The sequence below is a fragment of the Bactrocera neohumeralis genome, chromosome 2, assembly GCF_024586455.1.
Source record: "Bactrocera neohumeralis isolate Rockhampton chromosome 2, APGP_CSIRO_Bneo_wtdbg2-racon-allhic-juicebox.fasta_v2, whole genome shotgun sequence".
In the NCBI taxonomy this organism is placed as follows: domain Eukaryota; kingdom Metazoa; phylum Arthropoda; class Insecta; order Diptera; family Tephritidae; genus Bactrocera; species Bactrocera neohumeralis.
This window is the reverse complement of record NC_065919.1, coordinates 27,782,853-28,071,210: the sequence shown is the minus strand read 5'-3', so window position 1 is coordinate 28,071,210 and position 288,358 is coordinate 27,782,853. Positions and strand designations below refer to the sequence as shown.

At 35.0% G+C, this 288,358-nt stretch overlaps 14 protein-coding genes and 1 long non-coding RNA gene across 41 annotated transcripts; 3 read left to right on the top strand and 12 right to left on the bottom strand.

Moving 5' to 3' along the window:
* Positions 1-5,055: 5,055 nt before the first annotated feature.
* LOC126767991 (vasotab-TY1) lies at positions 5,056-15,896 on the bottom strand. 6 transcript variants are annotated; one of them, XM_050485834.1, is made up of 4 exons: positions 15,775-15,896; positions 13,358-13,763; positions 7,349-7,516; positions 5,056-5,685 (listed from the first exon to the last, which is right to left on the bottom strand). In XM_050485834.1, exons 2-4 carry the CDS (start codon positions 13,383-13,385, stop codon positions 5,651-5,653), a joined length of 231 nt encoding a protein of 76 aa, XP_050341791.1. In that variant the 5' UTR covers positions 13,386-13,763; positions 15,775-15,896; the 3' UTR covers positions 5,056-5,650. The 6 variants fall into 6 exon arrangements, with proteins under 6 accessions (XP_050341791.1, XP_050341787.1, XP_050341788.1 ...); XM_050485830.1 differs by lacking the exon at positions 15,775-15,896 and adding an exon at positions 14,438-14,587; XM_050485831.1 differs by lacking the exon at positions 15,775-15,896 and adding an exon at positions 14,460-14,587.
* Positions 15,897-20,497: 4,601 nt separating this feature from the next.
* LOC126767904 (dynein beta chain, ciliary) lies at positions 20,498-57,356 on the bottom strand. Its single transcript, XM_050485621.1, has 29 exons — positions 56,609-57,356; positions 51,214-51,366; positions 50,937-51,148; positions 49,942-50,183; positions 49,601-49,883; positions 49,263-49,528; positions 48,728-49,179; positions 45,783-47,353; positions 42,681-42,953; positions 39,468-41,456; positions 38,685-39,397; positions 38,272-38,624; positions 37,374-38,197; positions 36,585-36,946; positions 36,360-36,516; positions 34,949-36,298; positions 34,713-34,882; positions 34,343-34,646; positions 34,075-34,268; positions 33,766-33,970; positions 33,541-33,705; positions 33,132-33,272; positions 32,239-32,409; positions 31,837-32,153; positions 31,353-31,767; positions 30,286-31,287; positions 30,073-30,221; positions 26,317-26,449; positions 20,498-20,829 (listed from the first exon to the last, which is right to left on the bottom strand). The coding sequence occupies exons 1-29, from the start codon at positions 57,327-57,329 to the stop codon at positions 20,668-20,670; spliced, it is 13,449 nt and encodes a 4,482-aa protein (XP_050341578.1). The 5' UTR covers positions 57,330-57,356; the 3' UTR covers positions 20,498-20,667.
* A 14,178-nt stretch (positions 57,357-71,534) lies between these two features.
* LOC126767960 (uncharacterized) lies at positions 71,535-72,579 on the top strand. Its single transcript, XM_050485793.1, has one exon. It carries the CDS (start codon positions 71,535-71,537, stop codon positions 72,546-72,548), a length of 1,014 nt encoding a protein of 337 aa, XP_050341750.1. The 3' UTR covers positions 72,549-72,579.
* A 2,115-nt stretch (positions 72,580-74,694) lies between these two features.
* On the bottom strand, positions 74,695-77,267 carry LOC126767994 (protein takeout-like). The gene is made up of 3 exons (XM_050485838.1): positions 77,086-77,267; positions 75,047-75,530; positions 74,695-74,989 (listed from the first exon to the last, which is right to left on the bottom strand). The coding sequence occupies exons 1-3, from the start codon at positions 77,159-77,161 to the stop codon at positions 74,788-74,790; spliced, it is 762 nt and encodes a 253-aa protein (XP_050341795.1). The 5' UTR covers positions 77,162-77,267; the 3' UTR covers positions 74,695-74,787.
* Positions 77,268-81,370: 4,103 nt separating this feature from the next.
* On the bottom strand, positions 81,371-113,027 carry LOC126767935 (protein Malvolio). Of its 8 annotated transcripts, none has more exons than XR_007669182.1 (13): positions 112,157-112,415; positions 101,677-101,887; positions 99,954-100,138; positions 99,570-99,734; positions 99,250-99,388; positions 94,889-95,044; positions 94,614-94,772; positions 94,082-94,527; positions 93,781-93,896; positions 93,622-93,713; positions 91,946-92,016; positions 82,947-89,035; positions 81,371-81,888 (listed from the first exon to the last, which is right to left on the bottom strand). XR_007669182.1 is itself a non-coding variant. In XM_050485741.1 (13 exons), the coding sequence occupies exons 3-13, from the start codon at positions 101,884-101,886 to the stop codon at positions 91,508-91,510; spliced, it is 1,821 nt and encodes a 606-aa protein (XP_050341698.1). In that variant the 5' UTR covers position 101,887; positions 112,157-112,403; positions 112,921-113,027; the 3' UTR covers positions 91,258-91,507. The 8 variants fall into 8 exon arrangements, 6 of the variants coding, with proteins under 6 accessions (XP_050341701.1, XP_050341698.1, XP_050341699.1 ...); XR_007669181.1 differs by having other exon boundaries at positions 82,947-88,052; XM_050485741.1 differs by lacking the exons at positions 81,371-81,888; positions 82,947-89,035 and adding exons at positions 91,258-91,589; positions 112,921-113,027 and having other exon boundaries at positions 112,157-112,403.
* A 1,767-nt stretch (positions 113,028-114,794) lies between these two features.
* Positions 114,795-117,840, bottom strand: LOC126767941 (src substrate cortactin). 5 transcript variants are annotated; one of them, XM_050485769.1, is made up of 6 exons: positions 117,777-117,840; positions 117,336-117,511; positions 116,841-117,244; positions 116,657-116,778; positions 115,624-116,592; positions 114,795-115,570 (listed from the first exon to the last, which is right to left on the bottom strand). In XM_050485769.1, the coding sequence occupies exons 2-6, from the start codon at positions 117,494-117,496 to the stop codon at positions 115,481-115,483; spliced, it is 1,746 nt and encodes a 581-aa protein (XP_050341726.1). In that variant the 5' UTR covers positions 117,497-117,511; positions 117,777-117,840; the 3' UTR covers positions 114,795-115,480. The 5 variants fall into 5 exon arrangements, with proteins under 5 accessions (XP_050341726.1, XP_050341724.1, XP_050341727.1 ...); XM_050485767.1 differs by having other exon boundaries at positions 117,720-117,786; XM_050485770.1 differs by lacking the exon at positions 117,777-117,840 and adding an exon at positions 117,613-117,711.
* A 409-nt stretch (positions 117,841-118,249) lies between these two features.
* On the top strand, positions 118,250-119,761 carry LOC126767982 (60S ribosomal protein L13a). Its single transcript, XM_050485820.1, has 3 exons — positions 118,250-118,334; positions 118,737-118,977; positions 119,335-119,761. The coding sequence occupies exons 1-3, from the start codon at positions 118,314-118,316 to the stop codon at positions 119,688-119,690; spliced, it is 618 nt and encodes a 205-aa protein (XP_050341777.1). The 5' UTR covers positions 118,250-118,313; the 3' UTR covers positions 119,691-119,761.
* Positions 119,762-120,113: 352 nt separating this feature from the next.
* Positions 120,114-121,089, bottom strand: LOC126767972 (3-oxoacyl-[acyl-carrier-protein] reductase FabG-like). The gene has a single exon (XM_050485807.1). The coding sequence runs from the start codon at positions 120,986-120,988 to the stop codon at positions 120,212-120,214; it is 777 nt and encodes a 258-aa protein (XP_050341764.1). The 5' UTR covers positions 120,989-121,089; the 3' UTR covers positions 120,114-120,211.
* Positions 121,090-121,200: 111 nt separating this feature from the next.
* LOC126767970 (uncharacterized oxidoreductase TM_0325-like) lies at positions 121,201-122,113 on the bottom strand. The gene has a single exon (XM_050485805.1). It carries the CDS (start codon positions 122,056-122,058, stop codon positions 121,279-121,281), a length of 780 nt encoding a protein of 259 aa, XP_050341762.1. The 5' UTR covers positions 122,059-122,113; the 3' UTR covers positions 121,201-121,278.
* A 3,041-nt stretch (positions 122,114-125,154) lies between these two features.
* LOC126767966 (3-oxoacyl-[acyl-carrier-protein] reductase FabG-like) lies at positions 125,155-126,308 on the bottom strand. Its single transcript, XM_050485801.1, has one exon. The coding sequence runs from the start codon at positions 126,131-126,133 to the stop codon at positions 125,291-125,293; it is 843 nt and encodes a 280-aa protein (XP_050341758.1). The 5' UTR covers positions 126,134-126,308; the 3' UTR covers positions 125,155-125,290.
* A 922-nt stretch (positions 126,309-127,230) lies between these two features.
* LOC126767975 (3-oxoacyl-[acyl-carrier-protein] reductase FabG-like) lies at positions 127,231-128,143 on the bottom strand. Its single transcript, XM_050485811.1, has one exon. It carries the CDS (start codon positions 128,066-128,068, stop codon positions 127,301-127,303), a length of 768 nt encoding a protein of 255 aa, XP_050341768.1. The 5' UTR covers positions 128,069-128,143; the 3' UTR covers positions 127,231-127,300.
* Positions 128,144-132,549: 4,406 nt separating this feature from the next.
* On the bottom strand, positions 132,550-133,512 carry LOC126767974 (3-oxoacyl-[acyl-carrier-protein] reductase FabG-like). Its single transcript, XM_050485810.1, has one exon. It carries the CDS (start codon positions 133,452-133,454, stop codon positions 132,687-132,689), a length of 768 nt encoding a protein of 255 aa, XP_050341767.1. The 5' UTR covers positions 133,455-133,512; the 3' UTR covers positions 132,550-132,686.
* Positions 133,513-136,523: 3,011 nt separating this feature from the next.
* Positions 136,524-168,096, bottom strand: LOC126767907 (transforming acidic coiled-coil-containing protein 1). 8 transcript variants are annotated; one of them, XM_050485628.1, is made up of 12 exons: positions 167,882-168,096; positions 148,479-148,710; positions 148,352-148,420; positions 147,591-147,674; positions 145,283-147,517; positions 139,154-139,557; positions 139,007-139,086; positions 138,181-138,249; positions 137,842-137,946; positions 137,529-137,690; positions 137,305-137,454; positions 136,524-137,224 (listed from the first exon to the last, which is right to left on the bottom strand). In XM_050485628.1, the coding sequence occupies exons 1-12, from the start codon at positions 168,017-168,019 to the stop codon at positions 137,041-137,043; spliced, it is 3,912 nt and encodes a 1,303-aa protein (XP_050341585.1). In that variant the 5' UTR covers positions 168,020-168,096; the 3' UTR covers positions 136,524-137,040. The 8 variants fall into 8 exon arrangements, with proteins under 8 accessions (XP_050341585.1, XP_050341586.1, XP_050341588.1 ...); XM_050485629.1 differs by lacking the exon at positions 167,882-168,096 and adding an exon at positions 162,646-162,693; XM_050485631.1 differs by lacking the exon at positions 167,882-168,096 and adding an exon at positions 158,219-158,534.
* LOC126768003 (uncharacterized) lies at positions 151,442-152,547 on the top strand. The gene is made up of 2 exons (XR_007669192.1): positions 151,442-152,335; positions 152,395-152,547. It is a non-coding gene; the product is annotated as an uncharacterized LOC126768003 (long non-coding RNA).
* Positions 168,097-169,922: 1,826 nt separating the features above from the next.
* On the bottom strand, positions 169,923-277,812 carry LOC126767918 (organic cation transporter-like protein). Of its 4 annotated transcripts, none has more exons than XM_050485703.1 (7): positions 229,834-230,155; positions 228,825-229,306; positions 178,147-179,351; positions 175,806-175,960; positions 175,567-175,735; positions 175,040-175,500; positions 169,923-174,967 (listed from the first exon to the last, which is right to left on the bottom strand). In XM_050485703.1, the coding sequence occupies exons 2-7, from the start codon at positions 229,002-229,004 to the stop codon at positions 174,471-174,473; spliced, it is 2,667 nt and encodes an 888-aa protein (XP_050341660.1). In that variant the 5' UTR covers positions 229,005-229,306; positions 229,834-230,155; the 3' UTR covers positions 169,923-174,470. The 4 variants fall into 4 exon arrangements, with proteins under 4 accessions (XP_050341660.1, XP_050341661.1, XP_050341662.1 ...); XM_050485704.1 differs by having other exon boundaries at positions 230,017-230,155; XM_050485705.1 differs by lacking the exons at positions 228,825-229,306; positions 229,834-230,155 and adding an exon at positions 277,514-277,812.
* Between the last annotated feature and the right edge of the window lie 10,546 nt (positions 277,813-288,358).

The window sequence follows — 288,358 nt, the reverse complement described above, 5'->3', positions numbered from 1 at the left end:
AAGTCAGGGTGATGGTACTAGGTCAGTATAGTAAAACCCTCAAAGGGTTTGGCGTTCGTATGTGTCAGTTTTTTTTATGACCTTTTAAATTTTTTGCTTATCTTGATGTTTTTTCGCTTAGTTATAACATTTTTGCACAAACGTAGTTTAACAATATGTCTCAACACATAAAAAAAGGGGAAATTTCAGTACTGATTTTGTTCAAACATACGAGATGTACTTCAACCAAAATGTTATAGTGAACGAAAATTGGGTACCAAATATAGTGTGTAAAAGCTGCTACAACCGTCTAATGGATTGGAAAAATAGAAGACGTGAAAGTATGCCATTCGGTATCCCAATGACTTGGACTAATCCTGACGAAGATCATAATCCATTGAATTGCTATGCATGTGCGAATAAAGGAGCCGCAAAAAGGATAAGAAAAAAAATTTAAAAGGTCATAAAAAAAACTGACACATACGAACGCCAAACCCTTTGAGGGTTTTACTATACTGACCTAGTACCATCACCCTGACTTGGAATTTCTCCCCCCCAGACAATAATCCCAAAAATGTTCCACAGTGTTATGTGAGTACAAGTGAATATTCACAATGCAATAAAATTCAAAGGTAATTTGATTAAGAGTCAAACGAATCATTAAAATTGAACATTTAAGTAAATGTAAGCTATCAGAAGCAATCAGTCTGCATGTATTATTTCAGCTTAGTTTATTCGTAGAACAGACGTCATTAGATTGTAGTCATTACTAAATCCTTATAAATATGTAGCACTTTTAAAAATATTTTGTTGACGTCTGTAATTTTTAATAGATTTCTATTGTTTTCTTTTAAATAGTCTTTTTGTATGAATTAACTTATTTTTATCAATATTAATAGTACTGCATTGGTGACATTTATTGGTTGCTTAAGTCGATGAATTTAGCCAAATATAAACATTTATGTATCAAAACAATCAAATTCTAGTTTTGTGTAACTAGTTATCAATTATATGTATTATGGCTTGGCGTCATTTAAACCAAATTTGATTAATTCAAACCGGGTTTGTTGTCTCAACAAGTTTGCTACGTCATAGAAATGATGTTGACGGTTGCAAATTTACGTTAGTTAACCCTTACATAGGACCACATGCTTGAATGAAAAAATTGGAATGAGTACTTTTTTGACATCATAATACACATAATGTATAATATTAAACATTTTGAGTTCCGAATTTCGATCGTTTTTGGGCAAATAGTCCTTGAAATTGGAAAGGACGCGTTTTCATCGCGATTTCTACCCTTGCGATCAAGAAAACATTACGAATGTTTTATTTGTACAAATGATAAATTGAAAAAGTAATTCTCTATTTCACCTTTTTTATCACTGAAATTGGAGCTCATGATCTCGACGACACTTGGTTTCAACAAAACGGCGCCACTTCCGACACATCGCGTCAATCAACGGATTTATTGAAGGAACACTTCGGTGAGCGGATAATTTCATGTTTTAGGCCGGTCGATTGGCCACCAAGATCGTGTGATATCAAACCGTTATACCTTTTCCTGTGGGGATATGTAAAGTCTAAAGTCAAGCGAACAATTCCGCCTCGATTCAGGTCTTGTAGCAAAACATGACTCGTTTCATTCGCCAGTTACAAGTCGAAATGTTCGAACGAGTCAACGAAAATTGCACTCAACGGATGGACCATCTGAGACGTAGCCGCTGCCAAAACTTGAAAAAGATAATTTTCAAAAAATAAATGGCAAATAATGTTTTTTCGAATAATAATAAACATTCCCGATTAAATTTGAAATTTCTGAGTTTTTTCTTTTAAAAAATATTGAACCTCGGAAAGGATCCCTCTTTATATATTATATTTACACTTCACGCTTTGCAAAAAATAAATAGGTTGCCACTTCAGAATATCAGTATATTTATCTAACTGGAACAGCGCGTAGAAAATAAACTCAGAAAAAATACTAGTTACATGGACTGAAAGCCTTTGTTCTGAAACAAAATATTTATATATTTGTCATAGCGTATTACCTTTAACTAGAATACCATTCGCAATACGGCGAAGTCTCCGGGCCTTTCCAACCTCGCCAATAAAAACGATAATGGCTGAATCTGGTTTACCAACTATTCAAAATAAAATTATAGATTCTTCGCTTCAAATTCTTGCGAAAACGGCTGAGAACACCAACCCATTACTAAATACAACTATCACGCATGCCACGAAAAAAAGAAAAATTTCAAGAATACAATCGGCTATTTCGAGATGCTTAAGTTTCGCTGCAGAAAATAATATTTTACGTAACGCAACACGCAAATTCACCACTCGATATCCTCCCTGTCTGATCAATGATAAAATACTACAGAATAAGCTTATGTTTTTGTCCAAGCAAAACACACCAAACGAAGTCTTTCAACAAACCTTTGCTGAACTGGAATCTAATTACACAAATAATGGCTGGAAGTTATTGTTTACGGATGGCTCCAAGTCCATCGATTCCACTTCGTTAGCGGTTGTCACTGCCACAGGAGAAATTATTTGCAATTGGCTACTTCCCTCAACGAGCTCTGTATTTACCGCTGAAGGATCTGCTATCCTTCATGCAGTTAATTACGCAAAAAAGACTAAAGGAAAGTTCCTCATCTGTAAAGATAGCAAATCGTGTATGTCTGCAATAACGTCTCCTTCCAATCGCAATCCCATAATAGAAGTTATCAGGGACGCGGTCATTGGTGCCCCTCAGAAAATCCAAGTAATGTGGATCCCTGGCCATGCTGGTATTACAGGCAACCACTTTGCAGACCTCGCTGCAAAAAATGTAGCCAAGACTCCTGCCTTAAGCCAAGCAAGACATTCTTAACCTTATTTAGCACAAAAGGCATCAAAAAAACGCAAGCGAATGGAAAACATTTAAACATCACTACGCGGTCATAAACCCAGCCAGAAATCGAATAATCTACTCGTCAACAGTTCCAACTAGCGCAATGAAGACATATACTCGATTAAGGATTGGACACACTATCATAACACACGCCCACTTACTATCGGGTAAAAGCCCATCCATTTGCCCCCTTTGCGATGACACCGCTTCTATCAAACACTTACTCACACTCTGTCCGATGCTTCACCCAACAGCCCACAACTCTTGCAACATTGATCTCATAAAACTACTAAGTGAACCTACAGAAAAAAACGTTATGATTGTAAGTAGATATATACATTCTTAAAAACCAAAGATTTGTTAAAATATATTTAAGCAACTTACATCTTTACTAACCCTTAGCAAATAGAATTTTTCACCTAGTTATAATTACAAGACGGCTGAAGGCCTCGTAGCCAGTGCTGCGTTTATGTATTTATATAATAAAACTCTTTTTGTTATATGAATTATTATAAATAAATAAATAAATACTGACATGACATCTCTTCACTTCGTTCTAAAGTTATTGGTCTCAATGTTATGCTACCCATTGCTGCTATTTTTCTAATAACTTGACCAAAGGTTAGAATTCATTGAAATTTGGCAAAAACGTTTTACTTAACATAATGCACCTCGATGTTAAAATGATGCTTGCGTAAACTAAAAGGTTTTAGAATTATAATAGGATTATCAAGTTACTCATAACTATGTATATAAGCAAATACAAAATATAGTTATTTTAATTATTTTGAATTAGTGGAAATTACAAACGCGTATGTTTACTCACCTTACGAAATTACATCAACAGAAATGCTTGGCATTTTATCAGGCACTCAACCTATTGGCCATATGAACGCCTATAAATATGCCTCATTTTTACTGTCTACATTTAACAATCTTACCAACGTAGTGAACGTAATAAAGCTCGTAAAAATACCGCATATAAACATGCTTTCACGATTACACGTACACACTGACAGCTTCGCACATAATGTCCACTATTTCCCTACATTTTGAACGAACGAACGAACGAAGAAAAATAGCAATTTCGGTTATTGACTTGATTTTTGTATTTGGAATGGAAACCGCGCAGGGAAAACGGAGGTTCGATGATTGATTTAAGCTGGTCGCACTTTGAATTTTGATTGCCCACGTTGTTTAAGCGTAATCTGAAGGAGCTACTACTTCATTTCTGACCTCGGCGAAATGTGGATACACTGGTACACTTCAGAAATGAAGAAACAGTCGAAACAGTGGATACCATTCGGGATGCTGTTTTTTAGAATGCGGAAGGTATGATCTATATCAACTACTTGAAGAAAGGCAAAACGAGTATAAGGCTCTACCGTACCAAATTATTGGCTGATTTGACGCCGAACTGCAGAAAAAACGGCATATTTTGGCGAAGAAAAAAGTGCTCTTTCATCGGTTCATAACACTGCCTACACTATAGTCCAATTGTTTGTAAAAGAAATTTGAGCCGAATGAAGAAGTTATCGCAGCTATGGAGGCCTATTCTGAAGACCAATACAAAACAAATATAACTTTCAAAAAGGTTAATGAAGTTAGAGAACCGCTGTGTCAAGGAGACTACATTGATAAATAAACCGTCTTTCGAGAAAATTTTCATTTCTTCTAGAATAGGTAATTAATGGACTCGTATTGTATGAGGAAAATTTGAATTGTGTGGTGTTTGGTTCAAAGAAATTATTTTTGTAAAATTCTTTTTTGAACTTTTTTGCTACAGTATTTTTTCTTGTTTGAAGATTGATATTTCATCAGCTGCTCCACAGGAGATTAATCATTTGAAGAGTATAAATAATTCAAGCTTATTCCCTAACTAGCTACTTTGTCGTTCTTCTCATTCTATTTGTCGTCTGCGATCGATAGGTGTGGCTTGAAATTTCGACTGAAAGTATTATATGTTTTAAGACTGCCAGTAATGAAGCTTTTGAAATAACTTATATACCTTTCTTCAAGTAGATATGGGATATTGTTTACCTTTTCGTGAATAGGTTATGATTCGCTGGGGTTGAAAATTAATTACATATCTAATAGCGCGAAGAACCTATCCGGCAGACTGGTAGTATTAACAGTAACCCTTTGTTTTTCCGTTAAACTTCAATGGAGAAATATTTGCATTACGCATTTTATTTAATTTTATTTTATTTTTATTTTTTTACATTTGTATACATGCAAATTTACAGTAAATGTACGACTTTTCCAAATCAAATCTTAAGAATATCACACAAAACCCACTTAGGACTACATTGTAACCAACAGCTGCTGCTTGAATCTCATACACGAAATTCCAGAATTTACATATTGAAATGTAGAATTTAGTCTGATTGCTTTCATACACATGCTGCCATGGACCAAGAGCGGCGCTTCGTGTTAGACTCGCCTTCCTGATGCGGATATATTATATATAACATGCTTTTTTATTGTAAAATACCCGGTAATACATAAGTTTTATATCTGTTTGGTAATATATAGTATATTTAAAATGATGTCATAGATGATTTGCTTGGTTAAAACCTTTTCTTTCAAATTTGTGTTAAAATGCTTAGATGAAAATGTGCGTATGAAAAGTAGCAGTTAATGAATAAAACGATAAAATTGCTTGACACACATAATTTGCACTTAGTTTATTAACTAATTTAATTGTTAATTTTTAGAACTGGATCACTGATGTTTGCAAGTTAGTACTGTTTCTTTGTTTTATATAATTAGCATCTATGGACATACGCCATCGGAAGTTTTCTGGAATGCTGCAACGAAAAGACATTATATAAATATTATTCATATTAAGTAAATATGTACGTAAAATTGTAAAGGTCACTACGATCGAAATATTACATATAGTCCTGTATACCATATCTTAAGTGTTGATTTTTATACACTTGCAACATCTTGCTAAATAGTATAACAGTCTTGTTCACCGAACGGTTGTAAGTATCACCTAAAGCTCAGCGAGATAGATACGTTATGTATATGTATATAAATGATCAGAATGACGAGAAAAGTTGAAATCCATGTAACTGTTATCTGTCTATAAAATTCCATCTTATTCTTTCCTTTCGAGTGCACAAATCAAGAAGAAATTAATATAACGTGATAAAACTTCGCGCGAATAAAGTCATTTAAGTATGCAATCTTATGACCAAAATTTTCCCAAATCCAACCAAAACTGTTCAATCCCTCAAATACCGGAAATTTGGACTGCAGTTGAAATTTAGATCGTTTTATCGTTCATTATATTGGGTAATCAAAAAAGTCTTTTCGTATTTCTAATCAAACTTCAATTTATTTTTTTATATTTATAATGAACTTTCATGAACCAAATATATATCATGTTGGTCGACCACTTTTTGCCATTTTTTCGCTAAAGACATTATTCCATCAGTAGAAGCCAACTTTCCTCCATTAAGAGAGTTCTGAATTGATCGAAACAAATAATAGTCTGATGGTACAAGGTCAGAGCTATATAGTGGATGCATCAAAACTTCCCAGCCAAGCTCTCCCAGTTTTTGCCGAGTCATCAAAGATGTGCGTGATCTAGCATTGTCCTGATGGAAGACGAAGCTCTTTCTGTTGATCAGTTCTGGTCGTTCTTTTTTTGATTGCTTGTTTCAGTCTCATCAGTTGTTGAAAGTAAAATATAGACTCCATCGTTTAAAAACCCTGGAGCAGCTCATAGTGGACGATTCCTTTTTGATCCCACCAAACTCTCAGCATAACATTTCGAGGCGTCAATCTTTGCTTTCCGACCATTTGTTGAGCTTCACCACGCTTGGACCATGATGTTTTTTGCATATCATTGTCATATTTGATCCACTTTTCGTCTCCTGTTACCATTCGATTCAGAAATGTTTCGATTTCATTTCGTTTCAGCAGAGAATCGCAAATGTTAATTCGATCGTTTAAATTTTTCACAGACAATTCATGTAGTACCCAAAAATCTAGTTTCTTTTTAAAGCCAGCCTTTTTAAATGTTTCAAAACCGTTTGATGATGACTGTTAAGTTCCTTAGCAATGCCATGTCTGTTTACGAGATGGTCCTATAGTAGATAAACTATATATATATATAGATAGGTCGACCAGAGCAAGGTGCATCTTTCACATCGAAATTTCCAGAACAGAAGCGAGCAAACCATTGTTGTTGGTGGCTTGGGTGGCATTCTTTCCTTTTTTATACAAAAATTTCAAAATATATTATATTTTCACTCATTTTATGAACTGCTGTAACATTTTTTCAACATCCCATGATGTTTTCCGCAGTAAAAATTTCGCTGTTATTAAAAAAGTTACAAAGTTGTTGACTTTGTTGTCAATTAGCTTTAAAACTGTTTTCGCATTTGTTCTTTTATGAAAGTACATATCTACATATATGTATGCATAATTTATAAATACATATTTTAATTTTTTACTTACAAAGATGTCGCAGGCAATTCTCTGTCTTCAGAATGCACAGATTGTTGAAGGTTTTCGTCTTACCAGCGTCATCTATACCACAGACCGGTCTAAAGTCCTGCAGATCACAATTCATTTGACACTTAACATTCGCCAGCGACTGTGCCAATGCGAAGGCGTACAAGGCAACTATTGTAAGAAAAATAATAATAAACTTAATTGTGCGTAAATGTGTTTAAAAACTAATATTAGTTCATATCCAAATAGTAAAAATATTTAAAGCATAACGCTGTCCTCTAACAATTAATTTTTTTATCAGAATAGCATAGTCATCTCCCTTTTTAAGATGTTGTGGGCATAAAAAAATAATATTAAAATATATCATATAACTCAATATAATTAACAGTCGAAAACGAATAATAGTGTAGATCTCTTTGTTATCATTCCTACAAAACCAATGCCTTCGGTGATTAGGTGGACATATAGTATCGGTAGCAAAATTTGAAAGACAATCCAGACAGCCGTTTAATTTAATCATTTAGTCAATTAGCTAATAGTACAAAAAAATTTCATAAAAAACGTTTTGCTGAAAGGCTTATAATTATTACTCTCATTATACTCTGGCCACATGTTGCGCGGAATATGCTACTATTTTTGTTCACCTTAGACGAACAGACAGATCGTGCAGCGATAACTTGAATAAAAATTTGGATATATTGCTGAAACTTGATGCTCAAAAGAGTTTATTATTGCAGATGTCCAAAATCGGACCAAACTTGCTGCAAAGCCGGTAAAATCGGAAAATAATCTCGCCCGTCTCCCTTATAACGATTATGTTCAAAACTACTGAAAGTGTCATAATTCGTCTTAGAACACGAAAAGCATTAAATTTGACAGTGAAGAGGATTTCGCAGCGTTACATGTGAACCAGTATAAAACTTGGACCATAGCCGTAGTACCGCCAACTTGTTGATGAAATCCCATATATGTACTTATGTATCTACTCAACCAATTTCAACCAAATTTGGTGCATAACATCATTTTGACATTGTTGATTTGATAATGAACTCAATATTAAATTCCTTTAGATTTTATAACTTTACTATATATGAATGAAGGACAAATAAAGTTATTTCAGTTGTGGCGCTAAATACTGTACATGTGGACCTCAGTAAAAATGTTTGACTTTTTGCCGAAAATATGCGCAACCTGTAAGGTATCTAAGTGAAGTTCAGCGGATTTATTTTGCTGGCAACAAAGGCTAATAAAATCCTGGCAATATTTTCTATATCCTTCATATGCTTAAAATAAAGGTTTTCATATCTCTAGTTAGCTTCATACCGCATATATAGGTTAATATGTATGAACGATAAGTGAACGTATAATCTTGAATCTAATTTAGTTTATTGACGAAACTAGTAGAAAAGGAGCATTGAATTACTCCTTATATATAAATCGATCCAATATAAATGGAATCAGTCCAGATTTTCCACTGTCCTCAATATAGTTGACCTTCTCGGTTTACATTAGTCAATAAAAGTGATATTCTAGTGAAATTAAATGAACTCTTTTTTAACCATAATGTGATTTAGCTGAATGAAATTAGTCAAGAACTTTTTCGAGCTTCCTGTTTTGTACATCTGAAAATATAGCCCAGTCTTTGAGCCTTGCAAACGGCGAGAGTATAAAATGTTCTGCTGCTATCAAACTTAGCGCTGGCTTACTTGTACTCAATTATTATATACAGATTCAGCGGGAAAGCTCAAACTACTAAGTGAAACCTTTTCCTATTTCAATTTGGCTATGATTAAGACGAGTATTTTGTTTTCGGTATTTCCAACATATGCAATAATCCAACTGCTAGTACACATAAATCGAATTTTAGAGTCGGATTTAGCAGAAGCGAAAGATATAATCTTTGTCGCATGAGTCGACTTCATCGTCTAAAATAGTTTTACAAAAAAGTGAAGGCATTTGCTAAAAATCCTATAAGCTTTTACTATTTGAAATTTTTTATATGTAATTTCCAAATGAGATAAGAAATAATATATTTCATAAAAATATATGCGAAACACGTTTTTAGTGAATTCATTTACTACTACACATTGTATGTCAGTATATATGTACATACATATGTAGTTATGTTTGTAAATCTCATTTTTAGTCAGAAGCTTCTCACTTGCAATCAACACTTTGACGCTTATCTCACCCATATTAATGCATTTAAATACGAATTCCCAACACCACATTAAAATAATAAACAGACAGCGCATAAAAACGCGCGAGTCGATAGACGCCAATTGGTCTGGCCGCGCTACATACCAGATCGTCGCAATTACGAACGCACACGCCGCCCCTTTCAGCCCATCGCTCTACACATTCCATTGCCTTGGAGAAGGGAAAACTGTATGTGTGCGTGTAAGTGTGTATAATTGAAGTGGCGTAATAACATTTATTTAAATAAAAAATATTTTATACATTATTAAATACACACAGTTTTAGACATGACGAAATTGATATTCCCCAGATGGTCGGATAGAGCTTCTATAACATTGATGAGTAGTTCACATAGTTTTTACTTTACATGTCAATATCTAGGCATATGGTATGTATGTACATACATATGTATACATTGATAATTCATCATGCGACTCAAATTACATTTAATACTTTTGAAATCAAAAGGAGGTCAAACGGTCAAAAATCTGAACACAAATCGGCAGAATTGCGGAACGATGTGTTTTCTTAATGGAAGGTAATAGAGAGTTTTTTCTGCATTTCGACGTCGAGTCAGATATAGATCATGTCCCACCGATAAGACAATTTTTGCTTTGTTCAGAGCAGGTTCGCCAGTGCGACGCAGAATCTCGTATTGCGTTTAAACAGCGCCAAACACTGCTAAGCAGTGGTCTTTCGGTTGCGCTTGTTATCAGGGATGAGCAAATCTAAATCTGACACCCGTCTGACTATTAGTCTTCTCAAGTGTAATATTTCAGGCTGTGATCGGTTCAGAAATATTTGGTTTGCGAAAACTTTGTGAAGTTGGGCGCCTATTTTCAGTGAGCATTATATTAATTCTGTCATTGGATTTGGTATGGAGTGAAGTTTTCTTTTTCTCAATTAGGAGATGATCAGTGAGTCTGAGGTTTATTTAAAAAAAAAAACAAATTGTGATCCAAAACGGTTTCGAAAAGTTGGAATGTCGTTGTAACCGGTATACATACATTTGTCGATAACAATTATTCAACTTATATAAAATATTTATCTTATGCTCTTCTATCTACTTAGATGCAAATGCAGTATGAGTCATAGATGTTTATTTATTTACAGAGATTTGCCAGTAGGAATGTACTTACATACGTGCTTTTAATAATTCATTTGTAATCTAATTAAAATCGTTGAAATAAGTTAGATCAACGCATACTGCGTTTCATTTTAAATGCCCAATTCGTATGTGTAGTGGCCATTGATACGAATAATACGAGTATTTCATAGAAATTATCTAGTTATAAAATTTTATACGGGAAAAATGATTTTGAAACTGCAAAACAATGAGTCACTTTCGATAGTATCGATATTTGGTCGTAATTTGAGAAATATTGATATTCCGTGCTAAAAATGTTATTAATCGGATGCGATCTTCGAGCGAATTATTTGTTAAACCACCCTCAGATCTAATATTTTGAGATAAAATTAGTCTTGAAAGATGCTATGATACTTTTAATAAGAGAGTCAAAATACCCCCTCCCAACTCTAAACTCAACAACTAAAGCGACGAGATCCATTATCACGAAAAGTTGCACCTTTAATTATCATAAGATGCTTCGACCGATACCTTTGGTAAAGCTCTTAAGATGAACATCTTTAGGAGATACACTTTTGCCAATTGCACGGCTTTTGTAAAAATTAAAATAATTAATATCTGCATTTCGAATTCTTTTTTGGATCTAATACATAACTAAAGCATACAAACATTTTATTCCTTTGCTTCGGTTTAACGACCTGTCAAAGTCTCATTTTTTTTATTCTGCCCAATCGTCTACTTTGCCAAACCTCTACCTTTCTGCTTCTACTCATTTTAAATACTTCTTTTTAACTCGTTCTTAATATATGTACATACATACATATGTATATGGATTTTGTATTTTTATACTGCCAATAGCGTTCCGGAGATTTAAAGGGGGGTAAGGGTTGACAACTTTTCTTTACCATTTTTTTTTATTTTATTTTTCTCTGAACCATTAACATCTCAAGAATATTGTGTTAAAGTTTCAGGTCATTCGGAGAAAACCTAACGAAGTTACAGCAGGTTGAATAACGGTACCTCTAACTTGGGTTTGCGCGCCTTCCAGCTACCTGCGCTGAGTGTACAAAACATTGAATCGATTTTCCCAAATATGTCATTTTTAAAGTCGGTGACCAACCTACAGAAAAAACTACTGCATCGATCGTTTCGAAATTTTGTACAAATTTTCTACATATATATAGCTCTCGAATGACGTCGAGTTTTTCCAAAAATTTTAATTTCTAAGAATTTTACAATAACAAATAAGTCGATTTTTTCGTCTAAAATCGTCATTTTGGCTTGAAAGTGGTACCAAAAATTGAAAAATTGAAAAATTAAAAAAAGACTCGACGTCAATTGAAAGATAAACTAATAAACTAAAGAAAGCATTTTGATTTTTTGGTTTCAGATGATCCAGTGATGCTGTAGGCTGGTCACCGCACAAAAACTTTTTTTCGAGGTGCCTGCAGAGATCGCCTATAAATCCGTTATTCCTCGCTATTTTTCGATAAAACTTTTTTTAAGTATCCTTCAAATATTGTATTTTCATAAAATAATAAGTAAAATAAACCTACAGCAATAATTTTTTTTTTAATTCACGAAAAAAGGTCTTTTTTCGACGAAACAAACCTTACCCTTAAGAAATACAAAATACCTTGCCACATGAAGCGTTTTTTTAGGATCTAAAGAAATTTGGGTAATGCTCAATTTTGGTGGTTAATATTATAAAAATGCTGAATTGAGTATAATTTCCGAGGTTTCATGCAAAAGACAACATAGTCTTGGCCGAGAAAGTTCCGTCAGCTTTGCGCTCTTTAAGAGGTTACATGAGTTTGCGGGTTTCATAAAATCTATTTTTTATTATATTTTTAAATTCTACAACTCCTCTAAAATATTGTCCTAAAATTTCAAGTTGATCCGAGTAATAGTTTCGGTTAGACAGCCTTGAGTACTTGTGCGCTGCAAACTAAGCTAGGCTAAGTGCGCCGTATTTAAGATTTCTCAAGAACTGCTCAACAGGTTTTCATGAAATTTTACACAGGCCTTTGAGAAACAATTCTTAAATACTTGGAATGTCGCAACATTTTCACTGAAATTTTCTTTTTTTTTTGGAAAAATTACTGCCAAAACTCCAATTTTAATTTTTTTCCTTCGTCCAAGTTCTAAGTTCAGGTTTAAACTAAAAGAAGTACTTATTTAAAGATTTATCTAGCCGAGTTTTAAATATTTTTTTCCAAAAATTTCAGAATTTCTTTGTTAATAGCGTTTGTAACAATAAAAAATTTGAATAAAATATTTAATTTTTTATATGATATTTTTATCCGAGGAAACCCATGTAACTCCTTTATGTTCAGCGTTAAAAAGTATGTTAATATCGATAAAAGAATTCTGAATATAAATTTGTATGTTGCATAAATTTTGGCATTGAATTGTTTTCAAACAAATTTCTCCAAAATAATATTGTCCCTAAATTCGCTCCTGTGCTTTACTGGAATGTAAAAGTTATAATATATACTTAGGTAGTAAGTCGAATATTTTGCAGTTGATTCCTCACAAGGAATCACTCTAATTAAAAGCAGCATTAAGAAAATACGTCTCAACTTATTTCGGGTATAGAATCTATTCAAAAACCATATCAAGAAAATAAATGTTTTGTAAAAAATATGTTTTTTCTCGAATCACTTAGTTTACTCTAACTTAGTGTTGTTATACATAAACGTAAATTCAAAAATATGTTTACTTACGGGTTAAAATGATGGCGAAGAGCTTCATATTCTTCAATTTAATGTTACTGCAACAACGATGACTCCGTTAATCCAACAAAAAGTAATGCAAGACGATCTGGCTTCACCGCAAATTGCTGTATTTTATATATATATATAGGTATTTGCCTTATATGGATACGTATTTACGTAATAACGTAAGGGTAAGGCTGCAAATTAAGCACTGGTCAAGATAGTTCACTTGTTCAATTAGGAGTTGCCACGAAGTAGGGCTTGCAACAGGGTAACAGCCTTTATTTGCGTTCACGTAGAAGCACAGAATAGCATACACTCACTTTTTGGCACTGACTGATTAAATATAAGTTTATATAAGTTATTTACTGACGCCTCTTTTTTGCTTTGAAATTTTAATTGTATATCATCTCTTCTGTAAAATATAAACAACACACATTTAATTGATGTTTTTTTTTGTTTACAACTTTTAACAAACAAAAAATATAACAAAATTATTTAAAGAACATTAACGAATTTTCGCTACAAACACCGTAACGAATGGTTGGTGAAACTCAGGCGCCTCTTTGCGGTTCTAATAAACGCACAATGCCGTGGATGAAAGCGAACTAAACCGATCGATGGACCGTAAAGTGCGCGATTGGCAAACAAAGTTCGCGATCGAAGTCGATCAATTGAACCGCGAAAAGATTTCAATACACACGTACGCACACAAAAATGTGCGCTGCGTTGTATGTTTATATGAAGGCGTGCGCGCACGCAGACAGCACCCTACAAGACGGCTGGACGAAGGAGAAACGCGCGTGGTAACAGTATCCTCAGTGGACAAGCCGAAATATTAGAAATTGACTTTAAGCCTGTTTGGCGCTGTGCTTTGCCTTTGCTGTAAGCGTCTGCAACGTACGTATATATGTATGTATGTATGCGCCATACAATGTTGCAGCGTATTAATTTTTTGAAACCTGCCGCGGATAATTGCCTCGAAAGCTATGGCGGCAAACTAGAAAGGTTGGATGATGGGATCAATACGGACGCGTTCGATCCTTCTCCAAGAGCACAAATAATAATAAAAAAAAACAAGAAACAGACTGTTGCTTTATGAAGCGTTTACTGTTGAAGCTCTAACGTGAACCCGTCGACTGGATACGAAACAGGAAACGCGTTCGTTCCAACACTTGAATGAGCAATCGTTCAATCAACCGCAGCCAACACTGTCGCAGACGTAAGAAAGAATCATAGTGGAACGCTAAGCGTACGTTAGTTTTATAGAACTTTTGCGGCACGGCACAGCAGCTGAGTAGCAGCGACGACGCGACGGAACTGCGGATCAGCGGCTCAGCGACTCAGTGGCTGAATGGTTCAACGCAATCGGATTACTGCTAGCTAAAAGGCGTGCATGCCGCTGTATATATGTACATATCTATATATAGGTAGGTGTATACAAATCAACAATTGCCGGCTAATGGCTAATCGATTTTGATCGCGCCGATTATGCGCCGCGTTGTTGCTAGCAATTGCGGTTTGGCCGCGACGCTGATGTCAGCAGCGTCATTGCCTAAGCGTCGGGATGATTCTAATGTGTTTGTGAGCTGGATATATTGTATTGGAATTTATAGACTGTTAGTTGCAAAAACAATATATACACAAACTTTTAAAAACAAGCGAAAAACTTAATAGAAAATGATAAAATTAATAAGAATTATGCTGCACGCGAGCGAAGTCTCAAAAGCGTCGGTGAATCGTATACGCAATTAATGTGCCTTCGAGGGTAATCCGATATATGATGTACATATACTTAACCTCACCAACCGACGACGCCACTATCCCAAGCGAACTCTATTATTTTGTTGTACATTCGCGCATAAATCGCGCAGTGAAATCAACGAGCGTTTTGTGTGCAGTAGACGGTGAATCTTCACTATCGAATTGTCACAAGTGAAATTTTGTTGAATCAAGCGCAACCTTGGAACCCCTTCACTGTTAACGTAGGTTCAGCGCAATATGAAGGAAGTTAAGCGTCGTTTTTGACGTTCGACGAAACATGGATCTGATAGACAATCAAAACCGAAGATTAGTCCAAATAATGGAAGAAGAAGGCCAACGTTCAATTATTGGATCGATTCGATGACGACCACCATTGACTGCACACCGGCTAACATATCTTGACGCGGCCAAATTGGTCGAAATATTCTTTTGCCGCTTCAATTATATGCTCCAGATTTGGTCGCGTAGTTAAAGAAGTTGAAGAAACGTTGCGTGTAACGCACTAAGAGAAGTCTAGGTTTTTTTTTTGTTTCTCTTTTAGAGGCTACGTATTTATCGGACTGCCCTCGTATGCAAAAAAGCGCATAATTAATGCGGCAAAATGTAAATATCGCTACTTGGCGCGCACTGAATTTGAATTATGCTAAACTATGCGATCATACTTCCAAGATAAATCTTCACATCACGGACAGTTTTGCGCACAAAATATCGTTTAACTAGGATTTGGTATTTATTGTTAGCACTTTGGATCACCACTAAAGCACTTTGGTTTACCACTAAAAATTTACATAAAATATTTGTCGCACGCGTTGTCAGTTCGTTCACGTTCTTTGCTTTACTGAATGACCAATATTTGCAAATACACTTTCAGCTGCGTTTCCTCTTGGCAAGAAAGCAATAAATCATCTAGCCGCCAGATAATAGTGTGTATGCGTACGCACATAAATATACGCAAAGGCATACATACATACATATGTATGTATGTACGCACTTATACCATACATTTGTGCGCATTAAATACAACGTCAATTTCTTCGCGCCTCTCGTCACTGCCTTTGACTTTGAGACTACCTTCCATATATGTATACAGATACATACATATGTATGTACTATGTATTTTCCTTTGACAACGTTGGCAGCCAAACTGCTGTCGCCGTTGGTTATCATCAGAAGAGTTTCGTCTTAAATCATTCGTCATAGCCGCCCAGCTGCTAGTAGCCTAGCTGTTCATATTGCTTTGCAGCTATAAGGAATTATTTCATCAATAAAAGTTTTTTTCTTAAGCCTCATCTCACACACTCTCCATGTCTCTGATGTGGTTGGTCTTACCGGCAATACCCACCACTGACATGAAGTTCAACTGAATTTATAAAAGTAGTGAAATTTTTGAAATTCTTTTGCGGATTACTGTGTGAAGTTGATGATTCGCTTAATCCACATAAGAATTTAAAAAATAAATTATAAAGTTATAACCTACCTTCAAACAAATGAGAGAAATGCACTAGGTCGGGTGTACTATTTCATCTGTCTTGTAGACACATACACTTATTTGAGTAAATTGGAAATAATTTTCACAAATTCTTTCAAATTTTTATACTCTCGCATCATCTTGCTACTGAGTATAATAGCTTTGTTCACATAAAATTAATCGAGATCTATATATAGGTTATTTATCTTATTTATAAAAATAAGTTGTGTTTTTGTCTGTTCGCTATAGGTGACTTAACTGTTGCAGGAAATAAAAAGTGGACTGAACCACTTTGAAGGTTTGGATTACCTGGTCTGTAAAAAAAAATTCAGAAAATATTAGTTAAAAAAAAATTCATTACTTACTTATAACAGAGAATGTTAAATTTAGACAGAGAATGTTATTTAACATTTAGCTAAGCTGCAACGCACTGATTAGGGCAGGAGTTAAAGCGTGAATAATAACAAAAACAACATTTTTTTTGGATGCGCAAGGGCACTGGCAAGACGTTTAATAATTGCTGCAACTCTTCTAAAGGATGGAAATATTGCTTATCTTTTAAACTTTCGTTATCCCTAATCTTGAACATCCCTGACATCGAGAATTTGCACGAAATGGAATTTCATTGGTTGTGTTCTAGGGCAATAGTGTCACCCAGGAATGACAGTGTCAACGAAATAAACGATCTAGTTATTCAAAAGGTACCCGAAGAAATAAAAAATACTAATCGATAGACCCCGTGACTAATATCGAAGACGCAGTCTGTTATCCCTAGGAGTTTTTAAATTCATTAAATGGCTTTAAAAATTGGAATTCCAATTATACACCCAAGAAAATATAGTTCGTTATTTCATCTTACACGGTTTTCAGATGACATGGAACGTATCCCCCATTTTACAATAGGAAACGCCTCTTTTTTTACACGGATTTCTTATGTACGTATCTACCGTGTAAAAAAAAGAGTTGGGTGTACTTTTGAGGAATTTAAGTCTTCCAAGCATGTGGACATGGCTGCTTATTAAGGAATTGAAGGACAATTTAATTGTAGCAACCATTATCACCGGCCCAGCAGCTGGTCAACTAGCTCATATACCGAGGATTCCGATGATCCCAAGTGATCTACCAATCCCATTTAAACGGCTTCAATTTCCAGTGGAAACATCTTTCGATCGAATTATAAACGAGTCCCATGGCTAGACTTTCGAATTAGTAGGGATTGACCTACGAAAAGAATGTTTTACTCATGGCCAACTGTATGTTGGCCTATCGCAGGCCGGAGGCTCTGAAAATCAATTTATATTGCTGCCATAAAATAAATTAACATCAAATATCGTTTACAGGGAAGCTCTGATTCAATAAATTACTTTGCAGGAGCAGGGAAAGTAAAATGTTTGTATAGTAAAGGCCTTTTTACAAAAAATTAAAAACAATAATAATAATACAAAAAATATACTTTCATGGTCGAATTTCTTTCATTTAACTAATTTTTAATGACCCCACGCAAAAACGAGAAAGTGGGAGAGTGTGTACAAAATTATAACTTTTGAAATGATTGTTTAATATCCGTGTGAAGCCGGGCGGGCTGCTAGTTGTTATATAAAAATGATAAGGATGATGAGAAAACTTAAAATCCGGATGACCGTCCGTTCGTTCATGCAAGCTGTACCCTGAGTAACTAAGGTAAACTAATACGGCTGTGTAAACTGACGTTGAGTAATACCAAAAGCTCCGTCAGGATCGGGAAGAACATGCTCGAGTCGTTCGAGGAGGTTTCAGACAAAGCGACTCCCTTTCGTGCGACTTCTTCAATCTACTCTTGGAGAAAATAATTCGAGCAGCAGAACTGAATAGGGAAGGTACAATTTTCTATAATCCGATGATATTGATATCATTGGCCGCAGTTTATTCTGCTTTCTCGAGACTTGATAAGGAAGCGATGCAAATGGCTCTGGTAGTGAACGAGGGTAAGACGAAATGTCTCCTGTCATCAAAGAAACAGTCGTCCCACTTGCGACTAGGCTTCCATGTCAATGTTGACAGTCATAACTTCGAAGTCGTATTCTTTCGTCAATATTGGAACTAGCTGTTAATGGAACAAAAATGTCAACCTCGAAATCCAATGCAGAATAACTCTTACCAAGAGGTGCTACTTCGATCTAGGTAGGCAATTGAGAAGTAAAGTCCTCTCTCGACAAACAAAACCCATATCTATAAGGCATGGACGATGACAACATCCGATTAGTCAATGTGAAGAGTTTTCAAGAGAAAAGTTCTCCGATAGATTTATGGTCCTTTGCGCGTTGGCCACGGCGAATATCGCATTCGATGGAACGATGAGCTGTATGAGATATACGACGAAATTGAAATAGTTCAGCGAATTAAAAGACAGCGGCTACCCTGGCTAGGTCATGTCGTCCGAATGGACGAAAACACTCCACTTCGTTGGAAAGACAAGGCGGAGAAAGACCTGACTTCGGTTGGAATCTCCAATTGGCGCCACATTGCAATTAGAAGAAACGACTGGCACGCTGCTGTTAACTCGGCTATAATCGCGTAAGCGGTGTCTACGCCAGTAAAGAAGAAGAAAAATCAAAGTTTTTTTTTTTAATTTGCCACGACGAGTATCAAAATGCCGTTATGACGTATAAGTGATTGAAAAATTTTAGTTGATAAGAAGTCTCCATGTGTATTGCTTTTGATATTTCTTTGGTGTATATAAAAATATGAGTATATTTTTATTGATTATCTCATTAGTCACTCGGTACTAAAGTGAAATTAACAAAATAATAACAATAACAAATACATGTACGTAGCAAAATTTTGAAACCATTCAACGCATTTGTCTACATACATGTATACGTACGTAAATGTATTTATTAATACGTCATTGTCGTAAATTTATTTTGTAGAACAAATTTTGATTTTATTTTTTATGTTTCACAGACAATCAATGTGATTTTTTAATTTTTTTACTTCTTTCAACGGAAAAGGGGAGTTTTCGCTTTGTTTTCAATAATTTATCTTATGTAAGCAACATTTACTGATTTATTGAATTGTTTTTGAGTGTATTTGTAATAAGCTAGCCAATCTGCGTAACTATGATATAACTTTGGATTTCTCAAAAACGACTAGTAAGATCAGATCGCCCAACCAAAATGTGGTAATATTGTGAATTGGTATTTCATTCATTCCTTTGGGTGGACAAATAATATTATTCAGTTTAGGGAGTAAGGAAGAGAATGGACCGATTGTAATCATTTTGGGAAGGGAATCGTCACCTAACAGAGATGCTATTTTATTGCTGCGAAATTCGATATGTTTATTCATTTTAGTTGTTATTCAGGGCGATACTCCAATTACAATGATCTTCCAACAATTTTATATAATTTTAGTAGAACACTTGATCTTTTGTTTCAAAACAAACCGGAGATCAGAAATTACATTTCCATTGTCTGTTAATTTTTGTCCAGCGAGCCTTCTTGTGGTGTTAGGACAGGCAAATGCTGCTGACCACATCTGGCGAATAAGATGGTCTTAGAGGCAATTCGAAGACCATTTTATGTAATCTTCAGATCGTTTGTGAGAGGATGACACAGTGAACAGGTCGATTAACATACATATATAAGGAAACCATATTACATTACGTTATTGTATCGATTGAACGTAAAGATTAAAGTTAGATCGAACTTCTAGTTCAAAGCCTTTAAATTTACATTTTGAAACGCTACACGCCCACTTTTAAAGTAAGTTTAGATATGGTCGCCCCACCTTTGTGCTAAATTAGAGTTTATTTAATTTTGAAACAACAATTTTGGACCTTGAATCACGCAAGTTTAAGAATTAAAATATTATTTAATGTATGTGTAATATACATACTTACATATATGTACATGTTCCGTTATAATAAAACAATGTAATAGTTTAACCAATTTAGTGCGAGCCTAAGGCTGTGTATTTCTATGCATTAGTAAAATAGCACAAGTAAATTAGATTTACAAATTGCAACACTAAATTTAATCGATTTTAAAATTATTTCATTAAGTACTGAAGTTTAAAAAAATTCAATTAATAGCATCAAATGTATTATTCAAGGTTGCAGTAGCAGAGCAACTCCAGCTAGCGTCCATTTACCGGGCTTATCCTTGGTTTTCAGATTGAAAGTCCAGACATAAGTGGGGCCGCGAGTTCTCGTTTTATACAAAGGACACTCATACATGTTGCGTAGATCTTGCTTATCCTGCGTAATAGCCTGTAAAACAGTAAAAAAGGGTTGAGAAAGAAATATGTGCTTTGTTTGGGTGAATAAATATAAAAGTGATTTATACGAATTAAAAGAACTTTCTCTCTGATAAACATTTATTCATTATTCAATCTAGTTCGTTCTGCCCAGTTGTGGTGATTCTACGATTTCTGGTTCTGCGCGAATGTCGTAAATATAGAGACATAAACATGATTCTACTAATTTATAAAACAACTTGTTTGAGATAATCTATTGAAAACAACACTTATATTTGGAGTCGACGTTATTTACAGCAAGAATATTCTTTTTTGACGTCTTCTCCCGTCGATGAATTCTGTTCGAAGGGTGGTGAACACTTTTACTATATCATAAATGATCCAGCAATCACAACTAAGTGTCAAATAATGCTTTAATGTAGCTAAATGAGAGGGGAAAACAGATGGCTAAAGCAAATGATATTGTACCACTTTAACATACCGGTGAGGTAGCAATTGAGCATTTTTCTAATGTTTGGTACTCGATATGGAGTGTGGTAAATATTTCAACAAAGCTTGAATAGGACTTTTCGTAACATTCTTCAATATGGCAGCAATATGGATAAATTTTTTCACCCCTTTGTAATTACGATTATATCAAAAATAAATCCTCATCATTCTCTAGTTTCAAGATCTCAGAAGGTTGTTGCTTGTATGTGTTCTTACTTTAATTCTTAATGCCGAAATGTGGTTTTGTGTTTATGATGTGTAGGGTACATTTTGACTGGAAATTTACCAATTCAAGCTCTAAACTGCCCATAGAAGGGTACGCGAGAATAATACTGATGACTAACAAGTAAGGAAGGGCTAAGTTCGGGTGTCACCGAACATTTTATACTCTCGCATGATAAAGTGATAATCGAGTTTTCATTATCCGTCATTTACATATTTTTTTATTTTGCTGTAAAATTAATTAGATTACATCAATTTGTATACTTTGAGTGTTGAATTGTATTTTCATTTCCTAATGTATACATATATATTATACAGAGAAGGCATCAGATGGAATTCAAAATAGCGTTATATTGGAAGAAGGCGTGGTTATGAACCGATTTCACCCATATCTCGTACATGTCATCAGGGTGTTAAGAAAATATTATATACCAAATTTCATTGAAATCGGTTGAGTAGTTCCTGAGATATGGTTTTTGGTCCATAAGTGGGCGATGCCACGCCCATTTTCAATTTTTAAAAAAGCCTGGGTGCAGCTTCCTTCTGTCATTTCTTCCGTAAAATTTAGTGTTTCTGACGTTTTTTGTTAGTCCGTTAACGCACTTTTAGTGATTTTCAACCTAACCTTTGTATGGGAGGTGGGCGTGGTTATTATCCGATTTCTTCCATTTTTGAACTGTATATAGAAATGCCTGAATAAAACGACTCTGTAGAGTTTGGTTGACATAGCTATAGTAGTTTCTGAGATATGTACAAAAAACTTAGTAGGGGGCGGGGCCATGCCCACTTTTCCAAAAAAACTGCGTCCAAATATGCCCCTCCCTAATGCGATCCTTTGTGCCAAATTTCACTTTAATATCTTTATTTATGGCTTAGTTATGACACTTTATAGGTTTTCGGTTTTCGCCATTCTGTGGGCGTGGCAGTGGGCCGATTTTGCCTATCTTCGAACTTAACCTTCTTATGGAGCCAAGAAATACGTGTACTAAGTTTCATCATGATATCTCAATTTTTTACTCAAGTTACAGCTTGCACGGACGGACGGACAGACAGACATCCGGATTTCAACTCTACTCGTCACTCTGATCACTTTGGTATATATAACCCTATATCTGACTTCTTTTAGTTTTAGGACTTACAAACAACCGTTATGTGAACAAAACTATAATACTCTCCTTAGCAACTTTGTTGCGAGAGTATAAAAATCTTTACAAAACTTCTTTAGCAAGCTTGTAAGTTTAGGAGATTACTATACATATACATATATATGTATATTGTGACATGCGTGTAAAAGAAGAAGTCACAGAAACGTCTACCTTTCTGGTTATACGTTTATGCAATAATAGTTCTGCTGTAGATTTCAGTGGGTTTGTTAAAACATTGTATTAGTTTATAAATATGTATGTATGTATAGTGCGCTTCAATTTGCGGGCAATGCTGGAACTTACACACATATGTATGTGTGCATAACGATTTTCAATTTAAAATGCAAACATGTGCTGCAAATAATTTGAATTTGTGGCGCCAGCATCCAATGTGCGATTGCCCCATTTTGGAGCCATTCACATTGCTTGTTACCTCAACGTCAATGCCATCGTGATTTTAAAGACGCCAGACAAATATTCCATTTTTTATCTAATTTCTATTTGTTATTTGCAATTTTCTAAGGTTTGCTAATTTGCACATCAGTGATTTCCACATTTATATGTATGTACATGCATAGAAATTGATCTTTAGACGCCTCGATAATTGCCACCTAGTGATGTTGTCGCTCACGTTGACGCTGGCGCTGGTGATTTTGCGATTGCCTTTACTTAGCTTATGAATATATGAATAAACCTGCGCTGGAGCTTTATTTCCTCTGCTATTTTTTATAACCTGAACAGGGTATATTAAGTTTGTCACGAAGTTTGTAACACTCAGAAGGAAGCGTCGGAGACCCTATAAAGTATATATACTTATGTATATATGATCAATATGTTGAGCTGAGTCGATTTAGCAATGTCCGTCTGTCCGACTGTCTGTCCGTCTGTATATATACGAACTAGTCCGTCAGTTTTTAAGATATCGTTTTGAAATTTTGCAAACGTCATTTTCTTTTCAAGAAGCTGCTCATTTGTCGGAACTGCCGATATCGGGCTACTATAACATATAGCTGCCATACAAACTGAACGATGGGAACCAAGTTCTTGTATGGAAAACTTTTACATTTGACGTGGTATCTTCACGAAATTTGGTACAGATTATTTTCTAAGGCAACAATGTAATCTCCGAAGAAATTGTTCAGATCGGCTCACTATAGCATATAGCTGCCATACAAACTGAATGATCGGAATCAAATGCTTGCATGGGAAACTTCCTTATTTGACTATATATTTTCACGAAACTTGGTATGAGTTATTGTTCATAGAAATAATGTAATATCGGAAGAAATTGTTCAGATCGGCTCACTATAGCATATAGCTGCCATACAAACCGAACGATCGTAATCAAGGGCTTGTATGGAAAACTTTTGCATTTGACGTGGTATCTTCACGAAATTTTACATGGATTACTGCTTAAGGAAAAAATTGTTCAGATTGGATTACTATAGCTTATAGCTTCCATACAAACTCAACTCATAGTTACTAAAAGAAATGCATATGTGAAGGGTATATTAGCTTCGGTGCAGCCGTTTTTTTTCTTGTTTTATTTATAAGTATGTACTAAATTTTCGATCGATAAAATCAGGCTTATGAAATACAGTAGTGCCAAATAAGCCAAATAAGTTTTACGGTGTATTTTTATTTATTTCCTTTTATATTTTTGAATTGAGTTAGCATTTTATGAAATAATTTTTATACCAAGCCAGTGCGGAAGCCTTCGAAAATAGTAAAAAGTTCAAAAAGCATATTATGATGAAACTCATTGCATAACGAAGATAAAAAACCAAAAGTGAAAGGGCAAGAGAGTAGTTAAATTTTTAAGGGTTAAAAATCTTTCAAATTTCCACACACTATGCATTCTTTAGAAATGGGCCGCACATACATGGTTATATCCGAGTTTACAACAGCGCGCCAATCGTTCTTCTTTTTCGCTGTTTGGCGCCAATTGGAGATTCCAAGTGTAGCCTGGTCATTCTAGACCTGGTCCTTCCAACAGAGTGGAGTTCTTCTACTGTGTACGGTGTCGAATACTCTCAGAGCTGGAGTGTTTTCATCCATTCATACGACATGACCTAGCCAGCACAGCCGCTGTCTTTTAATTCGCTGAACTATGTCGATGTCGTCGTATATCTCGTACAGCTCATAGTCCATCGTTGTCAATGCGCAAAGGACTATAAAACTATGAAGTTTCCGCAGAACTTTCCTCTCGAAAACTCGTAACGTCAACCCATCAGACATTGTCATCGTCCATGCCTCTTCATGAATTTGGTCTTTGTTCGTCGACAGAGGACTTTACTTCTCAAGATAGACGAAATTATATACGACTTAGAAATTATGACTATCAACAGTGCCATTGGAGAGGTCACGATAGGGAGTAGCCTTGTTTCAAACTTCGTTTGATATCGAACGGCTCAAAGAGGTCTTTCTTGATAGGACTATTAAAATAGAATGTAAGGACTCTAGTAGAAGGAAGTAAAAGATGGGGAGACTAAGAAACATCTTCGATGTGAATGCAAAGCTTTATAAAGGAAACAAGTAAGGAAGGGCTAAGTTCGGGTGTCACCGAACATTTTATACTCTCGCATGATAAAGTGATAATCGAGATTTTATTATCCGTCATTTACATATTTTTCAAATACCGTATTTGTGTAAAGTTTTATTCCGCTATCATCATTGGTTCCTAATGTATATAGAGAAGGCATCAGATGGAATTCAAAATAGCGTTATATTGGAAGAAGGCGTGGTTGTGAACCGATTTCACCCATATTTCGTACATGTCATCAGGGTGTTAAGAAAATATTATATGCCGAATTTAATTGAAATCGGTCTAGTAGTTCCTGAGATATGGTTTTTGATCCATAAGTGGGCGACGCCACGCCCATTTTCAATTTTTAAAAAAAGCCTGGGTGCAGCTTCCTTCTGCCATTTCTTCCGTAAAATTTAGTGTTTCTGACGTTTTTTGTTAGTCGGTTAACGCACTTTTAGTGATTTTCAACATAATCTTTGTATGGGAGGTGGGCGTGGTTATTATCCGATTTCTTCCATTTTTGAACTGTATATGGAAATGCCTGAAGGAAACGACTCTATAGAGTTGGGTTGACATAGCTATAGTAGTTTAGAGATATGTACAAAAAACTTAGTAGGGGGCGGGGCCACACCCACTTTTCCAAAGAAATTACGTCCAAATATGCCCCTTCCTAATGCGATCCTTTGTTCCAAATTTCACTTTAATATCTTTATTTATGGCTTAGTTATGACACTTTATAGGTTTTCGGTTTTCGCCATTTTGTGGGCGTGGCAGTAGACCGATTTTGCCCATCTTCGAACTTAACCTTCTTATGGAGCCAAGAAATACGTGTACCAATTTTCATCATGATATCTCAATTTTACTCAAGTTACAGCTTGCAGGACGGACGGACGGACAGACAGACATCCGGATTTCAACTCTACTCGTCACCCTGATCACTTTGGTATATATAACCCTATATCTGACTTCTTTTAGTTTTAGGACTTACAAACAACCGTTATGTGAACAAAACTATAATACTCTCCTTAGCAACTTTGTTGCGAGAGTATAAAAATGTATGTTAGGTGTATGTTTTTTTATTTGCAAGTTTTATTTTAAACAGTGACATTTCACCTACCCGAATATTTATCACTGGCATCGGTGGATAGAGCTCTTTGAGACGCGATTCCATTATGATACCCTGTTGTACATCCCATCTGGCGCCTTCCATAAATATCCCATGAACATAGGCGCCTTCACGCGGTGCCGTGCTATAAATAAATGCATACAAACTTACATACATATATACACATGAAAAGAAAGATATGAATACGCGCATCGTGACATTTAAGATCATCGATTTTGCAAAGAAAAACACTTTAGCATAAAATATTTTCAATATCTAAAAATAACACAGCTAATGAGTTTACCACTTTAAATATGTACATATACGCATGTACATAGGTATGTACACATGTACCTCATGCCCTGTTGCAAATAATACCTGTATAGGCGTTTATGGCCCTGTCACGCTGCTTCGCGAAACGATGTGCTAGCGCCGCCTCAGTGGCCGCTGACGTTTGATGATTACGATGATTATGATGATTTCTAAGCAATTGACGCCTAGTCTCGTTGTCTCGCCATTGATTGGCATCATTTTCGGCGTCGTTGCATTCGTGCATGTGAACGTGTGTACGTTTTGCTGAATGGCGTCAACATCGTCACGGTTCTACTGGCGCGTCTTGCCGTCGTTAACGAATGCGCCAATTGTCTAATTGATTTGTTTGTTTAATTACATGACTTGGGACAGACTAAATGCCCTCATCATTGTGTGAATAAGTGATCGCATTGTAAGCACTTGTGTTGTGGTTAGCGACATCAATTCATCACCTTTGTGGTACCTAAGGGAATCCCTTCTACAGTGTTGCGGAAATGTTATGGGAGCTTACAGAAACCGCAGTACAGATGGTCATATAAAAAATTAACGAGTTTTGGACAAAATAAATATTATGTATTTTATATTTATGCTCTGCAACATTTCAGGTTGAGAAGACTCGATAACGTTAGGCACTAGTATTCTTTGGCACTCTGAAGAGGTGTGATATTACAGATGGGTAAAATCGGACCCACAAATGTCGTCAATATATGTATGTAAGTATGTAAAAGTGATAAAGCGTTACAACCAAGGTAAAAAAATAACCAATAAAATTTAATGTAGCAAATCACTGTGAAGTGGATCCTTTGAGCGTTAACATTTTTTAAGAAGAGTAGGGCCCTATATATACATAATATAAGAGTTTTAGTTATTATGGTTGGCCCGTATATACTATGTACACATCTACATATTGCAGTTCAGTACAGAAATCGGTCGACGAATTTTGCCCCAACCCCACATATACCTCGTATAGTTATTTTCGACCACTGGAAAAAATACTTTTGATGCATCTGCCAATTCGGTACTGAAATTTATTTTTTAAATTTTTGCGGATTTGACATATGTAGTATTTACCGATTTAGCATCGGTCTACCGTTAATACAAGGCTACCATACAAGTATATTGCAAGTATCACAGAGGTAGCAATAAAAGGTTCGACAATTTCATCTTTCATGAGTTTGACAATGAAGTGTTCGCGCGTCACAAATAAAAGAAGAATAATGGATTTTTGTATTTTTATTTTTTTGTTGTTAATTGCATAAGGAATCTCCGTAGGTTATTCATCCCTTTTTCTCTTTGTTTCATCACTATGCAGATACGGTTGCTACTTATTTTTCGATAACACAGTACAACAGCTAATCTGGGGGGTGAGAAATCCCAAGTCAGGGTGATGGTACTAGGTCAGTATAGTAAAACCCCCAAAGGGTTTGGCGTTCGTATGTGTCAGTTTTTTTTGTGACCTTTTAAACATTTCTTTATCTTTATTTTTTTCGCTTAGTTGTAACATTTTGGCAAAAAAAAAAAAAATTAATTTTTATAAATATAAAAAAAAAAACATTATTATTTATAAAAATTAATTTTTTTTTTTTTTGCCAAAATGTTACAACTAAGCGAAAAAACATCAAGATAAGGAAAAAAATTAAAAGGTCATAAAAAGAACTGACACATACGAACGCCAAACCCTTTGAGTGTTTTATTATTCCACAGTGTAATGATAACTTTTAATAAGATTAAAAATTAATTTTCTTTCATATTTGAAATCTTTATATTCATTTACTTTATTTGGTTTATTTTTGAATGATACATCAATGAACTGTTGGACACAACAAATTGAGTTCTAATTAACACAGATTCCCACTACTTTCTCGAATATCTCGTCCCATATTTTCAATGCATCCCATAAAAGTCGATTTTTTACGACTGTTTCGTTACCATTACAGAAAGACTATTTTTAGTCTTAACCGATAATATTGGGGTTTTTGGTGGTTTTAGTTTAGAACTATTATTAGAACTTATTTAACTGACGTTTCCAAAAACATATCTGAAGAAATCAGTGATAAAATACCAAAATTAATCAACGTAATATAGCACATCTTTTAGATGTTCAATAATTGGCCCTATTCCCATTGTTCTTGTCCTATTAAAACGAAATGAAAATGGCTGTGTCGCTTCTGTTGGCCTCATTTGTCGAAAATATTCTTCGTATTCCCCATTTTGAAACGACATAGTAACCTTATTTCGAAAAAACTTAATGCTACTTGCTTGATGGGGATAAAGTAAATAAAATTCGTAAAATTTTATTTTTATATCTATGAAGGTGTCTAACATTTATATATGTATGGTATATATGTAGGTATATGTATATCAAAGTATGGCTTGAAATTGCAAACAAAGAAAAAATAGGGCGCAACGCGACCAAAGCTAGAGCAAAAGGAGGATGAGTTATTGAGTAATATACCTACAAGATATATTCATAATATACATACATATGTATGTAGTAGATATACAAATATATGTTTGTGTGTATGTATGCTTACCACGTCGCATTAAATCATTGCTGAACTGCTGAAACACCACTTTTTATATTCATTTAATGACAAACTGACTCCAAGTAATCAAGCTGAAGTGCTTTTTTGGTCTCTGATTTGCCGCTTGGCGTAAGTACTTACATATGTAGTCAGAGGCAACGTCGAAAAGCAATTGAACTTGCAAGTAAAAATGCATTTGTGTTAATAAAATGGCGTTCAATGGAGTCTAGTAAGTTAAGTGCATGACTAACACACGATGTGTTGTGAGTTCGAAACCAACTGCAGCAATTTTTTATTGTTAGCGATGTATGGTTTTAAAATCACATTAAAGTTTTGACACAAAACTCATACGGTATTATGTAATGAACTCAACAAAAGTAGTACTCGCTAGTTTTTAGCTTAACATTTAAATTCATGAAACGAAGCTCGGCCCAACTACTGTCACCTCTTGTTCGGCATGCTATTAATGTTAGTTAAATTAACAAAAATGAAAACTATGCCTAAGAAAACAGTTATTCGCCCACGTTTGTGTGTGCGTGGGTATGGGCAACGCAATCAGAGCCAGAATTGGCGAATATTCACAGCAACCCACTAGCGAGGGGAGTAACAGACATGTTTGTACATGCCGAGGTCAGTGAAGAAGTCAATTCAATTTGCGACTTGATTTATTTACGGTTAAACGTTAATATTATTGATGTTATGTGACGGTGGAGACGAACTTCTCGATGAGATTGATGGATGAATGTGGCTCTGCTGATGATTGATTAGTTGTTGGGAAGAACTTTCTTCTCGGTTGAAAGTTCATTTAGGGGATAATAAGTATGACTATATAAGTATGTATGTAAGTACATATATACATAAGTATATTATGTACAAATAAAATAAAAATTCTAGAGACATTCCAAAACAAGAAACCGCTTAGTATACTCACGTGAAGTCCTCCTTCTGCTTTTTAGTCACATCACATTGTAGGCACATTTTATCCAAGGGTAATTCATTGCGTCGCGCTGTGCTCTGCATAATTGCGGTTAATAATGATTGCGGATTGAAAAAGCCGGCCAACCAGACACAGGAAGGAAGCTAAAACGCAAAACCAACACTTTCAACCAAAACCAAAGGGTATAAATATTTGCATCGTACTCACCACAAAATCTGTAGACCATGTTTCCAATTCACGTAACCGCAAACACAGATCGATGAACCATGAATTCAGGCCCAGTAGTGATGGGTAGGCGCGTTGCGTCCATACTGGTGGCACTTGATCCAGAAACAATGAATTTTCTAGTACTTCCATGTCTGAGGTGATCGTCAGTTCGCCTTTTAAACCCAGATCCAACTCTTTTAGACTGCGCTTCATCTCGCTCGTTAGATAGTTCATACGTTCACATTCTTGAAAAGCCACAATCACGTATGGCGTACGCTCCTCCACCTTGTTCATTATTTCCACCATATTGAACTCTTCGGGTAATTTCTCCATGATCTCATCTACAATCTGTTTCACCTTATCCTCCCTGGTCACCGTAGCACCACCACTGGCGCCAGCATCACGCGGTTGCATCTCAAAAACAGTACGAAATATATTCTCCGCACGTGTGGTTAAGAAACCAATCTCTGCATTCGGATGCAGTCCGTAAAGGTATGGTGACTCGGCTGGCATCGTTTCGTCAACATAAGCGTGATAGCCGGCGTAGTCGGTGTTGGGCGGCGCAGGAAAACCTGGTGCTAGAAACAGTTCACCATCCACTAGATCTGGTTGCATGTACTCTTCGAGATATGTAATGCATAAGCGACGATCCCAATCATCCGTTATGTGACCGCCATACATGATCTCCCCGAAGAGATAACGCAAATCCTCCCATGGTACCTTGGCATTTGCCTCGAGGTAATTATACAATACCGATACGCTGATATTTAAATCGCCCACATTGAATGGATAGATCTTATTCCAACCTTGCGGTCCAAATTTACGACGCTCAGCGACCACAGCGTGAAAGTAGCAAAGCGAGAAAAGTATAGCTTTGAATTCAGCTTCCTTGCCAGACATTTCCAATGTCTCTTGGGTGAAGTTGTCGAGCGCTTTATGTAGATTGGCCAACATGCCGGTAGGGGGTTCATTTGTGATTTTAATAGAGGACTCCAGTATGCCCTGAAAGTAACAATTGTTATTATTATGCTCGTATACATATGCATGTATGTATCAGGTGTAAAGACCTGTGGTATAATGTGAGCCGATGGTGACGAAGCCGGTTCGGCACTCAAAAACATGCGGTATTCGGGATGTGATCCCTCTGCGTAGAATTCCAATTTCTTTTCCAACATCGGCAACCATTTACGCACTAAATGTATATTTTGCAATACAACCCAATGTCCGTTTTTAGCTGCTGTATCCATAGCCGCTTCGGCAATAACCTCTTGTCCCTGACCCAAAGAGACATTGTGAAAATTACCCAGATCCATTGTGTAACCCAAAAGTTTTCCCAACGCCTCAACGTCCTTGAGTGGATTTACGCCGGGTGAGAGTATAAAGAAAATAGGTGTGGAGGGACTAGTTTCCTCGAAAGATTTAGCAAATTCCACAGCGCGATTCTCTACATATTTATTACCAAGTTTCTCAGCGATGAAGTCTCTGTGGTGTAAATAGAATTGCTTTGATTATTTAAATGTATAGTGTTATCTAATTTAGGTAGATATTTACGCTAGCGCATAGGTCATGCGATCAGGTCGAAGTGCACGTATCATGCAAAGACGTTGCAATGCCGTCTTGTTCTTCCACTCCTGTGGGAATTTCTCCTTCTCTGGCGCTTCAGACTCCACCAGTTTTTTCCATCGTTTCGATGAAGTTTCTATGTCTCGATCGAGGTTCCGGAATTCATCTTTAGACGCCAGACTGCATATTCCGCCCCACGATTGGTTGGAGAGAAAATCAACCGGACTAGTAACGTGCGGTTTAATCGGGAAGCGGAGTAAAAAGTCCAGTTCCGTAGATGTAATCTCCTCGTTCATCAAAAGGATCTAGCAATATGTACATTTATCAAATTATACATATAAGTAGTATGTATGATGCAATGTTGTAAGCAGTTTTATGTATAATATGTACCTGAAAAGCCATTTGCGAGGCAAATATTAACTTATCACATTCGAATAGACCCCTCGAAGTATATTGGAATACGGAGTAGGTTATGCAATCAATTAAGTTAAAAACGCGTGCATTTAAAGTTTCGCCAGGTTCGGCGCGTGCGATGGCCTTTTGAAAAACTACACTAAAGGCCTGAAAGAATTGAGATAAGTTGCAAATGCGTATGTATATCATCTGTTATTTAAATATATAAATAAAATAATGATACTAAAAATATTGGCGACATAACAACAAAAAAGTTTGAAAATTAATGATTATAGATTTTTGAACAGGCACTTATTACTAAAATTTTGAAAAAATTTTATTTGATTTAAAAATAAGTTCGCTTAGGACCGGGTACAAAAAATAGTGAAAATATGAAGTTTGGACTTTTTACTAGATTCGATACAGCATATGGATCCATATTTCTATTCGAACGTTTTATAATTCATTATAGAAAAAAATAATTCTGATAACTACTGAATTCACTTGATAGGAACCCTTTCCCCAAATGAAATTAGTAAATCAACGTAGTTTCATCTAATGAATTCGTTTCAGAGATGTCAAATAAATGGTAGGGTTAATCACACATTTCTAAGGTAATACTCGTACTTCTTTTTTAAAACGCGCTCAATTTTTGGCAAACCCCTATATCAGATTTTAAAATCTTGTAAATAAACACAAGTCTCTAATTTTCCGCCAGTTAAATAACTTTTATAGTTCTAGAAGCAAATGTCCATTACCTTAGAATGCGTTTCAAATACTGGAGCTTGACTCAAAAACAATATTGAATTCAAGTGGAATCTTAGATTTATAGTACATCTATTATTAACCGAAAGACAATATTAAGAACAAAGCTCATTTTATAACATTACCTTAAGCGAAAATTGATAAATTGGGTTGATAGTGTTGAGCTCGTTGAGTATAAAGTAAAGCAAACTGGCTCTTGCAGCTGCCGGCCGATAATATTCGCGAGCCTTGTCAATCTCTTTGGAAGTAATTTTAGCTTCAGCGACCTAAAACGGCGTAACAAATAGATACACTAGAAGTTTGAATATTGCATTCATCAATCTCGTGTTTTGTTATCATTTCAATTAAATAATATAAAAGTGTAACCAGTATATTTCTAAAACCATCCTAGATACTGCCTTATAGTATTTGAGAAAAGTATAAGGCGAACCATATCTATGGCAGTCTTACTCTTTCTAAAACATTATATTTATATCAACACTCATTCCAACTCTTACGTCCATATACATATAAAAAATTCTTATAACAGCTCACCTTTATTTCGATCTCAGAAGCCGTACTCTTAGTAGTTTCTAAGTTTTCTACTAAAGCGGTATCGCCTAAAATATTTTCACCTGCGGATGATAACCTAGATAATAGGTCGTCTTCAAGCTTTTTCAGCATAATTTTAAAATCATTCTGTTGCTTTGTTAACTCGGCCTAAAATTATTTGGCTTCAATTAAAATTTACATGGTTTCAAATACTATATTCCGACATACTTTCAAATCTTCTAGATCAGGACGTTCGGCCTTTACAACTTCCGCCAAGAGTTGATCCTCCAAACCGTCACGTGTTACAGTAAAGTTAATCAAAGTACTTTGTGCTTGCATTTCTGGCTTATAGTGTGGATTTGCTAATTTCGTGTGTAATATTAAACGAAAGTTGGAGTTGTACTCAATTTCCTTGTCACCTATTTTGATGGCTCTGAAAGATAAATATTTTATATGGTGCGTTTAAAGGAAGTTTAGCCAGACACTTAGTGTTCGTACCATCACTGTTGAAAATATTCAGTTCTACTCAACACTTACTTGCCCTTCTTTATGAGATTTCTGCCTAGTAACGAATCCAATACGGGATCGAGGTTTTCATCGATATTCTCGATCAGCACAATGCAGCCTTTCGTGATAGCTAATTCTATTACATCTAAGTAGCTGCGTTGGCCTAAACGTATCACCTTCAGTTCTTCGCCATATTTTTGTTTTATCCATTTGACACCTTGAAGCTAGAATTCATTCAAATATGGAAGAGGATAAAAAGTTTAAATTTCTAAAAATTTAGTAGAAAGAATGCAGCCACCTGTGGATCGATCATCAACGGCCAGCGGTCTGAATTCGAAAGTATAGTGGCATTCTCAGTTGACATGCGATCGCTGGGCAAACCCTCATTGGTCCATATCGCAATGGTGGTATCGTCCGTTAACAACGATAATGGATCTAAATTTTCAGTGGTTGGTATAGGCGGATCGATGCTCTTCAAGAACGGCGTCCACATTTTTTGCATCAGATCGATGCGAAACTGTTTAGTGAAACAGCCCACATATGAGATGAAGGCGGTAATGAGCAAAATATCGCCTGGCAAAGTAATGCCTTGTTTCACGAAACTTTTGAATTTAAGAAAAGTGTGTTAAATAAATAACTTTTAATGTTTCAAACCTACGCGCGCTCACCTATTTACCGCTTCAGCCCAACGTACGTTCTCACTAGCCAGACCATTAACTAGACGGTTTGCTAGTGCAATTGTGGCTTGTGTAGCATCGGCCTCCTGTTGGCAACGTAACTTATCAGCGGTTGCTTGCTCGAAATCCGCAGTTAGTTTTGCCAATTGCTCTTCAAGATTCTACCATTGCATATCATACAGCGTGGTTAAACTAAAATCACAGAATGATGAGAAATAACTACTCACCGCGACTTTTCTTTTAATGCCTGATAGTTTTTCTTGAGCAGCAGCAAGCTCTGCATTCGCCGCGGCCAAAGCCTTACGTTTCGGCTCCACATCACAATATACTTCATAGAATTTGATTATATTGATTACCCAGGCACAGAGTCCCGCAGCCGCACCTGACTTGGAGCGCACAAACTCGGGCTCAAACTCCGGGTCCTTTAGATAGGGTTGTATAGCTTTAATGATTTCCGGATGTATGTTCTCTTTGTCGTAATTTATGAGTGAGTCTAAAAATGTATCCACCTTTGCCATTGAAATTTTGGCTGCTTTCCATGAACGATCTTTGGGTAGTTTGCCTCCTGGTGCCAGCAGTACCATGACAGCGGCGGTGACATTTGTTACCGCCCCTGGTGGTGAGCCAAACGATTTGAGCTCTGTTAAGTTGGCTTTGTTCAAAGTGTTGAGCGCCTCTTGCGCAGCAGTTAATGCGGGTTCCGCTTTTAGTAAATCTTCTTCACAGTCTTTCTGCTTCTTACTTACTTCATCGGCGATGAGCGCAACTTTCATCTCCTCCTCATCAGCCACTGCTTTCTCTGTTTGCACCTTTTCCGTTTCGATACCGACGATTTCGATTAGCGCATCGGCGGCCTCATTCTTTTCTTTCAATTCTATCTCTTGTACAGCCAATTTCACCTTCAAATCGGCTACTTGCACAGCGGTGGAACGTAATTTCTCTAAACCATTCTCCAAGCGCACGATCTTACCCTGTAAATCGTCATGTTTATGGTTCAACAATTTCAAATATAAACTGATCTGTTCAAGATAACTTTTTGGTGTGGTATAGTTGTAACGTCGCTCGGTTTGTAGATACACTTTGGACATAGCATTCACCGAGGTGTGAACATAGGCCATAAATTTAGCTACCGAATCGCGATGTGTTGCAGGTAAAACTTTATTTAACGACAAAAAGTTCATTGCAACCGAGATGAGGGCTTCCTGTGGCCATTCATGGAACCAATTTATAGATGTGGCATTTATGATAGCCGGAAATTTACGTGAACGTACACGCAACGTAGACCCAACTGGCGAAAAGCACAGCACAATCTTGAGTTGTTTACGTACGCGATCTATGAAGAATTTCCAACAGTTCTCGCGTGAGTCTACCATTCCAGCTCCCTTTACTTCGTTACGTACTCCAGCTATTATGTTTTCAATTTCGTCATCCGGAAAGAGATCAGGTATCTCACCCGTAGAAAGCATATCATTGATAAGTACGAGAAAATCTTCACTAGGTATTTGTGCATCCGTCATAAGAAACATAGTGCCAACATTCTTCAAACCAGCTTTCAAATACAAGCCGGAGAACTCGTTCTAAAGCGGAAGAGAACAAATATTATGAGAAAATGGAGTTCGTAGTTAGGTACGTGTATACCTTCAGGTCATTTATGCCGTAACCTTTTTTCAATTGTATTTGCACCACTTCCAAGCTAGAAATAAAAGCGGCGAGACGTGATAAAGACTGTTTTCCACTGCCACCAACGCCGACCAACAGGGCGCTACCGCGTGGTGACTCTAAGATACGATTTATTCTAGGAAGTTCAGAATATTTAATGTCAATTACTTAACTTACAGATTATCGCTAAAGCTTCGTCCTTACCTGCACACATGCATCATGGCATCCTCGAAGAGCACCAAATTCATAGCCGCCACAAGATCATTGTACGATGCCATTGCTTCCTGAAGGAGTTTGTGAAGCTCAGTCCAGCCCATGACGGGCATGTACTTGGGTTCACCAATTCCTCCAGCGAAATGACAATATATATTGGGTTTGTCAAAAATCACCGATTCGTCGATTTCCTCAAAAGATTTCTTCACTATGTCGTGTTGCATCTTCGTAAAACTGTCGATGTCCTTATCATCGATTAATTTATCACCATAGACTCGTTGGGTCTCGTGCTGCCAGAGACGTATAAGATCGGAAGAGCTGGTCAAGCAATCGGCTGTGCTAAAAAGTAAACCCTGAAAGGGAAGGAAATAAATTTAATGCAGGTGTGTATTATGTATTTTGAAATCTCCAAATAATAACCACACCCATTTCTATATCAAAGGTACGTTTTCATATATTCATCATAAAACGCTAAACTCAACATAGTTCATAGCTTTTTTCCCTTCAAGTCAACTATTTTGGTTATTAGTCAAATTTGAGCGAGGGTTCAATATCCGATTTGAAAATCAATCGCATTTGAGATAAAATTGTACAGACATTCCACAGAATCTGATCAGACCAATGACCTCTCGACCACACTTAACTGACACCACTTTTCCTCAATTTATAAAATTCGTTTGTTGACTATACCGTTAGACTAAGCCAATGACGACATCTAACGATCGGAAAGCAATTAATTTAACATAATCCATAAAAAAACTGATTAATTCCACTACTGACCTGAAAGACGTTGCTGATGTCTCTCAAATTGAATATGTAATGTGATTTTATTGCAGTCGGCAAGAAAATCTGCATAGACTTGTTATGTAGAGCCAGTGTTGCGGCAACAATGTTAGATGTCATGCGCGTCACTATCGGATTAAATTTCTGCTCAGCATTTGCAAAATGCTGTGACAAGATCGTGGAAAAGATCAAAGAGATGGAATCACCACTAGGAAAGCTCACGGCCAACACACAGAAATGTCGCTGGAGCCGTGGATTTATAGTGAAACTCCCAGCTGTCGGATTCATACAAGCCACATACTGACAATTGTGTATATCCTTTAAGGACAGCTTATTGCGGTCGTACCAATGTCCGTAGTCCAGATGTTGCCGGATAATGGTGTGCGGTTGTACGGTGCCATAACAGTCCACTGCCGGCATATTCATATCGTCAATGTAGTAGATAAGCGTCTTATTGCCTGGGGGGCCATAGTTACGACCCGCTTTTTTCTCCAACGGCTTCTCCAAAATTTTTTGCAACATTTCTGAAGTGGTGTAGTAGTTGAAGGGAATCGTAGTGACCGCATAATTCTCATTGAGTGCCTGTAGCTTTTCGTTGACTAGTACAGTTTTGCCACAACCTGCGCTGCCTACCAACATAACAGGATGTCGCATATTCATGAGTAGCTCGAGGAAAAAACGCACGCGTATTGATTCAGAGGTATGCACCAGAACTGCTTGTAACGGTAAATCGGATTCTAATTCAAATTTCGGAATCTTTTCAGTCCACGGTAGGAAGACTTTAGTTTCTGTATCAAGAAAATAGTCGAACACTGTGCCGCCTATGGAAAATAAATGCAAAAATTGTATATATTTTGCTCATCCAGTAATTCAGCTGGTAATACGTTATACTTACCCTGCGGGAACTTAACGGTTTTGAACTCATTTACCCACCATTTGCTGAATTCGACTCGATAGTCGATCGCTTGATCCTGGAACATAGCCGATCCGAATGCCCAAACACAAGCAAAAACGAAATACAGTTCATGCCATTCTTTTGGACAATCGGCTGGTGTGTTCGTAGGCGTCAAGAAACACTCCAACAGATGACATAACATCTGTATGTGCGCCATCTCGGCAATGGGTGTAATTTTCTTAAAACGTGTGCGTATGGTCTCTAACGAGGCCGGTATATATTTATCGAAAAGCATTACCAAATTGGACTTTTCGGATGGTATTTTTCGAGTTTCCACCCAACTGCTAACGTAACTTTAATCATATAAAAGCAATAGATTAATTTTTGTGGAAATCAAATGCGCTCTTACTTACGGATTCCAACCCAAATCTTGTGGATTTATATAGAGTATTCCTGCCCTAGAAACAGTTGCTGGAGTGGCTGTTCTCAAATTGGAAATCTCAAAAAGCAAGCGCATCGAAGGTGTCAGCGCAATGCGCTCGTTACTGGCCAAAGTCAAGACTTTGTTATCGTCCATAACGGTATTTAAGCTCTCAATCCACATTGGATCGATATCGCCATCGAGCACAATCCATTTGGGCTGATCACCCGTTATGTTTGCTTGATCTCGCATTATAACCGAAAACAAACCATCCTTCCACTCACGTGTCGCCGGATTGATGATACCGAAAAGTTCATCATTGGTAACGGCTTTTGGATTCAAATCGTTAAAAATCGGTTTTCTTTTGATATTTTGATAAGTGCGTAGTAGAGTTTTCCACACTTGTGTCTTGCCGGTGCCAGCATTGCCAACTATGAAAACGGAATGTCGTACTTCTAGTAATTCCTCCAGCTGTACAACTTTCAAAATAAAGTTATCTTCGGGTTGCAGTAGTAGATCAGATGCGGCCTGCTTCACTGTGCGTTCGAAGTCTTGATCACGTTTTCTGGGCACATCCAATGCGGGAAACAAATCACTAATGAGGCCCATAAAAACTGGCATATCATCCGTGACGATCTTCGGTATATTAAAATCACGTAAGGCACGCATGAGTACCTCTTCCTCGGGTCGGCCGGGATCACCGCGCTGAAATTGGCGAAAAGTAGTAATAGTGCATTCAAAACTTTAAATACATACACAGCTCCCCAGTTCTTACCTTAAGCGAACCAGCAACTACCAGCACGGATTTAATTGCTCTTAGCCCCCAATCGTAGTGATCCTGTTTGGAGAGCAACTCTTTGCATAGTGTGTAGAGCGTAATAAATTTTCTAGCCAATACTCGCGCGTCTTGGAAACCTTCAGCAACCAGCATGATTTCACAAATCAGCTCGAAATCTGGTACAACCATAGCACAGGGGCGAAAGAGCGCTTTTAAGTTCTCGGGCAACTCTGTACGTCCAGCATAACCGGGATTCATGGTAATGAATATGCCTACTGTAGGCACACAACTGATTATTTCACCCATGAAATTGAACTTTTGCTTCTTGTCACGTATGGCATCTTGTACAGATTTTACCTGCACAGCTACAACGGAAAGCACCTCCACTGTGATGCGGTTAAATTCGTCGAAACAGCCCCAAGCACCAGTTTGGGCCAGTCCTTTATAAATATTTCCACACGACTGATAGTCCATCTGTTCTGAGCAATTGAAAACATATACCATAATACCCAACGCGCGGCCCAAATCTTTAGTAGTTTCGGTTTTACCGGTACCCGCCGGACCAGCGGGGCCACCGCCCATAATCAAGTGTAGCGATTGAGTCAATGTGATGTAACAGCGATCGGTAAGCGGTGTGATAACAAGACGTGGCGTATTACCCAAATATTCATGCGAATACTGAAACTCAGCATCGCAGATATTGGCAAAACAGTCTCTTTCACCCTCATCATAACGATGGCGTAACTGTGATTGCCACATGAATGCCGAACCCGAATCCAGTTTGGCTTGGATCATTTTAGCGACAACATCGCGCGAATGTACATCAATTGTGCATATGGTCATTATCTTTTGGCGATCTCCTTTAGTCAGCTCGCCCAACAATAGCGTGATGAGCAAGCTCAACTGAGAGATCTGTTTTTTGTAATAGTCCTTGATGGCATTATCGTAACCTTCCTCCAAACGACCGAAGGCAATGTTCACCTCAGTGGACCACCAAATTTGTGATCCACAAAGTGATACCTGTGCAGGATAGTCGAATAACCATTGTTCACGTTGCTTTTCCTCATAGGCGACTACAGCTTCGGAAACGTAATGACGTAGCGAGGCACGCATGGCCGCTTGGATGCGATTCAGCCACACCTCCACCGGGCCGCGTATACTCGCCAATTCATTGAATTCCACATATTCACCATCCTTGGCATACATACCCGAAGCTGTGTCGATTTCATTCGATTCGTCGCGATTAAATTTCAAACGTGCTATCGAATCAAAAAGTTTAGTCAAATGTTTGGTGACCATCTCTGGCTGAATACCATTGCTCAGTACATCAAGCAGATCAGCAGATGATACAAAGTAGAAACGAGGAAAAGCTAAACGTTTCGTTTCCAAATACTCTGCCAGTGCCTTCTCACACAATGTAAGCTCCTTCTGCAGATGCTCCAAACGTTCAATCAAACCGGGTCGATTTGTCGACGCCACCACATTCGATGATACGGACATTTCGTCCATTAATATGCGAAATTCAGCGTCGATGCGATCGAAACGATCCGAGTCGACTGGCAATTGTTTACGTATGTCTTCGGAACTCATGAAGATACTTTCTAGATGGGTCCAAGTGCGTTGCACCTCAAACCAGACGGTAATCACCTGATCGGCTACCATCAGTTTGTTCTGCCATGTTGACACCTCCTCAAGGAAGTGCGCAATGTACTTCGATGTTATCAGATTTTGTAAGCAGACCTGATTATCTTCGAGAGTCTCTATGAGTTCCTCCGATGCCTTGAGGAGATTACAGCCAGTGCGTGGATGGAGTTCATGATCGAATTCCATCGCAGACCAAGTGGTATGTAAGTCGCGTAGTATTTTCTCCATTGACATTTCTTTCACTGCTTTATCGACGATATTCTTCACCTCCTCCTCGCATTCATGCAAATTAAGACCCAACAGCTCGGCCAGCGTCGTTTCATGATCCATTATGAATTTAACCTGAAAGTGCCGACGTAGCGATAAAAAATGTAATATTAGTTTAACATATGTATGTATTAAATATTAGTGACACTACTACATATATATCGTTTTATACTGTGCGACTACGTCGAAATATACAAAAATTTTATGCAAATACTACTATTTAGATCTCACTAATGGGACATATTTGATTATTTGCATACCATGCAGGTGAAAATATCTGGGACAACACAAACATATAAGAGGGCGAGGTTTATTTACACAGAACTTACCGTTATGTCCTTTGGTAAAGCGGCTAAACTCTGTAAAGAGATATTATTTACAAAAAGGAATGCACAGAGTATAAAACTAAGCTTAGTATTGAATATGCATAAGTTTGTAGACGGTAGAGCACTTTTAAGTCGTCAAATGTATGTATGATAAGAATAACTGGCAGGACGAGTTATTTATTAATCAATTATACTTATGTGAAAAGGCGGTCTCTTTTGTATTGTCCTACTTCAGAGGCGAAATTGCTACTAAGTGGGTTGTAACACTCTATAATTACATCCTTCTTGAATGTTATAGAGTTATAGAGATCGCGGCCATGTAGCGAGATTCCTCAATACTCTACATATGTTGATAAAATTTTCTTCGTTGCAGAACTTTATTATAATATGGAGAATCTTTAAACCCAATCTCAAAAAAAATATGTACATACATATATACCGGGTAAATATGCATGTAGTTTACAAGAGCAAAAAAGTATTAATGTCAGGATTTGGTAACAGATTTAAGAAACGTATACGTATTAACTTATCAAGTACATGATCGGAATAAGATTACGAATCGTTACCTAAAGTTCGAACGATGGAAATTTGCTGAGTATATTAAGCTCTGTAAAAAATTATATTAGGAATATAGGAACAATCTTAAAAATATCGGGTCTTCGAAAAAATTCGCTCGACAATTGGATAAATTTAAAAATGCTCTCCCGCTAAAATAGGTGTATTATTTAAAATATTTACAAAGAATTTAAAATAACAGATGTAGTGACTGTACAAATCGTGCGCCTCTCTCGAAGTTGTATAACATTATGTACAGATTTTTTAATCTTCAATTGAGGGTAGCACATGTGCTTGAAAAATATTGCGTTTTAGAAAATTTTGGAGAAAATCGTTCGGCACATATTTACAGTGTTAGTTTGATATAAATAAGAGCAGGCATGTTCAAAGTAATGTTCACTTTGTAAAACAAAATAACCTTGGTGGAGTTCATAAGTTGATTCCAGTGACGCTCACGTATAGCTGGATTCTGCAATTCACCAACAGCACGCAAGGAAGTGAGCATATTTTTGACGGTGGATTCCAAATTTATGAATGTATCCCAGGATCGCATTTCCTTGTCTAATAAACGTATATCCTTGGCGAATTTTTTGCACTCAATGTCCATATTCTCAACATCTACTTTTCGCCAAGGCGTCGTTTTCCAATCTTCGATGCAGGTCTGTACGATGTATACATAGTCCCACAGTTGCTGTTTGGAGATCATGTACAAATTTATTTAGTATAATATTGCAGATGTAAATTCAAATAAATTTTCTAATGTGAGAATTACAAAAAATGGTTTTATCTTATTGTTTGGAAAATTATTAACAAAATTCAAAAAATTCCACACTGAAATTTACCTTGTATTCGATATAAGTATACATTGTATGTATATACATATGTATGTACATAACTAGTTCAGTTTCTTACAAACGAATTGCTTTAAAGTACAAAAGATACTTATCTACGCAAAATATTTTATTAAAATTGTTTATATAAACGTTGTTCATGATATAACTAAGAAAATTTTTTCATTTTTAATTTTGATATATACATTATAAAATTCCGAATTCTAATACTTCATAAATCACACATCCTCTTTGATCGCGCGATCAAAGATAGAATAAAGAAACATCTTAATAGTCTTCAAGTGTCGTTTTAAGGTGTTATACACTGTTAGAATTTTCAAAAAATCGAAAAACCACGATTTTGTCAAAAAATTTTATTTTATTCGATTACATCATTTAACATTACTTTAACGAAATCTGTTTGGTTTTTTAATTTCAGAAGATCCAGTCCAGAGATATAGAGGTCACCGCAAAACATCTCTTTTGAGAGGAGCCCTCGGAGATCAGCTGTAGTTCCTTTCCAATAATAAATATTTTTACTAATCTTCTTCTTCTTACTTCGTAGACACCGCTTACGCGTTTATAGCCGAGTTAACAACAGCGCCCCAGTCGTTTCTTCTTTTCGCTACGGGGCGCCAATTGGATATTCCAAGCGAAGCCAGGTCCATCTCCACCTGGTCATTCCAACGGAGTGGAGGTCTTCCTCTTCCTTTGCTTCCCCCGTCGGGTACTGCGTCGAATGCTTTCAGAGCTCGAGTGTTTTCGTCCATTCGGGCAACATGACCTAGCAGCGTAGCCGCTGTCTTTTAATTCGCTGAACTATGTCAATGTCGTCGTATATCTCATACAGCTCATCATCGAAAGCGATATTCTCCGTGGTCAACGCGTAAAGGACCATAAATCTTTCGCAGAATTTTTCTCTCGAAAACTCGTAACGTCGACTCATCGGTTGTTGTCATCGCCCAGCCTCTGCACCATATAGCAGGACGGGAATTATGAGTGAGTTATAGAGTTTGGTTTTTGTTCGTCGAGAGAGGACTTTACTTCTCAATTGCCTACTCAATCCGAAGTAGCACCTGTTGGCAAGAGTTATCCTGCGTTGGATTTCCAGGCTGACATTGTTGGTGGTGGTTACACTGGTTCCAAGATAGACGAAATTATCTACGATTTTAAAGTTATGACTGTCAACAGTGACGTGAGAGCCAAGTCGCAAGTGCGACGACTGTTTGTTTGATAACAAGAGATATTTCGTCTTGTCCTCGTTCACTGCCAGACCCATTTGCTTTGCTTCCTTGTCCAGTCTGGAGAAAGCAGAACTAACGGCGCGTGTGTTGAGGCCGATGATATCAATATCGTCGGCATACGCCAGCAGCTGTGAACTCTTGCAGAGGATTGTACCTGCTCGATTAAGTTCTGCAACTCTAATTATTTTATCCTGCAGCAAGTTGAAGAAGTCGGTAGGGAGTCGCCTTATCTGAAATTTTGTTTGGTATCGAACGGCTCGGAGAGGTCCTTCCCGATCCTGACGGCGCTTTTGGTGTTGAACAACGTCAGTTTACATAGCCGTATTAGTTTTGCGGGGATACCAAATTCAGACATCGCGGCATAGAGGCAGCTCCTTTTCGTGCTGTCGAAAGCAGCTTTGAAATCGACGAAGAGGTGGTGTGTGTCGATTCTCCTTTCACGGGTCTTTTCCAAAATTTAGCGCATGGTAAATATCTGGAATATCTAAAGCCACACTGATAAGGTCCAGCCAGTTTGTTGACGGCGGGCTTTAATCTTTCACACAATACGCTCAATAGAACCTTATACGCGATGTTGAGGAGACTTATCCCACGGTAGTTGGCGCAGATTATGAGGCCTCTCTTTTTTGTGGATTGGGCAGAGCACACTTAAATTCCAATCGTTGGGCATTCTTTCGTCCGACCATATTTTACAAAGAAGCTGATATATGCTTCTTATCAGTTCTTCGCCGCCGTGTTTGAATATCTCGGCCGGCAGTCCATCGGCCCCCGCCGCTTTGTTGTTTCTTAGGCTACCCAGAGGATACTTGGTCAAAGATCGGAAGTCGTGAGCTGCTTGAGCCATATGTAAAAGAATCGTTTCTGGCCACTCCCAATTGAATGGCGATCAGAGAACTTTCCTCACTTAAAACTAAGTCTAAAAACGCAGTTAAAAAATAGCTTAATATGTGTACACGTTTTTGGATCAATAAATATAAAAGTTTTCTCAGAAAAAATTCGCATTTTTCGGCATTCTAACTGTATATAAACCCTTAAAAGCATGAAATATCTGAAATATGGTGTATTCTAAACATTTTTAGATATTTCACGAAAAATAAAAATTATGTAGATACCAACTGCATCTGGTACCCAGGATAATTATTATAAAATTGCTTCTGAAGATCGCCGCTAAATTTGTAAAAATTTGCATACCAGAATCTGTAAAATACGGAAACTTGCGAACCAAAACTAATAATAGATAGACAGATAGATTCGATATTTTGTAAATATTTGATAATCTAAAGATGTGAGTATTGCTTTTTGATTAAAAGTGTTTAGAACGTACATATGTACATAAATGTCATAATTATTCAAAATGCAAAATAATGATTCTAAAAAGGTTGAGAAAATGTAATTAAAATATATAACAAATATTTTGAAACATTTTTGTGAAATGCAAATGGTTACCTTTAACATTCGCAATTCCTTGCGACATTGCTTCAATGCCTTGAACTCAGGTATATTAACCTCAAACAAACTACCCGACTCTTGTGTTTCACGCATTTCGCATTCCAGCCGATGTATGTCTTCATTTATACGATCAATCAACAGATAGGGATCATTACAATCGAATCGAAAGAATTTGTAATGTTTGAAAATCTCCCGAAATAGTTGTGTATGTGTCTCAAACTCGGTCACCTTATTGCGTATACGCACCACCTCGGTGGCCTGTAAAGGTGACACTTGCTGTTTCACAGTGGTTGCAATCTTCTTTGTGTTCACCCACTGTTCGGGTAGTTCTTGCAGCAACACATTCACCTCTTCCGGTATGTCCATATCGAAGTACTTCAGCAAATGTATGGTCTCTTGCATGGGTTCGAACATATTATCAGTTTTGACAGCGCGCTCCTTCACCTGCATCAGATAGGCCATAATGCTGACGAGTCCATCATAGTCACCTTCCTTGACGGTCTGCAGTAGGCCTTCATCGGCCTTCCGTATGAAACTACTCAAATCCATGAGATTATTTGTAACGGTATTCACCAAATGTTCCTTAAACATATTTCCCCATTTGCAAACTGTATTCAGCAATGCCTGCCTGAAGGGTCGCACGTCAACTTGAAACCAAGAATTAAAAATTTGGAAAGGTGCAATGTCTTCGATTTCATTGAATAATGATTCATAGTTATCGATTTGTTCACGGAATGCTTCGATGGTGGGTGCACATGGTTGCGGCGCACTCGGTTCTTTCATCAATACCAAATCGATTTCGTCCACATCCAAAATGCGTCCATATTCAAGGAAATACTCCATACATTCATGCCGATCGTCTAGCCAGAGATAGGAGTAACGTTCAAATTGTCGACAAAACAGCGATGCTTCTTCCATAACACGATCGACACCGTTCAAAATCTCACGACGCATATCAATTATATCTTGGTTTTCCTTAACCATATCACCATAATTGCGCTTCTCATTCTTCTTAAGACGTTTTATTAATGTGGCCATTTTCATTATGTCGCGCATTAATTCGATAAGCATGTTATTAAATCCCATCAGATCTTCGGGATTAAGAGATGGCACAAACACCAAGTTCGGTTCTACCAACTCTAAACGGGATTCGAAAAGTGGCGCGCAATTATTATCCGGGTCCATGTTCTCCGCCAAATAGCCAACACTCACACCCACGGTCTTTAATATATTCTCGTATACAATATTATCCACGAAGTCTACATAATTCAACCAAATTTCATCTTCTTGTCTACTTTCCATATTAAACTGAATCACGTTGTCTTGCAGTAAGTTGTGTATCTCTACAGAAGCGGCTTGTATTTCAGCATAACGTTTCATGGTACGATCTGGACGTTCTTCAATGCAAAGCACCGTGTCTTTTTTGGAATCCTTCCGCTCGAAAAGCGGTTGCTTTGCCCAAACGGACATAAGTTGACTTATTTGGTGTAGATTGCTTTGTGTGTGATGCATACGATTTTGTAAAGCTGCGACCGGTGTACGTAACTTGTCTAAATATGTTGTAATATCTGCGGAATAATCAAGAAATGCAATTTAGTTAAACATAAGAGTCGAAAATTCCTTCCATTGTCACGAGAACTTGTAGAAAAATGAGATACTAGAATGAATCTTATTAACGTGATCACGACAACTAGCTATACTCATTTTACCGAGAGTCTTAAAACTTACGTCCCCATATTTTTATTAAAGATCACTACAAAATCGTTAACTTCGGTGGCATTGAAGCTATAACACCTTTCACAAATACAAAAGGTTCCTTACAAGAACTTGATTCCGATCAATCAGTTTGCATGTAAGCTTTATGCTTTAGTGATCCGATCTGAATAGTTTCTGTGGAGATTGTATTATTGCCTTATGAAATGATTCATGCCAATTTTCGATACAAGCACTTTTTCCGACCGTTCAGTTTGTATAGCAGCTATATGCTATTTATAGTGATGCAATATCGGCCTTTCCGAAAAATGAGTAGCTTTTTTGTGGGAAAAGGACAGGTGCAAATTTCAGATTAATATCTCAAAAACTGAGAGACTAGTTTGTATATATGCAGACAGACAGACGGACATGGGTAGATCGATTCAGCTCATCATGCTGATCATTTACATAAATATTTTATAGGGTCTCCGACGTTTCCTTTTGGGTGTTATAAACTTTGTGACAAACTGTTCAATTAAGATGGGTTAAATGATGACTGTGATAAGTATGTTTGTCTCAAAAGAAGTTCCTACTTTCTATCGAAACTTTAAGAACGAATTCTATGCTGCATTAGTTTAATATACAAGTATGTACTAAAAATAACAGTTTGGATAAATTTCTCCTTCATTTAGTGATAAAATATTCCTTTGTTGTTATCTTACTCTTATAATTATTAAGGAGTGTACCCTACACATAACACAAGGATCACCCTTGCACAATTCCGATAAACGTAGTTGTTTCAGTTGATTAATCTCTAACCCCTCTCAGAGAGACTTTGTAAAACCCAACGTCCAGAAGGGTGATGAACCTAATCTACATATATAAATTGTTCTTTTCTTGGGTTAAAAGGTAAAAAGCTGTTCCGACAGAAGACTTTATAAGTGTCCACTTACCACCGTCACATGGGCTTCTATGGAAAAGTTTAACTGGATTTTTTTACAGCCGATGTATGTAAGTACAAGCAAATATCCAAAGAAATGTTAATATCACCAAAGTAGTTCGTCAAAAGTTTCTATACGCTGTCAAATATATACTTCGGATATTTAAAGATTTGATACAGTTTTATGAATTTACGTAAAGTTGCAAGAGAACCGATTTTTATATGTAATTGCAAAATCCACTCTATGAAATTGAAGCGCACCTAACCAACTGATCAATTGTATTATCTATAATAATTTTTCAACATTTACCTTCAGAATTCCACACTAACTCATTTACACCAATCTCCACCAAATCATCGATTTGTTTAATCTCCGATTCGATCAGTTTCAGTTCAACTGGGGAACTATTCTCTTGTATAGAGTTATACCAGTCGATGGTTTTTTCAAGATTCAGAGTGTAAGTGCGAAAAGTTTCGTTCTTTTCAGCGAAATTTAAAGCGATCTCCGGTATACCCTCGACAGCCATTTGCTTCAAATAGTGCACCTCACGCAGAATACTGAAGAGTTCCGGACTGAAATTCAATATTAACGAATTGCTATTGGGATCACGGGCGATTAACGAAACTTTCAGATTTGTTTCGATTTGTTCCGCCAACTTTTCACTCCATTCGTCGAAGGCACAGGTTTTATGTATGCCCAGTCGACGCATCAATCGCTCGTAACGTGTAAATATATCCTCTGCGATTTCGGATTTGGTTATGCTAAGTGGTGTGACGCATTGAGAAAATAAATAACGATACTTTTGAAATATCAAAGGTTATTTGGGTTTGAAAACTAAGCTCACTCGTGTTGAAGTTTTTGAAAATTTTTAACTGGGGTGCTGATACGCGCCTCCAGTTGGTTGCACCAACGTATGAAGGCGGCTACCGGTGGACAGTTGTAATCCGGATACAAGTTCTTGTTCTCTTGTTGCAAATCAATTTGTTTGTAAAATATATCCTCACACGTGGTCATTTCCACTTCGAGCATTTGTACGATCTCTGTGTAACGCTGTGTAAATTGTTCTTTGATTTTAGGGCGATCAATTACACTTCCCACAATATTTATAAGCTAAAAATTTAGAATATCAAGATACATAGTACATATATAAAAAATTTACCATTTTCCATAAATAGTTCTCACCTTGAACATGCTCTCCAAATTATGGCAATCATCGAATGCTTGACACAATATCGCAGCCAGTTTCATGTCCAACTCCAGTATATGCGTTTGAAAGTTCTCGAAATCCTCATCGAATTCGTGATCGTCGGGATCGAGCACATCATAAGACTTGGAGGCGAAAGCCGTGAAATACTGATTGAACTCCACATATACCGCAGTGATGCGTGTACTCAATTGACGTCCGCGTAGACCACCGATTTCAACTTTCTCTAACTTCAAGAATTCAATCACAGTAAAGAAAAACCTAAATCCAGAAAATTTGGCTTATAAGTGTGTGTGAAAGAGCCAATGCAATAACTTACCATTGTATTGTGGTTAAACGCTCCAAAAAGGCATTAAAGCGATTGAAGACGGAATTTGGATGAAAGGTCCAGGGTATCGGTGGTCTCTCTTCTGGCGTGGGAAAGAAATCTGCTAAATTTTCTTTGTAGTGATCATAAAGCTCACGAAAGAATTTCAATATTTGTATAGATTGTGTGAGACGTTGCATTGCCTCATCAATATCGCTATGGAATATCGACGAAGGATCAAGATAACGCTTGGCCTTAACAATGAGAAGGTATGTACAAAATTTAGGTTCATTCAAAATAAAAATTTTAAAAGACTAGAATTTATTCATAATTTTTATTTGGGGATCTAATATATGTACATAGAGGACCATCTTTCCTATTTTTGGCGGGCATCGGATATATGTTCCGATAAATGAAAGAAATACAAGACCACTTTCACACGGGCCGATATATATTAAAACTGGTAAATTTACAGAAAGCCAAAAAAAGGAAAAATTCTGAACAACTTAGCCTAAAAAACTATGGTAGACCCATGCCGGTTTCGAGCCAGTGATTTTTAAGGCGAAGGTTTTTTTGGGATTCCAAAAATTTGTTCGCCAGTTTATGCGATATCCTAATGAAATTTAAATTATCAGGTATCGGAATCAACAATATCGGACTACTATATCTCATATCTCCCATACGACCGATTATTCAGATTTTTTAAACTTCGCCTTAAAATCACTGGCTCGAATACCGATCCGCACTAATATACATACATATATTTTAAAAACTTTTTCGTCTCAGGAATACAGTCGGTAGTTTACTGGGTGTGACGAATACACCACAACGGTAATTAGGTATACATTTGCCATATGTGTTAGAGCGGATCAAAGTTGCCGCGTTAAGAGAAAGGAAAGACAAGTAGTCTTTGGATCGTCTAAATATCGATACAATAATTTTACAAGCGCAAAACTCTAGTTCTATTGTAAATAATGCACTAGCATATCAGCTCCTTTATTACTTACCTGCTGTATAATAAGATTACATAATTGTTTCAGCAGAACGGTTATTTTTGAAGAATTGCTGTAATATCGTGAGTTACCCCACATTGTACAAATCACAAACATTAGTGGGATTAGTAGCGGTTTACACTCGGCAAAATCGATCTCTTCCAACTGCTGTATAGGACGTTTCAGTGGATTTAGATAGAGTGTGATGTCTTTCGCTTCGGCTAAAGCTGCAACAAAATTATGAGTCCCAAACATTTGTTATACAAAAATATAACTTTCATCCTATTTTTACCTGTTACAACGTTTTTGAATATTCCTTGAAAACATGGGTGATATGCACTATTAGTATATTCCAATACCAAAGCCATGGCACGTATACGTTCACCACGCAATTGATCGAATATGAAGGATAAGTTCTTCAGCCGATTATTCCAGAAGGCGATTTCTTGAGTTTAAAGTGAAAATTGATAAATATACATATAAATCGAGGATTCAATTCAAGAGGTGGGAATGTTTAAATATGAAGGAGATCAAAACAAACAACCATTCGATCAACCTACAACTCCAAAATACGTAGTAGTTGTACGCCGTGTGAATTTTCGTAAGGAACTTAAACTATTCTCGAGATTCTCATTATCTAAGATTTAAGTCTACACAAATTTCACGAACTAAAATCTCAAAGTCTCCAGTTTGCCTATAAAAGGTGGGGCTTCAAAACATATTTTCTTCTTTTAAGAAAAGTGATTGGGTAGAGATGTGTAAGAGTTAACAAAATTATTGTCAAAAAATATCAGATACTAGTAGATCCGCTGTGGTATACATTTATACTTATATTCATATAATAAACTACTATTTAATACAGTGAAAATTTTATTTACGAATAAAGGCGAAACTGTTTTTGACGGTATAAGAATCCAGGAGATTGTACTTGAGGTTTAATTTAAAATAAGGAATTTAAGGCTGTTTTCACAGTTAAGATAACAGCTTCTGTCAATTCTATTTAAAAAAAGTTCTTTACCGAAAAAAGGAGACCCCACAATCTGCACCAACTACCGTGGGATTAGCCTCCTCAACATCGCATATAAGGTTCTATCGAGCGTATTGTGTGAAAGATTAAAGCCCACCGTCAACAAACTGATTGGACCTTATCAGTGTGGCTTTAGACCTGGCAAAGCAACAACCGACCAGATATTCACCATGCGCCAAATCTTGTAAAAGACCCGTGAAAGGAGAATCGACACACATCACCTCTTCGTCGATTTCAAAGCTGCTTTCGACAGCACGAAAAGGAGCTGCCTTTATGCCGCGATGTCTGAATTTGGTATCCCCGCAAAACTAATACGGCTGCGTGAGCTGACGTTGAGCAACTCCAAAAGCTCCGTCAGAATCGGGAAGGACCTCTCCGAGCCGTTCGAAACCAAGCGAGGTTTCAGACAAGGCGATTCCCTATCGTGCGACTTTTTCAACCTGCTGCTGGATAAAATAGTTCGAGCCGCAGAACTAAATAAAGAAGGTACCATCTTCTATAAGAGTGTACAGCTGCTGGCGTATGCCGATGATATTGACATCATCGGCCTCAACACCCGTGTCGTTAGTTCTGCTTTCTCCAAGCTGGACAACGAAGCAAAACAACTGGGTCTGGCAGTGATCGAGGGCAAAACGAAATATCTCCTGTCATCAAACAAACAGTCGTCGCACTCGCGACTTGGCACTCATGTCACTGTTGACAGTCATAACTTTGAAATCGTAGATAATTTCGTCTATCTTGGAACCAGTGTGAACACCACCAACAATGTCAGCTTAGAAATCCAACGCAGGATAACTCTTGCCAACAGGTGTTACTTCGGACTGAGTAGGCAATTGAGAAGCAAAGTCCTCTCTCGACAAACAAAAACCAATAAGTCACTCATAATTCCCGTCCTGCTATATGGTGCAGAGTCTTGGACGATGTCAACAACGGATGAGTCGACTTTACGAGTTTTCGAGAGAAAAGTTCTGCGAAAGATTTATGATCCTTTGCGCGTTGGCCACGGCGAATATCTCATTCAATGGAACGATGAGCTGTACGAGATATACGACGACATTGACATAGTTCAGCGAATTAAAAGACAGCGGCTACGCTGGCTAGGTCATGTTGTCCGGATGGACGAAAACACTCCAGCTCTGAAAGTATTCGACGCAGTACCCGCCGGGGGAAGCAAAGGAAGAGGAAGACCTCCACTCCGTTGGAAGGACCAAGTGGAGAAGGACCTGGCTTCGCTTGGAATATCCAATTGGCGGCACGTAGCGAAAAGAAGAAACGACTGGCGCGCTGTTGTTAACTCGGCTATAATCGCGTAAGCGGTGTCTACTCCAATTAAGAAGAAGAAGTTCTTTACCGAAAGAAGGAATCTTAGTTTAGTTTACCATACTTAAGAGCCTAACAATAAGTTTGCGAATCTTAAACCACTCACTTAATTTACACCCTACATAGTTGATTATGTTTTAAACTGAGCCTAAAATATATTACGTCTGGGCTGGTAAGTCGTTTCTTCGTAATCTTGAGCTCCTATTCCCACGCAATAACGATCTTGCTAGTTCCATTGGATGTTCTCATTTCGGATAAACCGCGGTGCTCCGGTGATTATACGAAGAATTTTTGATTGCACACGACGATGAATTTCGATGTTGCTGCTACTCGCGTTGCCCCACAGCTCACACCCATAGATCCAGATTGGTTTTAAAACTGTGTTGTATATAATGACTTTATACTCCAGACTCAGAGCTGAGCGAGTTAATAAGCCAGTGCAAAGAACCTGCCTTTAACTTAAGGTAAGACCTTTTAGCCTCTATGTGGTTTCGCCAAGTGAGTCGCCTATCCAAATGGACCCCTAGGTAAGTAACATGATTGCTTTGTGGTATTTTTACGTTGTTCAGTGTCAACGACGAACAGCTGCTCTTGTTTAGGGTAAATGTAACGTGCTTACATTTTTGCTTGTTAACCTTTATCCTCAAGTTTGCGAGCCAGTTGACCACAGATTCAATATGATTTCCTAGGAGTGCATTTGCATGAATTGGGCACTTGGAGCAGCTGATTATTGCAGTGTCATCGGCAAAAGTAGACATAGTCAAGCGGTCGTTTACTGGGATATATGAAGTGTATAAAACATATAACATTGGGCCAAGAAAACTGTCTTGTGGTACACCAGCTTCAACCGTTTGAGCTTTAGATGTAGTGGTGTTACATCGAACTACAAAATTTCGATCATAGAGGTAGGACTTAAACAGTTCGTGGGTGTTTTGCGGGAGTAGCATTTTTATTTTGTACATAAGACCATCTAACCATACTCGATCAAAAGCCTGCGCGACATCAAGAAATATTGCAGAGCAATATTCTCGTTTTTCAAAAGCTGTTCGAATTTCAGATGTGATCCTATGTACTTGCTCGATCGTTCCATGTTTTTCCCTGAAGCCAAATTGGTGAGATGGTATTATGTTGTGGGTTTGAAGATTATAATAATTTCGACATGCGCGATAACAAGCTGATGGGCCTATATGAGGATGGCTGCGTTTTGTCCTTTCCAGGCTTAGGTATCATTACTATAGTTGAATTTTTCCATTGTTGAGGAAAATGAGCTTGTTTTGTGATTGCATTGAAAAACATATAGATGCAGATTATAGCACAATTTGGTAGCTCAATAATCATTTTTGTAGTAATTAAGTCGTGCCCAGGAACTTTTTTTGGTTCCGATTTCTCCATAATTATTTTTGATATCTCTTCAGGTACGAATTTCACTGGCTCAAATTCCATCAAATAGGGTACGGTTGGAAGTGTAAAGTCATTAGTTTCTGGGTTTGGCTGGAAGACATTTTTTAGATGAGCAGCGAAGGTTGCTGACTTTTCTGCATCACTCCGAGCCCATTTGCCATTATTGTCACGTATAGGCATTTCACACTCTATTAGCGCACTTAGAGTTTAATGTGCTTTCCACAACGGGTGATTTGTAGTAGTCGGTGACAGCTTTTGAATGTACTGGTACTGCGCACGCTGTTCCTCGTTTCTGAGGGCTCGTCAGCGCATGTGTGGCCGTTTTCAACAGTTGTTTTGAGGCTGGTGATCTATGAACCTGCCACTCTCTTCGTAGGCGCCGTTTTTGTAATACTAGTATTTCAATTTCCCTATTAGTTAAGCTATGCTTTTTGTTTTCCATGTAACCTTTTTGAGGAGTTGAAATTTTGGCGGCTGTTTTAATGGTTGATTCGAATGCTGCGATGGTGTTTTCAATATCGACCGGTGTATCTAAATTTGGTTCGAGTTCTATGTGTGTGCTGATGTATTTTTTGTACTTTAACCAATTTGTAGATATACGACGACATTGACATAGTTCAGCTTACGCTGGCTAGATGGATGAAAACGTGAAGCATGTCTACGCCAATTAAGAAGAAGGGTGACTGATGCCGCAAAGTAAAGAGAACTGGTGAGTGGTACTGATGAGAGGTCTGCTCTTGTTTCTGCAGTAATATGGCTGTGAGGAATTTTCTTAGTTACTGCGAAGTTAATTAAATCTGGCAGCTTTTTCGGGTCTGCCGGCCAATATGTAGGCTTTCCAGGAGACACGTAGTCCAGTTTGTTTCTTTTACATATAAGGGCGGTATATAATTGCTTGCCTTTAGGGTTACATAACCAGGAACCTCTGAGAGGATGTTTCGTATTATAATCACCTGCAGCAAGAAAGCACTCTCCCAGCAAGCTGAAGAAATCTATAAATTGCTTTTCTGTAATCGTGAAACGTGGGGGACAATAAACGGCGGACAAAGTAATGTCACCTTGCTTTGTCTGAACGCATATTGATGTTGCTTGCAGATAATTCTCAGCAGTTCCAGTTAAAGAATGGTGTTTTATGCGACTCTTGATTAAGATATCAGTTCCACCATGCGCCTTTCCATCTGGATGATTCGTACAATAGAAGGTATATCCCGATACATTAAAGTTGTATTTACTAGTTAGGTGAGTTTCTGCAAGAAGCATTATATCAATTTCCTTGTCGATGAGAAATTTTGACAGCTCTAGTTTATGGCGAGGTATACCATTTGCATTCCGTTTTGGCGCGGAATTTATATGCAATTGGACTTCTATTGCTGGACTGTGAATACATGCGCATGTTTAAAAATATATACTGTGAAGTCTCACATAAACAGACACTAACGAGCCAGCCTTTCTGTCCAGTTATTAGAGTTGTCGGCTTAATATATTGTACTTAATGAAAATCAATAAATTGTGGGACTGGTCAATACTTGTATGTTAATAGAAATGTCCGCTTAATAGCGCGTCCATCTAATAGAGCGTCCATTTATTGCACTTTTCACTGTATTTATTTGTTATTTATGAATTGTTTTGACTATCCTATATTCTAAGTTGCTTCAAACTGGGCACAGTGTGCTAAATTTTACTAAAGTCGGTTCAGTAGTTTAGGAGTCCATCGCAAACAAACAACGTAACACTTAATTTTTATAGCAAACAAAAAATACCGTGAATTAAAATAAGGCTCCTTCTTCCCAAAACCTTTAAACCTTTAAGACCATAATATTTTGTTTGTCTAAACAACGATCCATCAATTCCCTCAAGTCAACGTAAATTGAGAATGATGCTACCGATCGAGCATAGTAATTACGCATAAAATTTGGGAAAACAATGTTTTCATACTCACCAACTTGCGGTGTAGGGTTCTGACCATTTTGAAATGCGTTCGATGGATTCTCTTTGATGACTTCGTGTATTTGTTCTGCCCACTTGATGACAACACCCTCAATAGCACTTTTCAAGTATAAATCGATAGCTATGCGACGTGAATTATTTAATTTCGCAGCCAACTTAACAATCAATTCCACACCCACTGGCATAGCGAGTATTGTCTCGCCACTCACTTGCCCCTTCACCTGATGTACAGTGCTCTTCAAGCTGTGCACATGCTTTTGCACATCCTGTGCAACCATTGTGGGCCATGACTTGTAGTTCACATCATTGGAGAGCAATGGTACAAGCACCTCCTCGACCAACGCGGACAGCTGATCGATGGTGCGTGTAGCCAAGTCACCATAAATAATAAAATTACTACAGTCCTCGCGTGGCACAGGCTGTGGATGTTTCTTAATGAAATAAACCCCTTTACTTTTTAACTGTGAGAGGGGAAAGGTAGTGGATGGTAACAGTTGTGCGGCTTGTGTGAGTATAATAATTAGCACCATGGGTACCGGTCGATCGAGAAATTCTTTTATTATAGCTTTGTGCTCTTCCACCGTTATTACTCGTGTCCATTTTTCTGGTTTCAATTTCAGTGATTTAATAACAAAAGAACCCATCAGCTCTAGCCGTGGATCTGGTCCTACCGCTGCAGCGGCTGCGGCTTCTGCGCTAGTGGAGGGTTCCATTGTCGATAATTTCTTTAGAAATTACGATGCAGGAATTGCTGGAAAAGATTAGTAACTATGTTTTAAGGGAATTTAGATAAATGTGGTCAATAGATGAATATCAACTCTTTAATAACAATGTAGATAACATTGGACTTATGTTTAGATCTTTCGTTAATTAATCCCAATCATCATCTTGTGGAATTTGAAAATTTTGAGAGATTATTACGTCGTACAGTATACAGTTAATTCCAAATATTCGTTTAAGATTCTTTATTTAATATTTTTATAAAGCAGTCTGAGTTCGTCGAGAGAGCAAGTCGTACACAGAAAGATATTTTGTTAGTAAAAATATATGAATTTTAATTATATCATGCAATCCGTAAAACTTAAAAATTTTGACCAAGCCTTTCTACTTCTAAGAATCTCTATACTTTGTAGATATGTATGTTTCTAAAACTAACCAATTTTTACTGGTCGGCAAATAAATTTTATTGGACTACGGCGTCATTTTGCGTTAAAACTCTTATCGAAGCTCTGTTATCCTAGCTCTTTTTTGCTTTTTTTAATATTAAGAATACAAATATGGCATACTCTCCTAAATATACAATCCGGTTCTCTTGATTAGTGTCAATAATTTTTATGAAAGAACAAGTAAGGAAGGGCTAAGTTCGAGTGAATTTTATACTCTTGCAACTTGAAGGAGTCAATGCCAGGAAAATACCTTAAGGTGTAAAACGTCAATCAGAGGATCAGAATCCAAGCATTTAAAAAAAAATAAAAATGACAGATGACGAGAAAAGTTGAAATCCGGTTGACTGTCCGTCTGTCCGTCCGTACAAGCTGTAACTTAAGTGAAAATTGAGATATCTCGATGAAATTTGGTAAGTGGGTTCCTTAGTACAAATTTCGAGTTAAATGGACGTAATGGTCATCGCCATTAACCGAAAACACATAAAATGTCATAACTAAGCACTAAATTAAGCTGTAATTTGCCACAGAGGATCGCAATAGCAATGGGCACATATGGTCAAAACTTTGGAAAAAGTGGGCGTGGCCCCGCCCTCTAATAAGTTTAATGTACATATCTCCTAAGCCACTTAAGCTACAGCAACCAAATTTTCCGAGTACAAATCTTATAAGAACTTCTACCGACAGTGTGAAAATGGATGAAATCGGAGGATAATAACCCTTTATAACGGTACTGTTAAGAACTACTAATAGCGCAATAAATTAATAACTATATATGCCAGAGACATTAAATGTCATGCCAGAGATGGCATGAGAGAGTTTTATTAGCGCTGGTGCGAAAATTGGACGATGGGCGTGGCACCGCCCACTTTTTGGTGAAATCCCATATCTCGGGACCCGAACAATTGATTTCAACAAAACTTAGTACGTGACATTGTTTTTATATTCGTATATCACATTGTGAAAATGGACAAAATCGGATAACAACCACGCCTATGTCCTATATAGCACAATTTTAAATTCCACTTGATTCGTTCAGTCTAAAAACGGTTCAAGAGCTGAGGTACCGAAAATTTAGACCCTGGTCTAATGGTCAAAGTGTGATATATATTACTGAAATTAAGGAATAACCCTTCTCTCTTAATGGTATGTCTATATGTCAAAAATGGATTGAATCGGACCAATACTTCCCTTAGCCCCCATATACCAAATATAAAGATTTTCGAACTTCGGGGTGACTTTGTACTGCATATAAAGGCCAATATGTGAGTTATCCCAATGAAAATAAGAGAGCGGTTTTACTCAAGAAATTGTATCTTTGTGCTTAAAATAGATAAATTTGAGCGAAAACTTGGCCTAGTCCCCAAAATAACTAATACCGGGAGTTTCGAACATCCAGCTGTCCTTATTTCCCTGGCTTTGATTCTTGCAAGTTGCAAGAGTATAAAATAAACTTAGCACTTCCTTACTTGTGTTATATTGTGTTAGATAAATGGTCTCCATTTAGAACCAATCGCTTCCAAGTAATTGACCTCAAAATGGCGACACCAAGATATAGTAACAGTTCGTGAAATATTTTTGGGTCATCAGAGGCAAAAAGGAGGAGTTTGTGGGCCGATGGATATATGCATCAAAGGTCGATAATAAAGATGGGCCAAAGACTTTCATCTCATGTTGTATAAGTTGATGTAAGTAGATATTAAAAATGTTAGTTATAACTCTAAGAGTCAGCAAATGTTGTACTACTTATTTTAAAATATTTTTGAAACAATTTATAATTATTTTAAACATTTAATAATCTTTATGAATGGATATATGTATCTATACTTATTACTATACAAGCTTATTTTCACGCAAAATCAATTATTTGTAATTGAAAAATATGAAAAAGTTATAATAATAATAATAATAACAAATTTCAATATTTTTTACTAAATTCATTTATTGTATATTTAAGAATTTCCTAAAACACATCACTACTAAATTTATATTTTTGATTATGTAAGCGTTTGCGTAAACGAAAAGTTCTTCTTATAGGTCAAATTCCTCCACATTTATTTATATAAACACATTACGTTATTAAGACTATTTTTTTTTTACTCTCCACCTTTTTATTAATAATATATAATTTTAAATACTTTATTTATAAAATTTTCACCTTTTTCCACAAAAAATTCTCACAAAATTAAAGTGTAGCCACTACTCATCTTCAATATCCAACTTAAGAATGATGCAACGATTATCTATTTTCTTGGTACCAGTCAGTGAGAAAGTTCCCTTCAATTGACAACCATCGAAAAAATAACTGAGCCTTAACAACCGCGCTACACACACCCTCCGACAAATGCATTTTGATAAACATCAACATAACTGTTATTATTTGACAATATTTTATTGCACGCTACCAAATTACATTCAGTTTGATACCATCGCTGCCAAAATGGCTAAATGTAGTTATTTGGCATATGAAAAAAGTTAACAAAACAATTGCCGTATTCAATATAATTTTGTAAAGCGTAAATAATATTAGTGAATATTTCAAAATCCATTTGAAGAAATTTTTCTGAAATGATTTCAATAATTTTTTTTACGAATAATATGTTAACTATTTAGTAGGGTATTTTATTTCCGATACGTAGTGTATATTATATGCTGTACTTAATATCTACAAATAATCATATTAAGGGTGATTCATGCGGGCATATTTTCGATAGAATAAGCACTCTTATAATAGAGCTTGCCATTCGCTTTAATGTTATTATAATTAATAAAAGGATAATATTTTTTTCAAACATTCGCAAATGCTTCAAAATTTTAATTTTTTAGTGAACCGTTATGATCATCAATGGCTTCAGATGCAGCTGGTGAAATTTCTTTCACATACTAAACTGCTCGCTATTGACGGTTATAGTGTATTAAAGCTATAATAGCTCTGCATGGATTACCCATTAAGTATATGCATGTTATTTGTAGCTATCGCACTAAATATCAATAAGCAAATTAATTTTACAAATTCAACTTTTTTTAAGAAATAAAAAGAAACAAGTAAGGAAAGGCTAAGTTCGGGTGCAACCGAACATTTTATACTCTTGCAACTTGCAGAAATCAAAGTCAGGGAAATGCTTTAAAGAATAAAACGTCAAACAGACATATTCGGTGTAAGATTTGTTGGAAAAACGAAAATCATTATAAGTGGTGTGAGAGTTTTAGTATTTTTTCGACCGCATACCAGTTTTATCAATCTTATTTTTCCCAATTTCAAAAATCCACATACTATTATATAACTTTCCATGCCACAGAACTTAAAAAAACAGAAAAAATGTTTTTTTAATAAAATCAATAATATTATTCAAAATATTAGTTATATACAACTGGTTCTAGCTTTCCAATCGAAATCTCTTTTTACAGATTATAATAATATCAGAACAAATATATTTTTTTCATCAAAATCAATTTATATTATTCAAAATAGTCTCCTTTTGCTTCAATACAGCTTTTTGCACGGTCCAAAAGCATGTCGAACGAGTGTTTTAGCTCGTTGGCCGGTATGGCCGCCAGTATGCCGGTGCAAGCCTTTTGAATGACCTCTACGTCTGCATAACGCTTTCCTTTCATGGGCAAATGAATTTTTCCGAAAATGAAGAAGTCGCACGGTGCCATATCAGATGAATACGGTTAAAATGTGATTATTGGTCAAATAATCGTCCTTCAAATTTTGGATTCTGAACAATTTTTGGTGGTCAGCAAAATGGGCGGAACAAACCGTGCACACACCTTTCGTAAGCCCAAATGTTCGGTCAAAATGCGATAAATCGTTGCTTTGGAGATGTTTAAATCTATTTCCATGTATTTCAATGATGATTTCGGCTGATTTTTGATGAATTCACGCACAGTTTCGATGGAATTTCCGGTGATCACGGATTTGATTGGCCCACATGTTGATCGTCATTTATGTCCTCACGACCACTTTGAAAACGTTGAAACCACTCGTGCACTCGTCGGGATAGGCAATCATCGCCATAAACTTGTTTCATCAATTGAAACGTTTCGGTAAAAGTTTTACCAATTTTAAAACAAATTTTAATGTTGGCTCTTTGCTCGAAGCTCATTTTCGCACCGATAACACAAACATACTGACACTTAAAACGCAATAACTTCATTTCAATCAATGAAATGTCATGAAATTCTCACTGGACAATCGATAAAGATAGCAGGTTCTAACGCACCAGTCGACATATAGATGGCACCACCAGGGGCGCTAGATTCAAAAAGCCCTGTTTACTTTGGAAAGTACCTTGTAGAGGCTGGGTCAAGTTTTCGCTCAAATTTATCTATTTTAGGCAAAACAATACATTGTTATGAAAACACTCTCTCTTATTTTCATTAAGATAACTCACATATTCGCCGATATAAGCGGTACAAAGTCACCCGAAAGTTCGAAAATTTTTACATTAAGTATATGGGGACTAAGTGAAGTATTGCTCATATTCAACCCATTGTTAACATACGGACGACCCATTGCTAGATAAAGATTATACCTGAATTTCATTAATAATTCGAAAGTCTATAGGTAATAGGGTCCAAATATTCGGTACCTAAGGGCTTGAACAGGTTTTGTTGGATTCGAACAATTTTTGTTCATAAAGTGGCGTACACTAAAGGCATTATTTGTGCAAAGTTTTGTCCCGTTATATTAATTGCTTTTTGATTTGTGTACTGAAAACTGAACGAATTAAGTGGAATTTAAAATTGTACTGCATGGGAAGTAGGCGTGGTTGTTGTCCGGTTTTGCAGATTTTCACAATGTGATATAAGAATATAAGAGGAATGCTAAGTACTAAATTTAGCCGAAATCGGTAGCTTGGATCCCGAGATATGTGATTTCACCAAAAAGAGAGCGGCGCTACGCCCATCGTCCAATTTTCACACCGGCTCCCATAAAGGGACGGACAGACAGACACTCACTCGAATTTCAAATTTTCTCGTCATCCTGATCCTTTATATATGTATACATATGTAAATAACCGTATATTTATCTTGCTTGGTTTTAGGTGATACATACAAGCGTTAGGTGAACAAAACTATTATACTCTGTAGCAACAGTTTGCAAGAGTATAAAAAGAAAAAAGTGATTGTCCTTGACATTGCGAATTAGAACCTAATGGATGGTGTTATTAAAATATATTGAGTATTTGAGTAACACCAAACATGGTTACTTTTATAAACCACTGTTACAGTTAGCTTTCAAATAGTAGTGGTTTAAATGTAGGAGTTATCGCAACCAGCCCCTCAAGCAAAGGAAAGAAAATTGTTAGAACTCAAAGGAATTCGTAGAGTCAAGCATTATGCCCCTTGTATTCGATAGGTGCGTCACAATCAGTCGGGTTCCATTACACAGTTTCGTGGCATGATGATTGTGAAATATAATAACGACCGATCCTACTTTGAGACGCAAATGATGCGGTGGCATACCAAGCATGTCCAAAGAATTTAGAAATACCACTGGATAATTCACTGTGCCGTCTTCATTGTCAAGACGATCGATCGATTTGTATGAGCGCAAGTCTTCCGGAATTTGACTTTGAATCTTCCAGTTTAAGTCAACAACATCTGTATTTTTGATTTGCGCGTGCACTTAACGAATCGTAGTTACGATAATTTGGCCAATGTCCGAACATTTGTGATGAGTTCATCTTTCGTGAATTGACAAAGGGAAGATGGAATTGATATCGAACTGGCGGAAGTATCAACCGAAATTCTACCATTTCCAATTTTTAGCGAAGGCCATGTAAAATGTCTTCGGCAATGTCTTTTTTGTTGGTGTCCCACAATTGTAATTGCTGGCTTACTTCTCCAAAACTTGCACACACCGTACCATACACAGTACGCAATGACTCAAATAAAGTTGAACCGCGTACATTAATCAATAGCAACCGAAGGTAGAAGCAGTCATCGTTTTACGGGTGGATTGTGTAAATTCGTCCTAATGCTTTAGTTGAGAACACACCTGGATTTCAATCTACTTGTTGACCTTGCTTTCTGCGCAACTACTTCTTCGACGATGCATTCCATGTATAATATCAGGGTATTTCCGAATAGAGCAACGTTCTCGTAAACGGATCATTGACGAAAGTTGAGAAAAAACTCGTCAATGTTAATTTTGTTGCTGGCGGTGTTTCCACTGGCTGTACTGTATTCTTTGAGTTGAAATACACATTAATATAAACACATAAATAGCATGGTTTGAATTTGGTTAGCATTTACATTAATGTTTAAAATGAAAAAAAGTTGTTGTAGTGACATAACTACAATAGTTGGACATATGCTAGCGGGGAGTTTTTTGTAGACATTATGATTTTCTTCAATTTTGTTGTACATTATTTTGTTCTATCGCTAATAGTTTCGGCAGCGCATTCAACGAAAGACATTTTAAGACTCATTTTTCTACACCTTCGGTTACATTGTTCAAATTTTACCAAGGATCCCTAATTTTTTTCAAAATGAGATGTAGCCTATGTCAAATTGGAAGAATGTAGCATTCTATTGGTGAAAGAATTTTTTAAATCGGCCCAGTACTTTTTGAGCCTATTCATTACAAACATACAAAAATAGGTACAAATCTTTCCTCTTTATAATATAAGTGTAGATTAAATATTTTAAAAAATAAACATCAATAAAGAAAAAATTACATTTTTTGACATACATATTTTTCAAAACTATTTTCAGTGAAGTGACGAAAAAATATCCACCATTAATTGGTGCGATGAAGGAAGATGCGGTTTTCTGAACTTTATCATTGGGTTGATAACAATAAACCCGTTTTCAATACAACGGTTACACTTACAGCTGACCCAACATAACTCCACCAAAAATAGATGCTCTTCCTGAATTAAGATCTTCTTAGCACCTATAAAACTCATGAGGATGAAATGTCAGTACACTAATTAGGATGAGGCTAAAGGGAAGAGCTATTTTTATACCTTGAACAGGATATATTAAGTTTGCCACGAAGTTTGTAACACTCAGAAGGAAGCGTCGGACACCCTATAAAGTATATAAAGGTAGGGCCATATAAAATTTTAAATTTAAAATGGCAATAAAAAAAACGGCTTGATATTTTTCAAAGGTCTAACATTTATTTAAAAGGTTGTTTTATGAAATTTATGTATTTGTGGAAAACAATTTTGGACAAATGAACACCACGGCTGGGTTTACAGTAGCTTCTCCGATCCACCCAATTTTGGAGTACTTTCTCGATGGTTTCAGGCCTTATGGCAGCTACAGCAGCTTGAATCTCGTACTTTAGATCTTGAATTGTTTCTGGATGGTTGACGTAACATTTATCTTTAACAGCTCCTCACAGAAAATAGTCCAACGGATTTAACTCGCAGCTTCTGGGAGGCCAATTCACATCACCTCTTTTACTGATTATGCGATCGAAGATAGGGCGTAAAAGATTGAGTGTAGCGTTTGCTGTATGGCACGTAGCGCCCCAAATGTGACAATTCTGCTTGTTAACGTAACCATCGAGGTGGAAATGAGCCTCGTCCGAAAAGATGATTTTTCGGTAAATTTACCATCCTCGGTCAAACTTTCAAATTTTCAATATTTCCCAGTTTTCTTCTAGTGAATAGCGACCCATTTCGTAAATTTTAGACTTTTTACTGAATTCTGTCACTTTCCGAATGGTATTTGACGTTTCCAATGTCGAAATATAGATTATTCAAATTTAAAACGTTAGATGGCCCACCTGTATAAATGATGAGTATGTTGAGCTGAGTCGATTTAGCCATGTCCGTCTGTCTATATATATACGAACTAAGTTTTTAAGATATCATTTTAAAATCTTGCAACCGTCATTTTCTCTTCAAGAAGCTGCTCATTTGTCGAAACTGCAGATATCGGACCACTGTAACATAAAGCTGCCATACAAACTGAACGATCAGAATCAAGTTCTTGTATGGAAAACTTTCACATTTGACAATGTATCTTCATGAAATTTGGTACAGATTATTTTCTAAGATAATAATGTAATCTCCGAAGAAATTGTTCAGATCGATTAACTATAGCATATAGCTACCATACAAACTGAATGATCGGAATCAAATGCTTGCATGGGAAACTTCCTCATTTGACGTGGTATCTTCACGAAATTTGACATGGATTACTGCTTAAGGTAATAATATAAACTCCGAAAAAATTTTTCAGGTCGGATTACTATAGCATATAGCTTCCATACAAACTGAACACATAGTTACTAAAATAAATTCACCTGTGAAGGATATATTAGCTTCGGTGCAGCCGAAGTTAACGTTTTTTCTTGTTTTTCTCATCAATTTAGAAATGTGTACTGTATACACACCCTCCACCCTTTATCCTCATCCAAATTAGTGTACTGACATTTCATCCTCAAGTTTTAAGGCAAACCAGTCGTAATCGTACCAGCACAAATGCGTCTTCCCGTTCAGGAATGTTACAAGAAGCAGTAATGTCAGAAAACAACGCTGATCGCAATTATAATCTAATATAGTATATCAAATGCACCAATCTGAAAATATCGGCCAGATATGGAATAATCTTATAAAATTTATATCTTGAGGTTATTAATTTTTTTTTAATTAAAGGGCAAGTTTTAGAATTTTAAATGCCAAATAATGCATTAAATCGGTGCATGACTTTTCTTATACTTCACAAATTTAATATATATATACATATATGTCTATGTATTTCAATTACAAAGCAAGATATTTTAACATGATTTTTAAGTTAAAATTTTAAGAGTTTCTTTAGTTTGACTTTTTTTGATTATTTTAAATATGTAAAAAAGGAGCTATACATCAATAAAAAACAACAAAACAAAACTTGAACCAGTATATAAATCTTGTAACAGGAAATCCAAATTCATTAAATTAAAAGCTAGCATTAGAATTATCCGATTTAGGAGAATTATGCAATGTTGAAGGTTATTTCATAATGCCACTCTCATAGAAACCGACGCCCCTATTGTCAAAAAATTGAGACAATCGATTTTCATCTCTTCGGACAAATTGTTCTTCATCAAGAGCAGGTAGTAATCACTTGATTCCATATTGAAACTATAAAGTGGTTGCATAAGAACGTACCAACCAAATTTCCGGTGCTTCTGGCGAGTCATTATGGTTCAGACGAGTGTTAATCCAATCCAATCCGTGCCATACTTCGAGCTTTTTTGTAGCAAGTTCAATTTAAATGGCTCTAAGCAGTTTTTATATATACATATGTATTTGCTGGTGGTCATCGAAGCGTGCTCAAGTAATACTGACGTTTATAATCAAGCATTTACAAACCTATATAAAAGGTTTTAGTACGAAATCTTATCTTTATAACGTCATACGGCAACCCAATCTCATTAACAAAACGCGAGATACAGATTGCCAAAATCATACCATGGAAAAATAATAGATTTCGATCAAAAATTTTATGTTATTTAAAATTCAAAGTTGGTTGGTTCATTGAAAATCAGCGGCGGCACTTAGGCCGTCATTAAGCCCATTGTGCTCTCAGCTGGTAACCAAATTAAACCTTATCCAGCAACTCAGTGGTTAAAAAACCAAATTATTTTCCACCCCAGTTACCCAATGTATTTTAAGTTGGTGCATTGGGAGCCGTGGAATAGAAATTGTTCCAACGTCTCATCATCCTTGACGTATGCTCTGCATTTTCTGAAGGTGAGATCTTAAGGGTAGAAGTAGGAGCTTTTTGGTCTCTCCACTTTCAACACTCCCCCGAATTCACCATTTGAACTATCGATCATAGAATCATTGTTCCAACCTCAAAGTAAGTTTCTGACTTGATTATGGTATAACATTCGAGATTTTAAGCTCAGCATAGCAGCTGTCACTTCACTCACTTCACCAGTTTGTGTATGGACTCTTACATCAATTTATTTACAATTAAATAAATACTAATTGGGCAATTAGATACAGTAAATTACAGAAATTTTCTTAATCGCTTAATTATGAGTGTGTTTTAAAAATAATACTTGTATAAGAGTTAGTCATAGTTAACTACAAATGTAACTTTAGTGTGTAAATTTTTCGAAATGCTTGTTAAATTTTTAAAAATCTTGAACCGAGCTCATCCGAAATACCATTTCACTACACCATATTGATTTATTAATTCATATACTTTAACCACTAATTAATTATACATTTTTTAATTACAGCCAGCGCTCCACTCACAACAATGTCTTTCGAGAACTGGCTACGTTTCGACTTTACACCTCTTCATTACATAGAACCATTTATTGCTCTATATACCATAAATAGTCTTATGTTGCCAAGGTGATTTATTTACCAAAAACTGTATTAAGCACAATAAACAATAATTCGCATCCTGTTTATTTATATAAACAAATCAAAAAGCATATTACATTATAATATAGGGTTAACCAGGTAACGGCAACTTCAGCGTCAAACAACTGTTGCACACTGTTGTCGCGGTTTTGCCATAGCAACATTTACATTTGTATATGGTATACATATCTATGTACATATGTATGTGCACTTGAGATCCAGTCAATCGAGTCGTATCGATATAAAGTTGGTGAACAACTTGTGGAAATATCTATATTTACCTGCTTTCATATTTGCAAAGCTAAAAATAGCACTTGGAATCTATTTTTAGTCGCGCCAGCTGCTAGTTCCTTCGACACGCGATGTGAACAAACTTGTGGTAGGTCGAAATAAAACGTTTGCAGCAGAAAAGAGCAACGTTCACGTCTAAACTTGTTATCCTTAAAAGTTTTCGCGTGACTGAAGTCAATTAGGGCACATTTTCCGGTTTGTGTCGAAATACCTGTTGAACTTTCTTGAGATAATCAGTTGAGTGTCTAATGGGACAAGTGCAAAGTGCTTGGATTTCACTTCTAATATGCTTAGTAATTGAATTAAAGAATGTAGATTTGCCACTTAGCGGTCCTTTACCGTTTTGGAACACGAACATACCAAAAGGAATTTAAACTTGAAAGCACGGTAATGATTTTGATCTTCTTGCCCTTATCCTAATAAGAAAATAATTAGTAAAGCTAATCAGGAATATGTGATTATTTATGTAGTGATCTTTTGAACAAAATACTTTTATAATATTTTCTTGCGAGAAGCGTCTTTTATACTCAACAATTCATTATACAAAATAAACTTGGTCAAAGTTCCGTTAAATTTTCACCTTGAGACAATCAGATCTACACACGTCTAACCTTCTTAGTCCAAACTCACCAGTACATATTGACTATTCTCTCGATTATTTTGTCTTCCGTCTGTTTGCCTACCAAATCATTCGAATGGACTCGCGAACAAAGTTCGATACAAACTTATCCATTGTAAAAATCGTAACGCACTACTGAGATGTACCGACTTAAGCAGCTGCTGTAAACAAACTGGTGACAGCACAAGCATAGTAATTTGAGACAGTCCTACTAACTTAGCAGAGTACATTTATTTAAATATTATTTACCAAGGGAACTTAATTACAATTTCCAGGTGCTTTTTTGACACAATGTACTTGTTCTATTGAATTTCAAAAAAAAAAATTGCCGGCTCCTTGAAAGTTGCGAGAGTATGAAATGTTCGGTTACACCCGAACGTTGAAGGAACGTCTTGTTCTATCTCAAACCTCTGCAATATTTCTGAATGCGTGTCACAATTTCACAAGTTCCTCCAAAACTATCCTGTATTAGCCTATAAAAGAAGTAAAGTATTCACAAAAGTAAATATATACATATGTAAATAACCAAGTTAGTTTAAAATCCTCTTAACTGTCAAAGCTTGCTATGTTCAATAAGTTGAATAACCGCTTAATAGATTTGCTCACGAAAACTTTAACCCCATTGTTTACTAACAAAGAGTACTATGTAAATATTACCTATCGCTTTTTGTTTACTAACAATTCATAGAATAAAATCAAGGTTAAAGTCAAAATAATAGATGAAGCGCTTGCGCGTTAAAGGTTCCTCCTTAAAAGTAAAAGACATATGTATAGTAGGTATAAGGAATGCCACCTGTAGCATCTATTTATTTAGTTAATACTGTGGTAGCATTACGAACAGTTGTCATGGCATCTTAACTGATAAATCCACAGGTTTCTGTATACCAATAAACCATATAGGCCTTGATGAATTATATAATAAACAAGTAAGGAAGGGCTAAGTTCGGGTGTCACCGAACATTTTATACTCTCGCATGATAAAGTGATAATCGAGATTTCATTATCAGTCATTTACATATTTTTCAAATACCGTATTTGTGTAAAGTTTTATTCCGCCATCATCATTGGTTCCTAATGTATACATTATACAGAGAAGGCATCAGATGGAATTCAAAATAGCGTTACATTGGAAGAAGGCGTGGTTGTGAATCGATTTCACCCATATCTCGTACATGTCATCAAGGTGTTAAGAAAATATTATATACCGAATTTCATTGGACTCGGTGGAGTAGTTCCTGAGATATGGTTTTTGGTCCATAAGTGAGCGATGCCACGCCCATTTTCAATTTTTAAAAAAGCCTGGGTGCAGCTTCCTTCTGTCATTTCTTCCGTAAAATTTAGTGTTTCTGATGTTTTTTGTTAGTCGGTTAACGCACTTTTAGTGATTTTCAACATAACCTTTGTATGGGAGGTGGGCGTGGTTATTATCCGATTTCTTCCATTTTTTAACTGTATATGGAAATGCCAGAAGGAAACGATTCCATACAGTTTGGTTGACATAGCTATAGTAGTTTTGGAGATATGTACAAAAAACTTAGTAGGGGGCGGGGCCAAGTGCCAAGTGCTTTGTGCCAAATTTCACTTTAATATCTTTATTTATAGCTTAGTTATGACACTTTATAGGTTTTCGGTTTTCGCCATATTGTGGGCGTGGCAGTGGGCCGATTTTGCCCATCTGCGAACTTAACCTTGTTGTGGAGCCAAGAAATACGTGTACCAAGTTTCATCATGATATCTCAATTTTTACTCAAGTTGCAGCTTGCACGGACAAACAGACATCCGGATTTCAACTCTACTCGTCACCCTGATCACTTTGGTATACATAACTCAATATCTGACTCTTTTAGTTTTAGGACTTACAAACAACCGTTATGTGAACAAAACTATAATACTCTCCTTAGCAACTTTGTTGCGAGAGTATAAAAACTTAAGGAACAATTCCATAATCGGTAGTTTTAAAAATTTCAGAATACCTTTTCCACTTATTATACGTATATCGATTTTGTCTTTGTTTAAAACAAAATTTAGCAAAGTATTCCAATTTTGAAACAAAACGAAGTAATTAAACAAACAATAACAAATGCTCTTCAAGCAAGCCAATCAAACTTTGAACTCACTTTCGACTAAAATTAACCATTTTCTGAAGCGATCATTCACCGGCCGACAAGATAATGTCCACAATCTTATTGTAAGTAAAATTGCAAAAATGTTAAACAATGGATAAAATGAGACCGCTATGCAATAGGAGCAGAAGCTCGACCAACTAGAGAAAGGTGTTGCATCATAACCAACAGTGTAAGCCTCAAACTATTATTGACATTGAGCGAAAGTGTCGCAGCACAAACCGCAAAATTCAATTATTACATAATTTTTAGAAATTATAGTTATTTTCTTTTCTGTGCTCAAATAAAGGCGTTCCCAATTACTATCACACAAATTCAATGATTTTTATAAAAGCCAGTAAATGGATGGGGTAAATTCAGTCCACTCTTTAACATCACGGGTCTTACCATGCCTGCTATTTTAAATTACGTTATCATCACCGCAAATATAGTCCTCACCATCTTACGGGAGCTGGTCATGGTGCGGGCAATAATTGTAGAGCGAAATCTGCACGCTTACTACAAGCTGCCCGTAAGACCAATGGAATACTCACAAGATTATCATATATTGCAGTGTCCTTTCCAAAATACCACAGCTATACCCACACCAGAGAATATGGAGATTTGCGTGATTGTTAATGCTTACAAAGAGGAAGTCAAAAATGCGACAATGGCGCGAACATTAAAAACTCCATTACATACAAAAGTGAAATACCATGTGACACGTAGATATCGAAAGAATCCCAAGCGACTAAAGAAAATACGCAAGATAAGCCCGTATATGATAGTAATAAGACCGGTACGAATGAGAGCGGAAACAAGTTGCGCCTTGGTAGCCAAAGCTTTGGCTCAACAACAAGCTCCCTCGTATAGTGAACATTTGGGAATTGTAAAAAAGGACAATAGTCGTTCGTTTGAGCGTGAAAAAACCTTGGAGGGGCAAAAGCTGACCGATCAACGAATGCTCGATACAAAGCTGGCTCATGTTTTCGCAAAGGTCACGCCAATTACAGAGAATACGACCGAGGAAGGAAATTTGGATGCAAACGAAGACAGAAAAGGGAATAAGGATGCCATGGAAAATGATGAGGTCAGCTCGAAAGAATTGTCGGACGAAGAATACCCTGATTATGACACTCGTATGCCAGAAAATAAAAACGTGCCGGAAAACTCGGTGTTGAGATATCTTGGTGCTCAGGCGGCTATCAAAAAACTAAGTCAAAAACACAAAGCAGATCAACCTCCTAGTGAGCACGCTGAAAAGTCTTTTGAGGAATCTAATAATTATCAAGCTGGTGAAAAATTGCAAGGCTTTCAAAACTATTATCATAGGGATGAGATTTTCAATGATCACATTTTTTACGATGATCTTCAGCAACATGGACATTACAATGAACGTGGACGAAGACATGAAAGGAACTAAGTAGTGTTTTAGGATATTTTCGAAAACATAATGTATTATCATTTTTATCTTAAAAAAGAAGCAAAAAGAAAATAAATTTAAACAGCATCTTTTTCAGCTTATTAACACTATTTCTACCAGGACCGGTCAAATGAACGTTTTTAAAATTTCAATTACAAATTCCTACATTCAACGTAAATGAATCGCATTTAAACTTTACTACTTTAACTCATATATGTACATATAATATGTACATATATGTATGATACATTTTTTCCTTCTGAAAAAAAATTTTGGTTTTTCTTACCTACCACGACCGGTCATTTGACCGCTAGTACGATTTATACATTTTTGTAATAGTTTCTCTCTAAGACTCAAAGCCAAAACTATAAAGTCGTTACAAACGAAAGATAATGAAGTTGTAGCACGATTTTATGTAAAAAGTGTCTTCCGGGAAATGGTTTACGGCACTTCCAAGGATTTACAGTTATTAGAGAGAATAAATGATATCGATGCAGAATATTCTGAAGATGATCAGGAAATTCTGTTATGGAAAATGACAATACGAATTAAGATCCATTTGAAACCGATGAGAACGAAGAGAATATTTCGAACGTACCTAGATGACGAAAGAGAAGGAGATTTTTAGTTAGTTCCGATAGTGAGAATGAGGAAGAGATAAGCGAAATTGCGTTGGAAGGAACTGTTTGACAGGAAGTAAAAATAGGGCCCAATCATGAAAGAGCACCTGGTCATAATATTTTTAGGGAAACATCAGGCCCGACTGGGTACTGAAGTTAGGACGGCATTTTCTATGATAATTGATAAGAATATAAGCAAACTTATAAGAAAGTGCACAGAGGCAGAGGCATTTAGAGTGTTGGGATATAAATGGGAACTGTCTATTGCAAAGTTATATGCATTTTTTGCAATTCTGTATGCACACGGCTCATATGAGGCTAAGAATATAGATATAGCACTTCTATTGAATAAAAAGTGGGGCCCTCTTTTTTTTCTCAAATGCTATGAGTAGACATAAATCCAGAAAGCCAACGATTACAAACCGATAATTTCGCTATGATTTCCGAAGTTTGGTACAAGTTTGTTGACAACTGTCAAAATTGTTATAAACCAGGACCATATATTACTATTGTCCAACAATTGTTTCCAACGAAAGCAAGGTGTAAATTCACTCAATACATGCCCAATAAAGCGGAACAATTTGTTATACAATTTTGGTTAGCATCCGATGCACAAACGTAGCAAATATACGTATATAATAAACGTCTTTTCATATTTGGGAAAAGATGAAAGTAGAGAACCCTCAGTTCTCTAAGAGGAACTTTATTGCTATGAAATTAGTAGAACCGTATGTAGGATGCGCAAGTGTGCACCTAGCCACACCGGTTATTGCGGAGCTCCAACGAATATTATAAAACAAATTAATAACAAGAAACTCCACTTTCCGCTGCCCTCAAGGTCCTGGCCAGCTATGAATAATTTTCTAATTAGATGCAGCATATGCATGGAGGTCATGGAGGAGGAAGAGCAGGTTATTTACGATCCATACTTTTTAAAAATAATTAATTATAAAAAATAAATGTAATGCATTCATTAAAAAAAATTATTACAGTTTTTTTTGTATCATCGCCCTGTACCCCTTGGTCTATGGAATCTTCAAATCAGTAGCAAAGCGGTTGAGCCCGCTGTGCCCTGATGTCGGTCCAAAGGTGGCAAGTGTTTAAGTCCCTTAGGAGGCGTGTACAGAGCCGGTAGACATCAAGCGAGAACGGATACTTAAACAAGCGAACGATTTAAAAGAAAAATATATTTATGTCAAACCTCTTTAAACCAAGATATACATAGTTAATCCAATTCCTGATGGCCGATGATTTTTACTGGTATATACCTTTTCGTACGGAAATTCACTTGAAGAGTTGTCATTGGCAACTGGAGGTGATAGCTTTCTGCCGGCATGACCTGCACAGCTCTAGCTACTAAGCCATGCGAGTCATAGTTATGAAATATATCTCACGAAAGATAAGCACATTTATCGCTTTCCAAATCTGCAGCGATGATCCGATGGTCATGGGACTTGGTGGAATAAGGTTCGACTAAATAAATTTACAAAAACAAGAATATTTCAAATTATTTCTACTCACGAATAAATAACAATTAATGTTTTATATTAATTTAGAATTGCTAAGTAGCAATATATAATGTTCATGTAAGTTCTTCAATATCTTTATACGCCGAACAGTCAGTCTTCGCGATAAAAATCGTCATAGGGCAATACACTTATTATATTCGCCAGCAGCCGTTTTACTATTCCTGCAACCGCTTCATTTACTTGAGATTCCATGTCGGCCCAAAGTATTTTCCAGTTATCATTAATCATCTGATTCAACGACTCACCCAGCTGTTTATTACCATTAAAAAGATTATCGAATTGCATGACTATTCTGAAAGATTAGATAATTCAAATAATACTCTTAATTTCATAATGGATTTGAACTTACAATTCCGGTGTCAATTTGCATTTTAACGCTTTTATCTTCGCATACTGCTTGCCATCCTTACATTCTTCATCAAACTTAAATTTCAAGCTAAGCCTGGTATTCTTCATTTCTATTTTTGCAAAACCTGTTGCATCCATTGGCAACAAAAGCACCTTTCCACTGGAGACATACTCTCCATCCACTACTAAATTGGGTATTGTAACGTATGTTTCGAATTTTGAACTGAGCAGATCCTTTCCAAAGCCCACCACACGTTGTACCGTTACATTTCGTATACCGTGCAAATACATCTTTTTGAATGCCAAATTTAACGTAACTGGCGATTGCTCTTTTGCTTTTGTAATAATAATATTATTTAGTGACAATTTCTCTATATCAGTTAGACCAATTTCAGGAATTCCATTGGTATAATTTTGCAAAAGATACGGTAAAATTTTTGCAATACAGTCCACATCGCCTGCACGGCATTTTTCGATTTCTGGCGCTAGTTTTTGGATATAGAAAGACATCTACATATTATTTAATGACGCGAAATATTGGTTATAAGTTTATAATGAAAAAAAAATTGTTTTTTAGAATTTATGCCAGCAGTTTTGTACGCAAAGCTTCTCTTTTATTAAGGTACAATTACGATTTAGTCGTAATCAAAAGCCCAGGTCCATATACTACATTTGCCTAATCATTTGTATCTTCTAAGTCATCTATGCCTCCGTTGTAACATTTTCAAAACAACTTATTATTTTACAACACTCTAAGAAAAAGTAAGGTTATTTAAGAACAGATATCTACAGAGCAAAATAGGGTAAATTTTGCCACAATCGCATTTTTAAGTAAAAAGTTTGCATACATTTTACTACCAAGCAACACCTTTTTCAACCATAGATGCCACTCCCCAATGAAAATCACTGCACTACCAACAAAGTCAGCCTGGAAATCCAACGCAGGATTGCTCTTGCCAACAGGTGCTACTTCGGACTGAGTAGGCAATTGAAAAGTAAAGTCCTCTCTCGACGAACAAAAGCCAAACTCTATAAGTCGCTTATAATTCCCGTCCTGCTATATGGTGCAGAGGCTTGCACGATGACAGCAACCGATGAGTCGACGGTGCGAGTTTTCGAGAGAAGAGTTTTGCGAAAGATTTATGGTCCTTTGCGCATTGGCCACGGCGAATATCGCATTCGATGGAACGATGAGCTGTACGAGATATACGACGACATTGACATAGTTCAGCGAATTAAAAGACAGCGGCTACGCTGGCTAGGTCATGTTGTCCGAATGGACGAAAACACTCCAGCTCTGAAAGTATTCGACGCAGTACCCGCCGGGGGAAGCAAAGGAAGAGAAAGACCTCCACTCCGTTGGAAGAACCAAGTGGAGAAGGACGTTTGGAATATCCAATTGGCGCCACGTAGCGAAAAGAAGAAACGACTGGCGCGCTGTTGTTAACAAACCTCGGATAAATAATCGCGTAAGCGTTAGTGAACAAAACTCTACGTTAGCCAATTAAGAAGAAGAAGACTTTAATGACAGTCTTGTATCTTTTATGGACTTTACTTTGGCACTTTATATTTTTTAGATTAATGCGTTTTGTGGGTGTGGCAGCTTTCCTTAAATACGTCCAGCTGTCCTTTTGGATGCCAAAAAAAACAATTCATTTTATCAATATATATTTATCACATTTTCATAACGATATGTAAACGTTTAAACTTGAGGTATCGCTTGCATTTTTTCCACACAAATTTTGGATGCCGATTTTGTCACTTTTGCGCGCAAGAAATGTTTAGGTGATTGACAAAAACCGTTAGCGTCGAAACTTTGCTGTACTCTGTTGAGAACACAGAGCAACTGTGTGTTGCAAGAGCATGTGTGTTATGTTAGACTGTAATGATTCCACCAGACGATTTAGTCTTTAAGGAAAACATTAAATTCTATCAGCTTTAAGGATCACTGAAATACAGTATTTCTATAACCATAATTAGTTCCGGTCCTTTCTAACATAAATTAATTCTACACTCACTTTAACACCAGCAAATACTTACGCATATCGGCATTCGTATTTATATGGCAAATTCCGATAAGATATAGTAGAGTTAGGAATTTATAGCTGCTCATCATTTAATTAATTATTGTTAATTAGCAATTGTATTATTGTACGAAAATTTTACCTCCTAACTAGACAACTTGCGCGAATAAATATCTTTAACGAAATGATCTAGGTGCACTTAAGTTCTATGCTTTTAATGGTTTTTTGCTCAATTCAAAATTTTCATTGTTAAATTGAGAGGTCATACGAAGATCTTTAAACTGTATAAATAAAAGTAACTGTGTTTTTTAGACAATTAAAAGTGCCTACTCTGATTAAGTAAATTAGCAGCAAAAGCTTGGAGTTTTTAGAGATTTTAAACGCTTTTGAACTTTGACTATTTACGGGTACAATAATTGTTCATCCCAAAAAATTGCTTTCTGTCGTCAGTGAAGTTGTCGTGTGATGAATTGAATTGTGTGAAGTGTCTCGAATATTAAGGATTAAGTACCGCAATAAAGTTTAGTCAAGTTTTATGTAGTATCATGTATCAGTAAGACTAACGCATCTACAGATTGAGGGCTAAACCATTTTGCAAAACTATTTCGGATTCTCGGAAGACTAAAAACCAGTGGCTACCACCTGTTTAAAGGTTATAAGTATCAATTCAAAGAGCTTTTGGAAGACTTATAGTTGAACATATTTTTTCTTTTAGGTTTTCTACGAAGTTTGTAACTTCTAGAAGAAACGCCAAAGACTCTATAAAATATATACATACATAAATGATCAGATTGACGAGCTGAGTCGCTTAAGCTACGTCCCTCTGTGTGCTGAATATACGCGAACTAATCCCGCTCATTTGTCGAAATCGCCGTTATCAGACCACTATAGCATATTGCTGCCGTACAAGCTAAACAATCAAATAAATATCCTGGCACGGATTATTGTACAAAGCAACGCATAGCGAGAGAAATGGCGGCACTTTGGTAATAACTTCAAAAAAAAATTTAGGTATTTATACAATATTTTATCAACTATTTTCGAAAAATTTCCAGTTTTACATTATATTTTTTTACATACAAAATATATTAAAAATATAAGAAAGTAACAAATGTTACGAGTAATTCTTCGTTTTTTCATAAATAAGTATTTTATAAAATATTTCTCTTCAAATTTTTTGTGCTATTGAAAAAATTGTTTAGAAAACTAACCCGTGCCGTTTCCTTTTGGAAATACACCTGTCCGGTAACTCAATCGCAAGTAAAATAAGCTGCTTGACTTCATAATCTATTACAGCATGATGTGTTCTTTAGAGTACCCGGCGTGCAATCCCGGGGTTTTCCAAGTATTGTTCCGCCTACAGTTGCGTAAAACTTTGGTTCTTGCTTCAAGCGAGATATTGTAAACCAAACATTTTCAATAATATCTGTATTAAAATTTATGAAACGATGGAGCACCAATAACGTTATAAAACTTATATTTATTAAATTATTATTAAATTCGAAGGATTCGCCTCTTTAGGAACAACAGCCACTCTAAAGCCATTTTCCCGTTGTGACATGTCGCGAGATCAGGCTAGAAGAGCGCTATGTACTAATGTTGCTTAATTAAAAGTAAAACACACTTCTATAAATATTCAGAACTGTACTGTGTACTGTCTGTACATGTAAAGGTGACATTTGCACTTTTTGACGACATCTCATACCGATATGATAACGATTACGTTTCGAATAGATTAACACTTTTTTATACTCTCGCAACAATGTTCCTAAGGAGAGTATTATAGTTTTATTCACATAACGGTTGTTTGTAAGTCCTAAAACTAAAAGAGTCAGATATAGGGTTATATATACCAAAGTGATCAGGGTGACGAGTAGAGTCGAAATCCGGATGTCTGTCTGTCCGTCCGTCCGTCTGTCCGTCCGTGCAAGCTGTAACTTGAGTAAGAATTGAGATATCATGATGAAACTTGGTACACGTATTTCTTGGCTCCATAAGAAGGTTAAGTTCGAAGATGGGCAAAATCGGCCCACTGCCGCGCCCACAAAATGGCGGAAACCGAAAACCTATAAAGTGTCATAACTAAGCCATAAATAAAGATATTAAAGTGAAATTTGGCACGAAGAATCGCATTAGGGAGTGGCATATTTGAACGCAATTTTTTTGGAAAAGTGGGCGTGGCCCCGCCCCCTACTAAGTTTTTTGTACATATCTCGGAAACTACTATAGCTATGTCAACCAAACTCTATAGAGTCGTTTCCTTCAGGCATCTCCATATACAGTTCAAAAATGGAAGAAATCGGATAATAACCACGCCCACCTCCCATACATAGGTTATGTTGAAAATCACTAAAAGTGCGTTAACCGACTAACAAAAAACGTCAGAAACACTAAATTTTACGGAAGAAATTGCAGAAGGAAGCTGCGCCCAGGCTTTTTTTAAAAATTCAAAATGGGCGTGGCCTCGCCCACTTATGGACCAAAAACCATAACTTAGGAACTACTAGACCGATTTCAATGAAATTCGGTATATAATATTTTCTTAACACCCTGATGACATGTACGAAATATGGGTGAAATCGGTTCACAACCACGCCTTCTTCCAATATAACGCTATTTTGAATTCCATCTGATGCCTTTTCTGTGTAATACGAGTATATATGTACATTAGGAACCAATGATGATAGCGGAATAAAACTTTACAAAAATACGGTATTTGAAAAATATGTAAATGACGTATAATGAAATCTCGATTATCACTTTATCATGCGAGATTATAAAATGTTCGGTGACACCCGAACTTAGCCTTTCCTTACTTGTTTACATATAAATGTCACTGACGATAGAAAAAACAAAGAAATTTGACGGGAGTCAAAAATGTATGATTTCGCTAAAACTCCGCTAAATTGTTATTTTTTACCACTATGCAACTGTACAATATCCGAAGAAATTGTTGATGTCGGTCTACTATGGCATATAACTGCCCTACAAAGCCAGAATATGAATAATATTTTCATGAAAGCTTTAATGAAAATTAGAGAAAATATTGTATACTCTTCATTTTAATTGTTTTACACAATTACACAAACAATTGTGTAATACAATTAAAATGGTAATAAATGCAATACAGAATATAATCGTCACAGTAGAGAATGTTCAAAATTCCTGCAAAAAAAAGTCGCTGATTGATTTTCACCTGCTTGCAATTCTGAATTAAAATAATTTATTACATTATGAACGATGGTAAATAAAATATAGTTGTATTTAGTATTTTTATATATAGTATGTATTAGAAATTACGTCTTTTAGTGAAACTTAAAAATTTGTATTGGTTAACTAACTATAATACATTTATTAACTACATATCCATAACTATATTTATAGGTAAGTATGTATAAAGCACTCACGTATTTGCATACAAAGTAATAACACTAGCAAACGGAAATAATTTGAAAATAATTCGACAAGTGTGAACGTACATACATATATATCGTCAGCTAAAATACAAAATAACGTAACAACATTTTCAGAATTTTACAGGGGAATGAATGAAACACGATATAAAATGGATCATGAGTTGAAACAAAATTTAAATATTGGTCAAAACTGGGTTAATTTATAAAAGCAGAACCTTAAAATGCTGGATATATATGTATACATACTTATATGGATGTATGTAATTTGAAATAGCGACGCGTAATCAATAAAATACTCAATTTCGAATTTTCTTACTTCCTAACTGTTTAGATTTAGAATTTTCATTGCAGTATAGTTTCTGCTTTACATAATTTAAATTTTATTAAATAAATTTGGAAGTTGTAAAATAAATTGATTTTGAAAAATAAGTAAACTTTTTAAGTAGATATAGCTTTGTACATTATAAACAATTGTGTAAACACATAAATACATATAAAATATTGCAAATATTTTTGATTAAAAATCAACAATTAAAATGTCTTATAAACAATTTGTAAGTAACTTGTCTGCTTAAAATTTCATAATTAAGGTTTTACGCTTTTGCCGATTCACGTTTCAACATCACAGCCTTAACACGTACATTTTCAAGTTTATTCGGTTTTTTACACATTTTCATTTGTTTCGCAAGAAATAGTTAAGTTGCACATATTTACAATCTGATAAAACCAAATATTAAGAGAATGTATTACCTTTGAACACAATATACATATATTGTATTTATGTTTATAATCAATTGAATTTTATAAATCAATATATTTTGTTGCAGATATTTATAATCGTCAGACTTTTTGCAAGAAATACTTTCAATAAAATAAAATAATAAATTAAACAATTTCTTCCCTTCAATTTATTTCTATTTTGAACATATTCCCGGAAATCGCTCACAAATTAAGAGACTGCTGTCATGTTGCACTTATTACTGTACTGTACAAGCATTCACACATATGGCACATACATAAATGTGGTGATTAACATTTTGAATTAATCCGTATGCTGGGTTTGTTGTTGTAGAAAAATATGCACCAATTTTACATGATTTGGTTGTCATTCTTTGTTTGTGGGATTGCTACTTGGCATAAGTATTGTTAGCATTAGTACTTGTATGTGGGTGCTGTTCTTAGCTTTTCCAAAAATAATATTAAGAACATCATCATAACAACAAAGTCGCCTATGCTAGCTGATGATGCTGGAACAGCCGTGATTGTACATTCCATTTTTGCTTATGAATAAAGTGTTATCGCTATCATCACTGCAATCGGAGTCAACGCCACACAGTAGTGGCTATGCGTCCTCCTCTGCGCCGAATGGTACATCCACTTCCTGATCGCCATTTGGTGAAATTCTGCAAAATAAAATTGAAAATTTGCTTATAAGTCTAATTAAAGGCTTAATTAAATTTTAAATAAATTACAGAAATAAGCTTCTAAAAATGGATATATTTTTCGTGTACGAAATTGAGAATATTTTATGAGCAAGGCAAATGAAAGCGCCCTACAAATTCCTTGAGATTAATATGTTTTATAATTTCATATTTCCTCTCGAGTGTTTTTTGAACCCGTGACTAACTTAGGCTTTGTATGAACTTCTTTATTAACCAGTAAAAATACAGGGTAGATAATCTTTTACATTTTAGATATTATTATTTCACTTGTGTTATTACATTTTATTTGGACATTTCTGAATGCAGCATTAGTCAAGTGAGAATGAGTGTTGCGCGGTGTGTTCCTTAAATGTCTCATCATATCGGGTTATATAAAAAATTTGACTTGTCTTTATCTCGTCTACGTTTCAATAATAGTACTTTCAAAAAGAAGTTAGGGAGAGTTAAAGATTTTTCAATTTTTTTTTATTGACGTCGGTTTGAAAATATATCATGCAATGATGGTTTTGGCGTTAACACCGGCACAAAAAGAAAAAAAAACATTCGAACTTGAAAATCAGTTACAAACGTGTCATTTGAGAGCTTAAATGCAACACTGCCAAATTTTGTATAAGTGATATTAAGAATAACGAAGAATTTTGCAATACGCTACGACATTAGCGAAACGATTTGTCAAATATTCACAACTGTCTGCATTTTATATTGCATCATTCTTGAGTATATCTCTTAGGTCGAGTTTGACAGGCATTGAAATCAGAACACTTCATAAATTTTAAAGAAAATTGATAAACAGCTTATCAAAACGGAAACTGAAATAGACAATATGGGCAATATACCATAAACTTGTATAATTATGAAGTGATTATATTAATATTAGTGATAGCAACTTTATAATGATACTTAACAAGCGAATATTGAAGGTGCCTAAAGCTCATAAGTGTAAGAATCGTAGCCTTTAACAAGAGCGGTGATAAGTAAGATTAGTTGTTCTTTCACCAGCTTCAGCAGAATTTGTATACCTGTTCAACCGCTTTGGGAGTTGTAGATTTCAAACTAACAGTTCTCAGTTTAATTTATACTGCCCAGTGCCAAAAATAATTCTGATTCGGGTCCAGAAAATATTATTTTAACTCCAAGACACACACTTCTAATGTTGGTACATTCGTTTTAGGTACATATGTACATATGTCTGAACATATTGAAAAACTTAGACTAACTAGTTAGTTGAACACTTGCATGTAAAACTCGTAAAAATAATTTAACTTACAGCTGTATATAAAACTTTGCAAATGAAGACAGGTATGTTAAATTTGTAATTGTGAACTACATTTGTTATAAATAACGAATTTTTCATATATGTACATACTATATTAAGTAAAAAAATTTGTACATTTATTTGAGAAACTTAATCACCCCAGAAATTTGAAATAAAATATTAAGCCATAAAAAATCTGAAAACAGTGTAAACTCGTTGGATAATATCAAGATCTTGAAAGGAAAGAATCATCACATGCCATCAGTTAGACGAATGTGCTAGAAAACTTATATTGCGTTGATCTTGAAGTAACATCAGGATTTGTATCACATAAGCCCGTTCTAGCATCTAGCGAACGTATGAATCCCGTTCTCTTGCAATCGTGCAAAATCGATAAAAGATTCCTTGCTTAAATATATAAAGCACGTAAATCAACAATATATAGTTTCCCACTTCTTCAAATTTAATTTAAAACAACGCTCGGAAGTCGGAAGGCCTTAATATATTATTAAATACATTCACAATATTTTCTTATAAATCGGCCATTACTTTGCTCTCTCTTTCTCTCTCTCTCTTTTAGAAAAACACAGGCCTATTTTATTTAAACAATATTACTATTGCGCCTAATGAATATACCAATGCAAGCTTATTTAAATTATTTTTACTCATTTTTGTTTTGCAAGTGCAGCTTTCCCCTCGCTTTAAAAGCAATAACACAGCAAAAACAGAAAATATAAAATATTAAGAGTGCACCTAGGTAAACAACATATGCCAGTGACGTAAAAAGCTTCGCTCAAAAAACCGCGCCTAACTGATATTAACTCGACCTGCAGACAAGACCTGACTTCAATGCAATCACAAGCGACATCTCTCATTGAATATTAATGCTTGTTCGTTGCAATATCTTGCATTTTTTAATTGCAAAGCTTTTCATAGCCACACAGAAAAGCTCCATATGGATAACTTTAGAAATATTTAGGTATTTATACTTAAACTCTTATACCCGGTGCTATACGTTGCAATGGTGGGAAACTTGCAAATTGTTCAGTGGCCTGGAGATTATTTCTTTTTGAATATCAAATATATTTAATAACTTAAAAACCTCATAACTTGAAGCACCACTATGGATTCATTCTTTAGGCTAAGCTTTGGTTTAGGAACTGTTGCCGAAAGAGAATAAAGAAGCCAACAAGGAGAATGAGTGCTAACACTCGTGGCCAATTTAAAAATTTACAAACAATTTTACTCGGACTTTGTATATCGAAACAATCAAGTTGATACAAAAAAGGTTTGTAGTTGTTGTATCTGCATAAAACTAATGAGACTAATGGCGGAGACTACATAAAGTACATCTGCTGCCATGAGGTTGACTAGTCTACCTAAGTACATAGTGTAGTAAAGCCACAAAGAGATACATATATACTTGAAAACATCCTAAAGTGACACTTCATCTTATAGAGTATCTCACGGTTTTTACAGTTAAAAACTGAGTTTTGTTAACCGACCCTTATCTCTCATTTATAGTGTGGGGTTTTCTATTATTCCCTAAATATGGTTAAGAATTCATCCGAACAGATGTTGGGTTTTATGAGCAATTTTATCATGGCAACAATTGACGCGGAAGTTTGACATTGTCTGTCAAAAGACAACAGTTGTTTGAATGATTTTCGAAAATTGGAATCGAAGCACTAAACCAATGTAGGCGATTAAAAGGAATAAGAGCAAAGTTGAAGATAGTAGTTCCTTAGAATGAATAATTTAAACGAAAGTGATAACTTTTGAAATTATTTACATTATTTACATATGTATGTATGTATGTACAAAATAAAAAAGTTATAATAAGCATTGACTTTTCTAGATCACAGTTAATACTGAAACTCTTCGTGGTGAACACAAAACAAAAAGTCCTCGAAGAGTACTGCTATCCGTACTAAAAAAGAACAGTGCAAAAGCCCTTATACAATTGGCAAAAAAGCATTGCCAAATGGCGAAGTATATTGGTGTCAGATCAATGTAAAATTTGTAATTTGGGAGTAAAAGGTCTGGAAACTTTATTCGACTTCCCCTTAATATAATATAATACCTAATTTAAAACAAAAAACATGGCGGCGCTAAATTCGTAGCAGAGGGTAACTTTTCACATAGTGGAGTTGATCAAATCCTCTTGATTGACAGCGCCATGGATCAAGTGTATATTAGATGAGGTAATGTTAACATATGCCTGTTGGAATATAACATTTATATGAGTATATCAACAAGATAACAAATCAAGTGCCAACGGAGTTGACATTATGGAGTTATATACAGTTAAAATTATCAAAAAACGATTTTTTCTATTTTATTTTCTTAATGTACATACATATGTATATTTGAGAATACACACAGAAAATTTCATATCGTTCGGGTTAATATTTCCGAAGCTTCACGCAAATTTGAAGAAGCGATTCAGAGTGCTTGGAATTGCAATCCAAACTTTAAACGCATTTTTCTCTAAACGATGTTTTCAAAGCCGGTGACGAACATTACTCGAAAAGGGTAAGCCACTTATTCTCAAATTTTAACACGAGCTTCTTAAATATATTTTTTAGTATTTAATTGAAGATTTTTTCTCACCGATAAATATCTTTTTATAAAAAATATAAAGCCGAAATTTTTAAAATTGACCTTTTTTAGTAACCGCTATTTCGTAAAAAAAATATTCGCTTATTCCTTCGATTAATTACTAGATTTAGCATTACTTTAACGAAATCTGTTTGGTTTTTTAAATTCATAGGATCCAGTCACCACAAAACGTCTTTTTTGAGGAGCTTTTCCTTTCAAAATAAACATTTTTACTAATACTAAGTCTTGAAATACAGTTAAAAGATAATATGTGTACAAATTTTTTGGATTAATAAATTTAAAATTTTTCTCAGAAATATTTTGGAAAATTCGCTTTTTTTCGGCCTTCTAACTGTATATAACCCCTTATGTCTCAGTGTGATCAGTCTGCCGGCCTCAACCACATAAAAAACTTCAGGACCTATAAACTTAATTTCCAGAAGTTGCAATATAACACCCGTTCCCATGAAAGTCGGTTCTATAAAACCCAAACAGACGCTCATTTTTACCCAGCCAATGACTATCATCTGGACAATATTCGTCAAAGTAATAGGAGGAATGTTTCCCGCAGCTACAACTTCTACAAAAATATAATTCACATGACAACCGGGTCTTCATGCGCTACTGAAACAGGCCTGTACTTAAACCATGCATTATGTACTTTTATCCGACAGAAAACTTTCAATTAAGCAGCGTTCCCTAAAACTACTTATAGAATTTGCGAAATATTTTATACTGTTAAATCAACAACAACCAAACGATGGTGAAATTTGAGTGAATCACAACTATTATGCCTCTAAATGAATGATAACAAATATACACAATAAAATAAAGATATCTCATGTACCAGCAGCTTAATGCTGCATTGCTAAAAGATACTTACGTTTCAAAAAAAAATTCAGAACTTTTCAAAACAATATGTATAAATATATTTAATATTTTGATGTAGTGTTTTTGGGTAATGCACTGCAAAGTAGTTTAAGTAGACAAACAAATGAAGAAATGCAAACAACATTTACATACAAGCAGGCAAATTTGTATATATGTAGTATATGTGTGAGGGTTTGTATATATAGTATATATGAATGGACTTGTAAATGAACATGCAAGGCGGAAATGCTGTGTGATTTCAAATATTCTTAAAGAACTGTAAATTATCTATGTAGTTTATTGTTGTTTAGTAATTTAACCGCTAAGCTGTAAAAGTAAAGAAAATAAATGCGCATATACATACATATATGCATGTATATGTAAATACTATAGGTATATATGTATAAATAAATATGTAATTACAGGTGTGCGCACGTTGGCATAAAGTAGAATTCAGCAAATATTAGGTGAATAAAACACAGGCTACAACAACGGCGAAAGTAAGCAGAAACTGCTTCGATTATTTATTAATAATTGTATTTAAAATAGTCGGAAAAATACTTGTGTATGCGTTAATGTAAATATACAGTGGGTCAAGGCTAGCAATTAGGTGCTAACGAAATTGATTAAGAGTGCAAAATGATTATATTTTTATATTTATTATTTCTTTTTTGTTTTGCTAAATGTAACTACAATTATAAATAAAAGGTGCTTATTAACTACAGAGAGGCATTTTACTTACACAAATAATAATTTATTTAATTAAATAAATACTTTATAATTACAGCGCACAAAGTTTTTGCTTTTTACAATGCTAAGTAGTAAACATACAGCTAAGCAACAAAAAAAGCTTTGCAACAACAACAATGCTGGCGAATATTTTTGAAGTCGGAAAATTCGTATAATTGAAAAACTCATAAATATGTACTTATGTCCGCTGGCAAGAGCGCAAAAATAGTTGAAATTTTTTGTAAAAATTTACATATTTTAAAAATATTTAATTTTAAGCAATAAGTTTCAATAAATAAATAAGTGCAAGCGTTTGTGATATGAATTATAGCAAATAATATAAAATAAATATTTTCAAATAAAATTTTATTATTTACAATTACATACATACGTACATAAGCTATTGGTTCTTACATAACATTACATAATGCCATAAATAAGTAACTTGCGCACGCTTCTGCTGTTTCTTCTCAGTTTTACTTATAAAAAAATAAATCCTAAACCTTTTAAATATTTATACATATTTGGGATTTATAGCAAAATCATTTGAGCGATTCAAAAATTATGCGCTGCAACGTTCCATCGGCGGCAGTTTTCCTTATGATTAGTTCAATGAGTTTTCGACGAGATGGAACATATCGAGACACTATTATCGTATAACGTCAGCTCACTACGCCGCATAAAATGCCACACATAAGTAAATTGGAAATATGGTGCAAAAATGAGTTGTTCAAGCGCGTCCATAAATATCGCCAACAACAATACGATGACACCAACATGGTCAACATTATTGGACACACGTATGCGCACATTTTGGCATAACGAGCAAAGATCAAAGGCGTTTGGTGAAGGCAGCAACATGTGTCGTTGACAGGCGAAGGCGCCGCCGTGTTATCATTAACGTACAAACACATGTACATATGTTGGCGCGATTTATGTGAGTCGTTGAAAGGCAGACAAATGTGGGACGCCAAATGGACGACGCGCATTGGACGCCAGTATCCATATAATTATTATTTTAGCACAAGAATACATGCAGACACAGGCGCGCAGTTGAGCGCCCAATAGTTTTGCATTAAATATATGGATAATTATTATGATTTGTGGATTTGTTGATGTTAGAGACGATTATGTTGTAGTTGTTGAGGTGGTAGTGGATGTTGTTGTTGATTTTTGTTGTTAGCAGCGAAATTGCACATAGTCGTTGTTAGCGATGACAGCAGCAGCGACATCCAGCACGCAGACAGGCAGCAGAGGCGAAATTTATTTAATTAGCCAAAACAAAAATATGTACATATGTTTATTTAACTAAATGGAGTCTTGGGTTTTTTACGTATCTGAGCACATTTAAATTTTCAGCGTTCTAAATTTTTTGTTAATTTCCCCACAATTTTCGCAAAATAGCCAATTTTTGTTACAGTTTACTTTCTTTAGTGTCAGCAAAAATGTATGCGTATGTATGCAGGTGTGTGTGTATTTTATTAGAGAGGGTGCAGACTTAGGCCACCGGCGGGTTCGCTGTCCAACGCATTTTAAGTGTCATCGCAAATATCGAAGTCGTTGTTTTTTGGTTTTGTTTTGGTTTTTTATTTTCAAAATTTACATACATATGCGTGTGGTGAATATTCAGTGAGTACGTGCGTGTCATCAGTACTAATTTTAGTAAACACATTTTGCAAAAATGTAGATAAGAGTATTTATAGCACAAACGGGCGATAATTATTGCAGTGTGTATGTAATGTTAATGCACATGTACATTTGTAGTATATGTATGTTAAACATAAAGCATGCCAAGTTCAGATATAATAAAATATTTAATAAACACCACATTTATGCACAGTTCAATGACATTTATACGTGTTTTCATACATGTAGATACGTATTATGTGCGAAACAGAGTAAACATTCAGATGTATTGAAATACAGTATATTTAGCACAATAAACATCCAAGATACGTTTTCAATTCCATTAAAAATATTGTTCCACGATTTTTTAAATATTTTTGGTGTTTGGTGCGTGCCGTTGTGTTTTTTTTTTAGTTTGCATTGTGTGTATGTGTATGCCCACACATTTGTACATAAAACAAAATACAAAAACAAATAATATAAGCAGAATAAAACGTAGACGACGAAACGTTTAGACGAGACACATTAAACAAAATAAAGGCTTAATTAAAATAATAATTTTAAATAAAATAAAATAGTATATGCACCCGTCAAAATCTTACGACAAAAAAGATAAATAAAAAGCAACTGCGTTACAAAAACAATAGCTAATAAAAATGCAACAAATTCTGTATATACATACATACATACACATAAAGCTAATACACTTAATCCTTAGTAATCTAAATAAGGCGGTTCACAGCCTTGAATATCCAATAACCAAAAGTAGTTATAGTGCAAAAACAAAAGCAATATAAAAAACATAATCAAAAACAAAAAAGAGAAGAAGGAAATACATTTCTTTTGAAATTTAAATACAAAGCCAGAGACTAAACACTTTTAATTTAATATGAATACATAAAACTCAAAGCAGACATATTGGGTCGTTCACTAAGTAATTTCGTTTTTACATCCTATTTTTATGAAATTAGACAAATTTAATCTTTCTGCTATTCGACGGTTTTCGTCGATCAACGACTTTATTTTATTTACATTGGCATCAAGAGGCCTTCCAGGATGTAGTGCATTCTCAATAAATTAAAAGTTTTTTGTTTTAAATTTAGGATTGCTGAAGAAGTTATTCAACTTATCGGATCCAATAAATTTGATCGAATACTGAACATTAAATGTAAATATGGATTTCTTTAAATTTCAGCTATACAATATATATACATGCATATAATATACCAGACAGCAAAGGATCAATTTATTTTTTAATTTTTGAAAATGAAAAGAATTTTTACATGCATATATATTTGACATACAATTATGCCAAATGCAACAGTCGAATAGAAGTTTTAGATTAATTTGTATACATATTATGTTGTAACCCTACAGTGAAACATCAAGCATGTCAGGAAAAATGGGTCAGAGCGTGTATAGTAAAGTCAGTGATCTGTAACATTGTGTTAATTCGCATTGAAATCTTTTAAAACTATGAAATGAACTAGAGGGTTGTTTCTGCTTTGCATTAGTAATAAAGTGGTACATTTGTGAATAAAATCTGACAACTGGCATCAACTAAAGCTTCAATATTTCAAAAAGAAATTACTGGTATTTGGTAAACAAAAGTCGCTTAGTTGAGCTTGTGGAATTTTTTGATACTTAGCATCAAACAAGTAAATTATTAAAGGAAAGTTTTTTATCAAAAATCCTTAAGATTTTTGTATTCGAATATCATTTTTTAAAGTTTTGGGTTAATTTGCACTGGAGATCAAAATTCATTGCAAAAGATTTAAAACTACAATGTTAAAAATATAGGAAAAATTAGTTAATTTAGACATGGTTTAAATGGAAAATAAAGTTTTTACTTACTTTGGATATATTTTTTAAGGCAAAAACTGAAACTTAAGTGGGCATTTGCAAAAATAACATCGCCTTGGAAAATAAATAACACCTTAATATACATGCATATTTTACATCATTTAAACATCAAACAAGCAATACAAATAAATGTATCATTCACCCCACAATTCCAATGGACAATAAATGAGCGATTTTTATTAACTCAGTGGGTAATTACTGCGGATTTCATTAGTGAGCCAAAAGGCTTACACATATTTAAACAAAACGATAACTTAACAACAAAAAAGCACACTAGACGGAACAGCAAGTATTGACGCACGACTAAAGGTAGATAACTAAAGTATTATAGGAAATTAAAAAAATAAATGTAAACAACTTTAATAATTAATAGATAATTAACTGTATTTGTAACATAAAAAACGTGTGAATATTTATTATTTAATAGCAGTGTGCGCTCAAGGAAATACTCAATATAGATAGAAATATTTACATTTTAAATAGAAATACTGGTTATTTTTTTAACAACTTTTACCTATGCATGCAAGCAGGTAAATATTGTGTATATCACAATATACATATTTTTTTATTATAAATGCACCAAACTGTGTGTGTGTTTGCAAGCTACATATATTAAATACAAGCTTCTAACTGTTATTATTGTGACACCTTTTCCGATATTGTCTTAGGCAGTGGCTCATTAGCTGCATTGCTTGCGGCAATTGCTATAGACACAACACTGTTAGAATTAGAGAATAATTTGTTGTTGCTTTGTTAGAAACAAATAGGAAAATAGTTATTTATATAGGTACCAGCTAATTTATTAAATTGTTATGGAAATTGGTTTAGCTATGTTATATTGAAAGCGACAGGAGTGTAGAAAGAAGCGTGTTAATATTTTATAAGTTTCGTAAAAGCTGAAGCAGTGCATTTCATGCTTGTTAATAGGGTGCCATTTAGTTAGTTGCATTATGGAAAATATAATCAAAGTGCTCTTAATAATTATTAATAATTTCATATGCCAGTATATCGTAAAATATATGTTTAGTTTATGTGTTTGTCGTTTTAAACCCAATGACTATAGTCCAGACTTACCTTGCGTACGTTGAATTGGCGTTCTTTATCGTAAAACTATTCTGACTGGGGAGTACGAACTTCTGGACCCACTATGTTAGCAAGCGCATACAGTAGAATAGAATAAGAAGTTGAAATATTATTATTGATTTTTAGCAATGTGTCATTAACTAACGTACAAAATATATATGTATACTGTTTTTTACATACAACCTTGATCAGTTGGAATGAGAAGTCGAAATATTTCGATGTTCGCATACATTGGAACATTTCAGGTGATTTCATTTTATTTTTTTTAATGCCAAAAAATCATTTTATATTTTTATTTGTCGATTAAAGCACGGAAATCGTTAGCGAAAAAGGAGTGGACATGAAAATTATCAACATTTAATATTAAAAACTAGTATTTGAAATTATATCACTTATAAGGAGCGAGGCCAGCGGTCATATTTAATTTGTTCAGCCATTCATCGAATAATTTTTTAAACTTTTAACCTTTTAGCTCTATCTATTATACTGGAATATTTTAGTATTTATCAAATTTGTAAACGTTTTTAATCCCTGTTGGTACTTTTAGTTCAACATCTTCATTCAATCGTACTTTGTTGCTGCTGTAGCACACTTTGAGACTGAAAAGCTGACTGACTTACTAACAGCTCTGGTCTGAATATAAATCTGGTTGCCGTTCAGACTACACCTGACTCTGTAAGAACGACATGCCAATATTGCTTGGAAAGCTAATGCAATTTTTTATTATATATCAGTTAGCCGTCTTCATTATAAATGTTTTTGAACAAAAAAATTTCTACCACCTTGCCATGAATTCATTATATTATTTTTAGTAGGTCGAAAATCGTTTAAATATTAAATATATGATATGATGGATTTCAGGCAGAAGATGATAACAATATAGCTTAAGGAATTATTTTAATTTACTATACTTAGTAAGTTTATTAGAAAAATAAATTTATAAAAAGCTTTTAATTACGGCTTAAAATCAACACTTGAGCGTTGCACCGATCAGCCTTTGTTTTATGACACACCAAAATCACAATCAATCTTAACAAATCATTTTGAATGACTACTTAAATCAAGGTATACTGAACTCATCGTATGACCAATAGGCACGTAATTGATAAAATAAAAGATCCACATGTTGATACGCTACTGATAAAATATTCACAGTTGTCAGGCGGCAAATTAAAATTGCGATTGACAACTGTATACCATATTTGTAATATGAGCTTAGCAAAATAAGAAGTTAAGTCTTAGCAGCGATAAAAAGTTACCAAAAATTGGGCTGAAGAGTTTTAAAACATTTAGTTCTTAACTTTAGTATATGTATTTGTCCTTACTGCAAAGAAAACTTTAGTCGTTGCGGTGAAAATATTATAAGTCAATTTTGAGTACCTTATAATTGTCAGTGGGAGATTAGTGCTTAATTGTAGAATTAATTTGGCGCCTATACACCAGTGCAACTATGTTTAATGTATAAGTGTGGTTATAAATTGATGTCAAGTAAAAATTCCATAAACACTAAATACTCTATGTAAGCTAGTATGAAATCTGTCAAGGTTGTAAGTATGTTCAATAACAATTTCGAAAGAAGACTCATTTATTAAATATACAACAAATATATGTAGATATATTGTATGTATATATAACTTTTTGTAAAAGGTTTAATTTATGGAACTTACCCTATTATTGACAAATCTTTGATTGCCCATGCACGCAATCATGTGTATCACAAGGTACAAGTTGAATAGCAAATATAAAATGGCTCCTATACCTGTAAAAATTACCGTTAGAATTTATGCTAAAACATTAACACTCAGAAAAGTGCCAAAAATACTTACAAACTAATGCTAATAAACCATTTTCCAAAGACGCCGTCTGCACTTGCACAACAACGAAGTAGATGTTTACCGTTATTACCACTATGGTTAACATTATGGATATGACCTTGTTCGCCCTTTTCATATAAAAATAAAAGACATTAACATTGAATAGGATTTTAAAAATATTTTCAAACTAAGAGCATTCATTTTTTTAAATTTTAAGCGAAAAATGTTAACAAAAATGTATTTGAGGCAGAGATAGATACCAAAACTAAAGCAATATTGTAAAAATTTAAGAATAAGCGTTACATATACTCACAGGCCATTTACGAATTCACCCATTATAGCCACACACGATGTGAATGCTATCGTAGGTATGGCGGCAAAAGGCAACTGCAACGACATCACTGCGTTCAAAATATCATTCAAATGAGTTAAATCTTCCATGCGTGTGAAGAAGGCCAAGCAGAATGTGGGTATGATGGCGATTAAACGCGTGAAGAGCACACGGCGCCAGCGTGGCCATTGCAAATTCAGAAAGCCTTCCATTGAAAATTGTCCCGCATATGTGCCAGTCATGGTGGAGCTCTGACCAGCGGCCAAAATGCCAACACCCCAAATGTACATAGCCGCTGCACCGAATGTGCAACCCAAATATAGACCTCCCTTATAAAGATCGGCATCGATGAGATCGGTGTTGTTGTGCGAATCCGTAAATGACGCTTTTGCGTCTTCGTACATTGTTTGATTGACGCAGACATCCAACTAAACAAGAAAAAAATAATTGTTAGCACGGAAATTCACTTAAGTTGACCAGATTTGACGCCTTTTCATTGGATATCTTTACTTACCACATCTTGATTTGTTTTACCAAACATGCCATGTGCGAAGACAGCTACGACGAATAGATTTATAATGAATGACACAAATAGCGCCACCGACGCTTCAATGAAGAAATAGAAATTTGCCTCGCTAACTCTTTTCGGTTGACGACGATCGATATCACGTGACTGTTTTAAGTATAATTTATTTATTAGAAATAAATATATTATTGCTTATTAAAATAACGTTATTTTAATACAATTATTATTATATTATTATATTTCTTTTTTTTTGAAACACTTACTTTGACTAAAGCGGAATGAAGATACAAATTGTGGGGCATTATCACAGCACCAACTATGCCTACAGCCTGCAGTAGAACATTTGCATCACAATCCTTACACCACGGCAGGAACATTCCTTCCATCACTTCACCCTGGTTAGGCGCTGAGACAACGTACTGGAAAAAAATCCAATATGATATTAGTGAAAGAAACATTTTTTATTATGAATACATACTTATAAATTTTTTAAAGTAAGAACTAAATATTATCTTTCTCAGACAACAAACTTAATATTATATCCTGCTTATATATAAGAACTCACTGTAAATCTGAATGTAAATTTACAAACACAGCACGTGAGATAGATTGGCAATATATCTCAGATAATTACACTTCTTTCTTCCCATCAGAAAAGAATGAGACAAATATTGTCTGAATTCAATCCACGTATTCTCCAATGTGGCGAATTATGAAACAGACAGACAAGCTGAATTCTTCTGCGACAATCGCGGCATAGAGTTTTATTGCAAACAACTCTGTATTTCATAGAAAATTGTGGGTACAACAGGAGGCACTTAGTGTGATTCTCGGCAAGCTTTTATGTAGTGTGGATTCTGGGTACACCCAAAAAATTCTACTCTTAGGCAAAAATTAATTCAGTATGACAACAGGGCTAACTAGATTCTAGGTAAAGTATAATATACAAAATCTATGACATGTACCGGGAGTTACGAAATATAAACACAAATTAGCTTATTGATGACATAAGAACGACTTTAAGGGGTTAGGGCTAGTCAGAATTTTCAAAATTTTTTTTTTTTGCATTTTCGTTAAGTGTAATAATATCTTAAAAATATTCTCTGAAAATTTCACGTTTAGCCGATAATTAGTTTTTGAGCTATTCGACAAATAACATAGAGAGCTCGGGCACTTCAAAGCGCTGGTGTGAAACTTTAAACGCGTTTTTCTCTAAACTATGTTTTTTGAACTGGTGACAACTGTAACTCGAAAACCGCTAAGTAGATTTTAATGAAATTTATACAACTTTTAGAATACATAATAAACTCGGGCCTGAACGAAAGGGAAAAATACTGAAAATTCTCATTTTTTCGTGCCTCTGACTACCCCTTAAATCAATTACTGTATAGTATTTCCAATTTATGAACTTAAATAGCGGGTATGAAGGAAACAGATCTGGCCTTAGTTTGTTAGACAATTTTTGATTTTTTTTTTGTTATTATATAAAAGGCATTTTTATTTGTTTGTAGTGTAGTAACTATATTAACCAATAAAAACGTACTATGAGTAGGGACTCAAGGGTATTTCCCTGCAAAGTTAAATTTATCTACTTTTGTACACACAACCTTACTGAAAGACATTGATTTATTTTACATAAATTTATTTATTTTATTATCATGTGCATTTCTTAATCATATAAGAGATTTTAAAATTTACTGCCAAATAAAAATGTTTATTTAGTTAAATTATTCAGTGAACTGAATGTAATCAAATGGTCGTGTGCATGTACGACGTTGGAGTAATTCAACCGATTGATTTATTTCTGCCGGTCATTATCTTTCTTCTGATAATTAAGTGATGTAAGAGACATTTTTATCATTTCTTTGGAAAACTTCATTTCACAAATGTTTACATTTTTATCTGTGGCATTGTAAATTACCAACTACATACCATACATACATACATATATATGTGAACATACTTGCATACTGTGGGTGCCATTTGTAAGGCGGACTTGACAGACAGGCAAAAATTAAATGAAATAAAAAATAGCGAATTTCCAAGTTAAAGGCATTTAAGCTGAAAGACTCGCCGCGAATAGTTGACATTGTAAATTTAAGCGGCGATGTGCACACATACAATCAGGAAATGTATGTTTTTACAATGATAAATGTCCATACATACATACATAGATAGGCACAATATAATAGTATATTTCTTTATACGTGTTTGCATACAAAACGGGGCGGCAACTGATAAGAAGGTGAATAGAAAAAGTCCCGAACATGTGGAAATCTTAAAAATTATTCTCTTATACTTATATATTACATACACATGAACGTAAAACTATATGTGTGAGAAATTCTAGATGCAAGAATCTACAACTCAAAGTAAATTATTAAGAGTGTTCGACAACAGGATTTTTATATAATTAATTTTTAATACACACCGCCAAAAATAATACATCATTTTTTGATTTTGAGCTGGAGTAGAGACAAAATTGCGCTACTCTACTTCAAGAAAGGGGACAAAACTTAGCTAAAAGAGGTTTCATAACATTAAGATCTAAAGTAATTGGTAATGTAATTTCTGTGAAACGCATTCAAACCAAAATAAGAGGACCACATGTCTTCATGCTTATATTTTTGTATCGGGAAAATTAAATTGCGCCCAAATTTATAAACAAGATCGAGAGATTTGTTCTCCCAAAACCCCAAAAGGACTACCAAAGAGTTCGTATTCTGAAAAATACAAATTTTAACCACAATCCCGAATCTCAAAGACGATGAAACCTTTCCTACAACTTTGAAATAGAACATTTAGTCCTTCTACCTTTTCGGAGCTTTAACTTTCTGAGTATTTCGCAAACTATTAGCAACTAAAGACACTTAAATCTCGGTTTTCATAACATGTTCACCCTCAATCTACAACGGCGCAATATGAGTATACATGTATGTATGTACATAGTTTTAAAGTAAAGTTAAGGTAAATAAATATGTGTCACACTAAATTAATACATTATACTAATTAAATGCGCCAATATTATTATTTTGAAATTAGTTAGAATAATGTACGAAATTAAAATAATTCGCTATTTACTTTGGTGTTTAATATCAATTAATTGATAATGTTCAAAAAATATAAGCATGTTAAATTATGTTATATAAATGTTTGAATTTAATTTTTCGTATATATTTCATTACATTGATAGGAAACATTTCGATTATAATACGAGAAAATAATTAATATATTGCAATATTAATAAAATAACAAAAATAATAATTATAAAGCATTTTTCTTTAAATTTCAAATAGTCAAATACTCTATGGAGTAATTGATACTGCTTTGATTGCTTTAAAAAACATTACAACCGATACATATTATTATATAAGATGTACATACATATGTATGTATGTATGTATATGTATGGTTATAGTCTAAACGCATACATAACTCGCAGCGGAACAAAAGCAAAGCTCTGAAAACCGCAAAAACTGCAAATTAATGCAAATAAAAATAAAACTGTTAGTTCGCACCTACATATATGTATATGTATATACAGAACTACAGTAACGATAAGTAAAAAAAAAAAACAAACGAACGCAAAAACATTTTAAAGCGGAAGCTACAGTTTAGAGAAGCAATTTTTATATTGAAATCATTGAGCTAAGCAAAATGTATGTATTTGCAGTGTATTTGTGTGTGCCATTCCTTACAAAATTTCCATATATGTACATACATACATACATATGTAACAAAAATTCATATTGTCTAACACTTAACATGGGTACATATGCATAAACACTTAATTTCCGTAAATTTTTTAATTTAAAATAAAATGTTTTAAAAACTTAAGCTAGAAAACTTTTTATAGTACTATATTAGAAAACAAACGCCTATAGAAACAATTGAGTATCTCTTGCACACTTGTCTCGCATTGTCAACGCAACAATTAAGCGTTTGATGGCCCGCGGTATAAGCCATCATAAGGAAGAAGTACTGTTAGTGGTATCGTCAGAGAGTCTATTAAAATTCGTCAAGCAAAGACATATAAAAAAAATTACTGCTTCTACTGAACAACGTAACGGCACTCCATCTGGCAACGCAAGTGACCAAAATTGGTCTATGTGTGGCTTATTAGCCTACCAGACTCATCTAAAGTAACCTAGCTCGCGAAGATGAGAAGTGAAGTGTAAATGTCATATAATAAACCCTAATATGATACTAAGTGTACTTTATAATTCACCTTGTATCGCAGTTTTCAAGACCTGAGACGTTTCTCAAGCGTTGTCTGATATAAGCAGCTTTTTGAATGAGCTTGGGTTTGGGGACCAATTTGTAACTTATTTCAGTCCTTGCATGGAAAATTAGTTTAACCGACAAGACATCTTTACAAAATTTAATATGGATTATTGTTTAACGCAACTATAGCATATAACTGAACGTTCAAAATCAAGATAAAGATCGTATATCTTTATTAAGTAACAAAAATTCGACTTGAAGGTTAATGTCAAACATACAAACATTGGAAAGCGTTAGATTTTTTCAGATTTAGATTTAGAAATGCACATGTGATAGTTTCGGCGCAGTCGAACTTTAGGTTAATAGTTATAGAATTTACTTAAAATTATTAACAACTTACCTCATAGCCGAAAGTAACCGCCATTACAGTGATTAAGAAGCCAAAGAAGAACTCCAGTTTCCTCAAACCATATTTATCTAGAAATAAAAATGTGAACGTGTCGATAATTGTTATCAGCACTCCACCCCACAGCGGCACGCTAAAAGAAAAAATCAAATACCATGAAAAATGAAGTATTAGTATAATTAATAATTGTTTATGCTTTTACACGAGCAAATTTGTAAATATTTAACAATAAAAAGCTATTTAAATCATTTACAACATTTAATAATAAAAAGCTAACAACAAGCAATTAAATTAGTGTTTATGTGTGTATTTACATTTTATTTGACAATAAATATATCGCAATCGCTGTGCCAATCACTTCCTGCATGTCCGAGCCGATAATTGCAATCTCAATCATTATCCAAAGAATGATGCGCGGCAGCTTTCTGTATTGGCGATAGCACATCTCGGCCAAATGTAGACCCGTCACAACACCCAACCTGACGGCATATTAAGTGCAAATAAATTAATATATGTAATATACATGTGTATGTTTGTAGGTATATGTAGGTAGTACATACATAATGTGGAAATGCAAGGTAACGCTCATTCAACTTTTGTTAGTAAATTAAATGCGGTCGTAAAGTTAAAAATCTTACAACATACTTGTTACAAATGTATGTATGTTTGTATGAATATGCACCTATATGTGTACGTACCTCGCCGCCAGACGTTGCATCAGTAAACCCAAAACCGTGGCCCATAAAAGTACCCATAAGATTTTATACTTTGCTGCCGCTCCACTTTGTAAATCTGATTCTATGTTGCCCGGATCCAAGTATGCTATGGACATGAGAAACCCAGGACCGGTGAATGCCCATAATTTGCGAAAGCTAAAGCCAGTCTGTATGTGCGCACAAAGAATGCAATGAGATTAGATACAATCAGAATGAGTTTCAATGCTTTTGTAATATGTATATTGCATGACAGAAATGTACTTATATCATACATACATATGTATATATACTATATGTATGTATATGAAAATAATTATGTGGGAGTATACAGAGTATGTGTGCGTTTCTGCCAGTGACGGCGGCATGTTTGCTCTTCAGTAAGATCAATTGAATGCATTTATGAACAATCACACGCACATAAGTCATATTCCACCTGAAATGATTATTGTAAGTCGCGCTGTATGTTTACATGTATTACAAACGCATGTTGCATGTCGCCAATTTTCGCAAAACCGTTAATGCACCCCACTGCGTTGTGAAAACTGTGTCAAGTAATTGAAAGTAATGCTTGGGTGCGTGTGTATGTATGTTTGTTTATTGTTTTCGTATAAAAATGCACGTGCAGTATTTGCTGTATTAAGTGTATGCAAATATCAAATTCCTATACGCCGCGGTTTTTTACATCAAGTTCAAGTTTTTGAACTTCTCAGTCAGGCTTATTTAATAAAATTATTGATTTGTACAATAAAGCTGCGGTTTTATTGAAGCATATTGATTCTAAAAACCACAAGAAGTGCACTGAACATTTTTTTTATCTGTCATTCCTCGCTCAAAAACAAAATGTGAAATTAAAGTTAAAGCGAGTAACGGCAATAAGTAACAGCAAATGTGAAAACGAGAAAAAACGTTAACTTTGGCTGCACCAAAACATCGAATACCCTCCACAGGTGTATATTTTATAGTATAGAAGGGTATAAAAAAATATCTTTAGCTTTATATTGATCGATCAGTTTTAATGGTAGCCTTATGCTCGATTTTTTTATTTAAAGTTCACTTTAAGGTCGTAGAACCATCATGAAATTGGTCTAATCGGTGCCATTTTTTTGGCAAAATGTCAATACAACATAATTTTTATACATTCAAATACGTAATAAAGCCTGAAAGAGAGAGATTTAATTGTTTTTTCCTTACTCGCGGAATAAATTGTCAAAATAGAGTATTTTCAATGGGCTCTCGACTAGCCTAACGCCTTAACGTGATTTATTAGTGTTTAACTCCAAATTTATCAAAAAACTCGACTAATGGATCAATGTGAACATACTAATAATAAAGGCTGTCATCTATACTCTTTTGATAAAATTTGAGATAATTTATTTGATATAAAAATTTCCAGTGCATCCTCTTATATGAATGTTAACGAATCAACGCTGATAACAGATGATTCGACTGATCAACGGATAACTAGTGCTGATCACAGGCTCATTTAGTGATTCGTATTAACACGAATTATTCGTAATAAATAATAACGCAGGTACAAAATTTCAAAATACGGTATATGAATTGTTTTATCAACACAAATAAATGCATTTACTGGTTTATAAGGTGAACTTTTTATTAATATTAAGTAAATGTAAATAGTAATTCAAATTTAATGTTTGTAGTTTTGAATTCTCTGGTTGATTTAAGGAAATTTTAAGACACTCACCTCATCATTTTGTGGTATGAGCACCTTTTCATCGCTGAAGTATGCTTGTTTCGCATTCGGTTTCAGATATGTGCCCTCATCGGGTAAAACACTCGGTAGATGCTGATGTGGCGCTCGAGATGTGCTGGTACGCGGCGATGTTGTTGATGAACTGCCTGCAGGTTCAACAATTTGATCGGTATTTTTTGAAAATGATCCATTTGAAGCCATACTATTGAAATGTAAGAAAAATAATAACAGTTAATTATTATTATATACATATAGTATGTATGTATATAGACATTCCTAAAGTTATGTAAAAAGCGTTATACTCCATAAAAACAGTTAGGTTGAATTAATATTTAAGTGATAAATGAAATAAAGAAAGCTTACACGAGAATTGACCTTAAGACACTATAAAATTTCCAAATGAAACGTAAAAGCAAATTTCAGGCACGAAATCATCCCAACGAACAGCGAAGTAATCATCCCACTTATAGCTGATAAAATATATGTACATTGGCTGTGCAGACCGACATTTCATTTTATTTATATTTTTGCAAACATTTTGCCGCCATTAATTCCAAACCATTGCCGAACCGGAAGAAAGTCAGTTTGGCTGTCCAAGTTGTAAAAAAAATAAAACAACTGAAAGATGTTTAGCCGAACGATAAATGGACGGAAATATAAGTTTTAAATCGAATATAAGTGACAAATGGAATTTATGAGAAGTATTTTCATTGCAGACCGGTGTTAAGAAAAATATTCGGCGAGAACCAGACTGTGTATTGATTTAAACTTAGGCGAAGGTAAGGAAGGAAGGGGGAAAGAGCGAAACCCCAAAAAATATAGTTTATTGTCGAACTGTCGAATCTTACTAATTCTCCTTGCAACTTTTAACCAACGAAAAGTAACAGCAATAGTTTATTTTGCCGTCCGATCAAGTACTTCCACCACAGAAGAATCCTCCTCCCAGACTACTTGGAGAGCCTTTTTGTACAGATACAACGACAACGTCGTTCTACGTAATTTGAATGGATTTGAATTTATATTTAGACAATAATATTGTCACCCCTAAGTATTCTAAAGCTTCCGAAAAAAAGAATTATGCTACTTTGACAACAAAAAATGCATCTCTAATCTCTAATTATAAATGAACATCCGGATACCGGTGACGCCAAACAATTAAAAAAATACACCAACTTCATACAATTCATACTTTTCCAATCTATTTTAAAAATACAATAAAATTTTCTCATTCATCCACATCTCTAACTCTGCGCAATAAAGTGTTATAACTACCTCGAATGTTGTTTATTGACACTATATGAGTTTTTTAATATAGTTTTGGCTTTGCCTTATCGAACGTTTCTGGTGTTAGAACAGCGGTAACAATTTCCGTTTTGACTCTCTGGAAATGCACTGTTGACATTTTCTAAACAAAATTTAGAGACGTGTTCGCCTATTAGAAAATCTTCGAGGGCATTTAAGTGCATATGTATGTATGTGGTTCAACGGACTAATAACCACTAAGTATGTAGACTAGCTAAAACATGTGCTACGAATATATCCAGTATTGAAGATGTTCAAAGTTTTAGATTTAATTAAGAATAATCTCAAATCACTGAAAATCAGTGAAGTGCTAGTAATAACAATTAACTATAATAATGGGAAATTTGCGCTATTACCGTTTAAATACATATGAATTTAAACGCTACATACACTTGTATCTGTACTCCCATAGATCTATATATTTTCTTTGTAGGGCTTTTTGTAAAAATATCAAATTTCTCCGTTAATAAATCTTTTTCATGATTATATGCAGCTTCAATTATATTTCTTTAGTGTTATGCGATCGTCCATTTAATTGATGTAATTAGCACAACTTCGCCTTTCATTTCAAGTTTAATTGAGAAGCGGCAAAGCATACAAATGATTGCTTCCTTTATGCATGAATGCGTAGATCCACAAGCACATTGAAAGGGGGCGCCGATAAACGTTCGCCTGGCTAATTGTTATGGTAGAAGAAGAAAACAATTTAATTATTGGAAATATTCTCGAATATTTGACATTCCCTGACAGCACTAACTTCGTTTACATGAAATCTATAATACCCTTCACAGGTGCAATTATACTATCTATATGTATAACAATTTGTATATCTGAAAATGTAACCGGCCAAGGGTTTGCATCCAATTGAAGACACCTCTTTCTAGCCACATTGTTTGATACAAAAAATCTTCAAGTCGAATTAAGGTTAATTAAAAAGGAAAAAAGATACTTGATTATGATGTTTATATTGATTTTTAATGGTCAGAAGAATATGTTCAGAGATTATAGCGTTTACATACAAGGTGCGTTCCAAAGTAAACAGGACTTTTTGAATCTAGCGCCCCCTTGTGGCGCCATCTATATGTCGACTGGTGCGTTAGAATCTGCTATCTTTATCGATTGTCCAGTGAGAATTTCATGACATTTCATTGATTGGAATTGAAGTTAATGCGTTTTACGTGTCAGTATGTCTGTGTTATCGGTGCGAAAATGGGATTCGAACAAAGAACCAACTTTAAATCTTGTTTTAAAATTGGTAAAACTTTTACCGAAACGTTTCAATTGAAGAAACAAGTTTATGGCGATGATTGCCTATCCCGACGAGTGCGCGAGTGGTTTCAATGTTTTCAAAGTGGTCGTGAGGACATAAATGGCGATCAACATGTGGGCCAAACAAATCCGTGATCACCGGAAATTCCATTGAAACTGTGCGTGAATTCATCAAAAATCAGCCGAAATCATCATTGAAATACATGGAAATAGAATTAAACATTTCCAAAGCAACGATTTATCGCATTTTGACCGAACATTTGGGCTTACGAAAGGTACGTGCGCGGTTTGTTCTGCACAAATTGACTGACAACCAAAAACGCCGTCTCATCGATCGACGCTTGTGACCGATTATTTACCCAAAAATCACATTTTAACCATTAACCACTCCCCGTATTCACCGGATATGGCACCGTGCGACTTCTTCCTTTTCGGGAAAATGAATTTGCCCATGAAAGGAAAGCGTTATGCAGATGTAGAGACCATTCAAAAGCCTTGCATCCTCATACTGGCGGTCAGGTCATGCCGGCCAACGAGCTAAAACACTCGTTCGACATGTTTTTGGAACGTTCAAAAAGCTGTATTGAAGCAAAAGGAGACTATTTTGTATAAAATAAATTGATTTAGCCGAAAAAACCATTTGTTCTGTTTTTTTTAATTCCCGTTTTCCTTTGGAACGTCTCGGACGTTTTCTTCTGGGTGTTACAAACTTAATGCAAACTTAATATGCCCTATTCAGGTCATAAATACTTGTGGGTGTAGTTTTTGCAAAAACCATTAATATAATATATGTATATATGTATGTATATAAAAATCAAATATCGGCATTTTTTTATTATTATCAATTTAAGTTAGAAACTACACTGATAATGACTTAATTTGCTTTTGGCTTTTTATAAGTATTATGCAAATGAAACACAGGGCGCACTTCAACCCTGGGTAGTCAGGGTAAGTAGGTAAATATTATGCAACTGAACACTTTCAATATTTTTTTTTCACTATCAAGCGCATTTTCGCTTGAATTTCCTCCGCTTTGCGTTCTTTATGAGAGAAATAATACCAGAGAGAAAACGGGAATATTAATTGCGTACAAGTATACGCAAGGGAACTGACTTTATTTATGTATATTAAGTAATATGCATGAAACTATAATTTTATATGTAATGCGAACCCAGCATTATTCAATACTCGTTGTTTCTCAGACGATTTTTTATTAATCCTTTTGTTTTATATACTTTAACAGATGTGAAACTAATTATTATTCGAATATTCTCAGATATCCGTTAATTAATTTTAATAAGTCATTTTGAATCACTTTCGTGAGTTTTTCCGAACGCAATTGACGGCACTTAACTACTTTATTTCGATTGGAACGAAAAGTTTAGAACAGACCAAAAATTTCCATAATGTTTGAAATTTGGTCCAAATGCCAGTTGAGTACGACATCAGTTTTTATAATATCTACACACACACCATTTCATAGCAAACTTATCTGCAGTTTGTGGACTTGTGATTATAACGGTGCTCATATGCGTTCAATTGTTTGTACTAAGTTCAGGTAATCACAAGGAGCTCTGGCAGATTTATGATAGAGTACCTATAAAGTCTGTTAAGTGTATAATGATTAGTAAACAATTAAACAATTCCTAGAGAAAGTACAAAAGTAACGAAAATGGAATTCTTGTTTTAATACAACCAATATAAAACTAAAAAAGATAGTCAATGAAGAGCTTGTTTTGGGTTACTCTTCTGTTTATAAAGAACAGAACAGTGCTAACAAAAATAAAAATAATATACATAAATTATTAACTAAGAACACTTATTTCTTATATCAAAATATTAAAAAGAATTAATGGGATCAAACAACATGTGAATTTTTGCGTTACCCTCTTTGGAAACAAAATCAGTAAGAATATTGACTTCGTTTTTTTTAATATAATGTCCTTGAAAAATAATAACAATAATAATATTGAAAAATTATGTACTTTCGAATGTATGGTAAACATAACATTAGACTTCTCTATGTGCATAACCTGAAGACTCTAACTTAGCGTCCGATCAAGTACTTCCACCACAGAAGAATCCTTCTACAAGGGAAAGCCTTTTTGTGCCGATACAACAACAACGCATATCATATGCATTTACACTTCGATTTTTGATTTGCAATAATGCAATGGGTAGAAAAGTCAATTATAGTGGTTTTTTGTTGGACCGAATTTGATATTGTTGAAGAGGACAAGCTTTCAGCAATCTTCGTTTTAGAACAAACCTATTGTTTAGCATAAAGAAGAGCTGATATCAACATACGTAAATAAAATGTAGTATACTACTGTGACAAAAAATTTTAAGACTTTTTAATGTAAATTTCTCGCGAAACCCCATTGGGTATGACTGTCAGCGACATCTGTGCCAAATGTCACATCAAAATAATCAATGTTTAGTGTACGCTTGCTTGTCTTTTTGAAGTACATAAGGGCATTCGGCGTTTCGTTTGCAAAATCACTCAAATTTTTCGTAATAAGAGGACGGAATTATGAGCCGACAACTCTCTGTTTTTGCACCGTCGCATACTGCATGAATGCTTCAGAGTTTTTCGCCAAATTTTCAACCAATATTGGCCGCAACCACCATATTCACTTGATTTAGTTTCGTGTGACTTCTGGCTATTCGGCAAACTTAAACGACCGCTCCGGAAAAACCGTTTCGAGTCAATTGAAGACATTAAACGTGAATCGCTACACGCATTGAAGGCTATTCCGGAAACTGGCAGTTTAACAACTGTTTCGAGGATTGGAAAAAATTTATGCAGAAGTTAATTAGGGCCAAGAGGGATTACTTTGAGGGGACGACATAGATTTTTTAAGAATTTTAAAATTAAGAACAAAATCTTACTATTTTTTGTTTCTCTATAATAAAAGTGTACTTGCATAATGAACCTCAGTAATTGTTTTAACTTTTTTTTACTTTAACATTGCGTTATACTCGTTGCAATTATTTATAACATTGCAATGTCTGATTGTCACAGCTCTGTTTCTCAGTGCGTACAGTACCGGACGAAACAAAATTGTGAAAATTTAAAGTGGATTAAATTCAAAGGCTAATGAAGATTTAGTCATTTAAAGTTAATAAGTTAAATTTTTAATCATCAGAATATTTTTGCTTTAAGTAAGCCTTAAATTATATTTTAATTAATTATCACCTACCAATAAATATGATAACTGGAATGATTGATAAAATAATTAATATAATTTACTTTATTGAAAAGGAATTAAATACATATGCTGACCGAATTTAGTCGAAATAAAAAAAATAAAGAAGACGATTAAGTGAATAAATATAGCATTTACAACGGAATTTACTCGATTAAAAGCAAGTCAACAGTTGTTGTGATTAACCATGTACAGGCATAAAAAATATCTTGAAAGTAACGAATGAGCCGCTGATTATGGTTGCTGCAAAGACAAAAATTTTGGTATTATCGTGGAAGGTAAAACCGTACAATTTTTGTTGTTTAAGAACCCGCTAAACCAGCGTTAATGACAAACAGCACTCCACCACTGAAACAGAATCCCCGACAAAGGCTTGACAAACGTTAGGCATATTTTGATTATTTCTACTACTACTGACTGCGTTAACGGATTATAATTATAAGCAAAATGAAAACAATACTTGAAAATTTGTTTTCACTTGCTTTTGTTTTGGCCGCTACTGTGAACATACATTTTGTTTTTATTTGTGCATCACAGGTGTTTCAGCAATTGCATATGCACTACAACAATGTACTCATATACTACAAACATACTTACATAGATACATGCGTATAATGTAATATAAAAAAATGCTGTATGTGAAAATAATTAATAAAATATTTAATTATTTATGCCATTGCTAAAGTGTCTCTGCAACAGTTGAATGCAGCAAAAACAAAAATGAAGTGCGGCATTTTTTAAATATACCGAATACCCCGAATTTCGAAATGAGCAATGGAAAGTTTAATGAACTTGAGGTAGGCAAAATGAATACACTCAATCCAGACGGATTGAAGTAAGAATAAACATTATTTATATTTTTATTTTAAAATTTCTGCACTTGAAAATATTAAAATCATTACTCCGCCAACTGACAAGTTCGTTTAGAGAGAAACCATTGTAGATTGTTTTAAAACAAACCAAAGGCAATAATATTTAACCATGATAAATATGAACTAGTTGTAAATTAAGACCAGACACACATAATAGCAATAAAAGCTATTTTTAGAGGAAAAAAAATGTATGTATGTAAAAGATTGAAGTTAAGAACTTTTTTCAGGACCAACCCATAAAAGCGATCTTTAATAAATTTAATACGATTTTTTATTCGAATGAATGAATTTCTGAAATATTTCGGTTTGGTTAAACGGAAACAATTTTGTTCGACTGAAAATAAAGTCATTGACTTAGATAATTTTGACAAATTGATGGTTTATTTATAAAAAAAAATGAAATTTAATAAGAATCGCAAGAATCTGTATTTTTGTTATATTTGTATATTTCGAAAACCTAATGAGTACAAAATGTGGACAGAGAAGGTTTTTTTAAATTAATTTATACATAAGCGTTTAGTTACATATACATATATGTACCTTACACACAAAGACACGCTTTAAATTTAAAAATTTGTTTCTTCATTTGACAGTTTCTCGCTTTCTTATTTCAATTTATTTCCACTTGATGGGTTCACAGCTTCTTAGTGTGTCTTTGTTTATAGCGGTGCTGCGCATGCGCTTACCTCAAAAAGCTCTTGCACGCTCACGACCAATAATTTAACAAATTACAAGTGTATTTTAAATACATACATCCATATATCCATACACATGTATGTGTTTGTATCAAATCTTGATACAAATAATTTCTGCCAAGAAGAAGAAGTCGATTGAAATCAACATAAGACAACGTTGTAACTCTACTCGTCCTCACTATTGCCCTATAAACATGTGTACATACATACATATGTGTTTTTGCTGAAAATACATTGCCCTCAACACATTTTGCCTTGAATGACTCGTGCACCTTGCGTAAATTTGTTATCGAAACGTGTACGAAATTTTGTTTTGGTGCCTAGAACCTTTTATAGCTGTTAACCGAAATGACTAGTATTGCCGCTTTAAACATTTCAGTTTACATATGTTTTGTTTATATTTACTCTTAAGTGCGTACTTATGGAACAACTAATCAAATAGCATAACTTCACAAAAAAGGCTTGTATCAAGAATCAACTTTTACAAAGCGTCTAAATGATTTTACAACAATCTGAAATCATGTTTGAAAAATAAGTATTTTTAGAGACTTTTTTGGCAGTTGATAATAGCTGTCTTCGATTACCCCAAGTTTTGAGATTGGCAAATCGAACAAACAACTGACATAATCAAAGAGATGCAATTTTGAATGAGCTATTTATATACCCTCTTGCGTGGAATGTAACCAGAAAACATTGTTGTTACTCTCAGGTAAATAATAAATTACATGAGAGCCGATATCGATGTTAGTGATCCAGCGGGACCAGCTAAATTGAAAACGTCCTAGAGCAGCCCAACAATCAGGTGACTGATGCAAAGACTGAAGTTCCGTACAAAAACTAATATTTGTAAATTAAGAAAACATTTAAAACGGCATCCGATCTGACTGTGTCAAATAAAATTAATGGCTTTGAAGAGAGCTAGCCTTGACCTCCCAAGTTCGAAAGTGTTTTTACTGGATATGCCTTCTGACTTTGTAAATAAAAGTAAATATTTTAGAAATAGTAAATAAGTGGAGAATAAAACAAAAAAGAAATTCTAATTAGTAGGATTTTAATAAATTTTGAAAAAATGTACACTTTGTCAGAGGCAAGTAAAATAAAATTTCTTAAATATAAAAATATCTCAACAACTCTAGAAAACTGAATATGTATATAGATATTTAAATAAGTATGTATATAAGTATGTAATTATGTATGTAATAGTATATATACACACATAGTCTAGTGGTGAATCCCTTTGGGGGAATCCAATTATGTGTATTTACTCTAATAAAGAACAAAGCGAAGATAAAACCACGAAGGAATGTCGAGAAAACAAAGAAATTTGCACACGCTATTTTTTTTTATCTGTGACTATGGTACTCGTACATTTGTATGTATGTTTCAGCATACTCAATGTCTACATATTCATTAAACCAAAATATTGAGTGGTTTGGAGTGACATTTACTCACATTACATAGGACTGACGAAAATTTTATTTTTCTTTTTAAATTTGTCAAAATTTAAAATTGTCATAAAACAGAACAGTTTGCAAGGATCAAATTGTCACTGACAATGCGTAAAATATCTTTCTTAGGAAAGATATTCAGTGTGATTTTATAAAATAGACGGCTGTCAATGAAGCTTATAAAGTGATTAATCAAATTTCAATCAATAGACACTATAGAATGCAAAAATATATATAATATTAATACATAGAATAGGGCTGGCGACAATAATGTATTTAATTTTAAAATCCACAAAATTCAAAGAGATAACACATATTTTTATCGAACAAAATAGTTATCAACCTAGCGACAATTTTATTTTTGATTTTAAATTCGTCAAAATTGGAATGGAGCAAAACAGTTATCACCTATCGAATTGTGACTGAGAACATGTAAATTATCTGTTTTGACAATATTGTCAGTCATTTTATAAAATAGGCGGCTTATAATATAAGTAATTAAATTTGTAGACGCGATAAAAAGACTTTAACCCAAATTGATAAAGTCTAAATTAAAATAGTGAATATAAAAATTTTAAAAATAGAAATAGTTGAATTTGACATACGTTTTTGTTTCGGCCGAATATAAAAATTTTAAAAATAGAAATAGTTGAATTTGACATACGTTTTTGTTTCGGCCGAGAAATAAAAAAAAAATATTTCATATTACAATAATTGAAAAATAGTTTCCATATTTTTATGTCACATTTGGAAAAATAATTCTTGAAATTACATAATTATCGAACTTTTTTTTATTCGTATCTAAAGTTGCAGAAGTGTATTATCAAAAGTTTTCAAAAAATAATATATGTCTAATATTTTTTTGTAATAAATATTTTACATAATTAGAGACAAAGGAATTGCATTCATCTCCATAATATTGTACTCAAACACTTTCGAAATAATAAAATATTGTTCAAAACCGCAAAATTATTATGCCAAAAAAAGGCATTAAAACTCCAGTTTTTGTGCTAATTATTTAGTGTTCCTTTTTAATTTTTAAAAAGAGATATATTTCATTATATTTCTAATTTAGGTATGATATGTATATTAATATGGGGTTTAGTAAAAAAAAAAGAATTCAACGTTTTATTACAATTACATAAAAATGCATTTTATTTATCGCGTTAACTCAATATTTTATAGCAACTTATAATTGAAACTAATTAATTATCTGGCAACACTAAGAAAGTTGTATATTATAGCACAAATTCCAAAGCATAAAAACAGCTGGCTTGACTACGTTGGCAAGAAGGCTTTTTACAAAAGTGTGCAAAATTTGTTTCCTATGTGATAACACGTTGAAACATATGAAGAAACATATATTGATAATATATTAGTATTCTAATATAGCGTTCAACATTTACCAACAATTAATTTACTTTCTTGAGGGCTCGTCAATAAGCTATTTCACCAATTTAGAGGAACTTATTTTTTTAATATAATCAACATCCGACTGCCAGCAATTAGCACTGATAAGAAATTCAACTAAATAACAAACATATATAGAAGTTTGCCACGGTTTTTTTGCCACTTAAAAATTGAAGTACATACATATATACTTTGATACAATAATGTTATATGCATAGCAACATATAGAATATATATGTATAAGAAATTCTCTTTTATTTACATACTTGAAAGTACAGATATTTGTGCTTGTCGATGCCAATTGTTCCAACAAAAGCTTTACTGATGTGTGTCAAGTTGAGTTTTTGTATTTATACAATTCATTCGCTACAAATTAACGCGCGAAATATAAATGAGATTGATGATTAATCAGCAACTATTTTCAAATTTTTTAATGCAAGCGAACGCAGAACACTTTATATTGGAGTAGTTTAACTATCACATCCACATTAACTACTTGTTTCATAAAGTTATCTGAATAAAAAACTTATATTTGTATAGAAAATAATTAAGAGCTAAGGCACTATCGTTTATATATTGTACAACGTAAATATTAGCACTTTATTCAATATTTTTACTATTTTGAACCTTCGTATGGTTATTTTATAATTTCTTCAACAAGAAAAGTAAAAGAGAAACATTAAACAGCTGAATTTTCGGCATATGTCTTATACTCTCATTTTCTCTTGTGTGCGATTTTTCAGCAAATCTGTTCTACTTCACGCTCATAGAATCATGTAATTATATTTGCACGGTATTCTTTCTTTGACAAAAGTTAAAAATCACACAAAACAACTGTATGTCATATATACCACGATCGTATTGTTTTCCACATCACTTCATTGAAATTAATTAAGAAAATTTTATTTTGCCCTGCTCTTCCGAGTTCTGTGTTACCACAGTTTAAGCACAGTACATAGAGGAAAATTTTCTTCGACACAAGTAGATGAAAAGAAATTGTCTGGTAACGCTAATTAAGCAAAACTCGTACACTTTTCTTCCCCAACAAGCCAACAGCAACGAACGAGAAACGTCAACAATTGGTAAACAGCGAACACCAACAATCCAAACGAAGCAAGCAACCAACAAGCAACAACTGAAGAGAACACAGGCGCTGCTTCGATTCATATACGAGAGAATGAACGAGCTGCCAGATTACAAAACAGTGGATATCATTTTTTGTTCTAAACTTGGAGATAGCAATTCACGAAACTTAATGTACAATGTTTACGCCCTGAACACATAGAGCGCGATAGACTGCCTCAATAACTGTGTCCATAAGAACGTGTTGATTTTAACATTTGACAGATGTCACTTGCAGTCTGTCGTGCTCTATGTCTTCCGGGCGTTACTCTTTTTATTCTAAATTAAAAACTTATATGTTATACTAAAGTATCATCTCTAGGCAGATTATAAGTCAAAACTCAAAATTAAAATTTACGTGCTGATCTTTTTCAGTATTTTAAGATTATGGATTTAAAGATAAGTAGCTGAAGTAACTATATTTTTGATTCTCTAAGCCTTTAAGTTTATTAGGACGTTTTATTTTGAAGTGGATTTTTGGGTTAAATAAAGAGTTTATTAAGTCCGGTAAGAATCTGTTATCTTTCTCTTATTTAACAGTGTTGATTTCAATGAAGAGGGTTTCAAATTGATTTATATTTGTAATAACAAATTTTGGCAGTAGTTTTAAAGTTGAAATTTCCCCTATACCAAGATCCATTGAGCGTGCTTCCTCTTACGAAGAAGTGTTTGTATCCATAACGTCGACACAGCTTTGAAATTCTATCAATTTTATAGCATGCCAAAATATAGTTTCAAAAATTAAAAATAAACAATTTGGAGAGAATATGGATATGCAATTCGAAAACTTAGAATGAAATCCTTATCAAAAAGCTTTGAAGGAAATGGTAATATTAAGCACATCTGCCAACCCAATGTATTCAAAATTCTTTTATTTATATCATGGTAGGTTGTTTTTACATAAATAATCCATCGGTTTCGTTATGCACATGATTTTTTTAACATGATATTATGAATCACTACTTTGCACGTACGTCTTATCTAAAGTCGGCGCCTACGGTTCTGGATATCGTCAAAAATATGAATTTGATGGGCATATTGTAAAATTATTGAAAGGTAACATGCTTGCATAGAGGGAAAACGTTTAATGTTTTCAGAGATATGAATTCGTTGACGCAAAGATGTGTCAACATATTGACTTTGCTTTAGTTGTGGACATGAAAGAAATACATATTTAAGAAATATTTTTGCAGTATCAGAAAATTCTAAACATCAATTTTAAGTAGTAATTGAAGAGAGAATAGGTCGTATAAAACAATGCCCATTTTTATGTTCTTTTTGGAAACAGTTAAAATCTCCTTTTAAAAACTAATGGTATATTATCGTATGACATTTTAAAGTATTAAAAATTAAATTAAAAATTGTTTCTTTAGATAAATCGCATTGCTCAGATAGCGCTGGAGGGTTTTTCGAAATTTCAATTTCTCACCTTTTGGGAAGACTTTTAAGGAAAAAACGCGAATTTTATGCGAAAAACGAGTAAATTTGTTATTGTATAATGAAAAATATTAACAAATAAAAATACTTTCCAGCATTATCTCGTAAATTAGGTATAGAAAGTGTTCACAATTCCCAAACAATCGGTGTTGTAGTTCTTGAGTTTTAAGGGGAACCGGCATTGAAAACGTGTGGGGGAAAGCTTTAAAACTTTGAAATTAAAAGTCCAATCGACTTAAATTTTGACACAATAGTCTTGAAATATTATGCATTCATTTATGCATTAATTATCCACCACAATAAATATATAATAAAGAATTTTTTGGTTATTGAAACACTGAGTACTGAATGTTTTATAATTTTGTTATATATTTTTCATACAAATACACTACTTGTAACATTTAAGTCTTTAACCAGAAACATACACATACATATGAAGAATGTCAAATGCAATGTCCATAAAAATGCATTTTATTAATGTATAACAATCTTTAAATAATCAATTGAGCTATTTAATGTCCAGAAATTGTGCTCTGCTTAGTTAATGCTACTGGCAATATTTGCTTTCAGCAAGCTCCTTAAATTGAAATAAATTTCAGGAAACATTCCTTGATTCAAAATACTTTTAAGTATTACCGGTAATTAATTAAAATTTTACAAAATTATTTGTCTCTTTGTTGAAAATTGCATAAAATTGGATGTTGAGTAAAAGTTAAACAAATTAAATTTATTAAAAATGAGCTAGGAATAAATATGTATGTATTCCTTTTAAACAATTCGTTGCTTTAATGTGTTTGAGGTAAATACTGGTTAGGGATGATTTACAAAAAATTATTATTATTACTTTTAACCATATCTACTATTAACATGTCTGCAGTGTCTCTTCACTAGTTTAGCCTTTAAGGAAGCATTTAATTTAGTTTTATAACAAAACTTAACCTATTGCAAAACTAACTTTTGCAAAAATTTATCTCGTCAACCATTTCGGATCGCTTTATGGTATAAAAATGTAGAAGAAAACATAAACTTGTTTATGCTTTTTGATTTATCAATTGCACATAATTTGCTGGAAACAGTCCATATCGATTTTTGCACAAACCACGCCACCAGCCTTCATCGATCTGCAATAGCAAGACTTAATTACCTATTCAAAAACTTTAGTCATTATATTTACCATTTCGATATGGGTAATTGTATCATCGGGGTCGAAGGATATTTCATCGTCATCGGCAGCTTGATAGTCATACAGTGCAATCGCATGAATGCCTGTATCTTCGATGTAATCAGCTAAATTATCGGAATTAGAATAAATTGCTTCATCGGTGGTGGCAACAGTAGTAGGAGCAGCTGAAGTGGCCACTGCATTATCGAGTGCAGCGCCTTCGTTTTCTTTTTTCTCTTCTACTTGCGATTGTTGTTGCGAACTTTCTTGTTGTTGAACCGATTTTTGTTGTACTTGTTGCTGCTGTTGTTTTTGTTCGATGCTTTCTCTGTTCTCGTAAACCGGTTCTTGCGTTGGGCATTCTGGTGACGATAACTGTGGCGGTGTTATTGCAGTCTCTATTTCAATAGATGGTATGACATCAGGTGGTGGTGGTGCAATTATTGTGATATTTTGCTTAACATCCGCCATAATTGGTTGACTTTGTTGTTTCTCTTCTATTTGGTTTACTATTTCAACCGGTTGAGCTTTAGGTATGATTATGGGTTCTTTACGTACTGCTGGAGGATTTTCTGTTGTCGGCGATTGCATTTGATTGAATGCACTTATAGCATTACTGATACCACCTTCGCGACCAGTCGAAATCGACGAACGACTGCCTTTTGGTGGTGGAGCTCGTGCTTCTTCAGCTGCTGGTAATGGCGTATTTTCAATAACAGTCTTTTTGGCTGCCTCTTCACGATCACGACGATCTTTCGCTTCACGCAAACGTTTTTGCTCCTCAGCTCTTTTACGCGTTTCTTCTTCGGAGTTTTTGGCCAGATTTTCAAATTTCGCACGCAAGTTGGACGGCTTCGCACCTTCAATGTTAGGTTTTACCTTAGTGTATGTAGTTCCCACCTGTTGCTTTTCATTATCATCAAAACCAGCAGCTGATTTATCCATGCGATCTCTTTGGACACCAAATTTTCCACCAAAACCCTATAATATAGCAAATATTATTACTATTTTCCTATAAAAAATAATATTTAGTTATATAACAAACCACTTTGTGATCAATTTGACTCTCATGCTTCTGTGGTGCCTCTTTATGATCCCAACCCATGGCGGATTTGTCTTTGCGATCTTCCTGTATACCAAATTTGCCACCGAATCCTTTTGAATAATCTAAAATACAAATAAAAGTTCTATTAATGAAATTATTTTTTCTATTGCAATTGTTGTTTTACCTTTCTGTGATTCATGTTTTTCAACCTTCTCAACGTGATCCCATCCCACAGCCGATTTGTCTACCCTGTCGGATTGAACGCCAAATTTGCCACCGAATCCAGTCGCATAGTCTTTCTGAGAGGCATGTTTTTCAACTTTTTCAATATGATCCCAACCTGCAGCCGACTTGTCTACTCGGTCTTTCTGAACGCCAAATTTGCCACCAAAACCCTCGCTGTAGTCCTTTTGCGAAGCATGTTTCTCAACTGTTGCTCTGTAATCATGTCCGACTGCTGATTTATCCATGCGATCGCTTTGCACACCAAACTTTCCTCCATATCCGTAACCTGGATTTTGCTCTTCTAATTCTTTCTTCTTCTTATCTTGATCAGCTTTTTCAGTTTCAAAACGCAATTTTTCCATGCTTCATACATATATATTGGCAGCAATTGTACGGGTGAATCATTGAATTATGTTACATTACGACTAATAAATGAGTAATCAAATATACTTACTCGATAGCACCGGCTGTACGTCCGCTTCCCTCGACGGTCTTTGATCCCCATCGCTGCTCTTGTTCACTGACATCGTTTACGAAATCTGGATCCGTCTCCCAATCATCATCAGCGTCTGGTTGAGTGTTTTGGAGTTGCAGACCAGCTGTTGCTTTCCACATTTTCCTTATAATTTGCTGCGAAAAATAAAAAGGGTCTTTATCACTTTAAGTGTATATGTTCACAAATAAAAAAAAGATAAGGTTACAATCAAACTTGTTTCGTATTCTTTATCTACAGGGAGTGGTCAGCCGGTTTTTTTAATAGTTGACTACGGCTGATTTATGATATTTCATTGCTTAGAATTTCTATGATTTTCTAAATATGTATTATTAACTTGCTCACTTTATTTCCCGTTTTTAACTACTTGGTCTACTAATAATCAGAAAATTGTATTCTTACTTCAACGAATCCCTTTTGTAAATGTAGCAAATGCTTCTTCTTTGTTAAGCCAACAACTCACAATTAGTACAGCACAAAAAGTACTATTGTAATTAATAATTACCCAGACACCATATTAACCACAATTCAATATTATTAAATTTATAGCATTTATTAATTGATATAACTAATAACTTACCAGAAACGAGCCTTAATGTTCATTAATTAATTTGAAAATTTTAGTTTATTGTGGGTGTAATCCATATTTTGACATAGGTAATTCTCTATGCAGACAAAAATCAATAATTTAAGATATTCTGTCGTAATCAACTAATAGTTGATTAACTTTTAACGATAAATAGACATTTTGTTTTGTCGTTTTATAAAAATTTAATGAAGTTTATTTGTACGCTATCATGAAGAAGAACTTTTCTGAACAGACTCCAACGATAACATTTCGATATAATTCGCCATATTGAAAAATCGAGGAGGAACGGAACATAACTTCCGTTGCACGATGGCGATACTCGTCCATTTCTTTCCGTGCGGTTCTTTAACATGACTGGTTTGTCGAATAGGGTAAGTGGCGTTTTTTTCATGAAAATGCCGAATAAATGCATTAAATGTTAATCGAAATGTGTGCAAAATGTACAATACGACGAAAAATTTTCGAAAATACCAAATTTATGTGGGAAAGTGAACTGTAAAGTGATATAAAGTTAACTAAATTCATGTGTCCAATTGTACTTTATGGTACACGTGCCCATTTGATTTGGTGGATAAGGTCTAAAGAACGGTGAAAATATTGGCAAAAGTTGTAATATTTTCGAATATGTGAACACGTATTGTATATTTTGTGTATACTTATAATTTTTTATAATGGAATGTGTGTGAGCCACCGTTTTTGTTGTCATTTGTGTCATAACCTAGATTTCTATTAGAACACAAATTTGATTGAAATTTTGTTTTGTATATTTGCAGGCCGTTGTTATTGATGGTCGTGGCCATCTGGTTGGCCGTTTGGCCTCCGTTGTTGCCAAATACCTTCTTCAAGGAGGTAAAGTGGCAGTTGTACGTTGCGAGGAATTGAACCTCTCTGGCCATTTCTACAGAAATAAAATTAAGTACTTGGCGTATTTGCGCAAACGCTGTAACGTAAATCCTGCTCGTGGTCCATATCACTTCCGTGCTCCATCAAGAATTTTCTTCAAAGCTGTACGAGGTAAGTTTTTATAATATTCTATAATAATAAAAAATTAGTTAATGATGACTTAATTTTCTTACCTACATTATTTGAATTACAAATGTAACAATTTAATAGCAACTGATTATTAGTACATCAATATAATTATGACTTGTTTTAATGTTTTTCATTAATAAATGTATTTCTTTACTTTCAGGTACGTAATGAAATTCATCTTATAAATAGCTCTAAAACGGCAGTGATGAACAATATTTCTTACCTACATTATTTGAAGCTGAAAATGTAACAAAATCGTTAACTGACGCACCTACTTAAATTATATTTGCAATATCTATGTAAACAAATTTATGATTAAGACAAACTACTTTGTTGCAGGCATGATTCCACACAAAACCAAGCGTGGTCAAGCTGCACTTGCCCGTCTCCGCGTTTTCGATGGTATTCCACCACCATACGACAAGCGTCGTCGTGTCTGTGTACCAATCGCCATGCGTGTCCTCACTCTGCGTTCTGACCGCAAATACTGCCAAGTCGGACGTTTGTCAAGCGAAGTCGGCTGGCACTACCAAGATGTCGTTAAGAGTCTGGAAAGGAAACGCAAGGCTAAGTTGCGTGTCACTCTGAAACACAACAGAATCATGAAGAAGTTGACTGTTAAGGCTCGCGAAAACATTGCGAAGGTAGCGGAACCTTTCAACAAAATCATTAAATCTTACGGATACGAAGTTTAAAATACGTACCCCTAAGTTTGTTTAAAATGACTAGAATTCATTTTTTAATAAAAAGAATAACATAAGTAAAATTAGATTGTTTTTTAACTTCTTAGTGATTGCAGTGCACAAGGTTAGGCAGCCCATCATCGTTGGTTTTGTACAACTATTTTGCTAACTTGTGCTCATTTATAGTACAGACAAAAAGTAATTTTGGGGGGGGTATATGTTTATAAATTATTATAAACTTTTGTGGAACGTCTTGGAAGAAAAAAACTACCCTGTAAACTATTTTAGCTCCGCATTCTTGACCATAAAACAATGGTGAATTTATAAATTGTCTTGAATAAGGTAACGGACCAGCATAAATTTGACTGCGCATTATTCCTACAACAAAGACAAATTCGGCATGTTGTAGCTAACTGCACTTCAAAACACACGTACTGCATTGAAAGTCTTTATTTTCTCTATATACATGCATATGTTAATTAATACATATAAAATATATAAATGTTGTTATTAATATTAGTAAGCATATATTTTTATCTGGGGCACATAGCATGTCTGCCTCCGTCAACTGGCATATTCATGCCGGTTGTAAATGTGGCCAAGTCACTGGCCAAAAAGCAAATAGCATTGGCCACTTCTTCCACATCTCCAGCCCGTCCAAGTGCATGAGTAGTTTTGCAGTGCTCCAAAAATTTCTCATAAGCTTCGTCGTTCATGCCAGCACTTTTGTGCAAATTGGTGACTACGACACCCGGATTAACTGAGTTACATCGCACTCCCTTCGGCGCAAGCTCTAAAGCCACACAACGTGTAAATTGATCAATAGCTGATTTTGAGATATTGTAAGCCAATACATTGGGAAATGCACGTAGACCACAAACGCTGGATAAATTAACAATATTGCCTTTTGTTTTGATTAGCTCAGGTACGGCGAGCATAGTCAGCTGGTACACAGAGCGCACATTTGTGTCCATAATTCTATCGAATTGAGCAAGGCTTGTATTCTCAATTGTGCCATTTTCAATAATTCCGGCATTGTTGACCAATACGTCAAGTTGTCCGTAACGTTCCAACACTTCACTTATAATATTTGGCACAGCCGATTCGTCTGTCAGGTTGACCTTTACCAATAATGGAGTCAATGAGTTCTCTGCGACATTTTCACACTTAGCTGCTGTTTCTTTAAGATTTTCCACATTTCGTCCAACCAATGCCAGCTTGGCACCAAATTTAGCGAATTTCACTGCAGCAGCAGCACCAATTCCAGAACTGGCTCCCGTTATTAGCACAACTTTGCCCTTGAAATCCATTCTACTGTTATATACTCGCTGGTGAAATTCAAATTAGATAAAAATCAAAAGACTTGAGTATTTAAGTACTATTGGCTGTTATCAGAAACACTGTTGCTCCACGATTTATTCTGTGATTCATGAACACAAATCAAAAAGTGGGTAAGCAGAGATGTTAGCCATTGTAGTTGCCCAATTTCGATTAACTTATATTTTCTGTTTGTTGATGATCGACATCGCAGCTTAATTGGTTTTCACATTGCTCCCACATCATTTTTCAGAAAGTCGTTATTTTTGAATTTTGTTGCAATTTAGCGCGGTGTCATAGCGTGTCTCCCACCGTCTACTGGTATATTGTGACCCGTGATGAAACTAGCCAAATCACTTGCTAGAAAGCATATTACATTTGCCACTTCAATTGGTTGACCATAGCGTGCTAAAGCGTGTGTATATTTTGCTTTTTTAAGAAATTCCTTGTATCCATTCTCATCCAAATATCGCTTTTGTAAATTAGTATATATAACACCAGGATTTACGCAATTACAACGCACGCCGCGCTCGCCAAGTTCCAGCGCTACGCAGCGGGTGAATTGATCTACACCAGCTTTAGATATATTGTAGGCCAGCGTGTTAGGAAATGAACGCATGCCGCATATACTCGATGTGTTCACAATATTACCCTTTGTTTTCAATAATTCCGGCACTAACAGTAATGATAAATAAAATTGGGAACGTAAATTGGTGTGTATCATGCGATCAAACTGCTCCAGGCATGTGGTTTCAATGGTACCATCCTCCATAATACCGGCATTATTTACTAACACATCCAGTTTTTTATATTTTTTAATGGTTGACTTAGCAATGCATTCCAAATCTTCCGACTTGCTAACGTCCCCGACTATTTGAAGTGGTTCTCCTTGATCTTTTGACTTGGCACATTTTTTGCAATTCTCAGCTGTCTTTTTAAGTCCTTCAGCGCTCAGATCAACAATGGCTAGCTTAGCGCCAAGCTCCGAAAAACGAACTGCAGTAGCAGCGCCAATTCCTGACGCGGCGCCAGTTAGCAGCACAACCTTGTTGGTGAAGTTCATATATATACATACATATATGTTTCGAATTTGTATTTAAAAAATTTAGCCTTTACAATTTTTTTGAACTTTTTAATTTTGAATAAAAAATATAATATAAAAAAATATTTAGAGCCAAATATATTTGTATGTCACTTTCTAAAATCAGACAGGAAGTGAAACCGGCTGACCTTGGTACAACATGTAATCCTCAGTAGAGGTGGTCCTATCTTGATTACAAGTAAAATATTTGTTACTAATAGGGTCATAACGTAATTTTTTTTTATTATAACCACTCTAAATAGTATCCACTAAAATTTCATATATTTTCTTAATTATTATACCATAAAACGGGTGTTTGTAACACCCAGAAGGAAACATCGGAAACCCTAAAAAACCAAGGACCCTGGCACAAATTAAAAAATGGGGTCCCACTGCTATGTAAACTGATTAGGTTTTATCAAATACAAGTATGAAATATACAAATATTTTAAAAATTCTAAGGTATTAAACAGTAACAACAGAAATTACAATTTATACTTGGTGATTTAGCTAATAAACCGAAATAGAGAAGATTCAAGGTTTATTATATAAAGGTCGGGCCTACCAACTGACTAAATAACAATTATATTTACAATTTTTTCTAGCTGCAGTTTTCGCTAAAGTAGCAATGACTTCGTTTAAATCCAGGCTTGAGTTTTTTTAATTTCTATTAGCGATAAAAGTCGGCGTCGAGTATGGCTCGTATTATTTCTTAAATTTTGTTTTTATTTTTTCTAATTTGCTAAATGACCTTTCAGCTGCTGCAGAAGTGACAGAATTATAAAGAATAATAACATTGCTGTAAAAACTTCCGTTATATATTTAGTTCATTATTTCCTTACATAATTGTTCAACCGTCCATGCTTGACTATTTTGAGGTAAAACTAGGTGGTAAATATTAATAAATTGAAGTAAAAAACTAGGGGCTATTATATCAGAATATTTCTGAATAATGAAGTTGCTTTATCAACATGTAATAAAAATGTTGGTGCTGGAAAATCAATTAAATATTTTTTCTCGATTTGGAAATCGGTGATCAGCTGCTAATTCATCAAAATGTTGTTTAAATTTTATTTGTCTTTTTTCTTGAAAATAGGTATCAATACCATATTTTCTTGCAGTTTCACTGGCCTTGCACTTGAATAATTCAAAATCATTTCTATAAATTTGCAACTTTGCTTTGGTCTCTGCTAAAACTTTAATTGCCTCGCCCAAATTGAAGGTCGCATTTTTGCAAAGTTTTGGGTATATTATTGATGTTCAATACATGGTGCATGAATTCGCAAAGCAACACGAACTCGAAATTAAGCATTTTTGTTTTAATACTCTCTGCTTCACTATGCTCATCTTTACTTGGACTCTTTTGAACTATTTCTGATAATATTTTGATAATGTCAAAATAACGAAGTTTTATTGCAGACCTGAATTAATGTACATACCTACTGCAGGTGACTTGCGCTTTTCACGATATTTCGCGTTATACAATGAGCTGTAGCCGAAATCTATAGATTATTATTGACTTAATGGAAATCAAAATGAGTAGTAACATCAAATAAAATTTAACCACGACTCTACTCCTGATGCAGCACTTATTTTTTAACCGTTCTCGAAAAAAAACTTAACTCGAATTCACAATAAAACGCACATATCACTATCCGTCCTAGAGAAAGAATTTAGGGGAATTCCCTAGGCATAAATTTTGAATTTCTCTCAACTGAGTTGTCATGATTAAAGTGGGGTTGCAACTTGTCATATTTAATTTGAAAATGGGAGAAACTTCCAAAAGTTCAGTTCGATCGAGATTTCTGGTAAGGATTCGAGGCCACCCTGAGCTTGAGGGCACCGAGGCATTGCCTCGCCTAGCTCCTGGGTAGCTACGCCACTGGTGACGAGCTGAGCCGATATTGATACTTCCAATTGTCCATCCGTTTGAATATATGTACATGAATTAGTCCCTGAAGTTTGAAGATAGCGATATAGAATTTTGTACACGTCTTCTTCTCACTAAGTAACTACTCAATTGTCGAAATGGTCGATATCGGACCATCATTGCAGTTATATGCCATTCAAACTGAACGATCAAAATCGTGGAAAATTATATAGAAAACTTTTTTTTTGATAAAATATATTCACGAAATTTGGTATAGATTGTAGCCCAAGCTCTTCGAAAAAAATTCAAACCGGACCACTATAGCATGTAAATGTCATGCAAACCGAAAGATCAAAACGTGTATGGAGAAGTTTTTTATTTGACGAGATAGTCTCATGAAATTCGGCCAATACTCTAGGATAACGCAGCTCTACTTGAAGAAATTGCTTAGCGATCCAGTAAGGTATATAGCTGCTATACAAACTGATCGATTATTCGTGAAGGGTATTCTAGCTTCGACGCAACCGAATTATTGTTTTTTTTTTCTAATTAAAAATACTCGAAACTACAATGTACCTCGAGATATTGGTCAAGCGGGATCTGGAAACAGAAACTAATTTAACAATTTCAGAATTTGCGTACTAAAGAGCAACGTATAAACAGCTGACTCCTTGCTTAGGCTTAAAAAAAGCAGATCCAATAAATAAAATAGTATTGAAAAAAAATTGCGTCTGCCGGAAAATGAATTCATGGATAGCAATTCTCTAGCTTAATAAAAAATAAAACTACTAAATAAGACGACCAACCGACCCGCTAATATGAAAACATTTTCAATTCTACATAAGTATGTACATATGTATGTATATGTATATACATATATATCTATGTAGGTATATATGTATGTATATACATATGTATATAGGGTATATATATATATATGAATGTACATATGTATGTATAAAAGTTATTGATAATTTTGTTGCAGCAGTTTCAATTACAGCCAATTAACGCACCAAAAAATCTGTGAAGACTTGACTGAATACATCGATGTGTGGAACGGGTGAACTTATCAAATAAGTATCTAAACAATTTTATTTAAAACAATAATGTATCACTAACATTAATTATTACTTTTTATGAAGTATAACGATATATGTATATTTCTAACAAATGTAATTGCCTTTAGGTGTGAAACTACATACTATATATACATATATACATAAATAAAACTCTAATTAGTAATGCAAATTTTAAGAACATACAACACATTTATAGTATTTGATATTTCATGATGCCAAATGCAATTTACTTAATACCTATGGGTATAATATATGTATGACCAACTTATCGCGGACACATTGCATGGCGCCCACCGTCTACTGGCAAACTGGCACCAGTAATGAAACTCGCCATATCGCTGGCCAAAAATGCGATCACGCCTGCCACGTTCTCCTCCAAACCCTCGCGTCCGTCTTCACTTATCGTGCCAGAATGTTCTAACCACTTTTGGTACGCCTCATCATCTATATCGTCACTTTTTTGAATTTCCGTAACATCGACGACAGGATTAACTGAATTACAGCGAACACCTTTTTCTTTCAATTCAAGCGCTACGCAACGAGTAAATTGGTCCAATGCAGCTTTAGAAAGATTATATACGAGTACACCGGGAAATGAACGTAAACCGTTAACGCTTGATAAGTTTACAATGCAGCCTCTTGTCTCGATTAAATATGGCACAGCCAACGATGTTAGTTGAAACACGGCGCGCAAATTTACATCCATAACGCGATCATACTGAGCCATTGTAGTTGTTTCAATGTTACCAATCTCAATAACGGACGCGCTGTTAACGAGCACATCGATATGTCCGTAAGTGGCTATGGTTTTATCAACAATATGGCGTACCTCCTCCTCATTAATCATGTCTGCATGCACAATCAATGGCGAGTGATCATATGCATCAATGACCTTGTCGGCAACAGCACTCAAGCTCTCCTTATTGCGACCGGCAACAGTCAGTAGGCCACCCCATTTGGCAAACTCCATGACGACTGCGGCGCCAATGCCAGAGCAAGCGCCAGTGATAATTATAACTTTATTTTTAAAATCTAAAGGAGATGGTGGTGGTGGAATAACCACGGGCTCCTCTATATCAATTGAATGATTGAATCCAATTGGAAACATTATGCAGAATAAGAATAAAATCTGTTTAACTTCGTACAAACGGATATGTGTAAATGGCTAAAGAAACAACCGATACACAAGAATGAGCAACGAAAACTGTGCGTTGTGGAGTGAACAGCTCTAAGAGACGTGATCACGTTAGGTCTATCAAATCAGTTGTCTATTAATATTGTTTATTCGCCTTGCTATACAAGCAGATAACATTTAAAAAGCGAATCGATCGTATATAAGTACACTTGTACATAGTCACTCATACAACTTGGATAAATGTATGTACGCATATATGTACATATGTACAGAGCTCGTCTTTATCTCCCGCTCTCACACCCACTGGACTTTTCTCTTGGCCATCAGTGGTTGACAAACTTTTTATGCAATGTCAGAATGAACTATTATATGTATGTATGTATGATTGTCTTCGGTAATTAACTGTTAGGTAGGTAATTACAATTCCAATGAACTCTTTTTGAGATGATAGAATTTTTGACTTTGTGGAACATGATGATTTTGTTATTGAAATACTGTATTGATTAGTGCATACCATACATATAAACAAACTATTCAAGTATAGCAAGATTGGGAACTACTGAATAACAAATAAATGTACGTGTAGATAGTTTGTTGGAGCAACTTTTCACACTCTCGCCTGCCATTGTTTTTGGCTATTTTTACGCTCAATGATATTTTGATAAACTTGTTTTGTTTGACAATTTGGCAAGCAGATTTTCCACAAGCGACACTAATGGAATAAAAAATAAAATAATATGCTCTGCTGCATATGTGTATATAACGAATATACATACATAAGTACGTATATATAAAAACTTAAAATTAAATTTTTTGAAACGACAGTGAAAATATAAATCGAGAAAATTCATTTGTTATACAAACATAGAACATAATAAACATTTGCGCTACTAAATATACGAGTTTGTATTTAGGAACGTGCCGGTGTTTTTTGTTTTGACAGAGAGAAACTCAATAGTCTTTATATTCTTCACTGTTTTTCAGCTAACATTGTATTTGCTGATAAATAATTTATTTATGTAGATGTATGTATACTTTTTATTTGCGGTATCAAGGAAAGTACAAAACTTTTTTAACAAGAAAATACAATTTATTATAAAAACCAGAAAAATAAATGCAATTTTCTGTTACATTACTCCATTATCGAGGGCACATAGCATGTCGACCGCCATCTACAGCCAAGCTTACACCAGTCGTGAAAGTGGCCAAATCACTAGCCAAAAAAGAGATTGCATTTGCCACTTCATCTGCTGTGCCAGGCCGACCTAGAGCATGTGTTGTTTGCGAATGTTCTAAAAACTTTTTATATGTTTCTTCATCCATACCGCCGCGCTTGTGTAAATTAGTAACGGTAACACCAGGATTAACACAATTCACACGCACACCCTTGGCGGCCAATTCCAAAGCAACACACCTTGTAAATTGATCTACTCCCATCTTCGAAATATTGTAAGCTAGCACACCCGGAAATGAACGTATTCCATTTACGCTGGAAACATTTACAATATTGCCTTTGCTTTTAATCAGTTCAGGTACGGCTAACATTGTTAGGTGGTATATAGCTCGTAAATTGGTGTTCATCACACGATCATATTGCTCTAGGTTGGTGTTTTCAATACTACCGGTCTCAATTATACCTGCATTGTTAACTAATACATTCAATTTTTTGTATTTTTGTAACGTCTCATGCCAAACCCTTTCTGTATCAGCTTCTTTGGAAATGTCGCCCAAAACTAAAATAGGTTCCTTACCAACGCAGGAACATTGGCTTGCTACAGCTTTCAAATTCTCGGCATTGCGTCCATTTAGAGCGAGTAAGGCGCCTAATTTTGCAAATTTTATTGCTGTAGCTGCTCCTATCCCAGAACTTGCTCCAGTGATAAGCACAACTTTTCCCGCAAAGTTCATGGTTTAATGTTGATAACAAAATCTGAACTGATCATTATGTAAATTACCGGGAGATAAGTGTTACTTTTGTTTATTTCTGTACATTATTATTCCATCTCTTTTTAGACATTCTTGTTTTGGATCATCAGCTGTTTTCAAATACAACTGCTGTAAAGCTAAAACTACATAATACGCGTAATTGTATGAGAAAGCGTAACGTAGCATGTTGCACACAAAATTAACAATTTCAACTTGAGTTTCAATAATGTGTTTTCGGTATGTTTGTAGTGAAATTAACTAGTGTAAATTTTTGAGTTTTTACTCTTGATATGCTTACAAGTTTGTCGGGTGTGGCATCTATTTTAGAAAAGAAATAATAAGCAAAATTACAATCAACCAAGAGCTGCCACCTCCTAATCCAGGGTGTTATGCGACTCCCGTGCCCATTGGATAATTTGTAGCTAGGAGATAAATTTGGCTGGATGCTAACGGAGCCTTCTTAATACCGGTCCGCCTTGTGAAGTAGCGGTGGCCTTACCGCGTCAAGGAACGCAGGAGTCAACTCCGCGTCCACTTCTCTGCGCTGGAATCGGAGGCGTCACCTGGTTAACGCAACCCTGTCGGAGAGGCGTAGTAGCGAAAGGGCTGCACCTCCAGAGATGAGGGGTGAGTCTCTTCTTAAATTTGTAAAAGGTACCAATGCAAGCATCGAGAATGTGGACTGCGAATCCATCTTCATAAACATTCCTCGAAGGGTGATCCTTGACATAACCTTAAGCAATGAATACATGACCGGTTAGTAGTACGAACTGAGATGTATTTAGGGAAATTCTAGTGCAAAATATAAGCTGAGTGAGCAACGTATCCTCGGCCCTTACGGCAGCTAGACTGCACACGGCTTTCTGTAGATATTATCCATTAAAAGACTGGGACCTATGAGCAGCGCAGAGCATAGGGTAATGGCACTCCTGCTTGCGCACTTCCCGGAGATGGTTCGGGCTGACCAAATTCTACAATGATCGCATATAAGCCTTATCCCTCAGATTGGACGGCTGCAAGGAATTTATTCACTGCAGACTCAATCAAGTGGGCACTGACCTTTTTCTTGAGCTATACACCAGGGGCTGACAGCATCTTTCCAGCACTTTTGCAACAAGGTATGTAAGATCTCTTGCTACACCTTGTAGGGATAGTCTTACGATGGCGTATATTCCAGAATTGCGAATAATAACGTTCGTAATCTTCATCTCCAAGGTAAGAAGGAGGGACTACTCGCTCGCCAAATCGTTCAGGACAATTAGTCTTACTTCTTTCATGCTAAAAGCAATGGCAAATATTGCAGACAATTATATAAGATCGAAGGGGCTGATAATCGCACCCCTACCGCCAGTCAGCACGAATATAAAGCAGGCAGATCCACTAACTCTGCTCTTTACCATCTCACGACTGAACTTCAGAACTCGCTGGAAAATCACGAGTTTGCGATATGCGTCTTTCTTGACTCCGAACGTGCTTTTGACAATTCGTCGCACGCTTCTGGAGAAAAGGAATGCGACGGCTCTAGTATGCAGATGGATAAAGGCTGTACTGCGTACTAGGATAGCTGAAACCACTGTGGGGAGAGTAGGATTTGTCTTGGTATTACGAGGGACTGCCCACAGGATGGTGATCAGTGATTCCACGCTTGACCTAGTACTGAGGAGCAGCACCATCAAGTGGTACACTGACGGTTCGAAAACACGACCGGGACCGCATACCAAACTATCCATACCAATGGTTCGTTTTCCGAGCATCTTTCAAACAGAAGTCTTTGCTATAAGTCAGTGTACAGAAACAAACCTCCATTGCAACCAGCATATTGCTATACTCAGCGATAGTCAAGCGGCGCTAAAAGCCGGCAATCTCGGTGCCGGGGCATAAACGGGTAGCCGGCAATGAGTTGACCGACCAATTAGCCCATTCTGCGGCAGCGTCCAGGTTGATGGGACCACAACTGTGCATTGCGGTGGGACCCCACCCCATAAAGGAGATAACGGTACTGGCAGCAGGCGCCAAGAATGCGCCACGCCAAGCTACTACTGGGAGTGTACAACCTTGTAAGTTTTAAGGATATGGTCAAGATAAATTCCGTCTCCTCGTCGCGCTCTATGCAGGGCACCGTAAGTCCAGGAAGCACTTTTCTAATATGGGCATAGTCTCTTGCGCGAACTGCTGGTTTGTTGACGTGGAACAGGAAACTCCAGCAATTCTAGATTGTCCAGCAATTTGTAGAAAAAGGCTCAAGGCCCTAGGATCCATCTTCGGACATGGATCACATCACCTCAGTCGAGCCCAGCAAGCTTCTGGAATTGCTCAGAGTACTGCGCCTTTGTGACCATATGTGATATAGGAAAAGACATACATAGGTCGCAGTGCAAAGCCTAAAATATTTTCTAATCTATTCTAACCGAAACGTTTCGAATTTTGTCCTCCCAAGGATTGTCAACATGACATCATGCCTCGAAATTACTTGTGCCGTTACCATAATAACAGCAAAAATTTAAATGTATATGACTATGGAGCTTAACGCATAAGATGTGTATTCCACTCATTTGTCAAACGTACGCACATGCTTACGCGAGTTATGTAGTTTCGGCTTAAAGCAGTAGGAGGGTTGTTTTGATCTGTTAACAGAAAATAAACCTGTTGCTTTGAAACCTTTCATTAGTGGTGAACACAATGACTGCGACAGACTGCAGCAGCACGACAGTGAACTTAAAACGTCGTTGTTCATCTTACTACATGTACATTTTGAGAAGCAACAACAACACAATGGCCGGCATGTACACAAAACAACGCAGTTGTCCATTTTGTATGTATACAATTTCGTTGTGGCCATACTAATTCCTTTCACTTCAATGAAATTTTAATATTTTGTTCAAAATTAAATTTTTTATGCAAAAAATAAGTAAATAGATAAATATTTTTGCTTTAAATTATCAATTGTTATTACAAATGATATAATAGAGCTATAATATAGCTATTTTATGCTTTTATTTATAAAATAACGTCAAGTTTGTTAGAGCTGTGAATAATTTTACATTTTACATATTAGTGGCATCACCACTCTACCTCATCTCTCTATCTTCCATTCTACTGTCAACTCTACTGTCGTCGTACTGTCGTTGGCAAATATAGGAGGATATTGAAGTTAGCGAGAACGACAACTGTCGGCCTGCAGTCGTGTAGTCGTGCAGCTGTAAAAATAGCACTGCCCATAAGAACGTGTGTATTTTTTTTTTTTTTTTTAATTAGAATCACCACTCAGAAGTCGTTTTATCCGTTGTAAGCGAATGATTTTCGAAGAAACATCATTTCTAATATGCCATAAGACAAAATAAGAAATGAACTTCTTAACCTTACGCTGTCAGATAAAACGAAAAAATACTTCGTCATCGTAGGTCGATTCCCACGACAGCCGGTTCTACGCACCGGAATTGACTCGGATTTCATCCGACCAAGGGCTGTTTTTTCGGCGATCTAACCCCGTTTGGATCGGTAAGTGTTAATTTGTTACGTGTGTATTTTAATATTTGACAGATGTAGTTTGCAGTCTGTCGCTCTCTATGTGTTCAGCGCTTGAGAGCGCCTCAAAATAAGCGTTTTTTATAACATTTTCCATTATGGCCAGATCGAACAAAATAACAATTTTTGGGCATTTATCAACCCAACACCCATCATTTAGTACGTATAAAAATTACTAAATAGTGGTTATTTATTATATGGAGTGAACTGAAAATGGCGCCGTGAATCCTTTTACATGAACATTTGTAAGAAGGCAGCGACATAACATTGGCCGGCATGTACACAAGACAACACAGCTGTCCATTTTGCATGTACACAATTTCGTTGTGGCCATACTAATACCTTTCACTTGAATGAAATTTTAATATTTTGTTCAAAGTGCAATTTTTTATGCAAAAAATAAGCAAATAGGTAAATTTATTTGTTTTAAATTATAAATTGTTATTACAAATGATATAACAAAGCTATTTTATGCTTTTATTTGTAAAATAACGTCTGGTTTGTTAGAGCTTTGAATAAGTTTACATTTTACATATTAATGGCATCCTCATCTTTCTACTGTCGTCGGAAAATTTAAAAATATTTTTAAATTAGCGAGAGCGACAACTGAGAGCCTGCAGTAGTGTAGTCGTACAGCTGTCTAAATAACTGTGTCCATAAGAACGTGTGTATTTTAATGTCAGTTATAACAGCAGTTGTATACAGGAATAATATTTGCGTAAACTTATACATAGATAACCCTTATATTTGTATGCAATCCAACAATGACCTTGATGATGATCAACCTGTATAAAAATTTATTCCAACAATGAATGGTTTAAGCTAGTATAAAACTTCGACTTTTGATTTTGCGATGCGTTGACAAGTTGTAAGTCCCCTAAGCTATGTTTTCGTTTCGTTATAGCCTTTAACTTATTGCGACAATATGAAACCACTAATTGAATAAAAAAATCATATTTTATTTCCACATTATTTTAACATAGATATGTACATATATACATAACGCCTCTAAAAACTAAAACAAATTCATAGGAAAAAAAAACAAATTACGGCACATTAAGCACATGTGTTCAGATCACCGTGGACACATTGCGTGACGTCCTCCATCTACTGATAAACTAGTGCCGGTCGTAAAAGTGGCCAAGTCGCTGGCCAAAAATGCAATTGCATTTGCTACCTCTTCTACGGTACCAGGTCGACCTAGAGCGTGTGTAGTTTTGGAATGTTCCAAAAACTTTTGGTATGTTTCTTCATCCATGCCGCCGCGTTTGTGTATATTTGTGACAACTACTCCAGGATTAACACAATTTGCTCGAACACCTTTTGGAGCAAGTTCCAGAGCGATGCATCGAGTGAATTGGTCCAAGCCCATTTTAGAAATATTGTATGCTAGTACACCGGGGAATGAACGTATGCCATTCACACTTGATACATTTACGATATTCCCTTTTGATTTTACCAATTCCGGTACAGCCAACATTGTTAGATGATACACAGCACGTAAATTGGTGTTCATCACACGATCATATTGTCCGAGGCTAGTATTCTCTATACTACCTATTTCTATGATGCCAGCATTGTTAACCAATACGTCCAGCTTGTTATATTTCTTTAAAGTTTCCTGCCAAAGTCGTTCCGTGTCATCTTCCTTTGATATATCTGCTATGACCAAATGTGGCTCCTTACCAACGGCAGAGCACTGTTCTGCTACGGACTTCAAATTTTCCTCATTACGACCATTTAGAATTAGTAAAGCTCCCAATTCGGCGAATTTTACTGCAGCAGCTGCACCAATACCGGAGCTGGCTCCTGTGATTAACACTACTTTACTGTCAAAGTTCATGATCAAATGCCTCTGTTGTTGATATACACGCTAAGTTCTTAATGAAATACTCATGAAAAAATTATATAATACTATGTTATTAGTAATTCTTAACGCTGCATCTCCACAGGCAATGTAAATTGTTAGCAATCTTTTAAATACTTATATTGCCATTAAGGTTGGCAATGTTCTTGTGTGGCATGTGATATCATGAAATAATCATTCCCGAAATAGCGTCGGTAAGTAGGTTCCAGCTAATAAATATTTTAGCTGGAAATGTTTAAATATTCTTATAATAACAACATGTTTAAATATTTTTATAATAACAACAAAAGTTTACGTAGAGAATGGAGTAAAAATCTACAAACAAACAAATGTCGAATACCTGCTGCTTGTACAAAACAGCAATTTTTTTATAGGAGGAAGCATCGAAAGCCGGAGTGCGGGACTTTAATCCGTTAAACATAACCTAATCCCAACTGATATCTCTCCCACTCTCCCACAGACTAAGTATTACTTCATGGGAGAGGGAAGTACCGAGCCTTGCGGTAATCCACTCAAAATAGTGTAGCTCTGAGTGCCCTCGTCCGTGTCGAATAACAATCTCCTATTTTCGAAGTAGCTCATTATAATATTTACGAGATAGTGGGGTGCGCGTATTTCATATAGAGTTTTGATTATTTTTGCCCACTTTGCGGAGTTGAACTCATTCTTCACATCCAGTGTAATTAGCGCACAATATTTTTTGTGCCTCAACTCAAAAGAAGACCCCAAAAGAAGAATCTTCATTAAAATTACTCTCCACTCTTGAAGAAAACAGGAAAGAAACCCTTATCTTCTGAAAAATTCGTTCAAAAGAGTATATTTTCTACTTTTTTCCATTCCATCCATTTCATAAATTTTGGTCATCTTCATTAAATTTGGAGATTTGACAGTTGGTGGGCAATTAATATTGCCTCTGCAGGTGAGTCATTATGCTTGATGATGTGACTAAACAGTGGGACTACATGAGAAGTGTATGCGTGCGTTATGCGTTTGCTTCACTTGATATTTTTTTTTTTAAGAAAAACATGCATATTTCCTTTCCAATAGGCAGACGAATAGAAAATTAAGGAATTCCAAAAAAGGGGGCGGATTTACCCATTTGCCATTTAACATAAGCATGACACCACCCTAATACAAAATTACAAATAAACTCACAATTTTCGAAGGTTTTCGAAAGTTCAAATTTGCCATCGGTTGTATTACCAGTTGTTCGAAATTAAAAGATACTAAAATCTGCGATTGTATATAAGTATTTATTAATGTTAAATTTTTTATAATATCATCCACAATTAAATCAACTTTTAACTTATTTATGTCTCTCTTAGGTCAACTACAATGTGCAATTCAGTTTAGGCATACTGTATTACTTTCATTATTATTAATACTTAAATACAATTCATTTCCTCTTAAATATTCAATTCACCATCTATTCTCCCCACGATTTTATAGCGAATAGATTCAACCAAACTGCGAATCCGATAGAAAACTCACACACATATACATACATATGTATGTACAGTGCATATGTTTAATAAAGCAATCCAAAAGCGTTGACTTAAATTATTACAAAATCTTACATAGCGCTTCATTTTGCAATGGTTCATACATATTTATGTTAGGTTATATGTAATTGTGTATTTTTGTTTTTAGTTTAGTATCTTAAAAAAATATTTCTTTATTTTTCATTTCACTTGCAGTAATTTCGCGCAAGTCTTTTGCATTAAAGAAAATTATATATGTAGAGATGTTTATATTTGTAGGCCAATAGATACAATGTAAATATACATATCTATTACAGTGTTGTGTTATGAAGATTTAAGCCGTTTACGATACGGGCACATTTAAGTTCCACATTCTCGCAAATAAATTAAGTCGACAAAGCCAAATGTTTATGTAAATGAGACTTTTGACTTTAGTGTGTGCGTGTGTGCTGTTTCTAAGTATTAAAGTACATCTTCATTTGAGAAGTGTGTTTATTTAGATAATTTTATAAAAGTTTATACTTTTGCTTACGTGTTGTTGTAAACTGTTTTGGAAGATATATTCGAGATTAAACTATTTTTCATCTTATGTGTGTATGTATGCACGCTGGATGTATTAGTATTTTGTTAAAAAATAATTAAAATTAATAGTTATGAGTTACAAGTGCGAAACATGCAACTAATAATAATAAAATAAATAAATAATAATAAAATAAATAAATAATAATAAAATAAATAAATAATAATAAAATAAATAAATAATAATAAAATAAAGCAAATAATTTTATATTAGAATAACAATAACGAGTACAAGTTGTTAGAAATTTCAACGTTTTACTTTTCAATTTAAAAAGTGAAAACTTGAATTCTTGAAGACTTGTTCCATGCAGACACATATCAGCCTTATACATAAAATACTGAAAAATTAGAAGAAAACCATATTAACTAATAACTTTGTATTCGCTATGTTCGATGCTATCATACTACTTCCATTTTTCTTAGATAAAATTGAGAGTGAAATATTCGGAACAATGACTTCATAAACAATGTTAATGCTATTGATTTCAAAGCTTGTGGCATATGGAGCAAAAGCTTGAAAATTGCAGCACGCAACAAAACTAACGGTTTTTACTAGTTTATTGTTGTGGGAATATCGTTAAAATGTGTTTTCAAAGACGACGCCTTAACTAAAGTCCATGTAACAATAATTTTTAGTATAAAAACAGCAGAATAAAATTCGATTTAATATTTCCAATGTTAGCTATGTATTTTAGGCTCGGCAGTATGATGGAAAACTAAACATTAATAAATTAATACAATTTAATACAAATTAATTCTAAACATTTTGATTTTTTATAAAAAAAAATTAAGATTTAAAGAGATTGTACAGTTAGTTTTCTTTGAAGTGAAATTCATATCAGTATATTCACAGCATAACTATGCAAATTAATAAAGAGAATCTACAATTACAGTACATAACACACAGTAAGTTATGATAGTATATTTTTTGTTTGCCTCTTTCCATGCATGTATGTACATATGTTTCGAGGTAATAATATTCGTGTTTAAATGTTTGTTTATGTGTGTTTATTGATTTCCACGAAGTAACTTGCGGATTTGTTAACTCATTTGCCTACATATTTTTACATAAAAAAATTACTTAACAATTATTACTTATATGCGGCAAAGAAGTGCAATACAAATCATTGTGAATGTCAATGGAAAATTAAAAAAGAAAATGAAATTATACAAAATTCTTAAATTAAACACACAACTGTTTGTGAATGACTGCGAACTGAATGAATGCATTTCTTAAGCGCATCTGGCCTTTGAGCGTCACACTCGCACGTACGTACGTGCGCATACGAACACTGTACTATGCCGCCATTGCTTGCTAATCAGGCAACTAAATAATTATTAATAACGAGTAATTGTAATGCAATGTAATGCTACGCTATTTAGGCTTAGCTCATACATAACAAGTACAAAACACACATACATCAATTGAGAGTATATGCAAATCGGTCAAACATTTGATATACATAGGTCGCTGCATTGCCGACGTTGAGCCCTGAAATCACTTAACTTCCCTGGCCATTAATTAGTTCATCACATATCTTAACCAGCTCCGCATTTTCTCTGGACTTTTGCTGTAATTGCTCATTGATAGAGGCACGTGAGATTTCCTCCTTTTTGAGTAGTGCTTTCAGTTTTGTCGTCTCGATACTGTGCTCTTTATTAAGCGATTCGAGCTTTTTATTGGCGCTGTGTGACAAGTAATACAAGAGATAGAGATTATTATAGACACACTAAAATTGGTTGTTATTCGCAGAGGCTTAGCTCACATTTCCAACTGTTGCATCGCATGATTCTTCATTTTTTCATATCGCTGCTCTTGAAGTCGTAAATTTTCCAGTATTTGCCTCTTCTCTACCACTAAAGCCTCTTCGTCTGCCTTCAGCTGCAGCGTCATTTCCTTACTTTTGCCATATTTGCTGTTTAGTTGATTGAAAAAGAAAGATTCAGATACTTGAGTAAAAATAACACAAATAAAGCCAGGCTTTCTTACACATGCAGATCAGCAAATGTCGTTTCGAGTGACGTGAGATGTTGATAATTCGAGTCGCGATCCGCCTTGACCTCCGCCAACTGTTTCTCGTAGCTTTGTAATAATTGCTCTTTTTCAGCGATTAGCTCAGCAATTGCTTTTTCGTACGCTTCAATGACACCGCTGCGCCCCAAAGTTGTCGAATTGGATTTTATTTTTGTACATGTGCAAAGGAACATATTCAAGAAGTGAAATATTTGTACGCATTAGCAAAGAGGCAAATATGATTAATTAAAATACATAATGTGTGGGCGGTTGCATATTAGGCACTTACGTCATTTTTGTTATGGTTTTGTCTTTTTCCGTTATCCGTTTGATTAATGCCTCCTCACGCTGTTCAGCTTCTTTCAATTTCTTTTCGATATCTTCTGTTTTGAGTCTAAAAAAGGCAATGAATAAAGCAATTATTAGCGAAGCATAAATATTATTGAAAAATACAAAAGCTTGCGGTCAAATTAAAACGGCAACTGGCAGATATGCCAAATATAGTGAAAATTAGCTTAATATTTTATTTTCCTGTTTTATTTCAGCGCTCCACCTACAGCGTTTAGCAATAGCGCCACTGATAAATTTATCTTTGAATTTGAATTTTTATTAAAGGGCAATGACTTACACTTCGTTTTTAATTTTCTTCTCGAGTTCATCCATTTTGTAGTTAATTTGTTTTTCATCGGGTTGTGAGCTAGTAGCGGTAAGAAATAGTAAGATTAGTTCGAATCGTATATGGTAAGTAAAAATAAATAGAATCGGCTTTTAACATAGTGAAAAAGAAAAATTCATTTTCCGATTAAACATTAGGATGTAGCGCTGGGCCAACAATTGTTTTTAAAAAAGATACAAGTCAATAAATCTTCAAATCTGAGCCAACTAGGTTAAATAAATTGTCATATTTAAAGTAAAAAATGTTATATCTGTTAATCAATGAAATATCAAATGTAAATTTTTTAATAAGAGAGCAGAGCTCAAACAACGCAGCGAATACGGCGAATATTCGTTCCCACAACAGTCAAGTCTAAGTAATCGGAACAGAAGCGGACTTTTATCCCGTCGAGGTCTTTCAACTCGACGCCATTCTTCGAAATTACTTCACTTTCTAACGCTACAACAATAACAATAACAAGTAAGGAAGAGCTAACTTCGGGTATAACCGAACATTTTATACTCTTGCAACCAGCAAGGATTAAAGTCAAGAAGTACCTTCAAGTACATAAAGCTTGTTAATTAAATGGGGTCTAGGGGCGAGTTTTCATCCTAATTTTATTCATTCTAAGCACAAATGTGCACCGTTATAAGAAAATAATTATAATTAATTAATATAATTATATATTAAGCTTCGACCGTGTTTTCTAATTGCAATTTACCTACGTATATTCTAATAATCTAGATACTATAAACCGGCGCTTAGCATTCTGTCAAATTTTATTCCAATTTTCACTTACTTTGAATTCTCAAAGGATTTGTTACAATCGTTGTCGATATTCATATCCTTAATCACGTCGACACTCATACTGTCATGCTTCTATGTATTAAAAAAAATTATATATTCATTAAATTCTTTCGGTTTGGTTAAAACTATCCATATTCACCTTTAAAACAGTTGGTTGTTGATGTTGTTGTTGCTGGCGTTGCTGCTTCTCTGCCGAAATCTTAATCAAGTTTTGTTTTGACTTGGCACTCTCCTCTTCGTCAGATTTCCTTTTATTATCTGTCTCAACGACAAACGATTGATTATTGCTAATGGATGATGTGGACGCTGATGATGAGTGCTCGTCCTCTTCGAGTGTAGGACTTAAGTTAGTTAGATTATCGCCTAAAATGTTTTGTAATATTTGTGGTGTTTGCTTTGTTGTTTTCTGTTGTTGCACTTGATTTGCAGGTACTGGCACGCCGAGCAACGGATCGAATTTCAGTAATATTGAACTGCGATCAATTGGAGCGCTGTTATTGCCTTTTGTGAGTAGATAATCAAAGTCGGATGGATTCAAAATTACTGATATTTTAAATGGGTTTCACATTAACGATGAGCGTGCATGAAAAGTATACAAAATAAAACAACAGTTATTGTTAGAAATTATCGATTATATACATTAAGTAGTTACAAAATTGTTATTTGTTATATATCTCAAAGATTATACTCGTACAGACTTATGTAAATGTCTGTGTTAATGTTTCGCATATTGTTTTTCTTTTTTCTTTGTTTTCGATGATTTTTTGTTCAGTATTGAATTGCTGAAAACAAATATTTTGTACATTACATAATAAAAAATAAATTTCAGTAAGTGAAAATTTTTAAAACTGACTTATTCACAAGTAAGGAAGGGCTAAGTTGAGGTGTAATCGAACATTTTATACTCTTGAAACTTGCAGGATCCACTGAAGTGCCTTCAGATACATAACGCTGGTTAGTTATATGGGATCTAAGGCGAGTTTTGCACTGCACTGTTATAAGAAAAATACGTCACCTACGGAAGTTTGAATCTATTTATTAGATATATGGTGGGTAAGGGAAGTATTAACCAGATTCAACCCATTTGTAGCACACAAACATACTACTATCTTTGGTCGGGTGAGTCTTGAGACATGTGATTTCACCTAAAACTGGGCGATGCTACGCGCATCGACCAATTTTGACCCCGGCACTTTAAAGACCCCTCATACAATATGGTGGGTAAAGTTTAATGTCTCTGGCGTATTTAGTTATTGATATATCGCGCTATAGTAGTTTTTAACAGTACCGTTATGTGGGGAGTGTGCAGCGTTATCATCCGATTTCATCCATTTTCACACTGTCGGTAGGAGTATATATTTGTATAATATTTGCGATAGGCGAATTTGGTTGTTGTATCTTTAGTGGTTTAGAAGGTATATACATTAAACTGATTAAGGGCGGGCCATGTTTCGATTGATTTTAGATGAATCTCCCAAAATTAGTGATGGTCACTACAAGGAGATATGATTGGAACTTGATCTACACGCTGTCATTACTTTTAATTTTTTTTCAAATTTCTGTCAAGTCAAAACCTTATTTACTGATTCTTTGGTTTTACTTTTATACAAAAAAATTATTTATTGCTAAACTATTTTAAAAAAAAATTACATATGTATGCACATATAACGACGTTGTAAATATAACAACTGTTATATTATAGCGGTAAGCTGCGTTTACAACAACAATTATGAGTATGTAATTTTTTGATTTTTGATAAATTAGAGTTGAACTTCCATAACTCGAAGTTTTCATAACCCGAACTCTTGAATTGACAATAGAAGTCAAATCTCATAAATCTTAAAAGTTCGATACATGATTCTCCAAGTCGCATTTTTCGGTGAAACCCCCCAAAAAAAAGAAATGTATTCAAATTAATAATGTCTCCAACAAAATTAGTAAACAATTTAATTAAACGCCAGTCTCCATCTTGAAATTGTGTATCGCATTAAAAATTTTTCGTAATATAAATAGGTGATTCTATGTTTTCTATAGCTTCAACCATGCCACTTATGGTGTATAATAAAAATATTAAGCCTTCACATGCCTATGCAAAATCAATACAACTAACACTGTGGAAATCCCTTTGTTTTCCGTTTGTACAAGGAAAGAAAAAATAAAAAAACTGCAAAATAAAACTACTTGTTTGTCGCCAACGCTGATAGAGATTGATTACTCGTGGGCGTATCAATGTGCCAATACAAGTGATACAACAGAAACGGCATGCATGAATAGTATATTACACATCCTGCTAAGAACAGAGGAAGTAAAAATAAGTTATACGTACTTTTTTGAAATGGGAAATGGAACAAATTTAATTGTAAACAAACAATAAAAACCGATAAAAAGCGGCTTAAAGAACAAAGTAGTTGTTATACGTTGCAAATAATATATTTTATTTTAATTTACTTTTTAATTAATTAAATTGTAGCAGAGACAAATATATGTACATCAATAACGCTTGCGAAAATAAACAAATAATTATGAGAGGCCACTAGACAAGCAATCAAATAACACAAAATATATGAGACTGAGAAAACGAGTCAAGTCCGCACGAACAATGACTAAGAGCGCCTACAATTAGAACTTGGAACACATGAGCGAATATAAAAGTAAGCAAGTCAAAGGCGAACAAGAAGACAGGCAAGGAAATTAAAGAAATGTATGTAGAAATTCGTTTGGAGAATGAGTATGATCACCGTCAGAGTTAAATTGATTTGGCACAAAAAGCGAGTAAAAATAAAATAAAACCAATGAGGATAGATGAGGAGATACACTTTGCAGCGAACACTTTGAATTGGCGTTAACATAAATGAGTAATTATATATGTATGCCCCTACACAAGCACACATATAGCGGGCGGGCAATATTATCAATCAAAGATAGCAGGTATGACTACAGCAATGTGTAATGATTTCTCGTGGAATCTTAAAGGTTCACAAATTTTGTGCGGAAATGCTCTTTGCATTTGTTTACAATGACGCGCTTTGCGTTAGTTGGCCGCATTTTTTCTTCATTTAAGCTGAAAAGTGACTCATTCGAGCGGCTTGTCACTGCTTTTCCGCCCTATGAGCGCTCGCATTTGCCCTTTCATTTACAACACCTTACAACCGGAAAAGCAGCAGCGCACAAACACAATGCGGAAGAACTTTTGCTTTGCTGTTAACGCGTAATTGTATATCTTCACCAAATGTCGACCCACTATTATCTACACGATTGTCTCTAGAGGGCAACAACTTTTGATGGAAGTTTATGTTAGTTTATAAATTAACACATCGACTGCAGCGTATTACACACACGCACACACATACATATGTATGCATAATACTTAAGTTTTATTGAGTTATTGAAGGTTGCGGTCATATAGCAGATGAAAAGTAAAACAATCAAAATTCCATTTATTTCACTACACCATACACTTAACCACCTTGGGTAGACAGACGAAGACGGAAAAAATCAAAATTCATATACGTCATGCATCTGTTAGATACTTTGAACGATTACATTGCTTGGAGAATTTACAAAGCCTTCGCAACACTTGCAAACATTATGAGATGTGTTAAAATTTATACTTTTGTATTTGGAAAATTTCGGTTTAATTACTTTTTTAGCTTTTGATAGATTTTCTTCATGGAAAATTCTCAGCACAAATCACACACTCCAATTTGATACCGCAGCAACAATGAGAATGTATAAAACAAAACGCAAACGTCGTAAACGAAACGCAACGCGACGTCGACGACCAAACTTGAGAAACTAAAAAGCAAAATTCTCCACGTAGAAGTTGGTTTCTCCAGCAAAAGCAGCAGCAGTCACACGTCCAACGAGTCTACATGCCATTGAGATAAGCGAGAATGTCGTGCATTTTGTAGAGCTGTATAGGTGACTGGAGTTTAGTTGTGGTTAGTTCTTAGCAGAAGAATAGCATTTTCCAAATAGCGATAGTACGTGCATTGAAAGAGAGAGAGAGATTGTAAGAGTGAGAGTGGAAACGTGAATGAGAGTTGGCCACTTGTAAGATGTCAAAGGTGAGCGAGGGAGTGAAGGGCCAACATGTTGGTGTGGTTAATCCATGCTGTTTGTTTGGCATATACAGTAAATATATGTGAAATGGACAGCCCCTCATGTATTTTTAAATGCTTCAAAGAGCATTTATAGCACGAGAGAATAGAATGGAGCACACTGATTCTAATACTCTCTGTTTTGTGCTCTCTCAATCGCTGACTTTTTGACTGCGATTATATTGCTGGAGACTGGTTTTGTCATATGGGCTGATTGACAAGTCAGAGTTGCATTTCTAGCAGTATTGAGTTTATATGAAAACTTTTAAATGGGACATTAAGAACTGTTATAATATATATATAGATTTGTAAATAAAAAATACCATTTTTAAAACATACAGTAATATACAAAATTCTTGATTAATTCAATTTGATTCAAAAGGTAAATTGGTAATATTTTATATTTAGAATATACACAACTTAATAAAAAATTATGAATATGAAACAAAAATGTGTTCATTAACTCTAAAATGCCAAGATTTTGATTTAAAATCAAAACTTAAAAATTTCATATTTTTTTTTATACAAAACCTAAACAAATTCATCATACCAATGTATGTATGTATATATGTGGACATACTAAACAAAAGAAAGAAAACGTGGAAAGGAACTTTAGCGAATGCAACAAAAGCTTTTGTCATTAGCCTATAGTACTAATGTTGTCATTGACTTTAAATACCACGTATGACGGGCGGATAACGCTGGGTTAAAGCAGCTGCAATAGCGGCAGCGAGTGGCATGGAAAAAACACCGTTGTATTAACGCATAGTAGAATACCACAAATAAACCGTTGTGAGTTATTGGGAAGGTATTACAGGTGTGGAAATAGCAAACTCACTGACAGTGGGTCGTTTTACGAATAGTAAAACAAAAGGGAGATGGAGCAGATACAATATAAGCAGGGTTTTCATTTACTACACCGTAGCAGCAAAATTTCTAGAATTATTACTGCTCTCACTTTGACGGGAGCCATAGCAGAACAATGTAAAAGTAAAAGCTCTGCTCTACTACCGCTCCCAATTTTTTGCTACCGCTACACCAGAGCAGAGCACAGCACTTCATTTTTGGCTATTGCTACAGCTATAGTTTTTATTTAACAAAACACCGAGCAGAGCAGAGCACATACTTTTACATTGTGCTGCTATGGCTCCCGACAAAGTGAGAGCGGTAGCAATAGCAAGATGAAATGCTACGGGAGTAGCGTAGCTTTTCAAACGCTGAATATAAATATAGTATGCATATTAAGATTATTTAAAATTTGTTTAATTTTTTGCGAAGGATTTACAATTTTTTATTTATAATATATAAGGCTGTATATACACATAACAATACTGATATACTATATTATTTTTAATTTTTTTACATTCTGTTCTATGTATTTCGCAAAAAAAAAAACTACCTTTCACCCCACAAGCGCCTGACTTGAGTGAAGGTATTTATTTGGTCTGGTGTCGTGACAACCGCATGACCTGCCTAATAAATATGTAAATTAGCTGTGGACTTTTCTCTCGCTTTCAAGTTCAAACGCGCCTGCTTGTGCTAGCGGAAGGTCAGAACCGCCCTGCAACCAACTACCACAATGAAGAAGGAAAAACCGGGAAAAGAGTGGTAGGTAACTTGACAGTTTTTCTTTGTAGCGCATTCGCTCTTCAATTGCAGTCATGGCCTTGATTTGTTTTTATGTGGGGATGCGTTGAAATCAAAAGCTGTGTGGCATGCAGCAGTGATCGGGCCAATATGCACATATACATACATGCACATGTATATAGCAAACAGAAAATACCGGTTGATGTTTATTATTTGCCATTGCAATTCGAATGTGCTGTAGGAAGGAGTTGCTAAGGTGAAGTGCATATGAAATTGGACGTGGGTTGCTAGCAAAGCGATTTTAAAACACAGTGGTAAAAACTAGCGAAAAATGTTACATGAAGGGGAAAACAACAATGAAATGTAACACACGTGAACTACAGACCACATTTGAATGAAGAAATGGCGAGTCGACTACAATTATGACGTATAGGTAGGTGGTATTGCATATATGGTATGTAAGTGCATGCATTAAGAAATGGCGGTTAGCAGTGAGGTTTAAATTTCCGAAAAAGTCAGTAAATTAGACAGTTAATTAAGTTAGTGTATTAAGTAGGTAAAAGATAACAACGAAAACTCACAATTATTTCCATTCTCAAATTGCTCACTTGCAAATTCTTGCTGATCCATATCAACGTTAAAATTAGAGTCGAAATTACCAAAATTGCTTGTTGAAGATGGCTGCTCTTCCATGGGTGAGGGTGTACAATTGCCAGCGAACACATCCTTCTCATCACTGGCATCGCGTTTGGTTTGCTCTTTGGCGGATAACGCTTCAACGACATCTTCCGCATTTTTGTACGCATGGATAGACGGTCGTTTATGTATGGTAGCTATTGGTGGTGATGCCGTCGATGATGCTGGTGATGGCGGTAGTGGCACCTTAAAGGCATCATCATCCATAATAAGTTGGGTTTGGTCATTTCGTGCCCGATTTTGTAGTGTCGGTATTGGCGGTGAGGTGTTTGTTGGAATGGTGTTTCCAATACGATTTTGTACAGTCGGTATTGGTGGCGAACTAGAAACAGTTGTTGTGGGGGACTGCATCGGTGTTCGGGATTGTGTTGTGTTGCTTTGACCAGCTTCTGTAGGTAATGTGTCGTCTATGTCCATAGGCACATTTATTCCTTCACTATTTGGTCTCATCGAAAATGTTGGTTCAGTAACAATGTAAGTACGAGGCCTCTCGGCTGTATCAGACTTAATTTCGCTTGCAAATTTCTCCTCTATTACATCTTCTGAGCCCATAAGATTAAAAGTTCGTCGATTATTGCCCTCATTCTCTGGTTTTTGTGTAGTAATGTCTGTTTCTTGTGTTGGTACAGGCATATTAAAGGTACGTCGTTTGTCGTCGTCTCTTTCAGATTTTTGTCCATCGATACTTGGCGCTTGTGGTGCGGCAGGCATATTAAAGGTGCGTCGATTATCGTGATCATTCACACATTTTTGTGTCACGCTCTCTATTTCAGAGGAAGATGCCACCGGAGCCGTTACATTATATGTACGACGTTTATCTGAACTGTCTATGGAAGAAGCACTTGTTAAAGGTGTAACTGCGTCCGTTGCTGTTTTGCCATTCACTTTTGTTGACGCAATTTCATCATTAATAGACTCATTTGGACATACCGTAGTGCTGGTAATGCTTGCAGCAAGGTTTTCCGATATTGCATGCTGTGTTGGTTTTTCGTCGACTGTCGATGTTTTTCGTGAACCGAATAACTCCAGCTTCGGCTCACTGGCTGTAGATTTTTTACGTTCTGTTTCAATACGCTCAGTGTATTCCGATTTTTCTAAGAATGTCATACTTTTTGGCACGGCTGCAGTGGGCGAGCGTGGAAATTGTTTGAGTGAGTTTCCCTTATGTTTTATAGGGAAACTTGGTGAGGAAGCGGAACTTTTATTGCTATGCGTTGATGAGTCCATATCCACTGTCAGATTCAGTGCATTTTGTGAACCAGTCCAGGACTTACCGAATTCTTGTTTACCTGGAATTTTATATTTCAATAACTCTTCTTCGATGGGATGTAAACTGGTATTTGCGGAGTGAATCGAAGTTGATGATGTCGTAGCAATTGTTGTTTGAGTAAGATCGGCTGTTACTTCCGAAAAAGTTTCAGTACTGCTGATATCTAGGTTATTGTGCTCATAATTGTTCTTTTGCGTTGTTGATGTGGGTATCTCAATACTTTTGTTTAGTGACAACTCAAGTTTTGATTGTGTAATTTCTAACTCGGGCTCGAGCTTAGGCATCGCAGCATCTTTGGGTACAGCTTCGTTTTTAGTACAATTTAGTTGCTTACACTCCGTCTGTTCGTCATTAGTAACAACACCTTCAGGCTCTGCTGTTTTCGAAGTTGACTCATTATCAACACCGACATTAGTTGTATGCAACTGGCATGCTTCAACGCTTACATTTTGTTTTAACTGAGTAAAACTCTCATCCACATCCATTGGTTCTTCGTCGAAGGTTACATCTAATGGATGTTGGTGCGTTGCTAATAAATCGTCACCACTTATAGCTGAGACCAGTGATTGCAAGTCACCTTGTTCACTCTCATCCTGTTCTGACGTTTTATTTATAGTGACACTTAAAGGATCTGCTTCACCTGTCGTGAGTGTAGCATTTCTTGAGTTAGCAGCACTAAAGTATGATTCGAGTTCGGAGTTCTCAAAACTATATTCATCCGCTATAAAACCATAATCGTTAGCAGACGCGATTTGGTAGGACTGACATTCCGTGAAGGTTTCATTATCCGATGAGGCAGCGGTGTCCGGTTCAAGTTGTATCTTCAGATGTTGAGCCGATTTTGAGTCATCTAAAAGCATTTAAATGAAAACAAATGCAAAAGAGTGAAGGTAATGTTGTGCTTGTATAAAAACATGGCTTACCTTTTCCATCATGTTTTACATGCTCACTTATGGCTGCTGTTAATGTTGGTATAAGACCGTCTTCAAAAGTTAGTTTTGCGCGATCTAAAATGTATAAAATAAGTTAAACATTATAAGTTATTCATAAATTTCTAAATCATGTATAATTAATTGCATTTTGCTACATTCCAAGAAGGATCGAGGGATTACCTGAGTATCACCACTTCTCAACTCGAGAATAAATACTCGAAAAAGCACAAGCAGAATTGATTGAAAGAACTCAATACTAAAAAGCACAAACTTAAAAATATTTAAAGAGCCCATATCAAAAATAATGGATTTTATTTTGGTAAATTTATAGTGTTAGCAGTATAGTGTTGCCTTGATTTGCATTTCCAAAAAGTTTACGATAAAAATTGCTTTGTAGCCAACATATTTATAATCCATAAAAGTGTTTTGTAATTTAAAAAATATAAATACTTAACGCTCCCTCAGAATAATAGTTTCGACATTAGCCGTTTCTACATAACCGGAAAATACTCGAATTTATAATCGATTCAAACCGATCAAAGCAGAATGCCCCAAAGTATTTAAAAAACAATATCACAGACGAACCGGAACAGCTCTTATAAATAGGTTCATCAACATATCAACAATAGTGCCCTAATAATTTGAGAAAAAGGATAGCATTTTTATGCAGATCGTTGTAGTTTTAAACTGGCTGACTTGGGAAAAGTGCTTAGGAGGATAAGTTGTGAAACTTATTTTGTGTATATGCTTACCTTCCGCATTCAGATTAAGCGCTGTGAGCATTTCTGGTGTTTTTGTTTCAATCAAATCGCTGGCTGCCTCTGCAAAAAAATGCGAATAATAAAATAGTAAACCAAAATTTAATTTAGTATTGCATACCGCATTTAATATCTATATTAGCACCCGTTTTAAGCGATACTGGAGTAGGCCCACCGAAAGGCTCTGCTTTCGGCTCAGTTTCGGTGGCTGTAATAGATGTCGTAGAAACGCTATCAGCCACAGGTGCCATAGCAGTTGATTTTAGTAGCGACGGCGATGAAGACAATGACTCTGTGGATTGCGTTGAGGGCGTGGCTTTGAGATTTGCGTTTTTCGAGCAAACTGCGTTATACTGCAATAAAATAAAACACGAGTAAATAATGAAATCAAGCCAAAATAAAAATTAAAACTTTTCCAATGTCAAGAGCTAGTTAATGTGTGAAGTTCACGTGTGTGCGACCGTGAAGAAATTTCGAAAATGAACTACACAACAAAGCCACCAAGTGCAGCAGGAGTGTTGCATCCTCCTCGATTTTTTACACGCTTTTGACAGTGAAATTTATAAATATGATATTGTGTGCGAATTTAGGTGTGCGCATTGCAGACATGAAAAGAAAAATCAAAACACAAACAGGCTATGGCAGGTGCAGCGAGACTTGCTAGTTTAGAAATTTTCAAAATAAACTTGTGGCGCAGCAGCCACCAAGCAATTGTTGCAATAACCAAAGCAAAAGACACTCACCCATGTGTCTATGACATAGAGTTGTCGTGTCGCTACTGATAGTTTTGAATATAAAATAAAACGCAATTTGTGTAGCCTATTTCGCAAATTAATACGCTTTTTTGGTTTTTATGTAAATTTAAAATCTGCATTTCGTGTGATTTTCGCAGGCAACTCGCCAACTGCCAACACAATTCAGTTCACTGAGCCTAGACTGGGCACCACCGCCCGTAACATCTTCTTTGTACCGTCACTCATGGTGATACACTTTAGAGGCACAGTCTTGCCTTTCTGTAGCAAAATGCAATTAACATGAGATGTGTGTACATATATATGTATGTATATATGCATATGTTATGTAGTAAATTGGCGGTGGCGTCTGGCGGTTATGGCGGCCTATTTGCAAAACGATATTTACAAGTGTATGTGTATAGACTGCATTTTTTTGGCTTTGCTCACACTAAGTCAAATGTGTGCCTAGTTCCCTCTATTTTGTATTAACCTATTGTTTTCCTTTGCGCATTTTAACAGCGCAAGCTTTGTTATACCCTGAACAAGACATATTAAATTTGCCATGACGTTTGTAACACCCAGATGAAAACGTCGGATACCGTTTAAAATAACAGCTCTACGAGCTGAGTCGATTTAGCCATATTCATATGTTTGTATATACTCGAGCCAGTGCTTTAGATTTATGTGAGGCAACGACATTAATCTCCGAACAAGTTATTCAGATCGGATAGTAGTCTGCATATAGCAGCTTTACAAACTGAACGATCATTGTCAAGTTCTTGTATGGGAACTTCTTTATTTGTGAAGGGTGTTCTAGCACCGGTGCAACCGAAGTGAACGTTCTTTTTTTGTTTTTTACTTTTTTGGCGGGAAAATGTACTCGAAATTCAATTAGCAAATGCAATACAAGGTTAAAGTCACACAAAGCATTTTACGTGTATTGGTAACACTCATGTGTACTCGTATTGCGAGTGGATATTTACAGTCGTGTATAAAATATGGAAAGTATAAGACATCACATAAATTGTATATTGTAAGATTTTAAACAAAAACTTGCTATTTATTGTATTATTGAAAAAACAATCCTAATTCAAAATGCGAATTTATAATAAATCAAACTCAAATTACGCACAACAAATTTATCTTGAAAACATTTGATATTATCCATAAATATGTGTGTCGATATGTATTTTTATATATATGTACATACATATATTCGACTGTAAACCATATGCCTGTATATGCAGCATCAAAAGCTTGCTTGTTTTATTAAGTTTTTGTGTTATAATATAACATATTAGTTTTTTTAAAGGTATTTAATACTCTTCAACTTTATGGCAAAACCAAACAAATTTCTTACAACAACAATAGTTATGAACATAAAACATAAAAAACAAACATATTTTTAATACTTTGTGTGCTTCCATTTGCTTGAATTTTCACTTGTATTACATATTATTACCAGTGCCTCGCGTTATGTAAGTGCGATCGGGTTACGTTACATGAAGTTAGAAAGATATGTACGTTTTCGTACTAAAGAACTTTTCAGACAGTTTTGTGATTTTTCTTCATTCTCTGATACAGATATTCAATCACAACATTGGTTTGGACAATTTCGTTTCGGTAATTGTTTGAAATCATTTGAATAAGGCCAAAAAACCTCATGGACCAAATTTATATCAGTGAATTGCCGTTGAATCGCAACAAAACTTGCTCACTTACGACAACTTCAAGCGAAAATGGTTGTGGTCAAATCGAGGTGAAACGGCGCAAACTGTAACCAAAATAGTATTGACGGTCAAGAAGGTTTTGCTATCTGTTTATTGGTATTGGCACGGAATAACTTATCACTGCCAACAACTGGTCTGTCCGAAGAGAACAATTGCCAATAGGGACGAGAGTTTTTATGATAGTGGCATTATGAAATCACCTTCAAAAGGGCAGCAAGTTATCGAACAAATGTATATACCTAAATCGTATCATTATAACTATCCTGAATAAAACCTTCCATATAATGCAAAAATAATGTATTTTTTTATTTGACTTTATGTTAATATGTATATACATATCATTTAAAATATAAATAAAGTTAGAAAAAGGATCTAACCTATAACACGATAAGAAACAATACAAATAAATAAAAAAAATACGGAACAAGGGTATTTCGTATAAAGATGTAAAACAAGGCCAAAAGACCAAATATTAGTTGAACTATTTTTTTATTTTAGTTAAATATTGATACTTTTGTTTTAGTGGATTCTAAGTCTGTTGTCGTTTCACTATTATTTTTATGAACTCTGCTAGTATTATGAACACTATTATATTAGTTTCTGTGACCATAACTAACCAACACCACAAAATAACCACGACGCGGCATAAAAGGCCACAAAGATAATTATTGAACGACTATTAAATGGGTATGTATTCGAATCGCTCTGGTTTAGTTTAGTTATATGCAAATGCAAATACAACCTCATCAGTTAGTATAAAATATTACATGCCATTAATTAATTACATTTTTGCAAATTAACCCCCTGATAGCTAGTTTAAAATAGATAAAATCACTCAGAGACAGAAGTTGTTCATAAACAAGAAAACAATAGCTTGTGATGCAGAATTGTCCATTAAAATCCATACGGTTAATTAATGTGCTTTTCTTAACATAGTAATTGAACTTAAAGCATTTTTTCAAGAAAAAGTGAGCAAAAACTATCCCGAACAGTTTTCGTATGTACATTTGACCCATTTACTATGTAAAAAAAAATGTTTTGGTAAAGTTTACTATGTAAAAAAAAAATGTTTTGGTAAAGTTTAATAAAAAGTGGAAAAAAATGATCAGATAAATCAAAATTGCTTTACATTAGATTATATTACATTCAAAGCAAAATGCTAGCAGAAATTTTTGTTTTTAACGCTTTGGAGGAGCAAGTGCTCTGGATTTTACACCACAGAGTCACAAAATAGAATGCAGAAGACATCTCATACACTATTATGTTCCCCTGAAAACCCTAGGAGCCTCTTCGTAGATAACTTGGTTTTGTGGCCCCCCATATTTATCATGCCCATAAATTTTGTATGGCGCCTACCAAAACAAAAAAAAAAAAAACGCGGCGCAAAGTTGAGCGCTAAAAAATTCGATTTTGACAGACCGTTATGCAGTGAAGATCGCAGCAGATAACGGAAATATTGTAATTTTTCTGAAAAATTTATTGACGCGTGATGTTTAATGCTTGTACAAATGGATGTGAATATTATTAATCAATTAATTCGTTTTGCATTTCATTTATTTTGCATTAATTTTAGAATTTAAGTGAGAATTCGACCTAAATTTGCCGCTTTATTTAGGGGTGTCACGTCGGCGCGTTTGTAAAGATTTTAGTTGAGTATTAGTTGATTTTGAAAAATGTACGCGCTTAAAACGAAAATCAGTAAATTTACGATTATACAAATAATAAAGATATAGAATTGTTTTCAGAATAATACATTAAAGAACGCCCACAAATAGGAACAAATACCACAGGTTTGCAACTGCAGTCTTTTTTATGCGCTGACAGCATTGAATGTGCTCACTCCTTTCACTGATAACTGTGATCTTTCACTTGAAAGCTTCCAACAAACAGTGACACACTAACCTCGATCACAACAAACGAACAGATTACATAGATTACGTTGTAATTAGCAACTAATTAGAACGCACGAATGCATATGGCATGAATTCTGTGGTGTCACGTAATGTCACATACCTCAGTCGCCAATGCCTGCGTCAAAGCAGTTGGTGATAATGATAATGGTCGATTCGGCAAATGATGTTGACTCAGTGCACCGGCGGTATGTAGATCATCTTGTTTGCTTAAATTGTCATTGATTTCTATGAGCAACTCTTCGATTGTGTTGCCAACGCTATTAGACGGAGGATTCAAGTTGCCACTAGCGCTGACATTGCTACTGGTGCTTGTTTGTAAAGAACGTGACTGTGCCTGTGTAGGCGATTGACTAATTGGTGAAGAGGCACGTGTTGTTGTTGCCACAGCAATGGGGCGAAATTCATCTTGTCCATTCATTGCGTCCATTATATTTGATGCCACCATCAGCGAATTGACTAAATGTTGTTGTAGTGAATCCGGCGTGGTTGCTCGATCAAAGGTCAATAATGGCGAGTGTGATGGTGACGGAGTTTGTTTCGGTGTGATAGGACGTGAATTACTCGTATCTTGTTCTGGCTCGTTTGACGTTGGTGGTATTGAATCGCTGCGCACCAAACTTATTGGTCGTTTTATAAGATTTGAAATGAACTCCATTGTATGTGGTGGCGAATTTTATAGTACAAGAGCTTTTGATTTCGGTAGCTTGTGACAACTTAAAATTTAGCTGAATGCGTTTTTTTTAAAGCGGGTTGGTGCCGTTGGTGTTACTATATTTGCGTATTTGATTTTAATTATTTGTTTTGTTTTGCCAAAATCATTTAGCACGCACGATTGATTTACGACAATTACGTTAACGCCTGTAGTGCGTGGCGTCACGCCCTCGTATGCCGCCGAAATTGCTCGCCAAATTTTTCTTTTTCACGACAAAAAAGGTTAAAGAATCACGTAATGAAAAAATATTGTGCGATCCGAGGATCACTGCTGCATGCACCATTAACTTTGTCAAAATTTTTGTAGCGATCGTCGGCAACACTTTTACTTTTTTAAAATAATTTCAAATTACTTTATTTTCATATAATTATTTAGTTTTTTTCAGTTCTCTACTTCAAACAGAAATATCAATTTTTGAAAATTATGGTGTTGCTTCTTGTCTGTGAGTTCAACGAAAATATTCAGAGTATTTTTATATGATCGAACATATACTTATGTATGGGATGTACATATGTATATGTGTAGTTTGGACTCGAGTAAACACAATTATATGCGACGGTCCGAACAGCGCGACCACAATTGAACGTAAGCAGACAAACGAACTATTCGAGAGATGTTCGAGGAGGCTGTTCCTGTGGCGCGCAAGTGCGGGCGTTCGCCAGCTGCTCAGTCTGAGTTATTAATTGCGCCGTTGTCGTGCGATAATTACGATCAACAAGCACCTTTCACTGTAGTTGTGTATGTTGGTATAAAAGTTCAAAATCGAATTGAAATTTTCCACGATTTTCTTTATTTCTTTAATTTGTGCTGCTCTTGATTGATCTCTTGCTTATTTCAGCTTTCTTTCTCGCAACAACAACACTTGTCTAATGTTTATGTACAATCACATCGCGCCGATGATCGCCAAACAGATCAGTGAGACTAATTTGTTGTGGATGCCGCAATTGTGTTTCCACCGTTGATGGTTGCCGTTAAATTTTATTATCAGCACGGCTTCGTGAGTTCATTCATTCATTTTCATTCGCAAATTCGGCATGTACATACATACAAACATACATATGTATATATTCTTTGTAATGAAAAAGGGGTTGGTCTAATGTTCGAAAATTGACTAATTAATTAATTTTCGAATGCACAGTTCCACAAATTGCAGATAATAAAATAGATACTTATTCATTTTTCTTTTATTAAGAGAGTAAGTAAATTTTAATTGAACTATGTATTTGTATACGACATCTTATTTTAACTTAGGCAGAAAGGTTGCAGCAATAATAAAAGAATCGCTTTTTTAAGGGCAAAAATACAGTTGAAGCAAGAACTTGGCTTGACAGAAAGTTTCTAGACAAGGATTGGTATGCTAAGTTTTGACATGGTGGAATGAGCACCGCAGTCGGTGAACTCAGGGGATACTCAAAAGAGGTTGTTACCTACGAAACATCAAAAAAGTCATATAAATAATTTTAGATGCACATAAAGTGAAGCTATTCCATATAGCATGCACTCTTTAGATATCAATTGGACGTTTACATCGTATAATTCACGAATATTTGGGTATGAGAAAGATCTGTACAAAGTGGGTGCCGCTTGAGCTCACTTTTACCCAAAAACAACGAGGGATTGATGATTCGAAGATATTTGACAATGGATGAAACATGGCAGCATCACTTCACTCCGAAGTCCAATCGACTGTCATCCGAGTGGACTGCACACGATGAACCCGCTTCAAAACATGGAAAAAGGCAACAGTCGGTTGGCAAGTTTAAGGCATCTGTATTTTGGAATAATCTTGATTGACTACCTTGAAAAAGGAAGAACCATCAACGGCGACTATCACAAAGCGTTATTGGACCGTTTGAGAGACGAAATCGCCGAAAAATGTCCGCTTTTGAAGAAAAAGAAAGTCCTATTTCACTAAGCCAATGCGCCGTGTCACAAATCAGTTGTTGAATAAAAAAACGTATTTTGCCAAAAAACGAGCTTTACTATATTAGACTGGGACTTTCAATATATAGTACAAACATAAAACTTTTTTATTTGACGAGATATCGTCACGAAATTTGTCATGGTTTATTTTCTAAATCAATAGTGCATTCTCCGAAGAAACTGTGCATATCGGTTACCTATAGCATATAGCTATCATACAAACTGAACAAGCGGAATCAAGTGCTTGTTTGGAAACTTTTTCATTAGAGGAGATATCTACACGAAATTTGACATGGGTTTTTCTCTAATGTAACGGTGCAATTTCTGAATTCTTTTAGGGTGAAGGGTATTATTACTTCGGTACAATCGCGTTTAAGTTTTTTTATTTTTTTTATTTTAATATTTTCAGAATATTTGTCTACCGTACTATTAATACTACGTACTAAACGTCTACAGTTGAAGACAGAAAAAGAAATGGTCGTCTTTGCGTGGTTTGAACTAATACAGCCATAAAAACTGTTCGCGAACGCATTTGCAGAAATTCCCTTCGAAACTAAATAATTAGGTCATGGGTTATTGATACAACGACCAGAAAAATGTCAAGACTTATTCGAGATGATCCCGACATGAAAGCCTATCGTCGGTCAACTGTTGGTCAAGCTCAACAGATGCAATTTCCCTCATCGCTCATTTATTAAAATATTTATTAAAAAAATGAGCTTTATTACAAAATGTATCATAGTTTAATTTTTATCAAATTCTCCGCATTTTCAAATAACCGTAAATTAACGGTTCAACGGTTCCGTTATTCAACATATTTGATCGTTTCTGTATAGGTACTAGAGGACCCGTCCACGCCGCTTCTCTGTGGCTGATACATAGATAATACTACTACTACCATCTATATGATTTCTATTAGTTGGATTATAACTATTAGTTAATGAGATACATCTATAGCATTTTTATGAAGCAACTTGTGTTAGTTTTTAAAAAAATGGATCATACGGCATTTCGAGTGTTAATAAAGCATTGCTTTTTGGGGGAAAATACTGTTGAATTTGGGCTCAGGGAAATCCATCGATGAAAAGATATTTGCTAAGCTTAAAGAGGCGAAAGCTCTGTGCAAAATGGGTGCCTCGCAAGTTCATAATCCAACAAAAACAACGAATAACTGATTCTGAGAAGTGTTTGAGTGCTCTTTAATCATAATAAAACCGAATTTTGCGTCAGTGTGTGACAATAGAAACATAACTCCATCATTTCCCACTGAAGTCTAATCGACTGTCATTCTAGTGGACTGTACATGATGAACCGGTTCTCAGGCGTGGAAAGACGAAAAAGTCGGCTGAAAAGGTTATAATATCAGTCTTTTGGGATGCACGTGGTATAATACATACTCAAAGTCTGATTACCGAGCCAGTTATAATCTATTTTACCGCGTATTTGGATGTAGTTCCTTTCTACTATTCCAACTACTTAGCAATAGTATTATTTTTGAGGAAGAATCTGTTTATAATTGTACGCATATATTCAAATGATTCCTACAAACATAAGTTTTAAACAAATGCTTATTATTTGAAATATAATTTTTGTATTTATGAGTTGTATTAAATTTTGACATAAAGAGATAAAAGGTATCCTATGTCCTTACCCTGGTTCTAAGCTACTTCTCCACTAATTTTCAGCCAATCGGTTTAGCCGTTCTTGAGTTATAAATGGTGCAACTAACACAACTTTCTTTTTTATATGTATATAGATATAGCTACCCATAGATGTATTGAATCACCCAATTTATTACTTAAGAACGAACAACTCTGTCCACATTATGAAAACTTGTCTAGAGATGTCGCCTTTTGTATCGTTTTGTTTATTGCACGTTTACTCCAATTTAAGGTTTGAATATTGGATACTGCGATGGTAGCGCAAGCTATAATTACAAATGAAAAACTAATTTAAAAAAACATTTTCCAGTGGACCAAATTATGAATCGAAACCATCCTCGAATCTCCTTAAACACACACAAAAAATTTCATCAAAATCGGTCCAGCCGTTTAGGAGCAGTTCAATTACAAACACACGGTCAGAAGATTTATATACATATATAAAGATGTATATTTATTGCAGCTTGATTGATGTTTATGAGAATCATTAGATACAATAACAATAAAACCGAAAATTTTTATTTTTTAATTACAAATATGCAATTATTATATTCGGATTTTTTGTCTATGTCTCTGCATATTAAAATATTCGGACAAAGGGCTGGAGTTGCTTTTTAAGTCACGAGTAATCTGATGTATCCCATATCATAGGTTATATACCATATTTTTGCTATCCTCTAGAAATCCACTCATACCTTTTCGGAACGACACGCATACTGACTGTAATTTTCTCTATTCTAGCAGATAGTTTCACAGTAGCTGAAAGCACTTCTTAATTACTTGACGCCCATGGCTAGATTTATTAAATTATAAAACATGTTAAACATTTAGGCTTGTGAATTTTAAATGTTTTACAACTGAGGCTAGGAATATATACGCCAACTTAAAAATTTCTTAAAAGTATGAAAACTATCGAGACATCTATATTTCTTTGCCTAATACTATTTCTCTAACTAAACTGAAATCATTATTGGAGTTGACATGAACGTTTTTTCAGTTCCTTTACCCAAAGTACTGAATTATTTTTCATGGACAATGGTTCTCACTAAAAATGTTATCAATTAAAATTTTATCAACGCGATGCGTTATTTGTTCAGTAATGAAAACTCACTTTCATAAGCAAATAACTATTATTAATAACAAATAAATTCGAAAACAGAGAAAAATATTGTAATATAAACCTCTTACCTCTTAGTCTTTTAGCTTCAGACACTTAATAAAGTTTACAGAATTTTACAGATTGCGTTCAGTTTCACATTTAACATATACATACGTATACTATATACTATATGTATTTATATCCACTCAATAAGTTTTCGATCGACAAAAATTTGCATATTTAGTTCCACTTAAAGCACACAAACTAGTTCATAGATTTAGCATTTCCCAAAAAAACCAAATACCAACAATGAACGAACACAAAAATCCAAAACTATTACGCGCAACACAAATTGTAATGTAGTGTAATGCGATGCGATGGTGATACAGCCGACAACATGGTGCAACAACGAATAACCATGTACAACAGCAGGCGAACCGCCAGTCAATGGTTTCTCGAGAGGTGGGAGTGACTTGGTTGTCTTCTGATTATAAGATACCACACATACCCACACACATACACACACATGCGCTATAAAATGCAGAAAAATGAGCATTCAGAAGAACGGAGGCAACAGAAGAAATGCGCTGCAATCCATGACCAAGAAGTTGAAGCGCTCTAAAGCGTCACCATGTAGAGAGTAACACTTGCAGCACTTTCAAGCTATTAAATGGAGCCGGTGCTAATAAGTGCAGCGCAAATGACATGGGTGCATGTACCTTGGAATGTGCATAAGTGAGTGCAATAAAAGACTACGTAAAGCAGACAGAGGTGAACTGCACTATTACAATAATACAACAATATGGGTTGAGTGTTAGGGAGCAAGGAGTGTTGAGGGCTAATTAAATTGAAAAATGATTGTAATATTGTTTGTGTTATGATTTGATTTTAATATACATACATACATATATGCATTTGGTGGCATATGTTTGCTTTTCGCGTTCGGTGTGAAATCATGGCGCATAACTTTGGAATAAAGAAAGCGAAATACTAAGGATTGCTAGTATATGACAATTTTAATTCTTTCAAACAACTTAAATGGAGTTACATCTTGTTTAACCTTCGAAGAAACATGTTCAAAATATACCAAGTGTTAGGAATATAATTTCTTTCAATGCTTTTACGGGTAAATTTTATACCATCATGTCAAAACTGGGTACTAACTTCGCTGCCCGGTTATAGAGTATATTTCCAACATTTAGAAAACTTTTTATATAAAACCATCAGCCTGCTTGAAACTACTAGGGCTCCAATTCGGGTAACAACAAGAGACATGAGAGGTCCGGTCCCCCAATTCACCAAGTTTTTATCAATCTCGTATAAAGTTGGAATAAACGTATTGATGCTATTCTCTTTGGAATTAGTCTACCTCCAAGCCCTTTGTATATTTGAACTTTCTCAGTGTTAGCAATAAAAACCGTTTTGTAGCCGGCAAATGTATACAATTTGATCGGACAGAATACATTGTTACAATATGTGCATATATAAACACAGTTGAAAGTCGCCTGTCAAAATGAGCAAGCGCATAGGCCACGAAAGAGGCGCGCCAACGTCAGAAATTAAATGAAATGAGGTAAAACAAAAAAAAAGAATAGAATTTACACATTGGCATCAGTTGGCTAAATATAGCAGCACGAAACTACAATATCGAGCAGACAAGCGTCGCAGTATTGCATCCTCGTGACAAGCAAGAAATTTTCATTGCAGCAAAAAAACGCAACAACAAAAATAAAATACACACAAAAGTCAACACAAACATGAAGAGCCAGAGCCAAGAACCAGAGCGAAGCAAATGAGTGAAAGGCTATGTGGAGAAGTCTTTTTGCCGTGGTCCAATACCAGAAGCATATTTGTAAATGATACTTGGGGCTTTCTTGCACACAGAAAACAACTAAAACACAAAAGCCTAGGCACAGCTGTTCGGGAAAAGAGAGCAAGAGATTGAGGGTAGCGGCCGCATGAATGTGCAATTATTACAAAAGTGTGGGCACACGAACTGGAGGCCACGTTAGTATTTTTTTTGTTCCAATTTATACGCGGTGTCTGCCCACGCAAGCGGGCGACAAGTTTGAATGTGGCAATAGCGGTAATGGGGGTGTGGGTTGTAGTGTAGAGAAAGATCACATTATTGAGAATTGTTGTATTGCAACTGCTAGAATGCTCATTGGGTTCTAATGTGTTTATGCACCAATTTTAAATTTTTATTTCGGTTGATTTGTTCTTATTTGGTTTATTTTTATTTCACATTCGATACATACATATGTATGTATGTGTATGTTTATATGCACAGTAGCAAAACAGTGGCCAATTGAAGGAAAAATTGAAAACGGATATGAAAATTAGTAGGGATGGGCTAAATTCGGGTGACCAAACCAAATTAGAGGGTCCAAACCGGAGAAATACTTCCAGGTTTGGCAAAAGTTTATATTAAAAAAGCGAAAGAATTCACCATTTTTTTCAACGAGACAGTGAATGAATAAAAAGTAATATTTGGTATTTTATTAACTAACACCTGCGGCCACCCACAACCTACCATTCAAATTTTTGAAGTGTTACGCATATTTGGCAACACTTAATAGCAGTACTTTTTTCGGTATCGAATTTTTATTTATTTTTATAGTAAGTGACGTGTTAGTTATATATCAAAAATATAAAATATTAAAAACAAAACACATTCAGTTCTACACTAAATCATTTAAAAGTTAGGGAGGCTTACAAATGACATATAAGACTGACACGCGATGAAAAATTAGCCATTCTTAATTTTTTTTTTAATTTATCTTAGCTGTAATTAAAATTAATGTTTTCTTAAATTTGTTTAAATTTAAATACAAAGTTTAGTCGCATTATTAATTTAAAAACAATAAAGTAAAACGCTTGAGTATAAGCAAAGAAAGGCTATTTTGTATTTTATTCTTTAAACCACCATAAATATATTCAGGTAACTTAATATAATTTACTATTATTACTAAAATTAAAAGAGAAAACGAAAAAATTGAGGAAAATATGGTGGTAAGTTGTGCGTGGACGCATGTGTATATTACAAGTCATAAGCTAACTCGGTCACATTGATTAATAAGGCAAAAGCTATGCAAATCAAAAATTGCTATATTAGGATATAGGGTTCGGACCAAATTGTAGATGCTTTGGCAAACCTATTCACTTCATTTCAGTAAAATATAAAACCTTTTGCCCAACATTAACGGATTAAGTTAGGCGGAAAGTTGGGTATATTGTGACAAGAGATTACATTAAGGGAGGAGCCTGCTGGTACAAAATTATACTATGTATGTAAATCGAAACAATATCACATACTTTTATTAATATTTACATATTTACTTCTTAAAAATGCATTGCAATCAATTATATTGTAATTAATTAAAAAATACCTTTAGGTGTAAAAATAAATTCAATTAGTTAATTTCACAATCAACGTACCTATGTATATTTAGAGCAAGCATGTACATATGTATATGTATGTATGTATGTAAAAGGCAAGCCTAAATTTTAATCTTTACTTAAATTCGGTTGTTGAAGTTTTCTTTTTGCTCAACTACTTTTTGAACATTAGCGGGCGGTCGCCCTATGTATTTTAATTCAATCACTTTGGTACATTTTATTTTATTTAGCAACAAGTGACAGGAATATCCAAGTTGCCATTAATTTCTATTATTTTGGTTTATAACGCTTTACGGTTCAATGTACAGTGAAAGCACTCATTAACGGACCCTCCAATAAGTTTATATTCTTTGGAAGTCTAAACTTTTTCTGCATTTCTATAACCTCCCGATGAATACCTTAATGTCTATTTATAATACAAATGCGTCATGTATGTATGTACGTGAAAGTCGGAACTTTTTCTTTTTAGTCTTTTTTGTTTTTGACCACCTCTACAACTTTTAAACCGCGTTAACAAAACGGATTTTATTAAAAATGTTGCGACAATTTATGCAGATGTTTGATTTTAATTTTTAAATTTCATAATAGACGAATAATTTTTATTCTAAATAAGAAACCGTTTTATTATTGTTTTTTTCTTAGAACTAACTTATTATCAACTTTTCTTCACATTTGTGTATGTGCGCGGTCAAAGGATAGGCGATCAGTTGATTATTTGAGATTGCGCTTCTGCCTTGACAATATTTCGTGGCACGTCGTTATACATAGTACTTTTTTTTTTAATTTAGTAAACAAAACATTTGTTAATAATTTATTATTTACACAAAATCTGCCATATAGATAACTTATTCATGCACAGATAGAACTTGTTTTTTTTTTTCAAATTTATTTCAGTGACTGATCAATCGAAACAGTGGCTATATCATGTAACTCCAATTGGAAGATATTTATTCACAAAGTATAGTGCATATTTTCGTGCATTTCTCACCAGTTTATTTTATTTATTGTGCCATCTTACAAATATATGACTTAAATTTTCAATTATTAAAATATACGTATATTGCAATTTTCAGTTATTAAAAACAATGAAAATATACAATCACACATCAGGAGGTACCTTAGAACTTTGCTTTCCACTTAAATTTCCCATTGCTCCCTTTTATTGAACAGTATTTGTAAATATTGTTAACATTTACGGAAACACATTTAAAATTGCCTTATATTAGAAAAGGCATATATTTGTTTCAAAAAGAAACAACTAATTTTGTTATTGCACACACTAGCGGTGTTAATTATTATTATTTTTTCAAAACTGAAAATGCAGATAGTTGCTGTTTGCAACTTGGTGAATAACCGTTTCCGTCAAAACTTACAACCAACTGGCAAAAAATGTAAAATGGCAAAAAAGTTCAACGACAGAAGCAACTCAATAACGATTATAAGAAAACAAAAAAAAATCATATTACTCAAACATACAAAAGTTTTTACGTGCTATATAGTAGAAAGAAAAGCGAAAAGATTGCTGCGCTTTTACTGCCAGCTGCACGAGCTTGATCGGGTGGACGATCGGACAGACAGGCAGGCAGACAGACAGAAAGTATGATGGGTGGCATGGCTGGCTGCGGTGTTATTGGACGCCGACAACGTTAATGAAAGCAAAACAATCAGTAGCAGCATCGGCGATCATGACGTTGTAGATCACTCATACTATGCTTTCATTCTGTACAAAATTACATGGAGTCGCATTGCTCGTGGTTTAGACACAAAAGTAGCATTTCACTTCTCGTATAGGCTGACTATGTTCAGAACGCTTCGCTCCATTGTGTCCACAACTCTCCCGGCCAACATTCGATTTTTGTGTATAAAGTAAAAAGTTCGATAGCTTAGTGGAAGCACATACGAAAATGGACTGCCTATTAAAAAGGCATTTGCAGCGTCGCCAGCGCTACCGCAACTTATGGTGTGTCATATATAGCAAAGAAAATAAAATAAAGGAATTGCGAATACATACAACGACTATGAGCGAACTGTTTGTATTTTTTATGGCCCAGCGGTCCGACTTCCCATTTGCTAAAAAGAATTGCAGTAAATTTCGTTTAAGAAAGTAATACGTACATACATATGTATATGCTCATATTGTACATATAAGTACCGGGTTTTCCAATAGGGATGATATGATTTCTAAGTAACTCTAAGTCGTTTGACTATTTTTAATGTCATGATCTGTAATATTTTTCATAATATTCACGTTTTTAAATTATTCATTTTATTATCAAAATAATCGTTCTCCAATTGCAACTTTTCGTGCGCTTTTCATGGAAGTTTATCGATTCCTAGACATTTTCAAGAATTAGGACTGTCTCAAACCACAACCTGGCAGATTTTGATAAAAGAATTTGGCTTGCGTCCGTATAAAATTGTTCTCACGCCAGAACTGAAGCCGTAGAACCACTTTAAACGTCATGAATTTGCTGATTTTTCCTTGTAGTTATTACACGATAATGATAAAGTTGTGCGGTTAATAAACAAAACTGTCGATTGTGGCAAAGAAGTCGTGGAGGCCATTTGAATGATGTTATATTCAGAATTTATTTGTATGGACTGTGTTCACATTAAATAAAAAAACATTTGAATTTCCTTAACAATTAGTTTCTTTGTTTTTGAAAACAAATCAAATCACTCTTATTAGAAAACCCTGTATTTGTATACAAATGAATAATTCAAAAATAATTCAAAAATTTCGTAGAACTGAAGTAAACAAATACAATGGCTAATAAAATTCGGCCGCGTCCAGTTTATCGTCGAAAACTGCAAGTGAAATGAGGTTGGCAGAACTTTAAAATAACAAAAATATAATTGAATATGATCAACATCTGCATACAGTTTTTTTCAGTCAATGTACAACAGCTTAAACCAATTTTAAGCAAAAAAAGCCTTTCGCATATGATTTTACTATGTTATATATCCCCAAAATCAAAATATTTGTCTGATAAAGCTAGCTAATTAGGCTAGCGCAATAACAAGTAGTTCCATTACTTCAAAAGTCGCATAATTCAAAAAAGTCGACAGCCGTTTAAAGCTTTCCATTGTCTTTTATGTGCTGAGCACATAGAGCGCGACAGACTTCAAGCGACCTCTCTCAGATATCAAAATACACACGTTCTTATGGACACAGTTATTTAGACAGCTGTACGACTACACGACTGCAAGCTTTCAGTTGTCGCTCTCGCTAATTTAAAAATATTTTTAAATTTTCCGTCGACAGTAGAAAGAATATGTAAAATGTAAACTTATTCAAAGCCCTAACAAACCTGACGTTGTTTTACAAATAAAAGCATAAAATAGCTCTGTTATATCATTTGTAATAACAATTTATAATTTAAAACAAATAAATTTACCCATTTACTTATTTTTTGCATAAAAAATTTCACTTTGAACAAAATATAAAAATTTCATTGAAGCAACATTTCGACGCCATTTACAGTTCAGGTCAAATCATACGAAAAAGCCATGTTTTTGTGATTTTTTTTTCCTGACGACACAGTTAAAATTGATTTATCCACCCAATGGCACATTGAAGTATGACATTCGAAAAATGTTTTATCAATTTTTTACAAAGAAATATTAAAAAATACGGCAATGGCAGCAATTGTCCGGATGGGTCTCGAAAAAAAAAGTTGAATTGCGGTGCCCCTCATAACCCGTTGCTGGATCATCCGAAATCAAAAAATGAAAATTCATTCGTTAGATAATAGTTTTCCCCTGATAACGCTGTACGGGTTTTTTGGAAATTCCAATTTTTAAATTTTTTCGAAGACTTCGAAGTTTTTTGGGAAAAAATCGGCTAAGTTGTTATTGCGAAATCAAAATTATGAACAAAAAAACTCACCAGCGTTACCTCGTAAAATATGTACAGATATAGTATTTAAAATTTCAAAAGGATCGGTGCAGTAGTTTTGAAGTTATGAGGGGCACCGACTTTGAAAACGTGAGTTGTGGGAAAAACGCTTTAAAGTTTCACAGACGCTCACAATCAAATCGGAGGGCGGAGACTTACAAGTGTATATCTCCGTCAATTTTGCTTTAATTGCTCTCAAATTTTCACAGAATAATCTTAAGATATTGTACATTAATATAAAATAAAAAAAATGCAAAACAAAAAAAAAAACAAAAATGCCTTACACTCCCCTTAAGTCAATGAAACGAGACTCAACAAAAAAAATTAAAAGAAAAACATTCCCTTTTAATACACAACGAAATACATCATACACTTTCATATTTAATTAATGTGCAATTTTCTCCATTCTACTATTGACCTTGGCATAGAAGAATTCTTCGTCCCTATGGTAAGTGAAATTGGTGATCTGTTACTTTTCCTAGGACATCGCCGTGTTAATTTCCATCGATCGGAGTAAGCGCATGCATGCCGCATCGTTTACCTCGCTCGCTTACCAATGTCTACCATATCCTACCATAAGACTAAAAATTTATTGAATAAATGCTGAGCATTCTTATCTCTCTATGTTTCTATGCATCAATATGCAATTTGTACACAACATGGACAATGACATTGCGCACATTTCAGCATGCTCAACGTAAAAATTCCTTTTTTTCAGTTATGACACCATTCATGTAAATCAATAATATGTGCATTGTTTTCCTCATAATTGTAAACAATCTAGCCTTTGCAACGATGAGTGTTCTAAGTGATTTTTAAATTAATAAATATAGGTAAAATATTACAAAATAAAAGTGAAATGTGAACTTATTTCAATTATTAAAGTGTATATTTAAATATAACAAGAGGAAAATGTGAAAAAAATTTAGAGAAACATAGAGAAATAACATGTTTTCTAAGTGCAAATTTTTGAATTTTTAAACGTGAATATTTCAAAAAATATTAGTTATTTTTACATTATTTTTGGATATTCCTCCTCTGGGGAAGCTACCCTATCCGCACATACCCCCATTTATATGGAAATTCGTTTTTTTTACCCCGCCGCCAAAGTAATCGGAATCGTGCCTGTGTATGTCCTATTATTGATTCATGCTGTAAAAATATAAATAATTATTATATCATGAGTTCCCATACTCTTTTCACTTTCTTAAGTGATAAATTCGTTCCGAAATCGGACATTTTGAATTTCTATTCACACCAGAAAAAGTCCGCTGTAAGTCTGAATGTCTTGTTTTTTTACATAAGATGTTAAATATCTTTCTACGCTTAATCTGAATAGTTTATTAGGCAGTGACAGCGAGCAAACAATATTTGTTCAACAAAAACATCATAGAAGCACAAAAGTTAGGTCTATGTAATTAGAATATGTCCGGGTTCATAACCATAAACTATTTTGAGATAATTATAAAAGGTTCAAACTTATTGTATTTCAAATTATAAAACATAAAGGGTTCAAAGGTAAACGGCTATCTCTCCGACGTTTCTCGCTTCTTCTCATCACGGAACTTAACACTCTCCCCCAATAAATCCACAGTGAGCATATTTACAGACTTGTCAGAATAGTGCACTCCGGACTACGACAGGATGTCTCTTGATATCCCCGTCAAACACCTACATGGTGAGGCCCGTATACTCCCAGTTAAGGAGCATAATGAACTCCTCTCCAGGAAGTTCCTGCTGGGATGCTTTCGATTGGACCAAAACTGCTTCCTAGGAACATCAAGAGGTCATTCCTCAACAACAACAACAGTTGAAGTGTTGAAGGGAAAAGAATGACATCTGGATGTATTATTGACGTGCATAATAGGATACACATAGTTGGAAGATTTATAAAAGCTTTAGTTAATTTGTTTTTGACATACATTTAATATATTGACCTTGCAAACTGTAATATTTCATGATATGAAAATAAGCATACAAATCCTTTAATTAAGCAGTATTAATTGAATTATTGGATTAGATTTAGAATAGCATCCTCCGATTTCGGGGGATTAAAGTTAGTTGTTTTTGCGATATGCAATACAACACAAATGTGTAGAACGGATATAAGTGTAAAACTTATTAGAAATCAGAGAAAAACGCATTTTAAATATTATAATTTTTTAACTTTTAATGCAAATATCTCAAAACCCATAAGTCAGTGGCAACTACATATATTTTTTTTCTTGATCTAGCCCCTACTATCCGCACAAACACATTTTAACCAAGAAATCGGGAGATGCTATTCTAAAATTTACCCGAATTATTATAGCCACTAGTTATTGAATATACAGTTGAGAAATACTTATGTAGTAATTTGTTTTTTTTTTCCTTCTGGAAAATCTACACACTTGTTAGAAAATGATTTTATTTTATAGGAGGTACGCTATTTCAAACACGTTGATTGTTGGCTTACCAAATTGCTTTCATTGTTGGAATTCAATTCTTTTAATACCGCACGATTAACTGCACTGCAATTCAATAACTTTGGCGCTTCTGTAGAGCGGTCACCATAGCTAGCGGTTCGCGCTTCTTTGTTTTCAAAGCACTCCATTTGACAATTTTTCGGTAACAAAGCAAATTAGGAAGCAATAACTTTATTTTTAAAGAACTTTAGTTATTAGTTCAATTCTTGAAACACTTGTATGACTAAATATAACAATATATTAACAGAAATGCGTAAAATAATATTCAGTTGGACTCACTTTATACAGATTCCCGTTTCAATTTGATTTTAGCAAATAGAAATAATTGCAGCCAACTTCACGAGTAATTCGGGTTGTTGCCAATGCAATTATTATGGATCAAAGCAAAAAAAAATATTATTTGAAACTATTTATTACTGCAATTATTATTTAATACATTTCACATTTACATATATAATGATTTGCAAACAGTTAAAGTGTTCTGGAATTCTATAGTAATGGGTAATGCTTAAAGCAAACTAATAATTGTATCGTCCACATTCTGTTTTTGTTTTGAGCGCCATCTATGAGTAGAAACTTTATTATATGGATAAATTTTAATTACAAACGCATTTGTAAATATAATAAATTTATTTGACTCAGACGTGTAAGTAAATCCATGTAAAAATGTTTTTGTTCCAACTGAAAACGGTAAGAACCTTTAACAACTATTCGTCTATTACACTGGTGGAACAGTCCAGTACATTAGTAAGGACTTTCTGAAACACAAAAAAAAAATTGTGTGTTTCCTTGAGTCCTATAATTTTTTGATTCGATACTAATTTTGTGTTTACAGGTATCTGAGATGTGATTTGTTATCGTCAAATGTTTTATAATGTAGTTATTAGTTGGGACTTTAAAAAGTTCACCCTGTGTCGATGCAACCATAATGGCGGCATTGCTGACAAATGATAAGTGTGGGATTGAAGGAAATGCATTATGAACATATATTCTTATTATTTTTAAATATTATATTAACAGCTTTAAAGATATACATCACAATATATTGTGATTGAAAATTTAAGCTTATAAATAACATCTTAAACATACTAATATGTAATACAAATAGTTAGCTACTTGCAAGTTTAAAATCAATTTCTTTTCCGGTTTTGATAAACATCCGAATCAGCAAAACGCTCCGTAAAGTAAAAAGTGGTATCTTCCTGTCAGAACACTGCAATGCGTTCATTAAAAACATATTTATAAAACAAACATCCTCCAGCACAGTATAAGTTAACCTGAATTGTACCAGCAGGTTCTCTTCCAGTATTTTATTTACGCAAGACTAGCACATTTGTATTTATATCTTATAATTTTTTGTTTCCAAGACTAAATGCGATAATGTGTATTGTTGTAGTTAATTTGTTCATGACTGCAGCAACTGAAGCAAAACTAAAGGAAACGAAAGCAAAACTATCAGGTATCACAAACAAGAAGGTCAGTCGCCAAGTAAGCGTTACCTAAAAAGTAAGAAAGTACGGTAAATTAGCAACTGCCCTCGGCACCTAAGTGGTTCGACTTTTTAAAAAAAATTTGTGCTAATAATGTAACGAAAAGCTGGATATTGCCATGACTTTTCTTCCGCCAGAGTTTGAGTTGTCGACTCAAAAAAAAAAAGGGTTACATAGCCGAAATAATTATATTTTGTCGGATAAAAACCGGATAATTCCAACGTCTACTTTTAAACCTTTCTAAATGTGAAAGCCCGTGGAAAGACATAAATACATCTTCTAGCTCAAACTTTTTCATGTAGAATATTCGTTTGTAGTTTGCGGTAATGCTGTCGGGTTGGCAATTTTTTCGTTGATCCGAGTGTCGTGAAACCCGGTAACGCTCTTTTAACGCGGACGATTAACGCTGGACGTTTAACCAGCTTAAAAAAAAATAATAATTCAATTAAAATAAAAAAAAAGATATGCTTGGTTTTAAAATTTATATAAAATATAAAATTTTTTTGTTATAAATTTCAATAATAAATAATTAGACACGCAATTTTCAAGTATTTTTTGCCCGTTTTATTAAAAAAATATTGCTCTTTTACAGAATTTAGTTTCTTTTTTAAATACATTAATGCATATATTCTTCAAAATTATTTAACATTTCAACTTCCCATGCACATACATACATCCATACACACGTGTGTACAGAAAAGTGCATTTATGTACTTAGAAAGCATATTACTATCATTTATGATGCCTAATACATGGTTTTGTTGCTGTAATATTTTTAAGGTATATGTAACGTTGCAAGACCGTTACAATTTTCAGAAAAATTTTACTTAATTACTACAAATGAATAGTATTTAAAAGTTGATTTAGTTTCTTAGGCATTTCATTTGTCTTTTATTATTTGTGATATTTATTTTTTTGTAAATTAAACTGATTAAAATTATATTTTGTTGAACCTCAATTTACTATTCTTTTTTTTAGGTAACTGTCTAACTGTTTAGCAGCGCCATTTGTATTTCATTTCTAACCTTATTTATTTAGCATTCAAATTTAATTGACTGTTTGCATAAATTTTTGAGATTCTAGCTTCTAAATTTCTTAAATATGCAAACAATATATGTATGTATGTAATATTTAGTACTTACATACATACATATAATATATGTACCTACTAATATTATATTTCATCTAAGAAAGAAAATAGTTAAAATGAGTTTCAAAAACATTTTCAGAAAATTTAAGCGCTTTCATCAATATTGGAAACCGAATGCTTTGATGAGGCTTTCCTTTGGTCCCGCGACAAAAGGTTGTTTGACGTAATCGGAGCGGATACGCTAAACACTGCCGCTCGACCGCTGTGAAGTGTTTACGGCCGATGCAACAGCAGCGACAACAATAACACGATTTCTAATTAAATTTGTAGTTATAAAACAAAAATCATTTTGTTTAATCTAAATTACCATTATAATTAATAATTTATGTATACAATTTGAATATAGTTTTGATTTTTTACTTTCAGAATTTTTCACAAATCTTCAATTTAAGGGGTTATTCTAGAATTTCTTTGTGACAACTGGAGCGGTTTAAGCTAAACTTAAAAAAAAACTTCTATCAGCCAATGTAGCTGAAATATGGCATGGAAATTCTTTAAATATCTCTCTATCACATGAAAAATTGAAATTTGTAATCTTTCGAGAAATAAAAAAAATAGTGAAAATATCGAGCATTATTTTTTTGTAGTCTGAATTTTATGAAATTTCTTTTCAGTTTTGAGATAGCGACATTTGTACTAATCAATAATCTATCATTGTTTTATTTTTCAGATGATCTCAAAGGCAGAAATCATAGCGATGAGGACACGGCCTTTTTCCCCTCTACTTCAACGACGCATAACTCAATGAATTATTTTTTAAATTAATTTACACTTCAATTACAAATAAACAAATGATAAAAAATGGATAGTAAAAATATCAAATAATTTTTTAACAATTGTTAAAAAAAAGCGCTCGAATTTCGGGCCTCTAGATTAGAATACGCCCTTAAATGATTTACGTAAAACAGATTTGAACAAAACAAAAATAAAAACGTTTCTGTTATTTGAAAAGTTAAGAATACACTTCGGATTTTACTACTTTTGTTACTACTTTATTATAGTAAATATATATATAGCACTGTGATTTTTTAAACTGGTTAGTCCGGCCAAATATATATTGGGCCGTATTTACAGTTGAAAAACCCAGGCTTTAAGTTAGTGTTTGTTTTCAACATTTCACACTGTAAAAATTATCTGATTTCAATTTTACTGTTAAATTATGAGCAATTCGTTTTTGATCTTGTTTTTCGTTTTTGTTTTCAAACTTTTTTTACTTAATATTTGTACTTTTGTTTAGATCGCTGAAGCTTGATGTGCATTGAATAATTATGTATATACATATGTATGTATGTACATATATTTCACATAGTGCGAGGCAAACAGTTCCAGCAAAAAGTTATATATGTAGTATATCCATATGTATGTGTGTATGATGTGAATAATTCGGCTTCGAACAAAAACATTATTATTATTTTTTAATTTATTTATCTGAAACTTAACTCTAATTTTGATATAAAGAAATTCCGCACTGATAAAAATGATAGAAGAAGGACTACAAAGTTGAGGTGACTTATGTTGCCCATTTTTTTCTAACTTTATCAGATTTAAATTAGATATTAGATAAAAAGCGATACATCTTTTGACATATGTAGCTGTCTAATAAGCTGTCAGTTAATTCTTTTTTGTAGTTGCTTTCCTTTCGTACATGGCGGCACGAACCATGTTATTTTTCTGTTAAAGGAACTTCAAAGAAACTAGCGGTATGAAATTGTCGGTCACCTTTATTGCATCTATTTGCCAAAATATTTGAAAAATTATATGTATACTATACTGACATTTGGACATTCTAAGAACATTTTCAATATTATTATCAAGTTTTTCTTATTTTATTTGTGAACCGACAAATTGCAGTTTGGACTTGATTAAAGATTTATTAAAATTTTATAATTGAGATTTACTCACACACATACATATACATATGCATATATAAATGATTGTATGCATATTTGATAGTTAATTTGTATATTTTTTGCATTGTAAAGCCATGTTATTTTGCATAAACAACTTATCCGTCGCTTTGACAGCAGATATTCTATGAGTATGAGTATGTAATTTCACATGCCATTCAAGCTGAGTTTGTGCATTTAAGGCGTGTTTTTCAGTGAAGCTTTAGCTTCGCTGTTGAATGAACTAATTTGGGCGTAGTATTTAGTTTTTGAAAGTATAATATTTATGTATTTAAAAATCTTTCCAAAAGAGTTAACAATTCAAAAACACGGTTTGTGGGAAATAATTGCATTTGAATTCCCTAAACTTGGTATATACATAATTATATTATTATAATATAGGTAATAGACTTATAGCATAAATTTGTATCTCTTACTCTCGTTATATGGTTTCACAGATAGTTTATTTTTTATATTTCTAAGTATTATTACATTAGGGTGGCCCTTAAAACGTCAAATGAGTTATTCTTTCACAACTATGGCCAATTGCTCCAAGAGTCAATGTTATGACATAAAATTTGAGAATTTGGTGCTGATAGATAGTTGAGGTAAGCGCAGTGATCAGACGATATCTTTGGCTATCGTAGCGTCGCTCTTGAGCATAAGAAAATAAATTTTTAAGGTCCTTAGTCTCCATATCGAACTTTAACTCCCGTGAACTTGGGGTTGCAAATATTACATTAAAATAATTGAAACATAATTTGAATTAAAATTCTTTTTATATTTTAATCTTAAAAAACAGAATTAAACATATTTTTTAAATTTTTAACCTTAAATGCCGAATTGAAAAACGGTAATACCAAAAATCGATTTAAGAATCAAAAATACATAATTAAATAAATTTGGGTTTATCAAATACCGGATCAAAAAATAATGTTTGATTCCAATCTTCAAATAAAAATAGAAATTCTTTTGGAATCGTTATATTTTTCGCGTTTGCATATTTCCTGTTCTTACATTTTAGTTAACTTTTGAAAAGGGAAATTTATTTTTAATAAAATATCAACATATTTTAGCTATTTTGTCTAATAATATATTTAATTGCTTTTTATTATAATGTTTCAGTTAGAAATATGTAAATCTTTGTTCTTTTAGCACTTTTCATTCTGCTTTTGATTAAAAACAAAACTATTTATTACTCAAATTTTTAAATTAAAAAATAGTTTTTCAATTTATAAACCAAGACATTTTTAATTAAAAAAAAATTATTTCCCTAAAAAATATTATCTCTATTTTTAGCTCAGAATTTCCATATCTGAGCTAAAAATAGAGATAATACATATGTATATAATAAAAATAATTTCTTTAGTTTCTGTTTTGAGAAAATTAAGACGTAACTTAAAACTTTTAATCCCCACATTGGAATCAAAAATAGAAATTATAATTATTAATAATTTTTTTTAGTTAGAAAATTCGCTACCCTGCGTGTAACACATGCAATCAAAGAAATATATATTTGACTTAGATTGTAATGGTATCTACGTGATATTTAAAAACTTGCCCTCTCTGTTTAAGTACCACCCTAATATAGATTACATATACATACATATATCTGTTCACTAGTTACATTATATACGTAATATTTTTATATTATATAAATATTTTTGCTTATAGCTTTATCTCATTCCTCTTCAACTATAACTGCATTTAATAATTATGACTTTTTAAGGAAACTATTTAACAAAGAAAGAATGTGTGGACAGAATTGTAACATACGATGCAATCGTGGTCTCAAAAACGAGTGCGTTCGATTCTCTACCTATGCAATGGTTAAAATAAATTTGTTCGAAATAAAATTTGTTATGTTTACTACTTATATAGTCTAATTGTATGTGAAGCGAACCACTGGCGTCCTCTGTCGACCATGTGACATTATGCGAGGAAGCGTAGTGCGTTACAATCCTGTACACAGCATAACAACTTTTACAAGCGACATAATTTACGAAATTATATCGCCGATTGATGGCCATTTATTCGTATTGTAGTTTGGGGGTTAGACGGGTGGACTGTCTTCGTGATGTTTCGTCGTCCAAACACCGGGCACCATTGGCGGTGGTAAATTAGAGTTGGGTGCTGCCAGTTTCGTAATATTTGTGAATATTGGATTGTTGAGTGTCGGTCCCGTTGTGAAGCCTTTATTATCGATGCCATCCACCTGTGTAGCGGTCGCTCGATTGCTGCCGCCAAGCGCTTCCTTCCTTATTGTACGCGGACTTGTAATGAGGGCGGTTAAAACACCACCAACAATTGCGAGTGACGCGAAAGCTGTTTGCGGCACCATCATGCCAAAGATCACAGTAGCGCCGATAAATGGCGCACCCAGTAGCCAAAAACGTGCCCAACATATCGCCGAGAATGCGGTGATTTTGCGCTTCTCCTCACTTACTAGCTCAACGGTGCAGGTGGTGAGTATGGAGAGTGTGGTGGAGATGGCCATTTTCGAGATCATAGCCGAGAGCATGAGCAGCGCAACGCGTGCATCGAACGGTACTAAATGTTGGCGGAAGTGAGGAACAAATTAATAAATTAAATAGTTCTATTTGCATGACAAGGCTAACTTACAGTCTGTTGGCACCAGCCAACCGAGATATGCAATCAGGCCGGCCACAACATTGAAAAGACCGGTCCACAACCATTTGCGCGTAGTCTTCAATATCAGGAAGAGCCCAATAAAAGTGCCGATTATTTCGCTCAAGCCCGCCACAGCTGTGTTTACTTCGAGATGCTCGCGACTGAACGAACGTATGTTCAGCAACATGCCGTAGTACACGACAATGTAGAGGGACCACGCCAAGTGTACACAGATCAAATTGCGCACGACATTTTTACCCTTCCATATTGACCACCAGCCTGGTGGTGGCGGTGCGTCCATAGCGGTTTGCGCCTGCAATTGCAGCTGCTGATCGATGTCGTGCGGAAGCCCACAACGCGTGCCGTTCACCTCCACACATTGCATGAGAATATTTTTAGCGTCTGTTACACGACCACGCTGTATCATCCAGCGCGGTGAATCGGGAATCCAACTATCATATAAAATGTATATAAAGTATTGTTACGACATACAAAGCGATCGACTGGCTCCAACTTACCGCCACAAGTATATGAGTATCACAGTGGGCCATGAGATGGCCATATAGAGATGCGACCAGCTGGAGAAGAAACTCGCCACTCCGGGCAGTAGTATAACACCTATTGACCAGAATTGTTCGAAGAGTGTCGAAACGCAAGTCTTATAAACGCCACCCGTTATATCGGCCACTGTAAAAATGAGTCAACGTAAAAGTGATCTTGAGCAGCCTGCAAGAAGCTTGTTAAAAGTATTACTTACTTATTACACCACCAGCTGTGTACATTTGCGCACAACATACCGCAGACAAGCAGCGGAAGAAGACGTGTAATTCGTATGAGGCAACTAGTCCCGTGAGATTGCCACAGAATATCTGCGTTATCATGCCGAAGAGCATCACATTACGTGGACTGAAGCTGTGGCGAAGACAGTTAGTTATATTTATCATGTGAGTATCGTTAAATCTAAAATTATTAGTGTTTAATATTTAGTATATATGTTGGTAAAAGTTAATGCCGCTTAAGTGAGGTTAGGGTGGTTGTAACATACTATAAAGAGTGTAGCTCGTTAAATTCTTTGAATTAGATTTGGTAGCGGTCATTAAGTTCATTTGGGTTTCAGCAATACATACTTTATTTGTTGTTGTCCAAGACACTTACTAATTTTAAATCGTGGGTTAGAAGGTGTAAATGCAATATACTGAGGCGAGTATTTTGGAAGGTTTCGTGAGTAGCTCAACAAATTTTTGTTGTCCTTTGACTAGTTATCACTTCTAACCAAAACTATATAAACATCCTTAAATTTACAAATATCTTTATTTCTTTCAAAAGCGATAACAAAACGTTTATGGCTATTTTTGATGTCATCTTGATTCGAGTATTGCAGATGACATGTCAAATTGACTATGACATATTGGTCTTCTTGAAGACTTTTTTCAATATCGTATAATTTGTTGTTCTTCGGCACTAAGCTTTTCTCAGAACCTACAGTACACCTTAAAATTCTCCCAATTCAGGAGATGGAACCATAACAATCATCTCTTCACTAGAATGTGAAGCACCAAATAAAAATCAAAAGACCTATAATGCTTCGTATGACATGTCAGCTGAACATTTTTAATTTTGACAACAAGTTACACTTGAAGTTTGGTGCGGAAGACAAAAGTAAAAGAATAATGATTATTAAATGAGAAAAATTCAAACACTGTTAGAAGTTTGCGACAAGGTAAGGAAGGTGTAGACCTATTACACATCGTGTAAGATCGAAATGTGCAACTGGGATGCGAAATAATGACATATATTTTGAGTGGTTCGAACTTATAAACATAAAATCCGCACATTTGTTAGCAATGTAGAAAACGATGAAGCATTATTTATTTTACGACTTATATCAGACGTTTCAGGGCTTTTGAGCTTTCAGCAGGTATTTTAATAGTTACTGTTTCGAATAACATTCTATATTAAGTCTAACATTTGATCAAACATGACATGCCGCTATAGATCCTTTTTGGCATCTAGTTGCTTTAATGATTTGTTCTGAGATTCAAATACTAAGATACATCTCTACCTTAGAAAAAAGGTTGGCTTGTGCTTGTTCTTTTGTACCCTAAATGGTTATGTTTCCCAGTGGCGGATTCAGAGGGGGAAATGGGGGAAAATTCAATTTATAATTGTGATTTTTTGTCTATGTGATATTCTATCTCTGACTCATTCACTCAGCGTGCTTTTTCAGAAAGAATCGATCCATCTCTATCGAAAAAATGGCGGCAGAACTGAAAGTTGACGAAGAAAACCCAAGAATCTGCGGCCGGCAAACAAAACGCGAAAATTTCTGAGTGAGAACTTGCCAAGAATACTACAAGGTCTCAGTTTACATTCCTCTGTTGGATACAATCGGCAAAGATTTGAAGACGCTCCCTTCTAGAGAATTATTGGATGGATTTCAACTGAGTTTGCTGCTTCCAGAAAAGGTATGTGTTTTGAATATCAAAGAAATGGAAAATCTTATTGACTGTTTGGTAGATGATTCCAATGTCGTGTGACGTTTGAAGCTCAAAGGTGAACTTGATCAGTGCCATTGGGGGAAGAGCAAAAGTCGAAAGATAAGTTATCGACCACCGCATTGGAAACGTTGAAGAACTGCTCTGTAGACCTGTACCCGACGCACGTCTACGATTTATAATGTGTTTTTGTTTTTTAATTTAGTAGGATTTGATATTAGAAGGTCGATTTTAAATTTTTCCACCATGATATTAAACTCCGTGTTTCCCAATCCCAACTGTCGAAGTTATTTGGAGCTTCTGAGCATTTCGTGGCTTCTCTGCTTTTACGAAACTAATGTTGAGTAATATTGTGATGGTATTATTTGGTATGGCCTATTGTTTAACTGTGACTTCACTTAATCTAACCTAAACATATATTTTTGTCTGAAAAGGCTTTACTGTAAGGAAACTTTTAATTAATTTTACAGATGAATTTTCAAGAAAATGTATCCGAAACAATGAATAGGGCCACCTTTTGAGCTCAAGAGCTCAAAAGTAATGAGATATCCACTTCCTATAGGCAACAAAAACTTATGAATTAATTAAAATGAGACCACTTACTATTTGAGCAGATGATTCGCCAATATGCCGCCGGTGAGGACGCCAAACAAATGGAAGAATTGTGTTACTGACACCAGGATGTCACGCGAGCATACCAAATCGTATTGGGTCACTACCGAATGGTACTCGGCCCTATGCTCGAACTGCTGGCATGGGATGATGTTCATATTGCGCGAAGTCGGTTCCTCCCATACGCGCGGTTCCAGTTCGGGTCGTTCATAGCGGTAATAGTGATGCGCATGCTCTTGTGCATCCTGGTATATATTACAAAAATCTATACTAAATTCTTGATCATCCACCTCCTCCTTTTGCGGATGTGAGACCTTTATCCACAGTGTGTCGTTTTGTGCGCCCACCGTATTTGGCGGTTTACAAAAGAATTCACCATGTCGCGGTGCGGGCGCTGTGAATATTATACAAGCCATAAACCACGAGGATGGTATCTTACACAAGAAGATCAGTAATACAGTACGTAATTGCCAGCGTCCCCATTCTCCGGTTATGCGTCCAACAGCATCGACTTTCGTCTTCATTTTCGAGCAATGTTCCGGTCGTTCGCCTTCGATGCTGGAGAAGAAGTCTTTTGGATATAAATTATATTGATGTGTATGTGTGGGGGTTTGGTTGTAGTGATAATTGCTATACAGTGTCGCTGTGGTGGGTGTGGAATAACTGTTATCGTTCGATTCGCTATAGTTATCGCTGTCCGTATTATCCGCGTTGTCGTCCAAATCGATTATGCTCTCTTCAGTTTGACCGCTGCCATCAATCGTTGTCGATGTGGTGGTGGTTATAGTCACCGTATTACTATCAAATAACTGTAAAGATGCTACCGAACTGCGACGTCGACATTCACTGGCCGGTGTGCCGTAAATACTCGGTCCAGATGAGGTGGGCGAAGCTGATGGCGCAAGTGCGTCCAGATAAAGCTTGTTAGCTGAAAGTTGCTCTCTCGAGGCGGCTGTAATGTTAGTTGAGTTGTAAACGCTGTGGTTGTGATTGGGATTGTGACTGAGTGTGTCTGAGGAACATTGGTGGATCGGTGAGTTTGCGGTGGTATCGAGGGCTGTGTAGTTGTGTTGGTGTGCTTTCGCTGATATGTGGTTAGGTACGGTGTTATTATTGTTGTTGTTGCTGTTATTATTATTCGCTTCTGCTGGTTTGGTATTGTCTTTGTTGCTGGTGGGCAACAACGGCGATTCGGCCTAAAAGTAAAAGAAAGAGGTGTTTAAATTGCAGCTGGACATCAAATAAAGAAAAGTATGAGAGCTAAAAAAAAACGATTTTTGTTGACGAAATTGTTTTAAGCTCTCAGTTCAATTGGAAATGAACAACATTTTTCAGAACTCCTCTCACCAGGAGAAATTATACGTAGCAATTTGTGTACCCACAGTGGGTCGTGCTCAAGATACCAGCGCGATATTAGTTGCCAATTGTCTTTTAAGAAATTAAGAAAACCAACGGCCGAAGATGGATCACCCTTCAAAACATCATTTGATGAATCATCTTCCGATTAGTCCTGATTTGGCACCGATTACCTTCTTTTTATTCTTATGCGTAAAAGTAAATTAAAATGTCAACGATTTCCGACACCTGATGAGGCGGTTGATGCGTTTAGAACGCATGTTTAAGAGATACCTCACTCGGGGGGGCAAAACTGCTTCGAAAATGGGCTCAAACGTATTCAAAAGTGTATAGATCTTAATGGAGAATATTTTGTACAACAAAAAAGCGATTTTCAATAGTAAATATTTGTTTTTGTTCTCTCGAAATATAAAGACTATGAGGAGTAAGCAGCTATTATATAAGTCAAAAAGTCATCTTGGATAATTTTGTTCAACTTACTTCATTTAACTACTCGTCCCACTGTGCAAAATGACATGCAGCGTCTGGATTTCCCGAATTACTATCTTAAAACAAACAACAGAGAAATTCACTAACACAGCTGCATATTGACATTCCTTAGCTACATTTCAGTACACAACTTTAAAATTATAACAACACTTTTGCAATATTCTGAGGAAGCCCAAAACTTTGCGTGCCCACTGAGGCAAACAGGTTTGTGACACGTGAAGTCATTTAAATCAAGATTTGAACAAATAAGGAAGCGCTAAATGCGGGTGTAACCGAACATTTTTTATTCTTGCAACTTACAAGAATCAAGGCCAGAGAAATACCTTAAGATGCAAAACGTCAATCAGAGGATCGGAATCCAAGCAATTATATATACACATATGTATATACATATACCTATATATTATATATCATATAAGTATGTATATACGAAATACGCCTTACGTTCTTGTCAAGGAACTTGTGTACCAAGTTTCATTAAGCTATCTTATATCAAACTTACTGTTTATATACATACATATGTACATATATACTAGATATGCCTATATCTATCTCGCTTAGTTTTGGGTGACACGTAAAACCGTTAGGTGAACAAAACTCTTATTTTCTGTAGCAACATGTTGCAAGAGTATAAAAATGAAATACGGTAAAGTTTTTTTGCGTAGCGTGAAACATACATATGTATATGTGTGTGTATTCGTTTGTTTTATATATGTATGTACAGTAGATACTGCTATGATGGCCACCGCTCCAGATTATTATAAAAAAAAATATCTCTACATAATTAAAACTCCCTCAAATTTATTTTACTATGTTAGTATATGAAAAAACATATGTATTAAGCGAATTTCTTCCCTAAGGAATCTTCATTAAGTTCCTTGCAACCCAATAAATTTTAAGTCAAACTAAGCGGACACTACTGTATGTTGGGCTTTTACTCCTCTCACAGGTGAGCTATTACGTGCGACATGATTTTATACTACCACTCTTTTGAGGCCACGCACCACGCACCACGCACTTTCGGCCGCCTGCTTGTTTTTGCGAAAAGCTCCAGAGGGTGCATAATTAAATTTGCGTGGACAGAAGTGTAAAGGTTGTATTGCATTGCCAACTTGTATTAAAGAAAACACGAACTTCATTTAAATATAAGCGTTTTGTTTGGTTTGATAAATTTAAAATGGTTTGCATATTCCTTTCTATTAAATTATTTCGGTAGTGGAGGACTTAACTCGACAAACAAAAATTATATTTTTTAAGTTTGCTATTATTTTCAGATTTATGGAATTAGACCAGTTCCGTGGTGCTTATGATCTCTCTTAATTTTATTTTAAATTCGAAGTTTAAGTCTTGTCATTCAAATAGAAATAAATGCAGGTAACCGAGAGATCTAGAGAGGCCAATTGGAGTACTGTAGCTTCACTTTTCACTTCTTATGACTAGACATCATGTCGGTTCCGACAACATCGATTATTTATAACTTCTCCAAAGAAATATAAATAGGAATTGGAATCGAATGCATGCGAACTACCAATTTTGGTGTTATGGGCTACATGGAAGGCTAATAAGTACAATCGTACTATCTGTTATAACTAAGTTACGTTAAACAAGTAAGGAAGGGCTAAGTTCGGGTGTCAAACATTTTATACTCTCGCATGATAAAGTGATAATCGAGATTTCATTATACGTCATTTACATATTTTTCAAATACCGTATTTTTGTAAAGTTTTATTCCGCTACCATCATTGGTTCCTAATGTATATATTATACAGAGAAGGCATCAGATGGAATTCAAAATAGCGTTATATTGAAAGAAGGCTTGGTTGTTAACCGATTTCACCCATATTTCGTACATGTCATCAGGGTGTTAAGAAAATATTATATACCGAATTTCATTGAAATCGGTAGAGTTGTTCCTGAGATATGGTTTTTGGTCCATAAGTGGGCGACGCCACGCCCATTTTCAATTTTAAAAAAAAGCCTGGGTGCAGCTTCGTTTTGCAATTTCTTGCGAAAAATTTAGTGTTTCTGACGTTTTTTGTTAGTCCGTTAACGCACTTTTGGTGATTTTCAACATAACCTTTGTATGGGAGGTGGGCGTGGTTATAATCCGATTTCTTCCATTATATGGAAATGCCTGAAGGAAACGACTTTATAGAGTTTGGTTGACATAGCTATAGTAGTTTCCGAGATATGTACAAAAAACTTAGTAAGGGGCGGGGCGACGCTCACTTTTCCAAAAAAATTATGTCCAAATATGCCCTCCCTAATGCGATCCTTTGTGCCAAATTTCACTTTAATACCTTTATTTATGGCTTAGTTATGACACTTTATAGGCCATTTTGTGGGCGTTTTGTGGTAGGCCGATTTTGCCCATCTTCGAACTTAACCTTCTTATGGAGCCAAGAAATATACCAAGTTTCATCATGATATCTCAATTTTTACTTAAGTTACAGCTTGCACGGACGGACGGACGGACAGACGGACGGACGGACAGACAGACATCCGGATTTCGACTCTACTCGTCACCCAGATCACTTTGGTATATATAACCCTATATCTAACTCTTTTAGTTTTAGGACTTACAAACAACCGTTATGTGAACAAAACTATAATACTCTCCTTAGCAACATTGTTGCGAGAGTATAAAAAGGAATTGCTACTAATTGTTGAATTATTGCTTATTTCCAGAACTTTTCTTAAAAGCTCAGTCTTTCTTATTATAATAATTTTTGTTGATTATGTCAATGTTTTTTATTAGGTGTTTCTTGATGTTATTCGATAATTCGAAAGTAAAGCAGGGAACAAGTTTTTCTAGTATCACTTCTTACTGATTAAAATCGATATTATTGTGCAATATGCAATTATAAATTACTGTGTACCCGTAGTTATATTCTAGGGCTTTCTTAATCTCCTCAAACTTAAGATTTACACAGATATAAGTACGTACATACATATATTAAAAGACTATTTATAATTATTGCAAAGGGTAATGTTAATGCATATCTTCATGACGCTATTGGCTTTGATGGATGACCTACGCTTAGTTGATTGCTCTACTGAACTCACCACAGAGCTTTTGGCAAAAGTGATGGATGTCATTTACAAATTAAGAACACATTTCCTTTGGTGGTGGTTTACTTAAATTTAAATTTGGTTGAAGAGAGAGTCCGATCCCCTTCAAATGCATTAGCACGTGTTGGTGTATTTTATTCATAATAACCATTACAATTTGGGAAACGCACAAACGATTATCTATAAATATGAATTAAAATTGAATAAATTACTGTCAATTAAAAGTTTACGATGTCGAATCGGTAAAAAAAATCGTATTGACATCAGAGAGATATTAGATAATCTCTTCTGGACTCAATATATTATATTTATTAGTTTGGATATGTAACGTGTCAATTGGAAAAACGATGTCTAGTAGAGGTCGACTGTTGACAGTCATAACTTTGAAGCTGTAGATAATTTCGTCTATTTAGGAACCAGCATTAACACCACCAACAATGTCAGCCAGGAAATCCAACGTAGGATTGCTCTTGCCAACAGGTGCTACTTCGGACTGAGTAGGCAATTGAAAAGTAAAGTCCTCTCTCGACGAACAAAACCTAACTCTATAAGTCGCTCATAATTCCCGTCCTGCTATATGGTGCAGAGGCTTGGGCGATGTCAACAACTGATGAGTCGACGTTACGAGTTTTCGAGAGAAAAATTCTGTGAAAGATTTATGGTCCTATGCGCATTGCCCACGGCGAATATCGCATTCGATGGAACGATGAGCTGTACGAGATATACGACGACATTGACATAGTTCAGCGAATTAAAAGACAGCGGCTACGCTGGTTAGGTCATGTTGTCCGGATGGATGAAAACACTCCAGCTCTGAAAGTATTCGAGCAGTACCCGCTGGGGGAAGCAGAGGAAGAGGAAGACCTCCACTCCGTTGGAAGGACCAAGTGGAGAAGTACCTGGCTTCGCTTAGAATATCCAATTGGCGCCACGTAGCGAAAAGAAGAAACGACTGGCGCGCTGTTGTTAACTCGGCTATAATCGCGTAAGCGGTGTCTACGCCAATTAAGAAAAAGAAGAAGTAGAGGTCGCAAAAGAGATACTCGATGAACGTAGCAGAGGTATGGATTATATTTGATAAGATGGTACATACAAGTTTAGTTATTTTTTTTTAATTAAAAGTAGTATCTCTCTGTAGATATGTACAAACATTTTTATTTCTGTTTAAGTTATGTAAATGCATTTGGTGCAACCAATCAACGTAGGATTATTTTGCACTGCAGACGCTTCACTGGCGTAACTTATGGCCTTTGTTTAAGAAAACACTCGATGATTCACCAAAATGTACGTTTTTATTGACAATATGTACACTGGTAAATTATACATAAGAGCACATACATATGTACTATACATGTGTGTATTTGCCGGAACAGGTTGGCGCTTTAACGATGCAAATGTAAACATAAAAGCCCCGTTAGCTTGCAAAGATAAACGATGGGAGAAATAAACTGAAGGTTTCGACAACACTAGAATTCGCTTTTAGTTAAGCTTTCACTCGTAAATGGTCAAAATGAACAGTTTTATCAGAAAAAACGTAAAACTATAAAATCTTATAAATTGATGTTGTACCTTTAATTCATAACAGTAATTATGTTATATGTGGGCTAAGAGGACATATAGAGCAAATAAATTTTCATTTTAGCGTGACTTTGAAGCAAATTTAAAGCCAACTTTAAGACTGTTAAAGTTCCAAGTGATTGCAGGTATGAGTTTTAATAGCAAACAAAAAATACAACTGATCACAAATTGTTATCAGGCAGTCGAGTTCCATTGTGGGAAATCTCTACAGTTTCATTTTTCAAATTAGTTGGTGGGTGGAGCCGAAACTTTCGAACCTCAAGGGTTATTAATAACAGCTCCGTAGACCTTTGATGTTTTTGAATTTCTATAGAGAGGAATGTGTAGAAGGGACATTAGCTAGCAATATTCTTCTTCTTCCTTACGAGGGTAGACACCGCTTACGCGGTTATAGCTGAGTTAACAACAGCAGCGGTCATGCCGTCCGAATAGACGAAAACACTCCAGATTTGAAAGTATTCGACGCAGTACCCGCCGGGGAAAGCAAAGGAAGAGGAAGACCGCCACTCCGTTGGAAAGATCAGGTGGAGAAGGACCTGTCTTCGTTGGAACCTCCAAATGGCGCCACATTGCAAAAGTAAGAAACGACTGGCGCGCAATATTATGCAATTTAAAAAATAAATATCATGCATGGCTCTAGTGACCGCTAAACATTTGTTCACGAATGAAATAAGAAGCTTTTACCGGGAATGATATTATTTAAATATAAAACTCTAATTTATTCTCATCCGTAGTACTAGGCAGACGTCTAGAAACCGCTGAACTGATATGCTTGTTTTGATATAATATTTCTCACACTATCTGAGACACAGTCTTCCTAACTCTCAACAATTTTTCTCCTTGAAACTTCAACCAAACTCTCCAAAATTCCTTTAAAAATAACAATTAATAATGAAATATTATTGAATTTATAATACATTCAAAATTCAAAATAAAAAATAAAAACCATTTAGCAACATTTATTATAAGAATTTGCTTTGCTTTGCTTTGCTTTATTACCTAACCAAAAGCGCGGGTCTAACTGAGCGTGTTAGATTCTGGCGAGATGTCTATTAATGCTTTTAAGGCAATAAAAAATAATGAATTCGGAAGGTTTTAGTTTGCTCATTAGTGAGTAACAATATTTTCTTAATATCAATGTTGTTTTCCAAGGTAGTTAATATAGATGATGATTAAGAATCTAAGCAAGTCGGATAATTTCAATCGAAAAGAAATCTTCAAGTCTACGGTACAGTCAGAATCTGGAATCTCTGGAGAGGAATAGCAAATAATAATATTTGTTATCTGGAAATTACCAAATGTTTTAAGGAATAGTGTTCCTTAAATTCCGTACTTCCCTGGGAGCATCATAGTAAATAACACTACTCAACATATCTGAAGGAAAAATTTGTGTCTGATAGGTTACGAGGTCTGTGGAGTATTTGAGGTTTCCTGATTACCAATTTGATTTGAGTTAAAAAATGTTCCATTCCATTTTGGTTTGACCCCGCATCCCTTTACTACATCACAAAAAATCATACGTGTTAGAAAAACATCACAGTCGCAAAGCGATTGAAAACTAGTGTAATCATATATTCGTTATTGCTTTTCATTAATTGTGGCACCCACTTTATACGGGGCCTATACATGTGATGGAGAATGTGTGGGACTACCCGATACATTTTCTATTTTTCCTTACTTAAGAAAAACCTTATACCCTTAGAGTGAAAAAACGTTTTTTAAGATATCATAAAACGCAAACATATTATATTACCATTTAGCTTGTTGTATAAAAGTTAAAATAAACTTGTTTAGTTATAAGTATTTCCCAGGGTCCTTTTCTCAGCGCACAACACATTATGCAGGTTTTTATGGGGAGACCCAACTTAACCCTAACTACTTATGTAAATATTCAAGCATTTTATATAACATTAAAAATGTAGAAACCGCCGCCAATTTACATCACACACTTTTGCCACATAAGTTCGACTTTTCCCTTTAAATAGAACAACAAAAAGGCGTACACTAATTAATACAAGCGACAGGAGGAAATAAAAGTGAAAGTTGCCTATTCGACGGCGAATAAATAAACATTTAAGCCCAATATTATATTAATTAACCGATGGAAAAGGCAAAATCTCAAAGAAAACAAAAACCTTAAATAGCGAAAAGACAACAAAAACTGCCAATGCGCGTCACTTTGCCATTCTTCCACCTTTCATGGCTTTTATTACTGTTAATAAGCGGACATCTGAGTTCGGTAGCGGTGATGAAGTGAAATTGACAGCCGCGGCTGGACTGGTATCATCAGCAGCGCCATAAACTGACACTCAGTGTGTATTTAATTTTTTACGACTTTGTTCAAATTATTACACTCTTCGCATAAAGCGGCCCAAACCGTTAGATATTTTCGGCGAATTCTGACCGATTGCTTTGCTGAAATATTTGTACGTTAGAGAGGGCTCCAAGCGAAGTTCAAAGGACTTGTGCGTGTGATTATGAAGGTAATGAAAGCATTTTCGTTCGAATTTTGTCTAGAATTCTGTTAAAGCGGGTGTCTTAGAGTCGGTAAAAAAGACAAATAAAACTAAACTAAGTTCGTCAATCGATCGCATGATGAAAGCTACATAAAATTGTAGAGACCATTAAAAATTCAAATTTAGTGAATAGCCTATGATATATAATACATAGGTAGTTATCATTCAAGAGAGTCTAATTCACGATGGAAACTGAATTGTATGCTTCTTTTCATAAAACCTATGACATAAAGAGTGAGAATAGAACTACGGTGGACAAAGGAAAGATAGACTAGTTAACTCAATATGTCATACATATGTACATGGTACTTGTAAAAATGTTAAGTTTCATTGATAAAGTTAACTAAACATTTAGAATTTTTAAGAGTTCTTCTGCAGACTCAATGAGATGGACTCAGTGTTTTCAAAATTAGATTGCCAAGGTAAGAAAACCGTAGTAGAAGATATAATATATATATAAAAAAATATTTTTTTGTCTCTAACTTTCCTCTTTGAAAGTTATTTGTTATTTAACTAAATTTAATTATACACATAAAAAATATTAAAGTACTGTAATCATGTGTATAAGTATGTATACATATTTAAATCTGATCACCTGGGCATCGTGGCAATTGCATTCGGAAGGGCAACAAACAATTTGTCGCCATTTTGACAATTATATGTACAACATAATCTTGATTGTCAGCTGTCAAAACCAGACGAAAAGTAAAAGTACTTTAATATGTTCGTTTATAAGGCATGAACGAATATAAAAATGTTCGTCTCCTTATTAGGTGATTACATACTTAAATATACGTGTAGGAGTATTAAAATGAAATTTTTGCACCTTGACAGGTCACAGCGAGAGACAAAGTTGTACATAGGATACGAAAACATACTCGTAAATACGTAAATATTTTTTTATGGAATCTGCTATGAGATGGATTAACATTTGCCATTTGAAGATTTTGTCGACTTTGCAATAGCCTCAGACACCTTAAATTTGATCTTAATTTCATTTGAGTAATTGTAGTCAGTCCTAGTACATGCTAGAGTGGTTTAGCTTGTAACGGGTTTTTTAATAGAGGCGCTACAAAAGTAGACTGATAGGGACAGCAAACGGCTCCATATTTTTTCCCGCTCTTTTGACATTTATCTTCAGTAAGGTTTGCCATTTCATCATGGTAAGATATACGATCCAACAAAGAGTCGAAATTATTAAAATTTACTAACGAAATTTGGAGTCAATGGTCTCAATTTTAAGAGCGCTACGTCCAATTTATGGTCGTATTAATTGAGCGTAACAATTGAGCGTCTAGTGGAAAAATTTGAATCCACACGCACAGTACAAAATGTTTCCGTGCCAATGAGATAAAGAAGTGCCCGTAGTGTCGAGAATATTGCTGCCGCTAGCGCATCTATTGAGGAAGACCCAAATCAGTCTATCGCATGTCGTTCTCAAGCGTTCAAAATCAAATTATCGTATGTTCGTGAATTGGGTTGTACAACAACTTGAAGCTTGAACTAAGCATCGGCATGGTTAAAAAATACTTTAAGAGAAAAATCTGCTCAGTTTTTAAAAGTAGTAAATTCACTGAAAACTATTGGATAATCAAGAATTAACAATAAATCTGCTATACACCCTTTGTGCTTAAATTATGTACTATTGGAGGTAACTTATTAAAAAATGAACAGAACAATTAATAATTTAATCATTGCTCAAACGGCAGCTGAAATTGCCTAGTGCTAAACGCAAAATATTTAATTATTCATCAATATTTATTTTGTCGCCTTTAAAGTAATCCAGATGTATTACACTTATGCCAACGATTTTTCCAGCTCTTGAAACACTTTTCATAAGTATTTTTTGGGAAGGCATTCACCTCCTTTAGCAAATTTTGTTTTACCTCTTCGATCGACTGAAAACGTTTCAGTTTGGGGAACGAAGCCAAATCTGGTGAATATGATGATCGATGGTATTCATTGTGTTTTTGGCTTTAAATTCGGTCACAATGGTGGTTCGAATTATCTTCGTGTAAAATCCATTAATTGATCGTCTTCGACGGATGTGATGATGCACAAAACTACGAATATCGAAAAAAAAGTGAGCATGAATGAATGATTTTTGAGCGGATTTAGCGTGGTTTTTTAGTTTCGGCTAGTTTTTTCACTCCATTTCGTTGATTCTTGACTTATTTGCATGTCAAACTCTTAAACCCATGTATTATCGGCAGTTATAGTGCTCTCCATGAATTTGGGATCGGAATTCGTGAAGCTGTCTCCATGAAATTCGGCGCAGATTATTATTTCCTATTATAGCACGGATAGTACCGATAAAAATCAATAAAAAATTTTGTATACCCTTTTTTGCTATGGTATAACGAATGCATCTGTGAAGGGTATTCTAGCTTGGCTACAACGTTGTGCTTGTATAAATTGAAGACTACATTGAGAGGAAGAGAGCATATCATTGACCTTTTAATCTACCGATTTCAATATATAATAATGAATATGTATGTATACAAAGTCATCTTGCTTAAATGTTTATTAAAATTCTTAATTCAGGAGATGCCACCTTTTCTCAATATTAAATACTTGGAGGAAATTGAAATGTTTATATAATGAATGTATATATAGACTCCTTTGTAAATTTATTTTATGAAAAAGGCAACTCCAACAAGCAAAGGATCATTAAATAATAAAGAGTCAAATTGCCTGGAGCAACGACAACAACGCAATTACTTTCCACTCCATGTCAACATAGCCACTGAAGTGGAAATAGATAGCAGCAGCATCGCATTCGTATGTGTATATATGTACATATGTATGTATGCTTTCGTATATGTTGATGTTGATACACATATTGCAGTATGTATGCATGTGACTGACAATTTTACAATCATTAACAAGCTTTATAATTCCTGTTGAGATGCCATCTTTCTAATTGAAAAAACCTTACGCTGTCACCAACATAGTACTACTACTACTTTTACGCGTAAAAGGAAACGTTGATACATAAAATTCTGAAAAATTCTTTCATCGTTAGAAGATGTGTGTATATTTTCATTACTACTATTAACTAATGAATGTCAAGGTAGGCCTTTTTAGAACGAATTAATTATTTTCATGTTTCGTTATTTTCTTGGAGTGTAAAAAGTAAATTTACAAAAAACTCGAATAAACGTGATATCAAAAGAAGCTTCACTTAAAAGCCAATAAATTTTCTCAGAATTAAGAAGCTTATCTAAATGTTTTTAAAAAGGAATTCTTTTTCCACTTCTCAATTGCCCCACCAATCTGATCGTTTTTGAAACTTTTGCCGTGTGTGTATGTACGAGTATTTGCCTTAGATGCTACTTTTTGATTAATTCATAACTGAATGTTTTTCATCTCTCTCTTCGTATATAACTTTTTATGAATTTATTTTTTTAATAGAATTTATGTAGTTCTGGTGCAAATAAGAAGGGGTTTTCCTTATATTTTATTTATTTCTCTCTTTTAATATTATTTTATTTATATATAATACTTTGTAAAAATTTAGGCATTTTCGAAAGGAAATACTTTTAGTTAGCTTCTTCTGCTTTTTAAAGTTCCGAATTCAAGGATTTTCTAACGTCGACTGAAACATATCGTTCAATGAAATTTTCGAATTCGTGTTTTCTCCAACCACGGCATTTAGTTTAAGCCACTTGTATGAAATTCTAAACACTTTTCATTCTAAATTAAGGTACTTGGCTATATACATATGTATAAGTAATATACAGTAGTAGCATACTAGCCAGAATTGAGCGAAACAGAGGTGCATGCTGCTTGGATCCCCTCTGTCATCTCCAAAGAAAATGAAGAATGTCTCTTTGTCTCGGGATCACACTCAAAGATTCATGACTCGACACCTGTGATTACGTTATTCAAAAATTGGGGGTCACTTTCACACATGTTCAAATTTTCACACTTCCACACGCCGCAATTTCTGGTCGTCAGTGAGCACTTTTGGGACCAACTTCGCGCACACCTTGCGCATGTTTAAGTACAACGAGATGAACCACAGATTTTGCTAAATATAACATCTGGGCAATTAAACGAATACTTAGTCGACGGCCTGAGCTCAAAACTTTGCGCAGACGAGTCACATTGTCGGTGTTTGTGGAAGTCGCCCAGCACGGTCTTCATCAGCGATCTCTTCCCGGACCTCCAAAAAGGCCTGGTGCTACCGAAACACACCACATCTTGTTAAAGCTACATCTGGATAAGCCATGTCAAACATCTTTGTCGCAGATTTACCGAGTTTCACATAGAATTTAATCGAGTACCTCTGCTCTAACGAACGCTGCAGCCGCTCGTTCGTTAGCTAGGAACGCCCTCCACCAAACCCAATCGGTGCGAGCACGCGGCGAAAGAAAATTAGTCCTATTACTTTACGGATAAACCCTGTATCTCATTTCCCTCGATGTGCTTGGTGAAGTGAATTTGCCTGTTCTTAGCGGCACTATTGTTTCCCAAGACACTTCGGAGCTTGATTGTTGCTTGACTGTCCATGTTCGACATAAGTATATACAATATTTTTTTATTAAATTTCATAACTCAACGAAAGTGGGTTTGTAAGAGTTTGGTAAAAATTACCGTCAGCAACAGCAGGAGTAACATTCAGGAATGTGTCTGTGGCAATTATTTACTCGAATTCTCTCACCCATGTGAAGTACATTCCTGAATATTTGATTTAAGACTTCGCAAAAAGTCCAAATTCATACTCTTGAGACAAAAACTTGTATTTAACTTTTATAACATAGAAAATGTTGCGCACAATACTATTTGGATTTGAATGTAACAGGTCCAAGTTTAACGAAAGCCAACATGCTGTCTGCTGTCCTAATCAAATAGAAGCTGTTTACTAAGTGTTCACAAGGGAAATGTAACTACAACAGTTTCTATGTTTGCAGAAACAAAAAGATTTGTGTTTATGGGATTATTTCTTACCTTTTCTTAATATTTTTAAACGAATTTTATTTCTACGAATTTTCTACTTGGTGCGTTCATTAAGGAATTTTAGGGCAATATTCAATTAATTAAACGATAACTCGACCTTTTTCAGCCTTGTCGATATGCTACAATTCATTTTTGTCGATTTTTTAGTGTTTCATAAGATCTTCAAAGATTTTGCAGTGTTTTTTGAGTTTTAAATACATTCAAGAATGCATTTTCCTTTAACATTTTTCTAAGGCTATGCACCTAGTAGACGTACTTTATTACGTGTAGGTAGTAAATTTAGAATAGAACCCCTCGAATTTGTATACATATATATAATTTTGCATTTTCAAACACTGAACAGGTTATACTACTAAGTTTGCCACGATGTTTGTAACACCCAAAAGAGAACGTCGGAGACCGTATAAAGTATATACGTATATGTATACAGATGACGAGCGTCATAACATGAATTAATTTAGTCATGCCCATCTGTCAGATCGGACTACTATAGTATATAGCTGCCATGCAAACTGAACGATCAAAATCAAGATAAAGATATTTATAATTATTACACATGTCAAATGCTACAGTTAGACTTAATACAATGTTGGTTTAATTTGTGCAGAAATATATACTACTGTGATCAAATTGAAAGGCGAAATTTTTCCATTTCATTTCCTTCAAAGTAATCCTCTCCCGCTGCAATACACTTATGCAAACGAATTTTCCAGTTATCATAGCACTTGGAAAAATCCTCCGCCGTGATGGCCATCAGAGCCTTCTTCGATTCAGCTTTTATATCCTCAATTGAGTTAAAACGGTGTCCTCGGAGTGGTCATGTGAATTTGCTGAATAGCCAGAAGTTACACGAAGATAAATCAGGCGAATGCGGTGGTTGCGGCACGATATTAGTTGAAAATGTGGCGAAATGATCACGAAGAACCAATGCAGTATGAGGTGGTGCATTATCGCACTTCTTTGTTCAATTAATTCAGACATAGTAAAATTGAAGAATTAACTTTTAGAGCCTCACAAAACGACGCGTAGCGCAAATACTAATGAATATTTTGTGAAGTTTAACATAGAAGTCACTAACAGTACTATCAACTTACAGAAAAAAATGTAACGGTTCAAAAAACACGCGAAGTAAAAATTAAAAATGCAGCTTTCAATTTGATCACAGTAGTATAACTCATGCCCTTCCCGTAAAATCTATCTAATATTTATATATATATAAATGTATATATTTATACCACATATGTACAAGTAAAGTCATCCACTGAATTTCTTGAATATTTTAAGAGCAACTCGCATTAATCAATTTTTTTGTTTCGGAAGTTAAAATAGTCAGAGTTAAAAGAATGAAATCGTTCAAGTAATTACTTGGACGCCAACGGATATTGCCACAATGGCCTTGATATTGAATTAAATTACCTTTTTGACATTATTTTTAGTGCAAAGACGTTCAACGCAGTGGAGATAAACAAATAACGGCAATATATACAACAACCTTGAAACTAAAAATAAATTATTTTTACTTGCAAATACTGTACCACAAAATACAAGTCTCCTAACTTTCTTGTACCCACGTGTGTATGTTTTTATACGTTTGTAGTTGCATTCATTTCATCAAACTCAAAAAAGTTCATTACATGTTTTATGTACATATGTATATTCTTCATCAAACACACGTATCAGTTGAAGTAAAACACAACTTCTGTCATCAATTTAGCATACATAGAAATATATATACATGCACAAATACATGTAGGATATTTACTATGCGAGTATTTCCGGAAGCTTATGCACCAGCCGCGACTAAGCGCCCATGATTGGCACGTGCCACATGCCATTAATACTTCGGCAAAGGGGAAATAACCCAGCAAGGAAGCACACAAGTTTTATTATTCTTCTTAAAGAGTTGGATAAAAGACATTTTCAGGTATTGCAATTCTTTATAAATTTAATATAAAGCTATTTTTAAACATTTGGCAGCTATCATCAAATCTCGGTACAAATTTCCCTTAATCATTTTTTTTAATGCAAATGTTAAGTATAAATACAATTTGGCAGCTCTTCTCAAAAATATTTTAACAAAATATATTCTAAAAAATTTTCAATTGAATAACATAATAAAATGTATTTTTTAACGTTTTTTTCAATGGTGTTCATTGAGAAACAAAATTTCTATGAATTTATGGAATAATAAACATAACGAAAATAATAAAATTTAAGATAATAAGGTATTTTATGACTTTAAATCATTACTTTGTGAAATAATGTTACCAACAACTGTAAAAATTATGCCTTACGATTTAAGGTTGGACTTTGACCTCGAATAACTTTTGAGTGATTGGACGTAGAAAAAATAAATTTAGAGCTTTATGTGCATCGTTGAACTCCCTAATAATAATAAGTTTTCATTGCGAAAATACAATATTATGTTCAAATGCATTAAACATCCGAAGAAAATAAAAAAAGTATTCCTTTGTTATTTATATGCGAAATCGAAAACCACAATATTAATATTAAGATAATATTCTTTTTTTTTGCTTTTCGCACAATATTTCCACAGTATCTAAAAAAACCAAGAAAAAACGGTTATTTCGGTTGCATCGAAACTATAATGCCCTTTACAGATACAAAAAATTCTTTACAAGATTTTGATTTCGATCGTTCAGTTGGTATAGCAGCTATATGCTATAGAGATTTGATCTGAACAATTTCTTCGGATAATATAAAAATTCATTTCTACAATATTTATTTCATGCCACCAAATTCACCAATTGTAAAATTTTCTACAGGGATTAAGTGCACACATACTATACATCGAGAAATCGCCAAGGAAAATTCAGATTTGCGAAAATACGTCAGCGTGTTATACAATATGTAGCTGTGTTATCGATACTACTCGTTTTTGCAAATACTTCTATGTCTCCAAACACTAACGTGGTTCAAATGAAAACTTTAGGGGTATTTACATACATGCAAGTATTCTTATTTCTGTATGTAGTTAACTATTTATAAACAAGTGTAAGTTTGCTTGTATACAAATATATGTATAATTACATGTTTGCCTATTATGTTGCACACGTCACGGTTTCAGTTTTCGAACTAAATTTCAAATATTGCCAAAAAATAAAGTTTTTCCCCATTTACCTACATTTTTTGTGTTGATTTAAGTATTCAAGGACATCCACGAAACTGTTTTCATGCTCGGATAGCTATGAAGTAATTTTGTCCTTTAACATTTCTATTTTTTCGTTAAATTATGTAGTTTACTTGATCAGAATTCAAAACAATTCTATAATGCACAATCAATTTCAAAGCTTGTATGACAAATTTGTCCGAATGTTTGGTCTTAGATAAACAATCGCATACAGTCTTAGTTCTCAAATTTTCACATGCTCAGTTAAACTACAAATTCATAAACAGTGAGTGATTTGCGAGTTTTTTTTTTTTTGTATGATATGTACATAGTTATGTGTTTTACCAATTTAGGAATATGCCTGAAGTATAGCATATTCAGTTATGATCAGTATGCCGTGATCCACTGATATTTTCTTTCGAAGAAGTTCCTAAAATTATTTTCTTCACCAGGTTCTATATGTAGCAAATTTATTTTCGAACAATAGGGAGGGTTTGAACATTTTACACTCTCCAAGGCAAAATTATATACGGGATTTTCGTATACATATATTTGAATTAAAAGTAGTGCATACATTATTTACAATCACAAGCAAGAGATATACTATTATTAGAAAGAGATTTTTTCTGAATTTCATTAAGGTTTCTTACTTCTTACATATTGACCGATAGATACGATATACCGTTCAAAAGTATTTATATTAGTTATTTGGGGCTATGGGAAGTATTATCCGATTTTAGCCATTTTTGGCACAAGGGTATGCTGTTATCATAACAATATTCTTGCCGAATTTTAATACTAGTATTCATAAACCGACCGATATGTCCAATAATAATCTGCCATGAGCACTTGTGTTCACATATTTGGTGTCGGAGTTCTTGAAAAGATATAGTCTGAATTCGATAATTTTTGGGTGTTAGATTAAATACTTTTTGTGCAAAGTTTTACCCTCAGAACTTCATTGATATTTAATTTGTATACTGTAAAATGAAAAAATCAGATGGAGTTTACAAATTTGTTATGAGACAAGTAGTAATAAGAGGATAACCTCACACATCAAGTTCGATTGAAATTGTTTAAGTAATTTTTGAGATTTAGAATTTCACCTAAAAGTAGGCGGTGCCACACCAAATTGTCCAAATTTCCTACTGGCTCCCATAAAAATCTTGCCTGTGGTCCGGAAGAAGTCGCACGGTGCCATATCAAATGAATACGGGGAGTGGTTAATGGTTAAAATGTGATTTTTGGTCAAATAATCGTCCTTCGAATGTTGGATTCTGAGCAATTTTTGGTCGTCAGTCAATTTGTGCGGAACAAACTGTGCACACACCTTTCGTAAGCTCGGTCAAATTGTGATAAATCATGTTTTGGAGTTGTTCAATTCCATTTCCATGAATTTCAATGATGATTTCGGCTGATTTTTGATGAATTCACGCACAGTTTCGATGGAATTTCCGGTGATCACGGATTTGATTGGCCCACATGTTGATCGTCATTTATGTCCTGACGACCACTTTGAAAACGTTGAAACCACTCGTGCACTCGTCGGGATGATCGCTATAAACTTGTTTCATCAATTGAAACGTTTCGGCAAAAGTTTTACCAATTTTAAAACAAAATTTAAAGTTGGCTTTTCTTTGTTCGAAGCTCATTTTCGCACCGATAACACAAACATACTGGTTACACTTAAAACGCAATAACTTCACTTACAATCTATGAAATGTCATTAAATTCTCTCAAATAAAGATAGCAGATTCTAACGCTCCAGTCGACATATATGTACATAGATGGCGCCACCAGGGGACGCTAGATTCAAAAAGTCCTGTTTACTTTGGAATGCACCTTGTATATCTGCATTTATATCTTCAGTTAGTTTTGGGTGATACGTACAACCGTTAGGCGAACAAAACTATTATACTCTGTGCAACATGTTGTGAGAATATAAAAAGTTCCTATTGAAATTTTACAACTCATTAAAAACTCACAAATTGGCGTTTAAATTCGTAGATTGTTTTTCTATGAAACGAAATAAAAGTGAGTGTTTTAGTTTATGTCTGAAGCTAAAAAGAAAACGAAAAGTGATTACGAGCAAGCAAATATTACGAAGTGTTTCCTCTGTAGTATTCAATTTTACGCGCGTAATTTTATACCTCTGATATCGAATCCTTATAATATAACTATCAAACTAAACGATCAATATTAAGTTCTTCTATGAAGAATGCTTATTATTTGAAAAGACATCTCACGAAATTTGGGTTGTATTATTGTCCAAGGCAACGCAACAATATCCGAACAAATCTCTATAGCATATAGCTGCCATACAAACTGACCGATCAAAATTAAGTTCTTGCTTAAAAACTTTTCTATTTGTAAAAGGCATTCTAACTTTTATTCATCTTGTTTCTTGTTTTTTACAAGACTCAGTCATATATATAGATTTCTTGACCAATAATTTTCTTGTACAATCATTCTGTGCGTTCATCCACTGATATTTTAACCAAAATATAAAATACGAAATACCGAAAATCACCCTTTTGTGGTAAATGCCTCGAGTTTTGTTTATGATAAATATAGAGTAAACGCTCTACTATGTCATGCAAATATATATCTTGAAAATGATCAAAATCGGACGTAATTACCATTTCGTGTCTGATAACAGTCTCACATAATAGTTCCTTATAAGCGGCTAATATACGTTTTTAATGTGTATCAATTAAATTATCATTTGCTAATCCCATTTGAAACATTACCTATTTAAAGTAGTGATGTCTGGAACAAATATATTATCTAATATACAAATTAAATATCGCTTATTAGGGGCTTAAAAACAATTTGTTTATGCTTCTGATTATTCGTAATAATTAGTATGACTTTATGACGTTTGTCTGTCTCAAATATTAGGCTTCTTTTGTACATAGAAAAACAAATTAATTAGTGAGAATAGGTTATTCGTTAAGTGAGACCATTACAATTAAGTGTTCACGCTATATTAATACCTAATTAATACCTATTTTGTTATATTTTTCCTAATAAACAAAATAATTTATTATTTGCACTTGTATGATTGAGCAATTAACAACAAAGTGTTAATAAGTTGGTAATTGTGTTACGAGTGTTACTAAGTGACACATTAAATCCGGTATGCTTACTACATACATTCATATGTGTATGAGTACTTATTAATATACAAGTATGTACATACATATATACCACAGCAAATAACGACTACCCGAAACTCCAATTCAGAATAGGCTTATGCGTAAGAAAGAGATGAAAGATCACACGAGCACAAGAGTTTTGAGTGGTTTGGTCAATTCGACTTTAAGAAACCAATAGCAACTTTCATAGAAATCTCTCGTAGCGCTCTATGGTAATTAACGTATGATTTAACCGATAGTTGACTGTGGCTTACGATAGCTAACCCATCAGATGGTGGATAAGAACAAAATTTAAGAATTCAATTTGAAAACAAGAAATTCTATGTATGTATATGTGACCTGGTCTACGGAAAGGGGGCTTAGGTGTCAAAAAAAGGAGAACAATTAATGAGATAACGAGAAACTGACGATTATTTTTAACAGCTTTTCCCAGAAAACTAGTTTTCGCACGTTAGCTCCCTTTTCGTAGACCAGGTCACATATATATATAAATGTGGCTAAACAAATATGTGTTGGTTGTAAATAGCAAGAAAAATTCAGATTGGAAAAGCTTGACAACCTAAATACTGGTAGTTTTAAGCGACTAATATAGCCGTAATTTTAATGCAGTTACCGTTAAAACTTTTTGTGTCTACAAATAATTTCTTCTCAACGATCTAGTTGGCTTCGGAAAAATTCCGGTGGCATCACATTGCCAAAAAAATTTTGCTAACATTTTAACGATGTATAGATTCCTATACTCCCGAGATTTATGTTATAATCTATTTTTTTCACCATTTCATCATCAGTTAACTAACTTGCCAACCAATTCCTAAATAATGTTATGTATACGCCATGCCAGACAACCATTAAATATAGAAGAATGTTGTAAGCAGATTTTTAATGCGGTAAGAAAGGCAGCTGTAGCGGTATGATATAAAACAAAAACAAACGTTAAAAATTTATGTATATATAATATAAATTGAAACACATGCATACTTGGAATTCATACATTTGCTTCACCTGCGCTTTCAATAAGACGCATGTGCCCGCATATTTCGTACTATTAATAACTCTATAACTGTATAGGGGAATATGTTTCATCACAGTATCCTACAATCGTTTGCCAATTTGGAATTTGCTTAGAGCAGTACAATTTTTCATTTGGTCGCACTTGGTTCGCCAATAAATCGTAATGTACTGTGGGTGTATGTAAATTTTAGCTGGGTTCACAAATCCCCACAGAGAATCAAGGATTTTGTTGAAATAAAATTAATATTGCAAAAACGATTTCTGAAAAAAATACTGCGTGACACAAAAGCGCATTGGCCTTTGGTCGTTTGCTTCGCATAGTTACCATTCATTACCTCCTCGTAGCTGGAAGCTTGTTTGTACAGCGGCATGATGGTGAGAAAAGATCAGAGTGCTCTGTTACATTCGGTATTTGAATATATTAGTAGAATTATATATTGAATATGTGTTTTTGCTTGCTCGGCACGAATGTTGGAAAATGTGGTAAACAGACTCGCTGTGTGTGGTGTTGCTACTTTGATTATGCCTTGAGCGTGCGTTTTGGTGGCAAAATTTAGGGTAGAGGAAAATTTTTAATCTGAAAACCAACAGTTTTTTTGTTTTTAATTTTTTAAAGGAGAATTGTGTTAGGCAAAATCCAAATTCTGCGCCCCTTCTAAGCATTCCTAAGCGAACAGACTGCGCCGTATAGCGACAACTTAGCATTTTTTTTGCTGTTCATGGGATCACAGTCCCATACTTTTGAACACTGATTCTTATGTAACATTGAACAAGGAATCGAATGAAAAAGCCAATTTTAAAAAAAATTGGGGGAAAAGCACAAAAAACGGGATTTTTGGAAAAAAAATGTTTTTTTGGATTTTGAAAATATTTTTATCAGAAAGCTGAGATTTTTTTACATAAAATTGGATAACTGCAAAATTTTTTTCACTCAATTTTGAGGTCGTTAAAAAATAAAGGAAATAGTCATTTTTTGTTTGATCTCAATTTGATTTACGCGCCAAAAAACAATGGAGCAACTTTAACCACTAAAAAGTTTACAGATATTCTTATCTTGGTATATATTATGATATTCTAAAGTTTCGTCAAAATCGGAGAACCACGGGTACAAAACCATGTCGCCAATTGATGGAATGGCCCATATATCTAAATGTGCAATACTTATGAAAGAATTTGTTCTAAAGGAAATAAAAAATGTATAATGATTATTGTTGCTCTACAGTATGCAACAACATAATTTTAATTTGACAAAGAGAAAAGGTTAAGTTTCGGCTGAAATATTCTTAAATTAATAAACGTTATTGCAAACTTAACACATATTGAAACTCAGGCTCTGCTCAAGGATACTAAATGGGAAAGAGCCAAAAACATTGATTGCAATCCTAACTATTTGTGCTAAAAAGTTCTACCCAACTGTGTATCGGTATCTGCAGTTCGCTGCAACTCTTCCAGTGGAAGATCTTTTTCGACAATACGCAGGCTGAATTCCGCACGAAATGCGACTAGAGAAGACCGAACGACCGAAGAAATTTTAGACAGCATGGCTTCGTAGCCTAGAAGAGTGGCTATCGTTTTAAAAGCACTTTTTGCTTTTTTGCGAAAATATTGTTGAAAAATAAATATAATTTAATGAATAATTGACGGAGTGCATTATATTATACAATCAAAAATACACCTTGGCAATACCAACTATTTTTATTTTTTATATATCGCTAGTAATCATAAACATTACTTTTTGTTGTTCATGGAAAAGCAATCCTGTTTTTGAGCATAAAATTTCGTTTTTCGCAAACATTTGATAATTGCCTTCAATTTCCGTTGTTTTTCCGGTTTCTATAAGCGTTCAGTTTTGTTAGCTGCTTCTACTAGCACATTACACACGCTTCAATGCAATAATTCGCATGATTCAACTCTCTTTCGATATTTTGTTTGAATATTTCCTCTCCCATATGAGGTTGGCATATACAGTTGTACTCTGTTCTGTTTTTGACAGTTAAAAATTACGTATAAAATAACAATGATTATTTCATATGATATTATTATCTGATATACAAGGTACATTAAAGGTATTTGTAATACTTTAGAAATCTTAATTGAGGAAGTTATAGTATTATGGTTGTGCTTTGAAAACAAATAGCAAAAAATCGAGGTAAAAACTATTGGGTGATAAAAATTCGGATTCCCATATACTAGATTAACGATCTATTTGAAGGTAGAACCATTCATTTACATTTTAATATATAGAGATGTTCTTTTTTAGTGGTAAAGAACTTAACTACTTTGGCTTTATTAGTAGAAAAATTTAATGGAATTTAGTACTTGAGAATAATTTTTGGTATATGGGTAGTTGTGTCACGGAATGAAATTACACGAAAAAGGTGACCAACAGCTATTTAAATACGCCGACGAAGAACTGATAAGGAGCATCAGCTTCTTCGTAGAATATGGTCGGACGAAAGCATGACCGACAATTGGAATTTAAGTGTGCTCTGCCCAATCCACACACAGGGAGACCTCACAATCTGCGCCAACTACTGTAGGATAAGGCGCCTAAACATCGCATTTAAGATTCTATCGGGCGTATTGTGTGAAAGATTAAAGCCCACCGTTAACAAACTGATTGGACCTTATCAGTGTGGCTTTAGACTTGGAAAATTAACAACCGACCAGATATTCACCATGCGCCAAATCGTGGAAAAGACCCTTAAAAAAAGAATCGAAGCACACCACCTCTTCGTCGATTTCAAAGCTGCTTTCGACAGCACGAAAAGGAGCTGCCTTTATGCCAGGCAATCGGAATTTGGTAATCCCCCAAAACTAATATGGCTGTGTAAACTGACGTTGAGTAACACCAAAAGCTCCGTCAGGATGGGGAAGAACCTCTCCGAGCCGTTCGATACGAAATGAGGTTTCAGATATTACGACTCCCTTTAGTGCGATTTTTCCCTTGGAGAAAATAATTCGAGCTGCAGAACTAAATAGAGAAGGTACCATCTTCTATAAGAGTGTGCAGCTGTTGGTGTACGCCGATGATATTGATTTCATTGTCCTCAACACCGCGCCTTTAGTTCTGATTTCTTCAGAATGTATCTATAAGGAAGGGAAGCAAATGGGTCTGGAAGTGAACGAGGGCAAGACGAAATATCTCCTTTTGTCAAACAAATAGCCGTCCCACTCGCTACTAGGATCCCACGTCACTGTTGTCAATTTCGAAGTAATAGATAATTACGTCTATCATGGAACCAGTATTAATACCAACAACAATGTCATCCTCGAAATCCAACGCAGAATAACTCTTGACAACATTTGTTACTTCGTACTGAAAAGTAAAGTCCTCTCTCGATGAACAAAAACCAAATTCTATAAGTCACTCATAATTCCCGTCCTGCTATATGGTACAAAGGCGTAGACGATGACCACAGCTAAAGAGTCGGCGTTACGAGTTTTCGAGAGAAACGTTCTGCGAAAGATTTATGGTACTTTGCGCATTAGCCACGGCGAATATCGCATTCGATAGAGCGATGAGCTGTATGAGATACACGACGACACGGCTACGCTGACTAGGTCATGTCGTCTGATTGGACGAAAACAACTCTGAAAGTTATCGACACAGTACTCACCGTAGGAAACAGAGGAAGAGGAAGACCTCCACTTCATTGGAAAGACTAGGTGGAAAAGGACATGGCTACACTTGTAATCGGCGCCAAATAGCGCTGTGTTGTAAACTCGGTTATAACCGCGTAAGCGGTGTCTACGCCAAAAAAGAAGAAGAAGAACGTGACCAACAGGCAAGAACATTTCGTGATATGATTCTATTAACACCGAAAGCTCGTCGTATTGACCGATTGATAGCATTGGAAATCGAAATACGTATATGCCTTTAACGTTAACTTCATCGTAAGTTTTAAAAGTAATCACTAATAACGCCTTCCGCATGCCAATCAAACCGACCAGAAACCTTTGTAGGTACAAAGAAGACTGAGAATCTTCCGGCTTGTTCGAACTCAAAAAAGGAAATTTTGTAAAAGTTTTTTAAGAAGTAAGATTGTTTTTGCAATTTGCCAAAGTATACTACCATAATCATAAATGCCAACCACATGTGTTTGATTTCACAGGCATCCCTTTAGGAATTTTACAGCCCTATCATTGGGACTTTTTATAACTATGAAAAGCGCCAAACAAATAAAAATAAATTTAAAGCTTCAAAACCAACCATTCAAGGTTGCTCTTAAAAATTTTTCAAAATTGACCATAACTATTATTTCACACGATCACAGATTTTACCAACGTCAGTATGTTTGACAAGAGATTAATCTCCTCATTGAGGGTCTTTTTGGGTAGAAGAGAAATTCTTGAGGACAACAATGTAATTATTTTTACTACAAATAAATTAGACTGCCTTTATTTCAAGTAGCAATTCATATATTCATATAAGCAAACAGTGCCCATAAATTTCAAATGTGTTCGTAGTTGTGTAACATTTTCATGTGGTGTATAAATTAGCACAAAAAGAGTTTAAATGAATTTTTACCATAAGCCTACCATCATTACTTTGCCCCAGGGTGCACCTGCTTACGGCCGAATGAAACTTTTTGGAGGGCCTTGCTAGGAGCACAGATTCAATTAGAATTTTATGAACAAAAACGTGACACACGCGTTGTAAATAAATAATATTAAGTGCGTTGCACATATGTATGTGCACATCTACTATATCTACAAGCGTGAGTGTTTGTGTGACTACATTCATTACATATGCATACGAAAAACAAGAAAAAACGTTAACTTCGGCTGCACTGAAGCTAATATACTCTTCACAGGTGCATTTCTTTTAGTAACTATGTGTTCAGTTTGTATGGAAGCTATATGCTCTAGTAATCCGATCTGAACAATTTTTTGGAAATTACATTGTTGCCTTAGAAAATAATTTGTACCAAATTTCTTGAATATATGTATGTATTTCAAATGTGAAAGTTTTCTATACAAGAAGTTGATTCCGATCGTTCAGTTTGTATGGCAGCTATATGTTATAGTGGTCCGATATCGGCAGTTCCCACAAATGAGCAGCCTCTCGAAGAGAAAATGACGTTTGCAAAATTTCAAAACGATATCTTAAAAACTGAGGGACTAGTTCGTATATATACAGACAGACGGACATGGCTAAATCGACTCAGCTCGACATACTGATCATTTATATATATACTTTATAGGGTCTCGGACGCTTCCTTCTGAGTGTTAAAAACTTCGTGACAAACTTAATATACCCTGTTCAGGGTATACAAATTATTTGCGAGAAAGTATGTACCATACTAAATACTCTTACGGACGCAAGCAATCACCATGCATACCATACTTCATATATAATATTTTTAATGGCAAAATAAAAATAGATTAATAATAGAGAATAAGACCGGCAAAAAATTAACTTATCATTTAAATGCGATTTATGCAAAAAATGCCGTTGTAATGGCCCTATATGGAAATGATATGTAGCTTGGTCACTTTCTGTTCGCAGGCTAATGAAAAATATTATGAAACCAGAGTAATGTGTTGGGAATATTGAAAAGATTTTTTGAGCAAGCTATGATTAAGCACTTTTTCGATTACGTTTTGTATAATTAAAGGGCGAAAGGAAAATAGCCGAGTTGCCACACCTTGTTCTTTGAATTTCCAAGATAGCTTTCTTTCTTTTTTATTAAAAAAAATCGCGATATATAAATATGTACCTTAGGGTGTGCCATTTTGAGGCAACCTTTTTTTTCAACTGAAAAACAGGCTCAAAACTTTCGAAATGTGGAAAAAAAAGTCACTCAAAAGATGAAGATTACATGGAAAAAAAATCATTTTTTTTGTGGTGGTTATTGTACGGAGGTTATTATATGTGCACGCGATGGCTGCCAGTAGGGATGGTAAACTCGATTCCGTTTCTACGCGAAAATCGAGTTTTCTCGTAAAATAATCGATTTTTCGGAATCAATCTTCAGTTGTCGAAGTCGATTTTGAATCGATTCTTGACATTCGATATCATGTGATATTATTTAAGTAAATATAGCCTGGATGGCATCCATTTGAAAATAGTGATACTAAAAATATTTAATTCGAAATGAGAACAACAATGAGGCTATTGACCTAACAACATTATTTCGCAGTGCATTAGAATGAAGGAATCAGCAAAATCGGTAATAAAATATCGCATTAGTATATAAGTTTATACACAAGAACACATACATATGTATGCTGAAGTTTCAGCAATGAATAAATGCCAGTCATTGCTAGAAAGAAAACGCGAGTTGGAATGCCGTGAAAATGGCGGTGAATATAATTTAATAAATATAGGCAATGCACGTACATCACATTAGAAGCAAGTTACAGATGACAAAAGGCCACTCAGTTCAATTGTTAAATTGGTTATCTTTGATTGGTGATTAACCAAAATGTCTATTTGTATAGAAGCGAGGTGAAAAGACTTGTTTGCAGGTGAACGCTGACAATTGATTATCGATAATCTGCTTTAAAGAGCAGATTATAAACATATGTATATAGGAACGTATAGTAGATCTGTAATACATACATATATGAAACTGAGATAAAAGTAAGAAGTTGTAAGCTAAGATATTGAGTAATAAAGCGTTAAGTTTTTGAAATTAGAAATAAAGATAAGTGCATAGCCACTAAATTGGGTATACATATATATAATATATACCTATATATACATAGTCATACACATATACATATAATATATATGAATGTGCATATCTGTATTTGCAGCCATATACTCGTATAATATACACAAAGCAGGAAGCCATTAATTCAGTCATGAAATTATAATTCACACCAAATTACATATGATTTACAAAGGCATCTGTACTTATTACAGTAAAGCCTCAAATTGATAATCATATAGAGTAGACGTTACTCTAGCCGGATATTTGAAAATCCTAATATTCGGCGCGGGTGATTTTTTACACTGTGATAACTTTTTTTTTTAAAAAAAACGCATAAAATTTGCAAAATCTCATCGGTTCTTTATTTGAAACGTTAGATTGGTTCATGACATTTACTTTTTGAAGATAATTTCATTTAAATGTTGACCGCGGCTGCGTCTTAGGTGGTCCATTCGGAAAGTCCAATTTTGGGCAACTTTTTCGAGCATTTCGGCCGGAATAGCCCCAAGATCATGCGATTTAACGCCTTTAGACTATTTTTTGTGGGGCTACGTCAAGTCTAAAGTCTACAGAAATAAGCCAGCAACTATTCCAGCATTGGAAGACAACATTTCCGAAGAAATTCGTCTATTCCAGCCGAAATGCTCGAAAAAGTTGCCCAAAATTGGACTTTCCGAATGGACCACCTAAGACGCAGCCGCGGTCAACATTTAAATGAAATTATCTTCAAAAAGTAAATGTCATGAACCAATCTAACGTTTCAAATAAAGAACCGATGAGATTTTGCAAATTTTATGCGTTTTTTTTTTAAAAAAAGTTATCAAGCTCTTAAAAAATCACCCGATATAAGGGCTAGGCTTCAACTTACTTTTCTATAAGCTGCAGTAAAAATTTCTAAACATACTTCAAGGCTAGCTTTAAAGTAGACTTAACTGTAGTTACATATGCTATCAACAAGAAGAGAAATGTTTATATGCAGATGCTTGTGTCAACTATATGAAAGTAGGTTGATATGTGTAAATCCAATTATTTTCATGTAAATGCATATGTATGTACGGATACGTGCTTGCAAAACCGTCTGCCTTGCTGTCTGTTTGCGCCACAAATACTTATTATTTGCTATAATTGTCCTTAAATTTGACTGAGTTTCGACCTTCTACCGCCTCATCCAATTCTACGAGTATCATTAAGGAAAATACAAGTAATTTGCCAACAAATTCAATGCCAATGTGTGTGTGTGCATATGTTTCTAAGGATTTGGGAGTGAACTAGCTAACCGCAAGAGCGAAAATGAGCATATACATAAGTATAAATAACAACAAACCAACAGCAACCATACGAATGAGGGACACAAACACTCTGCCTTTTTTACTATTATTGGCATTTCGTAACCTTAACATTGGCTGCGAGTATTTCTGAAGGCGAAGTAGAGGGAAGTTAATATTCCCAGGCACTTGTGTTTACATACAATAAGTTGGCAATAGGAGACAAATGGGCGCTTCGTTGTGAGCAGATGCGGAAAATTGATTGAAGTGGGTACCTTTAGTATAGTAATCAAATTACGCAATGTAGATCTCAATTCTAAGGGAAGAAAAAACTTTAAGGTTGTAAACAGAAAGTTGTTACCACAGTTTTTAAATATTCATAGTTTCCTCCGAGTCGCCTATAGCTGCGGCATATACTAGTTGGTCCATACTTTCGCTTCTTTTGCGCTGTCATTAACACGATTCCAACTGATGTATATGTTTGGAGACATTAAGCAAATACTTGGACGACGTATTCTCGCTACCTTGGTTACAATTTATTTAAAATTTTCTTTATATAAATGTACTATACTGAAGTATTCTTGTATATCCTTTTACATCCACTCTACTCTGAATGCAGAACCACGGTCTCAATAACTACCACAAATTGAGATGAAAAGTAGGAAGCGGCAGATATAGCTACTTCTACAGAGAGGAAATAGGAAATACGAGCTCACCGAAAATATTTCACTTGTAAGAAATTGTTCTGAAAAACGATCCGACTAATTTGCGTTTAGGATTTTATAGGATTTCAGTAAGCCCTCTGAGCAAATGAGTTCTTTAGATATGGTATTTATAAAGGCGGGCAGTGTTGTAGCTTTTGCTTCAATTTAAAGACTCCTTACCATCCTGCAAGTCTATTACATTCTAGGTACACACCTAGTGAAAATGTTTACGGCCTTTGCTTTGTAAAGAACTTAATTTTTTCACCCCTTGGACCCTTTCCATAACTCTAAAAATAGTAATAATATTTTTGCCATTGTTGGCCGTAAATATAAAAGAGTTTTAAATTTGTTTGAACATATTAAAAGTCTGTCTGATATTGATAAAAAATTTTCTTACTTTCATGAGTAGTTGACAAAAACCGGTATTCCTATTGAAATTACTCAGCGGAAATTCAAATGACTTTCTGATGTATTATGTTGCCTCTGCATAAATAATTTAAAATTTCAAAACGATATTCCATTTGCCGTTTGAAAGCACCCAGGGAATGCTGAATTCAGTTGTCTAGCGCGTAAATCCGCAAAACAGAGTTTCAAGCACGCAGTGCTCCGAGTGTACATACATGTACATATATCAATGCTTGTGTATAAGCCTGTAGACAAAAAATAGTAAGACTTTTAAATTTAAATTTCGCGCGAAAACCTATTCGTCGAAATATTTTTTTCTTGGTTGGTATGACTGTCAGTGGCATCTGTGCCAAATTTCACATCAAAATAATCGTTAGTGTTTAGTATACGCTTATCTTTCTGAGGTACTGAAAGTGTATTCGGTGATTTTTACGATGCGTAAACAAAGAAGTTCCCTTAATCTTTGTGTGCTGAATCAAATTTCTAGTGCTGAAAGCACGATTGGTTCCAAAATCATTAATTTTTTTTTGGAAAAAAGCATCGCGTTAACGTCTGTGAAACAATTCTTTCCAACAACTAGAATGTCATGAAACGTATTATTACAGGCGTAATTATTCTATGCTTACGACCCGGAAAGAGAAGATCATTTGGCCGAATATCGTGGTAAAGGTGAGCCGAAGCCGAAAAAACCACTTCAAAGCAGGTCAAAAATCAAGGTTACGTCGACAGTTTTCTTCGATTATCGAGTTGTGGTGCACTTAGAATTTCTTCCGACCAGCCAAAATGTCAACAAGAAATACTATTTGAGTGTTATGCGTCGTTGTTGCTCTCTGTTTTTGCACCACTGAATTGAAGACATTCAGATCGGTTAACTATGGCATATAGCTGCCATACAAACTGAGTGATCGGAATTAAATACTTGCATGGGAAACTTCCTCATTGGACGATATATCTTCTCGAAATTTGGTATGAGTTATTGTTAATAGAAATAATGTAATATCGGAAGAAATTGTTCAGATCGGCTCACTATAGTATATAGCTTGCATAGACTTTTTCAAGACCAGTTAAAGAGATATATTCTGCAAATTCGCCGTGGTTTATTCTCTAAGGCAACAATACAATAGTTGAAGAAATTTTGCAGGTCGGATAACAAAACTTGCCATTCAAACTGAAAAATCAAAATTAAGTTGTGACAAGAAATGTTCATGAAATTTAGCATGGATTATTGCCCAAGATATCGCTTTAATCTTCAAAAGAATTGTTAAGGTCGGACTGCCATACAAACTGACCAATCAAAATCATCAAAAAATTTGACATGAATTACTTCCATTAAGTTTACGTTAACAATAAATCTTCTTAAAATTTTAAACAACTATAAACCTCTAAAAGATCAATTTTCTTTATTAAATAAGCTTAATGTTATACCTGGCTAAGAAGAACTAGTAAAATGTTTTCCTTTAGATGCAAACCACTGGCTGGTTACGTCTTTACATTTACTTAAACACATAGTTACTAAAAGAAATGCACCTGTGAAGGGTATATTAACTTCGGTGCACCCGAAGTTAACGTTTTTCTTGTTCTATCTGCAAAATAAATTTTTATTCACGTTTTGAAAAGAATTAAGAAGAAGAAAATTCAATGAAACTTTTAAACCAACAAAAATGCGGAAACAAAATTTTATCACCAAGTAGTCGCTATCGCCTTTGGAAACTGAACTAGTTAAGCCAGTGCGGCGGAAATCATAATTCACAGCGTTTCAGCCCATCAAGTTAGTAGTACTTTGCTTGACGAGTTGCTGTGTCCAAGCATATTTTTGTTTACGCTGCGGAAGTGAGCGTATCCTTAGCATTTTATGAGCGGCTGCTAAGATGTTACGATTTGTTTACTTCCTCGCTATAGTTATGTAATAAATATACTTAATCATCACAAGTTATTTTTTGTTGTTGTTGCAAATCCGATGGGCCATAAAGTCACAAACACCGCTGCTTAAGGTGAAAATAGCGCTATGTTCGATGAAGAAGCGGATATCTGGTTTTGCGTCATTGTTGAAAACAGCTTTTTAGGACACTGATGTCTACTACTAAGCTGTATTAGTAAGATTTTGTATTGGCAAAAAACATATGTACATACATACATATGTGTATATATAAAACACTCTCCTCCCTGGATTAGATATATGTATGTGAAATGTTTGCTATGCTTTTTAACTCACATTTAGCTTTGTTTATTTTTGTTCCTAAACGCGTTTGACTCATTTAGTTAAGCACCTTCATAATCATGGGAATTACTTGTGGCAAAAACGACCAGTACCTTAGTGACCGCCACCCAGCCCGGGAAAATAATGGTGGGAATTTCACTGCAATTATCGTTGGAAATATTGACACTTGTACTTGTTGCCAGCTACATACATACATACTGTTTGTATAATTACAAGTTGACACTGTTTGCACTACAGGACGTATGTGTAACATTGAACGAAGTACATGCAAGTAACTCATACGCCCTGTAACGCGCTTTAAAATCAATGCTAACAGCTGTACAACTTACATATATGTTATTCTCTATTTTGAATGAGTAAATATTTTTTAATTGAAAGTGCAGATATAATACATATATTTAAAGGTGTTTTGAGCTTAATATTTTTTATAAAAACCTTCTGAGTTACAATTTTAAATGACAAATATCATTTAATTACAATTTTGTTTGATTTCTTAGCAAAAACACTAATCATATTATATTTCAAATAAATCTCTCAACAATGATGTTTGAGATCAGGTTTGTTTCTATATTGCTCATTGCTATCTAAAAATTACGGCGGTCAATTTGGACATGGAACTAGGCTAGACTAGGAATTGAAAAACATTGATATTGAAAATATTTTTGGGAAAGGTTGCCAGCTGTTTGAAAAATTAATTTAAAGCAAAATGTTAGATTTAATTTGGTATCACAATATCGGTGTCAAATAAAAAATCGTTTAAAAAGCCTTGGTGTATTAAATATATATATATATTATTTTCTTCAGCAATAGATTGAAGTCACACGATAAAGAGTCCCCTTGTCTGAAACCTCGTTTGGTAGCGAACAGCTCGGAGAGGTCCTTTCCGATCCCGGTTGGTGTTTCTCAACGTCAGCCGTATTAGCTTTGAGGGGATCCCAAGGTCAGACATAGCGACATAGAGGCAGTTCTTTTTCGTGCTGTCGAAGGCAAATTTAAAATCAATAAAGATGTGGGTCTTTTCCAAGACATGGGCACGATGAAAATCTGGTCAGTTGTTGATTTTCTAGGTCTAAAGCCAAACTGATTAGGTCCAATCACGTTGACGGTGGGATTCAGTCTTTCACACACTACGCTCGATAGAACCTAATATGCGATATTCAGGAGGCTTATTGACGGTGATTGCCCGGTAACCCTTCGGGCCCTACCGCATTATTATTTTTTAGCCGATTGCTATTCGAACGTCATAATAGTCGGGCAATGGAACATCTATTTCATCGTTATCAATTGGGGAATCGGGTTCGCCTTCTCCAGTTTTCAGTAGGTTCTGAACATCAGACACTAGATCAACTCTAAAGATTTTACAAGAGTAGTCGAAGGAATCTTCTCGAAAAAATTTCACTGACGTCACTGTTTATGAAGCTTTACTAATTTGAAATTCCTTTACTAAAACCGATTAACAGTTCATATATTGTTGGCCAACAGTCACAAATTTTGTTATAGTGCAAGAGCCAAAATATTTTCTTAACAATTCTATTTTATTGTAAGTTCCAAGATTTTTGCAAATTGGAATGCCTTTTTATTTTTCCCTACTTCTATTAAAGATAAAATTGAAGGATTTACCTTGGACGAAGAAAAAATCACAACAGCATTGTTTATTGTAAATAGCAGTAAATAAAATTTTATTTGTGGCAACACAGCGTTAACTGGTCAGGTTGAGCACATAATATAATAAAAACCTTTTACCACTCAGCGTTGTGTGTGGTGTCATGGTCGATTTTCCACTTATCCCGTAGGAGCTATTTTCCTTTCCATACATAAGGACACACCATTTCGAATGCATGTACTTTATTTGCTTACATTCCACTTAAGTATGTGCACACATACAGTTGTTTGTGCAGTTGTAATACATGTGCAAAACATTAATGAGATTGCGCACGTCTGTGTGTGTGTGTGTGCGCAAGTTCGGCAAATCACAGAGCAACAGAAGGTACCAAGAGCAGGATATCCTGCTCTGCGGGCTTATATTCTTGCGCAGGCACGTGTGCCCATCTCGGATAAGCGCAGATTTACCAATTCCTTATTCAAGCGAATATTACAAAACACTTTTGTTGTTGTTGCTGTTGTTGTTAACGAGTACTTTTTAAGTTTGTTGAAGAAATTTGTGCATTCGATTAAAAATCTTTGTTATCCATTAGAAAGCATAACCTGCCCTGTTTTGGTTTGTTGTTACATTGACGTGGTAGAGGAGTTCCTTGTGAAGCTTTGCGACAATTTGGATGAGAGAAAAATAACAACAAAACCTTTTCTCATAAAATGGCAAACTATGGTTGATAGCTTGGGTGAGACTTAAAATACAAAAACAACCAAAATACGCCCACCCATTTCATGTAAATATTGATAAACTCCGAAATTAAATTGAAGAGTTTCGCACCCAAGGGTCGTTATGCACATGATAATGTGACAGAAAATAAAAATTGAGGAATTTAATTCCCTTTTTTTGCTAGACAAGCAGCTGAATTGCAAAAAAAGCTTACACAAGAACATTCAAATGATTTGAGAAGATTCAATCTATTTTGAAAGATTCGTAAATTCTTTGAAAAACTTTTAGTTATGAGTTACTTAAAATAGCATAAAATTATTATTGGGTATGAGAAAATCGAATGCGAGCCGTATCGGCTTAAAGTAGCACTCTTGGACAAATAATCTGCGCAGTTATTAAGAAGCATATTAAACATTGTCTTAAAACGTAATACAGGAAAGAAATTGTCAGCGAATCGGAGAACAATCATATATTAACACTGGTCAGTACCGTTTTTTGTCACACGAACTTTGTTATGATTTTTGTCTATGTTGGTGTACCAATAATATGTTATAATTTAGTTTCCATCACGTCTGGCTTTCTTGTAAAAGCTATATATTCATTTCTAACCTCATATAACTGTCTTGTTGAAATAACTTCTTTTATACAGCTATATAACTGTTATGCAGTCGACTAACTTATTACATCATACAAACGTTTTTCCGGATCGTTTGTTCAACGTAAACAGGTCACGGGCGCAACGTCTTGGGGGCGGCAAAACGATCTTCGCTGTTTTTTTAAAACTCCAATTCGGGCAAAAATTCCTGCAAATTATGTCAAAAGTGTACAAGATATAGGGCGAAAATGGGTTTTTTCTATGGCTTTTAATAAGATGTCTTGTAAATTCACTATCAATTTTCTCCAAAACCGTATTGTGAGAATTTTGGAACTTCAAAATTTGCGTGGCTTTTAGTTCCTAATTTTATATACTTAATATCAAAGATATTTTGTAATTTGTATTACTGTCATGAAACTTGTAGGTAGGTAGATAAAAGGGGCGGCAGAACATCTTTGGCCCCGGGCGCCCGAAGTTGTAGCTACGCCACTGACTGATAATGAATAAGAGCTTTGCAGAAAAACTGAACGATCCGGAAAAACTTGCCAGGAACTGCTTTCTAAACGTTGTACAAAATTGTCTGGGGAACCACAAATCGGAAAATTACAAATACTTTATAAATAAACTTATAATGTCATATAAAGCTCTATGCTCTTAAGAATGCATATACTTGACTCCCATATGGCAAATTTGGATGCGGTGAGTGACGAACAAGGCGGGAGGTTTCATCAAAACATTTCTTTAAAGGAGAAGCGCTACCAAGGGAAATGGAGCGCAGGAATGCTAGCAGTTTTTGTGGGGGACTTAAAAAACGTTTTTTAGAAGCCATATATTCACGGAAATCATAAACAATTTTTCTATATTAAGCAATAATTACTCCATATGAGGCTGATGTCTGTACTTTTTAAGAAAATATGTGTTTTGTTATCACAAGAAAACTTGACGTGCCAATGCTTTCTTATTCATATATATGGAAGTTTTCATGTAAAAAATTTTGTTGAGTAGTGTTGTTATATATATATTGTTGTCAAAGTAACTGTCAATATGCTAGTGTGCAAGAATATTTAATTTTACGTAAATATGCACTTTAAGGTTTACGTTGAGGGGTCAGACGAGCGGGAGATCAACAGTTAGCTTGGCAGTCAACCAAAAGTACAGACTACTTAAACATCAGAGTTATTAACCGCACATTTGCAAATAAGCCGCACAAACAAAAATTTTAAATTGACCATCAAATTGGATTAACCTTAGGGATTTATTGTCGCACTAAATTAATGACGCAGCAAACTCTTCGTATAAAATATTTGACGTATAACTGCTTTTAAGTGAACAATTTCTGTGGACTATTCCACAGGTCATGTTCTCCAACTCTGATCACAAACTATAGTCTAATGGGTTGAAATCTAGACTTTTAGACGGCCAAACATCTACAGCTATGCAACTAGGAATATTGCTTTTAAGCCACTGTTTGGAGGTTTTTGTATCGAGTGCTGAAGCAGAATCTTTATCAACTTTTTCAAAGCGGTCGATTCTCTTTGAAATCATTTTCTGTTTTATAAGAATATAATAAGCGAATGTGCGAGTTCAACAATGATTGCTATTTAACTAGTGTAGTAGATAGATACCTTCACAATTAAATTGAAGATGCAAAATATCTCATTTATGAGTATTTTTTCAGCAATAAACTTGTTTGGCCACGCAGTCTACCAAAAATGTGTAGCCTCCTATTGAGTCTGTCAAATGAGCCAGTCAACTATTTCAAAAAGTTTAAGTGGTGTCGCAGATCTTTTTGTAAAGTGAATGAGAAGATATTCAATTTTTAATTTGACTGAGGTAGACCATATGGGCGAACATGGTGTATAAATGTCTGCGCTTATACATATTTACAACCTTTAGAGATAAAATCATAATTTATACATAGATAATTTTACTACAGATATTTCACAATTATTATTTGTCATACATTTCAGCATTAAACAGTTACTTTCGGAGAACTCAACTGGTTACACTACTACTCACTTCAGATAAGTGAAAGGTTCTTCAAATTATCTACGATTAGATAGAATATCAGTTATAACTTTGTTTAATTTCTTTACTCTTGCGCTGCTTTTGCGTCTCTGTAGATTTATTTTAGACACATGAAGGAATATTATCCAAATACATACATATAAACTTAGTAAATTTTATATTTAATTTAAAAAGGCCTGAATTTTCCTCAATTTTGTTATATGTTTCATTAAACAAGGCATTCAAATAAACATAACAGTGTTTGTGTGTAGTTTACTTATGTTTTAGGTGTTAGTAATATGAGACCGTTGAAATTTCGCATATCCGACCCCAGTATTTGGCTTTTTGTCTTCCTAACATATATACATACATACCAATAGCATATGCATATAAATTTCCTGAAGAAATACTCAAACAATTGTGTTATATGCATACACATCTTTAGGCAAACATGAAGGTTAGCAACAACAATGGAAGTATGTAGTATTGCCTAGAGGGATATCTTATATTCGCACACATTGCCACCATGGTGAGAGCGCGTGAAAAATATCTGTGGAATTTTAAAAACTCTTAACTAATATCAAGTTTAAATTGAGTTGTTTTAGCGGTTGTACTTGCGCATCTGCACATATATACCAGAATATGTGTATATGTATGTTGCTATGATTAAGAAGAGCAGCAGAAGCGGAAAATTTGGTTTAAATTACGTTGTAGCAAACAAGTGAACGGTATGTGCTATGTGCTCACAGACTTATCACAAAACAGCAGACGTATAATCTTCAGTTATGAATAAATATAGTATATACTATACGTATCCGAGTACACAGTCGCATTGAGACCAACCATTTAATATTTTTTCTTTTTCCTTACATAACATCCTTCAGGCACGTTTTATTTTCCAGCAGCTTTCATGTATTTATTTGCCTATCTGTATACTTTGATTGCAACTTTTGTGGGTTGGTCTGCCTTTTTATTCTTATACCCTAAACAGAGTATATTAAATTTGCCACGAAGCTTGTAACGCCTAGAAGGAAACGTCGGAGACCCTATAAATTATATTTATAAATGATCAGCATGACCAGCTGACTCCATTATAGCCATATATCCCCTGGTTTTTGAGATATTACTCTGAAATTTTCTAAACTTCCTTTCCTCTCCAAGAAGCTGTATGAATTATTGCCCAAGGCAACGGTAAAAATTCGAATATATTGTATCTGTCTTTCAAATTGAACGATCAAATGCACATGTGAATGTTAATATAGCTTCGGTGCAGTCGAAGTTAACCTCTTTTCTTGTTTTATGTCTATATAAGTATGACTATTGCCAACTCAAATGCTTGCTGGTATTTTCTAATAAATAAGTTTGTAAGTGGATAACTCTGTCCAAAACAGAGCCGATTACTGAAAGCGCTACCCTATTCTTTTATGAGTAATTTTATTACTTTTGTAATAAAATAATATAAATCATTTCATTTGAGAATATTTACATAAGTTTGATTACTTTTTTCTTCACCTACTAGTCTAGTCGCATTTGGTTTGATTATACTGTGAGACTGTAGAAATTGAGGAATAAAATAAGTGACAGAAACTTCCAAATTGTTGGAAAGAAATTTCTGATTAACAATTTGAAATTACAGACTTAGTTTTCGTCTTGGCTATGTTAGGCAACACTTTCATATGAAAAAATTGTTTTCCAAAATAATGAAGTATAATCTTGTATTCTTCAATAGTGTAATATTTGACAGTTTATGTGGCTTATAACAGTTGATCGTGCGATTCGCTACTTTCAAAGGTTGCGTACATTACAGAAAAAAATTAAATCTTGGAGACTTTAGTTAATTTTTGTGAACCTTTTTTTAATTTAAAGCAAGATTTCATTAGATACTAAGGAAATGTTGTAATTATTCAAGTTTCCAAAAAAAATTAAATTATTTGCAACACTATGTTTTGATTTCCCCAAAATGAACATGCTGTCAGTACGCAGTGTCTGTCTATAGGCGAACATTGAATATATGTACATATACATATATCACAATAATTTTTGGTATTGGTACTACATGACGTATGAGTAACTAATAAATAAAATTGCAAATAAAGGTAACAATACACAATAATAATATATATATAAATGTCTGTATGTTTGGCCAATTTAGTTCTGAGGTAATACAATTCGTTTATTGCTTTTGTGTATTAAGCAAAACATATATAAAACTATATAAACACAATTTTAATGTTTACGATACAACGTCGGTATTAATGCGAAATTACCAATCACGGAATCGGTGAAATTAAGCGTGTATATTTTACTGAAATTGTCTGCGTAACTACATAATACATTTCTCTTCTTTTTTGAAAACGTTTTTATAGATGCTTTTTGCATTATAAATGAATTCATTATTGCATCGATCACATTGATGGTAGCAATCAATTCATTAAAGTTAATTTGTTGTTTTCTTCGAAAGGTTTAGAACCATATAGTCTATATATATAAAAATTAATTTCGGTTAGCAGATTTGGCTAATTTTAGTTTTGAAATATTCGTGAAAGTCCAGGGAAGGTTTAAAAAGTGAACAAATATAAGCTTTTGTTTTTCCTTTGATGTGTTCTCCGTAAAATTGAAATAATAGTTTTTAGAATTTTCAAATTTTTCTAACTACATATTTATTGTCACGAGGTCAAAAATAAACATGAATTTAGCCAACTTCTGTTGTTAATTATATATCAGATTATTTTTATATAGATTGATAAATCTTAAGCTTTGTCACAAATTAAGTTTCTAAACTCAATCAAAATATTTTACATTTAACAACCATCGGACGCATTGTGATAGTGACATTTCAAGTTTTGTGCTCTTTTTTGTGTTGATCGCTTGTGATAGTGATACTTTCTGCGAGAACTTTTTTTAATTACAATTTCCGATGCCGAGGAGAATTCAATCTGATTTGGGTCGTCGCAGTCACTCAAATGTGCGAAGAGCTACCTCACGTACTAGCCGCACTGATGGCATGTAGCCTTTTTGCCAAGAAAATAGTCGTATTTCTATGTCAGAATTGCATTCTTCAGTAAGTGATAATGAAGTAGGTACGCTTAGAATGCGTTGAGTTCGTGTCAAACGCAACAAGAGTGAAGAGAAATAATGAAATGAGCGATTCCGCAAACGCAGTGCTTCTGTGCTCCTGAGACAAGTTGCACTCCACTATGATTCGGCATTACATTATTGTAACGACAAATCGGTAACAATTGGGGAAATGATAAATAGGGAATTACAACAGAGTCATAAAGCATCGTAAAATCATAAAATCATAAATTATTACACTTGTTTAAAAAAATGTTATAACTTATAACTTTATGCGACTATATAAAACCACCAAATAATTTGTAAATATTGTAAGACGTTAAAATACAGTAGTGAATATCCTGGATTACGTTCTACTGAAGGCAAAGTAAAATTGCAACAATTGGTCCCTCCACCAGATCTTTTACGCTTTTTAGTTTCTCGGATTGGAAATGATTCTAAGTACTTTTTGGTCAACAGAAATGTAGCAGCAGTTTCCAGATAACATCGTCGAGTGTCTGTCGTAATTACTCACCTGAAAAGATAGAAGGGAAAAACAATAAATATTTATTGGCTTGAGCAAGTGAAGTCCTATATTTATATATAAAAAATAAATTAGCACTGTCGAGGATAAAATAATATGCTTTGACTTTAAATTTCTTTAATATATTTTATATTGCTTTCTATTGTAACATGCTGCAAAATAACACTGCAGCTTGTTTAATATTTCATAAAACTTTTTCTAACAGTCGATTTTGTTGCTGAACCCTCTTCTAATTTCTCCCTGTGTTTATCGAGATAGCTTTGACTCTGAATCGTGATGAAATATCTCCTTTATTGACTCTTGTGAGACATTGTGTATCTCTAAGTACCACATTCGACCATCGATTTTTGACACAACTGTGTACAGAGTTTACTTCATGACGAAAACTTTTTATATATCTGCTACTTTGACAAAATTCTGCTCAAATGCAGTTTGGTGAATATAATTTACTAATGAATGCTGTGTAACTTTGTTAAAGAAGTTTAAAGCTTTCACTTGTCAATGGAATTTGGGTAGAATATAGCATCCTATTGCCAGATCAAGAACGATGTAAATGTAATTGCGACACAGTACATTATAAACGAAACGAACAGTGAAAGTTTCGTAGTAATTTTAAACAAATATTTCTCCGCGTTTCGTTCAAGGCATCACGACCCCAGCATTTTGATGTCAAACGCTCTCCGAATAAAATACTAGGACGCAACTGTGGTAATCTCTAAATCTAACAATAACATGGACATATTCAGAAGTCCACTATTTCGTTTTTACAGTTTTGGCAGGATTTGCACATTAACTGCATGTGTATTAAGTATATATACATCTATGTTTATATTTCTATGTATTGTTTATATTTTTATTTATTTAAATATATGTATTACTATTCATTGATATAAAACCATGTGGCTTAGGTCCATTCGTATACAACTCCGATTTGGCTCACTAAATTGTATGAAAGAGTGTGATAAATCACGCTGAGTTCGTTAACACCATGGAATTTGGTGTTAGCGGGGTGGCTTTGACAAGCTTTAATACACCATACCCATACCCTAATACCCAGCGTGCAAATATTACAAACATTTCGAACTACATAAGTATGTGAATAGAGTGTGTTATTTTGAATATACTACGTTAGTGATTATATGTACAGGATTATCCAATAAGAGTGATATGCTTTCCTTAAAAAAATACACTACTTGTTAAGGAAATTGTGGAAAAAAGCTTTTTATTTAATGTGAAGTACAATCGATACAATCTAGTTCTGCATATAATATCATTCAAATGGCGTCCCCAACTTCTTTTGTAGAAACGAATTACATTTTCGAGTACTTTTTCCATTAAAACAAGTCGTATGTTATGAATAGCATGTTCAATATTTACATTTAAAGTTTGAAGAGAGTCAGGTTTATTGCTAAGGACCAAAGACTTTAAATAATCCCATAAGAAGTAGTCTAATGGTGTTAAATCACAACTTCTTGAAAGCCATTCAAGGAACCAATTTCTTGAAATAACCGAATCTTTTCTCTTTTCTCGCAATAATTCGATTGTTGCACGTTCTGTGTGGCTTGTAGCCCCGTCTTGTTGGATCCCGATGTCGTAAAGATAAACTTCTCTCATCGACAGTAACGATGTCATCGGCTTCATTTTGAAAGAAGTACGGACCGATGACTTCACCAAACCAAAAACCACACCAAACTGTCAATTTAGGTGAATATAATGGTTGTCCATGAATAATTTGTGGATTTACTTTGCACCAGAACCGACAGTTTTGTTTATTTCCCGCACCACTCAGATGAAAGTGAGCCCTCATTGGAGAAGATGATTTTCTTAAAAAATCGTTATCGTTTTCTAGTTGTTCCAAGGCAAAATCAGCAAATTCACGTCGCTAAGGGTGGTCCGATGGTAGGTTGTCATTTGAGACAGTCCCAATTCTTGAGAACGTCTTGGAATCGGCAAATTGCGGTCTTCTGCAATACTTGCCCAAACGGCAACAATATTTTCATTACTTCGAGCGATTCCTTGTCTTATTGGCACTTGGCATGTATGCAAAGAAAATGTACGTTCGAAATCTTAAACAATTCGACAAATAGCAATAGAGCACAGGTGGATGATTATTACGACCATAAACTCAAAGTTGCAATTGGGGAACGATTATTTTGATAATTAAATTGAATAATTTCTAAACGTTGTTATTGCGTATATCTTTCCATGATGAAATTAAATGAAACATTACTAAATACAATGAAAAGAAATACAGATCATGACATATGAAAAATGGCCGGAACGACACTTAAAAATCATAACATCCCAATTGGTAAACCCGATATATTAATAATGCCAATTTTGTGCTGAAAACCTTTGTACAACCGAATTTATTTACCGAGAAAAATGGGTTCAAGGTTAGTGAGGCAACAATTTTGATTGTGAGTATATACCTATACCATAAATGTTTATATGGGCAATCTTAACAGCAGCGCCAGTCAATAATATGGCACAAGCTTAATTAAAAACGTGAAAGGTATTCAATACATAATAGATTTTGTTAAAGGAAATTCCTTTCTTTTAGTTTTTTCTTATCCTTTTCCATTTTTATGTAATATGCATATTTATATGTGGTTTGTTGGCCCGAGGTCAGCGCTGTCGATGCTGTAACGCTTTCATTTCATACGTGATCAGCATAATTGTGTGTTATATAGGCATACACAACCACGTACAATATGGCTATATAAATGAGAGACGTGTTCACAACAATGGAAAGTTTTCTAAGAAAACTTTCAAAAAGACAGAAAAATTTCGCTCCCACCTGCCGTTGTGAGATACACAACTGAAAACATATATATACCACAATATAAATATATAGTTATATATTAATATGTTATAGTATGTATAAAATTACTTCAAACTTGTAAAAATCTAAGCTGCAGGAGAACAATAAAAACAACCAAAAATTTACTTATTTTTTTGGTTTCTAGAGAGTAGTCTTTATAACGGAAACAATTGTTTTGACATTTTAGATACTAAATAAAATGGAAACTTAACTTAGATGGTCTACTGTTGCTGTTTGCTGGGGTCTACCTCTACTATTTTTGCCGGTATCTAACATTTAACAGAAACGTATAGAATATGTCTGAAGTTTGAAAAGTTGATTTATTTTAATTGGCGTATACTTCCAGCAAAGAAAACAAAATCTATAATGCTCTATAGAGAATGATGGCCAATAGAGGCGTGTGTTCCAGCCGGTGATTTTTAATTAGCAAAAGGAAAGAGTTCCGTAATATTGTTTACAGCACCATTGGTGCTGGACTTAAAATCGTATTTGTACTTAATAAATAAACGCAGTGCATGGACTTTCTGCAATTCGAGTAATAAGTGCTTTTCGGACTATATCAACCGAAGCTGTTGAAGTAAGTTAGTCAGTATATCGCCATTGACATTCAAGGAGATGAATATTAAAACAGTATCGGCTAACCCAGAAGAGAGGAACAAGAGTTTCAAGATGAGGCAGCAGTGGTGGCTATCCACATCCAGAGTGGGCTGGACCCACAGACTAAGACCGGAGATCCAATCGTGGATAGAAAGACGACATGGGACCCAGACTTCCACCTAACCTAATAGCTTTAGAAGCTACCTTTACAGATTCCACGATGACATTAGTCGGAACTGTCCACACTCGGAGGTACGTATAGCTTTACGGTTGATAATTTAACGGCACTCATTTGTCAGTCGACTGAGAAATAGACTGTTAGCGAAGCGTCAGCTATCATGATAACAAAACTGAGGGTTTTTCAACAGATTAGGCGTCCGGCAGTCCGAACAACACTCCTCTATTGTGCGGTCCTGCCCCTCACACGAAGTAATATTTCTTGAGCTGGGAGTAGGTTAAGTTTGGCGTGGGTAGAGGAGACTTTGTAGAATAAAACTGCATTAATATTATGCATTTTCAGGCATAAAAGTCGCTTGCCTATAATATCGAACTCCTGAGTAGAATAGCCAATGCAAATCGAAAACTGTAAACATTTTTACTTACATTTAGATCCAATAATACTCATTCTTGCCGGGAAAGATAAAAATGTATCGGATTTATTCGAATAATTCATTGACTATTCTAACAAGTTGAAAAAGTAGGTTTTCGTTTATTGAAGTATTTTTTAGTGTTCTACGGCTAAGATTTTTCGTAATTGGATTTATTCTACAACCCTCCAAACTTAATTGGTCTACAATTTTAGTCCTGCCTACAATAACCACAAAGAACGGACCAAATAATTATCAAACCTCTATAGGCGAACAAGATCGTTAGAAATTATGATATTATGCCCAATATCATGAAAAGGTTTTATTTTTATATACTGAGAAGTATATTATATGAATATATAATTTGTATACATGGGCAGATTATTCAATAATAGAAAAATGCTCGAATGTTATCAAGAGGAACTTTGCAATAATGGTCTTCGACCAGTTGCTTAGGAAGCCATTCAACCCACACTTGCTTCTATTCCCTTATCATCTCATATCCAAGTCGTCAATTTACTCGTGCTGAGTCTTTCATTTTAGTATTGAGTGCGTCTCAATGATCGAGAAATCATTGCCCATGACCTCTCAATCGCAGCCAAGTGTTTGTTATGCTCCTACTCATGCACGCAGCAAATGAGAATTTCATTTCACCTCTAAGCAGCGTTTCGTGGAAAATTGTGGCTTTTCTACCCAATCATTTTATACAATTCCCAATACCTAAAAATGTCTAGTAATCTTTAAATATCAAATATTTGCTTGACCGCAATGGTTAAGTTCATGAGCAATCAGCAAAGGTCTTCAAACATGAGTTTTAAACCATATTTCTATATACTCTTGTGAGTATGAAAAGTTTGCTGCGTCATTAGCTTGTGCGGCAATAAATCGTTAAGGTTATTCAATTTAAAATTTTTGATTGTTGGCATATTTGCAATTATAAGGTTAATAACTCTGGTGTTTAAGTAGTCTGCACTTTTGGTTGACTGCCAAGCTAACTGTTGACCTCTCGCGTGACCGGCACTTAGACGTAAGCAAAAACAAATATTTTGCACACTAAGCATATTGCAAGTCGAGCGTAGGTGTTTGTAAGAATTTATGGGATCATTTAAGCAAACAGAGGCGGATTATTTAAAAATGTTTATTTATTTCTTAAAAATTATTTACCAAATGTCGTTCAAAATTTTGCAAAACATTAAAGTTATTAGGTTGCATACATTACGTAATTGATATCATTGCAAACTTATTTCTTATGTGTATAATGTAAAGAATACATTATGTTTATTACAATAAAAGATTTAATTGAAATAAAATATTTTCATACTTTTGCAACATGTCTGTACAGTGTATAATAGTTTTGTTCACCTAACGGTTGTAGTTATCACCTAAAAATAAGATAGATATAAGATTATATATATACTATATAAATGATCAGGATGACGAGAAAAGTTGAAATTCGGTTGACTGTCTGTCTGTCCGTCCGTCCGTGCAAGCTGTAACTTGAGTAAGAAATGAAATATTTCTATCTTGGTATCTTGGGGGTACAAAAAAAGTTTGAGTTCGTAGATGGGCGAAATCGGACCACTGCCCACAAATCGCCCTTAACCGAAAAAATATAAAGTGCCATAACTAAGCACCTAATTAAGATATAAAGCTTTAATTTGATACAGACTTTGCAAAAGTATAAAAAGCACAATATCAAAATTTCCTCTAAAACCACAGCAAGCGATCAGTAAAAGTAATTTAGGAATCACTTATAGTGCAGACAAGAAAAAGAAACAAAAACAAACTTAGTTTAAATCTTTGTTGTAAATAATATTAAAATGTCAATATTGTCAAGAGAGTATGTAAGGAAAACCAGCGATAAACCCATCCGAGCACTAGAGACATACATATACATATAGATATGTACATATTCTCATTTATTTCAAAGTGGCACATCAATACCAGCGAACTAAGGGAGAAATGAAGTCATTTTGTCTGTAGTTCATTCCAATCAGACAGTGGCTATCAAATTTTATCGTGCAAATTCTTGGACGTGTCCTAAAACCGGTGAAGCTCCTTAAAAGGCCATGAAATGTCGCACGCAAACCAATCAGCGCCGGCAAGAAAGCGCTAAAAACAAACATACATATACAAACATACCAGCACATTACTCCAGTCAATCGCTTTGCACAACTTCATTCAACGACTTTTGTGACGTACATATATTGGATATGTATGTATGTGTGCATATTTTGTTTTTGCGGCTATCCAATTTCGTCAAGGTCATTTATGGTTCTAAACTTTCAGTTTGAATGGACATTTCATTGTGAAAAGTTTTCGAGTCCATATTTCCTTTTTGTTTTATTGAAAACTTCCTTAAAAGGGCTGAATGAAAAATAGTTATTTAAATACATAAAATTAAGAAGTGTTAGGAAACCATTTATCGCAAAGTTAATGAAGTGGTAAATAGGTTCCAAAGCATATGACTATAAAATATTATATGGAAATATGTGTATATATGTACATAGGTGTTGTGACATACACAGCTAAGTGTTTTGGAGTCAGTCGAGCTGTCCGTAGAAGGCTAAATATCAGTGTAGAATTATAACATTTTATCATCTATTATGTTTTTGTGACAAATTATTTTGATAGTTTGGCACAGCTGACCGATGATTTGATTCATTGATAATACATATACAATATGAGGTGCTCATGCCTTGACCATCTATGGACTTTGCTGTGAAAATATAAGATTTTTGCACCACGGAGAGATTGCATGTCTTACATAACAAATAGTGAAATGTCAATTTTTTTTATAAAATCTTATACAATATGACTTTGCATAATAACTCGACTACAACGTCAATTAACGGTACATTAAAAATCCGTATGATACAAGGATATATAATATTGGGTAGTCGAAAAAATCGTTTCATATTTTATCAATAGATGTCATTGCAGATGTCGATATACGGCCAGTGCCACCAATGATCACATACCATATAGTGTTGGAAAGATGAGATTATAAGCTTCATTTAACCAAAAAAATGTGAAATGAGTGAAAATAATGAAGAAATTCGCTTAATATTGAAATTTTTGTATAAAAAAGGAAAGAATGCTAAACAAGCCACCAATGAAATTTTTTAAGGTTACGCAGACGAAGTTACATTAGTTCGTGTAGCATAACAATGGTTCGCTCGCTTCCGTTCTGGAAATTTCGAAATTTCGATTTACACTGATGGAATAATGTCTCTAGCGGAAAAATGACAAAAAGTGGTCGACCAAAATGGTACATGTTTGTTTATTTATTTATTAGTGCAAATATAAAAAAAAACAAGCAAGGAAGGGCTAAGTTCGGGTGTCACCGAACATTTTATACTCTCGCATGATAAAGTGATAATCGAGATTTCATTATCCGTCATTTACATATTTTTCAAATACCGTATTTGTGTAAAGTTGTATTCCGCTATCATCATTGGTTCCTAATGTATATGTATATTATACAGAGAAGCCATCAGATGGAATTCAAAATAGCGTTATATTGGAAGAAGGCGTGGTTGTGAAGCGATTTCACCTATATTTCGTACATGTCATCAGGGTGTTAAGAAAATATTATATACCGAATTTCATTGAACTCGGCTGAGTAGTTCCTGAGGTATGGTTTTTGGTCCATAAGTGGGCGAGGCCACGCCCATTTTCAATTTATTAAAAAAGCCTGGGTGCAGCTTCTTTCTGCCATTTCTTCCGTAAAATTGAGTGTTTCTGACGCTTTTTGTTAGTCGGTTAACGCACTTTTAGTGATTTTCAACATAACCTTTGTATGGGAGATGGGCGTGGTTATTATCCGATTTCTTCCATTTTTTAACTGTATATGGAAATGTCTGAAGGAAACGACTCTATAGAGTTTGGTTGATATAGCAATAGTAGTTTCCGAGATATGTACAAAAAACTTAGTAGGGGGCGGGGCCACGCCCACTTTTCCAAAAAAAATACGTCCAAATATGCCCCTCTCTAATGCGATCCTTTGTGCCAAATTTCATTTTAATGTCTTTATTTATGGCTTAGTTATGACTCTTTATAGGTTTTCGGTTTCCGCCATTTTGTGGTCGTGGCAGTGAGCCGATTTTGCCCATATTCGAACTTAACCTTCTTATGGAGCCAAGAAATACGTGTACCAAGTTTCATCATGATATCTCAATTTTTATTCAAGTTACAGCTTGCACGGACGGACGGACGGACGGACACACTTACAAACAACCGTTATGTGAACAAAACTATAATACTCTCCTTAGCAACTTTGTTGCGAGAGTATAAAAATATGTTGAAGTTTGATTAGAAATACAAAAGGACTTTTTCGACTGCCCAATATATACTCTACCCCTCATATACTAATTTGCAAAGGTTACGGTTCAGCATCTCAACTTATACTTTGAGTACGAGCCAATTGGCTTTATTTGATTTAAACTTTACTTTTATAAATAAAATTGCCTTTAAGCCAGCTTATCATAAAATTGTTTGGTTCACCGTTCCAAGAGGAACAGAGATTTTTATCTAAGCATGTACTATTATCCCGAAGGCATTCTCTTGTTTAAGGATATGCATAGTGGCAAATATAGAACAAATACTCGTATGACTTTTCCAAAATTAAAAAAGTTTACAAAAGCAAATACAAAAGCTTTCATAGAAAAATTCGAATTTGATCGACCGGTTTTTATGACAGCTATAAGCTATATGGTAGTGGTCGGATCCGAACAATTTCTTCGGAGATTATGCCATTTCATTAAATAATAATTCATGTCAACTTTCGTGAACTTTTCCGTACAAAGACTTGATTTTGATCAATCGGTTTGTATGGCAGTTATATAGGTTTATAGAAAATGTATTGTGCATTTTAAATTTCGCGGGCTACTTGCATTCGATTTTCGAGTTTTTTGTTGCTTTATGTTGAGGCTTATATTCCTTACTTAAGCTGAGAAGGTCGCCTATTTGACTGTCTAGTTAATTTTTAATAGCTATTTTGCTTGGACGAATCTGACTGTGGCAGATTCGTGAAGTTATCTTGGGCAAAAAAAAAACGTTTATTGGTGATGCAAAATGTTCTCAGAAGAACGAGAAAATGTTTTGGCGTTTGCACCATGATAACGCACTTGCTCAAGCATCGTTGCCTTTGAGAGAATATTTGGCCGAAAACAACACATTAATGGAGCCTCAGATCCAGAACTGACCTCCTTGAAACTTTTTTCTGTTCCTAAACCTGAAGAGGCTCATGAAAGGGCGACGCTAGGATTGAGGAGCTATAACCTGCAATGAAGGAGGAGCTAAACAAGATCACAACTTTTTTAAGTGCTTTGAGATTTGGAAAAAACGCTGGCAGAATGGCAATATATCTGGGGGTGATCGAACGAACCTCGTAGTAGTCTTGTATCGACAAATGAACAGTTTCGATATCTCAAATAATGAGAGACTATACAGACAGGTGGACATGACTAAATCGACTCAGCTTGTTATGTTATGTTTTTAAAGAATTTCCGAGGTTTCCTTCTGGATATAAAAAACTTCGTAGCAAACTTAACGAATATAAAAAAAATATTTAAATTTTCATTTAAAGTATAACTGTTCATTCAATTAAGTACCGTTGCATAATAGTCCTCTCCATATTCATCCTCGTCTTCATCGTCTCCATCGCCATCTTCCTCTTCCGTATCATCTTCATCCTCACGAATTATAGCAATCATAGCGGTCTTGCTTATAATTGACATGGTGAGCGCTGGAGTCGCGAAATTCTCTCTGCGGCTATTGTTGTCCGCTAGCATGGTGTGGCATGCGGCGATGTGGTGAACGTTGCTAGATGTGGTTTACGCTGACTGTTATGCCAACTTTTTATGCCATATGATATATTATTGTTACTATAAGTAACGTTTACTTATGAATTGAAAATTGTTGTTACAATCTTTGGTACCCTTTCTAAATTTTTAAATAGCTTGCAAGGATTTTGATGATGATTAAAGCCAATTCTCATTTTTTTTCTTCAAATATTAAAATGTTTTGTTTTGTTTGTTTTTGCAGATTTGGTGTTATAACTAAGTATTTATTAGTTATTTGAGCAGACCACAGCCTATAATGGAATATCGTAGAACTTGTTCACTTAGAGACTTTTTACATGAAAAAATAGATAAATGAACGCATCACAAGAAATTCTCTAAATATAATCCCTATTTGTAGTCTCAAACTAAGAGAAGCTAATTAAACTCAGATAATTTGTTAAATATTCACTTATCAATTCAGTATTGATATATGTATGCATGTATATGTACATAAGTTTATATACATATATATATATACATATACATATATATGAATGAATGATTGAACTTCACTTTTTACATTCCTTTGTGATAGTTTTAAATGCAGGATTATTCAAATTCCTTTTCATGTGTAATTTTATTTCTTGTTATTTCTATATTTAAATTTTTTTGCAAACTTTAATTGGGAGGTAATTATGTCCCAGCTACAACCTAACTCCACTCTAAATTTTCATTTTCAATTCCGTTAGGTATGTGGAAGCTACATGCGCAAAACAACAACGTGCAGAAATTTTTAATTAAGACTTAAACAGTTTTACATAACAAAAGTAAACTATACCGAATTTCGTCTACCAACAACGGCACCAAATATTACATTTTGTAAAAGAGTAATAAGCCATAATTTTGCACGGCCAAAGATGGACATTTTCGCGAATATAATTTTGTTTCAATTTCGCACACTTCATTCAATTCATAATTGTATTTCCTTTACAATCAACACTTTAGCACCACAATCCAGTACCGCACAAATTAGCTCAAAGCAACGCAATAACTTCGAAGCCTTATTCGGGAAGCGCTCAATGCGTGTTTTCCGCTCAACTTGTTCGCCGCGACTTGTCTGTGCTTTCGTTGTTAGTCAAAACCTTACTGTTCCAGCAGTCGGCACCAGCAATTAAGGGATTAGTGTGACCTGAAAGCTTTCGACTCGCCACAAACAAGCTACAAAATATTATGGAAAAAAGTTGGTAGACACAGCAGCAGTCGACGTCGCATCGTTCCTATACCTGCCTGTGTGGACGGCATCTTGAGGTGTAGGCCAGGGATGTAAGTGACCCCACGCAATAGCGGCGCAAAACAGCTGAGCTCGGTACAAGCCTCAGTACTACGAATTCTTGTGTATATATATGTGAACACACACTCTTATTTGGTGAAAGTTTCTGTTTCAAAGTCACGTGCTTATCACTAGAAATCGAGAATGCAATCCACTTTCTCCAACTCTATTTGTCCGCGCTTTTTACGCCAAACACTAAAAGCTTTTACCAAAAGCTTTCTGTACGTTTCGAAACATCAACGCAGTCATCAGCTGTTGCCGCCGCTGACAAAAAGGCCGGTTAACTAACGCAATGCTCCCAAAAGTCTTCTCTTCGTTGGCACATACGGTTGTGTCTGCTTTGAATGTTAAGGCCATGCATCGGTTTGTTTCGTGTTTCACGTTTCTATGCTCCTCTTGCTCCGAAAACTGTTGCATATATTTATATATGTACAGCGTTACACCCATTTTCGTTTCGTCATCTCATTTATTTCGTCATTGGTGCCAGTACGATTTGCCCTCGTTTTCATTTCGTAGTTGTTGGTGTTTTATGGGAAGTTCTTCGGTAGGCCATTGAGCTTTTTAACTGTTTTTCTCTTTTGATTTATTTTCTCGTATCAACTGGTTCATTGATTTCGCACGTTCTATGCACGTGAAACTATTATTACAATTTTTTTTAGATTCCTTGAATGTCGAAGGCAAGCCAGAAGATATAGGGTCTCTAAATCAAAGCTTTAAAAATATTTGCCTTGAGTAGTGTACTAGTTTAATTTTGTCAATTGTATTTAAGTAAATATGGGGAGACTTAAATATAAGGAATATTTCACAACTTAATATTTTTAACAAGAATATTGGCCTTTACTCTTAATTAGATCAACATTTTATGTTTAAATATATTAAATTCAAAACTTCGTATACATAGAAATTATTCTTAAAAATAACTCCCACAGAAATACTTCTTAAAACTGTTTTGTTTATATGTCCATATTGTAAAATTAAATTTAATTAATCACTTTAACTGATTGAAGCAATTAAACAAGAAAAATGTTTACTTCGGCTGCACCGAAGCTAATATACCCTCACAGGTGCATTTCTTTTAGTAACTATGTGTTCAGTTTGTATGGAAGCTATGTGTATCTTCGGAGATTACATTGATGCCGTAGAAAATAATCTATACCAAATTTCGTGAATATGTCTTGTCAAATGCAAAAGTTTTCCATACCAGCATTTGATTCCGATCGTTCAGTTTGTATGGCAGCTATATGTTATAGTAGTCCGCTATCAGCAGTTACGACAAATGATCAGCTTCTTGAAGAGAAAATGACGTTTGCAAAATTTCAAAACGATATCTTAAAAACTGAGGGACTATTCGTATTTATACAGACAGACAGACGGACGGACAGACAGGCAGACGGACATGGCTAAATCGACTCAGCTCAATATACTGATCATCTATATATATATACTTTACTACTTTACTCCGACGCTTGCTTCTGAGTGTTACAAACTTCGTGACGAACTTAATATACCCTTTTCAGGGTATAAATAGGTTACATCCTTTGTGAAAAGTTAACTTCAACCATACAATTTCTTAAACTATTACAATTTGACAATCCGACTGTGATATTTCCTTTTTAAACAGATACGATTCTATTATCTTTATTTTTCCGTATTTGTACCGCGAGAGTTGACATAGATCTCACACGCGGCACGTTCAAACATGGCTGATTTGAAAAGGGCATCTCATGTCTTTTAAGTAAACTTTCGTATCTCATAAACTACAAAACTAATTTTATCTAATTCTGCGACAATAAATAATGTATCTCCTACGCAGTTTGAAATAGGCAACTCACAATAATCAACCGACTTTTTCAATAGATGACTCAAGCATAGCGAAACAAAACTTAGCCATTCATTAGCCTTGGGGTGTACCAACACTATTCTAAACTTTTTTGTAATCGATCTATAACTTCACCAGCCTCCATGTATCGAACATTGTCAATATACTTTATACTGTATGTACTAGTCAGTGAATTAAATAATATACTTTAATAAATTCGATTCTGAAATAAAATTGCTGTACAGGATTTCGTTATTTTAATTTTTCTTTATGTGGAATGGTTCGATTAGTTCAAAAATTTGATCTAGAAGATTTCAATAGTAAGGGTATAAATTTGACTGCAGACGAGAGGAAAGCACTGCAAACTGTTTCATTCATGATTTTTTTTAAGCATTTTCCTACGACTGGTAAGTGTAGGTAGACTTAACCTAGAATCCCATCCGAAAAGTTGTTTTTGAGCAGACTCCTACTTGTCAAAATGATATGGTAGCTAGGATTCCATACAACAGAGCCGTGTTCTAATATAAATCTAACCAAAGTTGTAAAACGTGTTTTAGCAAAAACGGATCTATAAATTCTTTAGACCAACGATTAACAAAACTAAGAACATCTTTTGCGATCAAAACCGTGGTATTTCGAATATGAAGACTAAGATTTAGCTCCCAAATAAACAAAGTTAAAAACTTGATTTAGTCTAGAGTGTTTTATTATATAAAGACCCTGGGACTGGGTACCCTTGATCTACGGGAAAAGCGTATCGTCTTACATTGGTAAATCATTTCTAACACACTAGGCAACTAAACTGTTTAAGTCTGTTTGCAACAGACACCTTTCATCAGTTGAAGTATATGATTTAAAAAGCTTTACATCGTCGGCATATAATAAAATTTTTCAGTATTCTATTACAGTATCGGACCAAGAAGACTACATTGCGGAATACCTGAAGAGACATTAATTGAATCTGAAAGAGTATCACAAAATATCACACGTTGTGTTTCATTGAAAAGGTAAGACGATACCTTTTGAAGAAATCGTGGCTAAAAGCCAATCAAGTTTTTGTACGAGAGTCGAGAGAGTTATCGAGAGTTTTGCTAAAGTCAGTGTATATAACATCTGCATGCTTACGCTCTCCATAACCCTATGATACATGGTTACTAAAGTACCTTTATATTAAAATAATCCGAAAACTGGCTTAAGTTTACATGTGGAGGAACAAATCTAACAAACAATCATTTTCCTTCAGCTAGCTTTAATGATGTAACTTTATACACTTTTGTAATGAATTCAATTAACTTTGTTGTTGCTATCACATTTATTTTTTTAAGAAAAGAACTAAGCTTATACAAATCTAGCAGAAAAGTACATAGCTCATCGAATGCAGCAAAAATAACTTCAATGGAAAGAGTTTTTAGTGCCTGATGTACAATAATAAGCAACAAAAATCACCGCTGATTTACTCATTTCTTGAATAAATTGCTACTGTGCCTATAGCCTAAAAAATAAAGTAAATATTTACACTACCTGTGCAAAATGTTAACATGCCAGCAAATATTTCAATATAATTGTAAATGTAATCATTCATATATTGTGTGCATATGTATTTATAAATGTAAATATGCATGGTTGCGTATGTAAATCATTAAATTCTTGTGTATGAGCGCGAATATCGTTTACGCCGCTCCAGGCAAGCTTCAAGGTTGTTATACGAGTACACTTCGTTACTAATTTGTAAATAATTTGACTGATGAGTTGCCTTCAATTGATTGTCGTATACTTCCAATATACATATGTACCAGTTAATCACGCACACAAGTAGGCATAACTTCCGTTACCGGCACCACCGACAGTAGGCGTGGAAACAGCAAAATAAAAATGTATGCTCTGTATGCACATACAAATGTACATATGTACATATGCATATTGATGTGCTGCCAACATTGTTGTTGCTGCTACTTGAGCGCTACTGATATTGATATCTAGTATGATTTGTTTGAAATATAAATATACTTAGTACATCAATTATGTACATATGTACTTGTAAAAAATTTTTAAGCAAAATAATTTGATTCGACTCAAAAAAGTTGCGGGCTGAAAAAGTCTCAAAATCGCATTAACATCGCGGAATAAATTTAAAATCATAGAATTTTACCTGCGTTATAGACATAGAATCGTTTGAATGAATTTCTCATATCAAAAATCAACTTCTGAGAATCTTTTGAACCTTCAGACAAAGGCAACAATATTTAAGCAACGAATGGAATGGAATGGAATATCCAAATGGAAATTTGTACACATATATCTGTATAAGCATCGCATACTCATTTAATTGTTGTGTGCCATTTGTAACTTATTCCCGGCCTATTAGTGAGCGGCGTAAATATCCATTAGTCAATTTGATTTAAACTCTGCTAAGCAGCTTGCAATAATGAGTTACAAATTGCACATATAAACATATGCACCCACACATATGCATGCGTATTCTATCGCATGGTGGAGAAATTCAATCAAAAGAAGTAAAGGAGAGTCATGGCGTATGAGTAACAATTTGTTTCATAAGAGAAAGTGTGTACATAGTGCATATGCGTTGACGGTAAGCTACAAGTTAACTTCTGATTGAATATAATAAGGTGTAGTAATAGGATTAATTATACTTATGTTAGCATGTGATATACGATATGTAATATGTTTGGATACTTATATTATACAAATGTATATTAAGGTGTTATATGTTGAAAAAAAATCCTGAAAATTTCAGCTCTTAATTTTGACTTTAAGTACTTTTCTTTTTGATTTTTCACGTTTTCACATATTTTTCTAAAAAAATTAGTAAATAGCTGGTATTATCGTAAACCGTTGTAGAAAATTAAATTTCTGGCAAAAAACATACATACATTATATACACTCATGCCATAAAAATGCCTTGCTTCGAAAATATAAGCGATTTAATAAAAAAGTGAAAAAATATAGACTGTAATGAAAAGTTTGTATCTGAAACTTGATTCAATGATTATATTAATATTTTATTCACATTCTTTTTTCGATAAAACCAGCCGTATACTCATTATTTTTCCAAAAATTAGTGAAAACGTGAAAAATCAAAAAAGAAGGTTCTAAAGCCATATTAAGGGCAAAATTTGCATGTGTTCGCGAAGAAATAATTTTTTTTTTAAATTAAACACCATAATGTTTATATACCTTTATTTATAATGAGCGCTTACACCTTTAAAAATTAATTGGTGGCAAAGAAATCACGGAAAAAAGCCTCAGATGCCACTGTTATAAGATATGTACTATATATAAAAATGCGACCCAAAGACTTCTTAAATAGTTATAAAAACTCTAAAAAGGTATTATTCATGAATTTTATAACAAAAACAGTATTGAGAAAAATCAATGATTTTCCAACCACCCTCGTATGTACTTGTACATTTTGCACCGTAGTGTCCCTTTCCACTTGCCAATAATGTAGAGTATGTTTGAGTATTCATATATATACATATATGTGTATGTGAAAAGACATTTTAGTGGATCCGTGCATATGAGCTTAGGTGATCACGTTTCTTTTTTTGGTATAGAGAAATGTATGCAGAAGCTTATAAAAATATTTCTGTAGGCACATATCTTTTATATTTTTCGTTATATGCATAAGTATATATTGTAATAGTTCAATCAATTATTGTAATGAATGCAAATAGCACACACTACTATATACTCATATCTATCAAACACATGTACGAGTGTTTATAAACTTTTTTGTACTATTTATATACCACTTCTTCCCATAATGTGCTTAACATAGTATATGCACACAAAAAAGACAAATGTAAAAATAATTAACAAATTTAGGGCAAGTTCAGAGCATTGGAATCATATGTACATATGTATGTATACATTTTCACTTAATATTTAAATATGGAAATTTCTCTTTCACCGATGTCGTAATAACTACGCAATTTATATACAGATGTCCCTATGTATACCAACGCAAAAATTATATTACATACATATGTATAAGAATAAAAATATATGGAAATGTAAACTAAGGTTATCATACAAAAATACCAGCAGTGCCCCTTAGAAGAGATCAGATGTTTCAAGATTGAAAATAGGATATTTTGATTCGACACGGACGTGCCGAATGGAGTACCACAAGGCTCGGTCTTGATGTACGACGGGATGTTAAGAATACATCAACCAAAAAACGTGAAAACAATGGTTTGCTACCATAAGTTTAGATTTGGCTGAGCAGACAACAGAAGTATTGCCCATAAGTACAAGAAAAGTAGAAAAAAGAGTGTCACTCAACATAGGGGAATACGACAATACCTCACAGCCGCAGCAGAACTAATGGTAATATTGAACAACAAATTAAAATTTAAATAACACCTGGCATATACTTCGTGTAAAGGAACGAGTTCTACCAATCACATTGTGTCATAACATATAATGTTGGAAAAGTGAGATTTTAAGCTTCATTGAACCAAAAAAATTAAATTCGGAGAAGTTGAAAAAAAAACTTACAGCAGTTCAAAAATGAGTGAAAATAATGAAGAAATTCGCTATATTTTGAAATTTTTAAATAAAAAAGGGAAGCTTTACATAATAGCAAAAGCAATGAGTTCTATAATTTTGTATGCATCACCAATATAGATACAGCCACTAGATATTAAAGCATTTGAAAAACAAATAAATGATCTGCATAGGCTCATTGCCATACAGTAACAAGTGCTTTCCGAACGATATAAAGTGACGTTGCTGAAGTTCTAGCTGGTAGTGAGACAAATTCGCGCGATTGGACCAGCTATCATAGCCGTCGGAAAGCGTAAAAAAGAAAGGAACCTCATAATTTGGCAGCAATGGTAGCAAACCTCAACCAAAAGACGGTGGACTCACAGACTAATCCCGAACATCCATTTGTGGATAGATAGACAACATGGAGACCTCGACTTCCACCTAAACCAAATCCTGAGTGGACATGGATGCTTTAGAAGCTATCTGTTCCGATTCCATCACAACCTTAGTTGGTACTGTCCGAAGTATGCAGTGTGCATAGAAAACTCTGAGCACGTATGTAAAGGAAAAGTTAAAAACTTTACTTGGCGGTTGTTTTTCGATGGAAATTTAGACACTATTCATGTGTAAGTCCTTTGGTAAATGGAAAGTTGTCAGCGAAGCGCCAACTGTAATTATGACAAAACTAACAAATATTACTGTGATCAAATTGAAAGGTGAATTTTGTCCATTTCATCTCCTTCATCATCTACCCTCCCGCTGCAATATACTTATGCCAACGAATTTTCCAGTTATCATAGCACTTGGAAAAATCCTCCGTCGTGATGGCCATCAGAGCCTTGTTCGATTCAGCTTTTATATCCTCATTTGAGTCAAAGCAGTGTCCTCGGAGTGGTCATGTGAATTTGCCGAATAGCCAGAAGTTACATGAAGGTAAATCATGCGATGTTTGCGGCATGATATTAGTTAAAAATGTGGTGAAATGATCACGAATAATCGCATTATCGCACTTCTTTTTTCAATTAATTCAGACATAGTAAAAATCGAAGAATTCACTTTTAGAGCCTCACAAAACGACGCCTATCTCAAATACTAATGAATATTTTGACGTGAAATTTAGCATAGATGTCACTAACAGTACTATCAACTTACAGAAAAATAAATTAACCGATTTGAAAAACACTCGTATAAATATATATGTTAAAAATTCACCTTTCAATCACATTAGTATATACATACATATATACATTATATTAGGTGTCAGTCAGTCCGTATGATAAATGATTTTTTTCTTTCCCATGAGGTATTACTTAATCCGGTGGGTCCGTGGGAGAGATATGAGTTGGGAGTAGGTTAGCTTTAGCGGATTAAAGTTCCGCACTCCGGCTTTCGATGCTTCCTCCTACTATGAAAAAAACAAGATGTTTCAAGATACTACGTGATCCTGTGATGCCCTTCGATCCCATTAAAATGTTTATTTTTTCGAAAATATATATAAATATAGTCAAAATCGATTGTGTTAATCAGTTTTCTTTTTCCAATTTGATATTAATCATGCTAAGAAGAAATAGTGGAACTTATTGTGGAAATTAAAGCCATGTTAGCTGTGTTCAATCTTTTTGGTGCCATGATATTTATATCAAATTGTATTCAGCACATTGGAAAATAAACATAACGGGTTTCTCAGCAGTCTAAATTTTTGAAGTTAATTATTTTATATACATATGTACATACATATAAATAAATTCATTCAAATTAATTGTCAATGTCTATAACAATTTGAAAGCAATTAGGTTTTCAATTGTGAAAATTTTCGTGATGGCTCAATTAACAATCTGTGCGAACATCGTATTAGCCCCGCAATATTTATTTTAGAAATTTTATTTTCTTAAACATAAGATGGAAAATCCAGACCAAATAGTCCTAAAACACTAACGGGAAATCAGAAAGTAAAATACATATGTATGTATAATTCAAACACAATTCAATATTGGAACTATTGAAGGGGAAGAGTTGATGGATTTATTATACTGAAACTATATATATTTCACCTAAAATTTTAAGGTAGACAGTTTGGTGCCACAACAAATAAATCTATAGAAAAATACATATGTTTGTGTGAGTATTCCCCCACTAAAAATTTTAGAATGCATCAAATTATATGTGCAGGCATTGTAAAAATCTATAAATAGTAAACATTAATCGACAAGTGCATTACACTTACAACAAAAATGTATTTCATATACAAAAATGAATTCAAACATACATATGAATATATGATAAACTACATAATAACAGGGAAGTCACCTGCAATTTGACGAGCACAATTTTAATTTCAATTTTATCCGATTTACGCTTCGACACATTATCCAATGGATCAGCAGTCTCCCTAGCGCTAGCGTCGCTGCAGCTTTCGCTGTCATCATAATTGCGTGACGTCACAGCAGTACTCGCATTGCCGTTGTAATCGGAAATGTCCGATGCGTTTGGCCTTGTGACCATATTCACATCCGGATGTATGAAACTCATTTTTATTGTGTTTTTATCTTTCTATAGCTGGTTTTAACTTTTACTGCGCTGGCTATGAAAATTATTTTTAATAATTTCGATATTATTAATATTATTTTTTAAATTAAGTTAAACACTCCAGTAAACGCATTTTAATTTTTATCGAATCCACTTCGAAATTGCAAAGGTTTCGTAATATGTACATATGTATAATCGCACAAAGGGCAAACCAGTACCGATCACGAGCCACTAAAATGGGCTAAGGTTTAACCAAATGGTTGTCGTACAAAGTACCCGCGAACACTAAAAGGGAAACGGATTGCCATGCACTTCCTATTCTTTTTCGTTGCATTTTCGCAATGCGATTTTATACGTGAAAGAGACATGCGAAATAAAAAATCAACAAAAATAAATAAGTCAAACAAAAAGAAGCGACATCAAAATGTACAACACACGAAACTTTTGGCGGTTAAACAATGGGTTGGCCCACGAAAAAGATGTTAGTACATGCATTATTTTCTTTAACATTTCGTTGAACAGAATTATCTTTAAAATATATGTAAAAGAGCCATAAAAGTTTTGCAGATATTTAAGGTATTATATTTTTTCAAATGAATCTCGTATGCATTTATCCCCTGTATTGCCTTAACTACCATTTTTAATAAGTTGAACTAAACGACTGGTCAAAATACTTTTCGCCAATAGGGCTATCGATTCGAATTGGTTACTATGAATTTTTTCCCTGATTACCTGTATATGAGTGTAAGCTATGCTATTGAAATTATTACTTGAAAATACTTAATTCTTACAGTTTCAATGTGACGATTGATCTTGGAATTTATACAAATTTGTGAAGTATGTATGTACCTTTGAGCGAGGAATATTTTTATTAGCTACATCAACAACAAATATGTACAAATCAAGCGAATACCCTTCAGTCCTAAAATATCTCGATTGAACAGCTTTAATTCGAAAAAATATAATGGACAAGCACTTGACCTCACTTACTGTTTGAAGAGTCATCAACTCGTAAAATAAAGGAACTGTCGCTGTTGATTTGAATGGAGCCATAAAGAAAATGGAAATACCTGGAAAATATTTACACAAAAGTTTGTGACCATATTCCGCCCTAATAAAGTTAAGTATATCAGTTTTATTATCTGCTGAAAAGGATAAACGTTGTAGCTATTTTTTTCTAAGATTTTTGAATTGAAGTTAGCTTGCAAATTACATTTAATTATACTCGTAGTATTTATCATATTATATTACAAGTTACTTCACTGAGCTTGTCTGCCTATTTGGCTCTCATGAAAATGACAAACTTGATTAAGGCTTAAAAACTGTCGTGAAAGACATCACTTGGAAGTTAAATATGGTATATGTACTTAAGCAATCATCGCCGCGTTGAAATCTCTAATATACATATATATTTCAGTTATAGTCAAACACAAATTCCAACTAAACAAATGTCAATTTTTTTTCAAAGGTTAGTTAGTAAAATATTTATTAAAATTATGGAATATAATAATACTTTATAGAGTAAACATCAGAAAACTGTCATGGTTCACTTGTCATCCACAGTAAATTTCACCACCTATAGAGTAATTTTAAAACAAGCTCTTCTTTACTTTCAAAAGGCAGTGTTTGACATATTTCTAGGAGATCAGAGCTTAACTGGATGCCTATAATTTGTTTCATTATACCGAAATTGCTCTTAAGCTTCTACCTTCTTTCTATCAATGTACCAATGTCCATCGTTTTATAGGCAATGTAATAAGATGAGCCATGGCTTGATATAACAGTTATCCTCTAATAACCACATCCACATAACCCAGTTTTCAAACCTACGACTCAACGCCTGAAAGTCCCAGCAGATCTCAGCTCATTAATAAATTCACCGCATTCATTTTGCTGCCACAAAATATCTTCTCGTTTCATTACATTTTTCCTCGGCTGTAACCATAACTCGCGGACGCATTCTTTCTAGTCTCGCCAATTTGTTGGCAGCCATGCATTTACCGCGCGACCGTTTATATTTTAAATCAAGTTCAAGTTCGCCGCCTAAACCCAAACAAACTGAGCCCCAAATAGCACCGCTAAGAAAATCTTTCCCTTCGCCATGACAACGCAGTGAACGTCAACGAAATGCAGTGGTTGTTTATATGTATGCATTGGTGTACATACATATACCATACACCATAACTGACTGATTATCTACCACTAACCGTGCGGTACATGGGGGGTGTTCACTTTGTTGCCAAAAGACAGCAAAATGTGAATGCACTTGGCAACCGCATTGTTTGTGTTCGTGTTCAATGAATGTGTGGTTTGCACAAATCTTATTGTGTATATACATATGTTCGTATGTATGTACTATATTTAATTTTACTACAATATAATAACACCAGCATGCAGTTACATATACCAATATCTTGGCGTGGCCCAGAATATTTTTATTTGATTCAGTTAAAATAAGAATCAAGCAGAAGAAGTTCAGATAGCAGACACTGCAAATCTTTTCATTCACATTCTGTAAAGGAATTAAGCTACAGATCCATGCACAGTTTCGGCCGAAATTCTATCCATAAGCTACCAATGGAGCACTAAAACTACTTTAGAAGCTTTGTCACCCCTTAAAAGCCCTCGGTGGCTTTAGAGTGTTCTTTAATTTGCCTAAAAATATAAGCTTCCCTTTAGTTAAGTTTCGAGTACACAGCCACAAAATGTTAGTCAAACACTCTACACATATTCTTTAGCAAGCCAAATACATGAAACATTTCTAAAAACAATTCTAAAATCGCATTTGTCTTAGTGTGAAACAAATAGTGCCAGGTACGTCATCAGATTTTATGACATGATGCATTATTTTAACATTTTTTCAAAGCTTTTGCGCTATTCATTCAAAATTTTCAAGCGTTGTGCATATTTGAAAACACTATATAGCGGTACTTTTTGCAGTATCGAATTTTTGTTTAATAAGCAATGAGTTAGTGACATGTGATTTATCAAAAATATTAGAAACTAGCTAACCCGGCAGGCGTTGTCCTGCGTGAAATTATGTGTTTTGAAATGAAAAGAAAGTTGAATTTTCGTTGCATTAAAAATCATTTATTTTCGATTTTTCTAAATTTTTTCAATGTAACGCAGCTTGATAAACAACATTATACGTAAATGTTCAGAGAAGATGGTTTTCCAACTCGTGAACACGCCACATATAACTGACCGTTTGAAAAACATGGCATTTCCGGATTTATGCCACACACCTCTAGCGACTATCCTTGTGTCCTGTTGATTGTCATTGGAAATGCAATTTTCCCTGGATTTGAATACGTTGAACTGAAATGGCAAATCGTTTGAACTCAAAGGAATTTGCAGAATCAAGCATTTTGCCCCTTGTATTTGAAAGCTGCGACACAATCATTAGGGTTCCATTGACAGATCCAACTTTGAAACGCAAATAATGCGGCGGCATACCAAGTCTGTCCAAAAATTTTAAAAACTCCACTGGATAATTCACGGCTTCGTGTTTTTGGCAGCTAAAATTGCGCGTGCACTCAAGCAATCGTAGTTACGATAATTTGGCCAATGTTGCTATAAACATTCGTGATGAGTTCATATTTCGTTGAAGATTTCGCAGAGGAAATTGACCACTGGAAGTATCAACCGGAATTTGCCTATTTCCAATTTTTATCGAATACGATGTAAAATGTCTTCGGCAATGTAATTTCTGGACGTATCCCATAATTTACGCGGATTTGAAGGCTTATATGTCGATCATCGCAAAAAGTGTGCGAACTTCAGTGGCATGCGAAGTAGCTATCGAATCGTCCATCGTTTGATTCCATTGATTATCATGTTCCAACAATTGTAATTGCTGGCATGCTTCTCAAAAAGTTGCACACATCGTTTCACTCACAGTACGCAATGACTCAAATGATTTTGAATTTAAATACGTACATTAATTAGTAGCAATCGAAGGTAGAAGCAATCGTCGTTTTTCGGGTGGATTGTGTTAATTCGTCCTCAGGCATTAGTTGCGAACACACCTGGATGTTCTTCTACTGGTTGACCTTGCTTTCTGCGTAACCATTTCTTCGACGATGCACTCCATGTCTAATATCATGGCATTTCCGAATAGATCAATGTTCTTGCAAACGGATCGCTGACGCAAGTTGAGAAAAAACTCGTCAAGGTCAATTTGGTTGCTGGCGGTTTTTCCACTGGCTGTAATGTATAAATACACTCTTTGGCCATTCTCCAAATGAACTTCGAGATGCACAACAGTCGGAAAATGGTCATGAAATGCAAAAGTAAATATCTCACAAAACGCCTCATTGCAGCTCACGTATCGACCCATTTGATACTAGCTGATCTCATCTCCTTCAGGGCCAATAACCACCATGTTGCTTTCTTTGGTGACGTACTTACAAACGTATTTGATCGATATTACCAAACTGTAATATTCAACATTGATATGAGTTTTGAACGAATTAGACAATAGTGGCGAATATGGTACGATCCATGTGTTGTCGACTTCGATATTCACTCCTCTAAGTTGAATGCTAAATGTTCTGCCATTGTCATCATTTCCAATTTGCGTTTCCGAAAGAAAAGCACGTGGATAGTGTTTCGTGCATTTATTATCAGACATACAAACCGAAGTGAGATTGTGGTGTCCGCAAGGTCCATGAACCAGATTGGTTTTCATCACTTCGTATAATACTGGATCTTTCTCTGCATCAGTCATCAATTTGATCTGTTGGAACCACCATCCACCATTCAAAGAAGAATGTGTACATGCGGCAAACCGTTTGCAACTCAACAGAGTACATCCAGCGTCTAACAGCTCCATACACTTGTATACCATACGTTGCTTCAAGATAAAGTCCATCAAACATCGTAGCTGTTGTTTGAAAAGTCGTACTGGGACATCGTGACGATCGCTTGCTGATTGACCGCGATCCATAATTTCACACGTATGCCATCGCATCCTGGGAGTACTCGTTCATGTGTGGGCTGCCATATGTTGATGGTAAAAAGCAAGCCGAGCGATATTAGCGCGACCTCTTCGTGGCATCGTAACAAATTTCAATCTGTAATTGATCAGTTTGTGTGAAACACACATAACGTTTTCACTGAATAATTTTCAATCATTTTTTTTTTTTTGAATAGCCGGAATAAAGAAACCAAACGACAAATTTGAATGATTCAAATAATTGAAAAAAAAAACAATTTTGTATGAAAAAAAATAACTTTTTGGAATTGTCCAATTTTCCGACCCCCAACAACAAAAGAGCTGAGTAAATTTGGTTCAATTTGCTCTATCAATGATCACTCTTTAATTTAAAAAAAATATATATGTATTTTGTTATCACGTTTTACAGTAGACATTTCAAACCGGCATTACTATCTTTATACAGCGAAATTTGCATCGGAAAAAAAATTACTTGTTTCATAAATCTTTATTTTTAATCTCGTTTATAATTTAAATTGTTGTTTATTTTCTCACATGTAATCTATTTGCTGGATTTATTGATGTAAGCCCGATTAATCGATTAATGTTAATCGATAAGAACATAAATGGAATAAAACAAAAAGGTTGACATATAATACATGCACATAACGTATATGTGTATGGAAAAAATACTCCTGTAGAACCCCCAAAGATGATCTGGTCACCGATGCCCACAGCATACTTAAATTATGGAGGGAACACTTCTTCAGTCTGCTGAATGGCAGTGAACGTACAACACCAGGAGAAGGTGAACCCGATTGCCCAATCAATGACGATGGAGCAGACCATTGCCCGACCATGAAGAAGTTCGAATAGCAATTAGCCGCCTGAAGAACAACAAATCGGCTGCGCTGAAGTATTGCCGGCCGAGCTACACAGCGGCGAAGAACTGATAAGGAGCATGCATCAGCTTCTTTTTAAAATATGGTCGGACGAAAGCATGCCCAACGATTGGAATTTAAGTGTGCTCTGACCAATCCACAAAAAGGAGACCCCACAATCTCGCCAACTACCGTGGGATTAGCCTCCTCAACATCGTGTATAAGGTTCTATCGAGCATATTGTGTGAAAGATTAAAGCCCACCGTCAACAAACTGATTGGACCTTATCAGTGTGGCTTTAGACCTGGAAAATCAACAACCGACCAGATGTTCACCATGCGCCAAATCTTGGAAAAGACCCGTGAAAGGAGAATCGACACACACCACCTTTTCGTCGATTTCAAAACTGCTTTCGACAGCACGAAAAGGAGCTGCCGTTATGCCGCGATGTCTGAATTTGGTATCCCCGCAAAACTAATACGGCTGTGTAAGCTGACGTTGAGCTATACTAAAAGCTCCGTCAGGATCGCGAAGGACCTCTCAGAGCCGTTCGATACCAAACGAGGTTTCAGGCAAGGCGACTCCCTATCGTGCGACTTCTTCAATCTGCTGCTGGAGAAAATAATTCGAGCTGCAGAACTTAATCGAGCAGGTATAATCTTTTATAAGAGTGTACAGCTGCTGGCGTATGTTGATGAAATTGATATCATTGGCCTTAACACCCGCGCCGTTAGTTATGCTTTCTCCAGGCTGGACAAGGAAGCAAAAGAAATGGGTCTGGCAGTGAACGAGGGCAAGACGAAATGTCTCCTGTCATCAAACAAACAGTCGTCGCACTCGCGACTTGGCTCTCACGCCACTGTTGACAGTCATAACTTTGAAATTGTAGATAATTTCGTCTATTTAGAAACCAGTATTAACACCACCAACAATGGAAATCCAACGCAGGAAAACTCTTGCCAACAGGTGCTATTTCGAACTGAGTATGCAATAGAGAAGTAAAGTGCTCTCTCGACGAACAAAAGCCAATCTCTATAAGTCACACATTATTCCCGTCCTGCTATATGGAGCGGAGGCTTGGACAATGACAACAACTGATGAGTCGACGTTGCGAGTTTTCGAGAGAAAAGTTCTGCAAAGATTTATGGTCCTTTGCGCATTGGCCACGGCGAATATCGCATTCGATGGAACGATGAGCTGTACGAGATATACGACGACATTGACATAGTTCAGCGAATTAAAAGACAGCGGCTACGCTGGCTAGGTCATGTCGCCCGAATGGACGAAAACACTCCAGCTCTGAAAGAGTTCGACGCAGTACCCGCCGAGGGAAGCAGAGGAAGAGGAAGACCTCCACTCTGTTGGAAGGACCTGGCTACGCTTGGAATCTGCAATTAGCGCCACGTAGCGAAAAGAAAAAACGACTGGCGCGCTGTTGTTAACTCGGCTATAATCGCGTAAGCGGTGTCTACGCCAGTAAAGAAGAATAAGATATGAAAAAAATACATATCTACAAAATGCAGTTTTAATAAGTTCCAGAATTTGAAGACGAGTGTATCGAAGTGCTTCCGAGAATTCGAGTCCCGCCAAGCCGAAAACAATAAATCAAAATAAGCAAAGATGAAAGCACGTGTTTTATGTTTATTTTGTGGCCAATAACTGTTACATACACACACGCACACACACAAACGTAGTTGGCGATAAAGTCAGTAAACTTTAAGCAAACAGGTAATTTAAATACAGGTTTTTTCAGTTTGTTTTGCGCTTTTGTTCTTTGGATGCTCCACTTCCATGAATATGAATGAATCTTTTCTTTATAATTTCATACTAAATGAAATAACGTACAGCGTGCGAGTCCAATTAATGTGAGTACACCCTCCCGGTTTTTATGTGAATATGGTCGCATGACAACTATTTTTGGAATGTTACGTCGATATGGCTCAAGTGCCTGATGTGCTTAAACATTTTATTATTAGGGATCGAAAACTTATCAGAACTCTTTCCTGATTTCGTCGACCTTAATACTGAGCATTGGAAAAAATGCATTCAAAAACATTCAAACCACCAAAAGTGCTTGTAAGGACGATGTAAATATTTCGAATTCTGTTTTTTACAAACATTTAAAAAATTCAAAAAAAAAAACGTTTACATCGGTTGAACCGAAGTTATAATAATCTTCATAAATATAAAATATTCCTGATATAAAGCTATATGCTATGGCGGTCAAATCGGAACAATATATTTGAAGATTGTAGCGTTGTCTTAGACAATATTCCATGCCAAATTTCTACAAGATATCTCGTCAAATGAAAAAGTTGTCCAAACAAGCACTTCATTCCGACAGTTCAGTTTTTATAGTAACTATGTATATGCTATAGTGAACCAATTTGAACAAATGAGCAGCTTCTTAAGAAGAAAGGAGCGCGAGAAAAACTTTAGCTCTGTATCTCAAAAACTGGTGGACTAGTTCGCGTATCGGTGCAATCGAAGTTAACGTTTTTTATTAATAAATTAGTAAAGAATACTCAGTCTTAAGCTAATGGTTTTGAATTGTCGAATAAAAAAATAATAAAACAAGTAAGGAAGGGCTAAGTTCGGGTGTCACCGAACATTTTATACTCTCGCACGATAAAGTGATAATCGAGATTTCATTATACATCATTTACATATTTTTCAAATACCGTATTTTTGTAAAGTTTTATTCCGCTATCATCATTGGTTCCTAATGTATATATTATACAGAGAAGGCATCAGATGGAATTCAAAATAGCGTTATATTGGAAGAACCGATTTCACCCATATTTCGTACATGAACCCCATGTCATCAGGGTGTTAAGAAAATATTATATACCGAATTTCATTGAAATCGGTAAAGTAGTTCCTGAGATATGGTTTTTGGTCCATAAGTGGGCGTGGCCACGCCCATTTTCAATTTTTAAAAAAAGCCTAGGTGCAGCTTCCTTCTGCCATTTCTGCCGGAAATTTAGTGTTTCTGACGTTTTTTGTTAGTCGGTTAACGCACTTTTAGTGATTTTCAACATAACCTGTGTATGGGAGGTGGGCGTGGTTATTATCCGATTTCTTCCATTTTTGAACTGTATATGGAAATGCCTGAAGGAAACGACTCTGTAGAGTTTGGTTGACATAGCTATAGTAGTTTCCGAGATATGTATAAAAAACTTAGTGACACTTTATATGTTTTCGCCATTTTGTGGGCGTGGCAGTTGGCCGATTTTGCCCATCTTAGAACTTAACCTTCTTATGGAGCCAAGGAATACGTGTACCAAGTTTCATCACGATATCTCAATTTTTACTCAAGTTACAGCTTGCACGGACGGACGGACAGACGGACGGACGAACAGACAGACATCCGGATTTCAACTCTACTCATCACCCTGATCACTTTGGTATATATAACCGTATATCTGACTCTTTTAGTTTTAGGCCTTACAAACAACCGTTATGTGAACAAAACTATAATACTCTCCTTAGCAACATTGTTGCGAGAGTATAACAAAGTCGGTTATTCAGAGTTCAGCGCTCAGTCCAGTTTCATCGGCGAAACCCCTCCAAAATCAATAACAAATAAAATAGAGGTTATGCTAGAGGCAAGACCACACCCACTTTTCAAAAATTTTTAAAAGCACACATACCATCGCTAATATCAAATAAGGTTCATTAATATGTACAAGTATATCACAATTTTTACTCCAGTTTTTGTCTGCATCGACAAACGAATAGACGCAGACGCAATTGTATCATCTTGACAACTTGATACATATACAAACACATATATTATATATAAACACCATATATATGTATAAGTAACTCAATACCTTTCGTTTTGTTGCAAGTGTTACAAACAACCGTTAGGAGAACAAAACAGTTCTACTCTATGCAACATGGTGTGAGAGTATAAACAACACAACAGATTAATATAAATCTAATATTTACATATAATTAAAATAGAATTATAATTATCAGGCATAGTTTGCACAAAAAACTGCAACACTCGTAACACAAATACAAATGGCTTCTCCAGCAAAAAAATTGAATGTACATAGATATAAGTAGAATATTTAGTTTCTAGCGGCAATGGCGCTTCGACAATCAATCGAAAAGACCATCAGCTGTTTAGAACGGGATTAAGTCTAGCAAAATCATTTGCCTATAACAACATGCCGCCCATCACAGGTGCGTATATAAGAAGAAACCTGGCCCAGCATTAATACATGTGTAAGCAATTACATTTTTTATTTGCTTACTTAATTGCACATTAATTGACTATGTCGTTCAAGCAAATGAGATAAGTAAGCAATTATATACATATTTTGCAGGGCTCGCGGTGGGAAATTTCGTCTGAGCACCCAAACAACGACGCGTCGCATTTGCATGTTTATCTTCGAAGGTGTTCAGTCTAATTATGATTCAGTTCCTAAACAATATAAGCATGTGTCAATAAACAACAAATGCAATGAATTGCAATACCGGCACGAAGAAAACCGAGTGTTCTCAGAATAGCGACGTTTGAATGGGTTTGTAGTGCAGCCATAGTGATTTGTTAATTTTTGGGTCATTTTGTGGATTTCTACTCTCTCAGTGCTCACGCAGTGGGCTTATCATTATTTAATTCCAATATTTTTACTCTTGCAACCTGTTTCTACAGAGTATTATAGTTTTGTTCACCTAACGGTTGTACGTATCACCTAAAACTAGTCGAGATAGATATAGGGTTATATATATGTATATAAATGGTCAGGATGACGAGAGAAGTTGAAATCTGGGTGATTGTTTGTCTGTCCATCTGTCCGCGCAGGCTGTAACTTGAGTAAAAGTTGAGGCATCTTAATGAAACTTGGTATGCAGGTCCCTTAGTTAGATATATAACTGTAATTTGGCACAGGGGATCGCAATAGCATGGGGGACCCTGTGGGTAGAAAACTTTGAAAAAATGGGAGTGGTCCCGCCCTCTAATATGTTTAATGTACATATCTCCCAAGCCACTGAAGCTACAATAACCAAATTTGTTAAGCTCAGATATTATAAGAACTCCTACCGACAATGTGAAAATGGATAAAATCAGAAGATAACTGCGTTTACTCCCCATATAATGGTACTGTTCAAAACTACTAAAAGTGCAATAAATCAATAAATAATCACGCCAAAGGCATTAAATGAAATGAGCCGCTGTGAAAATTTGACAATGGGCGTGTCACCGCCATCTTTTTGGTGAAATCGCATACCTCAAGACACGGCAGACCGATTTCGAAAAGATTTAGTACGTGGCTTCTTCTCATATTTCTATGTTACAATAAGAAAATGTTCGACATCGGACTACTACCACGCCTACTTCCCATAAACACAATTTTAAGTTTCACTTGATTCTTTCAATTTCCAAGAGTTGAATCAAGAAGTAATTAATAGAACGACCAAAAATTTTTCAAATCAAATAAAATAGTTCAAGCCCTATGTACCGACTATGTGGACCCCAGTATCTATAGTTGACTTTTGACCGAAAATATCGGAATGCAATTGAAATACAGACAAAATCCTTTCCTGACAATAGTAATTATGTGTATCAAAAATGGGTTGAATCGGGTCAATATTTCCAAGTAGCCCCCATATACCTAATATAATGATTTTCGAACTTTCAGGTGCCTTTATACCGCATATATTGGCCAATATGTGAATTATCGCAATGAAAATTAGATACCGTGTTTTACTCATAACATTTTATCATTATGCTTAAAAAAGAGAAAATTGGGCGAAAACTTGACCTAGCCCCCATATAAATACTACCAGGGTTTTCGAAAATACACTTGACTTTGTTTCATACGATTGGTGATTGTATATAAGGTAGTTTACCGAAACCCAGGGAACATTTTTCGAGTAAATGACATATTAATAGTACGTGGAATGAGCAAAAATAGATAGAAATGGGTCGATGCTACCCTCACTCTCATATACTACATGTAATTTCGTTTTTCTAACAAATCTTATGCCGAATATTTATTTTTGTATTACAATATTACACATATATAGTATTAAAACGAGCAGCTTTTCTATGTATAATTTATTTTATCTCTAACAACATTAAAATAACAAACAAAAACAATTTTGTTTTGTGTGAAGAATATTATGCAAAGCTGTGAAATTACTTTATTTGATTTAGCAAACCAGTTTATTAAACCTACTTTAGTTTTTTAAACGGTTTCTTGAAGAGTAAAGTAGTATTTTAACAGTTTTGGAATATGCATTCACTCCGTTTTCTTTCCCAGCAAAATGTCGAACTAAATTTGATAATAAATATTGGATCTTCAGAACGAGATATGAGTAAATTGAATGTCGACCCAGTTTTCGACCTTTATCTCTTTATTTAAAAATTCATGACAAGTGCAATTGATATTATCAAAATACCGAAATATGTACCTGAAATATTTGTGAAAACAACTTTCCACTTTATAATTTCCCCTTAAACACGCAGAATTATATTCTAAGAGATAGTTTTTGATGTTTTTGATACTGTCCGATTGGATCAACGACATCATCTCAGTTGAATTTCGGCAAAAAATAAAGTTAAAAAAAGACATATGGCCCTAAATTTTTGATATCCTAATTCTATCCCCAAGAAGTTCCTAATTTGCCGGAGCCGCCTGTTTCGGACCACTATAAGATTAGCCACTATAGAACGATCGTTCAAAATGAACTCCTTGTATGGACCACTTTCTTATTTGACAATATATTGTCACCTGAAATGCAAAATAACGTAACAACATTTTCAGAAATTTACAGTGGCATGAATGAAACACGAAATAAAATGGAACATGAGTGAAACAAAATTTTAATATTCGTTAAAACTTGTTTATATCTGACCGCAGAACTTGAAAATGTTGAACGTATGTAATATTATGTATGTAATTTGAAGTAGTGAAGCGTAATCAATAAGACACTCAATTTCGAATTTTTTGATGATACGTTATTTTGCATTTCAGGTGACGATATGTATTTTTACCAAATTTAGAACAAATTACTGTCAAAGGCAACGTTAGAATCTCCAAATTGTTCAGATGTGATCATTATAGCGTAAAGCTGCAAAAACTGACCGAAGTAAATAAAGATAAAGAACCTTTTATAACTTTTTTATGTTGTAAGGAATGCACCTATGAAGGGTATTATAGCTTTAGTGTAGCCGAATTAACGTTTTTCTTGTTTTTTTATATTTCTTTTCTGCAATAACTGTCGATGTAAGAGTAAGTAGGTGACAATACTTGGCTTGCCATCCTCTGCAGGCTTCGATATCTCTTCTTCAACATCTTCCAAGTAAAAGTATCGACACCTTAATGGTATCATTTTATCACTACATGTTTTCATCTTCTCTTTACCTGCAAGAAAGCGCTTGGCTTTAAACAAACAATCATCTTTATTCATGCACATTGGTTTGTATGTTTGTATGCGCTCGGCTGCAGCCATAACCAGAATTTGTAAGGGACTCTGCATCCATACATACACGTACTTTTTTAGTACTTTCAAAGTAAATTCAAGTCAAAAATGAATAAATAAAATAAAAATTTCAAACTTGTCGCGCTTCCTCTACAGAGTTTTTGGACTGGGCGACTGTCTGCAAAGCTGTTATAATTTTAAAAATATACTGGCTGGTTATACCGGCACTTTAAAAAATTATAATTACCTTACCCGATAATTACTATAAATCACATTGCATATGAGTCAAGAGTAATGTATTTATGACCTATGACGTACGATATCTCATTGGGTATATCCACATAAATTGTTTGCAAATTTGTCATAACTTTCAGTAATATCAATAATAACAAGAAAACAAATTTACTTCGATTGCTCCGAAGCTTTGATATCCTTAACAGGTTCATTTCTTATTAATTGATGAAATTCTATAAAAAAAAACTTTAACTTAAGTTTTATCGGTTTGTTTGTATGACAGTGTAGCAAATCCTATAGTGGTTCGATATCGGCAGTTCGGCAAACTTTTAAGTTTTAGCTGTAAAATACCAACGATTTACGGAAATTTCTTTACATAAACTAAAGCTCTCTTGTCACACCTCTTATTTCTGGTATTCTTGGTTATTTTGGCATTGAACGATACTTATGATTCCGAACTAAAGCTCTGAATTTATTTGCAATAATACTTGCTACGATCTGGATAATTATATGAAATTTTTGTAGTTTTCTACTTCTGGATAATATATATTCATAACTTAGCTCCAAATTACCATTAAGTTCCAAAATGATGATTTCATTTAAAGGAAAGTACCCTAAAGTGGATTTGTAAGCCAATTTCTCTCGGTTTCTTGGAATATTTTTGTGGTATCTAAGAGATGTTGTAAAAGCATCGGTAGTAATGGGGAAAAAATATATAAAATTTCTGACATATCTTTCGGAAACTTTGTACCTATAATAATTATTTCCAGAGTGGCATTAATTTATCATTAAGTTTAAGTATAATTATACAGTTAAATTTGGAATTTATCAATAATTCACTCATTTTTAACTTTAAGTAATGTTCGTGATGTCTCGGCTCTTTCTTCTTTGCTCCTTATATTTGAGCTCTGCTTTCTTGATACAAATTGTGCGCATGTGTGATGTTCAAGAAAGTTAAATTTTTCTATATAATAACTAATTCTACATTTGATACATATATATGTATACAAAATAGGGTATTTAGCTAGAGTGAACGTCATAGACCGACAATACGAATTAGATATACCTCGTACTGATTTTAAGCTTATTTACAACATTCGCATTTCTACTGAAATGAAAACATTTTCATTTCGAACTGTGAAATAAGCTAATTACGAGCGTGAATATTTTGAGATAAAATGCTCTAATGTTTTATGAGCCAGTAGACATGATCTTCCGCACTTTTTGTAACACGTGTATTTAGTATGAGCTTATTATAGTATTAGCTTATATTTTTTATGACATAACAGCGAGAGCTGAGAATTTTTTGAATATTAAACACCATTTATACTCTCGCAACATATTTAGAGGTTCACATAGTCTCATAAAATTCTAAGTTATAACGACCCGAAAAGATAGCGTTCAGAGTTGTATTTGCGTAAACTTATTTTAGTATGCAATCCAACAACAAATTTTTTAAACTTGTATAAAAATTTATAATTTTATGATTTTACGATGCTTTATGACACGTTGTGAGTACCCCAATTGTGTAAAGAATAATAGTTTTGTTAACATAACGGTATTTTGTAACACTAAAAACTAATCGAGATTGATTTAATATATTAAAACGATGAGGATTTATTAATCTGTGTGTCCGTCTGTCCGGGCAAGCGATAACTTCAGTAATAATTTAGATGACTTAATGAAACTTATTAAGGTAAGCAGATGAGCCAATGTTATAATTTAAGCTCAAAACTTAAATTTTGCACAGAAGATCACATCGGTAAGAACATCTGTAATTTGAATTGTTTTAAAAAGTGACATTGGCCCCGCACCCATCAGATTATATTACGGGCAAAAAATAAGAACACTTTTTAAACCAAAACACTTCTCATATAAAAATGGTCGAAGTCTGACTTGGACGGAATTATTAAACCAGGGCCATGCAAAGTCCTCAGAGACTTTGTCCAACTTGAAATATCTTAAATAAATTAAATGACCAGATTTACTGGTAATAACGGGTCAAAATACGACTCAAAACTTTTCCTGGCCCCCACATATAATTATATGGAATGTCTTCATTATAGTTGAACTTATAGCAGATATATCGACCGGTAGGTATAATACCTTAAGATCTGTTACATGTTATAATATGAATCATCCTAATGAAAATCATCCTTATTTGCCTCTAGCATCCCTCTATATTGTTGAAGCCTGGGAATATTTAAACTTAACTCTTAAACTTTTACAAATTGCGAAGATATAAACCATAACATTTGGCTGCAGATTTCTTATAAATTTTACATCGCCCAAAAAAAGTGATCTAAATATAAGTCCCATCTTAATCTCCACTTTCTCTTTAAACTCTGAATATTCTAAAGCAATGGTTACTGTACTTCTATCGCATCTACAGGCTTTCGGTACTCACTAATAACTGATGCAATAAATCTCGACGAGCAGTTTATTTTCAACATAACTTTTTCCAATGCATAAATTATATACATACTTACACCATGTACTTGTATATATTCGCTAAGTGTTATAATATCATTTACTCACCTAAACCCTCTGAATATTTACGTAGTTTTTGGCAACAACCGCTTTAGTCTTCACTGCCTCAATCGAGTTCAACATTCCTTGGTCCTTAAAAGGACATAAATTCACTTATCACTGATGTAATGTTGTTTTTGCTATTTTCTTCTTTTCACTCAATCTTCCACAAAATCACAACCCGCCGGTGCTTTTTTTTCGTATAGCCTACAACGCTTCAAACTCGTAACGAGGCGATTAACTTAAGCTTAAAATGCAAACTAAATTGGAAAGCTGGAAATGGCTTCCTTCACAGTTTCAAACTCGCGCATCTGCCAAGCTGAGGCAGCAGCACCGGCAACAACAAAACAACACCAATTACACACTACTCCAAAGAGAGTACGAGTGTGTACACAATAACAAACAAAGTTAACAACAATAATAGTAAATGCACAACAATCATAGCAGCTTTGCGAAAAAAATCGGAAAATAAACACGAAAAAAATCATCCGTACAATACAACAACAAGACAATTTTAAAGCAAATCAAAACAAGCGGTAAGAAAAATGTGGGTGGGGTGCTGCAACAACTTATTCGCAACATCGACTTTCGGCTAGCCCTATAAACACCGTAAGGTGGCAATGTCGTTCAGCTTGTTGTCGCCAATGTTTGCTCAATCGGTTCACCGGTTATTGTGAAATATTGTTTACTCACATCAATATTTTTGCTTAACGATCAGGCGACGCGTGACGGTGTTTGTGACAACATGAAAGGGTTGCAGGGACTGTTCGTTATAATCGCTCCGCATTCTTTGTTGTTTTTTATTATAACTGCTTCTTAATCTCAGTCAATTAAGCACATAAAAACGTGTCTCGAACCGAGTGTGTGGAAGGTGTCTGCAACACGTTTGTTGACGCATCCGGCGAAAGTGTACATGTGAGCTCTCTTGGAGGCTTACCAGTGAAAAGAAAGGCGAAACTCCGCGAAGAGTTTTTAAGAACAGTGCAGTATTAAGTATAAATCAGCGCTTTTTTCGGTTTCAGCGGACCGGACCTTATTTACTTATGGTATAGTTAAAATATTCCAGACATCACCAGTGTCTATAAACAAAACAATTCGGTGAAATCCTTTTTAATTTTATGACTAAAAAACTGTTTCACTTTATTAAATGTTTCATCAAGTGTCCCGCTCCTTATGCTAAGGCATTCATTACATAGAAGCTCTAAGTCTTTGTAAGCAGCTTCTTGTCGTTATTTCTCGATGCTATTTTTATACTCTTGCAACCAGCTGCTACAGAGTATTATAGTTTTGTTCACTTAGTTGAAATCCGGTTGACTGTCTGTCCGTCCGTCCGTACAAGCTGTAACTTGAGTAAAAATTGAGATTTCTCGATGAAACTTTGTATGTGGGTTCCTTAGTAAAAAAAAAAAAAATTTGAGTTCGTAGGTGGAAGTAATTGGACCACTGCCACGCCCACAAATCCCCATTAACCGAAAACATATAAAGTGTCATAACTAAGCAATAAATTAAGATATACAAGGTGCGTTCCAAAGTAAGCAGGACTTAAAAAAAAAAAGCACTAATGATTTTTCGGCAAAATCAATTGATTTTATTCAAAATAGTCTCCATCTGCTTCACTAAAGTTTTTGCACGGTTCAAAAGCATGTCGAACGAGTGTTTTAGCTCGTTGACCGGTATGGCCGCCAGTATGCCAAGCAAGCCTTTTGAATGGCCTCTACGTCTGCATAACGCTTTCCCTTCATGGGCAAATGCATTTTTCCGAAAATGAAGAAGGCGCACTGTGCCATGTCAGGTGAAAACGGGGAATGGTTAATGGTTAAAATGTGATTTTTGGTCAAATAATCGGTCACAAGCGTCGATCGGTGAGATCGATCCTGAGAAATTTTTGGTCGTCAGTCAATTTGTGCTGAACAAACCGTGCACACACCTTTCGTAAGCCAAAATGTTCGGTCAAAATGCCATAAATCGATGTTTTGGAGATGTTCAATTCCATTTCCATGAATTTCAATTATGATTTCGGTTGATTTATGATGAATTCGCGCACAGTTTCGATGGAATTTCCGGTGATCACGGATTTTGATTGGCCCACATGTTGATCGTCATTCACTATATGTATGTCATCAATCATCGCCATAAACTTGTTTCATCAATTGAAACGTTTCGGTAAAAGTTTTACCAATTTGAAAAAGTGGGCATAGCCCCGCCCTCTAACAAATCCTATAAGAACTTCTACCGACAATGTTGAAATAGATGAAATCGGAGGATAAGCCCGCTCACTACCTATATAAGTAACGGTAGTGTTAAATATACTAAAAACGCCATAAATCAATAGCTAAATACGCCAGAGACATTAAATTTTACCACCAAGATGGTATGAGAGAGCTTAATGGGAGCCGGTGTGAAAATTGAAAGGTGGGCGTGGTACCGCCCACTTTTTTGTGAAACCCCATATCTCGCCACCCGACCAGCCGCTTCCTACAAAATTTAGTACATGGCATTCTTCTTATATTCTTATGTCACATTGTGAAAAAGGACGAATGGACTATAGCACAATTTTAAATTCCACTTGATTCGTTCAGTTCAGTTCAAGAAGTGATTAATATAACGGGATAAAGCTTTGCACAAATGTCTTTAGTGTGTGCCACCTTATGACCAAAAATTGTTTAAGTCCAATAAAAAGTGTTCAAGCCCCTAAGTATCAAATAGTTGACTTTAATTGGAAATGTCTCTCAATGTGTTACATATAACTGAAATTAAGGGGTAACCCTTCTCGTTATAATGGTATGTCTGTATGTCAAAAATGGCTTGAATCGCACCAATATATTCCTTAGCCCCCATATAGTTAATATAAAGATCTTCGAACTTCCGGCTGTACCGCATATATCGGTCAATATGTGAGTTATCCCACTGAAAATAACAGAGCAGTGAGTCTTTGTGCCTAAAATAGATAAACTCAAGCGAAAACTTGACCTAGCCCCTATATAAATAATATCAGGATTTTCGTACATCGAGTTGACTTTACTCTATACGATTGGTTTTACACCTTAAGGTTTTTCCCTAGCTTTGCTTCTTGCAAGTGGCAAGGGTATAAAATGTTCGGTTGCACCCGAACTTGTGATTCGATTTTTTGTGCTATAAAATAAATCAAAATAGTCCTAGATCTCGGCAATTATTTCTTCATCCTCCCAAATTTTTTTCCAGCAACCATGATGTGGTGAACACATAGAGAGCGACACAACATGACTGCATGACAGTGAACTGCAAATGTCGTTGTGAACACATAGCTACATGAACATTTGTAAGACGGCAGCGACATATCAAACAGCTGATGTACACAGTTTCGTTGTTGCCATACTAATACTTTTCACTTCATTGAAATTTTAATATTTTGTTCAAAGTAAAATTTTTTATGCATTAAAGAAGTAAGTAGGTAATTGCTTTTGTTTCAAATTATCAATTGTTATTTGAAATGATTTAGCAGAGCTATTTTATGCTTCTCGCTTGAAGCCTGTCGCTTCCTTTATGTTTACAACATTATTTTTACGTTTTAGTACAAGTGTAAATGTCTCCAAGAATAAATTCAAGAATGAGGCGAATAAATAAATAATTTTAGATGAAACTTGACATTATTTTTATTGATACAAGGTGCCTTCCAAAGTAAACAGGACTTTTTGAATCTAGCGCCCCCTGGTGGCGCCATCTATATGTCGACTGGTGCGTTAGAATCTGCTATCTTTATCGATTGTCCAGTGATAATATCATGGCATTCCATTGATTGGAAGTGAAGTTATTGCCTTTTAAGTGTCAGTATGTTTTTGTTATCGGTGCGAAAATGAGCTTCGAACAAAGAGCCAACATTAAATTTTGTTTTCAAATTGGTAAAACTTTTACCGAAACGTTTCAATTGATGAAATAAGTTTATGGCGATGATTGCCTATCCCGTAGCAGAGTGCACGAGTGGTTTCAACGTTTTCAAAGTGATTGTGAGGACATAAATGTCGATCAACATGTGGGCCAATCAAAATCCGTGATCACCGGAAATTCCATCGAAACTGTGCGTGAATTCATCATAAATCAGCCGAAATCATAATTGAAATTCAAGGAAATGGAATTGAACATCTCCAAAACATCGATTTATCGCATTTTGACTGAACATTTTGGCTTACGAAAGGTGTGTGCACGGTTTGTTCCGCACAAATTGACTGACGACCAAAAATTGCTCAGGATGGATCTCACCGATCGTCGCTTGTGACCGATTATTTGACCAAAAATCACATATTAACCATTAACCACTCCCCGTATTCACCTGACATGGCACAGGGCGCCTTCTTCATTTTCGGAAAAATGCATTTGCCCATGAAAGGAAAGCGTTATGCAGACGTAGAGGCCATTCAAAAGGCTTGCTTGGCATACTGACGGCCATATCGGTCCACGAGCTAAAATACTCGTTCGACATGCTTTTGAACCGTGCAAAAAGCTGTATTGAAGCAGAAGGAGACTATTTTGAATAAATTGATTTTGCCGAAAAAACTATTTGATCTGTTTTTTTTTAAGTCCTGATTACTTTGGAACGCACCTTGTATATGTCACCGTGAATCACCGTGAAAATTTTCATATACGATATACATATATCCAACACCACAGTATTCAAAATTATATATCTAAAAAACCAGCTGTTCAATACATGTGTTTTAAAAGTTAGAAATAACTACAAAGTGTCTGCATTTAAGTTTACTGAATTCCGAATTTTATATTTTCCCATTTTACTTCGACTCATTTTTTCCGAATCAGATTACACAATAGTTTACTGTAAAGAAGTACGATCAATACAGAACGATAAATATTGTGAAACTTGTTATCAACTCATATACGATAATTAGACCTATAAACAAAGCGGGTAGTTATCTCGAAAAATTGCTCAGTTACTTAAGTAATTAAGTTTATTTTTGAATTAATGCCCTGAAACCATTTTAATTTGCCTCAAAATTAAAGCAATCAACTCAGTCGAATCCTTTATGGAATCTGCTACAACTTTCTGCATGTGAAGGGAGCTCTTTTCGATAGGAAAGTTAAATCTCACGTGACACCTCAACACAGATGGTCATTAGTTGTTTTGAATGTCCAATAAAAGGCCTTTTTGCAAATAGGAAGTTAAGTAGGCAGCAAAATATATCCATAAAAGGTGCAAATTCCCAATAATTCAATATCATTGTTATTATTTGCCATACAATTTTGAAGTTATGAGAAATTATGATTCGGTGTCATATTTGTTTGCGTGCAGGTAATCTGATTAGAACCTTAATCAAAATTATTGGCGTTAATTTGCTATATATAAAGTAAATAAATAGGTTTTACATCGCGATTATTTACTTAGAGAACCTAAAAAATTAACGCCAATAATATTTTGCGACAAATGTACGCTTATGAAAACCACAATTGGCGACAAAATGTTGATGGACTTTTTGAAAAACCTTATTTAATTTTGCATATATTTTTTATAATTTTCAAAAAGTGTTGACCAGTCATCATCGAATATTATTTGTGCATAGAAATGTTAAGTAAAAGGAATGTTTTCATTTACGCTTCTACATACACACATACATATGAATTTAGCTTCTTCAAGTTTTGTTGTTTTATGAATCTACTAGCTGACCCCGCAGTCGTTGTCCTGCGTGAAATTATGTGTTTAGAAATGAAAAAGTTGAATTTATCATTTCACTTTTTTTCAATGTATCGCAGCTTGATAAACAACATTTTTTGGTTTCTGTTCCGGTGTATAGAAAAGATGGTTTTCCAACTGGTGAGCAGGCCACGTATATCTGGCCGAGTGAAAAACATAGCATTTCCAAATGTATACCATTCACTATGCGACTATCCTTGTGTCTCAAATGCAATTTTCACTGCAAACTGAATACGTTTGAACTAAAATGGCAAATCGTTAGAACTCAAAGGAATTCGTAGAATCAAGCATTCGGCCCCTTTGTATTCGATAGCTGCGTCACAATCAGTCGGGTTCCATTACACAGTTTCGTGGCATGATGATTGCGAAACATAATAACGACCGATCCTACTTTGAGACGCAAATGATGCGGTGGCATACCAAGCCTGTCCAAAGAATTTAGAAATACCACTGGATAATTCACGGTGCCGTCTTCATTGTCAAGACGATCGATCGATTTGTATGAGCGCAAGTCTCCCGGAATTTGACTCTGAATCTTCCAGTTTAAGCCAACAACATCGGTATTTTTGGCAGCTAACATTGCGCGTGCACTTAAGGAATTGTAGTTACGATAATTTGTCCAATGTCCGAATATTCGTGATGAGTTCATCTTTGGTGAATTGGTAAAGGGAAGATGGAATTGATATCAAACCACCGGAAGTATCAACCGGAATTTACCCATTTCCAATTCTTAGCGCATACGATGTAAAATGTCTTCGGCAATGTCATTTTTGTTCGTATTCCATAATTGACGCTAATTTGATGGCTGATCATCGCGAAAAGTGTGCGAACTTCATTCCAGTGATTATCATGTTCCAGAAATTGTAATTGTAATTGTGTGTATAATATCAAGATATTTCCGAATAGAGCAAGTTCTCGCAAACGGTTCACTGACGAAAGTTGAGAAAAAACTCGTAAATATTAATTTTGTTGCTGGGGGTGTTTTCTCTGTCTGTACTGTATTCTCTGTGTTGAAATAGACTATTTGGTCATTCTCCAAATCAACTGCGAGACGCACAACAGTCGGAAAACGTTCATGAATCGCAAAAGTAAATATCACACAAAGCGCGTTATTGCAGTTCACGTATCGACCGTATCGTTCAAGATCAGTAACCGCCGTGTTGCTTCCTTTGGTGACGTATTTACACACGTATTTTATCGATTACACCAAACTGCAATACGCAACGTTGACATGACTTTCGAATGTGAATTAGACATTAGTGGCGAAAATGGTACGATCCATATATTGTCGACTTCGATGTGTTGTTAACTTCGATATTCACGCCTCTAAATTGAATGCTAAATGTTCTGCCATTGTCATCTGATGAGCGACGCTGATACATTGGATATCCATCATTTCTAGTTCGTGTTACCGAAAGAAAAGCACCTGAATAGTGTTTCGTACATTTGTTGTCAGACATACAAACCGAAGTGGTATTGTGATGTCCGTAAGGTACATGAACCATATTGGTTTCGTATAATTCTGCTTCTATCTCTGGATCAGGAATTTCCGCAGAAATGATTTCATCAATTTGATTTGGTGTAACCACCATCCAACATCCAAAGAAGAATATGTGCGTGCGGCAAACCTCTCTTTTGCCACTCAACAGAGTACATCCAGCATCTAACAGCACCACATATAGGTTGCTTTAAGATAAAGTTTACAAAACATCGCAACTGTTGTTTGAAAAGTTGTCCTCTGACATCGTGACGATCGCTTGCTGATTGCCCGCGATCCATAATTTCATTCGTATGTCATCGCATACTGGGAATACTCGGTCATGTGCCATGGGCTGTCAATATACATACTTATGTTGATGCCAAAACGAACGCGACCTTTCGTGGCATCGTAACAAATTTCAATCTGTAATTGAGCACTTTGTGTGAAACACACATAACGTTTTCACGGAATAAATTTCAATAATTTTTTTTTCAAATAACCGGAATAAAGAAAGCAAACGACAAATTTGACAATTGAAAACAAAAGGAAAAAAGTGGAAAAAGAACATTTTTTGTATGAAAAAAGTTATGTTTTTGAAATTGTCCAACTTTCCGACTTTTCCTCACGAAAAGCATACGGTTTTTTTATTTCTAAACTTTCCTCGATCCACAGCGAACAACCTCTGAAAATTTCATCAAGATTCGTTCAGCTGTTCACGAGCATTAGCGTTACTAACAGCATTCATTCGTTTGTATGGGAAAAAGAAAAGGGCTCTTTTTAGGGGTTTTCTGGCACTTATTCGAATTTTAATTTTAAATAATTAAAAACCATCCTTGAGCCTTAACGAATATTTTAAAAAAAGAATTGACAAAATTGGTCCAGGCGTTTTTGAGTTATGCGCCAGCACTTAAAATCATGTTCGTTTTTATTTCCTTTTTAAAATCGTATTTGAAAATTTATTTTCTTCATAATTTTTTTTTCGGAAAATTTTCCTGAATTTTCTTAAGTATTCTCCTTGTTTGGGCGGAGACCTGTCCGAATTGGTGGTAATCACCGAAATCGGTCCAGGCGTTCTCCAGTTATAAGCGTAGTAACTAACGTCACTTTATATATATAGATATATCATTGATTGCGTAATACTTACATATTCATATTCATGACCTATACAGTAAAATCGAGAAAACCACTTACAGGAAGTGTACACCCTTGTGTGGGGGTTCTCCTCTAGATGAGGAGAAACTACTAACGTTTCCCTGAAAAATTCATAAACAAGCTTTCTAAAAACTCACAATATATGTATGTAAATCCGTACATTATATTATAGCTCTTATTTGATAAGTCCGCTCAATTAGCTTTCATTCACTTTTGAATTAATGTAAGTTCCCAAAAATTCTTGAGATACAGAATTCATCGCGGAAGCTTTAATGGACAACAAATAACAAGTAAGGAAGGGCTAAGTTTGGGTGTCACCGAACATTTTATACTCCCGCATGATAAAGTGATAATCGAGATTTCATTATCCGTCATTTACATATTTTCCAAATACCGTATTTGTGTAAAGTTTTATTCCGCTATCATCATTGGTTCCTAATGTATATATTATACAGAGAAGGCATCAGATGGAATTCAAAATAGCGTTATATTGGAAGAAGGCGTGGTTGTGAACCGAATTTACCCATATTTCGTACATATCATCAGGGTGTTAAGAAAATATTATATACCGAATTTCATTGAAATCGGTAAAGTAGTTCCTGAGATATGGTTTTTGGTCCATAAGTGGGCGAGGCCACGCCCATTTTCAATTAAAAAAAAAAAAGCCTGGATGCAGCTTCCTTCTGCCATTTCTTCCGTAAAATTTAGTGTTTCTGACGTTTTTTGTTAGTCGGTTAACGCACTTTTAGTGATTTTCAACATAACCTTTGTATGGGAGGTGGGCGTGGTTATTATCCGATTTCTTCCATTTTTGAACTGTATATGGAAATGCCTGAAGAAAACGACTCTATAGAGTTTGGTTGACATAGCTATAGTAGTTTCCGAGATATCTACAAAAAACTTAGTAGGGGGCGGGGCCACACCCACTTTTCCAAAATAGTTACGTCCAAATATGCCGCTCCCTAATTCGATCCTTTGTGCCAAATTTCACTTTAATATCTTTATTTATGGCTTAGTTATGACACTTTATAGGTTTTCGGTTTTCGCCATTTTGTGGGCGTGGCAGTGGGCCGATTTTGCCCTTCTTCGAACTTACCGTCTTATGGAGCCAAGAAATATGTGCGTGTACCAAGTTTCATCATGATATCTCAATTTTTACTCAAGTTACAGCTTGCACTGACGGACGGACAGACAGACATCCGAATTTCAACTCTACTCGTCACCCTGATCACTTTGGTATATAAGTTAAAAAACGTTTCGTTATTTTTACTAAAAAAAATGTTTTCTGGGAGCTATGCTCCTTTATTGAATTCCACTTAAGAACTAAAATTAACAATTAATTATACTTAACTCTAGACCTATGTTTGCCGCTGCAACGGGTACGGAGTTTGCTGACGCTGCGCTTCCCACAGGTTGGCACTTCGCTGACGCAGCGCTTCCCACAGGTTGCCACTACACGTGTCGCACTCTCAGCGATTTAGTGGTGTCATACTATATTACTTTGTATCATATGATATTAGTGCATCATATGATACTTTTTGAATGTATGGGGTGCTAACTTATATAACCCTATATCTGACTCTTTTAGTTTTAGGACTTACAAACAACCGTTATGTGAACAAAACTATAATACTCTCCTTAGCAACTTTGTTGCGAGAGTATACCTGAACCTTTCTATGTAAATCAGTTTGTATAAAATTCTCACAATATCAAATACTGATTTACATACTATGAATTTCACAATTCCTAAATTAAAAGTACTTAGTACGAAAATTTTTGTCGGCCGACCTATATAAATGTTTCTCATTAAATTTTCTAGTTATGTAGTAGTATGTACTACATAGTAGTATGTACTACCTAACTAACCTACATTTTTCCCAAGCCTTCACTAACTTTCCATAATTCTGTGGGTACTGATGTAGTTTAATTTATTTTTGTAGTCAAATCAAACGTTAAAACGTAGTCGGCATGAATGTCAAGCTCTTTACTGGCATAACGAGACTTCTCAAGGGAAATGTGCTGAGATAAATTTTATTACAAAGTTCAATAAACCGTAGTATCTGGTCAACCGATTAGCCTATTGTTCATTATTTCGAAAATACTTGTAAGAATAGTGTGCTCAATAATGAACAAGTAAAAAAGGTCCAAATAAAATTACTCAATCAATATTTATGAAATAAATTTGCAAAAAAAAAAAGTATTTCTTTTTATCTAGAAACCCTAACCCCTCCCTTAAAATTCAGAGAAAATTCTTTCCAACACTTCCCTTAGCCCCCATATATCTAATATAAGGATTTTCGAGTGATTTTATACGGCATACCTGGGTCTAGAGTTCATCGAAAAAATGTCCATATCTTATATGTACTACCTGTTGCTAAAGTCAAACTTGCATAAATTTATTACGTATTCGCTAAAATTATATGTATAATATTACGCCGGTGGACATTGCCGGAAGGTGCATAGCCGCGAAGGTGGCTATCAGACTCAGAGAATATGGTTTCTTAAAGGAACGTGCATCTGGTCATTCGGATATCCTTACAAACTTTTACTGCATACCGGATCATCTGGATCATGGAGTCGCCATACCGAACTCTGGCGGCTCCTTCTCTGCCCATATACCGACGAGGGAGTTATGGGAGGGAAAAAGCCGTTGCAGGAGAGGGGCAGTAAGCTTCTTTACGGATGGGTCAAAGCTTGGGGGGAAGGTTGGTGAAGGGGTCTACTGTCGGGAGCTCTCCATCAACTCCTGTTTCAGACTTCCCGACTACTGTAGTGTATTCCAGGCTGAGGTCGCAGCCATCAAGATAGCAGCTGATTTGCTGTTACAGAGTGCATCCACCTTCAGACGTGACGTGCCACCTTCAGAAGTGACTATTCACTCAGATAGTAGAGCGGCTATATTAGCCTTGAACTCATTCGAGGTGCGTTCAGGGTTGGTCGAAGAATGTCTAACGTCGTTATCTCTAGCAGCTAGATGTTTCGTGATTAGACTGGTGTGGGTGCCGGGCCATAGCGGAATTGCGGGCAATTGCAAAGCTGATGAGTTAGCAAGGAAAGGCACCCTAGATTCATTATCGGTAGAATGGAAACGGATCGGTGCTCCTGTTTCTTCTTGTGGTCTACTACTAGATAGCTGGGCCATGCGGATGCTCGTCCAACGCTGGGCCAGCACCGGCAATTGTGCGGTTGCAAAAGCCTTCTGGCCCAGTATAGATCGCAGGAGATCAAATGATCTCTTAGTCCTCAGTAAGGCTAACATCTCATTGTTCTTCTTCTTCTTCTTAATTGGCGTAGACACCGCTTACGCGATTATAGCCAAGTTAACAACAGCGCGCCAGTCGTTTTTTCTTTTCGCTACGTGGCGCCAATTGGATATTCCAAGCGAAGCCAGGTCCTTCTCCACTTGGTCCTTCCAACGGAGTGGAGGTCTTCCTCTTCCTCTGCTTCCCCCGGCGGGTACTGCGTCGAATACTTTTAGAGCTGGAGTGTTTTCATCCATCCGGACAACATGACCTAGCCAGCGTAGCCGCTGTCTTTTAATTCGCTGAACTATGTCAATGTCGTCATATATCTCGTACAGCTCATCGTTCCATCGAATGCGATATTCGCCGTGGCCAATGCGCAAAGGACCATAAATCTTTGGCAGAATTTTTCTCTCGAAAACTCGTAACGTCGACTCATCGGTTGCTGTCATCGCCCAAGCCTCTGCACCATATAGCAGGACGGGAATTATGAGCGACTTATAGAGTTTAGCTTTTGTTCGTCGAGAGAGACTTTACTTTTCAATTGCCTACTCAGTCCGAAGTAGCACCTGTTGGCAAGAGCAATCCTGCGTTGGATTTCCAGGCTGACATTATTGGTGGTGTTAATGCTGGTTCCTAAATAGACGAAATTATTTACAACTTCAAAGTTATGACTGTCTACAGTGACGTGAGAGCCAAGTCGCGAGTGCGACGACTGTTTGTTTGATGACAGGAGATATTTCGTTTTGCCCTCGTTCACTACCAGACCCATTTTCTGTGCTTCCGTGTCCAGCCTGGAAAAAGTAGAACTAACGGCGCGGGTGTTGAGGCCGATGATATCAATATCGTCCATCTCATTGTTAGTGGGTCTTTTAACAGACCACTGTCCTATTGGCTTACATGCGGTAAGAATGGGTATCTTGCCGGATGCTGAATGCAGATGCTGTTTAGAGGAAGATGCGGTAGAAACAAGCCAGCATTTCCTGCTTCACTGTCCCACTTTTGGGAGGTCAAGACTCAGACACTTGGGGGCGCATACCTTTGGACACCCCACCGAACTGGCGGGTGTTGAAGTTAAGCGTCTGTGTAACTTTATATTGGCTACAAAGCGCTTCGGCAATCTGTAAGCCCGAATACGGGAGTTTTTCATTTAATGGCATCACAAAGGACTAATTTGTTAGTCTACGTGGGATCATCGATCAGCCATATTTACCTAACCTTTACCTAACATACATATATCTGATAAACTATTCGATCTGCCTACATACATACATGTGTACATAATGTGCTAACAATAAAATGTAGTATTTATTGTTACATATTTTTCAAGCGAGATCCAATTATCATAGTAACAATAATAACAAGTCAGAAAAGGCTAAGTTCAGGTGCAACCGAACATTTTATAGTCTTGCAATTTGCAAAAATCAAAGCCAGAGAAATACTTTAAGGTGTAAAACCAATCATATAAATCCTGATATTAGTTACATATGAGCTAGGCCAAGTTTTCGCTAAAAATTATCTATTTTTGGCACAAAGATACACTACTCTGTTATTTTCAGTGGGATAACTCACATATTGGCCGATATACGTACGTATACGATGGAGGAAAGTTTGAAAATCACAGTTTTGAGAAAAACGCGTTTAAAGTTTCAAGTTCATTTAAAACTATGACGTAACTGCCAACTCAGCGCTCCGAACAGCACTTGCTTTTACCTGCTGTATCTTTAAAACGACTTGGAATTTTCAAAAATCCCTTTACTACCGTATTCTAGACATGTTAAGACAGCAATTTATGAAAAAAAAAAATTTGTATATGCGGTACAAAGTCAATCGGAAGTTCGAAGATCTTTATATTAAGTATATGGGGGCTAAGGGAGATATTGGTCCGATTCAACTCATTTCTGACATATAGACATACCATTATAAGAGAAGGATTGTCCCTTAATTTTAGTTGTAGATATCACACATTGACCGACATTTTCATTCAAAAGCCAACTATAGGTATCGGGGTCTGAATATTTCGTCTGTTTTCACACTGTGTCATAAGAATGTAAGAAGAATGTCACTAAATTTTGTCAAAATCAGTTGGTTGGGTCCCGAGATATGAGATTTCACCAAAAAGTCCAATTTTCACGCTTCCATAAAACTCTCTCAATCCATCTCGGCGGTAAAATTTTATATCTCTGGCGTATTTAGTTATTAATTTATCTCCCCTTGAGTAGTATTTAACAGTACCGTTATATGGGGAGTGCGCGGGGTTATCTACCTATTTCACCCATTTTCACACTGTCGGTAGAAGTCATTTTAAGATTTGTACTCAACAAATTTGATTGTTTTAGCTTAAGTGGTTTAGGAGATATGTAAATTAAACTTGTTAGAGGGCGGGGCCACACCCACTTTCTCAAAAAATTTTGCTCACAGGTGCCCCTTGCCACTGCGATCCTCTGTACCAAATTACAGTTTTATATCTTAAGGGGGTCATCCCATGTGATGGCCTGTTTTTTAGGGATTTTTAGGATTTTTTTCTACGACCAGTAAAATAGATAGAGATTTAAGTTTAATATTATTTATTAATATATATTTCGACAATATAAATATAAATTTTTAACTAAAAATATTGTGTATAACTGGAGTTGCAGCGTTCTGAACACCCCCGTCTCGAGAAAATGAGCTTGCACTTCCTCCACGATTCCGGCTGATTGGCTTATCCAAAATACACGGAATGAACTATTATCAAATGAATATACAAAAAATTGGACTTTTGGTAGACATTTGAAATATGTAAAAGTTGCGATTTTTCCGTTTTTTTTTGTGTTTTTTGCGATAAAAAAATAGAAATTTTGCAGATTTTCGATTGATAATAGTTCATTCGATGCGTTTATATGTGTTGAGTATGTCCTATAAATTTCAAGTCATTCGGTCAAGCCGTTTTTGAGATACGATGGAGGAAAGTTTGAAAATCACAGTTTTGAGAAAAACGCGTTTAAAGTTTCAAGTCCATTTAAAACTATAACGTAACTGCCAACTCAGCGCTTCGAACAGCACCTGCTTTTATCTGCTGTATCTTTAAAACGACTTGGAATTTTCAAAAATCCCTTTACTACCGTATTCTAGACATGTTAAGACAGCAATTTATGAAAAAAAAAATTTTTGATTTTTTGAGCCCATCACATGGGATGACCCCCTTAATTTAGTGCTCAGTTATAGCATTTTATATGCTTTCGATTAATGGCTATTTGTGGGAGTGGTGGTGGAACAATTACACCCATCTACATACGAACTCAAAATTGTTTTGTACTAAGGAACCCACATACAAAGTTTCATCGAGAAATCTCAATTTTTCAGCTTGCACGGACGGACAGACAGGCCGTCAACCGAATTTCAACTTTTCTCGTTTCTTTAGGTGATACGTACAACCGTTAGGTAAACAAAATTATAATACTCTGTACCAACTGGTTACAAGAGTACATAAATATAGATTCGTAAGTATTTCCGCAACTATGTAACTAGAACTTTTAAGTAAGTTATAATAAATAGCTGGTCTAAAGCCATTTTACTATATACAAATATGGATAGGCATCTATGGCTTAAGGAACTTTACGCCCAACCACTAAACCTATATAAACAAAATTCATTGGGAACAAATTTTCTATTTTATCCTCATTCTGTATGAAAATGAAAGAAATCTGAACATAACCACGCCCACTTCTCATCTAACGGTTCTGTTGAGAAACTAAAAACTAATAGTGCGATAAAACAAATGCGTCAGAAGCATTAAATATCACAGCCAATATGGTGTTGAAGCGCTCCATAATCGATGCAAAAGTTTGACATTAAGGCTGATACTGCTCTCTTTTCGGTGAAATTATATTTCTCAGGAAATTGGTTGCATAACATTATTCTAATATTAATATGTTATATGGTGAAAATAGGTGAAATTGAATACATCTACTCCTCTGAAGCACCAGTAAAGCCATCGGAATAAACAAACAAAGAGCGTCCTTACGAAACGCCATAATATCGAAATTACACCATCACTTTTCACGCCCCCAAATATCGAATATGTGAAACGAACTAGTACTTCTCCGTCCCACATATCTAATTTAAAGGTTTTCAAACTTTTTGATGACTTAATACCGCTTTTTCGGCCAATATGTGAGTTATCTTATTGTAGTCAGATAAAAGTCAGAGAGCGTCAGTGTCTGCTTGACCATAAAATGGAAAAAATCGGGTGAATAATTTTCCTAGCTCCCATATAGATTTTCAAACATTGACTTTAAACCGGATATGTCGGTTATACTATCTTTGCTAAATTAAGTATAATATTTTATATATTGTCTATATATATTTTAATGCCGAAAATATGTGAAATCGGTCCATTCATAACATTGCAAGGAAAAATGTCCTCGAGTATACTTGAGTAATGCCAAAAATACCCGATATACCCGATATAGTCATATCCGACTTTTCACCTGACGTAAACCGTTTATGTAGGTCAAAATGTATGATATTTTAATGAAATTAAATAGCTCTTTTGTATATTATAAGAAATTAGATACCACATACTGTTGTAATCCAATCACTGTTTCGCCAAATAATGAATGTTCAACGCTAGAAAGTATTACCCCGGTTTTTTTTTTGTTTTGAGGTTTCGATAGTTGGCAGTTGGTTTAAAAATAAATATGTATGCAATATAGTACATATACTATATGAAAATGATTGCAGAAGATTGTTATGAGTCGCTATGGAGAGAATAGTCGAACTAACATTGAAAAACCAAATTTCATATAGCATTTTATAGTACATATAATAAAAAGTATATTTGTAGAAATTTTTAATTAATTTAATTTTTACTTTTATTTTATTTTCATTTTGTTGGTATCGACTATCATACTATCGAAAATACTTAAATGAATAAAGAAAACGAGAGCTGTAAGAAGCACAATCTAGCAATTAGATACTGTATTAGTCTTGAGTATCAGCTATGTCAGTATTCATCCATTTTGTACTAGTTCTGACACAGTCACGAAACGTGTAGTGCGAAACTATGGTTACCTAACTAATCTTCTTTTGAACTACTGTGGTTTTACCTAATACCATGTTCAGACCGACACTTAATCACACGATTTCGGCTGTTGAGTGGTTTATCCCACTAATCTTATAAATTTATCAAGATTTCGCCATACAAAAATGACAGTTCAAAATCACTTCATCGGAGTGATTTGAAACTGATCCACGCTAAATCTCTCTGTGCGACTCTGAGTTTGCGCCATCTACTTGGCAGCATTGGAAATCTATTATATTATCACAGCTGATTTAGACACTACAAAAAGGAAAAAATGTAAACAAACAAATTTTTATTAGAGCAATGAATCTAATTTCTTCTGAAAATCGACTTCCAAAATGAAAAAAATGCGTCCATTATTTCCATTATATGGAAAATATTTAAAAGAATACGGCTTTTATTACAAAATACTATATGACAATGTTTTCTTTTGATAAATATTGAGCGATGTAAATTCTTGAATGACAAAAACAGCTGTTTTTAATCTTTTCAACGGCAGTAAGAACTCTGTTGGGTTATGAAATGCTTAAATGTAATCTAATCTTTTAAATTTTCGGTCTGAACATGGTATTATAAAGAACTAGTTAAATAATTGTAACAGAACAAAAAATTTCTTCATTCAAGACGTTGTAAATTACATCTCGAGGACCAGTGTGAAACTTCATTAAGATTGATTTAATAGTTCGATAAAAATCTTGACAACTCACTTTGAAAATACAATTTCGAGAAAAGACATGTATCTCCAAAATGATAGATTATAATTGGGATAAAGGCGTGTTATTATCCGATTCCATAAATGTACCGGGATTTCCAATATAATGATGTGATTTCTAAGAGTCATTTCAACCATTTTCTATATGTCATGATCAGTAATTTTTTTCACTGTATTCAGTAATGTTTACAATTTCATTAAGGAGAGATATACGCAAGAAAAACGTTTACAAATTAATTCAATTATAATATCACAATAATCGTTCTCCAATTGAAACTTTTCATGCGCTGTGCTCGCTATTTATTTTATATTGTTTAAAGTTACGAGCGAACATTTTTTTTTGCAAAAGGTCCAAGTGCCAATAAGACAAAGAACGGCTGGAAGAAATGAAAATATTGCTACAGTTAGGGCAAAGTTTGCTGAAGACCGCAATTTGTCAATTACAAGACGCTCACAAAAATTGGGACTGTCTCAAACTGGCGGATTTCGAGAAAAAATTTAAGCTTTCATCCGCATAAAATTGTTCTCACTCAAGAACCGTAACCATTGGACCACCCTAAGCGGTGTGAATTTGCTGATTTTGCCTTGGTACAACTTAAAACTGATAACGATTTTTTAAGAAAATCATCTTCTCCGATGAGACTTACTTTCATCTGTGTGGTGCAGTAAATAAACAAAAATGGTGCGAAGAAAATACACAAATTGTTCATGAACAACCTTTACATTTACCTAAAGTGACAGTTTGGTGTGGTTTTTAGTCTGATGGAGTCATTGGTCCGTACATGTTTCGAAATGAAGCTGGTGACACTGTTACTGTCAATGGAGAGCGGTATAGATCGATCATAACCAACTTTTTATGGCCACAATTATAAGTAGTTGATCTTGACAACATCTCGTTCCAACAAGCGGGGCTAAGTGCCTACAGCACGTGTAACAATCAAATTATTGCGAGAAAAGTATGGAGATTCGATTATTTCAAGAAATTGTGACATTGAATGGTCTCCAAGAAGTTGTGATTTAAAACCATTAGACTAACTCTTGTGGGGTTATTTGAAGTCATTGGTCTTTAGCAATAAACCAGACTCTCTTCAAGCTTCAAAAGTCAATATTGGACGTGCTTTTCATGACATATGACTTAATTTTGTGGAAAAAGTGCTCGTAAATTGAGTTCATCGAATTCGTTCCAGCAAAAAAAGTTGTGAAGGCTATATGAATGATGTTATATACAGAACTTAATTGTATCGATTGTAATTCACATTAAATAAAAAAACATTTGAATTACCTTAAGAATCAGTGTCTTTTTGAAAAGAATTCATATCACTCTTATTGGTAAACCCTGTGTAATGAACTCTTCGAGAAAAACATTTGACTTGAAATGAAGTGACATATAAACAAAATTTATAACAAGTAAGGAAGGGCTAAATTCAGGTGCAACCGAACATTTTATAGTGCAAATTGCAAGAATCAAAGCCACGGAAATACTAAGGTCCAATCACACAGAGTAAAGTCAGCCTGATGTTCGATAGAGGGGCTAGGCCAATTTTTCGCTCAAATTTATCTATTTAGGCAAAAAGATACACTGTTATGAATAAAACACGCTCTCTTATTTTATTCTCAGCAAATTTGGTATTTGTAGCTTAAGTGGTTTAGGGGATATGTAAATTAAACTTGTTAGAGGGCGGGGCCACAGGTGCCCACAGGTGCCCCTTGCTACTGCGATCCTGTACCAAATTGCAGTTTTATATCTTAATTTAGTGCTTAGTTGTGGCACTTTATATGTCAACGGCGATTTCTGGGCCTGGCAGTGGGAATTTTGTTTTTGTACTAAAGAACCTACATACTAAGTTTCATCGAGATATCTCTATTTTTATTCAAGTTGCAGCTTTCACAGACGGACAAACAGACAGTCACCCAGATTTCAACTTGCCTCGTCATCCCGATCATTTATATATACATTACCCTATATCTACAAGTATTTCGATTAGTTTTAAGTGATACGTACAGCCGTTAGGTGAACAAAACTATAATACTCTGTAGCAACTGGTTGCAAGAGTATTCATTCGCTCTAGCCGCGATATAATTCTGGAGTTAAAGCATTACAAACCAATTAGTTCTACACTAGTTTGCTTCTTTGTAATGTGTATGTGCATAACAAAAATTGATTTATTGATTTGTATTATTAAGATAGAGAGTAGAGTAGTTTGAATTGATTGTTAAACATAACTGAAAATTTATTTATTTAGTGTGACAACTCAATTTCCTATTAATTAAGTAATTTGCATATAACACACAAGTTATGGACAGATAAAGAAATATCTACTTCTAGAAACTACAAAAATGTCATTTTATTAACGTCATAGTATGATCTGCATAAGTAAATGTGGTTTTATAAAAGCCATAACTTTTCACTTGAAGAGCGTGCGCTGTCGGCTTGTTGGTTGGCAGTAACCTAAAACTTGATACTTGCGATTCACCGTTCACCTATTTATTTTTTAATAAACGATTGTGTATAACTACTTTTTGTATACTGTAACTGCAAATAATAAATAAAATCAATAAACAAAGGTTAAGTAGGGCTAAATTCAGGTGCAATCGAATATTACGTACCAGGCCGAGAAAAATTATATACATATGCATGTGTACACACAATGGTGTTTCTTTTATATATATTGAATATACTTGCATAGGGGATAAGGCAACTGATTTCATTTATTGACGTTTATGGCGGCTGGGGTAATTCATGGACGGATTCTCCCATTTTCTGCACCAACCCACAATATACTCGAGATAAAATTATAAATCAACCATTGACATTGATATTTTACATATAGTAAACTATTATAGATATTAGATATAAGGGATTCGGTAAAATACCGCATGCATTTTATTCATTTTAAGCATCAAATACAATTATTATTAGGAAAAGGTTTGCACTTTATTTTATTAATATATTATTAAAAATTGATTTATAAAGTCAGGCATATGTAGGTTCGGAGCTGGGTTGTGAATTTCTAAATTCCCCCAACACTTTGAATTAAACATTTTATTCTCAATTTTTTTCGAATTAATTTTTTTAATCCGGTATTTGGGATTAAAATTATTATATATACATTTTTAATTTTTAATTCAATTATTTTTTAATGCATTATTTACCACCCTGGTAAGCAGGAACGAACGCAGGAAAAAAATTTGGGGGGGGGGTTTTATGTAAAAAGACAATGTTTCATTATTTTATTCACAAATTGAAGTCTAATCTTCTTTTATTTTGGGCCATAACATTTAAAATCTCTTCCTCCGTCACGTCTATATCTCTATGGATATTCAAGAGAGCCATTCCGTTCAGGCGTGCTTCTCCAGTTTTATTTCTTAAATGTGTTTTAAGCCTGCGAAGTGAGGAAAACGAGCGTTCACTTGAAGCGACAGATATAGGGATCCAATCTTTAAAAAACGATGCACTAAAAAAGTTTTGGATCTCTTTGTTTGATTTAACCAGTTCCTGAAAATATATTCAAAATTTTAGTTAGAAAATATAATCTGAAGAAAAGATTTTTAACCTTTTCCATATTCTAAATTCAGCAAATGAAAAACAAATAATAAGTAAAGTTGTGTATCTAATTCAGACCAGTTTTTTCTGGTTGTTTTTATTAAAAATATAGACATTTTAGTTAAGACACTCAAGTATTTTTTTGCAAAAAGCATAATTTTTTTAAATTTAAATTTATTTCACAACAGTTTGCTCATGGAACGAAAACTGAAAGTCATAATAAATGAGTTTTTATTTTTCCTGTATTATGATTAACAATAAACTGTAAAAAAAAATAATAGAAACCTTATTGGTGACTTTTCAGTTCAGAACTAATTTTCAAAAGAAGTCCATTTTCGACTCACAATTCCCCTTAAATCTAAAAAATCCAGTTCAGCAGCCACAGAGTTATAAGGCAAGCTCATTACTTTGAAGCAAATTAAAAAAAATGTCTCTGTCCAGTTTATATTTTTCTGGGTTTTTTAATTGGCCTACATTCCCACAACTTTTTAATACTATCCAGATACAATAGGTTTGTTTTTAGTTTAACATTTTCATAGTTTCAAAAAATTAAATTCTATCAGCAGAAAAGTATCAAAATAGGCCGTTTGTGAACAAAAAAGTATCAAATCACAAAATTTAGAAAAAAAAGTATCAAAAAAGATACAATTGTATCAAAACGGCAACGCTGTTAGTGACTAATGTATTCATTTATTTTACATATTCATACATCGTCGGCAGAAAGATTGCTTTGAAAACAACAAATTACAATTTTTCAAATGACTATGTAGAATTAAATTCCGTAGTAAAAATTCAATTACTACGGGGGGGGGGGGGGGGGGTTTAAGACCCAACCCCCCCCCCCCCCCCTGCGTTCGCCACTGCTGGTAAGCATGAAAATGAATATCTTAAAAATATCACAGTAGATTCAATTTGCAGCGAAGAAGTATTTTAATTTACATACATATAATGATGATGTTGATCTGACAAAAATTGGTTGGTTTGACAATAATTTTATTAACAGTCCTCTGGGTTTAAATATACTTTTACAAATTTGCAGTTCTTTTGAAGATGCAAATCTTTGTTTTATGGTTTCTTACGGAGTACTATACACACGCTAGTAGCCATACATAATACGGATGTTTTTCTTGGCATGCGATTGTTCAGTTTAGCTTCAAATTTAAATTGATAAAACTTATATCATGAATCAACATACTCATGCCATGGATTTTAAACTAAAAATGTTGCAATTTCATTTGTTTCTCAAAAACACAATTATTGATGTTCAATTCAAATTTCGAATTCTTTGCCGTAACAGTAAAAAACGTGCGGATAATAATGGTGTTTCTTTTATCAAAATACTTCAACACTATAACATCACACAATCATCACATATGTACATAGCATCACAGGACATAATTACTTAAAATAATGAAAATGTGCCTCAACATACATACCTTTCCTAGTTGGCAAACAATCTTTAGGTCACCGGTAATATCTGGCTTCTTAAGCATTGTGTAAAGTTATTAAATTTTACTTTTATATGAAATGTAATAAAGCGTTGCACACAATACATTTTTATAATAGGACTGTTTAATTGCTTCAAAATTATCACACACAGTTTAACAGTGCACTTATTTATACGAAATAGACCAATACTTTTTGTGCTTCATTTTTTCCAAATTCATTTAAAAATTCTTACGCAAAATAAATTTTTACATTCTTTAATCTCCTATTTAATGATTAACACTCCATACGCGACGATGGCAGTTACAATAATACTGAGTTTAAAATGAAATAAAATGTAATATGTTGATTTTTCCACGGTGATTTTCTCAGTAGCAAGAAAATCGCTCAAATAGAGACTACTTAACATATATACTTGTATTAAGTTGGCAAGGGGACACGTGATTCACGAGTTATAAAATTTGTTGTAAAATGTTAATGCGGTTAATTCAAATATAAACGTAATATTAATTGGCCTGCGTATTTATTATTTGCCTCAAAACAAAAACCGCTAATTGCAGACTAGATTGTATGGTGAAATTATGGTAGAATTAATTAGCTTGTAAATTTCTTATTAAAAGGCCATAACTTTCCGATTAATAATATTTTCACAAATATTAGAAATCAAATAATTGCCAAAATACTACTTTCAACAACAACGAGTATCGTAATTTTGAATATTGTGGCGAACACGAACAAAATAGAATCGACGATAAATTGCCGGAATTAACTAGTCTGCGATATTGGTAGTTGCCAGAATGTCCGATTGACAAAGTTTTGTTAACGATTTAATATATAATAGTTGCCTGATTGTGCAATAGACATAGTAGTTCTAATAAGGGTGTTGCTTAGTAAAGAGCTACTATAAGAAAGAAGCTGTAAACTCAAATTTCGAGTAATAAGTTATTTCATTAAGAAATAAAGATAAATACAAAGACATTAAATTGGGACTTTTATTTAACAATATAGAGATCAAACTCAAGAGTGAGTTAAAGGATAAACGATTTATCGAGAAATCCGTTACAATTGGTGTCCGAAATGGGATTGTCAAATAAATTCTCAAGGAGATAATTATTGAAATGGCAAAATTTAACGAACTGGAACTTCCACAACTGAAAAAGGAACTGGAGTGACGTGACTTTGTAACTAATGGAATAAAAGCCGAATTACAAACATGTTTGCGAGAGACCATGTAAGCGGAAAACATTAGTGTTGACGAATATGCGTTTCAATTAGAATTTGATGAAGAAACACCAAAGATAGAAGATCAATGTTCATCAAAAGTTATAGACACAAACGTAACTTTGGCTGCATTGTCGCAGATTCCAATGCAACTATCGACACAAGGGAAGGAGCAGGATAGCCGTATATCGACACAGTTGAAAGAAGAGGACGGAGTTAGAGACGAAAGAATTGAATTGAAAGATCGTATCCACGAGCTACAATTAAATCGGCCAATTATTTCAATAGCTTCTGCCAAAATAAAACCTCCATCATTTTATGGCACAGTTCCGTTACTTGTTTTTAAGCTTTTATTCGAAAAGACGCCATCTGCAAATAATTGGAGCGCTGAAGATTAATTAGCTGCATTGTTCGTTGCATTAAAATGATCTTCAGGGGAGATATTACAGACCTTTCCAAACTCCGAGTTAAGTAATTATATTCATTGATCGGTGCATTAAAAAGGCGGTATGGTGGTAAGCACAGGAAGCAGATCTTCCAAAACGACTAGCAAAATCGCCGCCAAAAAACCGATGTGTATCTGTAAGAGATTTCTACAGTGATTGAGAGGTTTGTTTATGCGCATACATTCGTGCAGTTCATCGAGAACATGAAAGTTCAGACCGTTAATGGAATACGAAGTAACACTACACGCTTCGCATTAGCATTTTCAAAATTAACGTATACTTTTCTGCTTAGAAATCGAGCGAAATCAGCGAAATTAATAAATAGATTAAGGAACTAGAAACAAACCATCAAAATAAAGCTAAACAACTCTTTCTAAGATACTCAACTATTTTTGATAAACACGATTTCAAACCAGGAAGAACCAAAGTTGTGAAACATTTTATTAACACAGGTAATGCAACACCAATTCGCCAGGCTCCTCGCGTTCCTTTACCAAAACGTTAAGTTATCAACCAAACTATAAGTAATTTGAGCGAAAGCGGCGTATTCGAACTTTCAGCGAGACACGTTGTACTCGTTGTTAGGCACAAAATGGTTCTCAACTATTGATTTGAAAAGTGGATTTTGACAAGTGGAGGTGTTCAAAATTGAACAGAATCATTACTTCAAAATAGGCGGAATAATTAATATATTTATATTGAGACAATTTTATATTATTTACAAATAAGATAAGAAATATTGTAGCTATTGTAATAAGTTATACAGTCCACATACATATATTAAATAAGACAGAGGAAATATACATAAATAAACACATAAATATACATGCTTATATATGTATGCAACACATATACATACACGAAGCACGTATACATTTAAATGCAATAGGCATGCACTCAAGATATGTAATATAAACATATTTACTTAGGTTTGGGCAATTGATTACAAATGCACTTGTGCACTTGAAAACAGCCCAAACCATACAACATAAATTATATGACAGCACACACACACACACACACACACACGTGTATTAAATTGTATACTGGAAACAACCCCATGTGGTGTTCTGTAACATACATACAGAACATACATATATTTAATTAGATAAGATAGTTTTAAAATTTGTATATAAGCAAGAAAAATACCAAATAAAAATCAGATTTGAAAGACAATCTCAACTGAAAAGATTCCTTTTATTTACATATTTTACTTCCCCCCACCAGTGGTAAGTGGTAAAAGAAAAATTAAAAGGAAATATTTCAAATAAAGGAGCCGTTAGCTATCACTTATTGTCCCCCACCCGAGGTAAGGAATAAGTGTCGCAGAACTGCAATAACCTTTATTAACAGGAGGTAAATGAAGAATACAAAGAAGAATTCTAGCGTTGGAGATGATCCATGGCAATTTACCGCAATGCGCTTTTGATTATGTAAAGCTCCTGCTACCTTTGATTGACCTGTGGACCAGGTAATAAACGGATTGCACTGTAAGACCTGTTTGGTATACCTCGACGACAGCATCGTGTTGGCTTAAAATTTCGATGAACATCTTCGAACTTATAAGAGGCTTTCCATCATATAGCTGCGCCGGTCTAAAGCTAAGCATGATGAAGTGTTCCCTTTTCAAATACATAGGAAGTAAGCTGTTTGGGACACAAAGTGACAAGTGAAAAGATAGAGGCAGTAAAAGATTGACCTACTCCTAAAAATTAACATGAATTGCGCAATTTTCTTGGACTGTGTCCTTATGATCAACGATTCGGTCCAAATTTTGCCAGCGTAGGATGTAGCCTAGATGAACTTACGAAAGAAAAAACAGAGGCTTTGAATGGAATAAAATACAGGAAGAGGCTTTCCAAACTCTGAAGAATCGATTAAGTACTGATCATCTCCCAGGATCAGCGTTTATTTTGGTGGGTATGCAGTAGTAGGTGTTCTTTCATAAATGATTGACGGGCATAAGAAAGTGGTGGCGTATTATACTCAGACAATGAGCAAACCATAGAGAAATTATTGTGTAACTCAAAGGAAATTACTGGCGTTTGTGAAGTGCATCAAACATTTTCATAAGTTTCTTTATGGCCAGCGTTTCCAAGTCAGCACAGATCATACAGCATTAAAATGGTTTCTACAATTCAGGAACCCAGAAGGACAATTGGCACGGTGCTTTGAGATATTATAGGTGCCCGATTAATAATAATAACTTCAGACTGGGATCCAGTAGAGCTATAAAAGTTACAGCAACAAGATACGGATTTGAGGTGTGTAATATATTGAGAAGAGATAAGCAAACGACCCACTAAAGAAGAAATAGCTGCAGGAGGCCCAGTTGCTAAGGCACATTGGGCATTATGGAATAGTTTAGTTGGTGTATGGATGCTTTCATCAACGGAAAAACAAAGATTTTATTGGATTGGTTGTCAGCAATCAGTTACGAAGTGAATCGCCAATAGTGCCGAATGCTTTGTAGCTAAAGGGCCGAAGTCCACCAGTCATGGTTAAATGAAGCAGTACAATTCGGGTGCGCCGTTTGAGCGAAGTATACGCAATTCCTAACCAAGAGGCAGAAACGGTAGCGGAGGTATCCTTCAACAATTGGGTATCGAGATACGGTGTTCCAATAGAATTACATTCCGACCTTGGGTAGAATTTTGAATCCGCTTTAATTGAGGAGATGTGCCAGAAACTGGGTATCCGGAAATCCGTACAACTGCACTACATTCGCAGTCCGATGGCAGAACGATTCAATCGAACTTTGGATCAACATTTGAGGATATAAATATATCCCTGTTCCTGATGGCTTATCGGTGTGCAATACATGAAACAACGAGGCAGGCTCTAGCAAGGGTAACTTTTGGTACTGATCTTCGGTTACCGATTGATTTGAAATTTGGAATTAATGCCACTGTAGGAAGGAATTCTAAGGAAGTCAACAGCCTGCTGGAAGACGAGATGAAAGAAATACATGGTATGGTTAGACAGCGCACCAGAATTCTGAGCGATAGAATAAACGCAAAATACGACAATGCATTGAACTTAGAGGGTTTTAAAGAAGGAGATTGTGTATTCGTTTCACCTCTTATACTAATACATATTAATATGTAACTTTTCGTCTTGAAGTGGAAAACTCTATTGTATATATCAAACAAGTAAGGAATGGCTAAGTTCGGGTGTCACCGAACATTTTATACTCTCGCATGATAAAGTGATAATCGAGATTTCATTATCCGTCATTTACATATTTTCCAAATACCGTATTTGTGTAAAGTTTTATTCTGCTATCATCATTGGTTCCTAATGTACATATACATGTATTATACAGAGAAGGCATCAGATGGAATTCAAAATAGTGTTATATTGGAAGAAGGCGTGGTTGTGAACCGATTTCACCCATATTTTCTACACGTCATCAGGGTGTTAAGAAAATATTATATACCGAATTTCATTGAAATCGGTAAAGTAGTTCCTGAGATATGGTTTTTGGTCCATAAGTGGGCGACGCCACGCCCATTTTTAATTTTTGCAAAAAGCCTGGGTGCAGCTTCCTTCTGCCATTTCTTCCGTATAATTTAGTGTTTTTGACGTTTTTTGTTAGTCGGTTAACGCACTTTTAGTGATTTTCAACATAACCTTTGTATGGGAGGTGGGCGTGGTTATAATCCGATTTCTTCCATTATATGGAAATGCTTGAAGAAAACGACTCTATAGAGTTTGGTTGACATAGCTATAGTAGTTTCCGAGATATGTACAAAAAACTTAGTAAGGGGCGGGGCGACGCTCACTTTTCCAAAAAAATTATGTCCAAATATGCCCTCCCTAATGCGATCCTTTGTGCCAAATTTCACTTTAATACCTTTATTTATGGCTTAGTTATGACACTTTATAGGTTTTTGGTTTTCGCCATTTTGTGGGCGTGGTAGTAGGCCGATTTTGCCCATCTTCGAACTTAACCTTCTTATGGAGCCAAGAAATATGTGCGTGTACCAAGTTTCATCATGATATCTCAATTTTTACTCAAGTTACAGCTTGCACGGACGGACAGACGGACGGACGGACAGACAGACATCCGGATTTCAACTCTACTCGTCACCCTGATCACTTTGGTATATATAACCGTATATCTGACTCTTTTAGTTTTAGGACTTACAAACAACCGTTATGTAGAGAGTATAAAAAGGGATAAGCAAGAACAAAGGCGTCGCATATTAGAGAGTGCAGCGAGTAATCTCAATAAGAAAAAGCGATTGGACTCCATATTATTTGAAAATGTATGTTATAACATTTAGTGTAAGTGAAAAAGTGTTTAACAGTACCATTATTATTGATTGTGGCTTTATGTACCTGGTGTTACAAAGCGTATTTATTGTTTTATTTTTTATTTTTTTTAGTTTTGACATAAGTGATAACCAAAAATGGGCATAGTTGATTGGTGGTACGCGTTTACAGCAGGCATTAGGAACCTTGGCGAAAAGGTCGTCAAATAACGTAACATTGTGTGTATAAGTAAGTACTGCATTATATGTTGTTTCTAAAAATTTATTGAATTTTTCTAATTGCAGATGAAAATTCTGATGCATGCAGTTATATAAAATGTGCGTCGCTTGGCCAATAACAATGCATTGGTAGTGCCTTTGCCAGAATATGATCCAACAACACCATGGTTAGGTTAGGTTAGATGGCTGATCAGAGGTCGCACGTGGACTAATAGATATAGTCCTTTGTGAAGCTATTGAAAATAGAACTCCCGTGATCGAACTTACAGATCGGCAAAACGCTTAATTTCTACACCCGCCAGTTCGGTGAGATGTCTGAAGGTATGTGCCACCAAGTGTCTAAGTCTCGATCTCCTAAACGCGGGCCAGTCAAGAAGGAAGTGCTGGCTAGTTTCTACCGCATCTTCTTCCCAGCAGCTTCTGCATATGGCGTCCGATAAGATTCCAAGTCCTACACTTATATATATATATATATATATATATATATACACCTATACACCTATACACCTATACACCTTCCGGCGATGTCCACGAGCGTTATGTTCAGAATTGCATTAAGTGCGATGGTTGGGGTGGACCTTAATGCACCGCACATGCTGATGAAAGCAGCCCGTTGAACGCTCTCGAGTTTCTTTACAAGTGTGGTCTTCTGTAAAGCCCTCCACCACATAAAGACTCCATAGAACATTATGGGCTTGGCTATGGCGTCATAGAGCCAGAGGAACATCTTCGGTGAGAGGCCCCACCTCTACAGCAGTATAGGGCAATGAATGCCTTTTTTGCTCTCTCCTCGATGTTCGGCTTCATTGAAAGCTTCTTATCCAGGATGAGCCCTAAATACTTCACTGTATCCCTGCGTCAACTCATACACGGTGCTAAGAAACATTCCTTTCACCATAAGTGCCACATCGTCTGCATAGGCAATCACCCGACAGCCAAGATCCTCTAGTTTTTTGAGAAGGTCGTTAACGACTAGGATCTATAGAAGAGAAGAAAGAACTCCACCCTGAGGGGTTCCCCTGCTCACATTTGATCATGATGAGGTGCTTGAGGTTCGATTCAACCCCAAGACCGTCTAGAGCAGCTGCGACTGCCTCCGACAGGACATTGTTGAAAGCTCCCTCAATATCAAGGAAGGTCCCAACAGCGAAGTCCTAGCCTCAATAGCTTCCTCAAGCCACGACACGATAGTGTGTAGGAAGACCTTCCTTTACGGTTGCGCTCCCGAGATAGCTGAATGGGCCTGAAATCCTCCATGTCTCTCCAAAGTTTTAACGAAAGGAGGAGAGGCTGATTGCCCTTGCCGTAACGTGGGAGCCTTCGCCTTCGGATGAACGTAACTCTGACTCGTCTCCAGGTCCCTGGGATGTAACCTAATCTGATGCAGTCTGCACCGTCCGGTCCCGGGGACTTGAACAGTTTGAACGAATTAATCGCCCATGTCAAGTGTCGCTCTTCCAGAAGGTCGGCAAAGGCCGTGCACTCAACATGCAACGCTCCGAGAGATACCTCTGCAGGGGACGTGTTGCTAGGGAAGTGAGCATCAAGGAGCATCTGAAGTGTTTCTTCACTCCTCATGGCCCACTTCCTATTTACGTCCTTGATATAACCCAGGAGCACTGGCCTTTTTTGCGAGAATGCGGCTGAATCTAGAGGACTCGTGACACCCCTCCACTTTTTCGCAGAAGCTCTTCCACGAGATCCTCTTAGCCTTTCTTAGCTCGGACTTGTATATATCGAAAGCCCTGTTTTATACAATGCCCAATCGTCAGATATCCCACTCCTATGGGCCCTGTTAAATAAGCGTCTACAGGACGCCCTAATTTCCGAGAGTTCCATAGTCCACCATTAAGGTTTTCCTCTGCCTTTCGGTGTTTTCAGTGGACAGGAGCTCTTCAGTGCAGTGTTGCACGCCAAGCTGAAGACTTCGACCCATCTCATCGGCGGTGGCCAACGCGTCCACCCCCGGTGCGCATGAGAGAGTTTGTCGCAGCCTCCTGCGGTAACATTCCGTGTTCCTAAGATTTCTGAAAGGTTTTCCAGGCGGACTTTCTCCGACTAGACTAAACCCGATATATCTGTGATCAGAAAAGGAGTGGTCATCGAGGACCCTACAGTTTGAGATCAGCGGGGCAATCTCGTGTGAGGCTAGGGTGAGGTCGAGATCCTCCTCCCTGCCTGCGGTCACAAAAATTGGAGAATTTCCCCTATTACAGATGCGAAGATTTTCGCTGACAATAAAATCAAAATGCGGCTCACCTCTAGTATTGGTATCCGAGCTCTCCCAGCTCTCCCTGGATCAGGACGACATCGGCTTCGTCTTGCTCCGTTCGAAGCAGTAGATTGGCGGAGGTCGCCTTTGCGTGTTGGCGGTTAATCTGGAGGAATTTCATCCTTCAGAGTCTCCTCTAGGAGCGCCAGTTCAGCGCCCATGTCATAATCGACCCTCACCTCCTCAAACAATTGTTCGAGGCTGAAGACGGAGTCACGGATCAACGAACCGCCTCCAGAACTCGCCACATCCGAGAGGTTTGGGTCGTTTGAACATCACTAATGCCCTCTGCCTTCTCCCCCGCATCTGCAGCTTGGTCGCCATCTGCCCTGGTATCCGTCGGGAGTACCTTCAGCACTACCATTTCGAAGCCATAGCTGATCGCTCCCTTGGCTCCGCTTTAAGCATTATCAGCGCCTGCCGATATGGTTCATCGGTTCTCTCCAGCCTTATAACTCTCCAGTCATGCGTGGGAAGTGAGGGGTTGCAGTATCTGAGGATTTCCTCGATCTCATTCCCAGTGGAAGGTTTGGCTGGCAGCCAGACACGAGCCCTAGGGTGAAGAGGAAGATCCGCTTTATCCACTGCCTCCAGTTTGACTCCCTTCCAAACCTCTTCCACCTGAGAGACTGCCTCCTTATATAAGACGGCCGATCTTTCATCTGCACATCTTGTCAGCTTCATCTGGAAGACCGAAGAGACACCGCCGCTATTCTTTCATGGAAGATGGCACCGTCCTCCTTGCTGCGGTCGAGCACACCAAGTACTATTGCGCCAGCGCTTTTAGCGACTTCGCTAAAAGTTGACTCAGCCATCGTTCGCGGTTTTTTACCAAGGGAGGTTTCTCCTCATGCGACCTTTGCCGCTTAACCGTTGGTTCAGGTATTGCTGCAGCTAGACCCAGCGACGATTTTGTCGCCAATCGCTAAAGCACCTTGCCCCCCCTGCCTGGGACAGATCTGGGTGTCGATTTCGACATCCCTTCACCTCCCTTCGTCACCTTTTCGTCGATGTTTGTAGTTGACTTGTCCATGCTAAAAGGGAGCTATCCGTCCCCCGGAAAGGTAGTCACCTTTTATGGTCCCCCAGTGACGAGGCCACGGCGAGGGTTGACGTACGCCCTTATGAGGCAGTACGTTCAGAGCCGACCAGCGTAAAGAAGGAGTTCTCTCAACTTACACCTACCACGCCAACTTAACGACGCCGGGAGGGGAACGTACTCTGAGTCCTGCCAGGGCTTTCTGATGGGTGTCACCCCATCATACTCAGGTGCCAGAATGCCGCCACCACCAGCACAGGGTTCTAACAGTTCCAAATAAGTTTCCTACTCTAAAAACCAGTTCGATGCCAAAAAAGTCGTCTAAGGAGTGTAAGGCCGTGAAGGCCGCTGGCCATTTAGCGTTACCCAGGATGCACCAGCGCGGAGGCGACCTGCACTACATCACAACACCATGGTTGCAACATTAGGTTAATTGTTCGTTTACTGGTCATGTATAACAGTTTTTCCAGTCACTTCAATCCAGAACAAAAAAATGTATCACAAAATGTTAGGTGAACACTTTGAGCAACAAATGGACCAACTTTTTGTACAGCATTTGCGGACGAACAATTAACTACTGTAAGTGTAATGTTCCTGAAAATTGTTTAACATATTTTCGAGTGTTGCCTTTAGTTCACCAACGCGAAGGTTTTTAAGACATTAATAGGTATGAATGACACAAGTAGTCAGGACTTTGCGACGAGCGATTCACCAATGCCTGAGGGGTGCTGGACTTTATCTACTTCAAAGCAAGATTAACCAAAGTTATGTTGAAAGCGATAGCACCTATACAAGTTGTAAAGAAATTTGCATATGCTACGTGGATGAGTGCCAGCTGGAGTGTACAAAATTAAATAGTATAGTATTAATAATTTTAGTATTTATTTTTAGAATTTAATAAAGATACCTTAACAAATACAAACAAAAAATAATTTAATTCTTTCTATTCATTTTAGATATTTGAAAATTTCGGAGGAAAATTATTATTATATTTAAATTACTCAATAATAATAGTTCAAATTAATTAATTTAAATGTTATTGTTAATTCAGCTTACATATGTACAAATTGTGTTAATATTAAGAATTAGTAAATTAATGATAATTTTCAAAACAAAACAACAAAATTTTAATAAATAATTTATTCTAAAAGAAAATTTAGTTTGTAATTTATATATGAATAAATAAATGTAAATATTTAAAAGATAATCTAAAACAATTGCGAAAAAATTGTAAAAATAGAAAGGAAAAATATAACTGTCATGTATTATATAAAGATACAAACTTCAAAAAAGAATAAAATAAAATAAATATTTCAATTGCTTTATTCATGAGGAAAAAGTTGACTGATACGATAGGCAGT

Excerpts from the sequence above, each read along its gene's own strand:
- LOC126767991 (XM_050485834.1), bottom strand. The coding sequence starts at position 13,385 with ATGAAGCTCTTCGCCATCATTTTAACCC. Across the intron at positions 7,517-13,357 it reads CTTCGCCATCATTTTAACCC|TTGCCTTGTACGCCTTCGCA; the intron begins GTAAGTAAACAT and ends TTCTTACAATAG. Across the intron at positions 5,686-7,348 it reads GAATTGCCTGCGACATCTTT|CATTCCAGAAAACTTCCGAT; the intron begins GTAAGTAAAAAA and ends TTTTCGTTGCAG.
- LOC126767904 (XM_050485621.1), bottom strand. The coding sequence starts at position 57,329 with ATGGAACCCTCCACTAGCGCAGAAGCCGCAGCCGCTGCAGCGGTAGGA. Across the intron at positions 38,625-38,684 it reads CAAGATTTGGGTTGGAATCC|TTACGTTAGCAGTTGGGTGG; the intron begins GTAAGTAAGAGC and ends ATATGATTAAAG. Across the intron at positions 26,450-30,072 it reads AAGCAGAAGGAGGACTTCAC|CACGGCACCGCGTGAAGGCG; the intron begins GTGAGTATACTA and ends ATTTATTTATAG.
- LOC126767960 (XM_050485793.1), top strand. The coding sequence starts at position 71,535 with ATGCCTGCTATTTTAAATTACGTTATCATCACCGCAAATATAGTCCTC.
- LOC126767994 (XM_050485838.1), bottom strand. The coding sequence starts at position 77,161 with ATGATGAGCAGCTATAAATTCCTAACTCTACTATATCTTATCGGAATT. Across the intron at positions 75,531-77,085 it reads AAATACGAATGCCGATATGC|CGCCAGAAATCGAAAAATGC; the intron begins GTAAGTATTTGC and ends TCCAAAAACTAG. Across the intron at positions 74,990-75,046 it reads TGCAAATTGACACCGGAATT|AATAGTCATGCAATTCGATA; the intron begins GTAAGTTCAAAT and ends CTAATCTTTCAG.
- LOC126767935 (XM_050485741.1), bottom strand. The coding sequence starts at position 101,886 with ATGGCTTCAAATGGATCATTTTCAAAAAATACCGATCAAATTGTTGAA. Across the intron at positions 94,773-94,888 it reads TTCATTCCGCTTTAGTCAAA|TCACGTGATATCGATCGTCG; the intron begins GTAAGTGTTTCA and ends TACTTAAAACAG. Across the intron at positions 93,897-94,081 it reads GGTGAATTCGTAAATGGCCT|GGCGAACAAGGTCATATCCA; the intron begins GTGAGTATATGT and ends TTATATGAAAAG.
- LOC126767941 (XM_050485769.1), bottom strand. The coding sequence starts at position 117,496 with ATGTGGAAAGCAACAGCTGGTCTGCAACTCCAAAACACTCAACCAGAC. Across the intron at positions 117,245-117,335 it reads CGTACAGCCGGTGCTATCGA|CATGGAAAAATTGCGTTTTG; the intron begins GTAAGTATATTT and ends ATATGTATGAAG. Across the intron at positions 116,593-116,656 it reads GTCAAATTGATCACAAAGTG|GGTTTTGGTGGAAAATTTGG; the intron begins GTTTGTTATATA and ends GCTATATTATAG.
- LOC126767982 (XM_050485820.1), top strand. The coding sequence starts at position 118,314 with ATGACTGGTTTGTCGAATAGG. Across the intron at positions 118,335-118,736 it reads TGACTGGTTTGTCGAATAGG|GCCGTTGTTATTGATGGTCG; the intron begins GTAAGTGGCGTT and ends GTATATTTGCAG. Across the intron at positions 118,978-119,334 it reads TTTCTTCAAAGCTGTACGAG|GCATGATTCCACACAAAACC; the intron begins GTAAGTTTTTAT and ends ACTTTGTTGCAG.
- LOC126767972 (XM_050485807.1), bottom strand. The coding sequence starts at position 120,988 with ATGGATTTCAAGGGCAAAGTTGTGCTAATAACGGGAGCCAGTTCTGGA.
- LOC126767970 (XM_050485805.1), bottom strand. The coding sequence starts at position 122,058 with ATGAACTTCACCAACAAGGTTGTGCTGCTAACTGGCGCCGCGTCAGGA.
- LOC126767966 (XM_050485801.1), bottom strand. The coding sequence starts at position 126,133 with ATGTTTCCAATTGGATTCAATCATTCAATTGATATAGAGGAGCCCGTG.
- LOC126767975 (XM_050485811.1), bottom strand. The coding sequence starts at position 128,068 with ATGAACTTTGCGGGAAAAGTTGTGCTTATCACTGGAGCAAGTTCTGGG.
- LOC126767974 (XM_050485810.1), bottom strand. The coding sequence starts at position 133,454 with ATGAACTTTGACAGTAAAGTAGTGTTAATCACAGGAGCCAGCTCCGGT.
- LOC126767907 (XM_050485625.1), bottom strand. The coding sequence starts at position 153,389 with ATGGAGTTCATTTCAAATCTTATAAAACGACCAATAAGTTTGGTGCGC. Across the intron at positions 147,518-147,590 it reads TGTAAAACATGATGGAAAAG|ATGACTCAAAATCGGCTCAA; the intron begins GTAAGCCATGTT and ends AAATGCTTTTAG. Across the intron at positions 139,087-139,153 it reads AACAACCAACTGTTTTAAAG|AAGCATGACAGTATGAGTGT; the intron begins GTGAATATGGAT and ends TTTAATACATAG.
- LOC126767918 (XM_050485702.1), bottom strand. The coding sequence starts at position 239,185 with ATGAGTTTCATACATCCGGATGTGAATATGGTCACAAGGCCAAACGCA. Across the intron at positions 175,961-178,146 it reads GCGAATCATCTGCTCAAATA|CTTCAGTCCACGTAATGTGA; the intron begins GTAAGTGGTCTC and ends TCTTCGCCACAG. Across the intron at positions 175,736-175,805 it reads CACAGCTGGTGGTGTAATAA|TGGCCGATATAACGGGTGGC; the intron begins GTAAGTAATACT and ends TCATTTTTACAG.